The 230,232-nt window shown below is 31.1% G+C and overlaps 1 protein-coding gene across 7 annotated transcripts; it reads right to left on the bottom strand.

Moving 5' to 3' along the window:
- Positions 1-9,991: 9,991 nt before the first annotated feature.
- On the bottom strand, positions 9,992-217,337 carry LOC143048109 (dystrophin-like). Of its 7 annotated transcripts, none has more exons than XM_076221562.1 (76): positions 217,168-217,337; positions 206,596-206,749; positions 189,985-190,046; positions 188,623-188,715; positions 184,878-184,958; positions 179,413-179,505; positions 178,320-178,411; positions 177,723-177,803; positions 176,027-176,142; positions 172,489-172,676; positions 156,899-157,093; positions 154,648-154,829; positions 151,974-152,118; positions 148,503-148,593; positions 145,023-145,261; positions 143,129-143,308; positions 142,492-142,755; positions 141,886-141,973; positions 141,001-141,242; positions 140,321-140,474; positions 131,644-131,816; positions 128,285-128,500; positions 121,744-121,857; positions 116,840-117,166; positions 112,901-113,114; positions 112,218-112,321; positions 111,003-111,155; positions 110,083-110,244; positions 109,246-109,374; positions 108,401-108,574; positions 107,761-107,916; positions 107,248-107,415; positions 105,864-106,046; positions 105,319-105,468; positions 104,588-104,746; positions 103,320-103,742; positions 102,631-102,768; positions 102,047-102,208; positions 94,103-94,492; positions 92,048-92,220; positions 87,582-87,714; positions 86,141-86,316; positions 83,608-83,758; positions 81,121-81,271; positions 80,461-80,645; positions 79,568-79,784; positions 78,917-79,125; positions 78,499-78,609; positions 75,124-75,241; positions 73,521-73,729; positions 72,722-72,876; positions 71,586-71,775; positions 47,498-47,667; positions 44,344-44,500; positions 41,234-41,363; positions 37,911-38,059; positions 37,549-37,683; positions 37,029-37,159; positions 36,212-36,306; positions 32,531-32,591; positions 32,195-32,256; positions 30,350-30,424; positions 29,345-29,549; positions 28,404-28,489; positions 27,650-27,807; positions 26,798-26,964; positions 26,493-26,604; positions 25,808-25,944; positions 25,484-25,522; positions 17,957-18,028; positions 17,298-17,342; positions 16,117-16,183; positions 15,527-15,862; positions 13,814-13,952; positions 13,323-13,388; positions 9,992-12,501 (listed from the first exon to the last, which is right to left on the bottom strand). In XM_076221562.1, the coding sequence occupies exons 2-76, from the start codon at positions 206,687-206,689 to the stop codon at positions 12,386-12,388; spliced, it is 11,463 nt and encodes a 3,820-aa protein (XP_076077677.1). In that variant the 5' UTR covers positions 206,690-206,749; positions 217,168-217,337; the 3' UTR covers positions 9,992-12,385. The 7 variants fall into 7 exon arrangements, with proteins under 7 accessions (XP_076077677.1, XP_076077676.1, XP_076077681.1 ...); XM_076221561.1 differs by having other exon boundaries at positions 80,461-80,649; positions 81,125-81,271; XM_076221566.1 differs by lacking the exon at positions 25,484-25,522.
- Positions 217,338-230,232: the final 12,895 nt, after the last annotated feature.

Below are 230,232 nucleotides of genomic sequence, written 5' to 3'. Positions count from 1 at the left end.
GTCAGTAACTGCGAGTACTCTCAGATCTGTACGTAGTGTCGTTTTGTTGTTGGGATGTACAAGTACCCGGTCACGTCCACTTGTATTTGCAGTATTTGAATTTTTATCCATCTGATGAGGTTAAGCCTTTTTCGACTATTTTTTTATAGTTTGTTCTTATATTGTACTGTTATACCTCTGTCCTAGGTTAAGGGGAGGGTTGTAATCCCGCTCACATGTTTAATTAACCCCGCCACATTCTGTATGTACGTGTCTGTCCTAAGTCAGAAGCCTGTAATTCAATGGTTGTCGTTTGTTTATGTGTTACGTATATGTTTTTCTTTCATTTGTACATAAATTAGGCCGTTAGTTTTCTCGTTTGAATTGGTTTACATTGTCATTTCGGGCCCTTTTTATAGCTGACAATGCGGTACGGGCTTTGCTCATTGTTGAAGACCGTACGCTGACATACAGTTGTTAATTTCTGTGTCATTTGGTTTGTTGTCGAGAGTTGTCTCATTAGCAATCACATCTTCTTTTTTTATAGTTCCATGATGTCTCGTTGGTACTTAGATTTGGATTGATTCTGTTTTTTTTTTCACTTAGAAAAAAATGACAAGTAAGTAATCTTAAAAGTTTGAACGAAATTAACGAAGGGCAGGCTATAGGAAAAAGGAAAACAACAAAAATACCAACTCTAAGGAAAAGCTCAAAACGGAAAGTGTCTTATCAAACGGCAAAATAAAAGGCTCAAAACGGAAAGTGTCTTATCAAACGGCAAAATAAAAAGCTCAAACACATTGTACGAATGGAAAGAACTGTCACATTGCTGACTTGATACATGCATTTTCTTTGATACAAAATAGTGGATTTAACCTGGTTTTATAGCTAGCTTATCATCTCACTTGTATGACAGTCGTCATCACTGGTAGCAGGTGGAAAGACTGAGATAAAACAACAAAAGCTGGAGTAACTAAACTTAATTCTGGCTAAGAGAATAGGCAACACCACGAATGGGTAAGAACTATATTGATGAAAAGAATGACGATATCTACTATGTAATGTATGCCAATTGAGAGCAGGCTCATTATTGCCAGACTCAAACGAAAACAAGCCAACATCACTGCAATAGAATGCTAAAATCCAATAGCTAGCATAAAACTCAATCTCAAGTCTATTAAAAACGCAAGATCTTGGAAAAAGTGTAAGAAACAAACCTTAATGTATGAAAACATAGTCAGAAACGTGTATACAACTTCGATTAGAAGTAAATTATTATACCACGTTTAGACAACTGATTCGATGAAGAAGATGCAAATGCAATTGATGATTAAAAGGTAAAAATCTAAAAAAATATCACTTTGTAGAGACGAATATATTAGATTTAAACAAATTCAGACACCTAAAATTGGATTATACTTGTAAACTTAAGTCATCAGATAAGAATTATAAGAGTTGCAGAATAAAATTAACATTTTTTTTTGTGGCAAAAGCACAGCAACATAAAATGTTCCTGTATGAGAAAAGATTTAGAAATTGTTAAAAGGAAAAGGCAACAAAAAGATAGAAGGAACGGAGCATAATTAAATAAACCAACTCCTACAGAACTCCTTATGATAGCAGAGAATCACAATACTAGTACACTTAGAAACAAACACAGAACAATTAAAAAGGCTTAGATAATATCCTCAATTTTCAGTTTAAAAAATTATAAAAATCACTTGTAGATGACAATCTGAATGCAGAAATCATATAAAATATTAAAAAAGGAACACTGAATAATTTAAAAAGAACCGATTCGGCGTCCCACTTATTTCCATCCAGTGTAAGATCATGGCAAAAAATATTTTATGACGAATTGTAAATTTAGCTGATGACGTCCTGCGAAAATTACAAGAAGGTTTGTTTTCCCTTTGAGAGGTTATATTGATCAAATCATCACATATTGCATATAACAACATCTTATTGATCTATGGATGAGACAAGCAACTGCTGAAAAACACACAGAGGCATAATATGCGACATGCTTACTAATTTTGATGACCTTGATTTTGCTGACTACCTAGGATGAATGATCCATACACACTAACATTTTTCAAATAAGACCAAAAGAAAAAAACAAAAATAAAAGGACAAACTGAGATCATGGTGCCAAATGTAAACAAACGAGTTTGCAATCTAAGCAAAGGGCAGCTCTTCAAAGCATGCAGACTGAATAGAGATCCATGCAATTGATCATCATTAGCAAACTTAACAGTAGCTTTGTCTTGTCTATACTTTCGTATTGATTAGAATTTGGGTATATGGCAGATCACGACTTAAACAAACTGTTTTTGTTATGGTAATTTTTTGTGTTTGTCTGTATGACTTTTTGCTGATCTCTGTTGACATATTTGCTTGTATTATAGTGGTTAATATAATGTTGACTGCTGTACCCCTATTTTCTAACCTTCTTACATAGTATATATATATGTTTCTTTTTCACGCATCTTGTCGATATTTCAATTCAAGTGTGAAATTAAGATGGCTTTAAACTCAGGTTTAATCTACCATTTTCTACATAAATAAAATCCCTGTATCAATAAAATTAACGGTACCAATTTTCTTGCACCAGATGCGCATTTCGACAATACATGTCTCTTCAGTGATGCTCGTGGCCAAAATATTTGAAATCAAAAGCTTATATAAAAGATGAAGAGCTATAATCCAAAAGGTCCAAAAAGTATAGCCAAATTCGTGAAAGGAATCAGGGCTTTGCATGAGCAAGATAGGAATATGACAGTTGTCATCCATTCGTTTATTGTGTTTGAGCTTTTAATTTTGCCATTTGCTTAAGAACTTTCTGATTAGAATTTTCCTCGGAGTTCTGTATTTTTGTTATTTTACTCATTTTACATAGAAATCCTATGGAGGATTTTGCGAAACTTAATCATAGAAGAACGCAAACAAGAACCTTGCCACAGGATGTCAACAAGATTCTACCACTTTTATGATATATAGATGCAGAAGTTGAGTTGTTTATGTTATCAACGAGTCAGTGTGAGAGATGGTATAACACAGACGGTACCCCAGAAGTCAAAATCAAGAGAGGAAGACCAAGAATAACATTGAGGCGAACTGTTAAGGTAAAAGCTGGTCAATGTCAACAGACCGTGATAATGGGGTACTCAAAAGAAAACTGCCAAAGACCAACAGCATGAAAGATCTTTCTTGCTGGAATTCATGTTAATAGAGTCTAGGTCAACTTAGATACCAATATCAAATTTAAGGATGAAAAAAAAAAAAAAAAAACCCGCTCGGATGTACATGTTTGTAATTTTGTTTTTAACTTTTTCTTTCTTTCTGATTTATCTATCATGAGGGTTTCACAAAAATTAGTTTTACACGTATTACTTACTAGCATGGTTAGTATTGTTGTTGTGGTCGTTATTGAAGTAATATGATTTTAAATAACAAATACAGTAGACAAATTTAAAGACAAATGAAAAATGCTTAAATTAATTTTATAAATTTACTGTTTGCAAAAGTATGAATCATTTGCAATACTAAGAATTTTTTTATTAATTTTCTTTTAACTCAGGCCTAGATTACCTTAGCCGTATGTGGTACAACGTTTTGGTAATTTTGTGTCCTCCAAGCTTGTCAACTTTGTCTTCTTTCTAACTATTTTGATCTGAGCGTCACTGATGAGTTTAATGAAGACGAAACGCGTGTCTGTCGTATCAAATTATAAGCCTGGTACCTTTCATTTATAATTAAAATGCTACTCTGCAAAACTCAAAAATAGAAAGTTAGTTTGTTATTCTAGTAAATAACGGAATTGTGTTGCTAGCTCTAAGATGCTCGTTTGTTCAAAAAGTTAAAAGAATCGTCCATATATTTACCTTCGCATTCTCTATAAACAGTTTATATCTCCAATGAAATAGCTTAAATGTGTGAGTAGGTTTGAAAATCGGTTATTCACTACTGCCTTAATTACACGCATTCATCCCATCCCAGTGAGATTGAAATAACGGATACCACATATAGAGTAAGGTTTGATTCTTATCTCAACTATCAACTTATTTTAGAAAGAACACCGACTTTTTTATTGTATATTTCCCCTCTTTCATGTTATATAAGTTACCAGTATTACATATTTGTTAGTAGCCCATTCCATTTTTCTCCACCTGTACACTCGGACCAGTTTAAGAATTGAGTTTTTTTAATTCAAATTGCTTGTAAGCTCTGCAGATTGCTTTCAGTTTCAAACGTGAACGTAAAAATCAAACATTGAATTAAGCTAAACAAAACCATCAGAATGGAACTCTCTTGAGTTGGAATTATCTTCCATTGTTCAAAATGATTTTTTTTTTATATCACCGTTAGATTCATACGCCATGCAAAACAATTTCTTATACAAGTTTTCTCGACACCTATGATACAATACATACACATCACATTGTAACTTGAATGTCCGAGTACACATTATTATTCAATCAATTGGTATGTGCATGTATACTATATACAGTTTTCACCTCAGTGACTACACTATGTTGCTTAAACTTCGAAAAGAGTAAATGGATTTCATGCCATCATAACCCCAAAACTTTTATTACGACATTGATACTTGTAATAAGACGGTTTCAATTATGAAGCAGCAACTGCTTACCAATGCAGATAGCATGAAGCCAAACTGGTTTCAGCAGTTTTTCTGCTGACTTGTTTTCTGATCGCAATTATTTGTCATGAGGTTGCCCTTCTTTTAAAGAAAGTGGTTGCCCACATTATAGCTTTTCAGCAAGTCCCAAATTTTGTTTGTTTGTTACTTTGGTGTAATGAAAGGTTTACTATCGAGTAATGTTTTTGTACAAGTTGTGGTTTTTTGCTTTGGAAGGGTTCACATCGTACAAAAGTGTAAGCATATATAAAGCTACTATTAATATACTGTTATTTATTTTTGTGGGTATCAATTTCCGTGGATTGAGGGAAACTTCCATTTTCGTGGATATTTGAATTCGTAGATTTGCTTTAGGCAGCGCATATTTCTATGGAACATTTGTAATTCGTTGAACATTTAAATTCATGATTTCCTTGTACCCACAAAATCCACAAAAATGGTATCCAACGAATAATGAATAAACTCATCGTAGATACCAGGACTAAATTTAGTATATACGCCAGACGCGCGTTTCGTCTACAAACGACTCATCAGTGACGCTAGAATCCGAAAAAGTTAAAAAGGCCAAATAAAGTACGAAGTTGAATAGCATTGAGAACCAAAATCCCTAAAAGTTTTGCCAAATACAGCTAAGGTAATATATGCCTGAGGTAGAAAAGCCTTAGTATTTCAAAAAATTCAAAAAATTGTAAACAGTAAATTTATAAATATAACCAATATCAATGACAATTCATGTCAGCACAAAAAGTGAATCCACGGCATGTATGTCTCGTACAACTACCAAATTTATCTCATGTCAAAATAACTCCATGGTATTGGCTCTGGTAGCATTATAATTGTACTTACATTGAACAGTTCTTAAATCTAATATACTTTTAGGTACGAGTAATGATAAGATCCCCTTAACCTTTCAATTCGATTTGATTTAACTTTATCTTAATATAAATTAATTTGAGGTCTTTACTACATGCCTTTTGCTGTAGTTAAGGTACCTATGTAACCATCTGATAATGTAAAAGGTATTGTATTGTAGCCTAATTGCATATTTTTATGGCATTGTGGTCTTCCTTTACCATTTTACAACCCAATATGATGTCAGTGTATCTTAAAGTTGTTGCTGTATTAAGTTTAATATGATTACTGCTGATATTTACATCCCCTAGATTACCAAATAAATTGTCATCTTATCGTACTAGATGGATTTTACAAAACAATTGATAAAACACACATATTTTGAAATATAAACAAACGTTTATGCATCCAATGAAGAGAGATTATTACAGAATGACCAATTTGTTATGAGTCTGTATGAATAAGAAAGGCAGGTTTCTTTTCATGCAATTAACATACTAGTGAAAGGTTTAGCTAGCTTTACAACCAGGATTTATTCACCATTTCCTACATAAGAAAGTACCTGTACCAAGTCAGGAATGTAACAGTTGTTATCCATTCGTTTGATGAGTTTGAGCTTTTGATATGCCATTTGATAAGGGACTTTCCTTTTTGAATTTCACCGAGTTAAGTATTTTTGAGATTTACCCTTTTCCATCAGTCGTCTGTCTGGCTTTTTGTTGTTGTCAATTGAGTCATTTTGTTGACTGATACATATATCTACAGCTTTTCTAGACTTGATTTATACTTTGTTTGTAGGCAGGGCCCTTTTTATCAAAAAAATGCTGAAAGTGACCTTTAGATATTATTTTGTTTGTCTACAGTATTGTCGTAGTTCCTTACCTCACACCTTTGTTGTTCTTAATGAATAAACACAAAATAATCAATTAATCAAAGCCCATGTAAGCACTAAGGTAAAGATTGCCTCAACTTGTCAGAGGGAAGTAAAACGAAATATTGTATTGGTTGTATTTGATTTAACAGCAATTCTAGACAAAGGAAGATAACTCCAAATTTTAAAGATGACCTTTAACAATGACATCATTTATATTTTTAGAACAGATATTGGATTCCTGCACCTTGCAAAAGTTTTGTAATTTTCTTGACAAGTGTAACATCATTTTGTGTCTTTAATATATGAGTGAATATTACATCAAGAAATTTCTGGAAATGTTCATGAATAGATTGTATATAATGTTATGATCAATGCACTATATTTTGTGTATCATAAAGGAAGTGATAAGCCTTGGAAGATTAAGATATCAAGTCAGTCCCATTAGGTTTTGATTGCATTTCATACAATCTTTACCTAAAAAACAACAACTCCAGATAATTTCTTTAATTGATATATATCGACACCAGTTGAATATAGTAATTTTACTATTTTGATATTGTTAAAGACACTATATAATATCTCCATTTTGATTTTTATCATACTATATCCTCTGGTTAAAAAATAATCGGCAATATAAATAATCAGTAACCACCTTCAAACAGATGAAAAATCTAGAGCCTCGAAAAATTTAAATGCCATGATGTCCGGATCTGAGAATACCGAACTCCAAGGAAAATTCAAATCATAAATTCCCTTATCAAATGAAAAAAATAAAATAATTAAACACACTAAGTGAAAGGAAAACAACTGTCAAATACCTGACTTGGTACACACATTTATAAGATATCTGTGTTGTATCCAACACTTGAGCTCACATTTTGAAAAGTGTGTTTGAAAAAGGCTGAACTAGATATCATTGAGATGGGAGCCATCTCTGTGGGCCCCGCTGTCAATAACGTGGGGTAAATAAGTTGTATGGATAATCTGATATGAAGCATTATTTGAAGTTATTACATAGTCTCATGTGTGATTTTGATCTAAGATTTTAAGTTAAAACTGATAAATATTCTCATCTTACTTTCATAGTATAATAGTGATATGACTGCATGATGTGAACTCATTGATTACTACTCTAAGGTGACTTCTGGATATATGGATTGATGTTTGAACAATATGTTTAAAGGTGCTGCCCAATTGATATTTGTCACATATTTTTAGAATTATGCCTTCAATATATTATGACCCACCAAGTATAAAGTATGAAATATTAATGGTTCTCGAGAGGTAGAGCGGACACAATTTGTTAAGAACAACGAACAGATGGACAGACCGACAGACTGATCTTAGACCTAGGATGCATACATTATGACACATTCTCTTGTGTTGGTTAATATATATGTTAAGTTGAAAATGTTTGTCAGGTATAAAGTATGAAATAATAACAGCTGTCCTCTCAAAATATAATGTGGATCAAATTTGTTAGCGATGGACAGACCAACAGACAGACAGACCTTTGACCTAGGAAGTGGTACATATATCATGACACACCCTCTGGTGTTGGTTAAAATAGATGTCAAGTATAATATTTGAAATCATAACGGTTTTCAAGATATAGAGCGGACACAATCTTCACCACAGGACACAGGGTTGTCAACTGAAACCAAAGTTTTTTTGACGTTGACCTTTGACCTAGGAAGTTGTACATACATCATGACACGCCCTCTGGTGGTGGTTAAAATGTATGACAAGTATATACTTTGAAATCATAACGATTATCTAGATATGGAGCGGACACGATCTTCACCACAGGACACAGGATTGTCAACTCGAAACCAAAGTTTTTGACCTTGACCTTTGACCTAGGAAGTTGTACATACATCATGACACACCCTCTGGTGGTTGTTAAAATGGATGTCAAGTATAAACTTTGAAATCATAATGGTTATCTAGATATGGAGCGGACACGATCTTCACCACAGGACACGGGGTTGTCAACTGAAACCAAAGTTTTTGACCTTGACCTTTGACCTAGGAAGTTGTACATACAACATGACACACCCTCTGGTGTTGGTTAATAATCATGTTAAGTATTAAGTATGAAATCATAACGGTTCTCTAGATATGGAGCGGACACGAAAGTGTTACGGACGGACGGACGGACAGACTGATCACTATAGGGCGACCCGCCGTCGGCGGGGCCCTAATTATGAAACGACTCTATCATCTCGTCATTGTGTTATTGTGCTATGGTATTTTTTTTTGTATTCTTGTTTTTCGTTTTTTAGGATATGATTTGTCAAATGCCTTTTTTTTTCTTTTTCTTTTTTTAGTGATTAAGATTAATAGTAGGCGTGATGTGGTTTTATGAGAATACCAAACAAGTGAGAGGTTTAGCTAGATATAAAATCTAGATATAAAACCAGGTTTATTTCCATACTCTGTAATTTACTTTTTTTCTGTTACAAATGTGTAAAAATTTAAAAAAAAAACGGTTGGATAATTGAAGATCACAAGAAAAAAAAGGTTAAGACAAGTAAAGGTAAAAAAATGTTCCGACAAGTTAAAGACAAAATTACTGGAGGGCAGGGTATAGAAAAAGTAAATGACAGATTGAAAGATTTAGATATAATCTGAATTTGATCCACACAACAAAAAAACAACTACCAACTTAGATACAAATATCATATTTAAGAAAGGGACCAACTATATCTTCAAACAAATCACTGTTATGTACAAGTTTTTTTCCCCCCAATTTTCAGTGTATTTTCCTCTGAGGGTCTCTACTGGCTTAACATAAAATAACCCCACTGCCTTGTGGAGCTCATGACTTATTAAATACCAAAGGCCACGGAACAAAACAATACAGGAAATAATGCTGATGCTGTCTTAAGTTAAATATGATTCCTGTTGATATTTACATCCCCTAGATTAGCAAATAAATTGTCACCTTATCGTACTAGTGATAAAGATTCTGAGCAAGATGCCTAGACAAAGTTTGACATAATGAAGTGAAATTTACCAAAAAAAAATAATGTAAAAACACCCATATTTTGAAATACAAACAAAAAACAAATGTTTATTAAACCAATGAAGAGATAATGAAAAATGACCAAATAATTATGTGTCTTTATAAATAAGAAAGGCAGGTATCTTTTCATAAGGCTTTTCTACCTCAGGAATAAAATACCTTAGCTGCATTTGACAAAGATTTTTGGAATTTTTGGTAGTTCCTCAATGGTATTCAACTTTGTACTTTATTTGGCCTTTTTAACTTTTTTTTATTCAAGTGTTACTGATGAGTCTTTTCTAGATGAAAAGCGCGTCTGGCGCAAATACAAAATTTCTATCCTGGTATCTATAATGAGTTTAGTTATTCACCAGTCGCCTGCCTGGCTTTTTTTTTGTCCATTTAGTTGTTTGGTTGGCTGAAACATATATATTCAGTTTGTCTAGATTTGATTTATAATTTGTAGGTAGTCTGGACCCTTTTCTTTCACAAAATACTAGAAGTGACCTTTAGATATTATTTTGTTTCTCTACAGTATTGTCAGACTTCCTTAACCAACACCTTGGTTGTCCCTAATGAAAAACGCAAAATAATCACATTAAAAAACAACAACTCAAAATAATTTCTTAAATATATTTATTTGCTTCTTTGCATTGTATAAATCTATATTTTTATGTATTGTAAAGCTTGACTAATTTTGAAGTATGAATAACATACAACTCTGTTGTAAATAATTATACATGTGCTCACAATATGTCAGAGTATCAGTACATGTATTAAACAAACAGATTTCTGTAGGTCACTGAAATATATGTGGTTATTGTAAGACCTTGTTTTCCAAAGGTTTCTAAATTCTTATCATTTTTAACACATCAATTGATCAGAGAAATGCCTTTTCTTTAAAATTAATTTAAAATTCTCTCCCATGCAATCAAATATCCATATCAGCAGAATTATAATTCTTTTTCAAAATCCTAAGCTAGAACTCTGGTCTATTTATAAAAAGATAATGAATATTGATAGCAGTTGCTTGAGATTAATTTGAAGAAAAAAAAGTAAAAAGTTGTAACTGTGTACAACCTTGATAAAACAAAACTTAAACATTGAAAAAAGAGATATAATTAACAAAATAATCAAAGTATAATAAGGATAAATAATTAAAATGAAAAAAGCACAACCATTTCATGAATTTACAAATTGTTTTCTTATTCAAGAACATATATAATTATGGACAAATGTTATAATTTCAACTGATGAATGAACAAATAATATAATGACATGAACAACAAATCTGGACTCATAGCACCATTAACAAAATATACAAGTTATAATGAACAAATGTAGTCAACTTAAAATGGAAATAATAAATAGCTGAACACAGTACTTTTAATTATGTGTTGTTTGGATTTTTTGCAACTGAAACCATATATAGTAACATATTTTCTCACAACTGAATTTCATGTAGATATCTAATAAGATGTCTCATTTTGACATAAGTATTGTTTCTATTCAGATGAAAATAACTCAGTTTAATGCCAGTTCAACACTAGCATACGTTTCTTTACCCAATATTTTTAAACAGGTCTTGCTAAGATTAGCATAATATTGACCACTTGCAAGAAAATTGTTTCTCACATATAACATTTCAGTTTTGAAAAGACAAGTTAATGAATAAATAAAATGCCAATAAGTTTACCCTCACTGCTGATGTCAAGAGATTAAAATGAAGGTATTTGGGAATGATATAAAGTTGATACATATATAATAACTTAAGGTTTTATTAAGCATTCCATTTCTCCTAGAACTCATCTTATATCATTAGAGCAGTATTGAGTTATTTGATGAGGGACACTTTGATATTTTTTTTTACAATTCTTGACAGATTGTATAATTATCAATAAAAAAAATTAACAATACAAATTAAAATTTTCCTTCCGCACATTAAAACATAACAATTCAGCCACTGACAGATAAGAACTAGTGTTTATTCAGAACACAGTAGTATCAGTCGTCAGGTTAAAATAGTTATGCTTGTAACATGTAAGCTTTTGCAGACACAGTCTTGACATAAAGAATTGAACAGACAATAACAATGTAATTGTTTGTGAAGACATTTCATTACCATAAGCAACTGTATGTAGACATTTTAATGACAGTTTCTCATGACATGTTGATGAAATAATAGATTGTAACTGATAATTTGACATTACAGAATTAAGCAGTGTCAATCTTGGGTAATTGTTTGGAACCAAAGTCAAAATATGAACTATACTGATAATGTCCAAAGGACTAAAATTTATGATGTGTCAACAAATTATCAACTTCAGTCATAACTGGCTTAAAAAATGTGGATGAAATAAAACAATGTTGGATCCAATTTGTGTACGTGATTTGTTTTATATATTTTCTGCATACATCTAATTGATGTTTTTATTCTATTGATTATATTCATGATCAATTTTTCAATTCTTCTATTCTAATAACTGAAGCTAAAACCTAAACTGATTACTAAATGCACTTCAAAACTAGGAAAACTAATTTAAGAGTCTTTAACTGAAATTGAGGTAGTGAGTAAATTTTATGACATGTTGGCAATAAAACTTCATGTCATATGGGATAATTTAAAATTCATATTAGATAAAATAGGGGCTGTCTGTAAAAGATGTTAACCTTATAGATATCTTTTTTTTATACTTTCAAAACAAACTCTTGTCTTATGGCAACGTAAAATAAACAATAACATAAATTATAAGTTCTAACAAACAAATTTTTCTTCTGCTAATAAAAACGCTTGCATTATTATCTTATTTCAAGTTCATAAAATTTCTGCTTTTGAAAGATATTTGTTTATAGCGACACAGTTCAGGAACAGTAACCCTAGATTGACAAAAGTCATCTTAATAGCATTAGTGGGATCATAGAACTGTCCAAGACCTAGATCAGGAAATGGCATGGTCATCAAGATCTGTCCTTTGGTTCGGAAGATTGTCTCTTTGAGTGGTCAGATGTACTTTTAATGTTTGACATCATCTTCAGCACTGTCGTCTGTCATCACTGTCACCAATGTCTCCAATTCTTTACCTATCTCACCTGCTGACTGGAATAAGCTACCAACATTGTTGCTTTTACCTGCAAAAGTTAAGTTAAACAAATTCATTATAAAATTGTAAATAAGCATTTCATGATGAAAAAAAAACTTAAAATCTATACATCATTGCTTAAAGGAAAGAACTAAAAAAACTACTATGTACCATTTCATAAAATATTCAATTAAAATTCTGACTATTGATCTCTAGATTAAAGGTTAAATTGTTGTTGTGTGCTTACACTGCTTAGGTACTCTTTTTGCACAGACCTCCTATTGTCAAAAAATAGTATAGCATTTTACATGTTTTATGTAATGGCTTAGAGGGGTAACAATAACTATAACTTCAAGTAATGACATGATCTGATTACTTTTGAATATTTCTGGCAAATAAAAAATAAGTATAATTCCTTTGTTAACCCACATCTTTTGTTTTACTGTTTCTCACTTATTTAATAAATTTTTTTCTATTCTTGACAATCTTTGCTTAATAATATATTAAACATATTTAATTTTTATTTGAGCTCAATCTTATTCCTATAAGTGGCTGTATAATGAGTCATAAAGTCACGTTATATTTTGTTAAAATTGCAATACTATTAAAACAACTTCAGGTAACAAAATTTCAAAGATAATAGACATAACTGATATGTTTGTGATAATACTCACATTAAAAACCATATAATTATTTTACATGTATTCAAGACAACAATGGATGGAATTATTTTAGAAACAGTCCAACTTTGCTAGTTTTAAAGAGAATATGAACATGTACAGTACACCAAAGCAGTTTAATATGCATCTTAATTTGAAATATAACGCATCCCTCCTGAGGGTAAAACCATAAGAATTTATCTTACCATACCTTTAGGTGTGTTATAACTGCTGTTTGATACAATTTCACTGAGATCAGATGCATCTTCTCTGTAATCTGAAATATTAATAGTTCTTTATATGAATTTGCCTTTAAATACATTTAGCCATGAGCATCTTTTAAAATCTGACTTTAAATATTGTCTGTTTCAAAGAAATTAATAATAAATAATTCTTCTGAAATTCAAGAAAGGACTTGAAAATTGTTAATTTCAGGCCTTGCGGTCATAAAACTTTGGAGTCAGTTTTTTGTACTCGTACTCGAAAATCAACTAATCAAAATGTTGGATTTCATGTTTCGAGCATGATTTTTGTGCTCCGAGCACTGAGCAAATTTTTATGACTTCAACCCCAGGTACATTTAACAAAGATGAAACAAGGGAGACAACACACATACAGAACTTTCAAACAAGGGAGACAATACAAATAAAGAAGGCTTTCAAACAAGGGAGATAACACACATGTAATATTTGAAAGTCTTACCTGAACTATGACCATTCATCTGTGGTGTGGATTCTAACTGTGGAGAGAATCTAAAGTTGGTCTGCCCCTGGGTGGAGCTCTGTGATGAGGGTGTGGTTGGCATTGATGACCCCACAGACATACTTTGTTCAACAGCAGGCTGTAACAGATAATATGAATGTCAAGTCACTTTGAAATGTTTGCCTTATGATTCAGGTGCTAGTTTATGAAAATGTAAAACAATAAAGTTCCCATACACATGTGAATGCAAAACAATTTGCAAAAAAAAAATAACATGTCATTAAGGTTGAAAATAAAAACAATGTCTTTATAATTGAGGTTAAGCCATTTCAATTAATATTTTATACTGTGTCTTTTTATAATGTAATGTTACAATACTGTCTCAGGTTGAAGTGAAGGTTGGCCCCTGTTAAAACGTTTAAACCCTATGCACTTTTATGCACCTGTCCGAGGTCAGGAGCCTGTGGTTCAGTGGTTGTCATTTTATGGGTGTTCACCAGTGTAGTTTATTTTTATATAGATCAAACCATTCGGTTTTCTGTTTGAATTGTTTTACATTAGTCAATTTGGGGTCCTTTATAGCTTGCTGTTTGGTGTGAGCCAAGGCTCTGTATTGAAGGCTGTGCTTTGACCAACAATTGTTTACTTTTTAAATTGTTATTTGGAGGAAGAATTGTCTCATTGGCATTCATACCACATTTTGTTATGTATATACACTTTACCTTATGTTTTGGTTATTTTAACAAAAAAAGAAACTAGAGGCTCTCAAGAGCCTGTATTGCTCACCTGACTGTACTTTGGTTTTTGAAATCATATAAAAAAAGATAAAATTTGGTTTAATATTGCATGCCATTCTGTGGTTTTCTAAAAGAAGACATTTGTAAGTATTTCTCCTGGAGCCCTTTGTTAAACTAAATCCCCCGCTGGCAGCCATCTTGGATAGTGGATCGAGTACAAAGTTTCAACCACTTGGTCAGCATATCATAAGGAACATTCATGCTATGTTTGGTTTCATTTCATTTAGTAGTTCTCTAGAAGAAGACTTGTGTATGCATTTCCCTTTTGATCTTATGCTAAACTTAGTCCCCCGCTGGCAGCCTTCTTGGATGATGGATCGGTTACAAAGTAACAACATTTGGTCAGCATATCATAAGGAACATTCATGCTATGTTTGGTTTCATTCCATTCAATGGTTCTCTAGGAGAAGACTTTTGAATGCATTTCCCTTAGGGTCCTATGTTAAACTAAGTCCCTTGCTGGTGGCCATCTTGGATGTTCGATCGGCCACAAAGTAACAACACTTGGTCAGCACCTCATAAGGAACATTCATACCATGTTTGGTTTCATTCCATTCAGTGGTTCTCTTAAAGAAGACATTTGGATGTATTTCCCATAGGGTCCTATGTTAAACTAAGTCCCTTGCTGGCGGCAATCTTGGATGATTGATCGGCTACAAAGTAACAACACTTGGTCAGCACCTCATAAGGAACATTCATGCTATGTTTGGTTTCATTCCATTCAGTGGTTCTCTTAAAGAAGTCATTTGTATGCATTTCCCATAGGGTCCTATGTTAAACTAAGATCCCTGCTGGCGGCCATCTTGGATGAAGGATCGGCTACAAAGTAACAACACTTGGTCAGCACCTCGTAAGGAACATTCACGCCATGTGAGCTAAAAAGGAAAAAAAAAGAGAAGAAAAATGACCCCTTTACCTGTTCTAAAAGTTGTCGTAACCGTAACAACTGTGCCTCTAGCTGTTTATTATGGTCCTCCAGAATTTTCATTCTTGATTCTAAACGACTTTTATGCTGCCGTAACAATTTAGCCTCTGCAATCATTTCTGCATCCCTGTTGATTGATGATTCAGTATCATCATTATCACTACTGTACCCAGAATGTCCATTCACTTGGTTTTCCTTGTCCTGTTTTAATCTATCGTATTCTTTTTGCAGTGACCGATTTTCATCTTCCAGATCTTTAATCATGGCTTCAAGTTCAGATTTCTGATCAGAATCAACAACCATCATAATCTGCATGGGACTTTTTAACTGTAAGAAAAAAGTCATAAAAATAAATAATATATGTATAGATCTAAAGAGGAAAACTATATAGAAATAGATTAGGATTATGTTTCTAAATTCAGGGGGAAAATCTGTATCTTCTGCAATAAGCTGTTTTCCTTTTTACAGGGGAATTTTTCTGCAATCAATAGAATCTAGGAACTAAGCTTACTTCAAAATAATAATTACAAGACTATTTATCAAGTGGTAATATTTCTTGATTAAGGGGAGGTAATACTTACAGCATGACTTGATAAATCACCATTTAAACTTTGACAATACTGTGCTATAAGTTGATGTTCATCTTCTCTGAAATAGAAAATTCATAAATATAAATTAAATAAAAGGGCCATCACAACCTAAATGAAAATTGAATTTTGCAAGATAAAATAGTGATTGATTTTGGTGGTATTCTGAGCCTTCAAGCAATTCAATATTAACTACATCAAAAAGAAATAAATCAAATGCAATAGTTCTAGCCCCTCATTTTTGTTTTCAGAGATGTGACAAGTAAAAATAGTTTTTGGAATAATTAATCATTTCCTAGACTTCAGTATATAAGTCTACAATAGACAATCTCTTTTATATAACAATGGTTTTCCTATTTGTCTTAAAAAGAAATGAAAATTTAATTGTATCAAAAGAAAAATATTATTTGCACATTGAGAATATTCACTTCTATTTGGAATGTGTCTGATTTGAAAATATTTACTATTATTTCGTCTGATTTAATGCATTAGAATTGTATCTGGTTTAAATTTGAAAGCAGCATGCAATATCCATTGAATTCTAATAGGTTATTTCAACAATTAAATTAACAATTTACCCAAACTGAATATTGATTGTACAAGAACTGACACTCTACACAATCATGTCTAGAATGGTAATGTTATAACTAAACAAGTACTAATGTTAACAATTAAGATGCTTATCTCACAAGAAAAATATCACCTTTGATTACAATGTTTTTAGTACTAATCAATATTTTTTCTCAAATTAACATTTGAACCAAATTCTAGATTTAAAGAAACAAGGATAGTCTTCTGAGATTGAGGGAAAATTTAACATACCAGTGATATAACCAATCATATAACATTAGCAGAAATAGACATTAAAGGAAGACATAGCATTTTGTCTTGACAGTAAAGAGACAATCTTCAAAGACAAGATCAACAATTACTACTAAGTGTATATGTTTATTGTTTATCTTTTACTACTTTAACAGTGTTCATAGGTTGCTGTCTCAACAATGTGTATAATCAATAGGAAAGATCTTTGGTATCCCAGAACATTATTATTTTTGTTTTTACTAGAACTTTTAGCTTTCATTTATATTGAAATAGCTAAATTGTGGTTGAAACTGCCTCAATATTTATAAATATTTTCAAAACATTGTGTGAGTAAATATAGAGATAAAACTTACGACTCAGGTGTAGTTGATGCTTGCCTTTGTTCTACTTCAGCTAATCTGAAAAATATAGAGTACAGAATGAAAAATATACTACCTATATATGTTACATAATGGATGTATAACAACCTCCTAATGATGTATTGTTTAGTTATACAGAACTATTGGTAACATATGGTCATTATTATCAATAATTAATGGTTTTTAGCTCTATAGTGATCTGGTTACACAGATAAAAAATAACTTTTCTGGTTTTATTGTGATTTATAGTTGATATCTAATGGAATTATATTCCCATTTCTGTATTTACAATTCAATCCTTTTTTTCATTGCACTTTCTACAAGGAAATTCTTCAATCAATCAGACTTCAGTTATTTTACATTTAAAAATAAAATTGTTTTGGTTTTAAATTCATAGGCACTTAAAAGATTATAAATTAAAGGTGATCAAACCTACAAGAATTATAAACTAACAAAGCAGGAGTTATCTTTAGAATTGCAAACATTTGAAAAAGAGGGAATAAATTCATTCTGATAGAAAAAACCTACAAACATACCTCCATTTGTTAATTTCTGTGTCATTTTGGTCTCTTGTGGAGAGTTGTCTCATTGGCAATTATACCACATCTTCTTTTTTTATATTATAGGTACAATTCTTCTTATGCTATACTTACCGACTTGCATAAAGTTCTAAGCGGGAATGCATATCTTGTGATGAAATACTATGTTGGGGTGATGGTGATGGGCTGAAAGAAAATAGAAAACTTAATAAAAATATCTTGTACAGAACAGTACATATTAATATCACCCATAAGTCTGATATAAGATGAGGAGTTTCATTACTCCCCTACTAATTCTAAAGTTCAAAGATTAGAAAATGAAGTATCTACCTAGCTTAGATTTAATTGTACAGTAGCATGTTTGCCAGACAATAATATCCTGTTATATTTGATAAGAGTAACCCGACAATGTAATGAATAGAGACAAAACAAAATGTAAATCATTGTGGTTAAATCAATAAATTCTATTAACTCTAAGCTGCATAACAAGCATTGTTTTCTGAAGCGCAGCTGACTGTCATAATAGGTAACAAAGAGACTATTTTAGCCAGAAAACAACTAGGGATTGACGTATATCTACTTCAAATTACACAGAGTTTAGTATGGAGTCTGGAATCTTTTTGAATGGAATATTCACGTCCTAAGCATTCCCTTGATTGTTGTTGGTGTTTTAACGCCACTTAAGGGCTATTTCCTGAGTGCCTGGAGACAACCACAGACTTAAGATAGTCAATTAGGATTGGAGTTGAGTACACCTGCACGAACAAGGTTCCAACTCACAACCTCAGTGTTGAGTAGCTAGTGATAACAGTAGTAGAACTATTTAGACCACTTGGCCACTGAGGCCCCCACCTAAACATTACTACATGTAGCGTACCAGAAATATATCTAAACTAGAGGCTCTTAAGAGCCTGTGCTGCTCACCTTGGTCTATGTACATATCAAACAAAGGAAACAGATGGATTCATGACAAAATTGTGTTTTGGTGATGGTGATGTGTTTGTAGATCATACTTTACTGATCATTCTTGCTACTAACAATTTTCTCTATCTGTAATGAACTTGGCCCTTTAGTTACAGAGGAAAACGTTTTGTAAAAACTTAAAAAAAGTTACCAAATTAATGAAAATTGTTAAAAATTGACTATAAAGGGCAATAACTCCTTAAGGGGTCAACTGACCATTTTGGTCTTGTTGACTTATTTTTAGATTTTAATTTGCTGAACATTTAGCTGTTGACGGTTTATCTCTATCTATAATAGTATTCAGGATAATAACCAAAAACAGCAAATTTCCTTAAAAATTACCTATTGGGGGGCAGCAACCCTACAACCCGTTGTCCAATTTATCTGAAAATTTCAGGGCAGATAGATATTTACTTGATAAACAAGTTAACCCCTTGCAAGATTTGCTTTAAATGCTTTGATTTCAGAGTTTTAAGCCAAAATCTACATTTTACCCCCATGTTCAATTTTTAGCCATGGCGGCCATCTTGGTTGGTTGGCTGGGTCACCCCACACATTTTTTAAACTATATACCCTAATAATGATTGTGGCTAAGTTTGGTTAAATTTAGTCTATTAGTTTCAGGAGAAGATTTTTGTAAAAGATTACAAAATTTACGAAAAATTGGTAAAAAATGACTATAAAGGGCAATAACTCCTAAAGGGGTCAACTGACCATTTTGGTTATGTTACTTATTTGTAGATCTTACTTTGCTGAACATTATTGCTGTTTACAGTTTATCTCTATCTATAATAATTTTCAAGATAATAACCGAAAACAGAAAAAAATCCTTAAAATTACCAATTATGGGGCAGTAACCCAACAACCCATTGGCCGATTCACTTGAAAATTTCAGGGCAGATAGATCTTCACTTGGTAAACAATTTTACCCCTTGTCAGATTTGTTCTAAATGCTTTGGTTTCAGATTTATAAGCCAAAATATATATTTTACCCCTATGTTCTATTTTTAGCCATGGTGGCCATCTTGGTTGGTTTGGCGGGTCACCAGACACAATCTTTAAACTAGATACCCCAATGATGATTGTGGCCAAGTTTGGTCAAATTTGGCCCAGTAGTTTCAGAGGAGAAGAGTTTTGTAACAGTTAACGACGACGGACAACGAAGGACAACACCGGACGTCAAGTGATGAGAAAAGCTCACTTGGCCCTTTGGGCCAGGTGAGCTAGAAAGAATAAATTTCTCAAGGACTAAGAAGACATTATAAGTTATCTACGGTCTTAGTCCGAATCGGCTGAGTTTTATGGAAATTCGGGTACAAAGTGTACCGTGAAAACAACGTTTTTTTCATAATTTAAAAAAGTTTTATTGAAATTTGGAAATTTTACATATTTTTTATGGGGTGTAGGGTACTACCTTTGGTAGAACCCTACAGGTAGTCAAATAGAAGACGTTTTTATTACGGAGACAGAGTTACAGGATTGAGTCAAATTTGGCGCTCAATGTTGTAAGAGTTACGTCATAGATGGTGTGACGTCAACATGGGTCATTTGCATAGCTAGGTCTATAGTCCCATTCATTGAAAATGTGGCAGTCAAGTGATGCATTTAATGAAATGAGTGTAAATGATCGTCATAATAGGAAAAAATCGTTAATGAATTACATATTTAATTACAAACATCATGGATAATCTACAGAATTCAATTTTTCACAAGGAGCAATCATGGAACTAAGGAAAACTTGCGTGAAGTTCCCGGGGTAAATGGTTAGCAACGTCCGGGGATATGGGTTAGCAACACCCAGGGGCTATGGGTTTTGTAACGACGTGCGTTAACCAATCAAATTCCTAGATATATACTAAGCCTGGGATAAGAACTTATATTCTGCTTGTTAAACAAGTGTATTGATGCTAATGCAAATATAACAAATATCAATGGTCTATTATGATAACAGAAATGGACCTCCAAATATAACAAATATCAATGGTCTATTATGATAACAGAAATGGACCTCCAAATATAACAAATATCAATGGTCTATTATGATAACAGAAATGGACCTCCAAATATAACAAATATCAATGGTCTATTATGATAACAGAAATGGACCTCACCAATGTAGACTTTGTAAAAAGCTCTTTCATAAGAAATATGAGAAAATATTTGTACAAAAGGATACAATTAATGTAATTTGAATATTCAACACAAGCCATGCTAATTCATTTAACTTAAATACATTCAATCTTAAAAAAAGTACTTAATATTAGTTAGCATCAATATAAGATTTCATGACAGCACAAAACTGCAGAAAAAATGTAGGTAAATAGAAGTTTTGGTCATCAAGTCTTAGATAGATGCTGACTTACAAATATTCAATAGATAATAAAATTAAACTTATCTAAAATGAAGTTTAATAAAATGATTAAATGTAAATTACCAAAACGGTGTACAGTAATAGCAACTTAAAATACAATCCATAGCTAATGTTATATAATCCTGAATATATTAGCCAAGTGAGTCAAGACTACGATTTCCTTAGCTTTTTACATAATACCAAAATTGGTAGCTACCGGTAATGGTCCTAAGACCTGCTTTTTTAAATAAATTTCCTGATACTTTAAATGTCAACTAACGGTACTTGAATATAGTTTGAATATCTTCGTAATATTGACTTTGAAAATGCATATCCATTGATTATATGACAAGATAGATCAGTTAGTAAATGTAGAAAAAAAGACTGATATTTCAAATGGAATGAATATGTTTTGAGTTTTAGACGGTGATCTCATATTGTGGCTGGATGATTCACTTTTGTCTGGCAGCAGAGTGTTAAATGTACAATTACCGATTATACAATTCCAGTTAGAACTTATAAATACAGCATGTTTATTGATGATAACCATATTACCCCCTGTATCGGATTAAGTTATAGATCTAGGAAAGAAATCACTGTAGATGTTATAACCCAGTGGACTAAGACAAGCTTATGTGTCAGTGCTTGCTCAAGGACTATCACATAAACTAACATGTTTGTCTACTAATGAACTGTCATTATTGCTGCTTGATGGAAAAATCTTTGGAAATTGTGAAATCAAACTTGTTGTTGATCGTAATTGAGAACAGGAATTGTTTTATAAAACTTGCTTGGATTCCCATTTAGAAATATTTTCAAGAAAGATCTGAATTTGGCCCTAAAATTGCCTGATAGTAAAATTTATCAGATCTATTTTTAATAGTCTTCAAATTTTAATAAAATCAACATACTATTCAATTTTTAAATCTAGTAATTTTTTCCAATAAAGAGATTTCATCAACTTACTCTTCTATAAAACCTGAAAATCTTTTTTGTGTTCTCTTAAACTACTAATTAAGGTGACAAATACCAAATCTTTTGGCTTGAAATAATGAAAGTTGATTGATTCCATAAACAAAAGTACTGTAAAAGCATATTTCAGATTATGCCTCACAACAAGTATGAATTGCTTTAAACAAATTATGACAACAGAAATGAACATATCATATAACAGGGATACAGCAGCAAAGATTCCACCCCTTGTTTTCAGTCATAAAATTACCTGTAATTTTGTGTAACTAATCCCATCTCTTTAATCCAATCCACCTTTAATCAACACTCAATCCAAGAGTAAAACTTGATAGAAGCCAACAGATTAAATGTTGTAAAAGAATGTTGATCAATAATTGACTAGCAACCTTTCTACAACCTGTAGATTAGAATTCTTCTGCAGGAACGCAGAGTTTCCACCTCAGAGTACCTAGCCATTGATTTTCTCTCATTAAACTGATGACTTTATCCATGGCTCTCCATTGCTTTACAATGTAGTAACAACAATAATTCTATTGTACAATCTATTTATGCTTACTGCATAATCAAATAATCAAAAAGTGTCAAAACAAGTGCTTGTTATCCAATAGCTTAAGGACAATTTGAGGTCAGTGATCAATATGCCAACAGAAAAAAGTAAAGTTTTAATAACATTGAGTTTCCTTTAGATAATTATAAGGAAAGGTGAGGAAAGCTAGCTTTAACATAAATTGATCTTTAATATTATAGTTCCTTGAAAAAGTAAATGGCATTTTCCAAGTCAATAATATATTTTAAGTCTTTTTTATGAAATCTACATAAAGAAATGAAACCAACTTATTATAAATTTCTTGAGTTGGAAGCGCTCTTAAGAATTTACCTTCATCAGGATTGCTCGAAGCTGAATATTTAAAAGAGAAGGATATACAAGAACCCAGTCTATCAAATAATGTGCAGTCTAAGGAGACTTTGTCCTTCATGCTAATTCAATTGTTTGAAAAATACTTAATTTCCCAACTTATTGATGTAAAAAATCTATCTGAATAAAACTCATCTTAGACACCAGGCTTATAATTTGTCAGCCATACACACATTTGGTTTACAAAAGACTCATTAATGATGCTCAAATAAATAAAATAAAAAGCCAAATATTCAAAGACTACTTAGTTTCTCTATCCCTTTCACAACAGGAACTATCGCCAAAATTGAACTGTAAAATGAACCTTGGATTCTTAGTAATATATATAATGTCATAATGACCTTACATCACAATATGAGGACATCATAATATCCTTTCTATGAATGATAATAAAAGAGTTCTATTAATTAGCAAATTTCAAACTGAAAATTACTTATAATGGCCCAAAGTTAAAAAAAGGTGTTTTTAGCATACATAATAAATCATCCTGAACATGCATGAAGTATTTGCAATCGGACGTTAAGCAACAAACAATCAATAATTGTTTTCGTCATCATTATGTAATACATGAAGTTTCCTTTTAAATTCTTAGAGAACAAAAGTTTTGTTTTCAATTTCCATATTATGAAAAACCCAATCAATACCACATCAGCAGAGAATATAAATCATTGTTTGATTTCGTGCAAATCTGTTCAATTAGGGAAATGAATTAATACAGCTATCTAATCAATCCTGTCAGAGAATAGTGAAAGTCAATATAACTGATGTAGTCCCTGATTATTTTAGTACAGGTAACTATAATTAGGACAAATCTTCTTCAAATCTCGTAATTACTTGGGTTTTCCAGGTAAAAATTACGATTAATGAGAACCTGCACCATTAATCACCAAAAAAAGCCTGCTATGAATAATAAAAGAACAATGTTTTGATTGCTATCATACTCTTTTAATGAAGTAGTAATCACCTTTAATTGGTAACATATATTGTTTCCCTGACAGGTCAATTTGTAATTTTTTAACATCTTAAGACAATTTTTGACCAATCGGAGGATGATTGATTGATTGATTTTTGGTGTTTTAACTTTTAACGCCACTTATAAGCACCGCTTTTGGGATATTTTGTGGTGGCCATATTTTATTGACGGAGGAAGCTGGAGTATCCGGAGAAAACCAACGACCTTCAATAGAAAATCCTAGTCAATTAAGATTGGAGTTGAGTACACCCACACGAGCGGGGTTCGAACTCACAACCTCAGTATTGACCCGCTGCGATTACAGTAGTAACTACTTAGACCACATGGCCACTGGGTATAGAGGATTGTTACTGTCAGAAGGATCTCTACAACAGTTGCTGGAAGAAATTAGTACTTTCAAAAAGTATGACAAATATATCACTGGTTTATTTGTTAGATAAGGTTGATAGGCAAAGTGCTATACCTAATGACTTTTGAATCCTAGGTTGAAGTAGACCTGAGTGCCTTATTTAAACTGCACTACTTCACCTAGTAAAATAATTGCTCTTGTCATATATGACAATGAAATGATTGCATAATATCTATTTTTGGCAATTAATTGTTTAATAGTTGACTCATAGGAATTTTCCCACTTTAAACAAATCTTTAGCGGAAATGGACGCATTTTACACATTGTGTGCATGTTGTATCTTAGAGTAAATATTATAGAAAAATCAATTTGGAATTGAGCAGATATCTAAACATAGGATTATGGCATTTCAAATAGTTTTATGCTTTGAATGTGTTTATAACCCAACAAAATACACACAAGATCAATGAGAAATTGTCAGTGATATCATATCCATATTCATAAAAGATTTTCACACGATTTCCATAACTAAAAGTAAAATTCGTGCAATTCTATGTGAGCAAGTAGTGCCTATAAAATAAGGTAGATTGTACTTGGGAAATGAAAAATAGATTTTATGTTAAGGATTAAGGAAGTAAATAAGTAATCTGAAATAATCGTGTTATGAAAATATATATGTCTTGCTGATGATTTGATATCTTCACATCTCTTTCCCCTTTCAATACCTTAAATAATATTAAAGCCTACATTTCTGGCCTATTTAATGTTACATCACAAGAAAGCATTCTAAATAAAAAAGAGAAAAGCGTATTAAAATTTCCCTCTCCTATAAGGCATGAGATAAAAGTTCTTCAAGTCAAAATAAGCTATTACACTTTACTCCTAACTAAAAGCAATAATTCCCAATTTGCCACTATATAATAGAAAATGTGTGTAAAAAACAATTATGAAACAACCAATATAAGCCTTAAATCTTTCCTTTACATTTTATTATGTTTGGTTTATCTACTTAGGTGATATTTGGGAAAAGCTACATGCCTGGATGCTGTTTATTGTACAAGCTTTTGATTATATTTTTAAATGGATTTATAAAAAATTTGGAAAGTTGAAAAAATTACCATTGCACTGAAGTTGATGTTGTCTCGGATGGTTTTGTACTTCATAAAAGAAAAACAGTTTGATTGATATTGAATCATAAAAATTTTTTCTTTCTACATGCAATTGATCATACAAGATTATCATTTTATCAATATAATTCTGAATAAAAATAATGTATGAGTTAGTTCAATAATATTTGATTTAAAAAAATATTTGGTAAAGAAAATGACTTATGAAAAAAACATACTAAACATTACACAAACACAAAATTTCTAAACTGGCAAAACAGGAAACAAAACAACACAAAAACATAGAATGTACATTTCGCTGTGTATTTTTCTTACCTTTCTAAGGCATCTCCTTCTAAAACAGTTTGAACAGGAAGGAAACCAAGCCTTGGATGTTTCTTAAAATGTCTTTTTGTTTTAAATTTATTTTTGAGAACTTTTGTAAAATCTCGTACATCTTCTCCTGAGGTTGTCTGCAATGATAAATAAAAGAAATACAGTTAAAGGTGAAGAAAAAACAAACCAAAATTGTTATAAGCTTTAAAGCCAACAAACATTAATATTCTTTTGTAGCAACTTTGTCTATTTTCTTATTTCATCACACACAGATTATCTCCCTTGCGAATGGTAATTTGTGAATGAAGGATTACTTTTGGTATATTTTAGTCTTTTGACCCTTTACTTATTATATCCATGGACAAATATTGTAAAACAAAAGCACAACAGGGCTTATTTTGTTAACTTTCCAAATCAAAACAAGTTCAATGTCTATATGCCAGTAATATGTTAATTGTTCCAGTAAAAGATAATGTTAGATTTGAATAGTGAATAAAATTGGTTTAAATTATTAAAATAAAGTTAAAATTATTAAAAAAAATATTTTTGATATCAATAGACCATGATTTATAAGATACTGTTTATAACTCATGTTCTTTTACTTCAATGAAGATCTCTTTCTTATTGTCTGACACTATTTTGTAAATTTTTTGGGGTGATTTTATGAACAGAATAATATACTTACAGCGGTACAGTATTCTTGCATAGGATGAGTGAGTTTATGATTTTTGGATTTCCTTCCAGAGAAAAAACAATTTTGGCAAATATCAAAATTAAAGCACCGTAAACAGCGATATCTGGAAATACAAAAATATAATCGTTAGTCAATATGATTACATGACTCACTTCTCAAACAACTAAAACATAAGTTAAAATTCTTTTGAAGAATATTTAGAATTACCAATATTTAATTCAAATATTTTACAACTAACTTTGCTTTTTTGATATAAATTGTTGCATTTTAACAAATATTACATATCAATTACTTACCGAAAGCCAACAATAGGGAATTCTTTACATATATTACATTTAGCCTGGTGTTTGGCAGTTTCTGCAGCTGCTAATCTATGTAATACTGGTACCCAAACTAATGACTGAGGTTCTAATCGTAACCAGTCAAGAAAATGGGAAACCTGGATTTCTGGCCGACCATTTGCCTGAAAATTAAATAACTTCTATTTAACCATACATGTATAAAACCTGATCAAAGTGAACCAAAAGTAATCAGTTCATTTAAGTCCAATTAATTATATTTCTAAACCACTTTTAAGAACATAACATGATTGATATCAGAGCTTATGTAAACATTCTTTGCAATTCTATTAGTATCTTGTGACTGTCATGTATTTCAGTTTATCCTTTAAAAGATAAATAGAAGCTCTCAACTTCAGTGGTTCACATTAGATGCTGTCTGCCATTTTTGATTTTGATTTTTTGATTTAGCATAAATCCAGCAATAAATATTCTTGTTTGACATTTTTAAATGTCATGGTCTTTTATAGGCTACTATACGGTATGGATTTTGTTCATTGATGAAAACTTTTTGGAGACCTAAAGTTGCTTGCATCTCTTGCAGATAGTTTTCTGATTGGCAATCATATTACATCTCCTTATTCTTATATAAATTATGATTTTAAACATCTGATTTTCTCAGAGAAATTATAATTTTTTATGAGTGGCCACTGTTGGCCAGTATATTAACTCTTTAAATACTGTTATGACAAGATCATCTAGTCTATTCAAACACAAGTAGTTAAATTATACAGAAACTTATTTTAAATGTTTGATAAATGGCTTACATCTTTTCAGGTCAATTGTATCATAAAGGAAATGTATTCTTACCTTTTCAAAGCAACTTCGAACACTGGGTTCAATATTACTGCCACCAAAGGAAGCGACTTCGCCCAGCTGCCGAGGTATTTGTAAACAATCATGTAATAATAAACCTAACTTTCTTTGGTCTGTATAACCATTAGTGTTGGCTATTAATCGAAACAAAACTGAAACCACAAAATACATCATGGTTAAATAAACGTATTGAAAGGTATATAATAGTATCGATAAATTCATTATAGGAATATTATGTTTGACTACAAATAGAAGCCATGTTTATAATTTGGTTAAGTTCAGGTCAAAGATTGTTTTTGATGTTACCTAAAAACTTAAAGAGACAGACTTTTTAATGAAAAAATAATAAGAACTGGTGGTACCAGTAACTTTATTATGCGAGACCCTTTTTATAATACAAAATAACATGTATCAAGGATGTTGTTTATTGTCTTTCACAACTTTTTCTTGGTACAATACATACAACTTTCAACTTTTTATGCCTTTGAATGACCTTCTACATAGAATTTCATGTTTATTTTGCTTTGCTACAGACAAATGTGGAAAACGTTCTCATCAAATACAAAATCATATTTCTTTATCACGTCTACCATATTTCTTACTCAAAGGGAGTAAGTATTCTGTTAGAAAAAGACATTATCTCTTCATACATTTCAGTTTATCTTATATAAAACAGCATATCAGAAATAAAGAGAAGCATTGCTGATTTTGATACTATATGTTTAACATAGACATTAAGTATACTTACATTTATATTTCTCATCTAAATGACCATTACACAATAATATTAATCCTACTTTGAAAGACAAAACTCTTATTTTTCCACTTCTTGCTCTGTAAATAAAAAAACATTTTTTTATTACTACTTGATCATATCACTGGCAATATATAGTAAGGGAAATAACTCAATTTGTCATCCTCTAAGGCCCAAGACCACAATTAATGAACCCGCTTTTCGTTGTCCAAGAATATAGTTCCCTTAATTATATTGTATTTTTTCTTTATTTTTTTTCTTTCCCTTTCTCATACATTTCTTAGTTTTTCTGTGGTGGAAATGAGAGAAGAGAGCTGAATTAAACGTTTGGATGTTTTATTCTAACTGATTTTGATATGGAAAGAGTGATTAGGCCAGGTGCAAAAAGTTGATATTTACAGTTTTCGGAACATCTCTTGACTTGTCCATAGGGGTATGTATGTGTCTTGGCCAAATTTGTAAAATACAGCAGAGCATTCTTTCTGAATGTTGGATATATTTTTGGACTAGAACTGTACTTTACACACAAAAAATTTGACAAAAAGATTCAGTGCATTTTTTTTAATGACACAAAACGTTATAAAGAACTTTTAATTGTGGTCTGTGGCCATAAAGATAAGATTTATGATTATTCAGTTGATTTCTAAAATGTTTGATTCAATCATTCATGGTAATCCTATTTCTTGTTAAAGTGAATACCAAATTCTTTTATTAAAACTTCAATTATAAACATAAAGGTTGCAATCTCTAGATGTGTTTTGGTTAGTTTTTGGGGTTGCTTTCTCATTTCACCTTTTTTATTCTTAAACCAAAAATACAAAAGAAATTTGTTAACCCCAAAATTAAACAAACATGTGACTTTTCTTGTATTTTAAATTAATAAACAAGGTCAACACAATAAAGCAGACTAGATCTCTATTTCATAACCTACTTACACATCATATATATTGAGTATCCAGTTAAGAACGAGGTCCACACACAGTGGAACATTGACTAGATCTTGATGACTTTGAGCAGCTATTTCATACATTGTTGATAAACAGTTTATAATTTGAATAATATCCATTAAATCATCATTCTGACCACGAAGATGGTGCTGTTCAAATGATTGGGTAGCTATATTCATTTCCATTAAATCCACTAAAAAATAGAATTCTAGTTTACATATTTGCTTCAAGATTGAATCAAAAGTATATAAAGAATAAATACAAAATTCATTCTAACCACTTGCTATAGACCAGCTTAGTGTTAATATACCTAAGATGACATAGTTAACCATTCGTGTACAGTCCCAGCAAAACAAAATATATAAGCAGTCGAAACAAAAGCCATTGAAGTTGTCTCACTGGCAATTAAACCAAAAACAAGCTATTATTTGAACTTGGAATTATTCTTAATTATGGAATTTGCATAATTTCTAGTGCTGGAAATTTTTAATAAATTCCATGTTTATTTGGTATTATAATGTTTCGAGCGGATCGTAACACTTTCCATACAATGTATTTTGTATAGATAGTGTTGTGCACAGCACAGTACATTCTATTGAAAATGTACTATCTTGTTTGTAAAAGAAAGTGTTGTGCACAGCACAGAACATTAAAGTACAAAATAAACATGGAATTTATTAAACATTTCCAGCACAAGAAATAATGCAAATTCCATAATGAAAAATAATTCCAAGTTTAAATAACAGCCTGTTCACATTTCCTTATTTTTAAAAGGAAATTCTAAGATAAGGTAAAGTCTGCTTCAAATCTCTTTATTACTTTTTTCATCTGAGTATTTGTTCATTATATAAAATTATGAATAAAATTTTTCATAATTGAAAAATAATGTTCAACAACGCTGGTATTTTTTAAACAAAACATTAAATACTATATATAAGCAGTTTACATTTTAACAAAATATCTAATATCACAAAATTAATTAAAGCAACTTACATCTAAGTTTTTTCTGTAACATTCTAATCTTCATAGCAGTTCTGTAAGCTGAGAATCGGACATTATTTAATTCATCTGTAATAATAAAAAGAAACATTGAAATGAAGATGAACATTTTATAATGTGGTGTTTAAATTTATATAGGTTTGTAATCCCTGTCTGAAACATTCTTAGATAAGTCATGTAAAACATTGGAAAAGGAGTAGGCAAATTTCAGGTTCATCTGACGAAAGATTATGGACACTTTTTGAACACTTAAGTGTCTATTTCAGTTGATTCAATTAGTTTATGTGAAATATTTTAACTGATTTACTCATTAATAACACTCTGATTCAAGCTTAAATATGAAAATTCAATCAAATATGCCAAAAAATGTCACTTTTCACATGATTTTTGTTAAAAATGAAAGTGGCCGGGTCTGTGTTCATCCTCAACCTTTATATATGTTATGTATTATCATCAAATACAACTTACATTTCAATATTATAATAAGAATGAACACAAATGCGGCCACTTTCATTTTAGACGGAAACTGTCTAAAATTTAACTAAAATGCTAAAATTGTGAAGTTTTCAGTAATTTAGCATGACTTAATGATACTAGTACCCAATATATGTGCATTGTATTGTCAAAACAGCCCAATGGTCTAGTGATTGTGTCCTTGCCTCTTGTGTTGGAGGTCTTGGGTTTGATTTGTAATTCAGCTCAAACCCAAGACCAAAAATTATATTTGATTTTTGTTCACTTAGCAAGGGGCGTTTAGGAGTAAGATTAAGGCTTGGTCAGAACAATGTGTTGAGGTGTAGTGACTCTTGTTGATGCAGACTGTGGAATAATGCTGTATAAAACAGGCTCATATTGTCAGTCTTGTACAAAGCAAGAACCATATCCTATCCTTTTTTTTGGTCATGATTAGAATGTAATATTTGTCACTGGACATTGAAACACCAATCAATCATCATCATTTCAGTTTTGATGTTTGTGTCTACTTAAAAGTGGTCTAACCCAAAAACATTTTGTGTCTTTACCAAGTCAGGCTGATATCTGTTGATGTATGTCTTTCATTGTAAAGCTGCGTTTTTTTTCTCTCGTGTTTGTGTGTTTGTGGTATGTGTGGTGTTTTGTACTGTTCAGTATTTAAGGTGCTTTCTATTATCCTTCAACATAGGACATCTTAACACAATGAGAATGTAAATCAGGAAAGTGTCAAAGAGACAACAACACGGCCAAAGAGCAGATAATAGCCAAATGAGCACCCACGAGTCTTAAAATCAGCAGAAAAATCATGCACCTTGGGGAGGGCTTCAGCTTTCCTCTAAACAATAATGTATGCTGTATTGGTGGGGTTTCTAGTTACTCAGTCTTCTATGTTGTGTCTTGTGTACTTTTGTTTGTTTGTTTGTATTTTTCTTTTTTAGCCATGACGTTGTCAGTTTTTTTATCGAATTACGAGTTTGAATGTCCCTCTGGTTTGTCTGGTATCTTTTGACTCTCTTTTGAAACAGGTAAGAAGAAGTATAACAGTTTGAAACAGGTAAGAAGAAGTATAACAGTTTGAAACAGATAAGAAGAAGTATAACAGTTTGAAACAGGTAAGAAGAAGTATAACAGTTTGAAACAGGTAAGAAGAAGTATAACAGTTTGAATCACTTATCATTTTGAATTTACTTGTGATTGACAATACAGGCTATGTGAATGATCCTATCAACAGAATTCATATAATTATCATTAAAGATGAGATGACGAGTCAACAAAGCTTGAAAAAGAAGATTAACTGTCTGGAGTCTTAATATCTTGATATTGTTTCAATTCATTCAATTTGATTATATATGTGTTCAGACTTACTTAAGGCCTCCATTAAAGCTGCCATTTCTGGGTGGTCCCAGTGTGTAGTTTCTGATGTATGACTGAAATATATAGTACAATTATTAGTTCCCAAACTTTAAACATATAAGGTACATAATGCAGAGATTTAACATTCTATAATTGTTGGTATTTAGTATGTAGACAGTATTGAACTATTAAAATGACATTTTGGACTTAAAAGTGCAAGTGATATTTCTATTTGACTTTATAACAAATCAGATGACCTCCTTCAAATTAAAGTTAGGTTTTCAAATGTATTTGATATATGTTTACTTTTGGGGTGCTTACAATATTAAAAATAATTCTGTAACTTACTTAATATAATAAGGCACTTTATTTCCAGAAACAGATCTCTCCCAAGGATGATCCACCGATCCTGAAAATAAATAAAATGTTCTTAGAGTCAAAGCAACACAGGAGATATAATATTTATGTGGAAAAAAGTAAAAACCTCACCAATTTACCTGTTACCACAGCTGGAAATAACTGTCTTTTAGCATGGGGTGAGAATGACACTTCGTTTTTTCCAACCATGATCAGAAAATGAACCTAGTAAAATGGCTCCTCACTGAATTCCTAAATCTAACTGGGAGAAAAATGATATAACAGGAATACTAGGTCACTGAAAACAGTGTTAAATTGTGTGATAAAATGAAAGTAAAATATAGTATCAGTTTACAAGACGATTATTTTGACAGTTCATTTATTTTTATCCAATACAAATTTATCATACCATGTAATTATTTGGCTTCAGGGATGAATTTTGATGTTCAAGTTAGTTTACATATACTTTAACACTGATCAATATTTTGTTGTCATTTGTAGACATCATAACTTTAAAAAATGTAACAAAACCTCAAGGCCAAAAGGAGCTTCATAAATTTTTAAATTTGATTTTGTATCTAGTTGATAAAATCAATGTAAAACAACATCTCAGGACATTACTTTAGTTGGAGGTCTATATTAACATATATTGGGAGAGTTTAATTCTCTTATCAAATTAAGATCATGATTTGTCGATTTTCCATCTCATTAACTTTTGATTTTATCAAGAAAAAATATAACTGTGACAAATTAGGTGAAGTATTTTTTTACATGTAGTAAATCATCAAACAAACTATATAATAAAGGTTTGAACAATTTTATAAATAGTTTACGACTTTACATGATGGTAAATGCGATGATGACTGAATGGGAGGTTCATCTGTAGAATCTATGTAATATAATTTTAAGAAAAAAAATTGCAGCTATTGGATACACATATTTAAAATCAGCGAAATAATGTACATTTCATCCCATACAAAGTTTTTCTGCCAAGTATGAGCCGTATTTTTCTCTTAAGTAGTGTGGACACAGTAAAATGTGGTCTCCTATGTTTAAAGTAGTCATTTATAGAATGTTTTGATAACTACTGCAAAAGCACTTTAAAAGAACATTTATAGTGGTTATCTGTAGTTTTAGAAGAAGTAAGATACTGTCTTGATACCATTATAAAGTACAAATGATTAAGCCCAATATCAAAGCCCTGCCAGTAAATTTCAAGAAAGATAGCTAAAAGCTTTTATCCTGTGATCTTTGGAGTGTTGACTAATGTATATTAACTAGTATCTACTATACTTAGGATGGTGAACAAAAGGTAGTGGAAAAGTTGACCTTTATTTTCACTGTCATGAAATGTACAACAAAACTGTTTTAAGAACAGAAAAAAAATAATGCTGATAGGTTTAAATGACTACAAAAACAACTGTTGACTATTTTATAAAACTCTTATGCCATTGAAGTCTAAGATTCTAAAGCAAGTAACCACTTCAGTTATATATTGTCTAAAGTCATTCTTTGCAAATATAAATCTGCTATTAAATCTGACAAATGCTGAATTTTAGCGCACGTGTTTCAAAAATGTAGTCTTTTGAGTTTTTAGAGACTCAAATAAAAGAAAATATTAAAATCAATACCACAAGCAAGTTATATGGAACTTTAAATTTGGCCCCAATTTTTTTATGTCGACATTCATCTTATATCAATATCAGATGACCTTTAATGACCCTCTAGTAGCTCTTATTTGATAATTTTGTCTGAAGATAAGATTAAAGTTGACTTCACCTGTCTGTAGGTATATGAAAGTCTGATAATATATCTTTAACTATCCTTAAAAAAAATTAACAAATTCAAAATTAAATCAAAACAGCATCAACAGTTTTGTGTGACCACTATGAAAGGTGCAAAGATATTTCATTCTGTTATTTGTTGCATGAATGTAATACCCATTGTTGTAAGTACAAAAATTCATGAACAATTTCTCCTATGGCAATACATATCTAAATCAAACATGTTTTTTGTTTTAATTAATGCAAATCTTTTTAAGTGTTTTTTTGACAGTTATTATGTGACAATTTTTCCTCTTTGCTACATCTAAATTGTTTTAAAGAAGGTTAATGATATGCAAAATAATAATTCATTGTACCTCTTAATATTGCATGTATCATAATTATGACTTCAAAACAATGTAAAAAAAAAAAATTCTACAAAGTTATGCTTACTTTTGACTAATTCTGCTTCAGATTGTTAACTTTTAGTCTATTACAATATATATTTCAAGAATATTTTCAGCCTGCCAACATATTTTTTTTTAATAATTTGACATTTCTATTTAAGATGAAAAAAAAAAACAAGGCAAAAAGATAAACAATTTAGATTTAAAAAGTTTACAAGAAAGACAACAAACCTTCCCTCGATCTCCTTTTCCAAATATCAACATAAGGAATCCTAGCCATTGCTTTCTGTGCACTTAACCTGCATAGTCAGCTGTGAAGCACTTGTAGATATTACCTATGTTTACCTGTATGAGGCTCCATAAAGGTTCTTTGACTTTTTGATAGTTATTTTAAATCAAATTTTAAATGCAGACATATCAATCATTACAACCTTGATCTGAAAGATCGCCTGTTGTTTTATGAGCAATAAAATCTTACTCTTCTTTGAGGAAAGACCCACATCAAGTGCACAAGTCTGACTTTTCATATGCAAACATTTTTATAAAATCTTGAGATTTTTCCATTAATTTTTTATTAATTAATCTAAAAGATTTAGCAAATTATTTTATATTTAATAGGTTTTGATACCAATATACATGAAAGAACATGCCAATATTTTACACCAAGTATTTTTTTCGTGAATTCATGATTTGTTATATATGTTTTAAAAAAATATCTCCATTTGAACTATATACTTAATCTCATGTTAGTTTATTACCCTTTATACAAACATAATTCTGCATATCTTTACTATTTACAATATAAATGCATTTAAACTTCCATTTCAAAACTTATCAAAGGAAAGTAAACCATGCCTTATACAAAAACAATTTCAATTAGGGGAGATAACTTTGTCTTTTGAAGTGTAATGTCATTTGTAAAGTTTTTTGCACATTAAAACATACTTTTACATTCTAGAACAACCTCCAACGCCTACTGGCCATAGAAAACCATTTAGAGATGTAATTCACATTTGATATTATTTTCTAACATTTAAAAACATCTGATACATTGTAAATTATGTAATCCTTGTAATGTTATCATCCAACTTTTTAAACAGGTAAACATCCAATTATTTTCATGGTTTAAACAAAATTAAGTTATATTGTTATAACAGTGTAGTCTTTGTTTACTGAATTTGCGTTTTAAAAAAACATGAAGCTATACAATTAGGAGGTAGCAGTAACTAGGACATATGGATATTCCAATATATTGAAGGATATACAAACTAATGAAGACAAATTCTTCATAGTTCCTCTTTTCTAATCATTTAAAGATAAATTTTTTTAGCCCAAAACAAAAACAATTCTGCCAACTGTCAGCCAGTTGATAGCTATAGCTATGCTCTCTGCAATATGGAAGAGATTTCAATATGGTTTACTTTAAAAATTCAGGTTTTTATCACTGTTTAACACCTATTCTAAATATGTCTATTCTAATAAACTTCTTAAGAGTGACTTACTGGATAAGAAATGTTGAGAATCTGGACCAAACTCTCGGATAGCTTCCTGTAAGTTTTTTAATCTATCTTCTAAGGAGATCTGTAATTCTTTCCACCTGTTAATGATAAAAATATTAGTCCACTGCTGAGGATGTTCTATACACAATCATGTTAACATATCATAGAATGCTTGAGCAGAAAACATAGCTGTGGTTAAAATACAGTCCTATGGACAGACTAGGAAAAATATCAGTTTCTATTTATTTCAAAAGAAATTCATCTTTCATAAAAACAGAAATATGTACTTATTTGACTGACACCTTTCCCCAATTGCACAATCACATGTTCATATAAAGGATCTACTAAATCTTGGTCTTAGCCACAACCATAAATTCATGCAAAATAACATTATACCAAATCTTATACCTAATTGGTGAACCATGAGATCTGTGTTGAAACCTTAAATTGGAAATACAATTTAAAAAGTAATTATGAATATTCTTAACAAGTTTCAAGTTAATGAGACCTCATTGTAAACTACATTAATCTGAAATTTAAATATGATGCTGAACCTACTTGGACAAAAATGGTCCTCTTATAGATGGGGGTTTTGATGGGGTTTATAGAATAGAGAATAATTGGCAAAACATAATGAACAATGGCTTGAAAACAACTGAAAATACAGAAATGATACCCCCATTCAGATCCTCTATTATTGTCAGCAACCCCTTATGCTTTGTATCATATTTGGTAAAAAATGTCTTTCAGAGAATTCCAAATTGATATGAGCCTTACAAGACATTTTTTTCTTCAAAATAAAAACAGAATTTGTACATACCTTGTATTATAATCTTCTAATTTATGAACATTAGTATGTGACAATACAACATTCAAATTCTGGAGTTCATTAGCTTCATCATTTACACTGTCTACCAGGCTGTGGATTGGTGTTATAGCTTGCTGGTATTTCTGAAAATACAGAAAGGGAGATAAACTCTAGATGAAAATTATGTTTCAGGTTCTCAAGTTGAATGATAAACTTGCTGATACTTTCAGTGGGATATAGATCCAAAATATTCTTAAGGTTATGAAGGTGTTTTCAATAAATGTGTCATTATCCCTAATGCATCTCAAAGTGAGGAACAATATTCTAATATTTAAACACAGATATCTGTGCAATTTTATTGGACATGATGCTATATTTAAACTAAAACTGTTAAGGTTATCATATGTTTAAAAACTACTGAATTTTCACAAATATATATTACAAAAATAGCTATTATTCTTCATGAGAAGCTGCATCTTAGAGATTCCTATCAATTCTGCTGCACATGGTGGATATAAATATAAAATCATACCTTAATTTCATCGATCTCCCCTTGTAGATGGTCAATCAGAATATCTGAAATCGCACACCATGTAGATTTAGTTTGCTCTGCTTCTAATAACTTCTCATTTAATACATCTAAACCTTTTTCTAATGTTGTTACTTTCTGTAATAAAATTAATTTTATGAAGCATATTTTTCATGATCTTAAATATTATTTAATCTGCTGACAAAGCTTTTCCATTGAAAATGAAGCAAAATTTTCGAATAATCTTATGTTACAGTGTTTTGATTGAGGAATCTTGACTTTTGCTGCAATAAATTGTTTTTATAAAACCAAACATTGCAAGTACAGAGCAATTAATTCAACTAAGAACACAAAGAGTTATCTACCTTTGACACAGTCTCTATTCGTGATTGCCATTCATTACAGCCCTGATTGACCTCGGTCCATTTTCGGTTGAGAAGTCGCACCTGTCTTCTTATCTTTTTAATTAAATGCTGAGCTTCCTTATCATGTGAAGATTCAGCTGCCATTTCCTCTGAAAATACAAAATAGGACAATAAGTGTTCTGATGGAACTTATATTACATAACATAAACACTTTAGTGAAGTCAATGATCATATTCCTCAGTTACAGCATCTTCTGAACAGTATGAGAGGTTTTGGAAAGAGCGATATCCATAAATGGAAATAAAACAGAAATCTAATAAAAATATGCAAATTTATAAAAGAAAAACCTGACCTTTTGATATTTTAGAACTAATTTCCTAATGCTTGTAAAGTAAGACTTTAGTTGGGTTGCTTGCTTTGTTTGTATAAAAGTTTGCTCAAGGATTGTAATTAAGATTGACATCTGCAAACAATTTAGATAGGCATAGATGAACCAGTTTGTATCATATTCAAATTTGATTGGACATCATCCCAAATACAATTGTACAATATACAAACAGAGCAACCATACCTAGCTAACCAAAGTCTTTCTCTACATGCATTACGAAATAAGCTCTAATCAGATGAAGAATTACTTTAACAATGGAAAGATCTTCAGTGTCTTATTTCAAACAAAGTTGATCTGAACTAAGTCTTGCTGATGACAACAATAATAAAATATGTACTGCTGTTTTTATAATTACAATACAATCTAAAAAAACAGAATTCACACTTGTATGGAAATAAACACTCCTTCAGTCAATGATCTTAACCTTATATCAAAGAAAACAAAACAGTAGGAAAGGCTTCTTTTAGAAAAATATTTTATTTATGATATTTCCTTAGGATGTTCAATTACTGTGAAAGTACTTTTATTCGTGGGGTACCAATTTTCGTGGTTTTCGTGGATGACGTTATCCACGAATTTAAGTGTCCAACGAAATAAAACAAACATTGTCCAAATCAAGACATGGAAAGATCCCATGTAGGTTTGACTACTGATATGATCTAGAGAATATATTGAATAACGCCAAATCTGAAAATGCTATATAGTAGTCATAGGGCAAACGCGCTATGAACTACAACTCCATGAAGGAGTATACCCATTTAATCTTTCAGAACATTAACTGTACAACTTTTGATCTTTTAATTCTCATAAAAATATTTTTGATCGATGAAAGTCAGATTTCCGTGTTCATTTTATATCCTCAAAATTCTCGTACATATCGGAAATAATAATTTTATGCTGAGCTTAATTTTGATAAGAATTATTTAACATTAAGATACGTTTATAGCATTTGTTTTTGTGTACTGTTTTCTTTAGGTGACATGTTTATGGCCTAATTAACACCTTTGATGGTCTTAAATCTGTTGATCACTTTATCTAGGGTTAATTAGTGTTGTCACTACGATTTACCATTTTACCGGGTCAATGTTTACTTTGCAATTTTCCTCAATCAAGACAATTTGTAACCTTCGTTTCTAAAGCTTCAATTTTCCAAATTTTTTTTTTAGAAAACTATTAAAAATCCACGAATTTAAAAACCCACGATCATGTAAATATTTCTCAAACCACGAAAATTGATACCCACGAATTAAAGTACTTTCACAGTAAAAGGTTTCATCGACTAGGAAACTGTTTTATAGAAATATAACCCATAATGCAGTTTATTATGGTTTCTGTTTTTTCCTAGAATTACTACGAAAATGTCACAACAGTGAATATTATTTCCTGTCACATACATGCATCTATACTGAATAAACACTGAACTATCTTTTCAAGTCAGTTAAAATCAATAAACACTGCAAAGCTGTTCATGGTTATTTAATAAGAATTCTTAAACCTGCTGGTCCTAGGTCATTACCCAAACAGCAAACTTTAAATACTGAAGCAAAGGCAGCAAGAAAGTCAAAATGATTAAAATGTTCAAGATTTGAGAGTACAAATTCGAAGCACAACCAAACAGACAATAAGTTATCCCTCAGAATCATAATTTTTTCGTACATCAATTTTTCTTACTCTGATAAATTTCTCTTTTCAAAATCAAAGCTAAAGACAAATATAAGTTTTACTTCTTTCAGTTTTAATCAAACTAATTCAAAATAAACAAGTTATTCCAACCATTTCACAACTTAAACAGGATAGATCTGTCTATTTTAAGCCCTGAAGGAATACTACAGTTAAATGGTTGAAGAAATATTACATTTTAATGATAGAATCAAGTATACTGATGACAGAGAGCAATATTTATGATGCAATCATGAGATAAGTGGATTTTTACAACAACTGTTCCCGGATAAGAAAGATGAATGCTTGTCAATTTTCTTATCAACCATGTGGTTATATATGCATTGTGGAAATGTAAACACATTTGTCAAAGTTATTGAAATCTTAGTGTTTATTTTGAATGATTGTTTGGTGTATTTACACCACTTTTGGGCTATTTCATGGCGGAAAGTATTGGTGAAGGAAGCTGCAGTGTCCGGAGAAATCCACTGACCTTTGATAGGAATACTAACAATCCTAGTCAATTAAGATTGTTTATTTTGATTTTAATTACCTAAAACTGTTATTATTATTGTCTGACTATTAGAACTGGTTCTAACAGCAATTGTAAAAGTAAGATTTTTCTCTCTCACTGATTAATTGAATGAACTGCTAACCTGATGGGATTTTTTGGTTATGTTAGAACTGGTCAAACTTTGTGTCAATGTTGAAAGACAGATATCAATGTCTGTATTCTGATTGGATTATTCAATGGTGAAAGACAGATATGAATCAATGTCTGTATTCTGATTGGTTGATTCAAAGGTGAAAGGCAGATATGAATTGATCAATGTCTGTATTCTGATTGGATAATTGAATAGTGAAAGACAGATAGGAATCAATGTCTGTATTCTGATTGGATAATTGAATAGTGAAAGACAGATAGGAATCAAATGTCTGTATTCTGATTGGATAATTGAATAGTGAAAGACAGATAGGAATCAAATATCTGTATTCTGATTGGATGATTCAATGGTGAAAGACAGATATCAATCAATGTCTGTATTCTGATTGGGTGATTGACTGGTGAAAGACAGATTTAAATCAAATGTTTTGTACTCTGATTGGATGATTCAATGGTGAAAGACGCATATGAATCAAATATCTGTATCCTGATTGGATAATTCAATGGTGAAAGACAGATATGAATCAAATGTCTGTTCTGAGATTGGATAATTCAATGGTGAAAGACAGATATGAATCAAATATATCTACTCTGATTGGATGATCAACTTACCATGATCATTACTGTCATTACTACTGTTACTCAGTCTAGAATCCTCGCCTTCTTCCCTGAGGTAGAAACGACCAGCTTCTAAACTCTGTTCTATAATTGGTCTCTTGGTGTCTAATTGACTTCTCAGTCTCTGTAATAATAATAATAATTTGAATGAATTGTATTATAATTTACATAAATTGTTTCTCCATTTTAATATTTCTGAATTCAATATATTAATCACAAACATGATGAGTTAACTTTCACTCCTACAAAATAGAATTTTAATGAAAGATGAAGTTCAAGCAATAGAAAAATAATGAGCGGCCAAATTAATGTAAGGATGTTAGTTGAGACAAATTCAGACCACCTAAAAACTAATGTTATATTTGAGATATCCCTATAATTTTAAAGAAAAAAAACAATATATTACTCCTGTTTTTTTGGAGGAGTTTATGTGCTCAATTTTTAAATTCCTGTGTAGTGTTTATCAACTATTTTCTTCTTTTTTTTTTTTATTACCTTGACCTTTATCTGTTTTTTTTTTTTGACATATGGTTTTTAAACGCTTTTTCGTAGCTTAATTTTCCTTCTTTTCAAAAGTAAGCCAATACTAAGGTATAATGCCACATTGTTGATAGGCAGACAAAATGATTTAGCAAAGATTCCTAATAGTAGTATTATACTGTGGAGTCATTTATTTTTGTAAATTATGGGAAACTTGCATGTTTGTGGATATTTAATTTCGTGGTTTTGACATAGTATGTATACAAGCCTATAGGAAATTTTTTATTCTTTGAATATTTAATTTTGTGGTTCATCTGCACCAACGAAATCCATGAAAATTGGTATCCAACGAATAATAATGAATCCATAGTATTATGGAGTGATTCCTTACCTTATTTTCATCATTCGGTTGCCCTAATGTTGGGGTGTCACCACCAATTGGTCTCTGTTTATGGAGTGATTCCTTACCCTATTTTCATCATTCTGTTGCCCTAATGTTGGGGTGTCACCACCAATTGGTCTCTGTTTATGGAGTGATTCCTTACCTTATTTACATCATTCTGTTGCCCTAATGTTGGGGTGTCACCACCAATTGGTCTCTGTTTATGGAGTGATTCCTTACCTTATTTACATCATTCTGTTGCCCTAACGTTGGGGTGTCACCACCAATTGGTCTCTGTTTATGGAGTGATTCCTTACCTTATTTTCATCATTCTGTTGCCCTAATGTTGGGATGTCACCACCAATTGGTCTCTGTTTGTTGAGTGATTCCTTACCTTATTTACATCATTCTGTTGCCCTAATGTTGTGGTGTCACCACCAATTGGTCTCTGTTTATGGAGTGATTCCTTACCCTATTTTCATCATTCTGTTGCCCTAACGTTGTGGTGTCACCACCAATTGGTCTCTGTTTATGGAGTGATTCCTTACCCTATTTTCATCATTCTGTTGCCCTAACGTTGTGGTGTCACCACCAATTGGTCTCTGTTTATGGAGTGATTTCTTACCCTATTTTCATCATTCTGTTGCCCTAATGTTGTGGTGTCACCACCAATTGGTCTCTGTTTGTGGAGTGATTCCTTACCTTATTTACATCATTCTGTTGCCCTAATGTTGTGGTGTCACCACCAATTGGTCTCTGTTTATGGAGTGATTTCTTACCCTATTTTCATCATTCTGTTGCCCTAATGTTGGGGTGTCACCACCAATTGGTCTCTGTTTATGGAGTGATTCCTTACCCTATTTTCATCATTCTGTTGCCCTAATGTTGTGGTGTCACCACCAATTGGTCTCTGTTTATGGAGTGATTCCTTACCTTATTTACATCATTCTGTTGGCCTAACGTTGGGGTGTCACCACCAATTGGTCTCTGTTTGTGGAGTGATTTCTTACCTTATTTTCCTCATTCTGTTGCCCTAATGTTGGGGTGTCACCACCAATTGGTCTCTGTTTATGGAGTGATTTCTTACCTTATTTACATCATTCTGTTGCCCTAATGTTGTGGTGTCACCACCAATTGGTCTCTGTTTATGGAGTGATTCCTTACCCTATTTTCATCATTCTGTTGCCCTAATGTTGGGGTGTCACCACCAATTGGTCTCTGTTAATGGAGTGATTCCTTACCTTATTTTCATCATTCTGTTGCCCTAATGTTGGGGTGTCACCACCAATTGGTCTCTGTTTGTTGAGTGATTTCTTACCTTATTTTCATCATTCTGTTGCCCTAATGTTGTGGTGTCACCACCAACTGGTTTCTGTTTATGGAGTGATTCCTTACCCTATTTTCATCATTCTGTTGCCCTAATGTTGGGGTGTCACCACCAATTGGTCTCTGTTAATGGAGTGATTCCTTACCTTATTTTCATCATTCTGTTGCCCTAATGTTGGGGTGTCACCACCAATTGGTCTCTGTTTGTTGAGTGATTCCTTACCTTATTTTCATCATTCTGTTGCCCTAATGTTGTGGTGTCACCACCAATTGGTCTCTGTTTATGGAGTGATTCCTTACCTTATTTTCATCATTCTGTTGCCCTAACGTTGGGGTGTCACCACCAATTGGTCTCTGTTTATGGAGTGATTCCTTACCTTATTTTCATCATTCTGTTGCCCTAATGTTGGGGTGTCACCACCAATTGGTCTCTGTTTATGGAGTGATTCCTTACCCTATTTTCATCATTCTGTTGCCCTAATGTTGGGGTGTCACCACCAATTGGTTTCTGTTTGTGGAGTGATTCCTTACCTTATTTTCATCATTCTGTTGCCCTAATGTTGGGGTGTCACCACCAATTGGTCTCTGTTTATGGAGTGATTCCTTACCCTATTTTCATCATTCTGTTGCCCTAATGTTGGGGTGTCACCACCAATTGGTCTCTGTTTATGGAGTGATTCCTTACCCTATTTTCATCATTCTGTTGCCCTAATGTTGGGGTGTCACCACCAATTGGTTTCTGTTTATGGAGTGATTCCTTACCCTATTTTCATCATTCTGTTGCCCTAATGTTGGGGTGTCACCACCAATTGGTCTCTGTTTATGGAGTGATTCCTTACCTTATTTTCATCATTCTGTTGCCCTAACGTTGGGGTGTCACCACCAATTGGTCTCTGTTTATGGAGTGATTCCTTACCTTATTTTCATCATTCTGTTGCCCTAACGTTGGGGTGTCACCACCAATTGGTCTCTGTTTGTGGAGTTCTTGTTGCTTTGTCATCAACCAACTGATTAGTTCTTGTAAGGTATTCACCAGATGGAGCCACTGTTCAGCATTGCTTTCTAGACGACCCCTGTTGAGAAAAATATCATCATTTATTCAATATATACAAATGTTATGTACTGATATCCATTGTTATAGTCTATGAACATGGAGAGATTGCATACCTCATTTTCATCATTCAAGATAATTTCTTGCAAAAATCGAAAATGCCATAGGTTCTAATACTTGTGAAATTGAGGGTGAATTACGGAAAATAATAATCATTTTCTTTTTCTAAAGTAATGTAAATGTGTTGTCATATATAGTTGATATATTTTATTAATGAAGAGTTTTTTGTACAGCCAAATCAATCAATGACTGATTTTTAACAGGAAATGAATTCCAAAGAGAACAATTGTATCTATTCAATTCATTGATTGTTGGTTGCTTAACATCCAGTGGCAAGTATTTCATGCATGTTCAGGTTGATGTTTCCATTCAAAGAGACAGATCACTTTGCAAATATAAATGGCCAGGTCAACACCAACTGATTCAAGGGAAAGGTTTTATTTCCTTAGCAAAAAAAGGCTCATAATCAAAGAAAGGTAGCTAAAGCATCCACAGAAGAACACATCAAGTAAATCCTAATGACAGAAAAAAACACGTACAGTGTAAAATAAATGGGAAATCTACTTTTATGCACTTCCTTGACAAATATGTCCAAACAATATGTTGAGGAAATTGTATAATATTGTTTTATAGACAGAAAAGATTATTAAGAACCAGTCCACTTTAATTGACCAAACTTATTTATCAGTTAATGTGGGTACACAGAAAAAAACTAGCAAATACCTTCTAGTGAAAAGAAACTCATACCAAATAACCTTAGGACGAACACTTTATAAAATTTAATGTTTCTAGTTATATGGATATTTTCTATTAGCATCTCTCAATAAATTGAAGTAAAATTCTTTGTATAAAAGATCTAACAAACACAGACTATTTTAACAGGAAATAATTTCATCCACAAATCAATTTGCAGGGTTGGGGTAAAACAATAAACCTATATCTTTAAGCAAATAAACCAATTATCAGGCTACATAATTTTTCAGATGATTAAACAGATGAATTTCTATGTTTTTATTCAATAAATCAATCGAAATCCTTACTGTTTTCACAAATATCCTGTGGTCAAAATAATGGAACTTTAGAAATCGGAGATATATTATAATTGAGTAGGCTAACAAGATCAAGGTACAGAACATTAAATTAATGACAAATATCCAGTTCGTCTGAATACCCACAATCTATATAAGGCTGCATATCTCCATTATAGATTCTGAACCTGTCTGCCGATAATTGATACAAGGAAATTAAATAAGCTTTTAACATCTAATTGATTTTACTTAATTTTCATGCCAAGAGTTTTAGCCTAGACATCTAAACATATGCATTTTAAATAATATGCAAGTATTTCAAGAAAAAATGTTTGACATATCTACTCAGCAGATACACTGGTAGATTTACCATCAAATATTGTCGGCAGATATATTATTCATATAGATGAATAACCCTTAGCATTCAAATACAGGTAATAATTCCAGTTTAATGATTGTCATATAAAATTTTTCAATATAAAAGATATTTTCAACTTTATTGGAAATCTCTTAAATTTGAAAAATAATCATATAAAATATACAAAAGAAAGGATACGGTGTCCATCCATGACACAAACTCACTGCATTCACTTAAAAAAAACACACTACAGCAAAGAAACAGCGCTTCTATTGCTTTTCTCATCTGGAAGTCACATGTCAGACTGCATGAGGATTGTTTTACCTGGCTGCTGATGACTAAACCTTTTCATAAAGCATACATTATGTATTTGCAACAGAAAAAAAGCCCTTAGACTTTAGAAACATTAACCAATTTTTGTAACATTACCAATGAACCCTTTTCTTCTTTTTCTTAGGTGGTAAACTATAACTCCTATTTAAATGTTCTGTACTTCTAGTTCTATATTGACCCACAACAGCGACAAACAATTCTGGTTCTGACAAAGTTCTTTGATGACTATAGACATTGATAAAGTCAGGTTCACCATATAATTCGCAGGAATCCTTGGAACATTTTAGATTTCTTTCACAATCAACACAATTTCTGTTGCCTACTTTACAAGTATTGCATTCCAAAGTTTCTGTCTCCTGCTCAGACTTTTGACCAACAAGAGCAATCACACGCATTTTGAATTCTAAATAACTACACTGGGCTTTGAAATGCTATTACAGCTTCTTAGCAATATAATTGGTCTTTCAGTCAGAAATCACATTTAAATTTGTCCTCCTTTTACAATTTTGTTTTATGACATCAAAATATAAATCCATTTTAATTCGCACAATTTGCAGGAAAAAATCTTAGAAACTGGTTCAATACACAAAGTTATCAAACAACAATTTTGTTAACTTGGTGTGGGTTTAAAACGTTCCCAAATTTGGCCAATTTATCTTATCATGTGTCTAGGTTTATAATTAACGATGTAGGTGACACCTTGATAATGACCTCCTAATTAATGCACGAACAGGAAGATCGTTTGATCATCTCTAATCTGTGTACATATTACATGACTTTACTAAACAGATAAAAACAAATATCAGTACTTTTTCTTAGCCTTAAATATTTAAAAGAGGATAAAAATAATTGGTTCCCCAAAAACAAATATGTATTTAGTATACACTTTATGTTAGTTCAACACTTAACAGGCTATTAACATTTTGGTGTACTAGATTTAAAGAACATACTCTGCATGTTATAAATACCTGGTATATTGGATAACTCTCAAAGTAGATTTTGAAAATAGTCTATTTATACATAAAGTGTCCCATTTCATTTATAAATAAGATTGGCCTCAAGTTAGACATAAAACATTGGAAGTTATTTTTCATAACTACATTCGGTGTGACTTGACTATTATTTAGCAAGCTTGAGGTTCTATATAGTCTGTGATTACTGTCCTATCATCTAATGCCCCCTAATCCATTACTTGTTTTCTTCTGACAATATCATAACAGTAATAGTACGAGAATAGTACCTTATTTCCATAGATTTGGTCATTAGATTGATCCATCGTTGGTTCATTTCCTCCAATCGTCTTTGTAGTCGCTGTGCATCGGCAGCCACCATGGTTCTCGTCAGCTGATTGCCGGCAGTATTCAATGAATCATATGTCCCTTTATTAGCATCAACTTCTGCTTGTAAATCCTGAAAGTAAAAGAAATATCTACTATAGGGGTGATGTTTAATTACATATAGAATACTGTTTAAATGAATTGTCACCAGTTAGGAACAATGAAAATATATTTCTGGACTCGAAACTACTAAATGCTATGGCATTGAATACCTACATGATAAACTTGAACAACCTTGGTCAAGTCTGGTTATAACCAAAATTGTCTGATGCAAGCTAAGGTAATATTTTAGTTTGCCTTATGGTCTTCAATGACAAATATGTGAGAAATAAAGGCAATACATTTACCAAATTGAGCTATTTACTAGTAAAGGCAAGATATATTCTTCATAAAGATCATCAATTGTTTAGTTGCCTTTTGACCTATGAACTAGTTTTGAATTTTTTGGGCAGTCTATTTATTATCACTTCTTCACAAAACTAAAAGTTACTTTGTTAGCTCAAGTGTGCTTATTATTCAATTTAACCAAGATATAGCCTTTTTTTGCTGATGCAGCTATAAGCAATCGTACAAATCAATTAATCACTTTCAAATATGGAATTTGAACTCGTTACACTTTTAGACATGAATTGCTATTAAATATCTGTTAAAACACCTTCAAAGTTGCCTGAATATAAATTCTAGACATGATCCTATAGTTACTGATCAACAGCTTTTAGAACTCTATTGTCAACCCATCATCAAGCTATAAATTAACCATTTACTTTTTTATAACCTTTAGATCAAAAGTTCCAACTTCTACTTTTTTCTGAATATGGAAAGTTACTGAGTTCTATGTTCTTAATAACACACGTTTCACCTTCAAGCAAATGATAAAATTTGTAATTATAATACTTTATCAGTGATAATTATACCTCAAGTGTTAATTAACTGGTCTGCTTCAATCCATAACTAGTTTTATCTACTAATAAATAACTGTCCAATTCAATAAGCACATTTAAAGTCAACTCTTGACAATCATGTATGGACCATTTATATTTATAAAATACATTTTTGCTTTTTTTTTCTAAATAAATATTCCATTAATTTGATGTGAACTTAATTTAAAAACATGAACTGAATAAAGGGCTGCGCTTTAGCGCATGATACGCCCGTTGCTCTTTTAACTTGTCTTTTATGCTTTAAATGAATTTATATGATCAACTAGAAATATATATACAAATCAAAAGGGATGTTACATTAATATATTCACCAAAGTTTCATAAAATCCCCCTTTTTTAAGTATAAAAATTCATTACTTAAGAAAACGTAAAATCTAAAATTTATAAAAATGGAAAGGGAGCTTATGTCAATAGATATAAACAATTGATCAAAGTTGCATAAAATTTTGTGAAAGTGTTAGTTATTGTCCCAAAATTGGAAAATCCCCCCTTTTTTAAGCATAAAAATTCATAACACGGAAATGTAAAATCTGAAATTATAAAAATTGAAAGGGAGCTTACATCAATAGATATAAACAATTCACCAAAGTTTCATGGACATTGGTGAAAGCCTTTTTGAGTTATTGTCCGAAGTGTTGAAAATCCCCCTTTTTTTATGAATAAAGCCCCATAAATCCAAAACTTAAAATCTGAAATTTATAAAAATTGAAAGGGAGCTTACATCAATAGATATAAACAATTCACCAAAGTTTCATGGACATTGGTGAAAGCCTATTTGAGTTATTGTCCGAAGTGTTGAAAATCCCCCTTTTTTTATGAATAAAGCCCCATAAATCCAAAACTTAAAATCTGAAATTTATAAAAATTGAAAGGGAGCTTACATCAATAGATATAAACAATTCACCAAAGTTTCATGGACATTGGTGAAAGCCTTTTTGAGTTATTGTCCGAAGTGTTGAAAATCCCCCCTTTTTTATGAATAAAGCCCCATAAATCCAAAACTTAAAATCTGAAATTAAAAAAAAAAGAAAGGGAGCTTACGTCAATAGATATAAACAATTCACTTAAGTTTCATGGAAATTGGTGAAAGTGTTTTTGAGTTATTGTCCGAAGTGTGGACGACGGACGGACGGACAACGGTATACCATAATACTTTCATGGAAATTGGTGAAAGTGTTTTTGAGTTATTGTCCGAAGTGTGGACGACGGACGGACGGACAACGGTATACCATAATACGTCCCGTCTAAAAGACGACGGGCGTATAAAAACCTCAGAACAAATGAGTTCTCCCAAATTCTTACATAAGAAGAATTTCTCATAAACTAGACAAACAAAACACCAATAAGAATTAACTTTTTTTTTCTCACAAAGCAAGAATCTAAACATTAAGCAATCTTTTGATGGCTTTCCCACCAATAAAACCAATGATTTTCCAGTAAAGCATGAATTCAAAAATCCAGGAACCAATGATTTTCCAGTGAAAAAATATCTACAACATGGATACAAAACCTATCAACCAATGACAATCCATGATTTCAAAAAGATTTCCCAGTGAACAAGTTCAAAAGAAGAGATCATACATGGAGTGGCCCCTAATAACCACAAAATTAAAATAAATAAGTTATATCATTGTGATGAGAATTATATTTAGCAGAATAGCACTTATATGGTGAAGTCAATAACAAATGTACTTCAATCTGAATTCTTTGGGGTTGATGAATAAGTGACAAAAAAAAAATGTAAATTTTTTTTTCTTTTTTTGCGAATACAGTAATCCCCCCTGGCTTACTAAAAAGATCAATCTGGCTTTTTTGCACTACAGAAAAAGCATTGTGTTTTAAAGTGCATGTGCATTAACGAAGTAAATTAAGCATTTCACCATCACCCAACTTACACAAATATTGACAATGGGCTACTTTAATCCATGCAATTAACACAATGATGCATGTTTCAACAGATTCTGTGTGAAATTAACGTCTGTGTATGACATGCATGTCAATTATTTATGAAATATATCCTATTATAGTAAGATATGTCACTGAGAAATATTTAGAAAGTCATTTCTGGGACTACACAGCCAAATTAATCATTTATCTAAATATTTAGGTTGCTAGGACAAGATCAGTTTTCTTACAATACAAATTAGTTTTCTTGTTCATTCTGTAGATACCTAACAGCTAATTGACTAATTCTGTAATCTGTGTGACCATGCATCATTTACTACCAGATAATTGGATTTTTTACAGTTGTGCATTGAAGGAGTTTCTGTAAAAATTTTCGTTTTCTTGAAAAGTGATGTTAAATTGCACAAATTTGGACAAAAGATGACTTGGATCACTTTTTCCCTAGGTCTTAGGCTTCTAAAGTTGCTGAATAATTCTCAGTTCTGTATTCTTTGGGATATTTTGGGTGTAGCAAGTTGTTTGAACAAATCAACAATATTGGGATGAAAGGCAAACGTATAATTTTGATGCACAAATTTACAACCTTCAACAATAAGAAAACTCAGTTTGACTGCTTTAGGAGGTAACCTGATGTCTAAGAACTAACATAGCAGACAAACTGTGGATATGACAAGGAGAAGAAGTCAAATAATTTCTTCTTTCAAATTCAGTTTGGTTGTAAGCAATTCAAATACATTACATATATCTACTTAATTACCAAGAAAATTACTTTGTTACAAAGCCAGTATAGAAATAACAACAGATACGTTTTTTCTTTGTTTAAAACACTCATAAAACTTTTTTGTGCACCAGCTTTTATCTTTATTTCTCATTCATTAAAGATTTATCTTCTCATCAAAGGCAACAGATGAGAAGAAATAATCAAATCTATCATAACCTTGATATGACCTACAGTCATTTTTTTGTAGTCACTATAGTACAGATGCACATTAGTGATTTCAGGCCACCCATCAGCTCAAAAAAACATTCACTCTAAAAGAGGGAATCTAATTTTCAACACTTATTACCTATTTCACACCCTATTACTGATATTAATAGCACAGATACAACATAATCTGTGTTCCCAGTTGCCATTTAATACAATTGTTTTTGAAATTTTTGTCGGCAGTTCCAATTTTGGATTTTGCCATCTTGTATACCTGATTTTGATCTGTGTTACTTCATTAAATATGCAATACCGAATAACTGGTAATCAAAAGGTTGTATGTTTGAGCAATAGCAAAGGTTGTTGGCTGTTTAATGAAGTTTTTTTTTATATAATAGTTATCATGATAGTATGCTTAAATATATAATGATTCTCAAAGCTTTTAGGGTGACCAATTATCTAAATTAGCATCTTGTGCTGTTAACATGCATTTATACACAAACAAATACTGATTCATCAATGAAAACAAACATTTTCCAAATTAAAGACAAAAACAAATAGAAGATTTACATCTAGGTGATGTGTGTGTCTTAGAAATGCCATTGCATGTTGATGAAATGATCAATTCAAACCAGGTCTGTTTTGTAAATGTGAAAGAAGAACAAGGAATACACCTTCATCAATAGAAGACACAAAACATATGGCAGGGGGATTATCTGATGCCAAGAAAACATTTTAAACATTTGCCTTCTTACTCATGAAATATAACATTGTCTTAAGGTTACATTTCTTATTGATAATAACTTCTGATCATTTTAGTTTTCCAGGCAAACTAGTTTAAATTTTGCTTTCTTTCTATTTCTCATGATGCAACTATTTTTTTAAAAAGTATTGTTATATGTTTTCAAAAAAAGGCGCGTATTTTTTCCTCGTCTATAATTTTCAACTTCTCCTTAATTTCCATAGAAGAGAATATGCTAAAACTATAAATATGAAAAAAAAGATGTGGTATGATTGCCAATGAGACAACTCTCAACAATAGACCAAATAACACAGAAATTAACAAGTAAAGGTAACCCTACAGCCCCTTTATCACCTTTATTTTAAACTTTGGACCATGATATGATAATAGTGAATGAAAAATTATAAATACCAGTTTTATTCTAAACATTCATGGTTTATTCACCTCAGTTTTACACTTTTACCAAGAAGTCATAGAAATGTACAATAATACTCCCTTAAGAAAAGATTTATTTCCACAGAAACAATATTCATTTGGATTTATGGATAAAATCAATAATGGTTTAATCATATATGTTCATTTCTGGGTCTTCAACATAGAGGTCATGTTGGCAGAAAGGTCAATTAATGTTCTGAAGGTCATCTGAACATTGACGATCTTTGCACTTTTAGGTCAGGACGTAAACATTTTCATTTTTGAATGAACCAAAGATCAAACCTTTTGCCTGAGAGCATTTAATATTCTTTACATTTATTGTTAAGATTTATTGATCTGAAAGGTCTCATGTACTTTTTGTTACTGATCAAACCACACACTTTTTCAAATATCTAAGTTTATATAATTATTTCAAGGTACACAGTGCAAAATTGTGATTTCAAATTATCAACTGCTTTTATTTCATATATATAAATATCAACGACCAACATCTTTTTCTGCATATTACATTGATGAATGGCTATGTGGCTTGCTAAATACCACATAGCACAGATCAGCACCCTGCAAGGTCTAACCACAAACCAAACTGGATACCACTAACTACATAGTGTCTCCAGGTTACAGTCTAATCACAAACCACAAAACTGTTTTTGATGGTGGAAGAAAACTCTACATAAATACCACAAACCACAAGTTGTCACTAGATAGAGCTCCTGAAAATGTTATTCTGAACACTATGTAAAGATAACAATCCAGTTTCACAAGATATTCAAAGTGTCTGCTTTATTACAAGAGATTTTAATTATATCTCCCAAAAATAACTGCTCAACCAATAATCTCTTAGCAAAATAAGCCATTTATGCAATTCATGGCAATTTGTAAGCCATATAAATCAAAATACCTGTTACTTGTGTTGTCCAGGTGTGAAAGTCATTTCTGTTTATATTTGTCCCAAGTTTGCAATTGATTAGCAAATAAATGGGAGAAAGAAATGTCACATTAGCCTTGTGACTTAACATCAAAAGGAATATTTTACTCACAACAATATGACAGAAATAAAAATGTCATTTACTCAAGAATCTATAGCAAAATACTAAAACTAATGCTTTTGTAGCTCTAATTATCATGGAAGTACCTGGCATGCTTCAAACAATTTGTTTTTAATGACAGTAATTATGCATATAAGCAAAGTACAGACATTATAATGAAGGCTTATGTGATGTACTTTTAAAAAATGGAATTATATATGTGCCAGATTAGAAACAGGCTATTATTTCTGTGTCTGAGAAAGAGTACAAATTTCAATCATTTGTTCAAAAATCGAATGAAAAAAACAAAAAATAAGAATAGCAAAGGCAAAGGCAAAACATAACTAAACTTAGTTCAAGTGTGACACTGAGCTGGATCTGATTTTTTGTCTCCCCCTTTTTTGTTTATATTAGAGATGGAATATGGAATAACCTTCAATCCCCTTTGAATTTGCAATCCTGATGTATTTTTTATGAATAAATTTTGTATCTGGACAGAGTATAGATAAATAGTGTATTGACAGGAGGAGGGGGATATTCTCAATATATTTCTTATAAACTGGGTTCTGCTAGTGAGTGTCCCTTTTTTCGCCTCTTAAAAGTGATGCATCCAATGCCATTCCTGTTTGAAAACATTAACAAAAGATGGAGACCCAGATACAGTAATTCCATCAGGGTCTGAAACTATTTTACAATTTGAAACTTCATCTTTTCTATTCACATTTATAATTAGTGGACCACATAGAGGCACAATCACTATGTAATAATAATGAATGAATTACGGATAAACAGGGTAATTTTCTATTATAGGATTATTAATGGATGGATTATATCTGATAATTAACTGAGTTTATGGTCATCTTACTTCTCTGGGCTAATATAATCTTAACACATTCAAATCTTAATAGAACAGTAAATCTTAGTAGAATAGGACTTCAACTTCATCAAAAACTACCTTGACCAAAAACTTTAACCTGAAGCTGGACGGATGGACGAATGAACAGACGCAGTGACCAGAAAACATAATGCCTATAAATAGGGGCATAAAACACAGATTTGTGAGAGCCAATAGTTAAATCTTCCAGTAGACTATAGAGAAATTACCCTGGGGTTATAAAAGTACAGCTTAATGAATTGAAGGTTAGATTATGCTGTGATTAGCTCTTTCTGCACTTCAAAACTATAATAACTTTCATGGAATTTTTACATATCAAAATCCCATAATTAGAGTGATCTCCTATGCTTTCATGCAGAACAGATGATATAAAGATCAGATAAGCAAACAGATATGAAAGACATATAACATGTAAAGTCTACACATACAATTATGAAATAAAGAACATAGAAAAATAAGCAGTGGTCCTTGCTATTTTTTTAATATTTACATACATTTTGTGTCAATAATAAATCTGTCTTATCCGTTTTTTTCCAATGAAACAGAATTGAGGAGATATGAACAATGAAATTGAATATAATGTGGAACAATGTCACGGGTAAAATATTCTGAGTAAAAAAATTATGCAGATCAATTCAAATTTTAAAATGGAGCAGTTTCTTACCTTTTCAAATCGATTAAGAAGGTTTCGGAGGTTTGAACACACATCCAACATCTGAGGAGAATACTCTACCGAAATCTTCTTGGTACCGGCCAGAATTAAAGATTGGTGTACAATTTATCAATGAAAAATTAAAGCAAAATGAAACTAAAATATCTTCTTGGCAAAAGATAAATCCCCTTGGAAACATTTCAATTATATACAAAAATAAGTATTTTTCACATTCAAACTTAATTAAAGGTAAATCCAAGTAAAACTATGAATACTTTTTTTTTCATGTTGACTTCGGCATGCCTCATTAGAAAATAAACCTGAAGGTAAATACACAGAATACCTACAAGGTGAATCTAATTAACCTATGTTTTGACAGTTGTAAAAAAACTTAATCATTTCATTGAGAAAATGTACATTACTACTCTGTAGTAAAATGTGGGTCGTACCATGTCATTGATATAGGGGTGATCAGGTGTACATCTAAATGCTTTGATATCTAAGTAAATTTTAATTTGTTTGGCTTTTTATCAAACAAGATTTGTAATTCCTCCTATTATTTAGAATAGATTCAAAACATACACATTTTGGACAATGCCAAGATAAATTACACATAAAATCACAAAGCAACTCAATTAAAAATTTCTACTTGAAACAATAGTTAAGTGGCATTTTGTCTGTGCCATAAATAAGAGAAACAAAGCATGCACATATATTATAAACAATTACATGTTATTCTCAGAAAAGTACAAAGGAAAAAGCAATGAAATGAAGGTTTTCAATTCAAACAGTATATGTATTTTTTAAAATCTTCTTTTAAAAGTAAAGCCAAAACATTTTTTTTTATAAAAAAATCAATGACAAGACATGGTATGCTTAAAAGCACTGAAGAGTTTTAAAATTACTGAAGTCAACTTATTATCTAGTTAGACCAATTTTTATCATTGAAAACAAGAAAAAAATACATTGAGTAATTATAATTATTCAATTAAACAAAACTGTTGTGAAATCTAAATTTATAAAACCATCAATATCCTTTAAAATCTCAGATACATCATCCATGTATCCCTCAAATGAATCTTCAAAGAAAAAAACAAGCTCATCGACAAAAAATTTAAAACATGCATTTGGACAATTCAAAATAATTTAGATTGCAAATTATCAAATCAGCATTAAACTCAAAAAGGAAAACAAAAGCCACCAAACCAAAACTACTGGACTGTACAACGCTACACAAATACCTTATTTCTCTGAAAAAATACTCTTAATGAACCTCAAAGAAATGCTACTAATTCTGGACAATTAACTTTTGTCATACTTATTTTATTTTCAACACATATGTCCAAGGCATAAACATGTCCTAGACTTTTGTTTCTGGTATATGTTTGTCATAATGGAATCTGCTCTTTGATCATATTAATCATTGTTTATTGTGATGACCTTTGTTTGAACTTGCAATTAGGATTCATTATGCTTATCTACTTCAGCAAGATGTAAAGTAAATATATACATGTCCCCCCTCACCACTACCATCATTAAAATTCTAAAGATGTGCTCTCATTTTACAAAATTATGCCAGAAAACTTAAATCGTTGATAATAGGATTCTCAGGCACTTGGTTTTCTTGACTGGCAGTTGGCAGTGGCAGATCCAGAAACTTTTATAAGAGGAGGCCCACTGACTGCCTAAGAGGGGGCCCTCTCCAGTAATGCTTCAGTGATTCCCAATATAATCAACCAAATTTTACCCACAAAAAAGGGGGGCTGGGCCCCATGGCATCTCCCCCCATAAATCTGCCACTGGTTTTTTTTATCTTGTTTGAAGAGATTCACATTTTGTGATGGTGGGAATCTTACTATAAGACACGGCCCTCACTCATAACTGAAAGCTGTACAATAACCAATAGGTGCTTGCTTAATGTAAAGTCATGGACAATGTCTTCACAACACTCATTGTTCTAATATGTCAGAGTAATGAAATTATCAATTTATTTCACATGTAAAAGTATCAGGTAAATCAAGATATCTCCAATGCAACCCATGTAATAATTTCAGTTATCTCCTGAAACATAACAGGGGATGAAGATAATTTACGATAAATTAAATGTTTTCACACATGCTGATTTTCCCACTTCAAAATAAACAGAAATCGGGCAGAATCTCCCATCTAAACATTAAATCACTCCTAATTAGAACCCACAGGTTGGCAGTTTATCTATATATGTACCTAGGTAAATCTAATTACAGGTATTATAATAATTTCCTAAGTTGGTTGTGTAACAGCCTATCATTAGAAAACCCATTAGAAGCTGTAACCTCTCAGCCTAACTAACCATTCACATTTCTACCTATTAATAAAGTATCAAGTAGGAATTTCTTTTAATAAAAGGGATAAAATGTGTTACATAAAATAGAATAATTCCAGAATGGCCCTTGACCACTTGACCATTGGTGATAAGAATGGTCAATCCTTTAATGGCTTTTCCTCAATAAAAATCTGTGAGTCTGTAAAAAGTCAATAATTCTCGACTTTCATGCATTACATAATACTTAATGACAAAATCTATTGATAATATCTTTGTCAGATCTCAATCAGTTTGTTTAGGGGAATTAAATCTCAATTTGTAATTGTTTGTTTTGGAGAACTTGGAATGTTTGCTCAACAGAAATATTTCTGAAGACAATCAGATTACAGATGCATCTAAAACTATTGGTATTTCTAACATTTCAAATACCAATACTGACATGTCTAAAAAAATATTAACAGCAGGTGTTTTCTTTAATATCATATTATTCTTTTCTAAAATTCTTTTATACTGTTACAAAAAGAAGCAATATTTATTAACTTATACAATGATAAGCACAACCGGAACGTCTGTTCTTCTTACATATATAAATTAGTACTATTTTTAATTTTAAGAACCAATACTTATGTGAACAATATAAACATACAAATATATGAATCAACAACCTGGAAAAATATGACCATTCTAACTTTGGTCACGTTATTTTGCATACTGCATAGTTTTTTATATAAGGATAAAGCGAAACTTGGTAAAGAAGTGAAAGTTAAAGGCAGTATTTCATATTTAGAGTTATTAAACACCATCATCAATCCAATTCAGTTATACTTTTCATTCAAAATGAAGGTCTTGAAATTGACAAAATGTATACACAGATTCTAGGGTTAAAGATAGAAGTTTTTCTTTTCATCTACACTTCAATTGCAACAGCCAACAATTGGGAACAAAATCATATTTGTAGCCTTCCATGAATTGTATTCTTTAATTGTGGACTTCTTATTAAGAATAGAACTAAACATTTACCCTAGAATTAGTTTCTGTAGACTCTGTAATGAAAACATGCCAATTATAAGTTTAATCTGTCAAAAAGTAGAAGGGCATCTACAAAGGCAGGGTCTTACAAGAGGATAAATAAAGTGTTTCACCTGCATAAAATCAGTACAATTAAAAATATGTTTTTTCCTCTATATCTTACAGAAAGAAGATTACAAACAAAGTGCCAATACATGGTATAAACCAACAAAACTCTTTACATTTAAGCGGCTAAGTTCAAATGTTTGACAGTTTACAAATGGAGAAGAAATTTGTCTTGGCAACCTAATTGTTTTTCTCTTCAACAAATTAGCTTGGCCAAAGCTCAAATCCTTTTCTTTATAACCCCCACACAGTGCTTAACCTCATTAACTAGAATTAAGAAAGTTTTTTGATTTATTAGACTCAACATAGGCAATTCTAGGCTAGAAGTCTTGTCGCCACCATTAGTAAACGAAAGAATATTATGGTTTGCAAGGGAAATAAATACAATAAACAGAATATTTATTTCTCAAAGAAATCACTTTGTTATATGCATGGACATCAACTTAACCAATAATATGCAGTCTTGTGGAATATTCTTGAAAAAACTTTTACAATCACTGTATGTAAAGAGCTGTAAATATCTTAGGATTAAAAGATACACTTAGTAGTGTGAATCATATCTAAAAGAAAATTAAAACATATTTACCAAACAAAAAGTAAAATAACAAAAATGCTGAACTCAGAGGAAATTCAAAACGGAAAGTCCCTAATCAAATAGCAATATCAAAAAATAAAACACATCAAAAGAATGGATAACAACTGTCATATTCCTGACTTGGTACAGACATTTTCTTGGTTTTATAGCGCTCAACCTCTCACTTGTATTGGACAGTCGCATCAAATTCCAATTCCACTGGTGTGTACCTTTCTTGCATTACTTCCTTTATCACTCTGCTGCTCTTCACCTTGAAAGCTAAAAGTCTTTAAACAAAAGACCAGTATTCCTTACTTTAATTTCAGCAAAATCCTCCACTATGATATTAACTGACGTCTTTTTCTTTCTCTTAGAATGTCAAATTGTATTTATATTGCTTTTTCTTTGAGAAAAACATAAACGATCTGTCATTATTAGTACCATTTTTCTACTGAATCTTCTAAAATCAATCTGTAGCTGTCAATTTCAGTCAATTATCTTGTTCACCTTCCAATATAAGGTATAACTAAAGACCAGCTATCACAATAATGTAACAAAAACTCAATAAACTGTTTAAACAAAAAGACCAGTCAATAATGACTAGCTTGAAGATTTAGATGTTGTATTTGCAGAGGGAGGTAAGTGTAATATCATTAGAAATAATGTAGCAAGCAATTCTGTAATGGGTTTAAACAATAAAATGTTATTACGGGAAAAATCTCATTAATATGTTTAACATTGCAGTGTTTCAGAGTACCAAAATTGCCTTTGGCTTAATGCAGACTTTTTAGGTATGATAATAGTGAATAAATTGAGATTAGCAATAAACATATGTCCACAAAACAGTAACCCAGCAGCAAAAAACAAACCCCATGAGATGTTTAAAGGTCAAAATATATATATGTCTTTAACAAAGATAGTTGCCATTCTTAAAAGTAATTAACCGATGCATTATTTTTATGAACAATTTGAGATTAGCAATATATATATGTCAACAAGACAGCAAAAGCAAACAAATCCCAAGAGAAGTTTAGAGGTCAACATGAATGTCTTTATTGAAGGACAGATGTCTATTCTTCATACTAATTATCCCATGTATATTTATAGTGAACAAATTGAAATTTGCAATATGCATAACTTTTATGTCAACAAGACAGCAACCTAACAGCAAAAACAAACAAATCCAAAGAGTAGCTTAGAGGTCAACATAAATGTCTTTATCAAGAGACAGACCTCTATTCTTCATACTGTAGTTATTATCCCATGTCTAGAAAAGTAGTTTTTGGTTTTTAGTTAATCTAAAATTACCCACACAGTGTTTATATATGTATTACAACTCAGAAAAACCATAAGTAATACTTTGTCTTATTTTTTGACTTGGTAATATTCTCCAATGGATAAATGTTTTTTTCCACAAATAAAGTAACACAATCCATCACTTCAAAATGTACAGTCAGTTTGTTCCAGACACGTTCCTAGTATTTCCTTCTTTATTACTAACTCAATAATCTGAAGGAAATTGACAATAATTGGAAATATTGATAAACTAAACTGTTTTCTGTAGGGCACAGTGCTAAAGATGGTCAAACTGGTGTAAACGATAATTGTTGTCTTGTCCGAGACACAATTTGGTTGTCTGACATTGTATAAATGATGGCGAGGGATTGATAATTGAAGACCAATCTTCTAATGATATCCCACTGGTCCTGTCCTTCTGTGATATGATTAAATCTCTTTCTATTAATTATTACATTTGATGGATCGGAAATAAATTCTTTACTGAAGTATAAAGCTTTTTCATTTAATAATCATTTTTGTTTCAATGGAAAATAATTTTCTTGCTATTCTAATTATTCTTTCTTTTTTGAGTCAGATTGTTAAATTAATATATAGAATCCTATGCTGTAATCAGATCAATTAAATTTAGACTCTAACAAGGCCAATGCACTTTACACTCTAACCAGACCAATGTACTTTACACTGTTAAAAGATTAATACTGTGCTGCCCCGGATTTAATTTTTGCTATGGTTAAATTTTTACCAACACCGTTTTTTGGTTATTAGTCATATGACACCGGATACGTTTGATGTTCACATTACGCTTTGTCACAAAACATAGAATTTAGGTGTTGGCCCCTCATGAAGTAAGTTTATACCTTTTTTATTGGTGATATTTGATTAATTAGTGTATTTTTATAAACATTATAATATCGGGGCGTTGAAATTATCTGTAAAATGGGTGCATTTCTATGAGACAAGGAACGTCCTAAATATTGAACTCTACGGAAAATCTGTAACATTATTTGAAGTTATTTTTGTGCGATTGTGCAGGTTTATTTGTATGTACAATGATGTAACTATTTGATATATTTGAAATGAATGTTTAGACAAATTATTACTTGTATTATCCAGATATTTTATGCTCAAGTATTTTTACACACATAACAGGATAAATTTTACATGGTACATAATTAACTGGTTTTATTCTAGACACATTTTACATTTCAAACAATTTATTATTTGTTCCGCATTGATATTTGAAGTAACATTACACCTACATGTATTTTCAAGAAAATCTTAAAGATTGGACTAAAACTTCATTATGTAATTTTACACAATCAAAGCACTGTTAGTACTGTTTTGCATTTTGGTTACAATTTTCAGTATGATTATTTTTATGTGAAATATTGGAAAATGTTATGTTTCTAAATACCTTTTACTTATGATTGTATTTTTTATGTTGTAGTTTTGTACCCTCTCCGGGGGTTTGAATAGCAATAAAGCATAGAACATTGCACAAATACACTTTACACTGTTAAAAGATTAATACACTTTACACTGTAATCAGATCACTACACTTTACACTCTAACCAGACCAATGCATTTTAACCAGATTAATGTACTTTACACAGTAACCAGACCAATGTACTTTACACTCTAACAAGACCAATGCACTTTGCATTCTAACCAGACCAATACTTGTTTACACTGTAACCAGACCAATATACTTTACACTCTTACCAGACCAATGCATTTTGTATTCTAAACAGACCAATACTTTACACTGTAAACAGACCAATGTACTTTGCACTGTAACCAGACTAATGCATTGTTCACTGTAACCAGATCAATGCACTTTACACTGTAACCAGACCAATCATTTACACTTTAACCAGACCAATGTACTTTACACTGTAACCAGACCAATGTACTTTACACTCAAATCAGACCAAACGTACTTGACACTGTAACCAGACCAATGAACTTTACACTGTAACCAGACCAATAATCTTTACATTGTAATCTGACCAATGTACTTTAAACTGTAACTAGACTAATGTACTTTACACTTTAACCAGACCAATGTACTTTACACTCTAACCAGACAAATGCACTGACCACTTAAACCAGACCAATACTTTACACTGTAACCAGATCAATTCATTTTACACTGTAACCAGATCAATGTACTTTACACTATAACCAGACCAATGAACTTTACACTGTAACCATACCAATGTACTTTACACTCTAACCAGATCAATGAACTTTACTCTGTAACCAGACCAATGTACTTTATACTTTAACCAGATCAATGTACTTTACACTCTAGCCAGACCAATGACCTTTACACTGTAACCAGACCAATACACTTTACACTGTTACTGTAACTGTCAACTACATTCTACTGCAATACCTTTCTAAACTGAAGTTTGTCTAAATTTAACAACTATTTACATACTAAATCATTTAACATAATATTTATAATCTTTATACATCAATCTATCCTATCTAATCCATGTTTGCTTTTTATTAATATATTAATAAGTTTTCAATATCCCGTTTTGATAGTCTGTTGAAATAAACGTTCTTGTGAATCAATTTCTAATCAATTACAAATCTACTGAGAATTATATTGAATGAATTATCGTAATGAACATGCCATTTATTAAATTTTTCGGTACAGGAAACCATTTGAGATTAACGGAAGTAATCTAGGCCTTGAAATTGAGAATTGCAATTTCAAATGATAGGTTGAATGATTTGGTCCTTAATGGATACATTTTTTTTGCCTTTCAAACATTTTTGATAATTTGCCTGTATCAAAGATCACTGAAATTGCTTCATTTATTGTTATAATGAGGTGACTCCTACTCTAGGCAAAACACATATAAGGTCACTACCACCTCATTATTTCACTAAATTTTGCCATGATAAATATATATATTTTTTGCATCTTTGATATCAAATCATCTATCGATTTAATTGAATTGTAATAAATTACACCAATAACTGAATAAAATAATTTTGAAAGGAAATTGTAATGTTGGGTAATTATCTCCATTCCTTCTTTTGTGGAAATAAATGATATCTCAAACAACAAACTAAAGGCTTAAAAATGATTAAAAAAAAATTTCAGAAAAGGAAAACCAAATCACAACACAATATCCACCAAAACAAATCATCATTAAATTTTTTTCTAAAGTAAGACTTGTTTATTTTGATGTATTTGATAGTACAAGTTGTCTTTTAAGGCATAACAACATATAATGATTTGCTAAGATTAAGGATTCCTCACAATACACTGATGGTAATTTGTCCAACCTTAATGATGACAAATTTACATCTCTTATCTGTAGTTTGCTTGAGGGATTAAAAGATGTGATTTTTTTATTTCTGGAAAAAAAATCTGTGAGTTGACTTAAAGAGGTTCTTCTGAGCTTGTAAGGGATTTTTTGCTCAAGTGTTTGATCTTTCCTTCAAAGAAAGAATTATACTTAGTCGGCATGACAGAAACATAAACTTATGTTGACAATCTTTAAACCTATTCCAGAAGATTTACAGGAAATGGACATCAAGAAAAATATGTGACAGCTATGCTTATCCTCAAACATATCTGCATTGACTATGTTTAACTGAATGGCAAACAATTAAAACTACTATAGAATTATATCATCATTCATGCACATTTTCAGATATGCTACCACTCTTGTACGAAGTTTTGTTTTGGGTCGAAAATGTTTTGTTTTTTTAGAAGTTTCTAATAAGTTTGACATGAAAATCCATCTCTTATTTTTATTTTTTTTGGGGTCCTGCACTCTGCATCTATAAAGAAAATTTTATTATAATTTTTCTATCATTAATTTGTCCTCACACCTCAGCTACTCTCAACCTTCCTATAAAAATCTCTTAAACAAACATCTTCATAAATATTTATAACCCATTTATACCAAAGCAATCATTAAAAGATCTGCTTTAAAATCTGACCAGATTTTGCTTCCATCTAAGGTTACAATTCCATTTGTTATATATTTTGATATAATTTCACCATTGCTTTAGCCATGTGACAGGAAATACAGAGTTTTCAATATAAAGGTGCAATTTTCTGACAACAGTTTTACATTATCTTTACTTAATCAATAACAAACCTGAAAATACACTCGGCGCTTTGGTTTATTAATCCTCGGTGACAAAGACCTAGATGAACTCTTTGGCGACATTGGTCTTCTTGAATTTTTTGGAGACATAAAATACTGGCTCCCGCAAGGATATCTTTCATCCATTTTCCATCAATGAACAAGAACATATCATAAATAATGTCACACAAAGTAATCCTTATATGTCACACAAAGTCTATGTTCCAAGTCACAGATTCCAATATAGGCATACTCTCACACAATTTTTTATAATTGTCGGATGAAAAAATGAATGACACAAATTTCCTTTTTGTATTTAACCTAAATCGACTTTCAATAAATCCAATAAAAAAGACGACAGCAATATTTTTCAGATCATTTTTAGAAAACTTTCTCTGCAGGCTAGTAGAAACATCGTTTTCCTGTTATAGAAGTGGTATGTCCATCATGTAGAGAAATTAATTATTATCTGTCGTAATTACAACATGAAGAGACCGGAGTAACTATGATATTCGTCTTTGTATTATTTCTGGATTAAGACGTATTCTTTTTTCTAAATAAAGCTATAGGTAATGATCATATCCATTGATTTCTATGGAAACATTCTTGTTCATTTGAAGATATTTAATAAACGAGTTTATTCCGACAGTTTTATACCACTCTCACCAGCGACAATCGAGTAATGACTATATGTAGTGTTCACCAAGAAATTTTCTAGTCATTTTAATCCTAATTTACTCATTTCTCCGTTCAAATTTTTTCTTGGAGTAAATCAATATTTCAATTACAAACAAATCTAAACTACAGTTATCTAATTAAATACATGGACAGTATTTATAGTTCAAAATGACACTCAGTTATCATTACCAACTTAATATTTTTTCAATCAGATTTAGTGAGAAAATATTAATTTTGTTGAACTTTGGTTAAATCAATTACTTAGATTACCATAAAATATGAAGAATAAAAGTTCTTTGATTGAGGCTACTTTAGCATCCAGTGGCAGATATTTCATTATTATACAGAATGACAAATTATTTTATATACAAATTTAAGTGTTTCATCTATAATTGTAGATCTTATAAATCCTAAACAGAGTAATTTCCGTACATTTTTAAGGAACATTGGTATTCTCACAAATTGTGTATAAGCAAATATTCAAAAAAATATACATGATTTTAAGGGGGTAGGAGGGGTCATCCTGAATTTCTGGAAAAATATCCAGCATCCTGAACAAATAATCATTCATTCCTTTATTAGTCCTGATTAGTGTTAAGATCTGAATTCAAGTAAATATTAAAACCAAATCTACACACCAGGTAAAAAAAATTACAATTATCAGTACCCCTTCTGTCAGTCTAAGTCTCTTCTTAGGCAGGGAAAAAAGGAGAGAAAGCCGCATATTTTTTTCGATTTTCAGATACAATTCAACAAGTCAAAGGTGTAGGCAAAAGTTTAAGAAATCTGTGACATAGCCCATTTATCATAACTTGAACTTAAGATATAACAGGGTTTTAAATTGATTTGAGAATTCAATATGAACAATATATAATTTGAATTAACAAACTATTTTCAAAATTAATAATTGATAGTCATATCTATTATGAAAATACCAATAAAGTATAGTCATTTATAATTTAATATATATGAATTATTATTTTTACCTGAGATTACCTGTAAAATGAATGCGCGCAAATGTAATCAAAAGCTGCGTGCAAACGTAAAATATTTTAATCCCCAAATGCACGCAAACGTAGTGCGCCCTTAAAATTGCTGCAATTAGTTGTTTTTTTTAGTTCAAAATATTTTTTTTACCCTTATCAAAAATCATCATTTTGCCTGATGTATACTTCATGTATTAAGGATAGGCAACTATTAAGTGTAAAGATATACTATATCTGTCTCTTGTTTAAATTTAGAAACCAATGCTTATCATTATTAGACAACAACCAATGCTTAAGATTTTTAGACAGAAACCAATTCAATCACAAGGATATCACCTAATATTACAATGAAGGAACTTGCAAGAAAAAATGTGGGCAAATCACCTACAACTAGATCTCTAATGACCATCATGCATGCTTGCAGACCATAAAATCCCCAACTTGTGAGAAAACACTTGATTGCTTTTACAAATTGCATGTATAAATTTCACTTTAACACATTTCATAAATGCAAATATTGATATAAAACTTTGAAGCCTCATAACAAATCTCATTTTTAGAGATTAAATTCAATATCTTTTCCAATATGTATTTATTATGATGTAAAGCTGCCATTAACAGATAAACCTATTACTGTGTCTTTAGAAATAGTCAAAGAAGACAAATTTACACAGTTATCCATTCTAAAGAAATAAGGTTACATTAGACTAATATCCCAGGGAATTCTATTCATTTCGTAATACTGACTTATATAGCTTTAATTTTCATTTATTCTAGGCAATTCCAGCTGAGTGTCGCTGATTATGCAGAGGCAACACAGACATACACACAGACACAGGTGACTTAATACCAGATATTTCATATAAATATTGTGACAAATATGTCTACATACCACCAGATTTAAACGTCTGCATGGTTTAGTGTCAACAAGAAATATGAATAAGTTGAGATGTAAGATATATATATCAAATGAAACAGCAACCCAAATACACAATTGGCATATAGAGGTCAACCAAGAACATAAACAACCAATAACAAAAAAGTACTTGAAATTTTGAATGAATACATATTTATCTGGCTCTATGTTATGGAAAAGTTTAATATGTGCTGAAGTTAGGCAAAGATGACTCTTGACAGTTTGAACTTTTCTATTTAGGTCCTTTTGATTTTTTGCTCTTATCAATCTTTTATATTTTCCACTTCAAACACTTTTGGTCACTAGCATACTTGAAGATTACTGTGGATAAATTATTATTCATGGGAAATCTATGTACGTGGATTTTGTGTTTTGCCCACAGAAACCTATATTTTATTTTACAAGATGCTTGTAAAATAATTTAATTAAAAAAGTGTTTAGATTGATGAATTTAAGCTTTTTCTATAATTACCATATGTATTATTGAAACAGAACTCATTACCATATTTTTTCACAATATGTTGATGATTTAAGCTAAAATACATTCTGTAAACATGTTAGTCAAATTGACTTGTATTAAGAAATTCTATATAGTAAAACGGACGATCAGACTATTGTTTTCATGTCTGACAAGAATATTGTCTAAAACGTGAGGGCAAGCGTTCTGCAACTGTAGCCAATCAGAATGAGGCATTGAATCTTTTAAATCTTTTGATATTTTCTCTCAGAAGCAGACACCCAACCACCCTTATATTATTTATACAAATGTCTACCAGTGCAACATAAAAAAAAATTATCAATAATTTAAGACAAATACTTCAAAAAATAAATTTCCAAAAATTAGTCATAAGTACTAAATCAGTTAGTAAATCATGAAAGAGTTAAAAAAAAAAAAACAAAAAAAAAAAAAAAAACACCTTCGTAAATAGAAAAAGATCTATAACAGAACAAATACCTCAAACAATTGAACTTCTTCCCAGTAAATCTCTTCTAGTATGTTTAAATCCATACTCCAATCTCGACCGTCTATGTAGGGCAGAATTCATCACAATCGTTCATTTCCTGACATGCAGCGAGGTTCTTAGTATTAAAATTTCATCATTAGGACCCGATTTCCAAATGGAATTGCAAATATAAGATTTTTTTTCAGTTTATGTAATATAGGCATTGAGTAAATACGATTCACTGATCTAGGCACAATCATTATCATTTGTCAATTTCAAACTTTAAAATTTACACTATAATTGGGATTCTGCTTTAAGCCAATTTATATCCATTGGTTTTACGAAATTAATAATTCACAATTTCTTATCCTCACATTGATAAATTTCAAACTGAATTTTAAAGAACACATTGCAACATTATAACTAAGAAAATGATGTCCTCTTCTCAACCTTATATACATTTCTCATCTATAAATATGTCTATATCAAGCCTTAATTACATATCCAGCCATTTTTCATGGTAACTATGATTCCAAGTCTATATAACATTTTAATTATCACCTTGATGCAAATTATCGCCTTGACCATCAAATGATTTAACAGTATTTTATACAAGTAGCATTTACGAAGTCCTCAACTTCTATTCAGACATTAGCAACTCTCTTATGGTTTCAAATTTCTTGGAAAAAGACGGATAGATATTATGAATAAATCTATTATTATATCGCATAATTGAGAGCAACAGGATATCGGCCTACAAAACAAAACGACCAATTACTTTTGTGTCCAAACCACTCCGTATAATGCATAATAATCAGTCCAAGATTAGTTTCAAACCGTGTAGAAATATTACGATGATTTCCGTCTCGTCACAAAAGTTATTATGTGACATCTGCTTTGCTATCACATCCCTGCGGTTTCTTCCGAAGACTGTCAAGTATTTCTAAACTACAGAATCAAATCAGAAAATTCAGAAAAACATGACAATTGTATTGTTTTAAGTTATTATTTGATTCAAGATATTAAAATCCATACTTATAAAAATATTGTATAAAGCTGAGTGATTTTTAGTGACTAATTGAACCCATTAGTTACGTTAAATGAATTATTTCTAGCTTGTTAATCAAACAATTTATTGTCAAAGAAATACTTGATGCTTCAGGTAAAAGCTTAATGCAATACCCAACAATCAAGGTCAAATGTATTTGCTCAAGTAGACCTTTTCTTGGATTATTTGTTGTTTCTGCAAATTTAACATGCTGCATCAGCATAAATCACTACGGCTTTGATCAAGTCATTGATTATCAATAAAATATCACAGTCCATTTCAGAAATCATATACCCACTTAGATGAAGGTTTTACTAGTAAATAGATTTAAAGTTTGTTTTTAGAATTTTCTAATGTTCACTATTCGTTCAAAGTTAATCTTGAAGTCTCCTCACACTTAAAAAGACTTCAATTATGATGATATATGACAGCAACAGTTATATGCAGTAAAAGGTTTCCTTTCCCTGGAAATTGAACACAATCTTTTATAACCATTTGCCAATCATCTTTACAATTTAAACTGTCTAACGCCCAGTTTTTTTAAAGTAAAGTATTACTTCTTTTCAAAGGTAAAATTTTTAGAGTGATACAACTTAATTTTTTTTTCACAGGATTAGCTTCCACCAAGTATTTCTACCACGAGGAATAAAATGACATTAAGCAACTAATCAAATTTGTCAAACTGTTGAATGACATCACCGTTTTCAAAAACATAAAATAGCCATAATTCTCAAATGTTGTTACATCAGTTACACGGATTTTGTTGAATAGAAGAAAATGTCATATGCATTTGTTGTATAGAAAATTGACAATCTAGCAATCAATATTGATTTTGTGGTTAATAGGTATGCAATGCTGTAACAATTGTCGTGTTTTATGAAATTATTACCACATATGGAAAAAGGCGAGGGGACGAGGGTAATAATATAAGATAGAATAAGATTTGCTTTCAATCTATGCTTTTTATCATGGAGTAAAAGAAATAAAATGTTCTTCAAAGAAACTAACTCGTTCTTAAATAAGATGGAAAAAAAATGTGCAAAATTTACACGTAACAATTTTCAATTTGTTAGTTTTACAGAAATCTTTCAAAGGATCTTCTAAAGCCATAAATCGTGATTAATTTCACCAATTCTGCTTGATTAACAAAATATAAATCTCATGCAATATTGATAGAAAACCGACACATTAAAATTTGACTAGAATAATTACTAATTTCCGTAATTAGTAAATTGAAATAGCGGTATAAAAACGTTACAAGTGACTTCCTGATTAGGGAGCAGCTGTTTTTTCATGACAAGATTAAAGCTACGTGAATGTCCTAAAACACTTTTTACACTGATATAAAACACATCCTTTTTGATATCTCATTAAATTCTTAGTCATTTAGATTCTTATATGTTGTACTTTCAAATTATCTTTGAAATAAAAAAAAGACAGGAAAAGAAACACACTTCCTTAGTTTTATTTCGGGTACTTTATAATGCTTCATTTAACTTTGTTTAAACACAAAGAGTTTTCATTTCATTGAAGTCTTTGAGTTTTAGAACCTTAATATAATGAGAAAAAAAACCCAGATATGTGGTATTATAAATGGAAATGCATCAAAACATCAAAGAAATTTAAAGGACATCTAGAGGTAAACGTACAGTCTTCAACAATAGACAAGTGGCTATGCAGTATGTCAAACTCTAAAATCACTCAAAGCCTAGAAACAGTTGGGCATAAATTAAACAATGACTATTAACAACAAATTTCCTTTAGAATGTTGTTAATATGATAAAAATGTATAAAATTTATATAAATATGTATGACTTTCAAGAAGAAAAGATATCAAATGGTGGTCTTTGCACTAATTCCATGATAAGTAGACCAACAGTAAAACATGACTTCAATATTAAAATTTAATATGCATTTTCTTATTTTGCCTGTGAAAAAGGTAATAAAACTTCTAACGAAATTGATGATGCAAAAGCAGTTAGGCCTATAATACAATGATCATAAAGTTTACAATACATAGGTTTCATAAATTACCCTTCTTAATGACCATTCATCTTGAATGGCTTATTTTGAACATAGTCTATTGTGTTGATAAAAAGGTGAATTGGTATTTCTGTTAGACAACCCTGAAATGACCCACAGTTTTACTCATTTCAAATGGTTAAAATATCAGATGGTCATAATATACTTCAGGATAGACCATATACTGTAAATTCAGAAATTATTGCGTGCATTTATTATTGCTATTTCGCTGTTTTAGACCAAAATGGGATTTTAATTTTTGTGATATTGAGAAAGTTCCTGTTTAATTCATATAAAAAATTTCAAACTGAGAGTATAAATTATTGCAATTATATAAACCTGTCGCATTTTTAGCAATAATAAAGACATCGAAATAATTTCTGAATAAACAGACATTTTTTTTTTAAACACAATATACAACACACAGCAATGTTCACCACATACCTTAAACTGTATCAGATATTCTTTACAAAGGTCGTCATTCTCCCTGACTTCAGGTTTATTGGTTTCTGTGACCAATCTTGTGAAGCTATTCTCTAGGCCCTTCATCCAGCCTATGTAACCATCTAATGTGGTTTCCACCTGTTGTAGGGAGTTTCTGTTGGTCTGTAAGACTTTTATGTTGTATGCCAATCTAAAGAGGAAGAAAAATATCAACTTTCGGTTCAATTATGCTTGTTTTCTATGTGACTGTTAGATTGGTTGTGTTTAGTGCTGTTTTCAATATATTTGTCAAATTTCAGATATCTTGCATTTTTAGGTACATGTAGTAGAACCCTCTTAAGTGCCAAGAGATAAATAATCTGTATTTGATCAGTAAATGAAAAAACAAATCTGTGATATACTAGTAGATCAGCACATATTGTATTCTTTGTAAAAGAACAGACTGAGTACTGAGCTCTTAATACAGTTGGTATTAGACAACTTATCAAATAGATCTTTATTCCACACAGGTTCCATTTTTTTTTGTGATCTTTTATGTGTTTCATTGCCTTAGAATGCATTTAAATGAACAGTAAAATGTTTGTGTAGGGTAAATTTTACAGAAAAATGTAACTGTGATGATAGTTAAAATCAGACACTATAAAATTTTATTAACTATAGAATATTTATTCCTTGGATAGCTGCACTATCACCATCAATGGACAATCTGTTCATAGAAGTCTTTAGCTTCAAATAAACCACACATAACATACTAGCTATGTAATTCAGCTGTTCATATAACCATACCTGCCAAGTTTTCAAAATGTCCATGGGGGTTTTGCGTGCAAGATGGCTGCCCTACTCCTAAAACATTCAAGGGGGCCTTCAAATACAGTGTAATGTTGTTTTTTTGCTTCTTCATACTTTTATAAGCCTTAATTCATTGTAAAATTAATTGTTTTGTTAAAATTGTGGACATGATTGCTCTTTAAAAATTTCAATTTGGGAGCCTCCATGGGGGAAATCCCCCGCAAATAGTGACAGTTGGCAGGTATGTATAACTTTTCCCAATTACAGCTTGGCGACTGGTGTTAACCTTTATAACTATGTTGACCATCTGATCATAGCTTCCTGTAGCTATACAAACTGGTACCTACCTGTGTAATAATGTTGACCATCTATTCATCGCTTTCTCTAGGTGAAGCTTCACATGACTTGTATCTTCTTGGCTGTATTCATCTATAAGTTTACTTGCTAACTTCTTCAAACTGTCTATCATCTTCTGTCTCTCATCAACTTCTGTTTGTAATCGCTGGAAATAGTAAATGGAAAATTATTAATTAATTTAACCTGGACTAATTAACTTAAATTTTTATAAACTGAACCTAGACTAATTAACTTAAATTTTTACTTCAAAATAGCTCAGAATAACGATTCATACATGACTCACACTGGAAATTACAATTCTCAATATAACTCTTTTATTATCAATATATGCACTTTTATTTTATAATCAGATAGTTTGGAACTCCACATATTTTATAGACACTTGTCTTTTGTTTAGAACAGTATACATTGGCCTCTAGATCAAAATCAAGAGATGCTGTTGGTTTTTGACATCCTTTGTTGCTGCATCATTGACATCACCTTATATATCAATGAATCACACTACTACTTTTGACAATAGCACAGAGAATCTGAATTTTAAGTAAAGAAAGACAATAGCTAGACACAAAAAGTTTTATGAAACAAGACAATTAGAAATGAAAGTTCATGAGGGCAAGTAAAAAGCATAAGATAGATGGATTTAACCAACAGGAAACTTCTTTTTGGCATTGAGCAGATATAGCCGCAATTGATTTCAGGCCACATAGTATAGTACTATTTCACAGAAAATCAGGCTATATCTGTTTTGATGGTTAAATATGCATCTAGGATTTGATGGTCATTTCTCACCTTCTGTTTAGCTATCTGTTTATCAATGTCTTCAGCTTTAGGATCAATTTTACCAGAGTCTAGCTCATCTTCGACCTGTAAAATCCAACGGTCAAACTCTGCATACATTTCATCAAACTGACGGCACTCCAACAACATATCATCTAATTGGTTCTTTCTTTGGTTTACTCTAGCATAAGCCTGTTCCCAGTGCTCTCGTAGTTTCTCAACTGAAAAAAAAATATCCATTAAAAATACCCTACTTATTGGACAGACTAACTATCTAAATATATTTTTATGAGGCTCATAATTGAGAAAAATTGTTCTTTCTAAGTAGAAATAATACCAAAAGCAAATTTAGCTTCATAAAACTGTTAAGTAAATTTTTATGTTGCTCTGACATTATGCAATAATTTACAATATAGTCACATTGACCTAATGGCTGTCAATTCTGATCAATGTCTTGACACATTTTTGATTCATAGGAAATATTAGTGTTAAGTATGACACAGATCTAAAAGGCCAGTAAAAATATCAGGCCAATCAATTATTAAATACATTTAATGGGTGTTATCTTGACTTATTGATTTTTGTGGTTTAAATCAAGTGGCAAATATTTCATCCATAATAAGGATAAGAAATCAAATGATGAGATCTAAATACTGTAAATTCAGAAATTATTGCTTGCATTTATTATTACTATTTTGTCATTTTAGACTAAAATGTGATAATTTGTGCAATATTGAGAAAAATCCTGTTTAATTCATATAAAATATTTCAAAATGCGAGTTTAAATTATTGCGATTATAACCCTGTTACATATTTCACAATAATAAAAACATTACATTAATTTCTGAATTTACAGTACTTTGAAGACTAGAAGACTTGGCATATCATCTTATAAGCCACTAAAAAATGATGGCATATTGGGTAGAGTATTTTTCTTTCTGCTTGAACCAGACCACCAATAGACTCTTATGCAGAGAACAGACCCTTCTGAAGAGTATTGCACATGTTTTCTAACATGTAGGGAATATAACGCCTACATACATGTCTTAGATCAAATGTTCCCAGATTAAACTGGTTATGTGTGCATATTTAAACATCCCACACAATAAAAAAAACACCTGTCACCCCATTATGTACTATAAGCTTTACATCTGAAGACATTGCAACGGTAAAGTGCATCAAAACGCTAACTTGAAAAGTATTTTTCCCTTGATTTATATCTAAAATAAAATCTGAAGACAATTTTCTATGTTCAATGGCCTGCAAATTGGGGTCAGAACTCATATTTGGCATTAGAATTAGAAAGATCATATTGTCGAGGATTGCGGGAACATATCATAGGGAACATGTGTACTAAGTTTCAAGTTGATTAAAGATAAACTTCGTAAAAAAAAAACTTGACCAAAAACTTTAAATTGAAGACAGAAGAATTAACTGATGCACAGACTGAAAAACATAATGCCCATAAATGGGGCACACAAAAACACCAGTTCCACAATCAAAAAGGTAATATATTAAAGCTTTATAAGGCCCAAGAATTTTTTACGACATATTTCTACAACAGCAAATAGTAAACGAAAATCATGATTGATCAGTGGTCTATTGGTATAATTACCCTTTTCTTTAAGCATCTGTTTATCACTCTCACTTGTACTGTGTTTCTGGAGGTCTTCTGCTGTACTCAGAACATCCTCTAACTGGGTCCGTTTCGTAGCCATGTCTTGTAGAACAGACTGGAAAAAAGATCATGTCAAAAATGCACTCAAATCAATAAAGCACCTGTTACTGTGAAAATGTATAAAACTATTATAACATTTTCCTTTCATTTAATTTGATGTTTCGTTTAAATAAAGCTGTATTCATATGACAAATTTTTACCTACGATTTATGCAATGACTTTTCAATAGAAAAGAATTCAATGCATATTGTAAGATAGGAATTGATGAGGCATGCTTATAACATGAAATGTATTGATACAATATTTCACATGCTGGTAATTTTAGAAATTTATAGAAATGTTTTTTTTTCTTATAAATAATTTGAGTGATATCTGACAAAATCAGGAAAACAGTCTTTAGACATTTCATATAGGAATAAGTTTGATTAAATGTTTAAACTTAATTTTGTTATTGATATTTATGATTGTTTGTGAAAATTTTCTGCATGAATGAATTGTTATTATCGAGGAGGTTTTAAGAATGTTGAATCTTTAATTGCTACATTGATATTAACAGTCAGGGTTCCATTACATTGAACAAAGACTCAGCTAGAAATATCATGGTTCTTATGATGTGAAATAAAAGCTCTACAAGCAAAATTTTACGGTTATAATTCCAGTTCTATCAATCTATAACATATACCTAAAACTGATAAATGTTCTACTTCTCAAATACTATTATATAAAGCTGTTTGATCATTAATAAAACAAATATTTCTTGACAGAAGATAAATAATTGATTGAATGGGAAAACTCCACTCTCCACAGATCTGTTTAACCTCAATGCTATGAGAAATCAGTTACAGAAATTGCAAAGTCGCTTATTTATAAAGTACAATGTCACAACTCCATCCTATATAAGTCTGTTTGTTTGGTGGTAAATTTTAATGTCAGGGATATTGGATAACATTTAGGCCAGGCCAGCCTTTCAAATAAAATCTAACAAATAAATTGATCATGAGTACTTAATTGCTCAAAACTTTTATGTTAGTCTTAAGTTTTTTGTGAAATGCAGACCACTTATTAATTGATGAATCCTGAGTTTCCAGAGAGAATCACTACCAACTTATGAAAGTCCAATCATAAAATTTGAATGATTTTGTAGAAAGTCTGAATATACCCACAATAATCCAAACATTGATCCTATCCCACAATGTATTGGACTTGTTGAAATGCAATTGTGTTTCAACTGAGTATGTTACGAAGAAAGAACAAGGTACCAGGCTATCAACTAAAGAAGACACAATAAATGTACAACAATACACAGCTGGTATAACAGTAAACAATACTCTTCCTGTTAGATGGAGTTTAATAACACATTATTACTATTTTCATAAACTTTGATTTTAACATTTTGTGCAATAATTTTCAATATCAAGCTACTCAACTAGGAATTGTTTTTCCTAATCAAGTATTGAAGGAACACAATGACGCCATATGCCTACGTCATTGACTTAGCTTAGGCAATGTGATGAAGAGATAATCTATGATTTTTCAACTCAATAGATATAAGAAGATGTGGTATGAGACAACTCTCCATCCAAGTCACACTTTGTAAAATTAAACCATTATAGGTCAAAATACGGCCTTCAACACAGAGCCTTGGCTTACACTGAACCGCAAACTGTTCAAGACTGTATATGGGAAACTCTTTCTTATATTCAAAACTATAGTGATCTATAATTCTAAAAAATCAGGCTATGTCATGGTGGTGGGTTTCATTTATTTGGATAATGGATTATCTCACGCTATAATCACTGATCTTAGGTGGATAGCAGCTTCCCATGCATTAGTTATGTCATAGCCTTTCCTGCTTTGCACAAAGTTTGAATGACAGATTAACAGATATACAAACATTTCAAGCATATCTTGTGCATGAGAACATGGATGTTAATTATTAATGAGTAAACATGTTTAAATTTAGTAGAATTGTATAAGAGATTGTATAACTGCAGGATTATTCATACTCGACAGGTGTGACACCACTAATTCTGACCCAGGTCAGAAAGTAGTACATATTTTAGACAAAAACTTGAATTTGAACTTAAGACAAAAGAGATATGAATTCTTAAAATGGATGAATTTATCAAAGAAAGCAATTGGTCCAAGAATTAGTAGTATGCCTCCTATATTGTAGAAACACATTAGTATATTAATCTACCTTTTGAATTTGAGACATAGAGAGCAATATAGCTAGCCCATAGACTTAATTTGAATAAGTGACAAATTATGATAAGTTTACAATTGCCAGTGGTTTATTTGAATGTTGACATTTAGTTGACCCCCCCCCCCCCCCTTTTAAAATGTCTGGATCCACCCTTGAATGCAATGATCTTATGTGTTTTATTCTTTATCAGTTAGAAACATTCTGTTCAACTTACATTAGTGAATGATAAAATTTTATGAACAACATGATTTATATATTTATTTCCCAAATACCCAAATAAAACTTAACTTTATGCAAATGTAACTTTTTATTCATTGTTCTATTGTATATATTTGTGTATTTATACAGCATCTAGTACACGTATGAGTTAAGAACTTTTCACAGAGGACAACATTTACATAGCGTTAACTTACAAGAAAGAATAAGTTGGAAATACAACTGTAAGTGTAAAAAGTATGGAATATGTAAAGGATGCTGGGAAAGAAAATAACAACAGTAATACAAGAAGCAAGGAGGAATGTTAGTAAAAGCTACAACAATACACCATTGTCAGACTTGCTTGTTTTACAAACTATATTCAGGTCAGTTAAGGTACATTATTGGTAATATTTTGTTGAAAATATAATTCAAATGAAAAAGAAATAATAACTCCTAAACTAATTTCATAATTTCTTGCAGCTTGTCAGTTTAATCTTAACTATATAAGAATTCCCATCAAGCTGGCCACCTTCATTGCAAAATAAATATTTTTTGTAACAACTTTTCACTAGATCAAAACTGAACTGACCTACTACAAAAAAAACAAAAAAATACAGGAGCTTTTCACTAATCAAAAATTATAAAATAATTGTCTTAAGCATGTAAATCTAATAAATAATTATGGAATAAAAGCATTCGAGGAATTTAAAGATGTAAAATGTAAAAACAAATTGAACCCAACACCAAATTTGACAGCAGTTCTGTCATCATGCAAAAAAGTAACAAGAATTAATTAATTGTAGTTGATTTACTCAAACACCAGAACTTTGTTGGTTTTTCATGCTAAGGGAGATAACTCAAATTTTACAAAGATTTTTTCAGCAAGTCTGACAATGTAAGAAACACACCTGGAGTTGAATAAGCTGATTGTTAATATCACAGATGAGAGCTTGAGCATCATCGAAATCAAGGGAAGTAATCTCATGCTCAGTGACAGTAAATGGAGTTGTCTCCTCCTGCTAGCAAAGAAAATGCACACGCATGTAACAGCAAAGCAATACTTTGTTATATTTTTTAAATCATTCTGAATAAAACACACTGTTAAATCATTTAACATTACCATAAATGAAATATAATTTCATGCATTTTGTATTTAAGGAAGAAGTGTTAATTAATAAAATGAAAAAAAAGTGAAATTGAGCATACATAAAGATAAATGTAAATGAAATGATTTCATTATCAAAAACACATAAATTACAAAAAGTATTAAAATTTAAAAAAATACGGACACATTCAAATATCTCATTGATGAATAACTATTATTACCTTTTCTTTTTGTATCATTTGTTCAATATCCTTGATATCTCCCACTGTGACCCTCTGAGACTTAAGCATTCTTTCCAACAAAGTTAACCAATCACGAAGCTCTGCTGTGGACTTGTCGAAATCAGGCCACTGAGAAGATTTGGAGCCACCTGTTTGATGTGATTCAACTATCACCTTTTGAATTCCCATTTGTAAAGCTTCAGCTTTCACTATGATACAAAATAAAACAAATCTCTATAATAATCACACCTAAAGGCAAAGTATGTTGCTTTATTGTGAGAGCAAAGAGTCTAAAATGTGTTCTTAACATTCAAGTTTTACTAAAAAAAATAATGCTTTTTATCTTTAAACATGTATGCTGTGTTCTTTTAAATTTTCATCAAAAGTAAATCATTTAAATTGTAAAAAGAGAATAATTTTTTTCAGATAAAAATCCGACCAAAGAAACAAGCCCAAACGATAGTTGAGACAAAGATACAGATAAATGTTGACTTTTTGTTTAGGGGCCAGCTGAAGAACTTGCCTCTGGTTGCAGCATATTCTCACTGTTTTGAAGACCCATTGCCGACCTTCGGCTGTTTTCTACTCTTTGGTCAGGTTGTTGTCTCTTTGACATATTCCCCATTCCATTCTCAATTTTATTATTTGTACCTTGTGTTATAACCTCCATCTTCTCTTTTGAAACTGGTTTCATTTCTGCTGCTAATTTTTGGATTATCTCCCAATCAGAATTCAGATTGTTTATTTGCTGCTGAACTGAATCTGGGATGATAACTTCCTGTTCTGCACATTCTTCCATTATCATTCCATATTCACTGTTGACAGATTCAACATTTGATCTCCTTGCTTCAATAGCCTGTTTGGTTGTCTGGAAGGGAGAAAAAAATGTTTTGAAACAAATATCCAAGAAAAATGAATAATTTACTTGTATTAACTGGAGAGCAAGACTCCCAATGGAATTAGGCGATGGTTTCCCAGATTTGAGTCATTTGTCTCCTGCAGGACTCAAATCTGGGAAACCATTGCCTAATTCGACTAAGTTAAAGAATTACTTCCCTAGCTCATCCACCTAAAGCTGGCTAAATATCTACTACTTTAGGGAAGCAATCCCCTCACACAAAGAAAAAGCTCAATAAATAACATGATTGTTTTCATTCAAAAAAATAAAATCAAGCATACCTTTTTTCTGTCAAATACTCTTAATTTTTTCAATGGGTGTTTTTTTTTTATTCAACCAGAGATCTTCATCTTCATAATTTAATGTTGAAAATTTACCATAGATGCAGACCCTATTAATCAAAATATACACCCACAGATTTTTGTTTATGTTATTCTAAATTTCAGCAGCAGACATTCATAAAAGATATAAGAAGATATGGTAAGAGTGCCAATGAGACAACACTCAATCCAAGTAACAAGTTGTAAAAGTAAATCATTATAGGTCAAAGTACAGGCTTCAACAAAGAGCCTTGGCCCCCACCGAACAGCAAGTTTTTTTAAGTCGGCTTTTTCTTCTGTGTATAAATGAAGTTTTCAAAATATACCTGTGGATCAACAACAAATGAATCGTTGCCGTCTGCTGACGTTGCTGAACCAGGGGTATTCTGTGTCTCTAACACCAGTTTTGTAGAGGATAACCAAGATTGCAGTTCATCGATCTCTAGCTGGAATGTTCGGAACTTATGTAATCGACTTTCTGTCATATGTATGTTTGTTCTAATATCCTTTGCTACCTAAAAATAAAAGAAAATTCTTTAAATTAAAATATTAGTTTTAAAATTAAAATACAGTTGTACTACAAAATTAAAACCCGATTTTGTACTTCAGCATGATTTTATGTATTGTTTTTATCCTGATGACGGTGCCCTAGGCACCGAAACATGTCGATCAATAAATTTCGGCAGCATTTGTGTTGTTAAAAGACTCTACATTTTATGTTTTTTATCATAACGACCCTACATACCCGAGGTATCCACTTTATGGACTCTACCATACTACAGATTCACCAGGCGTTGGTTCACTTTCGTTTGTATTTACAAAATTAAATGTACAACAAATGATTTTTTTTTTCTTAAGGCTTGTAAGCAGACTTCGGCAAAACCACGAAATATAACATCCAGGAACAAGGAAGTTTACCTTTATCCACATAAATTGGTACACACGAAAAATAAATGAATCCATAGTAGAACAGAAATACAAGTTACATACCTTATAAAACCTAGACTGTAAATTCTCCAGATCTTTTTTGATGTTATCCTTATCATCTGGAGAGACATCTTGCTTTAGCATGGTCTGTCCATTCCGTAAAACAGCGTTTAATGTCTGCTGTCTGGCCTCAATGTCATCATCACGGTCCTGTTTAAAGTTCGGTAAAAATAAATATAAATATGGTAATATAAATACAACTCAACGATGCTCCTTTCAATTATTTGTATGAAGCCAGAGAAAGGGATGGTACATGTAAGAATATCAGTATCTGATAGTTTCAAGGTCATTCAATAAAATCAAACATTATCATTTAATCAAACGCATGCAATTTCCATTTACTTATCAATATCAGTTTGGTTGAAAACTAAAAGATTCAATTACTCATAATCAAAGCTATTTTAAGATGGAATTCTGGTTTTGTAAACTGTACTTGGAATAATCTCCTACTAATTTTTATTCAAGACCAATAAAACATGTCTACCTCATCACAAGATGGTAATACATTTAATTGGTTTAAGTTTTCCAGCAAATTTGAAATCATTATTAATCTACATCAAATCAAATATATTAAATGAAGGCAATGGAGAGCATACATCAATGAGGCAACAACCCAACAACTTAGTACAAAAAAAGACAGCAACAGTGGCATATCCAGAAATTTTTGTTAGTGGGGGTCCACTTACTGCCTAAGATGGGTTCCTGCTCCGGTCATTCTTCAGTGATTCTCTATATATTAAATCAACCAAATTTTTCATAGAAAATGCCCCCCTCCCCCTAAATCCACCTCTGCAGCAAGATGTCAAAATACTGTCTGAAACAATAGAAATTGTTTTCCAGGTAAGGGAACACCTGGAATTTCTTGTAAGTCTATCCACTAAATCTATCATCTGCTATGCATTCTTAATGTTGATTATTAATGGGGTGTTTGTAATTAAGATTACATAACTGTTGTAATAATTGCACTTCTTCGATAAAAAAATACTCCTAATTGCTAATCTGTTGCAGGTTTGATGCCTTTTTTTATCCTTCTAAAAAATGTTTACACCTTGAAGTGTCAATGAAAGACAGAGTATATCAAGATTACAAAGTCAATTTGATCAGCTCTGAAGACAAGCTAGACAGAGATGGTGAAATAATTGAGAGTTAAAGATGACAGCTAGAACATGCATCAAAATCTGCACTCATTACATATTAGCTGACTGTTCAAAAGAACATTTCCTATGAACATTTTTTTCCAACCAAGATTCACTCTTTAAGAATAATAAATGACATTCATATCTGCTTGATCAAAGTCATATTCCTTTTTCATACATCAAATACAGCAATCTTAGACCTTGTGAAAAATTACTGCATGTTTCATGAAAGACCAATAAAGTTGAAAATTTCTTGATAAATCAACCTAACATTTTCAGTTCAGCCAATAAAGCTCGATATATATCTTACCAAGATAAAGATGTTATACTCTGAAATGAAGCACAAAATATTTTTTTTCTTTTCAAAATTTCATACCTGTCAACCTGTGACGATGAAAATGCAGGTCATGACCTGCATTGAAGAATCAAATCTCAGGTCATAACGCGTACGAACTTTTTCGAGCTGAATTTCAGTATTTATGGTACATTTTCTTATAATGTATATCAAAGATACCAAAACAATGCATGTTCACTTGGTTAAGTCATTTTAAAACCTATTGATTAATATTTCATTGCACTCTCATTTTTTTTTTATAAATTTGCATTACTTTTTGTAATCATCCTGGATTTATTTTTCAAATGTAATTTTAAAATATTTGAGACTACTATAGCTATGTGGCCTTTAAACATACCAGCACTCCTTAGACAAGGAAATTAGACTATGATAAAATATAGTAATACATTTAAAGAAAGTATAAATGTAAAAAATAATGTTCAACTTTTTTTTTTAAATTGTGTAAAAGTATAAAAATAGTCAAAAGTTATTTTCCAATATGTATTTGAATTTTATATTTTTATGATTTAATCTTTTTCACCCATAAAACGTAAATATAAGGAATAATTTTGAATGGTGACAAATAAGGGGAAGTAACTCTAGAAATATGTTTAGATGAACTTCCTGATAATGGAAGAATAACGAATTTGCCGGTATTTCAAAGTTACTTATGAAATCAATCCCAAGGCTAAGAAATACGGGTGAAATTGGGTCATTTTCGGAATTCCCGGGTTATTTCAATGACCCGCATGTGTTCCGGGTGATTCCTCAGAATTGCGAAAATCTCGGGTCACACCCGCAGAATACGGGTCAGTTGACAGGTATGAAATTTTCAAAAAGACATCATACTTCTTTATATCCAAGATTTCTAACAAAATTCAGAGATAATACTTTAAGCATATTCTTTTCCCCTAAACTATACAATGCCAGTTCACAATATGGCATTCAAACAATAGATATGATATTTCCCATATTTGTTTATCAATTCTTCCATTGATCAATTCCTAAATACTGACCTTCAGTTTTTCTAGTAATTCTTCAAGAGCATCCTCCTCTAAAGTAACGAAAGTTGAGAGAATGTTCTCTGTCTCATCTATCCAGAAAAACAACTCATCCATATCCTCAGTAAACTCACTGGTCCGTACACTGCTGATGTCACTGTCCAACCTAAAATAGAAATCATAGATATCATGGATATTGCCAGTAAACTCGCTGGTCCGTACACTATTAATGTCACTGTCCAACCTTAAATAGAAATCATAGATATCATGGATATTGCCAGTAAACTCACTGGTCCGTACACTATTAATGTCACTGTCCAACCTTAAATAGAAATCATAGATATCATAGATATTGCCAGTAAACTCGCTGGTCCGTACACTATTAATGTCACTGTCCAACCTTAAATAGATTGCATTATAGATTATTGGTCTTTAACACCACCTTCAGCACTGCAGCTATTTCTTGACAGCCTTTTTTTAGGTGGAGATAGTCATAGTGCCAAAGGAATAGAAAACTCACTGGTACTCAGATATATAATTCCGCAGTAAAGCCAGCAACAGAAAGCAATTAGACATATTCTCAGTAACTCACTGGTTCTCACAGTGCTGATGTCACTGTCAAACAAGGAACACAAAAAATATCTTTGTCCTTAGTAAACTCAGAGGTCCATACAATATTTTAGCAATCTTAAGATTACATTCAAAATACTCAAATGAATGTTTAATGACTAATAGATGAAGTGACAATGTTTACAATGAAATGGTCAAGTCACAATTGCAACAATAGACAGATGAAACAATCTGACATTGTAGCTACAGGAACACTGAGTAACATTTGTTTCAAACTATCTGAGTTTTTTTTTTCTTTTGGCTAAACAATAGAAACATTATGTAACTGCTTGATACATTTAAATGACTGTCACTATACTATCCTCTGCATTCTATTTGATCTATATTTATAGATTATCGTTGATCATCTCAACGAGATTGATTTTTTCGCTTGAGCCGGTACGCCAAAAGCGAGAACAGCAATCAAGTTGAGATGACCAATGATAATCTGTTTATCACTATTTAACCTATGTCAATTTCATTAGCAATGCCAAGTGCCTCCTTAGTTTCTAGCGATAATTTTCCATCTCAAGCGAGAAGCATGATATGAAAAATTATCACAAAAAAAGATCAAAGGAAAAATGCATAAAATAGCAATAATACACAATATTCTTCTTCAAGGTAAAGTATCTCAGCAGCTATTTGAAATAGTTTTAAATCGCGAAATGGACCAAATAGATTTCAAATCTTAACGTTATTCAATTGTTAATATCCCATTCAAAAAGTTAAAGCAATTTACCTGTGTTTGGACACTAAAGATTTGAAGACATTCCATGAAGAAGAATAAAAAGACGTTGATTAATTTACAGAATGATGCAGTAGAGAGCTTAATTATACAATATACATTCTGTAACAAATGTATCAACATCAGATAGAATCAATAAACAATTTCCACAATACATTACATGAGAGACATCTGACGCCTGACCAAAGAACAGTAACATACATTTTCATTTACCAGTACAGTAAAAAATTCAAGCTTTTCATTGAAAGTACTTTATTTTCTGTTTAAAGTTTGAACAGAATTTGTTTTTTCAAAAAAAAATGCAAAAAAGTATTCCAATATCTTTTCTTACAATCAAAAAGTGTCAAGTGAACAAAACATTAATGGAAATCCAAATTGATTAATAATCCAGCGCTCTATGGTAATATGTTCCTGAAAAAAAAAAGACTTCAACTTGATCAAACTGACTTATCTTGGGTCCAATCCCCTAAAACAAGTTGGTGCAGATAGTACACGGATACTCATATATAATTCTAATGCATTAACCAAAAATGACCATGACCATGAACAATTCCTTGGGTCAAAGTTCTGATGAATTGAGTAATGAGCAACCAGCATAAGAACTTTAAAACTCACGGGCAAGGTTATTCTTAATTGTAAGCCCTACACTTTGTGGGTGAATTATAGATTATCTTTGATTATATCAACAAGATTGATTTTCTCACTTTAGCCAGTACAGCCAAAGTGAGAAAAGCAGTCGAGTTGAGATGACCAATGATAATCTGTTTATCGCTTTTTTACCTATGATGACGTAGTCTATTTCATGTCAAGTCCAAGATTTTTGGTTTATTTGCCTTACAGAAAAAAATGAAATTACTATGGCATACAATAAACAGATATAAGTTGAAAAGAATAACACCTTTAATGATCTTTGGTAATTCTGAGTAGACAATCTATATCCTGCAAATTCTTTTCTGGTGAACTTAAAACAGTTATTGGCTTCCGATTTAGCTTTATCTTATTACTGAAAGTGTTCTATATACAATAAATCAGCTGGTTAATTCAATTTTGATCATCAAGGAATTACTGCATCAGTCTTTTGCATACAAATTCAAATATTAATATACATGGATATACATGTAATTGAATTCAGAGGTAAATTTCAAACTAACTTTATATACATATAATAGATTTACATATTTTTATGCAACCAACCTGTCATGTCTGTCAACGACTGTAGAACAAACAACTTTCCATCGCTCATTCAACACCTCTATTTTCTCCTGAAGAACTGAGGCATCTATGGCTGCAGAATGGCGTACTATTTCCTTCCCTGAAGCATTTAGACTGTTAACCTTTCCTTGGTTTTTCTTTATACCAGTCTCTAACACCTAAATACAGATCAGTACCTAATCTATTTAATTTTGTGTCTAATTTAAACAAAATCTTCTAGCGACGAGGGTCAATCAAGGGGTGAATGGACTGGCTATACTAAGGTAGTGTATAAAAACATCCTTCCAGAGCAACAATTAAATTTTACATAATTTTAGTTAATTAATGATTGATTAAATTTCGTGACTGAATAATTTTGAAATAAGAATCATTGTTAGTCAAACTATTAGATTTTTCATAATCTAAAAAGGTTAATGTTGGGTCAAGGTGAGATTAACTGGATTAACTAGAAAATAACTTTATAAACAAGACTGTCAAAAAGGTGCTATAAGTCTAAATCAATCTTTAACATATATGATCCACAATTAATAGTACTACGGGCGAAAGACGCTTAAAAATTATTGAAGGGATATTGTTACAAGCTGTACATATGATAGACCATAAAGTACTTATTTATATCTTTTTGTTTGTTTCCTTTAAAAACACTGTACCCATTTAATGTAGGTATGATCATAATGTCAAATGGATTGCTAAGAACAATTATCTTAGGATTAAAGTTGTTCCTAACCACAAGACATTAAGGGTTTTAAACATTATGAAATTACTGCCACCCCCTTTTCATGCATATTTCCAAAACCTTAGTAATCAGTAGAATGAATTTAATGGCAAAAGTATTGCATAAAACCGATTTATAAGATAAAGCAATTCATATAACATGGTGTGTATAATTCAATAATAATCCAATTTTCTTTGTGAAATAATTCAATATAGAATCTACTACCATAGTACATCATATCATATTTATATCAATTATTAATAATTTTCTGTAAAAAACATGTTGATCTTGAGGATAAATATACGAATATAGGAAAATGCATATAAATCAGACTTATCATGTCCCCCTGAAGGTCTGAATATTACAAATAATCTAATGATATTGTATACCTTAATGATATCGTATACCTTATGGCATGTTATTACGGTGCCATGATTTTTAAATACTATTGCTATTTAGGCTTTTACAGATATAAACTTATAAATAGGAAGACAAAATAAAGTAGACAGCAAACCAAAAATAAATACAATGAAATAATGGCCTTTTACCTTATGCGCAAACTTCTTAAAAATCTGTTGGTCTAGTGAAAAAAAGGCTTATATTTATATTGCATTAACAAATTTTTGTCCTGAAAATGCAATTACTTTGCCGCTGGACATATAACAGCTATCAATCATTGGTCTAAATTCTAATCTGACAATATTTTACCTTATAAACAGCATCCGAGTCAGGACTGTCGGTGATAGTTTTAAGTTTGTACTCCGCTTCATCCAACCATGATGATAAGGATTTCAGATCACTATGGAATTGCTGCCACTGTTCTGCAGCTTTTGTCCATCTCCTACAATGTAAACAGTTCATAATATAAGGAATGTTTCAATTGTAAAATCATCATATCAGAATATAATATACCAACTGATTAAATCCACATTTTTCAGTCTATACATTAGGGAAATAAACAAGTTATTGTGACCAAACCATCTCACCTGAGAACTGAGAGCGAAGACCAAACTCTTGGCAGCAAGTGAACATAAATATTCTTTAAGCAACACCCCTACCCCCAACCCCCAACCTCCCAACCAACATATATCAAATGGTTGTCCTCTATAACACTCACATGAGAAATATGTACTCATGGAAGATGTGGTTTTAAACCGCACCAGCATGAGAAATCAAGAACCTTTAGGGAAATTTTCAATATTTTCATGCATTAGAGACAACCTTTGCCAGTCTTAACATTAATGAGAAATACAAGGACATTAATACAGACCACATCAACAATTGGTATTTAAAATTTACAAAACAAGTAGGGATTAATTAGGGACCACAATCCTCAGTTGTAATTTTACATTTACATCAGAAGTACAGGATGAAAAGGGATCACAATCCCCAACTACCATTTTACACTTGCATAAGAAGCAAACACTACAATTCGCATAGGTAATTTTTCTCTAACATGAGAAATGAAAGGCAATAAGAGACAAAACTTCTCAAGTGCAATTTTTACACTTGCATGAGAAATACAATGCCATTATGGACCACAATTCTCATCTGTAACTTAACACTTTCATAAGAAGTACAATGCCATTAGAGACCACAATTCTCATCTGTAACTTAACACTCACATGAGAAATACAATGCCATAAGGGACCCCAATTCTCAGCTGCAATTTTTCACTTACATGAGAAATTCAAGGAAATTAGAGACCGCAAATATCAGCTGTAATTTAACACTTACATGAGAAGCACTGGATCATTAGGGACCACAATTCTTCCATGTAATATCTTAGCCATAATTCTACATTTCTATCATTCTTACAATGATTATTAGGATGTTAATAATATACACCTAATTATTGTAAACAAACATGTTAACAAAAAATCCACTTGTAGTAATTATTTCTGGCAGATAGGTGCATGTAACAGTGTAGTAATTATTTCTGGCAGATTGGTGCATGTAATAAATTCTTTCTCTGAATCAAAAGTTTATGTACTGTCCAATATTCATAATGTCAATCAACAATAGTAGACATTTCACTTTTTCATTACACACAGAAAGATTTCGACACACATCTAAATTTATTACAAGAACTCAACAGTAACATGATCAATCCATCTATTGAATGAATGCATTTGAGTTATAGTTGTAATAAATATTCATATTTTCTATAAAATAAATCCAAATTATGTCAATTCATCCCAATTGATCTGTTCCCATGTAATAAACTATCATGTAAGTTTTAGATCAGAATATGATGTTATTTCCATAAAAGGCTATCAATATATGAGGAAATATCCGTCCAAATGTTTACAAACATGTCAATACAAATGTTTATTATCTGTCAATTCTGTATATCAAGTTTCCACAGCCTCATGCAAATTCAATAAAAGGATATGTAAGAAACAATAAAATAGTGTCTGATCTTTATGAAATTTTGTTGTTAAATCTTCAATCCACTTTAAAAAATAAATTTACATCTTGGTGCCGTATTGATGAAAGGCTCCTCCAAATCACATGTTAACTTAATCCATTTTTATGTCCTTTCAGTATTATAAATATCAATCGTCCTTTATGAATTTCTGTTTCTGCTTTTTTACCATTTTGCATGGCTTACACTCATAAAAATGACAACTTGACCTATTTTCAGGTGAAAAAATCTATAAATCTATATTTAGCATGAGTATGTTCCATTCATCAAACTAGCCTAGAAAGTCCCAAAAGATTTGGAAATTGAATTGTGACAATTTATGTATTATACAAGAGATTTCTACTAAACTTTTCTAATCTGAAATATTTTGTTCTATAGTTTTTTTTCAGAAATCAAACTGTCATTTTTGTATAATTTGTCCAGACTGCAAATTTATGTCCTCACTCTGCAGAATTATCAATACAAAATGTCTTTTTCTCTTATAGTAGAATTTGTTCAATAAAGACAATTTCTGGCGAGAAACAATTCAAATTAATTCCATGTTTTTAACTTTGGAATCTATATGATTCCAATATTGCTTATCAAGCATTCCATTATATCAAAGTTGTCTTGATGTCTAGATGTGTAAATGGATAACTATCAACGTTCCAATATATAATATCTCAATGTATTGTATGTCATTAAAATTAATTGTTTGTATAAGAGATGTTCATATATCCAAAATAAAGTAATATATCTGTTGAATATTTGTAAAATCCTTCATTTAACAGATTAAAAATTATCAATAAACAAATATTTTTATCATTGAACAACTGACACAAACTGATGACCCATTCAAAAACTAATACATGTACAAGGGTATCTTATATCATCTATACAGGTATTTATGAATGAAGGAAATGAAGCGATGGCTAAGTGTCGTCTATGTCCCGCCCAACTTGTGACCGAGATCATAATTACAATTCACAATATGCAACTTGTTCATTATATAGAAAATCAAACAAAAATGGTATTGAGGAAAAGATAAGATGACATGAACAATGCCTCAGGGCTATGGAAAAACTGAATGAATAATTTTGGATTAAAAAGTAGTGATTAGCTTGCCATTTACAACCTCTAAGCTAAACTATGTCAAATTCATTAAATATCAAGATGCATTTAATTATTATCTTTAAATGGAATGAAATTTATGTGCCAAAAAATAACCTTTTTTCACTTAAATTTTTAATTTGCGAATACATTTTTTATATTTAAAACAAAATTGTGTGACAACCAATACATGTTATTAGAAAGACTTATTGTATTATGAAGATTAAAACAAATAAAAATATTAAAATTATCTTGTGATATGTAACTTCAGAAAAAAATAATCCTTTACTGTGACTTCATTGTTAGTGTTGCTCTCCACCTATTGCAACTTATTAAAAATTCTGACCAAATTGCAATTTGTTTTAAATAACCAGTTGAACAGTTTGGTTTAATAAAACAAATTGCAATTTGGTCAGAATATTGAATGAGTTGCAATAGTTGGAGAGAAACACTAACAGTCAAGTCTCTGTAATACTATAAATAATTTAGTTAGTTTTAGATCTCATCCCTACCTCCTATGATTAGAACATTAAGATAATGGTACTTCCTATTCAGTTACCAAGAAAGAAGATGGTGAAATGGAGAAAGAAACCAATAATCTTCCATAATATTAAGCACTTCAAGTCTGTGAAACAGACCACTAACTTAACAAAATCTTTTGCTGAAACTTTTGAGCTGCCAATATTTGGGATGAAAGTGCACCCTGGTAAATTCTTGAACAAAAAAACTTATCAAATATGAAAAAAAAAATGTCAACAAAGAAGTATTCCATACAAAAAATATGAACATGTTATACCATGTAATTCTACTGAAAAAATTGTAGGATAAAGAAGATCTGTTAACTAATTGATCTCTGTGGGTCCCTATTCAAATACTGTATATATATGACAAGGGGTTCAGTGGAGTTATGATGAATATGTTGATTTTAACAACTTTTCAATGGAGCAGAAATATTTATAATCATCTGCCTTTAAAAACAGATAAAAGATGTCTTTTAACAATCTTCCACATTTTATAAGGTGAATATTTATAAATAAAATTGTGGAAATTATTTTTTATGATTTCAATGCATGTTTTTTCGCTGACAGTATGCAAAAATTAAGGTTTGTAACCCATATACAGGTATTGTGAATTAAAACTTGACTTGAATTATCATAACATCAGTGGTACATGTACATGTAGTATTATACTGTCACAGTAAAAAAGTCAAACAATAAAAATCAAAATCAACCTGTGTAATCATCTGAATAAGTCATTGTGCCTATTATGTGAAGACTACACACAAAACAATATCTTTTCTTCAAGAAAATGTTGTCACTGATAGACCGATACAGAGGAGCTAATAGGAACCCTCCCTCCTCATTCCTACCCCTTGCCATTATATTTACCTCCCTCCTTATTCCTACCTCTTGTCATTATATTTACCTCCCTCCTTATTCCTACCCCTGCCATTTTATTTAGTGTCAATTAAGTTTTTTCATGGATTCAAAGTTATCAAACATAAATAGAAACAAGAACAGTCCATGCTAATAAGGTCATGTCATGACACCTTTTTGAGACTTAAACAGCATTTGTGGGTTGAATATAATCCTTCCTAAACTTTTGTTTGTAGCAATCCGAGTGAATCGGGTGCAGTTACGAACATTTGTCAACCTACCTTAAACTAATGTCGTAGTCATCATTAACCTGTCGTAGATCAGCGCTAAGTTGTTCTAGACTTATCCTTATTTGTCTCCCCTCATCTACCGTACATTGTGGCAGCACTTCCAATCTCAATTCTTCTATCTTCTCCACTCTGTTACTTAATTTCTGTAGATCAGACTTGACTCTCTGAAAATATAAGTCTTAGTTAAATTACACAGTCTCTCGTGGTTTAGTACAAGGAGAAAATCAATGCATTCCTTATAGCCTGTATTCTGATGCTTGGAAACTAACAGAAGTGATATTACTTTAAAAACATAAAATTTGGAAACGTTCAATATGAATAATGTTTTCATTGGGATAATGAGTACTGTATGACAACTTTGTATCCTTTTGGCAGAAAACAGTGAAGTCTGTAAAATTATTCAAAAGAAAAAAATCTCAATATTTCCAAATTGGCATGCTTTTTTTCCATTGTTCATTTTATAATTAACATGCATAAAATTAGTTGTTCCAAATGATATCACCTGGGTAGTGCCATTTTTTACATAAGAAATGGTATGAGATAAACAAGGTTTTATAGTATTTATAAATAGATGAAACACCAGGTAATCACTGACATAAAATATTATAAATTAGACCAAACAGAAGAACATTGAGAGCATCTTGGGATAACCACTGTTTCACAGCTTACTTAAACACCTAGAGAAAAGTATATCAACTGATGCCTTTCTGAAATTAGTGCTATATACTCTTTTCATATCAAAAGTAGTTGAGCCCAATTATACATCACTGTGGTATTAAACAGGTCTGGATAATGAAGAGGTAAGCTGAATAAACCCCCCCCCCCCCCCAACAACAAAAGAAAAGAAAAGAAATCTAATTAATGTTTATAAAAATTAACTAATTGATGAAAAATATTATTTAGAATAATCTACACCATTTATCTTATGTTCATTTTAACATTTATACGTAAAAATATTTAAAAATTTACTCGTAGAAATATCAAAGATAGAACACTCAATGGTAAATAAAAACTATTTTCTTATACTTGCTAACAAAGTGTCAATAAAAACATTTCAAGGCATGAAAAATAGGGTCCATAGGGACACAATAAACAATATTTTCTAAATTTGACCTTATTTTTTTCCCTCTGTATTTCTTTTGGATCTTTATGGCATGTTAGTTTTTTTTCTCAAGGACAAATATACCACATCTTTTTTTCTTATGAATAAAGGTTTTATCTTTAATAGAGACAAGAATTTGGACATCCAAACAATCTCTTGGTACAACAGATCCTAATATTTACAAGCATTCTCGTCATGTATAACAAGATATACTAGTGGACAATAAAGAATGCATATACAACAGTAACGTAGAGATCATAAATGCCAAAAGTGTCAGCAGCAGACATTACAAGATGTATATTCTTGGATTAGGACCAACAAAAAGCTTGACACAGCTTGTTTTCATTTTTTACACAGGCAGCTGTCCTTTCAATATGAAAATATAATTGATTTAATCAAGATAATGATAATAGCTTAATTTGTGCCCAAAATGTTTCAAAAGAATGCACATCTTTAATTATGTTAATAGACACCATACTGCTAATGAAAGCAACACTTCACTGTAGAAACTCTCTACATAAAATAATAATGATGATTGAATAATTTTGTTCAGACAGTTTCAGCCAAAAATAATGTAGCAAATATAAGTTCAATACACATCTTAATTGTAAACATCACAAATTTCAATTAAATTAGATGTTTTACTTGCTTTAGTCTTTCTGTCTGTGCTGTTAAATTTTTTTCTTAATTTTAAAGTTTCATATTTTGAAGTGTTTCCTTTACATAAACTACAGAAAAAAAGAGTTCAAACCCAGCTCGTTGCAGTTGTGTTCTCCACCTAGAATGCCAGTTTTCCTGCTTACGGTAATTGGTTTTTAAATGTTCTGGCTCCTTTCACCAATAAACACTGACCTTCATGTCAAAACCAAAAGAGGAAGTGACGTTAAAACCTTACAAACAATATATCAGTTAAACACCAACAATGCTAGAAATATAAAACAAACCTTCAATATGGCATCTTGTTGAGACAAATCTTGGAATTCCTTTCCATGTAATTCTGGTGATCTCAAAGTGTTTCGAATATGTGAAATTTCATCCAATAGTTTTTGTAAATCCATCATAAATCTTGATGGTGAAGAGGAAGAATCCTTCCGAGACGGTGATAATGATGTAGGCCGAGAAGCCCATACAGGACTTGCCTTGTCAGGAACACTGACATCACGAACAGGAGATCGGTAGGAAATAATTTTATTGTCAACTTCATTCCAACGTCTGCTAATATTATGAAGTTCTGGTTCAGTAATTTCACTAGCACCTTCTAAACAGAGTTGTTCTCCTTTCCTTGTAATAGCACTAAAGTTTGTTTGTCTCTTCCTCAGTTCATCTTCAAAAGCCTGCAAAAAAGAAATATTATCAAATTAAAATATCTCTGCTTCTATTCCTTTTTTTTGATAAACTACTTTTCTGTAAACTTCTGACTAAGGTTTAAAAATCCATGGCAGTACCAGCAACTCAATGAAGTATAAGCCACCTGTTTCTGAAATATTTTGTCTAAAGCTGTTATACACTATGGATTCATTTATTTTTGTGGGAACAAATTGCTTTGGAATGAGGAAAACTATGCTTTTCTGGGATATTTAATTTCATTTTCCTGGGATATTTGATTTCTTGGTTTTGACAAAGTCTAAAAAGAAGCCTACAGAATCTTTGCCCATTGTCCAAAATTCAAATTTGTGGTTACATCCCATTGGTATCAACACCCATAATAATGAATATGTAGTAAATACTAAAATATGGACAAAACTTCTATTAGATTCATTCTTGAAATGATCTAAATCCATCAATTGTTTAAAACACCAACTACAACATAACACTGGTATGACCTCTCAAGGTCACAATCTATGTAAAAAAGATGAAAAAGTCTAGGTCAACAAGAATCCTCATCCTAGCAGAGCTAGGAAAACCCCTTTTCATAATCAAAAGTATCAATTAACAGAAACAAGGTCTGATGTGTGACTGATCCAAGTAATGAATTTCTGTAGTTCCATGCAGATCATGGGCCCAATTAGGTAGACTGATTGATTGTTGGTTGCTATATGTTCAGTGGCAAATATTTCATGCATGTTCAGGACAACTAATCAGGTAGAAGGGGTTTTGTCAGTCATGTAATCAAAATGTGCAGAAAGCCAGAATAAAACTGAAATTTGGTAACATGGCAACCATAAAAACTGAAAGTTGCCATACCTGATCCTACCACCTGCAGTTCAGATACCAGTGCAATAAAGTTAGGAAGAATATCATGTAAATGATCTTATTAACAAAGAATATGAAATAAAAAAGTAACGATGCAATCAGGCTGAGTCAGAGATATTGAAGATACTTAATAACTGGTATAATAATTTTCACTTCCAAGATAGAGCAAAAAATGGCAACGTGGGAAAAAGAAGAGATAGAAGATGGCTTTACCACTTTACGATGTTACTAATGAACCATAGGTTCCTATAAGTCTGTGTACATGCTGAAGAGTTATACTGTTAAAAGATTTGCACTGTGCCCTGAAAATTACTGGTATTTCTGGTCTCATAATGGCATTCATCGTGTGCATCAATGTCATTAGCATCTGAGAAAATCATTTCATTGTTTGTGCATATGTAAAAATAGACCACAAAAGAAGGACTAGCCAACTCTTCAGTTATCATGCATTCACCTATCTTTTTGAATATTTTTGCATTTTTGTCATCAAATGGAATAATTAATATAAAAATAAGAAGATAGATGTGGTAAAATTGCCAATAAGACAACTCATCAGCATAGACCAAATGATCTGGAAGGTTAACTCTCTGGCTATATCAACATTACTTAATCTCATAAACTAAATGAAACTGAAAACATTGATCATGCCTTGTCTTATTTTCAAAAAGTTTCAAATGAGAACACTTTCAGATGGGTCTTAAGAAATTCTACCTCAACTTATAATAAAGAATAACTAAAAACCATTTACTGTAGTTGTGCCCCCCTCCCCCTTTAAAAAAATAAAGAAACTACAACAATCAGTATTTGTCAGTAATAAAATATGAATCGATAAGTAATGATGTCTATCATTCCCTACAAAAAAACAAAAAAAACATGTGAAAAATCTATTAACCGATAAATCTTAGACCAAAACATTTCAATTTCCATTATTCCACACTTAATGCAACATTTACAATTTTTCTAAATCATTACCTGTTAGTTTGTAATTTACACTGCAATTTGTACCTTAGCTGCAAAGTTACAAATTCAGATCAATTTTCATGCAGACAAAACACTTAAATACAAATATTTAAAGATAAATCATATTCATATGATCACATCAATGCCAATTTGTAATTCAAATATCTTTTTATCAAATATGGTTTAAATTTGAAGCAAGTTATCTTAAAGACAAAGTCACATTTAATGAATACTCAAGGCAAAAAAAATTGACCAAGACAAAAATGAATTCCATATGTTAGGAAAATACCTTCAACTTAAATTCTTTTTTGTTAAGAATGAGCGTTCTAATTGATGTTTTTAGTAGATTAGTTGATTGATTCATGTTAACCACCATATTCATCACTCTAGTGCTATTTTGTGGCTAACTTTTTATTTGTGGAGGAAGGCTAAGAACCCAGAGAGAACCAGACCTTAAAGATTTGAGTCTAGCATACCTGCCATGTGCACAATTTGAACAGTGTTGACAGGCTAGTGATAGAGTAGTTTGACTATTTAGACTGATTGATTGTTGGTTGCTTGACATCCAGTGGCAAATATTTCATGCATGTTCAGGACTATGACTTCTTAAACCATTTGATTAGCAAGGCCCATCTTTTAGTGGGAAATGTATAACTAAGGTCTGTTTTCGACCTATCCGCCACCAAGGCCAATCTTTTAGTTGAAATGCATCATTAAGTTCTGTTTTTTAGTACAATTTTTTCTTCTTTATGACATTATTATTTATTTGTATTTTACTCTTGGTTCCTTCATTCTGTTTATAAAAACAGTAACAGATACATCATATTGATGAGGAGAACAATTAAATCAATGCCATATGGATGGTACATAGTCAACAGTAATTATCATTAAGATCTGTCACACATATCTTACCCACATTGACTGATTTCTTGTATCCAAACTTACATTTACCGCAAAGCTTAAAGTGATTTGAAATCAAAAGCCTTTAATTGTTCAAAATAACTTGTTCTCTAGTATTTTTGCAATATTATATCATTTTCAGATCCCTCCCCCTTTTATTTACACGACTATATACTATTGATTAAACAAGAATATGTGTCTATGTCTTGCTATTATATTTCCATGTTAAGTGAACCAAGAAATATTGTTTCAGTCTAGAGGACAGTATTGTGACTAATGGTTTGTTTAAAATATATTTTTGGTAATAACATTCATATTCTTCATAAAGATTGCGTTCACATTTTATAAAATGAATACCTACATTTTTGAGGAGCCAAGCACCAAGACCAATTCCTACGGTCAGTAAGCACATAAGTAGTAATGTCATAAGAATAACTACAGCCGTTAGAAGAGTCACCAAGTCACTCATTGCTTTAATGGCAACTTTTAATTGGAATATTTGCCACAAATATTTTCAAACTGGATTACTATTCCAAATCAAGTAAAATGAATACATCAACTCTTAAACTATCAGATAAAATAAATTATATGAAAACAATATTGCTTATCCTCTTGCAACTTCTGTAATTCCATTTTTGCACTTTTTCTAGCAGGAATATTAATGTGAAAAACGAATATTAATCACTTGTAATAAAATGTTATTTCCTAGTAAAGGATTAATCTCCATGTGAAATAAATGTGCATGATTTTATTATAAAAACATGTATTTCATCCATTAATATATTCTTAAATCTATTTCCTCTTGATGATGCACATTGATATCTTTTGAAGTTATGAGAACATCATTTTTTTTCCTAAAATCATAATTTTTATATGATGTATATTTTACGATAATTAAAACAGTTTTCAGTTATCACAAAAAACACTTTTTTTTATGAAGCAAAGTTCAATATCAAGGTCATAACTGTAATTTCTGGATAATTTTCAAACATTTTAATAACTTTGAAATCTGTATCTTATGCTATCTTTGATTCCTAATGAAAAAGCTAAATTCTTACAAAATTTCATAACTGCTTCTTCATTCAATGTTATAAACCTTCATATTCCTATGATTACAACCACTTTTTTTCTAATGAATAGAACACACCTGCGATATCATTCAGATAAAACACAGAATTCTCTTTCAGTGTAAATGGTTCTTTTCTCCTTTCTGTAATATTATTTTGCTGATATTGACAAGAATAAGCAACAATCACCTGCCCTGTTATTCACAAGGTGTCTACGAACTTGTTTTCCAACAGATAAAAAATAAATGTTCTTATTTCTGGATAGAAGATGAGTTTAACAGACTTCTTGCTATTGCTTCTCTCGTTTCCCTTTTTGAAATAAAATGTATGTGTTATGCAACATTCAACGTTGTATAAGATGTAAACAATAAGCTATATAGTATTTACTATTATAACAGGTGACCTGCTGGTTCATCTTTTCTTTAAAATACTATACTGTTTTCTGATGTCCCTTTTTCTTATCCTTCAATACTGAATTTAAGTACCATATCAATTTAATACTGAACACAGAATCAATCACATTCTTTAATGCATATACTATGATTTCAACCAGCAGAACTTGGTTTTCTAAATGTAAATGATAGCTTGTATAAACTAGTGAAAAATCTTCAATCCAAGTTTATAAAGTCTAAAAACGAAAGAAACTACAGTGGCTATAGATTTTTTACGAAATAATGCACTAACTAAAACCATTCCATGAAGTGCTACCCACTCCCGAAAATCCACTTAAATAAAATTACTATAGCTACACTGAATAAACGAAAAAAGATCGACCATTACAACAGAAGACATTGAAGATAAAACACGACTGCCAAATTCTGGCAGATGACGAAGTTGTAAGTGATCATCCAGGTAATAATTATATAGTAATGATGACCTCGCGTAATTACACAGGTGGAGGAGATACAATAAAAACAATAAATACTCATTATTATCATATGTTCAAAATTAACAAAATAGTAACAAATTCTGGATAATTAATTACATTATCTTTTCCATTAAATTTTAGAGCTGAAAAAAATTAAGATATTTCTTCAGATTTTTCTACTTTAAATATCAAATTTCATTACCTCCATGAAATTATTTTTTTTACATACTAAAATGCTGAAAATATGCTTACTTTAATGGAATATTAACTGCACCTTAAGTAGACCAGTTATACATTTCAAATTTCATATGATATTAGATACAAAATTTATAAAGTCTGATACAGACTTTTATTTGGCAACATGTTTCAACTAGGGCACTACACAAAGGAGTCAAAGGCATCATTATGGAGTATAGGGGGTGGGGTCAAAAGGCATCATTATGGAGGAAAGGATTACAATTTCTAAAGAATATTATCAAGTTTAAACTTTCAATCAGTAATGTAAATTTAATGTGCATAAAGTTATTCTTAGTCGGAATAGCACACATATTTTTTTCTTCTAATTGGAACCGCCTAAATAAATGGCAAGCTTATAACACCTAAAAACTTATCTTAGCACACATCCTCAAAAACAGTACTACTTTTTACAAATGGCAAGAATACTGAGAAAGAAATAAGTAAAAAATGATAGTTGTCTGGTGTTAAAAAAAAATATCCCATCAATACATTAGGTGTATATAAGCAAAAGAACATCTGGTCTATACATCTGCAAGTAAGCTTATCTCAGATAAAATATAAACTAATATCAAGTTCCTAAGAGAGATAGATAAATAATAATATAAAAGATACAGAAATATCTAACAATACACATGGTGCTATAAAACATGCATGATGCATATAAAAATGTCAAAACTCAGTGTGTTCAGTAACACATCTTCAAGTCAATATGAGTTAAACCTTTACAGACTCTGAGGTATATGCTGTAGTACTATAAATAATCACAAACTGCAGATGGTGGCCATTTTGAATTTTGATATTTATTTGTTTGGAGAAATTGTAAAATGGAGACATATGTGGACAAAATTTGAGCAATGAAAGAAAGAACTTGTTTTGAAATGGATCTAATACCCAGGATAACTTATCATTGAGTGTCTATAACTAGTGTGAAAACACAAATGTCGCAATTAGTAAGCAATCAAGACCAAAACAGATAAACTTTTGAAAAAAAATACTGATTTAATCCATTATTTTTTTTTACTTAAATGTCCCACAATACTTATAACAGCCTTTTTGGATTGGCAGATGAAGTTATCAGACAAACTTTCGTTTTTTTTTTTTATTATTATTTCATGTCGAAAGCAACTTCAAATTTCAATCAAAGGCTAAACCAGCCTCTCTTATTTTTCAGAAAAACATTATAATGCCTCGTTCACATGTACATTTAATTCGAATTGAATATTTGAATCGAATGCGAATCGAACACTCAAATCTTCCAAATTATCTATGTCAAGCTGCTGACCAAATATAAGTCAGTCTGTTCAGTAGTTCCTGACGAAAACTATTTTTGGTTGAATGGACAAAAGGTCAAGGTGAGTTGAACATAGCTCCGTTTTAAGAGAAGGGGGGAGTAGTTTAATCAATGCTAAAACTGGAGCTTTAACCCAAGTAAGTCAACAGAAATTATTGCTATCTGTTTGCATGCAAATCAAAGCATATCTTTAGGTTAGTATTTTCCGACCATGAGTAAAAATCAGATGAATATCAGAAGTATCTCAATAGTCTCTCCTGATCATAAACAACTATTTTTATACTTTCACAGCTATATCTCTTACTCTATCTTGCAATGCATGACAAAAAGAAGTCAGTTCTGCATTAAAATACTTCACATTCTGGTAATAAAATCCAGGGTTAGATAAAACCACTTTTGACTCAATTTCTAAAAATCTGTGATCAATTAACAAACTGCACGATTCTGCAGCGATTCAACATGCGCAAGTGTACCTCTATTTAATATCTGAACGGTTAACGACATTTGTATACTATTAATTACTTTACCCTTCCATAATGTAGTCTATCATATCATGGAGCAGTGACTTTGAAGTTGTAATTAGTATCTCAGTTTGAAGGAAAGACTACACAAATGGTTTACGGTATTATTGGCAATATCATTAGAGTTAATTAATTCATGGACAAAAATCTCTGAATAATGGCTTCATGTCAGTGATAGTTTGATGTATTTAAAGTATGTTTGCATCATAAAATCTGTTTAGTATTTAAAAACAAGTGTTGCTTTTGTTGTAAACACAAGTTACTGAGTTTAAAGTGCATGAGTAACTGCTAACAATTAATACCACTGCTCTTGCTTTTTAGTGAACAATAATACACATACCAACAAATTTATTTAATAGACAAAAGAAAGTAGATGAGCACACAGTTAGGCTAACCATTATCAAATTTAAAGAAGCTATGTTTTTTTTTTATACTGAGAACATCAAGTATGAAGATTATCATATGGAAAATAATAGGCTAATATAAAACTTGCTTACATTGCTTCAACTCAACATTATCAAGCTCCAGACTATATATAAAATAGTTTCTTTTTAATAGAAGCTAAAAACAGATTAATTAGAATTTTCCTTGTACAATAAGTGTTGTTAAATTCAAAATTATTGGCAGGCAACCTTCAACTAAACATTATCCAGCTGCAGACAAAATATAAAATTATTCCCTTTCATAGAAGCCAAGTAAAGTTTGACAAATGTTTTCTAACCATTGAACATCTTTCAAATGGAAGGACACAGTTGAATAGTTAAAAGACCTACTTTCCTCATTGCTGACACAAGTCAAAATTAAGTAGATGTAACAGTTCTGTCATGCATGGTATCTTGTAATTCATTTACCTTGACTTTCTGAGAATCTGCTGACTGAAGTTGGTGATCTATGTTGTCTAACCAAGCAAGGATTTCCTGGAGATCTTCATTAAAATGAACCCATTTAGGTGTGACAACTCTCATTGTATGCTTCTTGTTCTCAGAACTAGTCTTTACACTATTCCACTTGGTCTAGAATAAATTTGAAATGTATTTATTTCTGTCGTGATTTAATTTTCTATTGGGTCAGATTTGTCAAAATATCTGCATGCATTCTATTCATTTTTAGAGTATTAGCTTTGTAAATCCCTTCAACACACAAAAATAAAAGAAAAAGAAAACGGGGAAAATATATTAAAACAATAATGTTCTCAGACATAATAGTATTGTTTAACTTTTGCTTTAGAGGGATATGAAACATATAAATGAGTAACTATCATTGTGCTATTCAGACAAACCAGGACTTAATATTAAAACAAATTGACTACAAATAGAATCCTTCCCCCTTATTAGCATTGAGGTGTATTTAAGACATGGCTATACATTTGTGCTTCATCTTTACCAAAGAAAATTTGCACCAAACACATTCAATTTATAGTATTTTAAAATCTCACCTTTAAATCTTCCACTTGTCTATAGATACGGATAGCTTTATCATGATCTGACAAGTCAATACTGTGTGAGAGTTGTCTGCCCTTGTCAGATACATCACTCACTGATATCTGTAATTGTCTTTCTTCATCTTCCATATTCTGCAAAATGGTACGAGTTGATATCAGTCTTGATTATTTTACTTCACTTTTTATCTTGAAATCTTTTTTCCCCTACTCCTTTTATGTACTGCTCTTTGATTTAATTTATAATAATTAATAAAAGAACATGAAAATCCGTTATCTTTAAAGAATTAATGAAAATTACAATAGTACTTCTACATAAAATCATGCATAATATAATGTACAAGTCTAACCTTCAGTTATTTGTTTCATTATGTTCTGAAAGTTACAAAACTAAACTACAATAAAAAAAGTCTTGTCATAACACCAATACATTTTACCAATAAACAAATGTGAATTTAATTTCAAACCATCAATCCTGTTTAGAAACATAAAGTTATATAAACTTAACCAAGTTATTTGGATATGTAATATAATCAAAATAAAACATCTTAAATTATCTTCCCTTGATGGGATAGCAAATTATTTTTCTCTTATTTTGTAATATGGTCATGAATCAATTAGAGCAATTTTTGAAAAATTGTGTGTACTAATAAAGATTCTATAGCTGACATAACCAAACCACATACCTGAATCATATGTTCAACATTTCCTGTAGCTTCAGCTTTGGTTAACTCCCCTTTATTGACTAGGCTATGATCAAACACAACAATGTCTTTCAACACTTTATCATAAAGTTCTTGAAATTCTTCATCAGTAATATCACAGTATGGTGTACTAAATGATGGTGAGGTGGTGATTCGTGATGGTGACATGGGTGAAGTCGGTGAGACAGAACTACGAGGTGTTGATGATGCAGACGTACGTCTGGGTGGTGTGGGTGCTTTTTCCGAAGATTCAGATGAACGATCTGGTGAAAAGCGAGATCTGTCTGGAGTTCTGGATTTACGTTCAGGAGATGAGTTACGAAGTGGTGATGATGACACATGAGCAACAGTTACACGTTTGATTTCTGTTATTTCTGGTATCACAGTCATAGCTTTCTGTTTATCCTGAAATATACAATTTTTAATCATCCAAACGCTTCAGATTCTGTATTATCAATTGTACAAAGATTAACATTTTAATGGAATTAAATATCCTGACTAATTTGATTGGTTAACTTAACAGGGTATATAAGGCCTGAAATGAAGATCAGAATGGTAATTAATGTAGAAATTAGGACAATCAAGTATAATAATATAATTGCTATTTTGGCTTCACATGGGTTTAAGCTCATATTCCCTGTTTGTGCTCTATATCCCCTTCACCTGGCAGCTCAGGAGATACTAAAACACTGATAGTTAAAATGAGCTCATACCACTTGTGAAGATTCAGAATAACAAATAATGAACAAGATATTAAGGCTAACCATAAAAAGAAGCTTTAAACCCTGGGTAAATTTGGTACATCTTTCAACCTTTATTACTTATTTCTAATAAATTATACAACATCTAAAAGGTGGGAGAGAAAGGATATAGCATATCAATTCTTGACATTAAATCACTAAGCACAAACCCAACACCAAAACCATAACTAACAGCAAAGAAAAAGAACTTTAATGCTTTTCTTCATCTCAAAGTTTAAGTAAGGTCTTAACATAATGAAAAACTCATGTTAAGATTTTTCAATACCTATACACTTTTTGCAATGATATTTACTAAAAATTGTTAATGCATTTTTTTTTATTTGAAAACTTACTATTTAAGTTATAAAAATTGAGACAACATTGCTTTTTTATCTCAGAGATAAGCAAGTCTGTGTAATTTTGTAGGGTACCTCTACCCAATTTTAATTAAAGCATGTTAGTTTTCACCCTCTTAACTACCTCCACTGATGTTATGTTTGTTAGTTCTACCTTGATTTTTTGGGATACCTCTTCCCATCTTTGGTTAAGGTGAGTCAGTTCTGGTTCCACCATTTTATGGTATCTATCACTACGATTCATTATATTTATTGCCGTTTCACGGACTTCATCTACCTGGCTGCCTAATTCATTCATTTCCATCTGCAGTCTCTACAATAATAAATAAAAACACAGATGCAAACTATTAATGACATTCAAACAGTTGAAAACATTTAAAATTAAGAATTTAAAGGCAGAGTTTATACATCAATAAACCTTACAAATAAAGAACTGCTGAACTGACATCTCATTAATTTTGTGTTGGTAGAGTTTCTGTTGATAGAAGCCTATAATATGTCACTAAATGTGTTTTTATATGGTTCACAAATACTGTTGTTTGAGTTTACAGTTTCTATAGATGTTTATTAATTAATTGATTAGATTATTGTCAGTTTTAGTATTAAGTACATGCAGCAAATGAGCTATTAATTATGGTATACAATTCCTGGGACTATAACCTAGTCATATGTAAGAGTATTGAGGGTTTTACGTCTATATTTTTAAGACAATGAATGACCCACAATAGGTAAAATGGGTATAAGTTTGTGTTTCCAGTTTGTAGATGTTTTTCCGAGCGAGTACTAGAGTATTGCTCGTAAAAACTTACGAGTACTCGTCTAGTAAATCTTCGCCGAGTTGACACCCCTAGTAAAAATTGATTTCTCATAGCTTGCTTTACTTACCCTAAATTGATCTTTCTGTGCATCTGAGAACTGACTGTGACCTGGTATTTGAGTGGTCAGTATATTCTCAGCTTTAGCTAACCATTCCTTTACATTCATTATGGCAGTTTGGAAAGTAATAAACAGTTTTTCTAAAGCTGCTACTTCTGCCTACAAACAAAATGTTGAAAGTTGTTCTACGCTAAATTTCCATTTTAATTACTTTGTCTGATAAACAAGAAACAAAGATGTAAAAAAAAGGTCCTATTTTATTACCAAATGAAAACTTTACAAACAATAAAAAAGGAAACTTTTATCTCTCATGTTATTTTTTTCTTTTCTTAGTTTCACTTTGAATCCACCTTATGTATTTCGAAATTGGTACAGGTAATTTTAGTCTAAATTTTTCAATATCAAATGTTTTCAGTAAGGACTTTTCCATTAAAATGTATGTGGAACGAAGTTTTATTATTGTACGTTCTTGGTTGTAGGGATATTTTGAGAGTCCCTTCCTACCCTCCCACATACAATTTAATGTAATAGCCCTAAGATCATGTATCCCATACCTGTATCTGCCCCTGTCTGTAAACTAGTCTTTCAGCTAGTACAGCCCATCGTTCAGACAGATTTTCTACAGTTTGTCTAGCTTCAGATAATTCCTCATCTTCTGCTAGTTCCTGTAACTGGAATACGAGATCTCTGGTGTTCGGGAGTTTAGACTGACTCTTTGTCATTTCTTCCTGAACAGACTGAAATAAACAAGCATTCTATGAGTATTGCATGGCAATACATAGTGCCCTACCAGTTAAAAATTCATTGTAAAGGAGCAAATTGCTAAGGTGTAAAGGTGTAAACTGATTATTTGAGTGAATTTGACTATAACTCTGCACAAAATCATCAGACTGGAACAACATTCAAACTTGAACTGTAACTTGTCAAGATAAAACTATATACCAATTATCAAATCACTATCTTTAAGAATGACACAAACAGTGCAGAAAACTGATTATTCAAGTGAATTTTCTAAGTCCAAGGACCATAACTCTGCACAAATCATCAGACATGAACAAAATTTAAACTTGATCTGTAACTTGACATGATAAAACAATACCACAAATATTAAATCCATATCTGCAGACAGACAGACATAGTGCAAATCTAAAGTCCCCTTTGACATTTGAGCGTGAATAAATGTTATGGAGTAATTGTGGAAAAACTATATAATTTCAATACTTGCCGACGTCAATCATTGATTTTATTGTCACAAATTGAGTTCTCATGCTACATAGAAGAGAGTTGGAAAATGGATATTATGACTGTAAAATCTAAGACTAACCTTGGGAAGTATAGAAATACATTATAGTTATTACTATTCTTATGCAGTTGCTTAACTCTGTATCTAACTGAATTTTGAGAAAAAAAACTTAGGTTGCACATTCAAAAAGGTTAAGTGATGGATTTTACAACCTCAAATTATAATCAAAATCACTTTTACAGACTAAAAGCATGTTGCACATTATAAAAGGTAAATGGTGGATTTTACTACCAGTACCTCAAAATATATGATGTCAATAAATCAAACTCACTCTCACAAACAAATAGCATTGAAATACATTCATCTTCCAATGCTTTTTTCTGGGAGATTACAAAATAAATTAAATTTTCAAAATATACCAAGAAAGTTTAACTAAAATAATAATAATCCAAGTATAGATTTGATTAAATCCAATCTAATATGTATCAAAATAAAACTTTTTGAGCAGATGTAATTGAAATCTCTGATAATAGTAAACACACTTTGCACAAGAAACATATGGCCCAATAGACACAACAAGCATTAACATTACTTAGCCACCTGTTAACAGTACAGTATTTTGCTTGTAAGCAAAAGCAAATACACACATCAATTTTCTTTTAAGAGTGTATTCCTATGACCTACTAAATACTTACAATTATGTAGGACAAGGTAGCTTCAGAATTCTTAGCAATGGGAGTTTTGTCCCTTGTATCTAACTCTTCATTCACTGTGTTTATAAATTTCTGTATAGAATTTACTTCTTTGTGTAACTTTTTAGAAATCTTTAAGGCTTTGTCCAAGGTATTCTTTCCTTTTGTAACCTACATAAAAACAAAATTTACAACAGATTTAATTATCATATTTCTTCTATTATTATGAATATTTTCCTAAAATAATTTAATATGCACTTTTAATTCTCAAAGACTTTATGCCAAGATAAACAGCATATGATTTTTTTAAATAAAAATTCAAATTAGGAAACACAAAAGTTGTTTAAGTTCTTCATTTTGTACCTGTAAAAAAGTTATGAAATTCAGAAAAATCTACTTATGATGCTTAAAAATAATACCCTGCAAATTTGTGAAAATATCCTGCTCTGAGTTCTGAAATACATCAGAAAGGTTCATAAAAAATAAATCCTTTCTATTATGCTTCAATGTACCCACCTGTATCCCTAGTTTATTGTACAGCTGTTTAATAGCATCCAACTGTTTACTGAGTTTGTCAGGAAAGTCAACTTGTTTCTTCTCAACAATCTGTCTGCCTGTCTTTATCACATGTTCTACTTCAGTCTTCAACTCACTCATGGTTTTGTAGAATTTCTAAAAAAAATATAATATGTTTTTACAATTCAATATATACAGTAATTGGAAATAAATATCTTCTATACAATTGATTAGAAAAAAGTCTTATTGCACCATTTTAAAAACACCAAAAATGCCAAGACTGCAAATATTTTATTTGTTTTGTCACCAATACATTACTTATTTACTGTATGGTCCATTCTTTTCTGATCAAAATATGTTACCATTTTTTTAACAGTGGATTATATAAGAAAAATTTAAACCAATTTTTGCATATGTGCTAAAAATTCATTGCAGAATTCCCAGCGAGTAGGTACAAGTTTATTAAAACTGTGTTCACATTTCTGCTTATCCATAAATATGAAAAAGAAGTAATTTCGTGTATATAAAAAGTCAAATAATTGAAAAAACAATTCATTAACACAATCATTAACACAACTGTTGAAATTTGAGGACACAAAATTAAATACATGTGCCCAAAACCCCAAAAGTTATTACTAACCATACAGTGATCATGAGTACTCTGTAATGCCTCCGGGTCATCTGTCCTAATATCCAGTAAATGTAATCTCTCCTCAATATTACTTAATTCTCGTTGGACGAGACCTAATTTAGGATCGAAATCTGTTGGTCTTTGAAACTTGTTGAATTTTAACATCACTTCCTCGAAATTTTTCTGCAAAAATAAATAACAGTTTTTGTGTCTTCTTATTCAGAGCATTTAGGTAGATTTAAAAACAAACAATGCTTAAAATTGACATTTAATTGTTAAATTGTACAGTGTACAATGTGCAGTACATGAATTTTACAGATAAGACACTTCTCTTTCAATCATTTACTATAGTCAAAGGGAGATAATCCTATATTTACATAAATTGTTCATGCTTTAAAATTTAAATGAACTGCACAAAAATTCTGCACTAACAATTAATACACTTTTTCTACAGCTGAGATGATCTTATAATTAATATTTTGTTGTATTTTATAGCCACTTATGGAAATTTAAGAGCACAATATATATTTAGTTTATAGCATAGATATAATGACAATATCAACCCATCTAATTTCTGCAATTTTATCAATTTTTATATTTTTTAATTTCCGGAAGGACATTAGAGCTGTCAAAGTTGTATAACAACATATTTCAGAATTATGAGTCATACATTTTAAACAGAACAGCAGCTGTATAAGCCAGCAACAGAAAAAAAAAACAATTTTAAAAAGTATAGACTGTCCTAGAAAAAAAGCTAGTTTAAATACTCATACAGATTGCACTAACTGGATAGAATGAATTGAGAACAAAAACTTATAAAATAATCTGTAACTTATACTTTATAGATAACATACATTGAGGAGACTAATCTGGTTTTCCAATCTTTCGTATCCCTCAACATTCCCTTGTGCCTTGTAATCTTTTGATACTTTCTCCAACTCTTTTAATAAATCTTCTTGTTGCTTTACTTCTTCATTTAAAGACTGAAATAGAAACAATTTTTGCGACGACGACGACGACGTATGACGGACGCAAAGTGATGAGAAAAGCTCACTTGGCCCTTTGGGCCAGGTGAGCTAAAAAAATGATGCATATGTTTTTTATATATAGTTTTCATTATAAAACTTATGTACATATACTTTTTCTTGAAGAAAATTCTTTAATTAGTCCACATTTAGAAGAAGATTACTTTTTTATAATTGCTTGCTTCCAGGAAGCAATTTGCCTTAGTATTTTGCATACGCAAGTGACCTTAGCGTGACCCTTCTTGTAAAAATCCGGTGATCACAATACACATGGATCTGTCATTGAAATCAACTATTATCTGATTGTAAATGTTATACACATGCTCATTATCCATGCTTCTTTATTGATTGTTTATTATAAGGTGACAATCGTTAAACTACGGCTTCAAAACACTCAATTAATGAGATGCCATATTTGTTAAATCATACAGAGAGAGACAAAAAGATAAACTGACAATTATATGATATTTTAGCGTAAGAAAAGATGAAATCATGCACGGAAGACTAAATTTTTGATATATACATGAATTAGTGAGTTGGATAAACATTATTTTCCACCAGTCACTCATTTCTGTATTCATATGACATAAGTTGAAATTAGTTAATATTGATGTCAACTAAGTCATTATAATTAACCTGACAATTTTCAATTGTTTATATATTTACCTGATATTCCTCAGGAACATCACCAGCGAGTACATCTGCATCTAGCCTCTGTTGTAACATGTCTCTAACATCAGACATCCAACTGGACATCTCTAAAATCTGTTTCTCTATTGATTGGGATTTGTTTATTGACTGTTCTAAGTCCTGAATTCTCTCCCTTGCCTAAAATGTTATATGAAGAAGCTATTCCTTTCATTTAGTTTTTTTTTAATCAGTTCAATTTCATTTGTGCAAAATAATTCTTTTTTATGGTGCTTTTATTCTTAAATTCTCAATGATATGAGTTTTTCAATTAACACATTTTGTGCAAAACAAAATCTTTTCAATTGCAGAAACTTATTTATCAATTCAAATTATAAAGAAACAAACTTAAAATAATTTGTGTTGGTGCTTAAGAAAGCATTTTCAGTATGACTGAATGATATAGGTTAACAATTAAAATCTTTGCTAACCCCAGAATAATTTTATGTATAGAAGTAATGGCAACTAACCCATAGATAGTTACATTTATCTTTATAACATAATAACATGGAAGGCATTATCAAATTGTTATATATATAATCTTCATCTTTATTTTTTGTGAAGCCCAGGTGGTCGAGCCCGCCGGATACAGTAATGGTGATTTGGTGTCACGATATTTCAGTAGCATTAGTTCAAATCCCGGCAAGAGAACAAAAAATTTGCAAAAGCAACTTTACAGACCTAACATTGTTGAGCTGATGTTTAGAAGAGTTGTATATATAGAATGTACACAGCCATGTATCACCATCACTGCTAGTGATCAGATGGATAAATCTGTTGTAGAGTTGTCACTGGTTCAGACGTACTTATAATATGATATAATTATATATAGAGGCCCATTTAAAATATACCATTTCAATATGATACAATATGATGACAATAATCATCAAAACTGTTACCTGAAAGTCCAAAGAATTCCACTGATTGGAGTGATCCTCTAGTTCTTTTTTGATCACTTCAGTCATGATTGAGTTAGCCATCAGATCTTGTCCTAACTGACACAGGGCGGTCTTCTTCTCTAATGTATGGTCCCTCAAGCTGGTTTCAATATCCTAAACAACAAAAAATATCAAGCTACTTCATTAGCTTATTTAATCTTTTAGTCAAATGTGTTCCAATATGTTGTACAATTTTCTTTCAAAAACCTGCTTTCTGTTGTCCAGCACAACTGAAAAGGCTTTGGAAAGGTATATCAAACCAAAACGTATATTAAAAGCCTTTTAATGCACAGACTTTTTTGTCATTCACTTTCAATATACTTAAATTTTTCTTTTGGTTATCCACAGATTATAAATTCCAGGATATGCTTATACAATGGATTTTTAACCTTGAAATGCACAGACTTTTTTATATTCACTTTTGAAATATTTTCAAATTTTCTTTTTGTTATCCATCGTTTAAATTCCAGGACGGAAGCTTAGACTGAACTACCTTCATCCAACTAGGACTATTTATATCATCATTCCATTCAGAATTGTCTCACTGTAGCTGCATGCGGCAGACAACACACAATGAGTTTTATTACACACGACATAGTTACATAATAAATATAAAATATTTCATCAAATCAAAGTACATTCTGTCATTTGATTTTAAATTTAGCTTAAAGGTTATGGAAATAGAATTAACCTGTGTCAAACCTTGAAAACTGACACAGCGCTAAAAAGTCAAATTCTATGTAAATCATAAGGCCAAAGTGATTAAATTTTCTGTTCCAAATTCAGTGTAAAAAGTAAGGCCAAAATGATTGGATTTTCTGTTCCAATTTCAGTGTAAATAGTAAGGCCAAAATGATTGAATTTTCTGGTCCAAATTCAGTGTAAATAGTAAGGCCAAATTGACTAAATTTTCATGTCCTAAAGGACATGCATGCAAACTTGGGAAAAAATGATTTGTTGATATTGCTAATACTTACAGAAATCAAATGATTAAAGCAAATGCAAAATCTTGTGAAAGAAACACATATTATTATCTGGAGACAAAAACTTTTATAATATGTAGAAAGAACTTAGAATTTGAATCTTGTAAAATTGACTCAACGTGTAAATCTTCAGAGATATAAATATTGTCTCAAAAATTTTGTCAGACAATAAGTGGGTTTTTCTCTTACTTACATCAAGTTCCTCTGAAATGTCTTCAGCATCAGAACTAAACCCCCGGGATTTCTTCACTTTCCGTTCAAAAGTACCCAAATGTCTCTTCTCTTCATCCAACATACCTATAAATTAGAATACAACTCAACAGTTTTCCAATAGCAGTGGTTACAGATGATACCATTTTGTTTTTTGTTATATTGTATTGTAAACCTTTGCATTTCATTTGATGGTACATTTTTTTCTTTGATGTCACCTTTTTCTTTTTAACTCTATATATGCAACTTCTAGAAAATTTATAGAAAATCTATGTATGTAGGCTAAATATACAATTTTAACAAGAAATGCATTCACATCACAGTACATAAAATCAATTGATATTTTATACTATATAAAATCATTCATTAATTCTGTTAAAATATCCTTTTTTAAGAGACTCGGTTAACCATCAATATTATGAAAAATAATGAAAAAAATAATTTTGAAGACATGCCAGATGATAATGTGGATTTGTTATTTTTTAAATGGATTGCGGAAACAATGTTTTTTCAGAGATACTTCATTTTTTGTGATTGGTTTTGCCATAATCTGCATACAAGACTATAATTTTTTTGACTTCAGTAACAATTAAATTCATGATTTACCAACAAAATCTGTTAAAATTGGTATAAGACCATTCATAATGATTATACTTGTATGCTAACCTTTCCATTTTTTCCACTGAGTTTCAGAGGAAGAGAAGAGTTGTGAGTAATGATCCACCCTATTGTAAACATCCGTCCACAGAGCATTGAGTCTCATCAGAGCTCGAGCTAATTCCTGTAACGAGCCTGATGGAGCACAGTTTAACATTTCATTGGCTTCTTCATTCACTTTGTTTACTTCGTCCTCTTTAGAGGTCACCTCTGTCTTCAAAATCTGAAAAATATATATCATTCATTTACAGTGACTTGACTGTAAGTGTTGCTATCCACCAATTGCAACTTATTCAAAATTCTGACCAAATTGAAATTTGTTTTATAAAATCAAATTGTTCAACTGGTAAGAAATTTCAACTAACTGCTGTAGAAAACCACAGTCAAGTAGTGAAAGTGCAAGGTGATAAAATAAAACATACTTACAATCCTATAAGACTTTAACTCCACTTTAATGATGTTGTGACAAAATCAGTTTATCAGTTTGTATAGATAATTTATAGTCATTTCCATGCCGAAGGAACTGTTATTATGTTGAATTGCTATAAAAATGTCCAACTAAGTTTTCACATAATTTTTTCTTTCTAAAAGTATTCTATATTCATAAGAATCAGACATTATGTGAATTAAAACATTTCATATTCAGTAAAATATGTGTAAAATTGCAATATGTTTGTAGGAAGTGTCCATGGGGAGATAATAATTTTTTCTTTCAAAAAGTCTTTATTCAAAAGAATAATATCTTATGTTATCTCCCCATGGAAACTTATCAAGAGCATATTGTTATTTCACACATATTTTACTGAATATATGATGTTTTATTTAAAATGATATCTCATTCTTATGAATATAGAATACTTTTAGAAAGAAAAACTATATGAAAGCTTAGTTTGGACATTTTTATAGCAATTCAAAATAATGACAGTTCCTTCACCATGGAAATGACTATAATATACCTATACAAACTGATAGACTCACTTTTTCACAACATCATTAAAGTGGAGTTAAAGTCTTATATGATTGTGAGTATGTTTTATTTCATCACCTTGCACTTTCACATTTTGGCTGAACATTTTGTTCAATATTTTGACCAGATGAGCAATTTGGTTTAATAAAACAAATTGCAATTTGGTCAAAATTTTGAATGAGTTGCAATTGCTGAATAGCAACTCTAACAGTCAAGTCACTGTAATTTTCAAAAACAAGAATATGTGCATAGTACATGGATGCTCCACTCACACTACCATTTACCATGTTCAATGGACTGTGAAATTGGGGTCAAAACTCTAATTTGACATTCAAATTAGAACCAGATGCTCCGCAGGGCGTAGCTTTATACGACCGCAGATGTTGAACCCTGAACGGTTGGGGCAAGTATGGACACAACATTCAAGCTGGATTCAGCTCTAAATTTGGATTGTGATTAAATAGTTGACACAGCATAGGTTTCTGACACAGAATGAATGTGTTCTAATGAACTTAAAATTTTTGTTTTCTCTTAGAGCAATTCACTATGCTGTTGAATATTAATCCTCTCAAAAAAATGTTTGAAGAAATTTTCTTTTTTATTTATGAAATTTCAAATGAGAAAAATTGAACCCAATTTTTTTAATCACATCCCCCTTTCCCTTATTCCAAAACTAATCTCAATTAAAATTTCTAATGGAGTTTGCAACAATAACTACTCATTTAAATACATCATAAAATATTAAGATGTAAAAAAACTGCTTGTTATCACTGAATGGTAAAGATTATTTTAATTTATCAGTTGGTAGTAAAAAGTGAATATACATTGTATATTGTATATAACAAAGATTTAAGTTGATTCTGGACAAAGAAAGATAACTCCAATTAAAAAAAAATCTTGCTATTGCACAATATTTTGCAATTAGATATTTCTTGCTTACTATTCTGGACAAAGAAAGATAACTCTAATTAAAAAAAAATTTGCTATTTCACAATATTGTGCAATTAGATATTTCTTGCCATTGCGCAATACTGTGCAATTGAAAAGACTTGCTATTGCACAATACTTAATATAATAATTTTAGATCCTGATTTGGACCAACTTGAAAACTGGGCCCATAATAAAAAATCTAAGTACATTTTTGGATTCAGCATATCAAAGAACCCCAAGATTTCAATTTTTGTTAAAATCAGACTAAGTTTAATTTTGGACCCTTTGGACTTTAGTGTAGACCAATTTGAAAACAGGACCAAAAATGAAGAATCTACATACACAGTTAGATTTGGTATATCAAAGAACCCCATTTATTCAATTTTTGATGAAATCAAACAAAGTTTAATTCTGGACCCCGATTTGGACCAACTTGAAAACTGGGCCAATAATCAAGAATCTAAGTACATTTTTAGATTCAGCATATCAAAGAACCCCAAGATTTCAATTTTTGTTAAAATCAGACTAAGTTTAATTTTGGACCCTTTGGACCTTAATGTAGACCAATTTGAAAACGGGACCAAAAGTTAAGAATCTACATACACAGTCATGACAGTTAGATTCGGCATATCAAAGAACCCCAATTATTCAATTTTGATGAAATCAAACAAAGTTTAATTTTGGACCCTTTGGGCCCCTTATTCTGTTGGGACCAAAACTCCCAAAATCAATACCAACCTTCCTTTTATGGTCATAAACCTTGTGTTTAAATTTCATAGATTTCTATTTACCTATACTAACGTTATGGTGCGAAAACCAAGAAAAATGCTTATTTGGGTCCCTTTTTGGCCCCTAATTCCTAAACTGTTGGGACCTAAACTCCCAAAATCAATACCAACCTTCCTTTTGTAGTCATTAACATTGTGTTTAAATTTCATTGATTTCTATTTACTTAAACTAAAGTTATTGTGCGAAAACCAAGAATAATGCTTATTTGGGCCCTTTTTTGGCCCCTAATTCCTAAACTGTTGAAACCAAAACTCCCAAAATCAATCCCAACCGTTCTTTTGTGGTCATAAACCTTGTGTCAAAATTTCATAGATTTCTATTAACTTAAACTAAAGTTATAGTGCGAAAACCAAGAAAATGCTTATTTGGGCCCTTTTTGGCCCCTAATTCCTAAAATGTTGGGACCAAAACTCCCAAAATCAATACCAACCTTCCTTTTGTGGTCATAAACCTTTTGTTAAAATTTCATAGATTTCCATTCACTTTTACTAAAGTTAGAGTGCGAAAACTAAAAGTATTCGGACGACGACGAGGACGACGCAGACGACGACGCCAACGTGATAGCAATATACGACGAAAAATTTTTCAAATTTTGCGGTCGTATAAAAATCATAACATAGGGAACATATGTACTAAGAATATAGTTTATTGAACTTCACCTTCATCAAAGACTACCTTGACCAAAAACTTTAACCTGAGGTTGGACAGACAGACAACCGAACAGACACACAACCAAAATACATAATGCCCCTAAGTGGAGCATAAAAACACACAGTGTTAAGTTTTTGTACGCAGAGATTGGCAAAAACCCTGAAATCAAATACATTGTTTCTACCAAATTACAGGTTTTCCTCAATCCATGAAAATTGTTACCAATGAAAATGACTGAATCTACAGTTATTATTTTCGCTCAATACTCATGTCTGAAATTCAGGTAGATATATATGTATAGCTAGTCCATCACTTTTAATTGACAATTTCAAAGCAAAACTGTTCTTTAGTCTTGAAATAAATATTTTTAAAGTTTGTTTTTTTATTATTGTAAAAGTATTTGTTCTTATCATTTTCCTAATGAATGACAGTATTTGTAGAAAGCAATAATATATTGTGATATATAAACCAAATGATATTTCTACATTAAAGGATATTATATGAATAAAAAGATACCTCTTGAGTAATGTTTATCATATAAACCAACAGATATCTCATTAGTATGGATATCATAGATATCACTAGGTCTTTATGCAAATATAAATACTGACCTTGAACTTTTTATTTTTGACATTCAAGTCATTAGGATTTTCCACAGAATAGTCCTTATTAGAAATGTCTTCTTTGATTGGTTCAAGCCACTCGTTTAATTCCTTAATTCTGTTATAAACCGATTCACTAGTTTTTAATGCCATTTTTAAACGTGTATTTTGTTCCTGAGCAAGTTTTACAGTTTGTGCCCACTTTTCGTTCAAACTATTTATTTCTGTCACCAGACGTTCACCGAAATTAGGCTCCGCCTCCACCAGAAGTTGTTTGCATAAGTCGTTGATGTTGTTGACATTCTGTTGTAAAGTTTTAATATCCTCTTGAACACCCTGTAAGAAATAAAGAAATATTTAATGACTGATTGTTTATAGATTCTAAGGTCAAACCTATTATGAGAAAAAAACATATGCTTAAGTTTATTGATGTTTTAGTGAGTTTTTATCAAAGTTATGCTTAATTAATTAAAAATACTATTTTTAAAACTGTTTTAGTCATGCTTCTAGATTCATTAAGTCTTTGAACAGACTAAAGCTGGCATTATTTTTTTCCCATTTTAGTTACAGTACTTATTGTGAATGCCATTTTTGTTGATTCCTGATACAATAATAGTGCTACATGGATTCCTAAATCAGCCTTCTTCTTGGTTCATGCTTGGAAAATAAATAATAGAATAGACAAGAGTTTAAAACTTATAATATAAGAATAAGAATAAGAATATTTATTATTCCAATGAAGGCTCTTCATGTACGCATAAAACAATACATCATGATTTGTAACAGAAAAACATTTTTATATATTAAAATGAAACATTAAAAAGTTCAGACAGATGTTATTATCTTCATTCTATAAAAATCACATACATTTTATTCCAGGCAGGATCAGAACTATAAAATCATTACAATTATCATTCTTACTACATACATTAATTAACATTTCGTCTAACATTTAGACATGAAATAATACAGCTCCCGAAATATTTAAGTACAGACAAATTTTCATTAGAAAATAACCAAACAAATTTTGCCTCATTTGAGAGATATATAAAATAAGAACAGTTTATTTCCTTGAAAAATATTTCCCTATAATTTTTTGTATGCTGGACAACTAGTTATAAAATGTTGTTCATCTTCAACCTGATTTAAAGTACATTTTTTACAAAGCCTTTGGTCTCTATCTATATATAAAGTTTTATACCTGTCTCTTTCTATTTTGAGATCATGTACACTGATTCTGATTTTACATATGGCACTTCTCAATTGAAAATTGTTTAAAGATAGATACATTTCTTTCGAAAATAAATAAGAGGCACGAGAAATGACAATGCAATGGCATCATAAAAACATGTTGAGGACAAACAACAGTTTGCAAAACAATACAGAAAAAAATCAGAACTCAAAACATAAACCCCTCCAATAACTGGGTGTGATCTCAGGTGCTCTGGAACGGTTTATCCAATTGGATAAGAATAAATAAACAAAAAATTAAAGTTGAAAACTGTATGTTGCCGTCCTAGAGTCTTTTTAAGTTTTATCATGTCTCTTTGATGTTTAGGATGTATGCCTATTTATTCAAACATGCTTGTTTGATCAGTTATATGTATACCATACCAAATAAAATCTTACATTTCTTTAAAAACTAATTTCATTTAAATTTGTACTTGAACAGGAAAGCAAACAAAATAAAATTACCTTTTGACCTTGCAGACAACACGGACAGACAATATTTATATTTTAGTCTCTATTTCCAATGTTAAAAGTCACAAAATATTATGACTCACAAAAATGTCTGACTTAAGCTTTTGAACAATTTAATAATCATATCTTTAGGCAAAAACCATATTCATAATCCGTTTTATTGAAGTTTAAACAAATAACTGGCATATTATTATGATCTGTGGTGACTGTAGGTTAGATAGAATTCATGCAATGTACATGTATGTACAAAATAAGGAACAAAACATTTAAGGCTAAACAATTCTCAATTTTATTGACACACAAAGATGTCTCAGAGGTGTAAACTTCAAGGAGAAAGCAAACTAGCAAGAAACAAACCGAGTAAAGATATCTACAGGTCAACCAACATTAAATTGTTTGCCTTAACATATCAATTGTCTTATCATGCATGTCTTCTAATTCCAGGTGTGTCTGCATGAATAGGTAGGGTGTCTGTATGTAAAGCTTGGTATAGTTTTTGTTTGTATATTAAAGTGTTCAACCAAACAATTTGACTTTAAAACTTTTTTTTTTATCTGAACTGTTTTGACAGCATTTACAGCCATTTCAGATGAAACTTTGAAATCTGGGAATTAATTAAGCAATTTAAGTAAAATCAACATTAAACGGGAGAAAACCATTTCCTTAACAGCAAGCTAGTTTCAAATACTAATCTAAAGATTTCAGTTAAACGATCAAAGACTATACAAATTGACTTTAATCCGTGAATACTATCAATCTGATGGAAGCTTGACAATAACTTTATTCAACCAATTTTAACAAACATTGAGATGATTCTGATAAGTAATTTGTGCATTTAAATTTTAACTTAAGATCATGATAATCATACAAATTATGTAATCAATTATAGATACTGTGTGTAAGCTGAATTATGGTGGTCTAATACACGACTATAGAAATATCTTTAGAAAAAAACCTGTTTAAGTAAGTTTAAAGACCTGGCTAATATACACATGTAGTAAAAACAATCAACACTACCAAAAGGTAATTCTTTGTGAAAATAAACTTAATAAAATAGATGTCTATTCCATGAATGAATGGGATCTCCTAAATTCTTTTGATTTTAAAACTAGAATAGAACAAATAGTTCTTGGAAATCGGGTTTGCATTAGGAAATAATAAGAAATTAAAGATAGGACTTATGCAAATAATCTATCTTGAATTTTTCAATTTTGTCTTCCTCGACTCTATGAGGATCAAGCAACAAACCTGACTGGTGACAAGTTATACTGTTTTTATAAGTACACATATGTTCTCATTTTATAAAATTACTTGACTTTGAAGAATTTCCTTTTTGCATTTATATCACGATTTATGAATGATTGAAAATTTTTTGACTTTGACTAACCTTTTTATTTCTGTCCTTAATTTGACGGAACTCAAAACTAACCTAGCCATCTAAATAAAGGTTTGGTCAATACTACAGTGTCATAAAATTTTCATTAGAAATACCTTCACTTGTCGATAGTGTTTGAACAATGTCTGCTTGTATTGGTTGTTAAATATTGGATTTAAAAATTATCAGTATAATTAACATGGCTTTTTTTTTTTTTATCTACCTGTATTTTCTATCATGTTTTGCAAAAATTTCATGACCTCCAAAAAACTTTTAATTCAAACAGGATATATGTTTGACAGTTTATCCCCTAACTAAAAATGATATCAGAGAATATTCTTAAAAGTTATATGCACTTGTAACTTCAAAAGACTTTGTACAACTTACTAATACATTTACAAGATTTTACATACATGCACTTAACCTTTCAGGCTTTGACAGCAAAATAATGCTGAAGATTAATCTATGGTTTTAAAAAAAGGCATTATCATTTGAGGCAAAAGTTGAAGGGTTTGGTAACCAAACAATACAAATAGTATAAAAAAGAAGATGTGGTATGATTGCCAATGAGACAACTATCAACAAAAGACCAAAATGACACAGATATTAACAACTATATGTCACCGTACGGCCTTCAACAATGAGAAAAGCAAATAGTGCCCATTCTTACATTCAGTCATCATTTGAATGGTATTAATTTGGGTGCCAATAAAGTTTATAGAGTTTTAGATTAATACTTCCTTAAAAACTTATAAGAGCATTTTGTTTACATTGAAGTAAACTGGTTCCAGAGGCGGTTTTAGAGTTGGCCCCCTTTTCTGACAAAAATTTGGTTGATTATATAGGAAATCACTGGAGCATGATCAGAGCTGGACCCCTCTTAAGGCAGTCAGTTGGCCCCTACTTATGAAAATTTCTGGATCCACCACTGGGTACTCTCATTGTTCATCATCAATGACCTTGGTTAGATGGGGAAAGATAACTAATACAATTTGTTATATATATAGAGGGAGGGAAGGAAAAATGTCATCACTATCAAGCATTCTCTCCTGAATTAATCATTACTCCAGGAGTCACAATAAAGGTTAATTCCTAATTCCTGCAAAATAATAAAGCCCAATCACAACGACCTGAAAAGGGTCCTTCTGTTTATCTTTAAAGAATGCAATTTTTTAGATAATTTGACATATAATCTATACTGTTACAAAGGAATATCATTTGATAAAATTTGTAGTGCAGACCTAGGTTATTAGGAATATATGACGACAGATATTTAATCCTCATTCAGTTGGAAAATATGAAATTTTTGAACAACTTTGACACTACTGTGTAGAAGATAATTTAAGAGTATCTTCCCTTGATTTGCATCTTTATTGCATCAAATTTATACATAAATCAGATCTTAATTTAAGTTTTATGCAAATATTATTTTATTACATTGCTGACACTTAAAGGCATTCAAGTTCAGATAGAATAGGTTGAAAATGAAACTTTAATAAATATATATGGCAGTAAATAATGTACCAATCCTAATTGTGCCTAAAAATTAAAATGATTTGGAAAATGTACTTACCCTTGAATTAAAAATTATGGTTTTTAAAAAGATGACTTCTTGCATACTTATGTATTAAAACAGGGTGCAGCATATGCACCTGAATATTTTTATGACTGCAGACGATTTATCAAAAACTATTGCATTAAATCCTACCTGTCATATTCTTTGGTTAACTACACAGCCTACATGTTGTTTACTTAACTAATAATGCAGATTTTGTAAACAAGCACCTTGCATGACTGTCATACATGTAACCCCATAAGATAACATAACTACTCTTACATTGCTCTCATTCAACTGTGCATTTAATGTTGGTAGGTCCCCATTGGTGGGGTCGTCAGCATGTAGGAACACATCCATTTCTTCGATCCATTGATTTAAACCACTTGTCTGACTCTGTAAATTGTAAAAATATACATTAAATTCATTTTCATGCTGGAATTGTACTTCATCAGACATTTAATCAATGTTTATATCTGCAAAATGAAAGTAGGTCAAGAAGCTGTCATCCCTTGTATGGAAAGTGGATTGTCCCACAGGAAGTTTGTTATATTTAGCAGACTATACTTTTTTATTTCATTCATAAAATTTAAATGAAAACAAATGAAGTGTGTCATTTGTGCATTGATTAAACTTAAAGACATTAATCATGTGTATCTATTTTTATGCTTTAGGTGACAAAAACTATACTTAGTTTTAAACTATCTTATTAAATTTTTATGATTAAATTACTCTTAATGACTATAGTATGCACAATGAACAAAATTAAAAGGCATTTTTATTGTGAACTACATGCAACTTTAATAAAGTTATATTTAAAGTTCAGTATGGACACAGAAAAATGTATAACCTATTCTACAAGAGGGACTCTGTTGAAAAAAACACAAGCAAAACTGGATGACATGAAAAGTCTACAAAGCATGTTAAAACGAGATTTTCTACTACTAAAGTTTGTTATTCTTTCAAAACTGTGAAAGCTTTTATGAATCTGTTTGAAACGGTAACGTGTGCACTTTCATGTGGAATTTGAATCACAATTGGCTACAGCATAATTTAGTTACAGAATGTATGTGTTATTCCATTCTAACAAAAAAAATCCCAGCTCCATTTTGGATTGATTATTGATGTTTTATGCAACTTTCAGCACTCTTGCAGTTCTGCCAACTTTTCATGAAGCAAATGCGTGAGATTTGACCAAAATTAAAAAGATCTAAGAGAAAAAACAATAGATCGAAGGAAAATGCCGCCAAAAAGTAATGAACATGAGTGAGTCTCACACTAAATGTCTGAGACTTGGCAGCCCTGCTCTTGGCTCTTATATCATGGTGGCCAAATTTTATAGGGTGAGACTTGAGAGGAAGCCTGAGTTCTTAAAGTGAACCACCCACCTTAAAAAGGAACACTAGAAATTCCAATCTATACAAAACTGCAACCCACAACCTCAGTGTTGATATGCTTGATATCATTGAAGATAAACACCTAAACTTATCGGCCTTCCAGGCCCCACTCAAAATAGGATGAAACCTTTATTATCTCTTTACCATACAAAATAGGGATTTTCAAAACCTTTGTCCCTTCATAGCATGGAAATACAGGTTAAAGCATGATTCTGATAAATATGTATGTAAGAATTTTCATACCAATTTCAAAGAAAAAAAAATCAAAATCAAAACCTTCCGGAAAATCTTATTTAAAAATTAATAGAGGAGGAACCAGGGTTTGAGGAAAGGGGGATAATTGTCAATTATGTTTATAATAGCACTAAGGGTAGAGAGATGAAATTAGTTTTCTGATCAATCTACAACACTCAAGTCTATGTGATTCTGAATTTACTTTTAAGTGGTCTTAAAACCACAAGATTACAACCAGTATGCACTCCCAGTACAGGAGACAATCATGTTATTTGGGTCTTTATAAAACGAACATAGATCCTCATACAAACATTCCTAATCTTGATCTACTTTCTAACTACTTAAACATGTTTAACGCTGTGAACAAACACCCTTAGTTTACATAAAGACACAAAATTTGTCAACATATCTAAAGTTAAATGTATGTTAGTGACAAATTAACTTCAGTTTCAAAGACTTGTAAAATTATTCATAAAAACACTCCAATCTAATTTACATTTACAAAACTACAAAACGTTTATAAATCCACTGTTCAAACAAACACTATATGTGACAAATTTCAAATTAATTTTGTACTTCAGAATTTTAAATCTGCATGTACATGAGATAAAGGGCACAGAAGTCAATCCGAATACTGCTGTCGGACAGGTTTTTAGATATTATTGGATTAAGATTACATTAAATTAAGTCTCATATGATTAAACCTTTCTTTGGCTGCAAACAATCCCTAAGCTCTTTTTAACACTATTTAAATGGGTGTTACAAGTTATACCCATTGAATGTTGATTTGCTTACAAAGATTTTCTGCACATCATGCATTTATTTATTATCACTATATATTTTTCAATATTGTGAAGTATTTATTTTCATATTAAATGGAAAGGAGATGTGGTATGATTGCCAATGTCAGAGACAACTCTCCACAAGAGACAAAATGACACAGAAATCAATAGCTATGGGTCATTGTATGGCCTTCAACAATGAGCAAAGCCAATACTGCATAGTCAGCATAAAAGGCCTGAAAATGACAAACTTAACCCATACCATGCTGTGGCCGTCTTATGGCTACATACCCAAACCACCGTTATTTCGCTCCAATGGCATTCGATACTTTTAGAACTCAATTTTTACGGACTTTGAAAATTGACTTCAGATGAAACACAATTTTCTGGAGGGGTGGGATTTCCATCGGTGTCTTACACAGGAAGTTCAGAGGCCTAAAACATGCACAAATAGTGCAAACTCACGGGCATATAACTACTAATCGTAGTCATATAACTACTAATCATAGTTATTATTGAAATACACATAGGAAACGACTACTTCCGGTTGTAGGTCCATTTGAAGTCAAAAATCGGAATTAATAATGAAATTCCGTATTTTTGGTCCAAATGACCTTCTTTAGACTGCTGAACCAAGATCAGATTCACTCCACCTAATAACTGTTGGGGTCAATTTGTTAACTGGGGTTTACTCTACATGCAGACTACAGCTGGATACCTATACTAGCACCCCTGGATCTTCGGGGTCAAGAAAAAAGATGAAAAATTGTCAAAATTGAGGCTTTTTGCACCTGGAAGATTAGTTATATAGCTAACTGTGTAACCCTCTTAAAATGAAGTATTGTTGTTGTTGTTGTTGTTGATGACCAAATTATTTTGGCTATTATTTTTGTTTTTTAACTTTGCTTTTGATGTTATTTTTTGGATGTAGGGAAGGAATTGATGTGTGCACCATGCAGGTGTGTGCATGACTTTCCATATGCAAGCTCTGTGGATTTACAATTCTTTCAGAGGCCCTCATCTTGAATTAAATTCACAATTTTGACAAGACTCCATACAAGAATAAGAAATACCTATTAAACATTGGGAGTAGCCCATCATCAAAATAAATATTAGAATAAGATGCATAGTCTGATAAAAGATAGCATAAAGATAACAAACAAAAACATTGTAGTCAATATCTAATATCAACACAGGGAAGTACTGAATGCACCTCTAAGTAAATAGTACCAAAGTACTGTAATAAATAGGATGGGTACAAGGAAATTAATGTCAATAAAGTATTATCTAATATGTTAATAATCAAATATACAACATGGGTGTGTACCCTTACTGAAGAAAATTGAACAATGTACTACAAATATATTTTGACAGTAAATATGTAAACTGTTCAAAATTTATCTACAAATTTGTTCAGTCTTTACATATGAGTTTTGTTTACGGAACTTAACAAAGTGATAATATATGTCTTTTGTCAACTTATTTAAGAAACTAAACAAACAGAAAATGTAAACATGCTCTACTCTCCTCCTTAACAAAGACAATCAAAACTTTTGCTTCCCATGCCTTTACCATAAATCTGTTTGACAATGTAAACAATTTAAGTAATAATATTAAATCACTGAACATGTGAATCAGTGAACGGTGATATTAATGACCAATGTGAATCATCCAAAACAATGTTAATAAATAACGTGAATCACTAAAATGAAGTGATTCAGGTAAGAGAAGCAAATTAATGACACAAAGTAAACCAGACAAATAAAGTGAATTGATAACCCCAACATGAATCATATGTAAGTAAAGTGAATCAATAAAACAAAGTGATTCAATCATGTTAGAGATGTGAATTGTGTAGATAAAATGAATCAATGATACAAAGTGAATCATGTAAGTAAAATGAATAAATGACAGAAAGTATATAAGGAAAGAAAAGTGAATCTATGAAAAAAAATGATTCAGGTTAGTAAAGTGAATCAAGGACAGATGGTGAATCAGATTAGAAAGGTTAATCAATGACACAATGTGAATCAAATTAGAAAATGAATCAATGACACAAAGGGAATCAGATTAGAATGTGAATCAATGACACACTGAATCAGATTAGAAAGTGAATCAATGACACACAGTGAATCAGATTAGAAAATGAATCAATGACACAAAGGGAATCAGATTAGAAAGGTTAATCAATGACACAATGTAAATCAAATTAGAAAGTGAATCAATGACACAGTGAATCAGATTAGAAAGATTAATCAATGACACAATGTGAATCAGATTAGAATGTGAATCAATGACACACTGAATCAGATTAGAAAGTGAATCAATGACACACAGTGAATCAGATTAGAAAGGTGAATCAATGACACAAAGGGAATCAGATTAGAAAGGTGAATCAATGACAGAATGGGAATCAGATAAGTAAGTGAATCAATGACACAATGTGAATCAGATTAGAATGTGAATCAATGACACACTGAATCAGATTAGAAAGGTGAATCAATGACACAATGTGAATCAGATTAGAATGTGAATCAATGACACACTGAATCAGATTAGAAAGTGAATCAATGACACACAGTGAATCAGATTAGAAAGGTGAATCAATGACACAAAGGGAATCAGATTATAAAGGTGAATCAATGACACAATGTGAATCAGATTACAAAGTGAATCAATGACACACAGCGAATCAGATTAGAAAGGTGAATCAATGACACAATGTGAATCAGATTAGAAAGTGAATCATTGACAGAAAGGAGGGAATTAGATTTGAAAGGTGAATCAATGACACAAAGAAAGGTGAATCAATGACACAATGTGAATCAGATTAGAAAGTGAATCAATGACACAAATAAAGGTGAATCAATGATACAAAGGGAATCAGATTAGAAAGGTGAATCAATGACACAAAGAGAATCATATTAGAAAGGTGAATCAATGACACAATGTTAATCAGATTAGAAAGTGAATCAATGACACAAAGAAAGGTGAATCAATGACACAATGTGAATCAGATTAGAAAGTGAATCAATGACACAAAGAAAGGTAAATCAATGACACAAAGGGAATCAGATTAGAAAGGTGAATCAATGACACAAAGAGAATCATATTAGAAAGGTGAATCAATGACACAATGTGAATCAGATTAGAAAGTGAATCAATGACACACTGAATCAGATTAGAAAGTGAATCAATGACACACAGTGAATCAGATTAGAAAGGTGAATCAATGACACAAAGGGAATCAGATTATAAAGGTGAATCAATGACACAATGTGAATCAGATTACAAAGTGAATCAATGACACACAGCGAATCAGATTAGAAAGGTGAATCAATGACACAATGTGAATCAGATTAGAAAGTGAATCAATGACACAAAGAAAGGTGAATCAATGACACAATGTGAATCAGATTAGAAAGTGAATCAATGACACAAAGAAAGGTGAATCAATGACACAATGTGAATCAGATTAGAAAGTGAATCAATGACACAAAGAAAGGTGAATCAATGACACAATGTGAATCAGATTAGAAAGTGAATCAATGACACAAAGAAAGGTGAATCAATGACACAATGTGAATCAGATTAGAAAGTGAATCAATGACACAAAGAAAGGTAAATCAATGACACAAAGGGAATCAGATTAGAAAGGTGAATCAATGACACAAAGAGAATCATATTAGAAAGGTGAATCAATGACACAATGTGAATCAGATTAGAAAGTGAATCAATGACACAATGTGAATCAGATTAGAAAGTGAATCAATGACACAAAGAAAGGTGAATCAATGACACAATGTGAATCAGATTAGAAAGTGAATCAATGACACAAAGAAAGGTAAATCAATGACACAAAGGGAATCAGATTAGAAAGGTGCATCAATGACACAAAGAGAATCATATTAGAAAGGTGAATCAATGACACAATGTGAATCAGATTAGAAAGTGAATCAATGACACAATGTGAATCAGATTAGAAAGTGAATCAATGACACAAAGAAAGGTGAATCAATGACACAATGTGAATCAGATTAGAAAGTGAATCAATGACACAAAGAAAGGTAAATCAATGACACAAAGGGAATCAGATTAGAAAAGTGAATGGATGGCACAAAGTAAATCATATAAGTGAAATGAATCAAAAGATATGTAAAGTGAATTGATTAAGGCAAACTTAATGGGACAAGTACAATGAAACAATTAAAACAAGGTCAATTGGTCAAGTCAATTGAATCAAAGACACACAGTGAATCAATAAAGCATAGATAATAATTAAGCAACCAACCAATAAAACATTGTAAATAAATGTGATTTGAAATTGACAGCATGTTGATTAAAAGCACTGTGCTCTAAATGTACCTGTTATATACATATTCTTTTATTACTATCATATACAATCCCTACCTTATACTTTTTCAGTTGACCAATAGCTTTTTCAATTTTGTCTAGCCTTTCGTCAATGACAACAGACACCTGGCTCCACCTAGTGTTTAGGTCATTGAGGTCAGTCTTGAGTTTCGATGCTCTGTCCTCAGTTGCTGCTTTCCCTATTAAGTTAGTGCCTGTCTTGTTTATGTAGTCCAGGCTTCCATTGTGCTCTTGTAAATCTGATTGCAAATTCTGTACAAATATAAATGTATTTTGAACAATAGTTTTTAAGAAGTAAAAATCTAATGTATATTTTCAAAATAATCTTGATCTTTCTTTTTAATTTCAAAATAAGTATCAAATTGGGTGCAGAAAATCCTGTTGGCATTAAACTTTTAAAAGTGAGACACCTCCTATGCTTCTATTTTATTTTTGAGTTGACATAAATAACTCTATCTTGCCAAATGTACAAAATTTACTTATTTTCCATCAGTTTTTTTTAGTAAAGCATTTCAGAGTGGGTTAATAGATGAACTGATTGGAAGAACAATATGACTTGTACAAATTTAGTGTTTAAGTAGGGATCAGTGCATATATCAATGTAAATAAGTAAAAGTGTAAGTTCTTAGATGTTTTTTCAATCAAATATAAAATATTTCTCCTTGTCAAAATGCCACATAAAAATGAGGATTCTACTGTAAAAGCTAATTATTCTTTTCTTCAAAAATTAGATGATTTTATTCCAATCTTACATATGTTTTGCCAACCTTGATCTGTTAATTATCATAGATAAAGTCAGTTATCTCCCCTTACACTGTATGAAACTGACAGATTTGATGACTTAATGAAAATATCTACTTAAAATAACAGCTGATTCTGACATATCAACATGTCTAAGTGTCAAAACAAATGCTCACTTAAAACCTTCAACTTTCTAATATCCATTAAATCTTAATATTTTTGTACATTCTGAAGATTTCAACTCTCAATAAAGATTTAAAAAAAAAAAAAAAAGAAATATTTATCTTGGAGCACAAATTCCTAATGGATAAAAGACAGCCAAACAAGATTGTGAAGACAATAAAACTAGAGATATTTTGATAGAAGGTGTTTTCTTTCTCTTATTCAAAAAGTCTGTATGAGTTTACCCGACATGTATTATGCATAAAACATGTGCTACGTATGTCATGTATGCACTGGTAATATTTACTCAACCTTTGTCATTCAGAGTATAATGGGGAACCACACAGAAACACAATTTTCTGTGGCAGCCATATTTTTTGTCAAATCAAATCAAAATGATAAAATTTAAACAAGAATGTGTCCATATACACAGATGCCCAATCACACTATCATTTCAGTGGACCGTAAAATTAGGGTCAAAACTCTATTTTAGCATTAAAATTAGAAAGATCATATCATAATCATATCATAGTGACTATGTTTCGATTTGATTGGATTTCAACTTCATCAAAAAATACCTTGACCAAAAACTTTAACCTGAAACGGAACACAGACAGACTGACGAACATACACATAAGGCCCCTAGGTGTGGCATAAAAAGCACCTTTCAATTATATCATACATTATTGACATGGTTAGTTTAAGTTGAAAAAGTACTCTGAAGTTTCTGAAGAGTTGTCAGTGAACTAAAAACGTTTGTGACAGACAGACAGACTATGAACACAACTAATGACAACAGTTCTCTTTTTGCCCTGTGAGTCAGCTAAGCTAGCTCCAAACACATTACCGTTTCTTATTGCATGTGTGTGAAATTGTTAAGTAGATAAAAACTTATCTAATGTCCCTTTTTCTACAAATGTTATTACATAATTTACTGTCTGTATATCAAAGTAAAACTGATGATGTAAATATTGATAGAAGAAGCTACTTCAGTGATTACTTATCTTGGCGTATGGTGATACCACTGGTACATCAATAGAAATCAATCTGTTTCTGCACATTACCAGTGTAACAGTCTGTCAGGGGGACAGTGTAATAACTAACTTAACACTTGACAAATTTCCTAAAAATAGTCTAATTGTTCTTCACCTTTGAATGTCATATAACAAAAGATGTGTTTCCAATTGACACCATAAAGCATGGACCCACCAAAATGATAAACTACTTTGTCAATATACATCGCATACACAATGTTTTTTAATAAAAAAATAATAATATGAATATGAGTCCATATGATATCATGCCCTGCTTACACTGTCACATTTCTATGATAAATTAGTCTTGATATCTGGGTCAAAACCTAAATCCAACTTTGAAATTAAAGCCATACATTCCTGCCAACAAATATTGTCTGGTTCAAATGCTAGTACATTCATGAATAAAGATTCCAGTAAATAGAACATAAACCTTACACCCAACTATTTTAACCTGAATGATAACCTCAATCTTCACCTGCCACTACATTGTGATCAATGAACCATAGTATTGAGGTCATCTCATCCTTTTGACATAGATTTTATATAGTTTATAGGTTATTCTGTCACAGTAGGAAAAATTTTGAAAAAAGGTTTACAAATATTTAAAACAAAAATGTTAACATTGATAGTTATCTATCTTAATTTTTCAGGATTCTGTATTTACATTGTAAGAATATAACCTGGTTTGAGCCTTGTAATGTTAAACAGGAATAACATCATGTATGGGAAAAGTTTAGTCTACGGACCAACCTCGAGCTAATATGTATCAAAAATTAAAAAATATATACTTAGCAGTTGTGATACATATAAATTTTTGCTATATTTATCAATGCACCAAATATAGTTTAAATCATGTGTATTTGAATTATGATATACTTCCAAATTTCTAAAATAACCCTTGCTGCCTTATAGCTTTTTTGTGCTGATGCAGCATAAAGCAAACACCCATCAATTCTAAAATAAGCATATTTAAATAAAGTTTTAATCAATAATGAAATATTTTTTCTATGATATATAATGAAAATTTGAGATTTATTCAGTTCTTTCTCATGCTTAACAGGGCAGTGACGGATCCAGGGGGAGGGTTCCAGGGGTTGAAACCCCCCTTTTTTTGGATGATCAATGCATTTGAATGGGGACATATAGTTGGAACCCTCCCTTTGTCAGGGGTTGGGAACCCCTCCTTTTTAAAATGACTGGATCCGCCCCTGCAGAGAGTTCAACTTTATTTTTCAACAATAATCTAGTATTTATCATAAACTTAGATACAAGGCATATAAAGGCTGGTATCTAAATCTATAGCTTCTATGAAATTTGTCAAAAAGGTTTGAGGTTACCACCAAAGATTAGAGCTGATCTGGCATAAGAAAGCATATTTTATTTGGCAGTATTGAATATAAAAAAGTTTTGAAAAATCATATACCCTTCAAAAATAAAAATAGAAATTCCACTTACCCTATACTGTTGTAATTGTTCTTCCATAGTTTCTATATCACAGACCATATATTTTTCTGTCAAAAGTACAGACTCCATGTCACTTATCCACTTCAACGTGGCTCCGACAGCCTCAACGTAAGATTTGGGAGGTACTTTATCCAAGGCCTCAGACAACAACCTTTGTCTTTTACCTAGAATGAAAATAACAATCAATCCACAGTTACCATGTTTATCATTTTTTAATCAACCTCAGAAATCTTCATATATCATTTTATGATAGATGTATCAAATTTTCCAGATTGTTTGATAATCTAAGATGCTTTTTAATCCATTAAAACAAAAATCACTTGGCAAGATTTTAACAATAAGTAATTCCATTGTAATACAAAATCAACTTTCTGTAGGGCTTTCACTTCAGTCTCCGCCAAAAAAATTAGAATGTCTTATGGGAATATACTGCATAATTTGATCTTTAGAAAAATTCTAAAACAAATTTAAAATCCAGCAATTTATAGGAATAAAATCACATTTATCATGACTGAAAACATTGTATTATGAAAATAGTGAAAAAATTTGTCAAATTTTACATGACTGTGACCTTGACTGTCACACACTGTAAGTCCTTCAGTGACACAAGATCTCTCTCGGCACATCTGTTCCCTCTATTGTCATTAACAACTTTTAGGTGATGATGTAATAATAATACAGTAGTGTAAAATGAGAAGATTCTGTGGACGGTAAATATTTTGCTTGTATATAAATCATTTATGTGAAGAGTTCATAGGACTAAAAATACTAGAGAATCAAAGATAAAATTGATAGGAAAACAAGTTGATTCACACTGTTCTATCTTTACCATACCATTAAGATCAAAAGTACTGATACCAACTATAGCTGTGGAATGGTTTCAGATGGGCTCTTAATGCAATGCCGAAAACTATCACCTGCCATCCAGATGAGACAGAAAGTTTGAGATTTTTCATCATTTGGAATACAAATGATAGTTCAAGATGAAGGGGAAAGATAATTGTCAGAATGACACTCTATTTCTCCACTAATTTTATTTTTTTTAAAGTCCTTAATTTTATCAGTCATATCTATAACAGATCATACCATGCAGGTTAATGTGTATTTATAAATCCTATATAAAATATATCATATATGTATACAGATTCATGTACCAATATATAGTCATAAATGATATATGCACCAAATTAGTACACATAGCCCTAGTTGGTATCTATCATCCTTCCTTTTGCTTATACTACCCTGCTATCATCCTTCCTTTTGCTTATATTACCCTGCTATCATCCTTCCTTTTGCTTATATTACCCTGCTATCATCCTTCCTTTTGCTTATATTACCCTGCTATCATCCTTCCTTTAGCTTATATTACCCTGCTATCATTCTTCCTTTAGCTTATATTACCCTGCTATCATTCTTCCTTTAGCTTATATTACCCTGCTATCATTCTTCCTTTAGCTTATATTACCCTGCTATCATCCTTCCTTTAGCTTATATTACCCTGTTACCATCCTTCCTTTAGCCTATATTACCCTGCTATCATCCTTCCTTTAGCTTATATTACCCTGCTATCATCCTTCCTTTAGCTTATATTACCCTACTCTCATCCTTCCTTTAGCTTATATTACCCTGCTCAGTCATTCAGTAACCCCCCCCCCATTCCGGTATTGAGGCTAGAGTAGACATCATCATTGACGTCACAATATTTGATGAGAAGTTTTCAGCCATGTCACAATGAGTAAGAAGGCATTATCAAATGTACTTTTGTCAAGTGGAAAACTGTCTAGGAGAGGATGAAAAGACCAGTTATAGAATGATATACAGATTGTAAGGTTTTCAAAGTACATGTATATATATTATATATATATATATAGAGAGAGAAATCAGCCTCTCAACACAATGAATAATTTTTAGTTCATTTACTTTATATTTTTTTTAAATAAATACAAGTTAGTTTGAACAACAACAAAAAAAAAAAAAACACAAAAAAAATTGTAAAAAGTAAATTTTGCATACCTGTTGTAATTCAATTTGAATACTGGTACATACTACAATTTACTTATTGTATTATCAAAACAAAATAGTTTTTTGTGGGTGGATCTAGGAGTGTTATTTTTAATTTCCAATTATACTTACATAAAGTGATTGATCTCTATTTTTTATTGCTTCAGAAAACCGTTGAGATCCTTATTTAGTTCCTCTTATTGATATATTACTGCACATCTTTTCTCAATTTCAAAAAATCAAACAAGCATGGCTAAAGAATGAAGTTTATATATCAGAAAACCTTTTTGCTATACAAATCAATGGCTTTTAATCACCGAAAAAACATTGAAGAAGATAGGAAAGAAATTAAATTGTTTTATGATCTTATTTTTTACATAATGAATCATTCTTTTTCTGATTTCAAATTGTTTACTAAAACAGAAACTGTCTGCTTATTGGTTAAGCTTCCAGCTATGAAATCTTTCCATTACCCTTGAAAACCAGAAGCAACATGTGGTTAAAAGGAGGATTGCATCTCAGGTGTTTAATATTGAGTAATTTATTAATTAAATCTAACTAAACAATAATTGTTGATGGGTTCTAATGCACTAGAATTTGTTTACTATCAAGAAACAGCAATTTTTTTTTAAAAGCTTGTTGCTGCAAGGGTTTAAGTGATCATTTTTGGCAAAATGTGTTTATTGATAGTCACTCAAAATTGTTTTGTAATTTTTTGTGTACCATCCCAGCTTTGAGTGATGTGAGCTTTTTGAAATTGGCCCACTCTGATTCAAATCAAGTAAGATATCTGCGATAATTAAAAGAGGTCAATGGTCCAGTTTTAACAAGAGTGCACATGCTGAAATGTCTTGCCTTCTTTCCTAATCATTGATATTGTGTTGATAGTCCTGAATATAAAGCTTTATTACAACTTAACATAAACCAAGAAAACTAAACATTGACCAATGAAACATGTTAATGAGGTCAACGTCAAATGAACTATGCCAGGCAGGCATGTACAGCTAACAATTCTTCCATACAACAAATAGTTGACCTATTGCTTATAGTTTAAGAAAAACAGACCAAAACACAAAAAGTTTTAACATGGAACAATGAACCATGAAAATGAGGTCAAGATTCAATAAAACCTACATGACTGACATAAAGATAATAAAACACTTCCATACACCATATATAGTTGACCTATTGCATATATTATTAGAAAAAAAGACCTAAACTCAAAATGTTAACTTTGACCACTGAACCATGAAAATGAGGTCAAGGTCAGATGACACCTGCCAGTTGGAGATGTACACCTTACAGTCCTTCCATACACTGAATATACTAGACCTATTGCTTATAGTAACTGAGATATGGACTTGACCACCAAAACTTAACATTGTTAACTGATCCATGAAATGAGGTCGAGGTCAAGTGAAAACTGTCTGACGGGCATGAGGACCTTGCAAGGGAACGCACATACCAAATATAGTTATCCTATTACTTATAATAAGAGAGAATATAACATTAAAATTTTTTTTTTTTCAAGTAGTCACTGAACCATGACAATGAGGTCAAGGACATTGAACATGTGACTGACGGAAACTTTGTAACATGAGGCATCTATATACAAAGTATAAAGCATCCAGGTCTTCCACCTTCTTAAATATAATGCTTTTTAAGAAGTTAAAGACTAAGCTTATGCCGCCACCGCCGGATCACTATCCTTATGTCGAGCTTTCTGCGACAAAAGTGGCAGGCTCGACAAAAATCATGGAACAAGCAACATTGGCTTTGCCTTCCTCAGGTGCAGCTATTTTTCTACAGTGCGAAAACTTAATCACCATGAACCCTAATCCTTAACTTCATGACAACTCAAATGACCAAAAGACACTGTGCCATGCTCCAACACTTTCACATTTCCATATTCAGTGAAGCATGAAATTTTTGCCAAACCCTATGTTGGCATACATATTAATCAAGTTTAGTCACTAAAAAAGGAACATATGCTCTAACTTTCAAGTTGATAGATTTTTAAAGCAATGACTTTAACCTGTCAGGTTTTTTTGTGTTTGGTGAAGTGTGAAATCTTGGTCAAAACTCTAATTAAGCATTTATATCAAACAGTTCACTTCACAATGAGCATGTGTACTACTGTGAATTCCTTATTTTTCAGAGGATACCAATTTTTGTGAATTTCCTGGTTACCCAGAAACTACAAAATCAAACATCTGCGAAAGTGCAAGTTTCCTTAATCCATGAAAATTGATACCCACAAAAATAAAGAAGTTTGCAGTAAGTTCCTTACTGATTTGACTACAAACTATCCTTAACTTATTTTTTTAAAGCTCTTTAAACCAAAAGTTTAACCTGCCTATAACCAAAACTTTAACCTGTCTTTAATCTAAACTTTAACCTGATATGTGATAATTGGGCTAACTGAGGAGCGTATAGACTGAGATAATACTCTTCTACTATAGTCAGCAAAAAGATGAGGGACTGTAAGTCATCATATGTGAAAAACTGTCTTCAACATGTGGAAAGTAATGAAAATTCCTGGTTACTAAAAACAATCATTCCTTCCATTGAAGTATATATGGTAAAGACGATCTCTGTCAAGCATTATAATTAATATGGCAGGTTTTATTAATGGAGCACAGTGAGGTTACACCTTCTCTCCCAACAAATATGATACCAATTACACAACTCCAACAAAAAATTATGTAAGACCCCAGCACTTTTATCAAGTAACAAAAATATCACCAACAAAATAACAAGTTCTGTTATCAAAACACAAATATTATAGTAGATATCTGTTAGATAAACATGAAAGAGATCGGTAGCAATTATTCTATAAATGTTCTAAGTGCCATCTTCAACAGATGGTAATAATTTTGTAAATGATTTTATTTAATGATTGTAGTTTATATTTATAAAAAATAAAGTAAACAGATATTTCATAAAGAGCAACAACCTTCCTATCAAAGACTTGTAATGAAGTGAGCAATATATGAATTCAAGAGACTCCTATGTGTATAAAGTGCACTTGTACTGGTTAGATACATGCTTTATTCCTCAGCTCTGAAAATAAAGACCTTCCTGTTGCAGTTGTTGCAAAATATTGTTCCAAGTCACAAATTCTATTACTGATAGATGATTTTAATCTGATCTACACAAGATTTTCTTGGGTTGCTTTGCAGAAATTGGGTAAAGAAATGCTGTCAAATTGTTTTTGAAATTATCCAGGTATCAGAGGGGCATGGCAATGGATTTTGATAGCCAGAACATTATTATATCAAGTATTCCTGCAATTTATGGCTGAGTTCAAATATTTCACAAGGCCAATAAAAAACAGTGGAATAAAATCAAATCGTTATTTTATTTTAACTATTTTTAACAAGACTGCTGTCAGTTATGAACTCAGAAATACATAGATACATTCACATGCAGCTTACAGACAACACATAAGTTTTACATGATATGAAACTATAAGGTTTTTATGACAATCACAAAGGTTAGAGTTCATCCATAATATCTCAAAAATGTCAGTCAGTGACATTGATATTAAAATATCATGCTGCTAGCCTTATCCCAGATGTGCTGAAAACGCAGCTTCTTTACATTATAAAACAATATGGTAAAGATTGCTGACTTTTACATCATTTTGTCTCTGGTTGAGAGTTGTCTAAAAGGCTCTGGGGGTTGGAAGATCAATGCTCTTAAATTGGGGACATATGGTTTTAAAAAAGGATGGAATCGCCCCTGTTGGTATGTTGTAAAAGTTGTTATTATGATAAACTGTTTATCCTTTTCCTTTGAGAGCCTATGAACTGTTAATATAAACTATGTCTCACTCCATTGATATATATACATACATAAAGTATACATTGATTAAGTTCACAATCTGTACATTAAAACAGCAAATACATATATATACTCTAAGTTTACATGCTCACATGCAATACAGTGAGTCACAACACGGAGTGAATTTACTCACTTTCACAACAAGCTGTAAAAGCAAAAATCAAACAGGTATTAACTCAGATAACTATGAGTAAAAATGAAATGTTTCACACCAATGATATGGAGCCTATATCTTTCATACGAGATACAGCAGTAATTTCACTCACTAAAATCATATTTATTCTTGCAAGGAGATTTTTTCATTACAATACCTACCAATAATTTTGAATAATTAAACATAAGCAAACATAAATATATGTGAAAGGACTTTTTTCCCCTATGTATGTAAGCAACAAATTTAGTTAGGCCACAATCGCAAAAGAGTAAAGAGTTGTCACCCTTCCAGTAGAAATAAAATGTTTAACAAACTAATGTTTTAATTTCTCATTCCCAATAATGGGCTGAACTAAGTAAAATCTTTTCCCTTTAAGTTGAGTTTTCACGTTTTTTAACCTAACAATAAAATTCATACATGTATTAGGTTAAATAAAAAGATCTACTATTATTTAAGGTTTTTAAATGGCTTTTTCATTAATATTCTGCTGTGTGTCCAGTGGAAAAGTTAAACTAACCTTTCTCATGATTAATTCCTTCTTAAAAATTAACATGTGTCCCTAACTCAACGATATTATCATACAAAGAACTACAACTAGGTCAAACACCATGAAAACACCTTTGTATATAAGATTGAGATTTTTTGGCATTAAAACTATAGATCATCCAATATCAGTAATTGGCAGACATATGTAATGAAAACAGATGAGATATTTGTAGAATTTAGCACATCTATAAATCAGGTGAACTGGTCACCGACTGGGTGATAATAGGACAATAACGTCATTGGCAAATACATTCATTGCTTGCATTCCAACAGTTTGGCTTATGTCATAGTATTACTGCAAGTAGGGAAACATATAAAATGTACACTTTTCCTGTCTAACAGATTTTATTTCATATCGGTTGAGAATAAGATTCTCGTATTGGATAACAAGAGGTCACATGACATTCATTATTCTTCAGTAATAAATTCCATTGGTCATTAACAGTACAAAACGGACCAGAAAACCGGTCGTTAACGAACTTTTACATGATAATGACCGTTGGGGTGTGGTTTCCGTCTGATAATGACCGTTGGGGCGTGGTTTCCGTCTGATAATGACCGTTGGGGCGTGGTTTCCATCTGATAATGACCATTGGGGCGTGGTTTCCATCTGATAATGACCGTTGGGGCGTGGTTTCTCTGTTAAGAGAGATGTACCTTTTATAAAACATGTTCCTATATTTAATATTATATTTAGGTTGTTGAATTGTTTATTATATGTTTTTGTTAATTATAAAATTAAAGAGAACTTGATTAAGTATTTACTTACTGAAAAATTGCACTAAAATGAATGGCAGTATTACTACGACTGGTCTTCACTCTTTGCCATAGAAATCGAACAACTACTCAAGTTCGCTTTAGGTATTTTGAATTTATGAGAATTTTCCAAAACATGGTTTCTCAATGAAATAAACATAATAGTTCGTAAAAAACTGGTCTTTATCGTGATACATGGACTGCCCGTAGGACAGTGTTATTGACTGCGACAGCGATAATGACCTCGCCTTAGGCTCAGTCATTATCACTTTCTTAGTCAATACCACTGTCCTGTGGGCAGTCCATATATCACGATAAAGACTAGTTTTTCAAGAACTATTATATAAATACTAGATGTTCCTTATATAAGAGGTTCCTTTCAAATATCTCTATTAGGAAAATATTGTGATCTAAAAAAAATTACGATTTAAATATTGTTTTCAAAAGTATACATGTTTCTAATACAGATGAATAGGGGTAGTCATCAATTTTTATAAGAAGCTATAATTAAAACTATATATAATCTATTCTTGTGTAAAATTCCCAAAGGGATTATGTTTTATAGTATAAAAATCATGTTTCAAGTCTTTTGGCCACTGGCCTTCCTCATTTTTTATAAACTCTCTCAAATAAACTGTAAATCAATCACCTTTCACCTTTCACAAAACAGTAAAAAAATGCTTGTAGTTGAAAAAGATAAAACAGTAGCCAAACAGTCTAGTTTTTACCCCACAATAATAACTTATATGTAAAAGTATCTTGAAGACAGCAGAATATATATTTCCGAGATTAGAGAATTCAAAGCAAGATTTTCCATTAAGAGAATTACAAGAAGTTCAATGTTTGATTTCTCATGTGAGAATACCTACACTTACAAAGCAAATTATTTCAAAATAAAATCAATCATTTAAACAAAAATAGTACATAACCTGAAATAAAAAGATTGACAATCAATGGGCAGAGTTTAGAGGTACTGTGGATTCATTATTATTCGTTGGATACCAATTTTCGTGGATTTCGTGGGCACAGTCAAACCACGAAATTAAATATTCAACGAATGATATTTTTTCTATAGGTTTGTATGCAGACTTCAGCAAAACCACGAAATTAAATATCCGCGAATATGCAAGTTTTTCTTAATCCACGAAAATTGGTACCCACGAAAATAAATGAATCCACAGTAATACCTGAAGAAAAAGTAGTTCAGGTTTCAAGCTTTATGTATGCTAATTTTACAGGATTTAAAAAATATAAAGGTCAAGATGACATATGAATGATGAAAAATAATAAAATATGAGGGCTGGGATGTAATCCAAAACTGTGCAAGCTGTGAAATCATGCAAACACATCAAAATCAAGACTTACTTATTTTGTCGAAAGTTGTCTCCCATCTTTCTGTAAAGGTTTTTATTTCTGATCTTATTTTATCAGACGATGGCGATCTTTTGACCAGTTTTGCTGCCTGGATGTTAATTCTTTCAACTCGATCTTCATTGGATTTCATAGCTTTTAATTTTACCTAAAATACAGAATATATCCAATATAAACTCACATTATCCTTATTATAACATCTTCTTATTTTATATTACATAGCATAACATTTTTTTAACATAATAATTTTGAGTATTTTCAGTTTAATACAAGATGATGAGACTTGGCTCTTAAATGTTAAAGTAACAATAAAGGGAGGTAATTACTCCAAAATTTTAGTGCAACACAGCAAGATCATTGTTTTTTATAAAGTAAATTTTGATGATTTTATTATTTCAGTCTAACTATAATCAGTATCTACATTTCCGAAAATTGAAAAAAAAAGTTTAGAAAACAACCAAAAATTCTAACTAGTTCAAAATTTTGAGTAGTAATTAAAATATATAATTAATAGTAAAATTATCAATTTTGAAGGCAATCCATTCACATGGTTGCTAAAATGTGTTTTTTTTATAAAAAAATGCCACCACTTATAATTTTTTTATGTACTAATTTTCATGTTAGGTAAAGGAACTAACGTCAAAAACAATTACCATTACAGTAAAATAACTTACTCTGCATTGATCTATCTGTTTGGATATTTCTACAGCTTCCTCTGCCACAGATTCCACTGTATTTGCCCACTTTTCATAACTCTGAATTAATTCTTTCAGGGTATTCAACTCATTATAAAGTTTCTTTGTTTCTATATTTAAATCCACTTTGTTCTGTGTATCAGATAGCAGGTGATGTAAACGTTCCCATCTATTCTCCAGATCTGTGATCACCTTCGTAAAATTTGCATATGACTCCCCAGCTGAAAAATATATCCAAATGTTTAAAAAATTGTATTGCTTAAATAAATACTTACAAGTTAAATATTTTTAATATTATTCATTACCTAGTTGAAAAATGCTTGTTCCTTTTTTTTATTGAAATTAAAAAACTATAGTTGATATCAAAATTATACATATCTCACAAGTTGTTCAACTTAGTTCTCTTTTGGAAAATATTATCCCTACAATAGACAACTTTCGAGTTCGATGCATTTCTGTCAAAAACTCTGGTTTTAGTGAACGCCATTTGTGCGTTTAGGGGCGTTGTCACTTCCATTCCAATGTTGAGCGAGTGGTTGGAAAACTATAATTTTATATTATACTAATTATTCGGCAAATTGAATTCTCAAAATTGACAATCAGCATTGCTGTCATTAGTGAATTGTCATTAAGTACCTACAGAACAACTATTATTTGTAGTTTATCCTGCACAATGACCATCACTAAGAAGCTGGATGAACGTAAATAGTGCAGGGATACAGGTGACCCCCTCTATCTGGTAAATGACGTCATAAAGGCGCGTATAATTGAAGAGTTTTTTCCGGTGTCGAAAGTGGTCTATTGCAATATACAGTTAATATGGAGTTCTTATTGCCAGCATCATTGTCATTAGTAACCACTTACCAACTTTAAGTTCTGATATAACTGTCTTCCCCAACCTCACTGTTTTATTGTAGTCCATTTTGTGTGTTCTTATATCATTCTCTGTATCCTTAAAATAAAATTAAAATATGAATATTAAGATTTTTAATTCTTAGGAATTTTCAGATCTGCTTTATACGCATCTAGACTTAAGATAGCATGTAAGTAAGTCCACTAATTAGGTTTTTTTGGCATAATATTTTTTGGTTGTTTTGTAATCCTCAAATTTTAAATTAATAAGGAGTGTGTGTAGTATATTTGTATCTATAACAATACTTTTAGCTGTCAATAACGAGAGATGTGGGGAAAATGTCAATTAGACAAGTGAGCAGCAAAAGTTTACCAGTTATATTTAGCTAGAAGGCCTTGCAATGTTATCACTTCACAGAAATCCTTCCCATTTTATTTTCAGAATGCAATGTATGTAATTTTTAATTCTCAAGCTTGAAATAGACTCAATTTTCAAACATGAAATTTGCAGGTAATGAGTAAGAAGAGTATTTAAAGTGGAGGAAAAATGTAAGTTTAAACCATAAATCTGTTGACACTTCTTATTTCTAGTTATGAACAGAAAGTTTCTATCTTTACCTGAACAAGAACAAGTTGTTCTTCTTCAGTGAACTGGTCCTGGGGAGATACATCATCAGCAATGAGCATTTGGAGAGAAGATTCTGTCTTATCAAACCATTCTAGTAGTTTTTTAAGTTCATTTTCAAACTCTGTCTTGTTGATACTGTCTATTTTTCTTTTCTTTGCAGAAGAACTTGTTGGTGATCTTAATTTACCTTCATCAGAGAACTCAGTTATCATTTCTTTGGATATCTTACTAAATTCTATCCCGGATTCAGAAATCTGAAAATAAATATCAAACAATGTAAAACTGTAAAGAGTTAAATTTTGTGATGAATAGAACATATGTTTGCTTTTTTCCTATCAATCATACTGCTGTTCCTCAGACTAAATTTTAATAAAAAAGATATGTTAATTAATCTTGATCATAAAAACAGAAAAATGCTATTCTAATAGTATAAACAGTGTAATGAGTTCAATGAACAGATGGCATCTTAACTGCAATGTAGAATATTGCTATATGGTACCAAATTGCTTGAGACAATTGCATACTTCAGTTTAAAAGTTTATATGCATTCAGCCATTCATGAAAAATTGTTGGTGGTACAAGCATTTACTTTTAATCTAAATCAAAGGGAGATAACTCTGTACTGACCTTTTTACTTAATTTTTCCATCAGCTGTACAATTGCTTCCCATCTTTCCTGAAAACTCTCTAATTGGGAGGTAATTTTCTGTACTGCTTCGTCATTGTCTACACACTGTACAATATCCTGACCACATTCTGTCAGTTCATCAAATCTTCTTACTTGTTCTACCATATCAGTTTCTATTTGCTGTCAAATAAAAAAAACTTTTTGTTTGTTCTTTCTTTATTATGGTGAAGCTTTATCTAGAAGAAATCGTTTCAACGAGATCAGTTAGAATTTGCATTCTGTAAATCAACCCATTTTCAAACACGTCTGGCAATTTGAAAGGATAATGATCTTTAAATCTAGATGTCTCTACCTTGAACACAACATACCAATAGGAACTTTATAAGTTTGGTGACTTATAATAAATAAGTCAGTAAAAAGTAAAAGAATGAACAGGAACTGCTATCAATTCGCCTTTTCAGAATCTAATGGACTCTGGTAATCCCATTGTTCGTACACCAAAATTAAAATAAAGTTGCGTCATTGGTTGAATTTCCATTTCCGTTTTGGTATTATCCAGATGCATAAGATTCTGAAACAGTGAAATTCTGGTATACCTGATATTGACGTAGATAAAAGAGGATGGAGAAAATAAACCAGGACAACATTCCAATAACCCAGAACAAAAGTGCACACGCTGAAATGTCTCGCCTTCTATACTAATCATTGATATTATGTTGATAGTCCTAAGTATAAAGCTAAGCTTTATTACAACTGTCACATAAACTTAACATTAACCAAGATAACTAAACAAAGACCAATGAACCTTGAGAATGAGGTCAAGGTCAGATAAACCATGAAAGACAGACATGTACAGCTAACAATGCTTCTATACAACATATATAGTTGACACATTACTTATAGTTTAAGAAAAATAGACCAAAACACAAAAACTTAACACTGTGCAATGAACCATGAAAATGAGATCACGGTCAAATAAAACCTGCACGACTGACATAAAGATCATAAAATATTTCCATACACCAAATATAGTTGACCTATGGCATATAGTATTAGATAAAAAGGCCAAAACACAAAAATTTAACTATAAACACTGAACCATGAAAATGAGGTCAAGGTCAGATGACACCTGCCAGTTGGACATGTACACCTTACAATCCTTCCATATACCGAATATACTAGCCCTATTGCTTATAGTATCTGAGATATGGACTTGACCACCAAAACTTAACCTTGTTCACTGATCCATGAAATGAGGTCGAGGCCAAGTGAAAACTGTCTGACAGACATGAGGACCTTGCAAGGTATGCACATATCAAATATAGTTATCCTATTACTTATAATAAGAGAGAATTCAACATTACAAAAAATTTAAACTTTTTTTCCAGTGGTCACTGAACCATGAAAATGAGGTCAAGGACATTGGACATGTGACTGACAGAAACTTCGTAACATGAAGCATCTATATACAAAGTATGAAGCATCCAGGTCTTCCACCTTCTAAAATATAAGCTTTTAAGAAGTGAGCTAACGCCACTGCTGCAGCCGCTGAAGCCGCCGCCACCAGATCACTATCCCTATGTCGAGGTTTCTGCAACAAAAGTTGCAGGCTCGACAAAAACTAAAAGACATCTTCAGTAACAAGATAGCAGGATTGGTTTTTATTTGTAAAATTGTGTTCCTGATAATGGTTAAAGGTTTTATCTAGTGAATATGCTGCTATTTTATTTAGAACAGCAGTAAAGATACGTCCTGTGATTTGTATAGATATTAATACTAAATAAATGATTTAAGTGATTCTTTCTATTAAGTTTCATGCCATGCTCTATGCTCATTTTAGCATGGGTACGCAGAATAGTTGTCATAATCTTTATACCAAGCATTAGCCTTTTACCTTCAAATCTTTAACTTGTGTTATCATCATATCTGAATCAGATAAATCATACTGCTGAAACTTCTGTAAGATAGCCTCTTTCTGAGATAACCAATCAGAGAACTTTGTTTGTTCATCAGAGAAATGTTGTAGTTTGAGCAGAACATCCTGCAGGAGGAGCCACTGTTGTTCTGTCCATGTACAAATTGATGCCCATCTCTTGCCTAAATGTTGAAGTTGTGTTTCCATTGCTTCACAAGCTGAAATGCAAGAAAAAAATTGAAAATCATAGTACATGTATTAAGTTTCAAAGACACACTTTATCCAATGGCAAACATTGTAATCCGGGAAACTAAGGGAATACAAAGTATTTCTCTGCTTACTTTCAGTTATTCAAACATGTCAACTTTTCAATATCTCCATAATTCATCTAATCAAAATGTTATAAGTGGTTTGTAAAAATTCTAATTAACTATGGTCTTAAATGAGTAAATATGATCTGAAATATGGTTTTAACTCCTTTAAATGCATCTTTTGAATTTTAGTACATGTATATACAATATTAGGTCAATGTCAGAAAAAGATCAACTTTTTTGTATGAGGCTGAGAAACTGGGAAAGGGCAAGGTTCTACCGAGCCTTTCCCCAGTTTTGCGCCAAGTACAAAAAAGTTGATATTTTTCTGACATTGACCTAATATTGATTTTATACTGCAACTTAAATAAATGAATTCATAGCTATTTAATTTGTAACACAAATTTCAAACTTATTTTCATACCTTAATGAACCCATGACAGTATAGAATAAAAAGCTGCACTTTAGCGCATGATACGCCCGTTGTTTGAAAGACGACGGGCGTATAAAAATGGCAAAAAAGACTACAATGACAATGAGGAGCAGCAAGAAGATAACAGGGAAAGTGAAGATGGTGAAAGTGACTCTACTGAAAGTTATGATCTAAATGAGGAAGTAGGTGATGAAAGTAAGGATTTCATTGACGACAGGCGTATAAAAATGGCAAAAAAGACTACAATGACAATGAGGAGCAGCAAGAAGATAACAGGGAAAGTGAAGATGGTGAAAGTGACTCTACTGAAAGTTATGATCTAAATGAGGAAGTAGGTGATGAAAGTAAGGATTTCATTGACGACGGGCGTATAAAAATGGCAAAAAAGACTACAATGACAATGAGGAGCAGCAAGAAGATAACAGGGAAAGTGAAGATGGTGAAAGTGACTCTACTGAAAGTTATGATCTAAATGAGGAAGTAGGTGATGAAAGTAAGGATTTCATTGATGATGAAGATAAAGATTTCATTGATGATGAGGAGGCCTCTTCTGAGAATGAAAATGAGGATTTTTCTGATGATGAGGACAGTGATTACAGTGAAGAAGACACTGATGATTAAACCTAGTTCAGCTTTTCAATATTTAGCATAAAAAACAAATATCATTAACATTGGCATATAACATAGAAGTCTTCAATGCAATATAAGGAAAGTGATATATGATTATGGGTTTTAGTAATTCTATGGCTGATTTCCAAATTTTATAGTAGTTTGAAAGAAGGTAATTTTCTGGGGGTATATTGCTCATAGTTAGATTCTGTTGAACACAGTAAGGAATCCATACTAAATTATACAAAGATGTATGCAAAAGTTGTTCAAATGGTGCTTAATATGGTGGATAATGATTATTACCTTTTTATTGTTTAGAATATTCACAAGATGATCATATTGATAAACGTTTAGGAGACTTGATTTCCCTATTTTTTTCATAAAATGACACCCTTTAACATTTAAGGAATATTTAGTCACATGTTAGGATTTTCATGTTGTCACTTGTTCACTTATTATGTGCTATTGTAGACTAGTTATGTTTTATAACATTTTTTATTGCGCTCAACCCTTCCACCGAAACCGAACTCTATAAAAAAGCTGCAATGCTAAGGTATCATTTGTGATTTCAATTGCAACCAATTTTAACAAGAGTAAAACATCCTATATGCAAAAACAGTATTTGATTTTTATCCATAGCTTAGATAGTAAAAATGTTATCATAAAATGATATATGCCTCAGGGAACAGTTAGTATCTCAGGGACTGCTAATGTGCTTTCATCCTTGCAACCATTCAATAATAGTACAAACGTATGACATTCATGGAACCTATTTTTTACAAGAAATTTAATGTTTTAAATTGAACTGAAGATTTTACAAATTTTATGTTTTCATCAGATTTTATTAAGTATTATTTGTTACATCAATAGATATAAACAATTCAACAAAGTTTCATGGACATTGGTGAAAGCCTTTTTGAGTTATTGTCCGAAGTGTTAAAAATCCTCCTTTTTTATGAATAAAGCCCCATAAATCCAAAACTTAAAATCTGAAATTTATAAAAATTGAAAGGGAGCTTACATCAATAGATATAAACAATTCACCAAAGTTTCATGGACATTGGTGAAAGCCTTTTTGAGTTATTGTCCTTAGTGTTGAAAATCCCCCCTTTTTTAAGAATAAAGCGCCATAAATCCAAAACTTAAAATCTGAAATTAAAAAAAAAACGAAAGGGAGCTTACGTCAATAGATATAAACAATTCACTTAAGTTTCATGGAAATTGGTGAAAGTGTTTTTGAGTTATTGTCCGAAGTGTGGACGACGGACGGACAGACGGACGGACGGACAACGGTATACCATAATACGTCCCGTCTAAAAGACGGGCGTATAAAAAGCGTTCAATGATGAAATTGACATTGCAAAAAATATAGCTGTGTTACTATATTTAGGAAATAAACACAACTAGTTGCAGTATAAATTCAGTTTATCGAGAGGATGATTTCAAAAGTCAGGCCAGCATCTAACATTGGGTAATCCTAATAAGTTGGCAGGTGTGGTTATTATGTTTCACCAAATTTCTTCACAGACCAGTTGTTCTATCTAATTTATACTAACATGAACTAAAGGAAGGCCACTGACATGCTAAATTAAATGTAGTATAGTAAAACGTCAAACTGTTTTTTTTTTTTAAATTTGAATCCACCTATATCATAGGATTACTTATAGATGGATAAATGCCCCATGCAAGCACTTAATAGCTGTGCAATATTGTTCTGATCTGTAATAAATTGATTGATTGATTGATGAACATAAATTGGCTTATGTTAGCACATATTGGCTGTGCCATGTCAAAGGTATATAGGAGCCAGTAATTCAGTGGTTTATATATTGCTGTGTATAATTTTTGTTTTTCGTTTGCTTTGTACGTAAATCTAGCCATTAGATTTCTCTTTTGAATTCTTTTACATTTCATTTATATTTTTCCTTTCTACACCTTATATAGCTTTCTATGCTGTTTGGGCTCATTGTTAAAGGCCATACAATGACATATAGTTTCTAACCTTCTGAGTCATTTTGGACTTTGGTGGAGACTCTCATTGGTAATCATACCACATCTTCTTTTTATATATACTAATTGTTTTGGATCTTCAATACAATTACTGACCTGATTCTGTATTATTGTCATCCACAATGACCACCATGTCATGTAAACTGTCAACTTTCTGTTGCTGCACATCTAATTCTTCTTGTAAATTCTGAAAAACAAGGATGATAATTGTGGTTAACATTTAAGGTTACAATACACCATTAGATTTTATGGGCGCAGCCATTTTATGAGCATAACATGGTATTCAGAATTAAAAGTATGGCTAATCCTGATTGGTCGATATGTGCGCCCGTTATTTTTTATTATTAGAGACTTTGTGCACTCTGCTTTATACAAAAGGCAAAATAAAAATTATTCCGTAGCCCTAAAGGCACTGAGATGACTTTTCAACGTTAGGACAAGACACATATTTTTAAGGGCAAAATTGATAGGCATGGGAGATAAGTACAAAATACACTAAGAAAAGCAACGCGAACCTATATTTTTTGGACCAAAAAATACTGTCCTAATAATTTTTCTTTGATTCTAGCAAGGTTTCGTTAAGAAAATCAACTTTCTAAAGTCTGTATCTCGAAAAAGGCTACCATTGTCGCCTATGGGGAAATTAATTGTTTATTTCAATCTATACAGCATCGACATTTCTTTATCATAGTGCTCAAAAAGTGTCAAAAACAGACATTTTACTTGACATTTGATGTAAAACCGTATTTTTTGGTGACAAATGAAATATTGATTATCTAGTTTTTAAGCTATAGTCTGTTTCATATTTGTATTGCGTTTTACCTTAGAAACAAGGGTGGGCTCAACTTTTGACTTACTGTGGAGCGAATATGTCATTTTTTGAAGTTCTGTTGATTTGTTCGAAAAGAGCAAGTACACATCTAGAGTTTGTGAATATAAATCGATTTTTAAACATAACAATCTTGACCCAAATGCTGTTATCGAAATTACCAAATTCAGCGAAAATGTACGGAAATGATCCCCTTCGAACATTGAAATGTTCACACGAATAACAAATAAAAGAATAAGAATAGGCATGCCATATTGTAGTTAACTAACAGTTATCGATGTTAAAACACAAATTTTTACACATATTCCATATTTTGAAATGCTATAGTCTGTTTCAAAAATGTACTTTTTTACGAAAATGGTTTCATTTAAAACTGTTGTTCGAAATTCACCGTAGTAGTTACATATTGGATTGGTTTTGGTATCAATATAATCAGTACTTGATGATATATAAAGAATCATTGGAGAAAGTAGGCATTATCTTCAGGCCCTTTTTAGCAGTACCGCATTTACTCAAAAAAACAGATTTTTTTTCTTCACATTTTTCGACTGGGGTCACCTCCGATAAAAAATTGTGAAAATTCAGATAGGATTGCCAGAACGTTTTAAAGATGATTTATTTGTGGCATATATATTTGTGCATCTAACGCACTATGAATTGCACGATACAAGAAAGTATTAAATACCGTATAGGTTACAATACACCATTAGATTTTATGGGCGCAGCCATTTTATGAGCATAACATGGTATTCAGAATTAAAAGTATGGCTAATCCTGATTGGTCGATATGTGCGCCCGTTATTTTTTATTATTAGAGACTTCGTGCACTCTGCTTTATACAAAAGGCAAAATAAAAATTATTCCGTAGCCCTAAAGGCACTGAGATGACTTTTCAACGCTAGGACAAGACACATATTTTTAAGGGCAAAATTGATAGGCATGGGAGATAAGTACAAAATACACTAAGAAAAGCAATGCGAACCTATATTTTTTGGACCAAAAAATACTGTCCTAATAATTTTTCTTTGATTCTAGCAAGGTTTCGTTAAGAAAATCAACTTTCTAAAGTCTGTATCTCGAAAAAGGCTACCATTGTCGCCTATGGGGAAATTAATTGTTTATTTCAATCTTAATTCATGAGATGATTCAATAATTTGAATTTACTAAATAGATAGTTTATGTTGAAGAAAAATAACTTTTGTTATTAATTCTTAAAGCTTTTGGTGTGAAAATTACACAGTTTACCTCAATTAATTTATATTAATGGGTCAGCTATAACATTTATTGTACTCAATGTTCTTATAAAATCTAAACTGACAAAAATAAATTATAACTTCTTATACAATTTCTTATTCAATTCATAGTTGTGAACTTCACAGTTTTCCAATTCTGAATTAAACCATATTTGAGTGGATCTTTTCCTCGTCTTTGAGATAAACAAACTATAGTTTTTCCTATCTCTTGCGTAACTTGTAGTAATATTTTATTGGCTTCTCAAAATTCTCATTTTGATTTGACTTTTGATTTAAGTGTCAAAACCAAAATCTTAGTGTAAGCTATCCTGATATTCCAGCACTATTGTCTAATATTTGATAAGGGCTATTCCAGAAAAAAATTGTATGAAGGGAGGTTGGAAGGCACATTATATTAATAATACATGGGTGATGGGTATCAGAGCAATTTTTCACACTATAATGCACTATAATTCTCAATTACAATTGTCTGGAAAAAAAAGTAAAATCACAAAAATACTGAACTCAGAGGAAAATCAATTCGGAAAGCCTATAATCACATGGCAAAATCAAATAACAAAACGCATCAAAAATGAATGGACAAGAACTGTCATATTCCTGACTTGGTACAGGCATTTTTAAATGTAGAAAATGGTGGAGGGTGCTGACAAAAACTGCCTTCCAACCCCCACATACATTTTTTCTGGAATAGCCCTAAGATGGGACACATGAATATCAATACTTTTGTTAACCTATTGCTTGTTGAACAAAATCTCAATTGAAAAATTGTTTGATAATTATGTTGTTATAAGAACTCGACAAAACAGAACAAAATTTATCTTTTTATTTTGTATTTTATAGGTTCCAAAATCGAAGTCTTATACATTGTACATGTAAATGTATACGTGAACTTGTGAAAAATTCTATCTGATACAGTTTATTTTTTTCCCTCGTTATATCCTAATTAACATTAATTTAAATACTGTAAATTCAGAGATTATGGCATGCATTTATAAATGAGTTTTTGTCAATTTAGGGTAAAATGCGATTTCAATTTTTGCGGTATTGAGAAAAAGCCTGTTTAAGTTGTTATCTTATAGTTTATTTCATTGTGTGTTGAATTGATGTTTGTTTTTTGTTCAATTCAGTGTTTCTGTTGTTTGCCTCTTGTAGTTGATGTGTTCCCCTGGGTTGTAGTCTGTAACCCTGATTTGTTTTCTCTCAATCAATTAATGACTTTTAAACAGCGATATACTACTGTTGCCTTTTTTTAAATCATATTTAAAAAATATCAAAATTTGAGTTTAAATTATTGTAATTACAACCTGTCACATTTTTCCCAAATAATAAAAACATCGCAAAAATTTCGAAATTTGCAGTTTAATTTTTAAAAAAGATTTCATTGTTGGTCAATCTGAACCCATCTGACCTTGTGACTAATTTTATGGTTGTCAGTATCTGATCACCTCTTTAGCTTTCCTTGCTGTTAGTCTTTCAACTACTTACCTTATGTTTTTCGATTTGTTGTTTAATTTCTGGCAGATCAGATCCCATTGGACCTTGTGTTTGAATTTGGTCCTCCATATTGGTCATCCATTCTGCAAGTTCATCAAGCTGCTTTTGTTGTAAGGTCATAAGAAGTTTCTGTAAACTAAAAAAAATAAGACGAAGGTAGTACAAAATGTATTACAGGGTTATTGGTCATCTTACTTAACTCAGTACTCTGAGTACAAAATTTGTGCTAGAAACACCAAATCTAATGTTTTGATTGGTTGATTTATGAGTCTCATTATGATAATCATACTTAAAATTATTATGACGGCAAAGCTAGGTTTGTTTACAAATAAAACTAGAGGTGAGGTGGGATAACTTACTGCAGATTCATTTATTTTCGTGGATACAAATTTTCATGGTTTGAGGCAAAACGTGCATGTTAGTGGATATTTAATTTCGTGGTTTTGGCAAAGTCTGCATACATTCCTTTCAAATAATTTGCAATTCGTTGAACATTTAAATTTGTGGTTCCCATATACCCAAGAAATCCACGAAAAATTGGTATCCAACTAATATTAATGAATCCACAGTACTTTGAAAAAAAGTTGCCAAATTAACTTTTAACTGGTGAAAACATCAAAGTTTATTCAAATTATTTATAGTATACCACAGTTTTATATTTAAGGTAAGAGAAAAGGAACTAAACCAAAATTAAACAACAATTAATCCATTAATTATTACCATTAAAAATATATAGATGTCACTAAAAGATGACAATAGATGATATCCTCTAAAGGTATTTTTATGTATGATTTATCTGCAAAAATTGAACTTCAATGTCAAACTGTTTAAGTTCAGCTTTAATTGGTGTTAAATGAGGATGATGTTAATAAAGGCATTCCAAAAAATCTCAACAATATATGAAAGTGGATTTAACTGTAATAATAACAGGATTAACTGGTTATATGAACCATAAATCTACAAAGATTATCTCTTAATCTTCCGTAATTCTTTTCTTCAATGATTACAAAAACATCTCATTCATCATATTTGCACCTTGGCACTTGAATGGCAAATTTAATAATAGCAAAAAATAAACTATATCTGATCGATTAGCGATACTGTATTACACCTGTTTAATTGAGTTATAAATCTATTTATAGGGTCAATAGCTGTCTACCAGGTCTGTAATTTGTTTCCCATTATTAAAAGGTTTATAATAGAAATAAATTTTTGGCATAATAACATATTAGTTTAAGCAATACAAAGCCACGATTTTTTATGAGAAATGTCAACTACTAATATATCATTTAACTTTTCAAAGTTGTAATTAAGTTTTTATTTATAGCATCTAAGATATCTAATAAGGCATCCATCCTTTATAAGGAGCTAATATTACTAGATATATTGCATTTCTCTATGTTGAAATCATGTCTTAAAATTAGACCAACGTAGGAAGTGGAAATCAGATAAACCACACATAAAGTAAGGGCCCTGATGGCTCATTTGTCTAAGCAGTTTGTCTATTTATATGGCAAATCATTCTTGTAGTGAGGGGTCTAAAACTTTCTCATCATTCTGCAATATGGAAGGGACCATTTGTCCTCAAACAGGGGCAGATCCAGGATTTTAGGTTATGGTGGCGCAAACTTAATTTTCGCTGAGTTGAGCAAGGCGAAAAAAAATTTCAGGTAAAATTTTCAAAATATTCTTCTAGATTGGGTGCAATGTAGATATCTCGCTGGAGACAACCCATGCTTTGCAAACTTTAGAGGCACATGCCAATCACGCCTGGCCTGAATCAGCCCCTCTCAAACCAACCAAATTTTAGACTTATTCTTGAAGACATAACAGCCATCTTACCTGGGGTTGTTTCGTATAGAGGGAATTTTCCATAAATATTTCCATCCTACTATTCCTTCACCAACAAAATGGAGTTTTATATTATTTAGATTTATATTGTGTGATTCCAGGGATTTAAAGAATATGTCTAAAACTTTTTTCAGTGAAGAATTTGTAGCCATATTTTAGAAACAACTTTGACATTGAAGAAAAAGGGAATTATTCATTGCATGTAAATATTTATGTTCATGTGTATAACCTCTTATCATTAGTATTACGTGACAACTTTCAGTATTCAAACTTGGATCTATTTTTAGAATATGTGTAATAACAGCATACATTAAAGGCAAATTCAAATTAATTCATTCCAATCTTAACATGGAAACGAGAATAAAGTTTTTTTGCAAGAATAGCACAACAATCATTCCTAAACTTTTTGTTATTGTTCATGTAACAGTACTTTTGTCACATAGCGTATTGTACAAAACATTTATAAAGGATGACATTTTTCTCAACAACTAGTACATTAAAGATTATAGAGAATAGAGGGAGAGCAATCCTGGATCCAGAGGGAAGGGGGTTGGAGCCCCCTTTTTTTGGCCAATCAATGCATTTAAACAGGGACATATTGTTGGAAACACCCCCCCTTTTTTTAAATTGGCTGGACACGCCACTGCAGAGGTATACTTAACTTGAGAATTTTGTAATGAAACTTTTCTCAACAAACTTGTAAAGTAGTATATTAAGGATTTACTTTATACATTTTGCTTTATGTATTTTATGTGTCTGAGTGTTTCATCTTATCTTATCTCATATTATAGTCCAATTTGGAACATGGCACTACCTGCTTTGTCTCTCAATAGTTTTTTGTCTTAAGTCTTCCCATCTATTCCTCAGTAGTCCCATCTGTATTTGGATTTCCTTTTCTTCATCCTCTGTGACCTTCTTTTCACTGATGAGGTCATTGCCTTCCTTGACAACATGGACAATGCTTTCTTGATGCTGGGTTAGTTCTAACATAAACTCCTGCAAAAAATATTCAAATATAACAAAATCCATTATCACAAGGTTTGTGCTTACATGTGTAACCCAATGGGTGCCATACGTGGAGCATGATCTGCTTACCCTTTTCATGAATCTGAGATCCCTCCCAGCTTTTGGTGCAGTTTGTGTTGCCAAAAATATTTAGTTTTCTATGTTATGTATTGTGTACTGTTGTTTGTGTTTTCTATGGTGTGTATTGTGTACTGTTGTTTGTGTTTTCTATGGTGTGTATTGTGTACTGTTGTTTGTGTTTTCTATGGTGTGTATTGTGTACTGTTGTTTGTGTTTTCTATGTTGTGTATTGTGTACTGTTGTTTGAGTTTTCTATGTTGTGTATTGTGTACTGTTGTTTGTGTTTTGTATGTTGTGTATTGTGTACTGTTGTTTGTGTTTTCTATTTTGTGTACTGTGTACTGTTGTTTGTGTTTTCTATGTTGTGTACTGTGTACTGTTGTTTGTGTTTTCTATGTTGTGTACTGTGTACTGTTGTTTGTGTTTTCTATGTTGTGTACTGTGTACTGTTGTTTGTGTTTTCTATGTTGTGTACTGTGTACTGTTTTTGTGTTTTCTATGTTGTGTACTGTGTACTGTTGTTTGAGTTTTTTATGTTGTGTACTGTTGTTTGTGTTTTCTATGTTGTGTACTGTGTACTGTTGTTTGCATTTTCTATGTTGTGTACTGTGTACTGTTGTTTGTGTTTTCTATGTTGTGTACTGTGTACTGTTGTTTGTGTTTTCTATGTTGTGTATTGTGTACTGTTGTTTGGTTTTCTATGTTGTGTATTGTGAACTGTTGTTTGTGTTTTCTATGTTGTGTACTGTGTACTGTTGTTTGTGTTTTCATGGTTTCTTCTGAAACATGGCATTGCCAGTTTCTTTTCAACTTATGAGTCGGAATATCCCTTGGGTATTCTTTGCCTTTCTTGTATGCAGGTGAAGAACTTGAACATATGAAATGTTAACCTTTTGTTTGTAAAAGTTTTTGATATGTAAAACAAATAAGTAAAGAAAATTGAAACAATATGAGCACAACAGCATTTTGAGTCTCTGTAAGTTTCCTTGAAATTCGTTCTAAGATTTAGAAGAAATGATGTTTATTAGCCATGCTGTTGTGCCCTCACATTTAAATTGTAAACGGGAAGCTGCATTTAATAAATGTATACCACTAAATGTATTAATAACAAAGTCCATGTTTTGTTATGATCCTTATAATATTGAATTGGAATAAAAACGTTAAAAGATTCTTAAAGTTTCACATGTATGAGTGCCATAATATAGCTACAACAAACTCAATATGAGACAACTGATACTCATTGCTTTGGCACAGGTGAAAATTATAGACGAATGCAGTGACCTACTAACTGGGTTTATAACAAGTATATTCATCCTATTATATAACCAGGATTAATATCTTTTTGCTTTAATTTTTTCACTTGGCACACTTTGACATATATAAATATGATATACGACAATGTCTTTAGTTTTTATATTAGGTATCCTCTAAATAGAACATTTATCATTTCAAAATTGAAGTTTAGGTATCTCCTATTTAACCAAATTCTATTGAAATTTAAAGATCTAGAATTGCTCAAAGAAAGATATATGTAAATGATATCATCACCACAAAAAAAAAAGAAAAAAAGAGAAAAGGAAAAAATTGTGTTACCAGTTTACTGTCAAAAATTATAAAAGTTCATAAATAATGATTGTGATGCAGTTGTATTTTTACTGAGAAAATAATAAGTTTAAATTAAGTTGCATGTCTACAATATTACATATAACATATCAATACATCCACTTATTGAGTAAAATATACATTTCAGGTCTAACTATGAATTTTAGATTAAGGACAGCAATGCAAGCCCTACAATATTACATATAACATATCAATACATCCACTTATTGAGTAAAATATACATTTCAGGTCTAACTATGAATTTTAGATTAAGGACAGCAATGCAAGCCCTATAAAAAAGAAGATGACAGACAGACAGACAGACAGACAGACAGACAGACAGACAGACAGACAGATAAATACTTGTATAAGCATACCTCATGTTGATTAAACTGTTCCTTGACCTTTGATACATTGTGTCCCAGTGCTTCCTGTTTTTCCATGGATTCTTCAGAAAATAACAACCAAGTCAGGACATTTTCAAGGTCATCCTGGTAAGTTGAAAGGTCAACTGAGTTTGTACTTGAACTCATCGTGCTGGTGTTTGAGGAACTACTCATTGACATAGCAGTCTGGAATAAAGAAAAAAGTAATTTAAAAATTGCATTCATTAAAATAAAAAAAAAAGGGTGGCAGATATCAAAATTGACATTAAAAATTCATAAGTATATGAAAAACTGGGTCACAAAGCCATGACAAAATGTTTAGATCTCAAAATAAAGTGATTGGAAAAAGGCAAAAACAAAGCCAACAAAAAACAGTCAATTAGTGGCAACAACCTAGGGCTTTCTAAAAAAAGGTCCTAGTTTGAGTCCATTGTGAATATGTTTTTCTGTAAGACATCATTGATTCTTTTTATTCATATTGTTTAAATCAGACCAATACTTAAGTGGGAAGATCCACTTTTAATCTAGTCCCTAAAAGTTGCTGAATGTATGTTTTTCACAAATTTTTCCAATGCAATTTTTCAGTCAGGCTTTAAATTCAGTATTTTTACAAAAATCAGATACAATTTTTAAATGCAAATAAAAAAGGTAAAGTCAGTTTTTCTTTTTCTTTGAAATGGTTGTAATGAACAAACAATCCTTATACTTTTAGTACATTTAAACTTAATATAATTTATAGCAGGAACTATATGTAGCAATATTTAATTTAATTTTTAATATAATTTCATTATCTGAACTCTAATCCCTTGACTAACAAATTTATCAGGTATGTGTACATGGTGTTTGGGGTTTAGGTGATAAAACAAAAAACTGCTGGACAGGTGTAAGGTGTCATTGACCAACTTGTTACCTCTTAAAAGGGAAACAAACTTGAGGCCCACCTGACTCTGTGCTGCTTGTTGAAATCAAGTCAAGGAAATGTATGCATACACTTAAAGACTTGATTAAATATTTTTATTGGTGTTTCTTTTTGACAAATGTAGAATTGGGTTGGAAAGCAGTGCTATATATTGTGGATTCATTATTATTTGTGGGATACCAATTTTCATGTATTTTGAAGGTATATGGAAACCACAAATTTAAATGTTCAACTATTAAAGTACAAAGTTTTATTGATTCATATACAGACTCTGGAAAAACCACAAAATCAAAAATCCTGGGAAATACAAATTTCCTTAATCCACAAAAATAAATGAATCAAATGCATTTTGATTTAATAAAACTTTTTGGTTAATTTATTTTATGTGAAACCTCATTACTATGGAAAAATATCCTAAAAATGTAAAAATTACTGATATAACAAGATCAAATGGCTGCAAAGTAATATGTTGGTTAATACTGTTGTTGGCCTTCATTTCTTATACATCAGAAAATAAATGAAGTGTGCTTTATTATTACAGCTTTCATTAAGTAAAAAACAAAAGTCTAATTTGTTTAGAATATTACCAAGTCATGGAAAATAAATAAAATTGTCTTAAAGGCAATTATGTCTGAGAATATATTTGTTTCTTATAGAAAAAAAGCTTGATATTTTTGGCATTCAGACAAGGATAAAGTAGAATTTCTGTTGTAAAACACATGTAGAATATAATTTTCAGAAGACAAGGATAAAAGAAATGAGGCTTTGTAATCAATGAAGTGTAATGAAAATAACAGCTGATGAAATGAATGTTGTACATATCTAAGGAGTGTTAGGGATATTAACCTTCTATTTGAAACTCAACATTTTAATTTTAGAATACATGTTATTTTAGAATCTTCTCATCAATTCTCTTGTAAGTACCAATGTTCTAAATTCTACATGAGAAATCTGTTTAAAAGTGCAAAATTCTATTTGGCTTGTAAGTGGACCATTTTTAAACGTGCATAATTCAATTTTGTTCGCATGCAGACCCTTTTAAAAGTGCATTATTATATTCAGCTTGTAAGATGACCCTTTTTAAAGTGCTCAATTATATTTGGCTTGTAAGAGTACCCTTTAAATCCATCAATTTGAGCATAATATTGTTATGTATGAAAAAGACAGATATTGAAAATCAATAACAGCATCATTCCCAAATCTGGAGCCTAATATTCTGACAGTGGTTGTTTCTGGTTGCTGTCTGCTTTATTTGATATTTATATATTGTTTCAGCTGAAATGAGGCTGATGGCTTTCTCTTTTCTATTGATTCACATTTTGTCATGCCAGGGCATCTATAACTTTTGCTCATTGTTGACTGAACAGTGACCTGCGGTTGTTTGAAACCTTGTCATTTGGTCTCTTGTAGATAGTTGCCTCAATGGCAATTATACCGTATCTACTTATTTTCATATATTGGTCCCGGTTGTATAATAAAATTGAGAATGGAAATGGGGAATTTATTATGCATGTATTCTCTATTCAAAACCAATACATGCTAATTATAATTGGCTATTTGTCTGTACAAATCAGTTCTGATGAAAACCAGAACATTGCTTTAATTCCTTCAATAAAATTACATTGATAAAACCCCAGACACCAATAATATTTTTATGTAATTAATAAATAATCTTCTGATATCTACAGTCTTTAAACTTCCAATGATTCTTAGCTTACATAATTTATTTCTGGAAAAGCAATTATATTCTCAATAAAAGTGTTTGCAGTTTACTAAGATTATTAGATTTTAGATTTAATAAGCACTACATCTTCTGATAATGAAATTAACACTTATAAACAGGAAGTTTAATGCACTCAAATGCACATTTTACGTAACATCAACATGCATTTTATAATCCTAGAAAATGATGACACTTGAGATGTATATGTTTGCACTTCTTCAAGGAAATAAAATTAACAACTGTTTTACCTGTTTTAAGGTGTAAATTTATGCACACCTTGCATATAAAATGCAGATTTACATTCCTGCCTTAATGCAAAATTAATTACTTTTACCTATATGAAGTTAAAAGGTAAAACAGACGATCAAAAGTCAGTGCCAGAAATATCAAGCTTTGAAGTAAAGAGATGAAACTTCATTCATATTCTTAGCTCTTAAAGTTTTCTACTTTTCACAAAAAATTATGTTCAATTATGAAAGAGTTCAAAGAAATAAACCGGTCATAAACAAAAAACATCCTATGAAATATCTTACACTTTTGGGAAAATTTCATATACAAGTAATTAGAAACTTAAGTTATAAATGTGCAAAACTAAATGAATCTTAAAGAAGAGAGTTAATATCTTATTTGAATGCTAATTTTCAAATAAATTCTAAGTTTTTTCTTGTAAACTTTATTTGCCATCTTTATCAAAGATTTCTCCATCATTATGCTTGCCAAATTTGATTCAGGCCTCACACTTGTTGAAAATATTTCTTGCATGATTCCATGCATGGCTATCGTTTTGACACATAATCTCTGATTTTCCTGCCTCATTATGATCCAAAATAAAAAGTTGCAAAAGTATCCAAGTAATTATCAATCAAATTTCATGACAATTTTAAAAGTTTCAAGGCTTTTTTTGGGGGTAAATAGTTAAAGAATAACCACCATTCAAAGCAAAGAAAAGCTGGTTGTGAACATTATAAGGGAAATAAGACTTTTAACATGATTTTGGCAGGGGATAAATAATGGGGTGCATAGTATAATAACTTGAAATATAATTATCCTGTTGCCCTATATTTCAGTTTTATTTACAACTAATATACCTTGATTGCAATGAGAGGGTATTGAAGTAGGGTTTGTTTTAATAGTATTCATCGTGTCCTTTTTATAACTGAAAATGAGTGGCCATTTAAGACAAAAGGTCAGGTCAAAAAGATTAAATAACTGATTTTTTTTCTGAATTATGCTAAAATGGCAAACCCATGTCACATGTTCAATCAGGCTAGGAATACAAGTCAAAACTATAATTGACTTGTCTAGTCTAGGCAATACAAATGTTTTTGAACCCCTGGTGCATACTATACATGGTCAAATACGGTAATGCTTGACTGCTGTATAGACTTGTCTAAATAAGAAGATTAAAATGCAGAAAGTCAATGTGAGAATACTATAACAGGTAATAAACTTTTACTTTGACCTCAGAACAAAGAATAAAGAGTCAAAATATATCACTTATAGTTTTATTCAAATGAAGTTTACAATATAAATTTAAAGATAAGTAGGCAGTGTTTGTAGAGGTCACACTGACTCTGAAGATCTTTATACCAAATATTTATCCAATGTTACAAGAGTTTGTCAAACTTTCGTGACATTATAAAGATCAGACTAGGGAAAATCTTTTTGTTTTTGTTTCTACAGAATAAAACAAAGACAAGGGCATAAGTGACTTTTCTATTGCATTAAACTAACCATGATGTTGTTATATGTGTATGCTGTTTAGGTTTACCAAACATAGGTTTTAAATGATTACTGATGTAGCTGAGAATGGGGGAAAATAATGACTTGCATTTTAAGTATTATGAGACATGTAACAATTTCAGGGCAAGGGCACTAAGTATCATTATGGGTCTATTGTGAATAAGTTTCTAAAAATAAAATAAGCCAGTCTGTTGTCTTGGTTTTCATATGATATGAGGGAATGGAAAAGAGGAGATATTGGATATGATTTCAAGACACAATATCCTTGCACACAAACTTCAGAAAACCGACATCGAAGCACAACTCTTATAACAATATTTTCTTGTATCTAAAATTCCATATGGGCCTTTTTTACATGGAACAAACCCTAACATCTCACTGCAAGTTCATGTGTTAATACCTGAAATGATCTTTCCATATTCTTGTCCAGTTGTTTAGTAAATATTGCAAGAAGTCTCTAAGTACATGATTTTTTTAACAGACTTCGATGGCAACCTTGAAATGCCATCAAAATTATCCAATTTACCATCAATTTAATAACATATCTATTGTTTTATAATAACCTCAGAAAAGAAATATCAAAACTGAAATAAAATTATATTATAAGTGTGTATAAAGTTTGCAAAAAAGAAAGGAATAATATTTTTATTGTTAAATACAGCTTGAAGCACATTTAAAAAATTAGATGTGGAATTATTGCCAATGAGACAACTCTCCACCTAAAATCTAATGACATATAGAAGCTGAACAACTACAGGTTATTGTAGTCTTCAACAATGACCAAAACCCATACCACACAGTTAATGCTATAAAAGGCCCCGAAAATGGCAAAGGAATAAAGTTAGTCAAGTAAGCCAAAAGGAATATAATGTCTTTTGTACATAAGGTTTTAATTTTCACGCTGAACTTGAGAGAGATCTTGGCATAAAGAGACAAACTGACAATATCTGTAACATTTTCAATCTCTCTCTCAGCTGGTTATCCATCAAGAGTGTTATTTCATCTGGTAAAAAGAGAATCAGTTTATAAGCATGTTATATTAATGATCAAAACCCATTACATCTTATTCACCTCTATTTTAAAATTTTCTAAACTTACACAATATGTAATTGATCTTTACATTTTCAATTAATTTTATTGGTTTTATACAGTGTTGTACATGTAATAATGTATTTGTGGAATCCAGTAGACCCATCCAAACCAAGTGCAAACTGCTGAGATATGAATGTGGTAAAAGACTTTCTAAAGTGCATTACAAAAAACATGAAAGTTGAAATTAGTTTAATCTCATTATATACTTTTTACCTGCTATCTTTACCAACAATCAAACTGACATCTAAGTAAATACTAGGGCATTATCCTTTAAATTATGTGGGTTTAATTACATAATCATACTTCAATTACTTTTTGGAATATTAAGTCTGTTATATTCTTTTTAATTTATGGGTATTTTGGTTCAAACAATTTGTCAACTAACTAAAAAGCTACCAGACACTTTCAAATTCTTCTAACTTTTACTAAAAATAGTTGCAAAATTACTCTTTGCACATGAGTTAAACTAAAAGCTGCTAGACACTTTCAAATTCTTCCTACTTTTACTGAAAAAGCTGCAAAAAAATTCTTCAATGCTCATGTAATTCATTAACAAATAACCTTAATTTTCTTGGTTTATATAATAAAGTTCATATTTTAATTGATAGACTTAAAGATGGATGTAGAGTTGTCTCATTGGCACTCAAACCACATCTTCCTATACCTATTAAAGGTTTATCTCCACCAGTGTTAACTATTTTATGTTTTGTTTTGTCTTTAGCAGAGGTACAGTACAACAGAAGTGCTCACTACATGTGTTTACAGCTTTAATGGTTGGTGAACAAATTATGTGTTACTTAACTGCTTGGTAAATAAGAGATATTATCGGTCGTCCCACTGTCTATATCACTCTGTTCAGCTCTTAATATTATTCCGTATCATGTCTTTGTGACGTCAAATACGTTGACCCGGCCTTAATAACTTTGACCCGGACATATCAGCGACGTCATAATGTTTGAACCGACGTTAATAACTTTGACCCGAACTTATCAAGTCATCTTTTGTGTGCTGGTGAAACAAAGAAAACACTTCCGAAACACGCAAATATAGCCCGATAAATCGATTATCAGATTATCTGCATATTTATATTGTAAAATATCAGCTGCTTGACATTATATGAAGGCTTTTTGATCTCGTTCGCTACGCTCACTCGACAAAAAGCTTCATATTAAGTCTCACAGCTGATATTTTACGATATCAACATGCAGATAACCTGATAATCGGTACATATCCAACAACCTTTCATTCTGCACATTTTTCTGTTTTACAAGATTTCATATCTTGTAGCCATTATAAAGAATTGACCTGTATCTTAATTATGGTCAATAGAACTTTGGTAAAAACATTATTACTTTTTCATTTGAAAACCATCATTGCCTATAACTTGACAGAGATGGCAAAGTTTCAGAAACTTGGCAACTTGTTCAGGAGCAAGACAATTATATGAGAAATAACTTTGGCAAGATCATCCAGTGGTAGATCCAGAACTTTTCCTAAGGGGGGGCCCACTGACTGACCTAAGGGGGGGGGGGGGGGGGGGGGGGGCGCTCCAGTCATGCTTCAATGATTCCCTATACAATCAACCAAATTTTTCCCAAGAAAGGGGGGCCCAGGCCCCACAGGGCCCCCTGGATCTGCCTATGTCATGTCTTCTTGTTAAGCTTTTAGAAAATTGTTCTTGTTAAGCTTTTAGAAACTTGTTCTATAAAATCTTCAATAAAGTATTAACCTCATTTCTCATCCAAAAAATGTAAGTGTCCTAGTATTGACTCCTCACAAACAAATGAATATATGATATGTATGACGAGTTAACGTAAGATCAAAGACATCTAACATGGGATAATGTTAAAAGATTTACCTTTAATCACAACTACAAGGAGAGTGCTGAGGAGCATATCATAAATATTCTGCCTCTGACAAAAAGGGTGTAAGACTACCATGATACAGGAACTAAATGGCTTGACTATTGAAAAGGTAAAGAACGTTGATTATATGTTGATATTATACATTGTAACATGTATAATATCAACATATAATTTGTACCAAATCACTAAAAAGACCATCATAATACAAGAACTAAATTTCTTGACTTGCAAAACATTGGCATACTGGCAAACAATACTTATAAACAGATTGCAGTATAGCATGTATAATCTGATCATATAAACAGAATTGATAATATTGTAATGTGTTCAAAATCAGTAAAAAGACCACCAAGATACCAGAACTAAATTTATACTTTGGAAACATAAGAATAGGCGAACAGCACTTATGAACTGATTGCAGCACAATATGTGTAACTTCAACATATAAGAAGAACTGGTCGCTTCAGAATCTTAAGACTACGGGTAATTTTATTATTGGTACCCAAAATTGAAAAAAAGGTCATGTCATTGTTATGAATTCCCATCGTTGAGACTGTGTTTACCTAATCACACCGTTTTGGGGTACTGTAACTTTGGAAAATATTACCCAGAATACATTAAATTCTGAAACAGCGAATTGATGGTAAGGTATGACCATCAGAAATAAAAGGTCAAAGATTTACTCTATTTACAACCTCAACTGTTTTACAACTCCAGGTCAAATAAATTTAAAGTCAGCTACAGTGGATCTAATCAAAATTTTGTCTGATATTGAAAAATAATTCCTCAAATGATAATTTTTGGTACCAATGCTCTTAAGATTCTAGAGAATGGGGTTCAATCTCAGCTGCTTTTTGCAATTAATGCTTTGTTTGACAGTGTTATGTAACTTTTAATAAGATCAAAATAGAATTGAAAACTTGAGAAAAAAATGAGACACTGATTTTTGAAATTTTGGCAACAGAACAATTTCAGAATTCAATTTCCAGCTGACGCGAAAAAATTCAGTTTTACCATTAGGTTTTTTATATTAATAGCTTGTTTGTAAATGAATTAAAGCATGCACAGGGAGAGTGTGAAGTATTTACAAACTAGTTTTTCCTGCCAAATGTTTTTGTTCCCGTCCCAAATCAAAAATCTTAAAAATTAAGTTGTCAGAATCATTGTTTTTTGTCACTCGGGAATTTTAAGTTTTGATGTCACTGTGGATTCGGATCAATCATCTTTATAAAGCAAGCAAAATCCTCACACATGAAATGTTGCTTTTCCATAATTTTCTGTATTTTGATTTTTTTATTTCAATGTCATTTTTGGTTGCTTTGTGTTGCTTATGTTTGTTGTCTCACTGACACTTGCAAACATCTATCTATTTTCGAGCCACTCTAAGAAAGAGTTCAACCCAGACTTGCCAGAACCTGACAAGACTTAGTAATCACAAGTGTCATAGATGTGTTAGAGATTTGATGCTAATTCTGAACCCTCCCCAGTCTGTTTATTACAAGATAGATGTATTAAATTGTGTTTGTTTATTGTTATTACAAAGTCATATTGCAGGGTTAATCAGATTAATGAACAGTAAATATGCCACCATAATAATATAAAGGTTTCAGATCTGAAGTTCATTCATCATCTTAAGAGTGCAATTAGTGACAACATTAATGCTTAGTGACAGTTAAGATTGTGTCTAGGTTAACTTTTGCACATGGCTTTAATTTCTGGAAAAAAAATATTTCAGCAAAAAGCAGTTGTAGAAGAAATCACAATTAAAAAATCAGAAGTCAGTGTTTGTTTTTATTCACTTCAGTGTTTCTGTTGTTTCATTGTTTTCCTCTTATAGTTGATGTGTTTCCCTCATTTTTAATTTGTAATCAGGATATGTTTTTGTATCAATTGATTTATGACTTTCGAACAGTGTATACTTATTAAATGTTGCCTTAATTTAACCTACTTAACCTATTAAGAATGAAACTGACATCTAACAAAAATATCAACATAAAAGACAATGACTTTAAATAATATTTGGCTGAAACTAAATTAAATCATAACACGTTCAATTTAAATATTCATTATGCAACAAATATTAAACCTTCAAGTAATATAACAAAGCCTTGGTCACTACAAATCAGATCTTAAATACAATCTCTGTTTATCTGGCATTAGTCCACAGGATTAACAAGGTTGTAACAATATTTATACTAATTTGTGCTAATATTTACTATTAAACCTTAATAAACAAAAACATGAGTACATTATTCCCAATTTCTTTTCAGATTCAAGGAATTTCTTCCAAACAGAGAACACTCTAAACTGTGTAATAATTGTCATTTTTTAAAGTAACTTCAAATTGTTTCAGCAAAAGAAGAATCTGAACTAAAGATATTTGTATAATAGAGAGCAAACAACATGATCCAACTGCCTATTAAAGAAGGTCAAGCTCACGATAAAAACCCTCAGCAAGATGAAAACTGATGTAGAAGATCATTAACTCATTTGATAATTTCTATGCCCTTCACTGGTAATGTGATGCAGTTTTTTTAAACTTTTTTATTGTACATGTATCAAATTTGATAGTATAATTTGATGATTGACATTATATATATTCATGTAAGTTGATAGAATTATCTAGGCATAAAAGGTTATAAATTAACAATCTATAAATGTGAAAAGTTGTTTTGATCATGTATTTATAAAATGGAAGACCTGAATATCATTGTTGGACAATCAAAAATGAAAATCTTTAATATATATTGGACTGACTTAGTAGATGTGGTTTCATTTTCAGATAATTATTTAGAAAAATTCAAATCCTCTAGTGTGAAAATTACATAAACTAAAAGAATCCATGTCCGATTTACATGTTCTAAATGCTTAGCTTATCTTTTTCAATAAAAGAATTGGTTGCACTCCATTTGAAAGACTTCTACTCAGCTATTTAGCTATCTTTCAATCCAAATTTTAAAAGAATTACAGCATATGAAAATGTATAAACCTATTAAACAAGCAATGTGTAATTTTCCCAACAGGATAGAGTGAATATTTGATTTCAATAAATGTTGCATTTATATGCAACCTTACACTCAAGCATTGTCAAGCTAGGTCTAAATTAGGGTAATATATCAACCTATCTTGTCATTTAATATGACATTAAACAACTGAAATATCTACTGATGGTTTTAAAGCTTTGATGTGCAGCATTGTATGGTTGGCTTTGAAAGAAAGAAAGAAAAGAAGAGATTTTGAAGAAAACAAATCTTTGGTATCCTATCCTAAATTGGAAACCTTATCTTGGACAGTAACTTATTCTGAAAGCAAATGTTGGGACAGTGTCACATTCTAACGCTCTGCTCATTTCAAGGGTAAATTCGAAGCCATTTATAAAAGAGGGTGTTCCAACCCTATGTCCTCATTAAAAAAACCCATTAATCATGAAAAATTAGGAAGGGTTCCAACCCAAGGAACCCCCCTCTTGGATTGGCCACTACATTTGTCACCCCGAACAACAAGTCTTGTTATGGGGTGTGGCAAATTTCTTTAACAGACTAAACCTCAGAATGGTCAGTTTTACTGTTTTCAATGGCCATCAAATAAGTCTATCCTTAATATTCCAATAAAACACTTTTTGGTTATTTCATTGTATCTTTACTAGTTCTGATCCTATAACTTGTATTGCCTTAGTTTAGTGGTAAGTATTCCTATCAATAAAATCTATGTGATATCACAGATAGAAGGTCAATAATTAGGATGTAAGGTTTAAGACTTTTTCATTATTCTGTATAGTAAAATTTAATCACATGCAAATGCTTCTGCATAAATTTTCTAACTGAGGCCCATTACGTTTTTTTTGTGTCCTAGATAATTTGGGCTACCGGTACTTGACCTAATCACTTCTGTTGAATGTCTATATAAATTTTCAGTGATGACAAGCACCTAAGAATAGAAAGTCTTTTGGTAAAATTTTTATTGAAGTATTGAATCGGCAGTTAAACATAGTGTTGAACAAATATAAGAAATATAAAGTTTAAACATCCAGCTGTGAGGTAACAATCAACAGTTTTAGAACATCCAGCTACCTAACTTAAAATATTTCTTCTAAATATGGCAAAAACAGATTCCAATTAATATTGTTTTATAATAAATAAATTTTGAAAAGATTAAAATGAATATTTCATTTATCACAATTTTGACAGAATTACTTGCACATTGTTCCTCTTTAGACATGAAAGCTTAAATATGACATTCGAAGAATTTTGATGGAATTTTTTTTTATTAGTGCTGCATTATCATAACTTTCTATTTTCATATTTTTTCACTTTTCTCTCTGCATTTATTTAAAACATTTGGTTGCTTGGTAGCAGCAGTACATTAAATGAAGCTAAATATCTCCAGATAACATTGGTAAACTTAATTATCTCTAGACCTACCTGTAATTGTATATAAATATTCAACTCCCTATTTCTCCCGAAAAATGTAGAAAATATCGGTAAATCCTTCAAGTCTAAGGATTTAGGTTAATTAATATCACACATTTGTTTTACACATTGTTATTTACAAAAAAACAGCAATACACACAAGTAGGAAATCCAAATTCATCTTGCCCCAATCTAAATGAGGCATAGCAACATGAAGAACTTAGCAAAGTTATTGTTAACTCCAAAAATATTCAATATTGATATCTTATGTATGTATTTATAAATAATGGCTATCCACCATTCCTGAGAAACGAAGGTACGATTAAGTGCCCAGCTGATAGACACATGAATGGTCGATGTTTACATATCAGAAGTTATACAGGTGAGACAGGTAACAGTGTGACCATTATTACCGAAAATTAGGCGACACAATTATTCAATCATAGGTAGATTATTACATTGTGTTGACATAACATATTAGTGTCTTTTTTTCACACAATACTTATTATAGTAAAATTATTCATTCAAGCATTTCCGTCTTTTCTTTACTATCTAAATGAGGACATATAACAATTATCTCGTTACATATATCTGATAAAAAATTATTGCTATATTTATTTATTCATTTAATATTTTTTTTGCTATATTTTTTTGGCTAAAAAAAAATATTTATTTTAATTGCATTTTTTTAAAAACTTTTTGTGTTCCAGATTTTCGGTGTATAAAATGTGTAAAAATGTCGGAATCATGGGTTTTAATCATTGGTATTGTTTACATTAACAGTTTGATCACTGATAACGCACCCATACTATAGGTCTGATCTAGTAACGTACTACAGGTGATCCCTGGACTACCCTTTCTCCCACGCCTAACACCAAGGTATGATCAGGAACAATGGGCCTATTTATGTAAACATTGTTTCTTTTCTTCATATCCATTCAAGGCCCTACACTTGAATATAGATAAGATATAACTTATAAAAGAGCAACAAGGACCAAGTCAAAGAATGTTATTGTTAAAATATAATCAAGCTATACCATGTGGTGATAGACCCACTGGAAATAAAGCTAATTTTGTAAAACTGATAATTCAGGATACAAAAATAGCCACTTCAATAAATTGTATTATGTAATTGATCCTCAAAAAAACTTCCTTCAAACTAATAGCCTATCCTTATATGTCCACTGATTATAAAGTTTAAATCATTTATCTTTTTTAGAATTCATTTCAATTTATGCTTGTAAATATATCTAATTAAAAATTTACCAGCAAATTAGATAGCCTTTCCAAATATAACATTAAATTTTTTTAAACTCGTTAAATTTTTCCATTTTTGTTCCATATAAATGTTTTGAGTTAGGTTATAAATAGAAGTTGCTTCACCCACTGACATTTATATAATGGAGATAATACAACTGGAAGTCAACCAAAGCATGTGCAGCACACTAACATATATGGCAGATGCAATGCCATACAAGAACTTTGTGCACTTTTCTCATTATTGAAGGCAATACAATTATCTATAGTTGCTTACATCCACATGTTTTGAATTGTCAAATTAGCAGCTTTACACATCTCCTTATTTTCATACCCTCATGGCATGATAGATTGTTGGTTAGTTTAAACATAGTTGATTGGGAAACTAGTTATAGCAACTTACATTAATCCCTCTCCACTTTGCGGGTGCTGTCTTGTAGCGGCATTAGCCAACTCTTTTTCAAAATCAACAAGGGTGACTATTACGTGCGAGAGATACGGCTCTCTCTTAACATGGGTCAGCCATTTATCATTTGTTGCTTGCATTATGTAATTTTGCAAAATTTCCATTCATGCATATATTCAGGACTGGAGCAAAATGACATTAAATCTACTAGGTAAGTTTGACAGGGAAAAAGCGCTGACAATTGTTTCCTAAGCATAAGACAACAATGACCAGTAATTCTTCATGTAAAAGAAACACCAGTGGGTGCAATACATTGATTGATTTTAGTTGCCTAATGTCCGGTGGCAAATATTTCATGCATGGTCAGGATGAGCATAAGGATTATTGGGTGTATCTTATTTACACAATGACATTGTTAATGCAAACTGCTTTTAAAAATCTGTGAAAGATATTTCAGTGATTTAACTATGTTTGAGCATGGCAACAAAGTGTGAGACAACATCACTATAATTTACAAGAAAATCCCATACAGTAAATGAGACAACCATCCCATGTAAATTTCAATTTATAATATAACAAATGATACGTCAGGGCATATAATATAAACAATGATCACAGATTCAAAGAACAGTTATGCTTTTTTCTTCATCTTCAAACCATGTAAGTATTTGAGGAGTAAATATGAACTCAATACTTAAATTGTTGATTAAATGGTGTTAACCACACTTTCAATACTTTTGAGCTATTTGTGGAAGTCAATTTTTATTGGTGGAGGAACAAGACCTTCGTTAGGAAAACTGACAATCCTAGTCAATTAAGATTGGAGTCAGGTGCACCTTCCCCATGCTGGATTCCAATTGACACAACCACAGTGTTGACTGACTAGGGCATATAGTAGTTTGACTACTACGACCACTCGGCCACTCGGCCCTTCTCAATATTCCAAAGTAAAATAAACCTAACCTAAGCCAGTTTTGTTCTATAGATAAGCTGTGTTTACGGCTACATCCTTTTGTTGGTTATTGCCAAAAATCATAAACATCAAAAATACATTTGTTTTCTTTCTCTTATGTATCTAACTTTCAATATCGACATGTTGGCAACCAAACATAATATTTTCATTAATAGCAATAATAATAAATGTCTCCTACATAAAGATATCATGTATACTTAAATAATCATGTATGTCTTTATTGCACATTTATTACCTATTTGTTTTTACATATACATCACAATAATAAAATATATACATTTTTCATTGTTTTCATTTCGGTGAATTGTTATCAGATTTTATTTTGGTTTGTCTATAATTAAAACTCAATTTGTTAAAATGTTTATGCAATAGAATATAAATAATGTTTATTTTGAATGAGCTTATTTTAGGATGTCTACATGAGAACTGATAGGATGGTTCATTGTTTTATTATCTCTTTAAGTGCAATGATTAACTCCAACTGCAAATATTACAGTTTTTTTTTGCCCACCTTGCCTTCCCTGGCTCCTTATGAATGAACATTTGACAAAAATAGAACTGACCAGCCATTAAATAATAAAATAATAACCCCTCCCATTGAAGATTAAGTAAGCCCAATATGAAGTTTGAGGTGGCTCAAACCATTGAAATACTTAACCTTAATATTAGTGTGATGACCTTGACATAAAGTCATGACACAACTTTAGTAAATTAGGTCAACTGTAGTGTTGTAATTAGACTTGATGACGAAATGCAGAACGACAGAATGACAGAATAAAGGTCAAGGGTAAAACTATATAGCACGAGCCGCCATAATAAAATGTTTTGATGCCTAGATTATCAATGGAATACAGACTCAGAGTCTAGCAATATGAAAGGGCATTGAATAAGTTGTGGTTTCATTGTCATATAATCTAAGGTTTCCATTTTGTGCACAACACTAGCTTTTTACTCCTTTCATGCAGTCAACTAGTCCATGATATAAACATATTCTACTTGATATGCAAAGTTTTGTGTCACTATAGTAAGATTTGTATCCCTTCTATCTACAGATTGAAGTGCTTCCTATTCTGCCCTGTGAAACTGTTTGTGCAATAACTATTGCATTCAACAATACTCCAAACTTTTCTAGTTCTTCTATCCTGATATCAAAACATAGGAATGGCAAATTAATAAAATACATAACATATTTACCTCTGATTTCTTGACATGTTCAGCAAAATGGAATTTTTCAGTTGGTGTTGGTATTAAGGCAGATTGTGGTGTAGGTGGAGGTAACTCTATATCACATGTTTCTGATATGTTTGAATGTGGCAAAACTTGGAAGAAACACATCAAGTACATCATAACTGACTTTTTATCTGGGTTATCTACATTCACATCTGAAAAAATTACAAAAATTAAAATCACAATTCTTATTTTTTTTGGTACTTTTATTTATGACAAAAAAAAAGTCTTCGATCTCCTTTTTCTTAACACATGCAATTTGTAATTTGCTACACTGTTACTGCAGAATTTTACCATATCAATTTCTAATAATACTATTACTGAAAAATATCATTGGAATAATTAGAACTTCAGCCAGAGAAAATATGGCATTGCACATAGAAACCAAGTCCTCATTGAAGAGGGTCATATGGGGGTACAATCATGACGAATAACAGTAAAAATTCTTGCCAAATGAGGTTAACGGTGATTTTTGGTGTTTGAGGATGAAATGTACACTTTCTTCTAGACGATAACAACATATACTGATTTTGACAAATCACATTATTTTTTTTCCAAAAATGACGGTAATGATAATTATTTGAGACCTCTGACGAATCAAGATAAGTGTATATTTAGACGATTCATGGTTAAATTTTAACCAATTTGATGCTAACGGTAGCCAAAAATGACGGTTTGACACCTGATGTTAAAGGGCATTACTACCCTCATTGAACAATATATAGTAATGCCATTAATCCGAATGAATTAATCATTTAGAATGTCTAAATTTGTACATTTTTGGAAAGAAATAATTTCTATGAATAGTATGGAATAAAGGTAGAGAACACTGAAATATTAAACCCATCAGCTGAAAATTGGAACATTTTTAAGGGCAAAAACTCTCAAGCAAACTTTACACTTACAGGTCAAATGCAATTTGCTAGTTTTACATTTTTATGTACATATAATTCGTATACATACAATATATGTTTTATCTTATAGTGTAAGATTTTTGAGCTTCACAATAATAACCAACCTTTTATGCAAGCATTTCATGAACCTATTATTATTGCCCTATCATGTATTACTGAGTAGCATGCTTTATCCTGAAACATTCAGCTTGACCACTGGACTGTTGTACTAAGGTCAAGGGCATATAACAGGTCAATTGACTTTGGTACGGGCACTTATAAACTTATATGGTAGGTTTAAACAGGTTTTATAGCAGGCCAAACCTCTAAATGTACAACAATCAATCAAAATTTCCAAAATTAAAGGACTATGTAACAAAGTGGCAACACAAAAGTGTGTATCATTTTTTTTTATATAATTTTCAAAAGGAGAGGAGATTCACCTTTTTAATAGATAAGTGTAGTGTTATTTCATTAGTTCAATACAATGACTTTAAAACAAACATTTTAAGACTATTAATCTATATCTTACAATTCTAAAACATGAAAAGCCCATCATGAGAGCATCATAACTGTCATTGATCTAAACCCCAAAACTGTTGATTCTATTTTCCTAAAAGGATTGTGATGTTAAATCTTTACTTTTACAAACAATTCAATATATTGATAACTATATAAACCCACCAGGGGCATTTCAAACAAATATTAATCTATTATCATATTGTTATAAATTAGGTCAAAATTACTTTTCTGTCAATTAACCTTTAAATATATCGGCATTTTACCTCTAAATTCAGGTTAATGTCTTATACTCATGACATAATTAACATAGTTATTTCAAACAAATAGTTGTGATTGTCATTTTGTAATTAATATGTTATCAAAACTGTGTTTTCTGCCATTAACCTATAAAACAGACCCAGAAAATCAACATCTATTCTTGAAGATGAATGTGTCAATCAACAGATATTGTATGTAACCATGGTGAATGGAAGGAAAATTACTCTTACTTTGTATAATGGCTATAATGGCTTTATCAAACAACTTATTTAACTCATTTTTGAAGTGCTTCTTCACTGTTTTGAGTTCATGGTAAATCTAAAATATGTATTATGTTGAGACTTTAGCCCCACTTCTTTAATATACCCATGTACTTTCTTTAACTAGATAATGTTTTGGGGAAAAAATTTAAAGTTGTTTTGTCTATAAATCTTCTCTATGTTATTTTATTACTTTTGATCCTTGCACATTTTACATGATACATTATTATAATTTCATTTCCATCGTTTTTTGATGAATTTTGAAGAGAAGTTAGAACGACGGTTAAAAATTCCTTCCAGTAGAATCTCTATGAGGACTGCCTGCTTTATCTGCCAAGCTCTTTCTCGTTTTTGGTGCTCTTTATTATTGTCTTATAGTAATTTGTCAAACTTTTTGGAATAAGCCTAATTATCTTCCTATGGTCTCATGGATATATACACAAAAATTGATTTTGCTTTTTGCCAAAGATCAAAGCTGATGACTTTCCAAAGAATTTACATAGATTCAGTGTAATTAATTGCATGTATTTATTGTAACATTTCTTAGAAATGCGGTTATAATTTCCAGCATCAAATACATGTCTGATAGCAATAAAATAACTTTTATTTGTTGGAAGCCTTTTCTTTTATTCCTGGCGAGTGGGCAACTCCTTCTACATTGAGATAACTTTTTAATGAAAACCTGTCTCATCAAAATAAATAATGGAATTCCTTTACCTGTGTAATTACTATTTCATGTGTGATTTCCATTAAAAACATAAAAAAACGAGGTGTATTTCAATTCCAGAAATTTATTCTAGATATTTTACATGTATTTAATGCTGATTGGAAAATGCAAATGATAGTTATTTATAGATGTCTGAAGGTCAAATAAAGGAACGAATTCATGACAAATCTTTGAATGCTAAGTTATCTGGATTTGAACATGAATACCTTCAAATGAAAGACAAAAAAAGGATATAAAACTGCTTTTATTCAAATAACACTTTCATAAATATTATTAGTAGAACATTTTGGTTAAACTAATTTTTATCAATCATTGTAAATGAAGTTTTATTTCTAAGTTTAAGTATTCCAATAGGCTTTAATTTTGAAAAAAAAAAAATATAAAGAATTAACTTCATATGAAATTTTTCCTTTCTGATTCAATTCATTCAAGATAAAATATTTTTTTAAACAGATTTATATATCTATATATATATCTTTTTAAAACTGAAACGCTCAGTTGTTTTGCAAATTTTGTCCTTTTATATATTCTAGTTAAAATTAACTTAAATTTCACTGACTTTTTTCATTCAGAATTTCATAGGCATTCAGTTTTATTTCTTTTTAAGAAATCCAAAATAATAAACATAATTTTATAGTGGTTCAAAGAAATTAGGCTGAAAGGTACTAGTAAAGATGTCATAGAATTGTATTATTTGCTGACCAGCATCACTTGATCCCCACTCAGTGAGATATAACACAATATATTCCCATACATAGTTTTGATGACTGAAATATATGGTATGAATATGTTTGGTAAAACTGTATAAATATGTTTTTGTTTTTATAGAGCAATATGATTATTACCTTCAGCATCCAACAGTCTATCAATTTCCAGTGATTTCTCAGCCACATTGAAAGCATGGTTAAGTCTTGTCTCGTTGTCCATGTTCAACACATCCTCATAAATAAATAAGTCTGGTCTGAAAAAAGCCATTATATCATTAAATTGAATACTTTACAGATTCGTTCAACTAAAGAGATATAAGAACTGTATGAGTGCCAATGACAACTCTCCATCCAAAGTAAACCGTTTTAGTTCAAAGTACGGTCTTCAACATGTAGCCTTGGCTCACACCAAGCAGCAAGCTATGAAGGGCCCCAAAAAATACTAAAGGTCTGTGTTTCAAATATTCCAAAAATCTACTAGGTCAAAATATAAAACAAGAAATACATCATTTAAGTTTTTACTTTTCAAATTCTATTTTGTACTCTCAAGTTTTATATTTTTGGTTTTTCAAAGTTCTGTATGACTACTATATTGTAGTATTTCAGATGACAAGCTTTTCAGAAAAAGCATGTTTTAGCCACATAACATGTCATACTTTGATTATTTAGTCAATATCTGTAAATATTTGTTCAATTACTTCACAGTTTAAAATTATCTAACTAGCACTTGCATATCCTAAAATACCATTATTAAATTTTTGATAAACATGAGTGCAAAAGCTGAAATGTCTAGCCAGCTTTATTGATTATGACTGAATTTTATGCAGAAGATCTAAGTTTTACTACAGGTATTTACAACTTAATTTTGAGGTAGATCAAGGGTCTTGTACAATCTTGGATTATAAAATAGTAGAAACATTCTAGACTTTCAATTGAAAGTAAAAATTTTGAGACCAGAATGCAATTTACCTTTAAATGCCTAAAATCATGTTGTTTATCTTGTTATTACAACTGTTTTTCTTTTTAAATACACACTATTTTTGTTGGATTGCACTTATTTTAGTTTGCCGATATTAGGGAGAGAAGTCAAATAATATAATTTTATAACAAACATCTACCTATTTTGTTTGAGGGCAAGAAAATAAGTCCAGTGATCCAAATTTCATTGTATTTCTACAAGGAACAGGCTATTATTTGAACTTGGAATTATTTTTAATTATGGAATTTGCTTGATTTCTTGTTATTGAAATTTATAATAAATTCCATGCTTATTCTGTACTGAAATGTTCTGTGCTGCGCACAACACTTTCTATTACAAAGAAAATAGTATATTTTCAATAGAATGTACTGTGCCGCGCACAACACTATCTAACCAAAATACATTGTATGGAAAGTGTTATTAACCGCTCAAAAGATCATAATACCAAATCATTGCAAATAAACATGGAATTCATTAAAAAATTTCAACACAAGAAATTATGCAAATTCCATAATTAAAAATAATTCCAAGTTCAAATAATAGCCTGTTAAGGACACTATAAGACCTTTCTTTGCTTATTTTGTTTTAAAATTATATCATCTAGGTTTTTTTCTATTCACACAAAAACATTTTTTAATATAATTTAACATAAACCTGTAGCTTGAAATATAGCTCTATTACCCATACTTTTAACTTATATTTATGATAATATAAAAATATTATGACATAAACTTCAATTATTTAGTGTTAAAAAATTCTTTTGTTTTAAAATTTGACCAACAATGAACATCAACCTACACAATGCAAATATACACATAAATGTATAGTGGAACTCTTAATACCATGTATTTTTACCTAAAGTGATGCAAGAGGGCATTAAATCCAAGTCCATCTCTCCAACTATTTGTAAAGTTTCTAATATCTACATCATGATACCTGAAATTAAAAAAAAAAAAATGAACACTTGTATTCTAGGGGAGATAACTCAAATATTTTTTCTTGAATTAAAAAATCTTAAAGTTAAAAAGTGCAGTATGTCTAATATCTACAGCCTTGATATCTGAGATTGAAAAAAATATGGAACATATTCTAGGGGAGATAACTCAATCATTTTTTCTTGAACCAAAATATAATGGGATTCTTGAGTTAAAAAAATTTCAGTATATTGTAAACCAACTTATTTTCGCAAGGAGAAAAACAAAGCAAATATAAATCATTGTGAATAAGTAAATCTTTAGTAATCTACATCAAATAAATAAGAAATCGTGAATATTAAAAGCCGCCAAATGGACTAGAATTGGTATAACGCGAAATAAAGTATCTGCGAAAGATAAGTTGTTTTACAGTATCACACATGATTAAATAACTGTATCTAATGCTATAGAAAAAAATAGGAACAAAATAAGAACAAGTAATAAAAAAGCTGATTTCTCTTATTCATAAACAACGCACCTCTCTGTAGTCTGTCGACACCAGTTTAACAAGGTTTTCTCTAGATTTGTTTGTCGTAAGTCCTCCATTAAATCTTTCATTACATCCTTCACCTAAAAATATAAAGTTTGTTAGTTTAAGATTCTAGAAAAAACAAAAATAAATGAATAAAAAGATTGATTGATAATTTGTTTTGTTTAACACTACTATTAGTACTTTTGGCAAATTCACGGCCACAACCTTTTATTGATCTTTGTAACAATATTGCCTAGGTGAGTATTATACATTTATTTCCCGTTCCTGAGGGAGATATGAAGATTTGTTCACCCAAGAATATTCATATTTCACGAGGGCTTTGCCCGAGGGAAATGTGATTTTTCGAGGGTGAACAAATCTTCATATCTCTCGAAGCAAAGGGAAATGAATGTTTTATTCCACTGCCTATGCTTCGTTTACTTACTGAATATACTATATTAATATGTATACGTTTGTTTTCTTATCTGCTTGTTTAAATAGCTAAACACGGCATAAACAGTACGGATCAAAGGTAAACTAATAGTCTTTTTATTTTAACGCTTGAATAAATTTAAACACGGTAATAACTTATCTAACGCTATTTTAATTAAACGACTTTCAAAACGGTATGCACATTAACCTTGCGTAACGTCATACTACGAGGTCCCGATCTACAGAGGGGAATATGATGTTCAGAGGGGAATATGATGTTCAGAGGGGAATATGAAGTTTTGTTCGACGTCACATGTGATAGTTTCAACCAATCAAATGCTGATTTCACTATCAAAATCAACATGCAGTGGAATAAAAAGAGATATTAAGGTTTATAGCTTGCTGTTTGGTGTGAACCAATGCTCCATGTTGAAGACCTTACTTTGAGCTATAATGGTTTTTCTTTTACAAAATGTGACTAGGATGGAGAGTTGTCTCATTGGCACTCATATCACATTTCTTATTCTATAAAATACTAACATTTTAAGGTCACTATATTGCATTATTTAAAGAATTCTCTTTACTGCATGATGTTGGAAATCCATATTCTGTTATAATCTTGGTACATTGTATTCCTCTCCTTTCCCAAACATCCAACTATACTAACCTGCCAATGTAAGATGATACTCCATACCAAACCAAGAGTCAATTTCTGGTTCCCATCTACTATATCATTACTACTGATGTTAACTAACTTAATCTAAAATGAAACAAAAATGAAAATACTGGATAATTTATGTATGCTCAAATTTTCATTCAATACTGCAAAAGGTTAATTCATTATTTACTGTTGGGAATAAACTTTTTGAGACTGCTGTCAAAAAAATATTGTCAAATATGATAGCCTTTCATTTGCACCAATATTGGCAATAGCATAAAGCAAAGTACAGTATGTGTTTGTATGTACTATATCTTCTCTTTATGACTCAACTATCTTCACCCAACACAAATACATATTATTATACACTTATAAACTCAGTAGCGGATCCAAGGGGGGGGTCCGGGGGTTGGAACCCCCCTTTTTTTTGGCTGATCAATGCATTTGAATGGGAGCATATAGTTGGAACCCCCCTTTACTCTGGGTTGGGAACCCCCCCTTTTTAAAATGGCTGGATCCGCCACTGAAACTGATCAGGGGATGAATTGTAAGGTATAATTCAATTATTGTATTAAAAATAAAACACCTGATAACTGCTTCATAAATAGGTTATATATTTATAAGGTGTTAAATAGAACACAAAAATATGCATATCTTAATTTAACAAAGAAGACAAATAAATGTTTTATATTTGGGGGACCCACATGACTTTGGTTTATCTAACAATCCATCAAGAAATGTAGTCCTGAGACGGTTAACAAGATAATTTTTCACACAATTGATCTTTCAAGATGCCTGACTCCAGTAACAATATTCTATTGGCACCACTTAAAACTTTATTTGTATATTGCAAATATAAACCTCTCATTAAAAAGTTATCAAAATCTGTCAAGACATGTTGGCTTTATAGTACTTATAAGTTTGATAGATGGACAGTTACTAAAAACTCAATGTTCCCTTGTTTAATGTTTTATTTGTCTTTTCTTTCAATTTTTTCTTAAAAAGAAGTTATAAAATTTAAATTATAATGGTTTACCATCAGTCATAATTAGTGCATATGGGAGATCTAATTTAAGACATTTTTTTTATTTGATACTAATGACATAGTACATGTATCATAAGTGTTGCTTGAGTCAATTAGCCTAAATTTACAAATCTGCCACCGAATACTAGGTGTAAACTTTACATTCAAAGAACTTGTTAAATTACTATATGCTGGTATGCATATAAATATATACATATATATCACTGAAATTTGGTCAACAAACTAGGTCGCTTCATTTGCATGTTTACAAGGGTAAACCAGGACACCTAAGAAGTTTGACACACAAACATCAGTGACAAATTTCAATCTAACGTCTCCTATGATAAGTACTTGCAGGACATTTACCTTTCCGTGTGGTTACAATAAGCATTGTCAAAAATTCATGTCATTTACTTAAACAAAATCGGTTAAATATAAAATGACCTGTTTGCTATTTAAGATTCAATTATCTTAGTGTTTTATCTACACTGATAATATTACATGTTGATGAAGTCTATACCCAATATCTCCATTTATGCATATGTTTATAACAAGAGACAATATGACTGAACATATATTTGTTATGTTGTGTACCAACAATACATCAGGCTTAAAAATAAATATAAAAAAAACGATGCATTTTTTTTTGGTTGCAAAACTTTGCTACAAAATGTACAAAATTCACATTATTTGTCTGTTGTTTAAAGGAGAAGGTTCACGAAGGGTTAAAATTGGCCCTGATTTTTTTTATGTTTTTTAAATTTGGGCAAAAAATTACAAATGTCACATAGAAATACTTGTGATAATACTACTAAGACAAAAATATTTTTTCTGGCACTTTCCTTTACTATTTATGGAGCAATGACCCCTTAAATGAGCATAATTTGTATTAAAAGGTCAATTTTTGTACTTTTTGTCCATAATTTTAATTGTTTTTGGCATAATTAACCTTGGCCTCCATCTACGATCCAAAAAGTTTTTATATTGATGAAATCTATATCAAAATTGGAATCTTTTGGTTACAACTCATTCTGGATCATAGGTGGCGGCCAAGGTGTTTCAAAAGCTTTTAGGTCTAAAAAATGCACAAAATCATCATATTTTGACAAAATGTCCAAAGTGGGCTTACTTTGGCGAATATCTTGTAGTCTTATGAAAAGAACTGATATATTTAGCATTTATACTTTTGAAATAGACCCATTTACGAAACAAATTGAGACCTTTTTGATGTTTTATGATAAAGTTGATATTGTAGGCCATTTTGTGCCATTAGTGAACTTATCCTTTGAAATAATAAGTGCTAGCATTACATGTTAAGGTGAATAAAAAGCCAAATGCTGTAAAATGTATTATCATAATTTTTTCATGTTAAAAAAAAAAAAAAATCAATATAGATTTGAAATATCCAAGAAGATTGTAAATACTAATAAAATTTCAAAAAAAAAATGTTAAGTTTCAAGTGAAGACCTTGTGCAGGTGAACTGCAAGAATTTCGGCCTACTCTTTATAATCCAGAGACTAAATTCTCAATCATTTTTCCCACATTAAAAAGCAGATGTCCACTTTCAAACCTAGGCCTTAAAAATACGGGAAAGATCATCTGTCGGTAAAACTATCAAAAGTGAATTGTGTCAGACAAAATTGCACTATCATCCAAAAAGATTAAAATTAAAACTTAAACATTTCTTAAAAGGAGATAGTATCAAATAAAGAGTACAGTTTTATAACATAATATTTTATCTTAAGTCCAAAAATATCTAAAAGGCACATTTAATTATTTACTCTCGATTTATCTGTATCTGTATTGTAAATCAATAAATCTAAAACAAATGATAGAAGTAAGAACCCCTACCGAGAGAGATAATGAATTTTCAATTTTATAACAAATACAATTCTCATTGTTGATATATCTGATCTTGTGTAGACATAAAATAATACAAGATTTCCTATAAAATTCATCCCAAAGTACTTCTCTTCAATTAGTGTTCTATTTATCATACTGACAAGATTCAAGCTTGAATTTTTAAAAGTTGTGCTTCAGCTTAAAAAAATAGTTAAAGTTTTGCTAGATCTTTTAAATGTAAAGGTTAATTTAACCTTTGTCATATTCATAAGTTTCTTTAAAAAAGTGCTTGTATTTTTGTGGTGGGTGTTGTCTTTTGCACTGTCCAATTTTAAAGAGATATCTGTTATTCTTTTTCATGTATTATTTTGTAAACATCAATTGTCCTTGTTATATGCAGAAAAATATTTTGTGGAATAATAAATAATGGGAAAAAAATAGAAATCAACAGAAATTTATCTGGATTTAGCGATTCCAACATATATTTCACCTTATGAAATCCTGTTTACAGCTCAAAAATTAAAACAGCAAATCATAAATTTCATGTGTCCAAAGCGCTTTGGTTTTTCTGGACTGTTACACAAATGGCAACAGACCCATCCATGCATTGTGGATACCATGATTAAAATGTTGTTTCCCAGATGCTTGTTTCGTCAATAAAAGACTCATAAGCGATGTTTAAATCAAAAAAGTTAAACAGGCCAAATAAGGTACAAAGTTGAAGAGCATCGAGGACTCAAAATTAACCTTTTATGAGGATACTTTATAACCAAATCTCTCCAGACAGAAGCCTGGTGCATTCCAGTCAATCAATTATCATTAGTTATAGCAGCTTTTTAATTAGAGATTAATTCCCTGGGTGATTGATTTCTCATTATCCTGTACTTATATCTTATTCTAGATCTGTATAAAATATCCAGGTCCTTCAGATGTTTGTATAGCACTGATTTGTCTCTAATTAGTTTCTAATACATAATGATCAATTTAGCAACCTTTCAGTATCTTATGGAGACAATGCAGATTGAGATCTTCCATATTGTGGAAAATTTTTAGCAAGCAACATACTCATACATTTATGATTTACAATATTGAAAATTGAAAAAGGAAGGAGTTCAACTTTTTTTTTAGATGTACTCATAATATGCATGTATGGCCATAAAAAAATCAGATTTATACTTAACATGCATGTATGATCATTAACTAGTAAAATCAACAAAAAAACAGCTGCCATAAATTCTGATATAGCTGTCATTTGTTGGGATAAAAACCATTACGAAATCATCAGGATTACTTTTAAGTCAAAAATTTACCACTACAACTGAAAAATAATGGATCAATTACAGTAGTTCATAACCACTGACATAACGTTACAATGACAATTGGGATAGAAATTACAATTCTTTTATCCTATTTAATATGCCATAGAAAGGAAATGCACAATTTCATATAATTTTGTAACCTGGTGAATCATCTTTAATTGTCTCGGATACAACAACAGGATGTCCTTCTGTGTTGTAAATGACCTTATTTGCTACTAATGAAACTGGTTTTTCTTTCTAAAATGAGTTTCGGCAAGAATATTTTTCCCCAATTTATCTTTTTCCCCATTTATTTTTAGTTAACTGACTTTTTTTTAATTTAAAACTGAAATATAGCATTCACATAAAATTTCCTTGCAATTTAAATTTCAGAATCTGGAAAAACCATCATGTTTACTATTTGCAAAGCTGAAACACTAGTGGTCAATTCATTTTGCTGGAACAAATTTTTCATTTCATAATCATTAAAACAGATTTGTTATTTTACATCTAATCCTACTCCTCACTTTAATCATAAATTTTATCAAATAAACTGATATGTTTTTCAATGATAAATAGTAAACTAGTAATTCAGAGATCTGTCAATACCTTACTATGCAATCCTATTAAAATTAGTATCCCACCAACAACCCATAGGAACTCTAATCATTTACTATTAAACAGTCAAATAGTTTGCATTTCAGTTGTTTTAAATAGAGTGCTCTCTAAGATTTGTTGGATACATGAAATCATCTCTTAAAAGATTTAAAAAGTCCATTTCTGATTTCAGCAGGTAATGGTGTGAAGAATTTCAATAACATCGATTCAATATTATTGGAAGTCTTGAAAACACAAGAAAATTGTCATGTGAGTGAGCACTTCTTCCCATCTCATCATGTAGAAGTGAATACATATGAATTACAACTATAAGCAATGATATAAGAAATTAACTTACATTGGCTAGAGGTATAGGAGAGGGTTGAGATCTTACAAAACATGTTTAACCCAGCAGCTGCATTTTTGGGCCTTCCCCAAGTCACAATCCTATGGCCTTTTCAAGTCTTGTATGTTTTTTTAATTTTAGTTTATTTATATGTTTTAGAGTTTAGTATGAAGTCCATTATCACTGAACTGGTACACATTTTTTGAGGGGCCAGCTGAAGCCCGCCTGCATGTGCAGGATTTTCTTGCTATATTGAAGACACATTGGTGACCTTCAGATGTTTTCTGCCCTTTAGTTAGGTTGTTGCCTCTTTGACACATTACCCTGTTTTCATTCTCAATTTTATAAGATACATTTATTACTTACATTATAATTGTTACTGAGAACAGCAATGGACTGGTTTACATTGTTTATATGATGAACTCTTAATCTTCCCTTCTCTCTTTTCTGAAAATATAAATATTGCAACAATTTTCTTCTTGCTATAGATAACTAAGAAACTTCTATCTTTTTCAATTCTATAATAATGCTATAATATTCATAGTTGTGAAGATGATAACACATATATAGGATTAACGGAGTGACCAAAAACATTGGAAGTTTTAACACTACATCAACCATCAACACAAGAGACTGAGAGGCCTAAAATCAAGTAATTATCTCCTTTTATCCATTTCATTCAAACAAAGACAACAAGGAACAGCACTTGATATCAGAGTTGATACAGCCAAAATTGGTTGGTATACACCTGTTCATATGCAGACAAACTCACCCTTAGCTTATCTAGATCATATGTTGTACAAGTATAACACAATAAAAAGCCTCCTAACAACAAGATAAAAAATATTTTTTTTAGGCTGAATTAGTATAACATTTCAAAGATAAATTAACTATCTATTTGATACTCAAACTGAAATCGTAAAATGGTATGTATCAAAATTATGACTATGGAGCCAAATTTCTTAGAAAAAAAGCAACCCTTTGCAGGTTTATAAAGCAATCATCTACTAATTATGATTTAATTTTGATTATTGGTATTTAACACCACTTTCAGTACTATTGATTTTTTGAAGTAGTCAGTTTTAATCAGTGACAAAAAGCCTATGTGCCTGGAGAGAACTACAGAAGTAAAACTGACCATTCTAGTCAATTACCGGGTAAGATTGGAGTTTAGCACATCTGCTATTTGCAGGATTCATGCTCACAACCTCAGTGTTGACAGGCTAGTGATACAGTAGTGTGACAACTAGCAACACTCATTAGGGCTATATCAAACAAAAGACCTCAAAGTACTGTGTATTTCTTGTAAAGATAAAATCTATAATTACTAAATGAGGAAATCAGTTTTGTTGTTGTCTCTTCTGAAACTACCAGATAGCTAATCAATATGACTGTGTCCTGAAGCTTAATGCAGTGTAACGGAGTCAGGAGCCTGTAAGTCAGTGGTTGCTGTTGGTTTATATCTGTCATTTTTATTTTTAGAAAGTTGTGCTGTCATAAATTAGGCTTTCAGTTTTCTCTTTTGAATTGTTTCATATTTTTCATTTCATGTCCTTTTATAGCTGATTGTACTAGATGGGTTTCCTAGCTGTTGAAAGCTGTACCTTTAGTTGCTTATATCTTCATCATTTAAACTCTGGTTAATAGCTATCTCATCAGCAATCATACCACATCTTCTTATTTTCATTTACTTTCATTTATAAGTTTGGACAATCTGAAAAAGCTTTTGAAAGCAAATGGTTTCCACATGTCCTTCCAACCATCTTATCTAATTAATGCCAACTATTGCCATCCCTCCATGTAAATATGTGTTTAGTAGGACTATAATTATGACCAACAACATATCCACACAACAACGCATCACAACAATCTAATGAAATATTATTATTCCAAAAACCACCCAAGAATTTCAAATAGAAATGCATGAAATGTTCTGATTGTAAATAACATTAGAATTTGTATTTTTTTTTTTATAACTGCCAACTAGAGGCTCTAAAGAGCCTGTGTCGCTCACCTTGGTCTATGTGAATATTAAACAAAGGACGCAGATGGATTCATGACAAAATTGTGTTTTGGTGATGGTGATGTGTTTGTAAATCTTACTTTACTGAACATTCTTGCTGCTTACAATTATCTTTATCTATAATGAACTTGGCCCAGTAGTTTCAGAGGAGAAGATTTTTGTAAAAGATTACTAAGATTTACGAAAAATGGTTAAAAATTGACTATAAAGGGCAATAACTCCTAAAGTGGTCAACTGACCATTTTGGTCATGTTGACTTATTTGTAGATCTTACTTTGCTGAACATTATTGCTGTTTACAGTTTATCTTTATCTATAATAATATTCAAGATAATAACCAAAAACAGCAAAATTTCCTTAAAATTACCATTTCAGGGGCAGCAACCCAACAACGAAATGTCCGATTCATCTGAAAATTTCAGGGCAGATAGATCCTGACCTGATGAACAATATTACCCCGACAGATTTGCTCTAAATGCTTTGGTTTCAGAGTTATAAGCCAAAATCTTCATTTTACCCCTATGTTCTATTTTTAGCCATGGCGGCCATCTTGGTTGGTTGGCCGGGTCACCGAACACATTTTTTAAACTAGATACCCTAATGATGATTGTGGTCAAGTTTGGTTAAATTTGGCCCAGTAGTTTCAGAGGAGAAGATTTTTGTAAAAGTTAACGACGCCGGACGACGGACGACAGACGCCGAACGCCGGACGCCAAGTGATGAGAAAAGTTCACTTGGCCCTTCGGGCCAGGTGAGCTAAAAATGAAAACAGTTCACTTACGGTAATTATTTCAACATTGGTTATTACTGACTGAACTTAGTTAGTTGAAATTCTGAATTTTGAAAATAACAATGATAATCCAATTTACAAGTGAGAGGTTTAGCTAGCAAAAACCCATGTTTAATCCAACATTTCAAAAGAAAATGCCTGTACCAAGACAGGAATATGACAGGTGTTGTTCAATCATTTGATAGGTGTGAGATTTTGATTTTGCGGTTTGATCAGGGACTTTCCATGATGTATTTTCCTTAAAGTTCAGAATTTTTGTAATTTCATTTTTTTTTTAATGCCTGCAAATCTTCTTAATATTGTATATATCTATATTTAGTATAAGAAAGGACATGCTCTATAACCTTATACAGAGAGATTTAGGGGTAGAAATAGACAGATGAACAGAGAGACAGATCAACAAAGTGAATCCTACATACCTCCCACACTTCATGTGAAGGAGCTTAAAGATATATTTCAAAGTACATAATTTATATTTAGTGTTGAAATTTGAATGCTTGGATTCAAATAAATTTGCTAAAAAATCCACAAATGTTAATTCTATTTAAGTATGGGATAAACATAAAATATCCCAAAACAAACAGAAATTGTCTGAATTCTATATTTTATGTTGCAATATTAATTTGCATATGATAAATCACATTTATCTTCCACTTCACACCTCCATAGATTATAATCAAAGGAAAGGAAAGGATATGGTATCATCTGTACTGGGATTTAAACTTTGGATTGAAAATGTAAAACTTATAGTACACTCAAAACTCGACAACAAAACTGATGCTGCTTTCCATTGATTGGTGCAGAAAAGTTGAGACAATACAGATTAGCATTTACCAATCCCAACAACTTTGAAAAGTGTGCAGTTATTTGATTCAAGCACACTAGAACATATAAAGCTTAAATGGGGTATTTACACTATTGTTCCAGGTAAGGGTGAAGGTTGGTACCTATTAAAACTTTTAAACCCGCTGCATTTGTTTGCGCCTGTCAGAGACCTAATGTTCAGTGGTTGTGGTTTGTTGAAATGGTTCATAAATGTTTCCCTTTCTCGTTTATATAAAGGTTAGACCATTGGTTTTCCCATTTAAATGGATTTCACACGTCATTTTTGGGGCCCTTCATAGCTTGCTGTTTGGTGTGAGCTAAGACCTATAAATGGTTTACTTTTACAAATTATGACTTGGATGGAGAGTTGTCTCATTGGGACTCATAAAACGTCTTCTTATATCTATTTGTCAAAAGAGCATTAGCCATTTTCTTTATACAATGTATTGTAACGGACAACATGTATGAACTAACCAATGACAATCCACTGAGGACCTCCAGTAATGACAGTAGGTGGGTGCCATCTTTGAGATCTGTGAACAAGTTGTTTAAGGTTGGTCTGCTGGCCTGCAAAAAGAAAATGCATTTACCTTTAACTTGCTGCTAAAAAAAATATCTTTTTCTCTTATATCTACATGTATAACATAAATATAATTTTTTAAAATTAATTTGGCTATGATATGATCATTTGAACTTGGAATTGTATAAATAGATGAAATGTGCTGTCTCCAAAAAATAGCATATGGGAAAATATGGGGTACTTTGCCAATTTGCATAGCAGCCATTTTGTCTTATTACAATAGGATTATATATGGCCCTTAAATAAAAATTTCAATATGCCAATCCTATGCTGTATTAATAATTTGTCCGCATATAGGTGAATTGTACATGTTTTTAGGGTTCTTTTCATGTAGAAATGAGTATTGTCTACTTTGAAAACTTTAATTCATCCTTTTAAGTTTGAAAACCAGAAGCGTAACCGTAGTATGATTGTTATATAAAATAGCGAAAAATCATAAAATTCGTATAAAACCAAAATTCAAAACAGAAATCAAGATACAAGAAGATATTGTTCATGATTTGTCCGCATATAGAAAAATACCTTATAGGTTGAATTTTAAAGGTAAATAACTTTTAACTTATACCTGCTTTCATAAGTTTTCGGCCAAATTCTTTTAAAAACATGATGATTTCAACCTACCCATTTCGTAAAAAGTAAATTTTCAGCATTTTCCCTTAGAATTACACAACTTTTTTGTAAATATCCGCCGAAGGAAGTCTTCAATCCATGACGGTAAAGGGCTGAATTATCAGCAAATTTGATATAATTTATATTTCAATCTTAGACTAAGGGAAGTAATTTAACCAAAAGGGCAAAGTCACGTGGTACAAATCATATGAATAAAGTACCCATCATTTTGTCATATGGTATGACCAAATTTTTTATAGGCAAATGTAGGTAATTTTTTTTTACTATAATTGTCAATGGATAATGCAATGAATTTTAATAACTCAGAAATCATTCATTCATGAACCTCAGAAAAAACAAATGGGGATAATTGAAACCAATTCTTTAGTGTAAACTGTGTAATAACTAAAATAATATTATGAAAAACTTTTTCTATACATGCTTAATAGTGACCTTGTTTATTCTTCGTAAAAAACATTTATGATAAATCTCTTTGTATTTAGACTCACTTAGACCACACAAAGTAAGTGTTACGTTACATCATTATTTTGACTGCCACATTAGTACTTCTGTAATATGTCATGTTTCACCGATTTCCACTTACAGCGAAAATTTTCAGAAGGATGACTTATATTTCTTAAATGTACCTTTGACAACTGTGAATTGATCCATTTGGTAAATGTCTTCTTCTGGACATCTTCCCGTTCATCTGAAACACACAAGAGATTCTAAATGAATTATACGATGATTTGAAAGTGATAATAAGATAAGGGAAATGGATTGGGGAAGTAGTGAGACCAATATTATGTCTAAAATCCCACGTTTTGACTCTACGCTGCAACACATCGCTGCAAAACATATCGACGCTGTCCCTGTAGGACTTTTCAAGATTTATCAGTATTGAACTCCCATCTGTAACTTTTGACAAGGATGGCAGCTAGAAATTCTGAGATGACTAAGATAATTTGTTGTCTGTTAAATTATTAATATCAATATAATTTCTGGATTCATTTTTTTTGTATTTTACAATATTAACTTGTCCAAAAAAAAGAGATAGTTCAGCATCTTTTTTTTTTGCCATATCTATTTTCAGTTAACATGGTCAGAATAAAACTGGCATAGAGGTTTCTTTGAAAGTTACATAATATTTTTTCAAGTAATTAAAAAAAAGATCATATATACATCTTTTAAATTGAACCCTTCAGACACAATCTTTATATAAAGGTTGTTGCAGTCTTTCCTTGTTTTCTGTTTAAATACGGACTGTGCAAGACTCTCATGGGTAGTCAAGGTCGTAGAAACGAAACTCTCCCTCATTTTCTGTTAGTGTTTCCCAAAATCAAACTTTCCCATTAAAGTCATGATTCTTTCATAAAGGTAATGTACCTTAACTTTTACTTATAGCATGATTTAAAAATATTCACATTTAACAAAAAGCAAAGTAATCATTTTAAATTATAGAATTGTAACTTTCATTGCTTTAATTCTTTCATAAATTATGACTTAAAAACCCTCTTTTAGAATGTATGATTTATAGGAATTAATATCACATTAAAGTTTAAAAGTATTTATGGTTTTTCTCATGATATATTTACAATTCCCTTGTCCAACAGTTCAAGGTTATTTTTTATAGTTTTCTCTTTTGGGTATACTTATAATTTCTGTTGGCTATCAATTAGCTCAGCAGTAACAATTCTATGGACAGAATATGATTGGTGATTCATGAGTCAAACTAAATGAATTCCTTTTGAGCCTGAATTTATGTCAATAGATGTGCTAATGAGACAACTCTCTATTCAAGTCACAATTTGTAAAAGTAAACCAATATAGGTCAAAGAACAGTCTTCAACAAGGAGCCTTGGCTCACACCAAACAGCAAGCTATAAAGGGCCCAAAAAGTGACTAGTACAAAACCATTAAAACCAAAAACATGTATGTTTTCACATGTTGAAGAGCTGCATTCTCACAAACAACAAGATTAGTCATCAATACTTTTAAAAGCAGATAGATTAAATAATGATTTGCAGTCATTTGTTTTACATTAATCCAAAAATACTTTTATAATTCCCTTTTTCCATGGCATTTTTCACATTTATCTATCTAATATACCTTCATTTTCCAGTGGCAGTCCAATTTTCCCAAATCTACATCCCAGAACGCCCCCCTAACAGGTCCTGCCTATAGTATTTATTGCTGATTTGCTCATTCTGAACATTTATGAAATATTTGCCACTGGATAAAATGCAACCAACAATCAATCAATTAATCAACCCTGTTGCTTCAACAAGTAGCTAGACACATCTATATATGTATGTAATGCTTCTTTTGCATAATTTCCAAATTGTAAGTAATTCATGAGGAAAATGCAATGTAAATTACAGAAATGTTTCTATGAACAAACTTGAGGCTATAATATATTTTCTTGATGTTTGTTTATACTTTTTTTGGCAAAGGACCTTTGACACTCTCCCCAGGAAGGAGACCTAATTTAAAACAGATAATTCATCCTGTGAAAATAAATAAATACAGCTTTATGGATGAGCAATCTTTTTCAATATAAGACACTATTTTTTTATAAATCAGATGAAAAAAATATGTGAACTGCCTAAGGGTTATACCAACTCAACCTGTACACTATAAACATACAGACAGTTCAGGCTAGCCTTTGATGACTTTTTAAGTGATAAAATTTCAGGTTTCAATAATGTTGCTTGAATAATGTGTTACTTAGTTTCTTCAAGGTGCAGAAATTCACATATAGGTAGACGTTTTTTTAATCAAACTGCATAATTTTACATTTTTAACAATGTTTAATAAGAAAATAAACATATTAAATTGCAAGATCTTAATGCTTAATTGTACATAAAAGTTTGCTTGAATAATGGTGTCACAAAAATGAATAAAAGTGTCATGAAAAATATGTTCTGTGACAACTTTAAGATTAAAATAATGCAATTTAAACCTTAGATTTCTTCTCCAGTGAGATGTATGTAGAATTTCAACATAGCTGACTACTTATAACTCAAGTAGATGTGAGTTGCAGACATAATTATAAAAGTATTATTATATTGTCATATCATAAATACAATGCACAACTAAGCATCACAATACTATATGTAGCACCATGCTGTTAGGCAAAATTCTTTATTACTGTTACTAACTATGCAACAACTGTTAAAAGGCCTTTTAGAGATTTGACCTTTGGAAAGGCCCAAGTTTATTGTAGAGGACCAAATGGCTACCTCTAGATGTCATTGGTTTTTTTACGGTTGTTGTGATGCTGCCTCTTTCATACATTCAACATATCTCATTTTTTTAAGTGTTCACTTTTTACACATTGTAACTTGGATGGAGAGTTGTCTCATTGGAAGTGCACACATATCACTTCTTCTTATTTCTATATTGTTAGATGTCTAGTCAGGCTTCTTTGTGTTATTGGATTGCCATGTCTTTTACCTTACAAGATGTCATTGGGATTGTTTTAGGCGTTGTTGGGCTGCTGTCTCATTGACCAACCTGATGTATCTTTTTTGTGAGTTGCTGGTTTCTGGTCTCATTGACCTAAGTAAAAGTTGTTCTGGTTTTGGTGTTGTAGTTGGGTTGTTCCATAAAAAATGCACGCATTGCTATAATAAGCAAGCACCCATTTGCATTTTAAAGTATTGGAAGTAAGTGTTTCTAAATCACAGATCTTGAAGAGCTATCTGAAACATTTGAACATCTGTAACTTAATTTGGACAATTATTGGCATATTCCCTCTGCTCATACATTTTTCTACTCTAGATTCATAATTATTTGTGACTTATAAACTTTTATAGATTTCATAGGTATACAAATACCATAAAATTAATATTCAACAAAGTATAAATTTCTAAAAGTTGGCATATAGACTTTAGTAAAACCATAAAGTCAATAATTCCGACAATAACCAATTTGGCCTCAATCCCAAAAAATTGGTTCCCCCAAAAAATAAATGAATTCACTATGTTCTGAACTGTCCTGACATCAAGTCTTTAATTTGTGACTGACGCACATATGTATCAATGATTTTCTATTACTTGTCAAAGAGTCTTTAATGCCTTAATCTGAATAAACACAGTGTTTGTATATAATAGTTCTACAAGTTTTGTAAGTTCTATAAATATTGATTTACTTTGATAAATATAAAGTTAATATGACTAGTTATATGAACAGATCAATACCAGTAACTACTGGTACTTAATAAGGTATGCTGATAAGTGTTTATGGAGGTAGACTATTTGACAAACTATTACTCAATTAATATCGTAAAATTAATTTCCTTTGAAACATTTCCAGCAGACAAATCCTATGAATCCTAAATAAATTCAATTTATCAAATTTTGTGCTTGATTAATAGGCAAAATGGGAATCATTTGTTTCAGACGGACAGACTGCAAAAATTTACGGAAGCATAATAAAGGTTTCCTGTGATGGCTTGTGACCTCTGACATATCTTTTAAGCATAAATATTTGCTTTTGCTATTGTTTGCAAATTAAAAAAAAAAGAACTATGCAAATGTTTAAAAAGTTCAGTCCACCTTATACCGATGAAAGCATAAGGTATGTATTTTGCTCTAGTAACACACTTTCTTACATAATAAGTTGAAGTTACATATCCTGAGCTTTGTCAGTAACAAGTTTCCAAGCATACCGTTATTTTACGAAAGTTATTCATTGATATAATATTGTATAAAAGTAAACTGCGTCCATTTAATTATTTCTGTAAAAGCTTTTCATAGATGGAACAGCTTTTCATAGATGGAACAATTGACAATTAACCATTTTTTTTTTTAAATCCAAAGGTTGAAATCTGACAAAATATCCATATACTGATAAACAAACCAAATAACAACACACAAATCAATTTACTGGAAGGTCGATATTCTTTTAAATTTTTAATTTGAACAAATTGAAGTCCTCAAAAACCACTTAGTAGTAAGTACTTTGGTGTTATCTAGATATCAAAAAGCTACTAGCTAGTTTAATAAATTCTGTAACCTTATTTAGACATCAAACAGCTTCCAACTTCATTATACCGCATTCTTAATTCAGTTAAAAGTTTTATTTGTGGATGGCATATATTAAGTCTTAGTGTCAATCAAGGCTTGGAAATAAGATTTTTTTCTACAAGCAACATTTTTACACAAATAAAGCAACCTTTAAGTAAAAACCATTAAAATGTAAGATTTTCCATTGGCCAAAAAATAGACCATAGATACATTGTAGTTGATAATTGAGTAAGGTTCCAAACGCAATAGGCACATAGAAACCCAATAAACTAATCCTTATGATTAGATAGTTTTACCCAAGGCAAACTTTTTTTTTTGCAGTTAACATTAGTAATGTACAAAAAGATGTTACATAGTAGTATACAGAATGGAAATAGGGAATGTGTCTTAGAGAACTGACCAAAAAGAAGATAAAGCTCAAGGCCACCAACAGGTCTTCAGAACCGAGTCTAGTAATACAGAATGTACTACATGTATTAAAAGTTCAAATTTTTTTGGAATGTATTGATTATTGCGAAAATTGAGACATGATAGGTTGAAAATTGAGACATTTTTGAAGCGATGTATCATTATTTGTTTGCAGCATATTCAGAAATTGCAATGATTAATCGAGCATTTATCAAGCATTAATCGAGCATCTGTGCCCATCGATCAACAATTGCAAAATTTAATGCATCCAAAACTTCTGAATTTAATAAGGACTTGTTATCATCTTAATGTATATTTTGATAAGAAGTTGTATCAAAGGAGTGTCCAAGAAAGCTAGCAGGCCAAAAAAAAAAAAGTCCATGTCAGTTTATTTCATCCTTGAAGAAAGAATGTATTACTCAGAATTATCACAAAACAAAATGTTTAGAAAGACCTGAAAGGAAAGGAAGTAGTCAAAAGGTATTCACTTTACATTGTTACATCATTCATAAAATTCTACTATTATATTCTCCTCCTTTGTAACTTTGTTTCCAAACTGAGTAAAATCCAATAGATTAAAGACCAAAGTAAACTGTTAGTCTGATAATAATAAGGGGCATGTAGTCTTGATTATCGGTAACGTTTAACGACAGCGGTATAATTCTGGTTAATCCATGTGCAAGTAATGTGTTAGCGATAGTATTGTTTGGATGGATCTAACCGAGTAATTACAAACCGACCTGTTCACAACAGGTGAGAAGAGGACCTTGATTTACCGATACAAATGGGGCTCACTAAGGGAAATTGAAATGGTAAAACTACAATTTCTATCTTTATAAGCAAAATGTGTTCAACTGGTAACATTTTTTGTTTATAAAAAGGATTTTTGTAAGCACTAGATTCATATTTGTAATTAAAATGTAAATCAAGAGATTTCCTAATCTAAAATCCCATGCAATTCCTTCAGATAAGGAACTTGATACCTGATAAAGTCACCTTTGATGTTAATATGCTAATTTAGAAATTGATTATCAAATAATGGTGAAATTTTAGACCTGATAACTAACTTTGAAACAAATTCTCAATGAAGTGGTTAATTTTAATAGAAATAAACAACATCCACACAATCTATAATATGTTAAGTAAATGGCATGAGCTGAGTTGGCAACTTCAACAATGAAAACACAATACAATCTGCCTAAAACCTGGACTGAAACCTTTTGATTTATTATTACCAGTTAAAATACAAAGACTGTAAAGAATATTTCAACGACAATAAGTAAGCTATTAGGGGAGGTTGGTTCCTAATAATATACACTGACATTACAGAATAGTAAAAGTTAGCAGGATAACTCAACTTTAGGTTTGTAGGAAAGTGCTTTCCCAGGAGGTTGATTTCTAATAATGTTTCCCTTATAATTCCATAAAATATTTCTCACTGTGGACCTTAAGAGTAATGCAAGCAATAGAAGTGGGAATTTACAACAGAAATAATAATAAACAAAACAATTAATAAATTCATGTCATGCATGTGTAGCAAGATTGTGTTGCATTCATTTAGTTTTTTTTTCTGTGAATACTATCACAAAAGACTTTATTTTCATGGCAAAATACCATTTTTAGAGAGGAAATGTGTCCAATTCTCATAAGCTAAAATCTTACAACCCATAGAATGACATGAACACCATCCACTACTATTTCTGATCAATTACTATAATTTCAGATTTAGTCAATAACTGTTTCTATTATTATTACAGTACTGATGTCAGTCTGATGTGTAATAATCAGGATTCAGGAGACAGAAATGTCAGCTTTAATTTGTTAAGTTCCTGAGTGTTTATCATTCAACATATGGTGTCCGCATTTTCTAATAAGATAATTTCCTATTCTTACTTAAATCTGTTAGACACCGTAGCAGATGTTATGACATTGAATATCCAATTTAAGTCATTTTTTTGATAACTTTACAATAATAAATATATATGTCAGCCAATAACTTTGTCTGTAGTACAAGCCAGGTGTATAGAGTTACAAAAGATTTAGTCACTTTTTACAGTCATAAAAAAATGTTTTGATAATTAAAAGGAAATATTGCATAAATCCAATTTCAGTAATCTGCATTTATGATACTATACATATAAGGATGAAAAAATATTTAAATATATATCACATGCATAAAAATAAACTAATAAAAAAAGAAGTTTGAATATAGGTCTCACAAAATAAATATTACAAAGTCCTGTAATAAATGTTTAATTTTAACAAAACACCCATTAGTCAAAAGAAAGGCATACTGATACATACAAACTGAAATAATTTACTATCCTAATAGGGTATATTTGTTGAAATTGTAATTTTTGTTCTAACTCTGTCAAGGTATGATATGGACCAAACTGGTGAGAAACATAACGTGGCAATTAAAAAATTGTAATTTCAACATGTATATATCTCAACATTTCGGTTCTCATCCAACCTAAGCGGGGTTAGTACACATATTTCAATTTACATGTATGGGGTTCTATCTGATTATCATCAAGTCATTCAAGATTTTGGTTTAATGAATTTTGCTTGAAATTTAACATTATAGCAATTAAAAACTAAAATGGTAAAAAAAAATATCTTTTTAAATAAAGCTTTCACACCCAATTCAGCTTGCAATACCTGTTTGTGTTCTTTCTTTTATTCATATTCCATTTTTATTAAAAAAAAAAAGTAGAACCTTACCTTTAAATTTAAGATATTTAGAAGTTATATCATTCCTTGCCATCTTTATTTGCTCATGTTACAATAATCCACAATATAAAATCCATATAATATGACACAGAAAATAGCATTAATAAACATCCAACAGTATTAATAGTGCAACAATCACTTCTAGAAATGTTATTATAGGCTTCCTTCTGGTCAAAACACGGATCGATTATATGTGACTTTATAATAAACTGGCAAAAATGAACAATGCTACAAATAGCTCTTGCGTACCATGGGTGTCACTGAGCAATTTGAACCCACTCAACATGTTTCAAAGGGTCTTGTCTTTAATATCACATGAGTTCTCTGTTTACATTTCCTTTGCATTAAATTAAACGTTTAAATTCATAAACTCTATTGACATTTGCTTAAGTAAATTTACGTAGCAGTGAACTTTCAATTGGTTCCCGTCACCGAATAACCGCTGACGTTCAAACAATTTAAAAATTTACAACATCCCATAAAATTTGCCAATGTTATCCAATGTTACAATGTATCGTTTACTACATCCAAGATTTTGATGAAGTATGGTAGAGGCTATTGATTCACACACATGACATGTGTCCTAGTCTTGCTTTGTTGTTGAATACAAGCCATTCATACTCCCGCTATCTTTTGTTTGGGGACAATCTCAAAATGAAAAAAGAGACCAAAATATTGACAATCTGACTTTATGCTCCCTTCAACTTAATTAATAACCATTAGATTTTTATTGATTTTAGACCCTGTATAAGTGTTATCTCTAAATATTTAGAATTAAACATGAAAAGGCTGATAAAATAATTTTCTAACAATAAGATACCCAGTGTAAATAATGAGATCAACTCTGGTGGGATTTTAATACCCAGTTATATAATATTTGTGGCTTTTGAACAAATATACTATCAATCAAAAGTTAACTTGTTCCCTAAAGTGGATTTTTCACCTGGAAAAAAGTTGACACAAAAGACTCTAATTTGAAAAATGCATGTTTAAAGTAATTGTGTTAAGAAAATGAAAGCCTGTTAAAAGTACTTTTGTACAATTGAGATTTTTATCAGAAATTTAGATGTAAAAATTGTAACAAAAGATTTCAGTTATATTGGTGTCAATTTAAAGCAATTAAAACCTAATCTCTTTGATTCAATGCATCATTATGATATTGCAGTTTTAAACAAAAAAAAATGAAATAAAATTGAGAATGGAAATGGGGAATATGTCAAAAAGACAACAACCCAACCAAAGAGCATTGATGTATTTGTTAAATTTATTATGTGAGTAGATGTAATGAATATTTAAGAATAAAAAAACTATTAATAAATATAAAAAAGAAGATGAGGTATAATTGCTAATGAGACAACTATTTACAAAAGACCAAAATGACACAGACATTAACAACTATAGGTCACCGTACGGCCTTCAACAATGAGCAAAGCCCATACCGCATAGTCAGCTATAATAGGCCCGATAAGACAACGTAAAACAATTCAAACGAGAAAACTAACGGCCTTATTTATGTAAAACTAGAGGCTCTCAAGAGCCTGTATCGCTCACCTGATTCTACTTGGGTTTTTGAAATCATATGAAAAATATAAAATTTGGCTAAAAGTGACAACACAACCTCATTGATAAGGAAAGGAACATGTTTAATTTCATTCAAAAGTCCCCCACTGGCGGCCATCTTGGATGGCGGATCGGCTACAAAGTAACAACACTTGGTCAGCACCTCATAAGGAACATTCATGCCATGTTTGGTTTTATTCCATTCAGTGGTTCTCTAAAAGAAGTCATTTGTATGCATTTCCCATAGGGTCCTATGTTAAACTAAGTCCCCCGCTGGCGGCCATCTTGGATGATGGATCTGCTACAAAGTAACAACACTTGGTCAGCACCTCATAAGGAACATTCATGCAATGTTTAGTTTTATTCCATTCAGTGGTTCTCTAAAAGAAGTCATTTGTATGCATTTCCAATAGGGTCCTATGTTAAACTAAGTCCATGCTGGCGGCCATCTTGGATAATGGATCGGCTACAAAGTAACAACACTTGGTCAGCACCACATTAGGAACATTCATGCCATGTTTGATTTCATTCCATTCAGTGGTTCTCTAAAAGAAGTCATTTGTATGCATTTCCCATAGGGTCCTATGTTAAACTAAGTCCCATGCTGGCAGCCATCTTGGATGATGGATGGGCTACAAAGAAACAACACATGGTCAGCACGGCATAAGGAACATTCATGCAATGTTTGGTTTCATTCCATTTAGTGGTTCTCTAGAAGAAGTCATTTGTATGCATTTCCCATAGGGTCCTATGTTAAACTAAGTCCCCCGCTGGCGGCCATCTTGGATGATGGATCGGCTACAAAGTAACAACACTTGGTCAGCACTCCATAAGGAACATTCATGCTATGTTTGGTTTCATTCCATTTAGTGGTTCTCTAGAAGAAGTCATTTGTATGCATTTCCCATAGGGTCCTATGTTAAACTAAGTCCCCCGCTGGCGGCCATCTTGGATGATGGATCGGCTACAAAGTAACAACACTTGGTCAGCACCCCATAAGGAACATTCATGCTATGTTTGGTTTTATTCCATTCAGTGGTTCTCTAAAAGAAGTCATTTGTATGCATTTCCCATAGGGTCCTATGTTAAACTAAGTTCCCGGCTGGCGGCCATCTTGGATGATGGATCGGCAACAAAGTAACAACACTTGGTCAGCACCTCATAAGGAACATTCATGCCATGTTTGGTTTCATTCCATTCAGTGGTTCTCTAGAGGAAGTCATTTGTATGCATTTCCCATAGGGTCCTATGTTAAACTAAGTCCCCCGCTGGCGGCCATCTTGGATGATGGATCGGCAACAAAGTAACAACACTTGGTCAGCACCTCATAAGGAACATTCATGCCATGTTTATTTTCATTCAATTCAGTGGTTCTCTAAAAGAAGTCATTTGTATGCATTTCCCATAGGGTCCTATGTTAAACTAAGTCCCCTGCTGGCGGCCATCTTGGATGATGGATCGGCTACAAAGTAACAACACTTGGTCAGCACCCCATAAGGAACATTCATGCTATGTTTGGTTTTATTCCATTCAGTGGTTCTCTAAAAGAAGTCATTTGTATGCATTTCCCATAGGGTCCTATGTTAAACTAAGTCCCCGGCTAGCAGCCATCTTGGATGATGGATCGGCAACAAAGTAACAACACTTGGTCAGTACCTCATAAGGAACATTCATGCCATGTTTGGTTTCATTCCATTCAGTGGTTCTCTAAAAGAAGTCATTTGTATGCATTTCCCATAGGGTCCTATGTTAAACTAAGTCCGCCGCTGGCGGCCATCTTGGATGATGGATCGGCTACAAAGTAACAACTCTTGGTCAGCACCTCATAAGGAACATTCATGCCATGTTTGGTTCCATTCCATTCAGTGGTTCTCTAGAAGAAGTTCAAAATGTAAATTGTTAACGACGACGACGGACGACGGACGCCAAGTGGTGAGAAAAGCTCACTTGGCCCTTCGGGCCAGGTGAGCTAAAAATGAACGAAAAACAAAAAAAAATTACATAAAAAGCATACAAAAAAAATTACAGCACAAAAATTGGAGATAATTCAATATTACTTATCTTTTACAGGTTACTGTTATAATTATGTAAGAATGGGAGATAACTCCTGCACAAGGGTGAAAACTGGTGTAAATGGTAATTGATATGGAGGTGCACCAAAATGCATAGGAAGGATTATGAAATAAAATTTAGGTTTGAAAAGAAGCACTTTAATTTGGATATTTTATTCACAAAATCTGCATAACAATTTTTTACGTTACTTTACAGGCACCTTTAATATTTATTGACTGATTAATTGATGGAATGTTAGATGGCTTCTTAAAATCCTTTTCCGACCTGTAATATAATAAACAAATCTTTGGTAAAATTATCAGAATCTGTCTTTAATTCTCAAAAAAATATTTCTTTCAATGAAAACTAAAAAAGTATTCTTATGATTGACACATATTGAGTGTTCTTCTAAATTTATATATCATAATTTCACATTCAGGACAACATTCTGTCATTTTCACATCTAAGATAACAAATCAGGGTATCTGTATAAAATCTCCTTTATCTAAAAATCTGAGACAAGTATGGTATATGACAAATATGACATGACACTATCTCAGATTATAACTTAAGAGAAATGATATAACCTAGTTTGGAAAGGTCAAACAAACCAGTTTACATATTGGCCATCATACCTATAACCAGTTTTATATGGACACATACACAAACACTCAACTGTTTACGAGTTTAGATAGGAGACTTGTTTTACACCAGACAACAACATTCATATATACATGAATTTTAGCTAGCCCTTATTCTCGTAAATGTATATGATTAAAGTGAATAGAACCCATAGTTTGTATTGTTTTAGATGTTAAAATCGATCAGGGCGCCCATTTTTTTATTTTGTTGATACACTTCAACATTCATCATCAATATGTGCATCTTAAGCAGTAAAATTTTTATCTTGAAAAGTTACACTAAATATTCTTTAAGGTTTTTCCCCAATTTTTTTATTCATAACTAGTAATTCCTGGTTTTCTATTTACTTATCAAGTTGTGAAAAATTGGATTTTCATCTCCTGAAATCTGTTACAACTGCATATTTCATTGCTTTTGTTGCATTAACTTTAGCTTTTTTGTTTATACACTGGTAAACATTTATAATCATTAAAAATTAGGTTTGGTACAAGATATATGATGAGGATATCATAGGCATTATGCAGAATGTTTCTGAGGGGGCAGACTTTGGATTATGATTCACTAGCTCAAAGAGTCAAGCTTCAACCTTAATTACAACTTTAACATGTTTAATATTCCTATTCCATTTTTAGTATTTGAACCCCGAAACCTAGTTCAGTATGGCCTCCATTATAATAATTACTAAACTAGTACACATTTTTGTATAGGGGCCAGCTGTAGCATACCCCTGGGTGAGGGATTTTCTCACTGTGTTGAAGACCCATTAGTGGCCTTCATTGTTTTCTGCTCTTTGTTCAGGTTGTTGTCTCTTTGACACATTCCCCATTTCCATTCTCGATTTTATTATAGAAAGTAGGATATAGAGACCTTATGTTCATAAATTATCGTGACAAACAGACATGTGAAGGGAATAAACTATGTGAAGGGAATAAACTATCTTCTATAGAAAATGAATATTTTTGTGCATGAATATTTATGCTCTGGTTTATGTGTTTTGTGCTATCTCTGGCAACAAAATATTTCAATGTGTTCCTGTGGACTTAAAAACTATTCTGACAATTTCATCACCATTAATATTTACAATGCTATTTTTTAGTTTTGTACATTTCCCAGAGCAACTGTAACAGTTTCCATGAAACAACACTAAAACAGACAACAAAATTGAAAACACAATGTAAATTCCAACTTAAGCATAATCTGATGCAAAATTAAAAGATTGTTGTTAATTATTCTAAAGGAATTATAAAAAGACTGATCGTTTAAATAAAACCTTTTACGGATGTTATCTTTAATACCAGAAGAATCAATATTAAGAGTTCAAAGAGAGGCTAATTGGGTTCTGTTGACAAATCTTTACATGCTCCCAAGAGTAAATGGAGACAAATTCAATTATTAACTGTATGATTTCTGAAAAAATGTCCAAAACAAACATGCCAAAAAAACACAATGAAGACAAATTTGTAGCAAATAGAAAAGGTCTCAATACGTTTTTCTTTGTAAATTTGTATAAGGTTCCACAAAAGTATTTGGACACAACAAATTAAGACTAATATAGCCAACACAAGGACAAAAAAGAAAGCAATTTCTTTTATAACTCATTTCCTATGGCTGTATTTTCTCAAAGTTTCAAATTCTATGTAAGAAGGGTCCTAGAGTAATTCTTTAATATTTTCTATCCACTTTAGTTTATATTCTCAAGTCCCACTGTTATTTTTTTACATTTTGAGAATCACTCAATTAAATAGTCAATCTAACTAATATAGCTTAAAAAAATACAAATAAAATTAAAATTATTTTCAAATTAAAGTCTGCTTTTTCGACTGGAAATTTCGAAATAATAAATCCATAAAATTTCAAAATAAAATGTCAACAAAACATAAAGATGTGTAATGAGGTCATATAAATCAAATCAATTTTGTCGTAAACTTACAGATTTCACATGGTTTTTAACAAAAGAATGAAAATTAAGTCAAATACTATAATAAAGTACATTTGATTGGGTTAAATTTTCATCGCTATAACATTTAAAATTTTTAAACCTAATCCATTCCAGTATACGAAAAAAACAAACAAATCTGAAAAAAACAAACAAATCGTGGCATGTATCACATCAAAAGGCTTATTCAGCTGCTTACAAATGAATAACCTGCATACCTATATACATTTGATTGAAGAAGTGCAATAACATTATTAACCAAACAAAAATTAGATACAAGGATGTAAAAATATTTTATGTCAGTGGCTGATCCAGTCACATTGGAAAAGGAGTTAAAGCGTTCACATATATAAAATAAGTCAAAAAGAAGGGGGAAGGGGGTTGGGTGCTGTTCCAGCCCCAAAACCTCCCCGGATCTGCAGACAGCAGACTTATGCAAAGGAGTAGGTTCAGTAAGACCTCTTTTTGGCCCCAAAATATAGCAGTTTTACAAAATTGTGAAAATGTAATCTTTTAGCTATTTATTGGAAAGAAGAATGCTTCTGCTACACAAATATGGGCTGTTTTTGACAATACAATGCACATATATCAACATCATTAAGTCATGCTCAATTACTAAAATCTTCACAATTTTAGATTTTTTGTTAAATTTTAGACGGTTTCTGTCTTAAACAAAAGTGGCCGCATTCGTGTTCATTCATAATATTGAAATGTAAGTTGTATTTGATGATAATACATAACATATATAAAGGTGGAGGATGAACACAGATGCAGCCACTTTCATTTTTGACAAAAACCATCTGAAAAGTGACGATTTTTTGCATATTTGATAGATTTTTCATATATTAGATTGAATCGGAGCGTTTGTAATGACTTTATCAGTTAAAATCATTGACATAAACTAATTGAAATAGACCCTAAAGTGTTTAAAAAGTGTCCAAAATATTTCGTTAGACGAATCAGAAATTTGAGGCCAAAATTGGCCCTTACCTGACCTTCTCCTTTGGGCCTTTTTTTACTATCGGGATGTTAGATTAGGGTTAATTCTAGGTAGGTGTTTTAGGGTTCAGGCTAAGTAGGGTTAATGTCAGGTTAATGGTTAGAGAAATAAGGAATAGCTCTATATGGGTTGGGTCCCCTTACTTAATAAAGGCCAAAAGTTGGTGACAGATTCCATGAGCTTGTGATTTGTAACATACAACTGTTAACTACAGAAGAAGGTACAGATCTGCCAAAAATTATAAAGCAGTTTAACACCCTCACCCGGAGTCCCACCCCCCTTTCCTTGAATTAGCCATGGGGAACACAGATAAAATGTAAATGTGATAATTTTATATTCAAACATGTTACAGATAACCAAAGCTTGCCCCTTACATTATATAGATAAAAATGTGACTCCCGATTTCAGTTAACTGACAGTTCTAAATTTTTCTTTAAAAATTTATTGAAATTCATTTAAAAACAAGAAAACTTTAGGTATACATCTTGAATAACAATACCAGTACTCCAGTAGCCCAGTATTTTAACACCTATTCATGTGTTTTATGGTAAATTTAATCTGACAGTTTACACCTAATCCAGGTTTAATTAACCACATAATTCCACCAATGCTACTGTTCCTCATATGATTAGAATACTACCTACAGTAAAACCTGTAGTTTAGAAAGATAATTGACCCATCGTTTATAATGATCCCTGGCATCTACTGGAAATGCCAAGAAACTTGTTCAATGACAAAGTGGGGAGAAATGGGCGTTTCAATTTTAGTTTTTATCCAATTTTCCTGTAAGTATCCAAGTGGTCTGATTAAATCTGTTTACGATATAATAATTTGTAAATTGTGTCATGCATGACATTTATCTTCCTAAATCACAAAATACAAGACAGGGACTTTTCCTTACATGAAATTACCCTATTGTGGTATTAATTGGACAAGGTACTGTCATTAAGTTGGAAATTTTGAATTTGCTTAACATAATTGGTAAACAAAGATTGGCATGAATCTAATCCAAAATTTAGAATGCAGAGTTCCCTCCCTTTCTTCCTTTTATTTAGATTTTATATGCAAAACAAACAGCCTGATTCTTGTTTTAGTGAAAATAATCCTACTTTCAGACATAATAAGGCGACAGGTGTTTAGACAGACACATTTATCATAATAATGTGAAAAATGACCTCAAGATTAAGTCCACAGTCGGTGCTTTGTACTTTTATTTGGTCAGCAAACAACCAACCGTTTTGATCCTATACTGTACACATTAAATACAATAGGTGAACACTTTCAGTCTACATTGAACGATCACTTAATTAAACCATTTGTCAAACAGCATGTTAAGATAGATGTTTAGCTAGGAAAATCAATATTTAAAAAAAAGTCAACTTAGAAAATCTGCAGAGGGTCGTATTTAAACTTTTTTTTTTGCATCTTTGATAATTAAACTAAACAAATATTATAAAAGGGACAAATTAACAATCAACCTGTAGGAAAAAAGTCTTTGTTTCATGAAAATTCAGTCAGTTGCCATATAACAATGTACCCAATATTTCTTTTGTTAGGTATGTGAGGGAAGATTTCATTTTTAACATATTTTATTGTAATTGTACTATCTCAATATTCCTTTTCTGTCCCAGCATTATTGTACGAGGTTAACATGTGTAAGCAAAGAAGATAGGTTTAGAATTTTGATGTCATGTACTTCCAATGCACAATTCATGATGGTGGGTTTCTCTAACTGATTGGTGTTTTAAGACCTCAGTGGTGGAGATGAGGCAAGCAATAAGTACAAGACCCTTCAGAACTTGCAGAAGCATGAAACACATGGAATGATTGGTAATGATTAGGAAGTTCAAGGATTTGATGTTTAGTCAACTCTCTCTGAGTTTTTCCTCAGCTTTACCTTTATTTTCTAACATTCTTTGTTTGACCGTGTCCTCCTCTTCTTCGTCCACCTCCACCTCCATTTCAACATCTTCACTGTATTTAGCAGCCATTTATCATGAAGTTATTCCACAGAATTAATCCACATTATTTAAATCCATTTAATTATATATCTAAAAAAGAAAAATTCATTCATAAAAATTTGTAAATCTAAAAAGCAGCCAAGGGGGGATAACTCAGATTTTTTTTTAAGATTCAAAAATACCAAAATTAATAGATTGTAAAATATTTGACAAATTTGTTACTACCTTTGTTACTCAGTTTGTATTTTCTGTACCAAAAATAATATCCCACCATGGGGAAATTTCCGAAATGAAGTAATTCATAACATTTGTTGCCCTTTCTTGATGGCAGATGGTTTAATTTCATTCATTATTTAAATTTTAAACTTTTGTTTTTGTGAAGCCATATATCTTTTATTGAAGACCTGAAACTGACCTTTTTATGCCTTTCTCGTTTTATTGTGTTTTATGGTTAAGGAACATTGATGTATACTCCACTATATGACTCTTGTTTGTATTTATACCAATCTGGTATCTTGTTTGTATTTATACCAATCTGGTATATAGCCAACTCTAGTTCTGCTTATTTGATAATCATGATAATATGTCAAAGTTCATTCCAGCTATTTGTAAGCATTATCTTTATCATTACTCATGCAAAGTGTAATGTTTTCAATGACAATAATGATACTCCCAACATTAAAACTGAGAGTTGTAATATTATACAAATCTTCATAAAAAAGTAAATAGATATGGAAGATACTATTAAACTCCTGTCACTTTCGGTTAACTGGATTTCAAATAAATCTGTTCATAATCTTTACCATGTAATACATATGCATCAAATTGTAAAACAATATATGTCCCAATTTCTAAAAGCAAAAAAGAAAAAAAGCCACAAATTTACAATGCCCAAAATAGTGAATAGAACATACCTACAACCCAAAGGAAAGCTACAATCCAAAGTTTCATTTATAAGGATCTCTTACTCCACATGTTTTCTAAACTAAGGTCATTTATTTATCCATCTGGGCAATATTTACAGTGAAACCTCTCAGTACTGATTTTTTTTCACTTACATTTTTATTTACGCTAGAAAGAAACAAACCAGTTCTTGAATTAAAATGCATAAAGAAGGCACATCTGTATAAAATTTTACTTCTTTAAACCAAATCGCTGTCCAAACTTGACCACATTTTTGATAGATTCACATAATATGATTTCACTGTAAATTAATTATCATGACTTGACAATAATGTGTAATCCACAATTAAAACTACATACTATAATGAAATAACTATACAATAATTATCAATTATTAATTACCAACAATCATTGTAACTATAAATACTTTATGGATAACTAATTTGTTAAACATAATCAAGCATAAGATTCAATTAGATAGGAAATCTTTTTGTCTGTATCTTATCTCTGTCATGTGGAGATGTGGACTATATGTATAACAAGTACTAGGGGTCAAGGATTTATAACTAATACACATCCTTGCTAGGGTGCTTATATTTGATGTATCTGAAAAGCACTCTCATTCTGTTTTAAACATACACAGTAAAGTTGAATCTTATAGTGTCATTATTATGTTAAAAAATAAAATATTTGAACCAAAAACAAGTAATTCTATGATATCTTGTTATACTCATTTTTAATATGCATTATCACTGTACTGATTTCCTCCCAAGGATTTCCTCTAATTCTTCATATCTTATGTGTCTGATTTTTCCAATTAAATTACCCAACCCCTATTATATGCTTCATGATTTCAGAAAAAAAGACCTTAAAAGGACACTTTTTAATTGCTGTTCTCAAAGATACTAACTACCCAGCTTTGCTGTAAGTGGATGTCTACTCACTAGACTGTTCTTAATTCATCAATTAAATTGTGTATTATTGATAACATCTTTAAAACTATCCAGTATAGCTTCACACTTTGAAAAAAAAGCCTGTCACCAATTGTCTTTTGGATTCAGTTTTACAGTATTTACAACTTCAATATAACGTACAAACATTTTTTTGGTCGGGTCATTTAATAAGACATGATCATAGAACAACATGTGACCTATTGTTATCCGATTGCTCCAGGTGACAAAACAAGACAGGTATATTATCAATTAGCGTAAATAAATAATGACATATAGTCTGCTGTATCATCCCTACAGGTAGTAATGATGTCATAAGATTAATGAAGAATCACTGCTACATCGTATCTACACCCACCAAAACACTCATGTATCTATTCTCTTTACAACAAGCTTAGAGAATCACTGCTACATCGTACCTACACCCACCAAAACACTCATGTATCTATTCTCTTTACAACAAGCTTAGAGAATCACTGCTACATCGTACCTACACCCACCAAAACACTCTTGTATCTATTCTCTTTACAACAAGCTTAGAGAATCACTGCTACATCGTACCTACACCCACCAAAACACTCTTGTATCTATTCTCTTTACAACAAGCTTAGAGAATCACTGCTACATCGTACCTACACCCACCAAAACACTCATGTATCTATTCTCTTTACAACAAGCTTAGAGAATCACTGCTACATCGTACCTACACCCACCAAAACACTCATGTATCTATTCTCTTTACAACAAGCTTAGAGAATCACTGCTACATCGTACCTACACCCACCAAAACACTCATGTATCTATTCTCTTTACAAGAAACTTTGTATACTTTATTTTGGTATTTGTACATAGATATTTTAAGACATGTACCATCTGCAGAAGTGATGTCAACTTTAGATTAAAGTGCTATTGATTACAACTTTTGAATTGTTTGACCGATTCTTATCTTTTACTCCCTTAAATAACATGTTATGTTGTTTTTTACTACAACACCTACTTACATGAAAGGTTGAAGGTTGGGGGAAAAAAATGAAGGAACCCAAATGATGTACTTAAGTTTTTCCAAATTGTAATGAAATTATGAATACAAGAACCATGCATGCAATAATCTTACTTGTGTTCCATGAACCAATGAAAACGGAAGTAAGCAGCAAACCAATATATCTTTTACAAAATACTCAGAAGATCAGAATGCAAACACAGTCTTAATTATTATTCAACCTTATACATAATAATACATGTACTTCTGTATCAAAACCATTATGATTATTGCTTGGATATACTTCAAAGTTTGAATATACATGTACTATTCTGAACCATATTTATCCTATGGTAATTGAAAGCACTTGGCTTTTAATCTTCTGTTCTATTTTCCATTGACAACTTTTGACCTACAAATTAAATTATGGAACCTAAAACCTTCATGTCAACAAATACATCTTTAATGGCTCTTATAAAACAAATCAAGTTTCACAAATCTCTGTTATATAAGTTTCTTAATGGTTAAATGTGCTACATTGCACAATTTTTCCGTTGAGATTAAATTTCACAGGCATCTAGAACAAATCTTATAGAAAACAGAAAACTTTACCACTACTAAAGTAAAGAGTGTATTGAGGATTAAGGAAATTCAATGAATGTCTACTTAATTCACAAATAATCCTTGGTGCACTGCTAGTGGTGTGCACAATGTTATATAATCTAATTCATTCTAAGTAACATAAATAAAACATCAAGATGCATCAAATAATCTTTACAAATTTCACTGCACATTGATGGACATAATTTTTTTTCAATACAAGTCATTCTGAAAGATCTTAGAAGTTATACTTGAGTTATGTTGCCAAGTCATCACTGAATCATAGGCGGAACCAGGGGGGGCAGGGGGGCCTGGGCCCCCCCCATTCGTGGGAAAAATTTGGTTGATTATATAGGGAATCATTGAAGCATGACTGGAGCGGGCCCCCCTTAGGTCAGTCAGCGGGCCCCCCCCCCTTAGGAAAAGTTCTGGATCCGCCACTGTGAATCAAGTAGGGTTTAATTAGAATTTTACAGACTTGGCCCCATGTCCATTAATTGACTTATTGAGGACAGCAATTTACCAAAATTTAAGAATTATGATTAAGTTGTATCTTCTGAAAATTTGATCCCACTCCTATACCTCCTCCTTAAAAATAAACCAACAAATAAAAACAACCAAAAGAATATTTTACTTGATCTGAAATTCAATTGGATTTTTGCTAGTGCTTCATACACAAAGTTTCCATCGGTAACTTAAATTGATAAATGGACATGCAAGTTTGGATAGCTATATTGCCAAAAGCATAGGGAGTCAAACTTTTGACCTGAGATTTATGCTTTATTTAAACATCATCAAAGGTCAATTGTCTATCAATATCTTGTATTTGAACCACATCAGAGGTTAATGGTTTGATAAATTACCTTGTTAACATACACATTTTTTAGCCATAAGATAATTTTTTGCATAAAATTTCAACTTCCCCCTGATTAATCACATTACTAAGTAACCTTCAATATAACATCAATAGAACTTTAAATCCAGCAAAACAATACACTTATAATTTTGTTTTCCTTGTTTTCTTGACTGAATGGGTTTTAAAATTATTAAGATCAAGATATTGAGTGAAAAATGTATAGTCCATCTAACTCAACCTCAGAGACTACCAGCCCCTTCTTTCAATTTTTTTTTTTTTATATTTTACACTGCATTACAATTATATCAGAAACAGATACACCTAAATTTAAAAAAAGATGCGATATGATTGCCAATGAGACAAATAACAAGTTAAGGCTAAAGGACAAAGACGTGAAGTATTACAGGTTATGCTTGGAGTTTACCATCCTCAACAATGAGCAAACCCCATTGTATGGCAACCATAAAATGCTCAATAATGAAAAAATGTGAAACAATTCAACATAGAAAATAACAGCCTGACTTACATAATATCATAGGGGACAGAAACCCAATTAATAGTAAACAACAACAGTTTAAAACTTCCTTTTGTGTCTTCAAATGTACTGACAATTTTGTAATATTTGTATTCAAAATTAATTATCAGTACCACTTACACTTTGAAAACCTCCTTAGTAGACCTTTAAAGATGTAAATTTGATCCTTAGCTTATGTTTAGAGACCACAACATATCAGAATGACCTACCAGTCTGCTAAGCATACCTCATCATAAATTACTATACACACAGCTTACAATGTATGTAATACAATCATGTAAATCATCAGTGAAATTAACATTTGTAAACTAATGACCAGCCTTATTGCTTTCAAACATGCACAAGAAATATACATCATCGGTTTAACAGATCTGACCAAAGGGGTGTACACCTTTATACTGACAGTTGATTGTATGACCAAAGGTATGGTCATTAGTGTCAAATTAAAGTAACCAAATACCCAATAAAAATTTAGAGAAAATTATTTTAAAAAAGAAAATGAAAATTTGTGTTAAGTTGTTCTTGGAACAGACACATGCAGATAAAAGTGTGGGCTTTTTTAAACACATTTTAGATAAATTGGTGCAATTAATAAATGAATTTTATAAACCTAGAATAACCAATATAAAAGTTTAGGTTAGTGTATTGTCAGCCTTCAACAATAAAACCAGGAGCTAATCCCATATCATTATACATTATATGAGTAGGCTATGTATCCATAAAATATTTGAAAACATAAATCAACTTTTTTTCTAGATAGAGTACTGGTATTTTAAATACCATCAATTTCAGAAAGATAGTACATGTTTTGGTTCAGCTATATATCTTCATTTTTTTTACAAATTATCTCCATACAAAATTCTATTAATGCAAGCATGAAAGCCCCATTTTTCACACAGGTTAAGCATGAAGTTGTAGTGACATTACAAAGATAAATTATGCCAGACATCTTCTTTATTACAACTTATGTGAAGCAGTAGTCAAAAGTAATGAATCCCCAGTCATTTATTAATTTTTTTCTCACCAGAATGTACGTATCAACCTAAAAATATATAGTGCAGAAAAACAATAGATGTGTTTACATGTCTAAGGTGTGATAAGTGACTATGCACTGGCATGACACTCTGTACAGTACCAGCTGTGCCACTTATTGGTTTAAAAAAATAAAAACTTAAAAATTAATCATTCTTGATCTTGTGTTATATGAATAAAATCAAGAAAACTACAGAGGTATAAAGCCAAGCCGTAAATCCAAATAATATTTACAGCAAACAGTAACATTTTTGATATCATGCCTTTTCTAAGATTAATAAAAATTCTAAGATTAATGTAATATTACCAACAAACAGAAGATTTTTAATATAAAATATAAGAATTACTTACAAGCTCTTGTATGATGTTATATGAAATTCTTTATACCTCCTTATGCATAAATATCATTGAATATCTGCACTTCAATTGATAAAAACACCTTTATCAGGTTGCATATTCAGTATTTAACAAATTCACGTAAATGACACGACAAAATTATCACTATTATACAGAGATGAATTCTCCTGAGCAGGCACTATACCTAAACAACGTATCTTATTGACAAACCTCAAAATGATGACATAACACACATTATTAAAACTTTTCACCCTGGCAAACACTTCACAAAAAATATTTGCTTTGAGCACAATAATTGAGCCATACTCAGGATACCTGATCTTTTTAAAACATATTAACTTTACCCTATTTATTTACCTAAAGAAAATTATTACCCAGTTACGAAGACATGAACAAACAATTTGAAAGTATGATTATAAACTACGATCAAAATTTACGATAAACGATCATACCCACATTCCAACGATGGACAATTTTTTCATCTTAAAATCCCTGATAAACTATCGTAAAGAGAACTCCAAGTGGATTTTCCTTGCAATTTTAAGTATGAAGATCAACGTAGATGTCAAATTATGAAATGGATCATATTTAATGAGTTTTACTTGTTCATGTGTTACCCTGGTACAACGTTAAACATACCCAAAATGAAAAGGAGATATGACAACAGATTCTCAATGTTAACAAAATGCTACAGCGATGTGATCTAACCTTTACTCAAATACACAGCAACATAAAATTTTATTACATTTTGATTGTCAAATAATTCAAATGAGGTTTAATAGCACAGTACAGTCATTCCCAAAAAATGGGTACAATTACAAAATTACAGTGTCGCCGGCAAATAACCACAAAATGCAAGCTTAACATATGTCACAGATAATCTTTTTCGTGTTCTAAGTGATTAATATGTATACTAAAATAAAATTATATTCTTTTGTGATGTATATCTTAAATATATTTGTGTGATTTTCTATTTAATATACGGGTATCACACGAATTCCGAATGTCGCCAAGAAAAACTCCAAATATCGGTGTGAATTAAAATACTTTATTTCATCTAAATCATGATTAGATTTGCTTTTTTTATTTGACACTATATTGATTTTTATCCACAAAAATATTTTAGAATCAAAAGTTATAATATACACTTAGATTTACCCATTAAACCAATGTCGCCGATAAACGTATAACCTACCGTAACGTATCTTTAGGTACAGTCAAAACATATTTATATGATTGGAAATCATGCCCAAAGTGACTTTAAGCAAAGTTGATACATCAAATTTTAAAATCCTGCCTTTAACTTTTATTGCAATGAAACGAAAAATTAAAAAAAATCTTCTTTTTCTCTTTTTTTCGATTGTCGCATATAAGAATCCAACCTACGTAACGCGTATTTTGGAACGTACTAACCAAGAACAAATCAATTTGATGATTATTTCATTGAAATCACCCATAAAGCTTCTCAATAATCAGTTTTGAGAAAGCAACTCAACAATATTGTTACATATTTCCATGTATAATGTAAATAAATCTAACCTCCGTTTGAATAACCTCCGTGACGCAGTTATTTACAGTTAAGTTGTCAGACTTTTTTATCAGTATCAGCGGCTGCTGACACTGCCGAAAGTCATTTTTGTAGCAGACAGCATTTATTATAAAGGAAACAGACAAACAAAATACAGATTTTGAGAAAAAAAAATGTTGTTTTGAGAAAGGTAGGTTAACTTGTTTTTTCCTTTTAAGTGAGCAACATTATAACGTTTAATAAACGTTATATCAGCCATTTTCTCAGATGTAAAATAGTCTACAACACAACTTGTGTAATTACGACGACAATCATAACTTTAACAGCGGTTAATGGCAAACATTTTCAAGATCATTTAGGACTCATCAATGTAACGGAGGTTATACAAATTAAAAAAAATCTAAACATGCATGTAAACACGATCATACCAATTGAAATTCTTGTACATTGTTATAGATACCAAATCAGTCCATCAATTATCACTAATAAATATCAAAAGGTGATGTAAATCATAACCGATATCATTGATTTACGTTACGGAGGATAGAAATTTAAGGAAAAAAAAGTTTTTTTCTCTAACAGGACTTTACTCTTTTTCGATAAGGATTTACTAAGAATTTTTTTTAATTCTGTTGTCTTGTTTGTCATTTATTTCCAATATTTACATTCATTTATATGTTTGCTGTTGGTAAGAACTGGAATTGTCCGTTATGGAGGTTTTAAATGTCGTTACGGAGGATAGAAATTTTCGAAATGAAATTATTTTGACCCCAAAACTTCATAGTTGAGTATAATATATACATTATAGTGTGAAGGAAGATGACATTATATGTATAGAGCTAATAAAATTAAGTTGAACAGTATTCGGTTTAGGTAAAACATATTTTTGAGTGAAAGTTCATGAATCGTTACGGAGATTTTGACAAGAACAAGTCCATTTGACTAAAAGAAACATATAACTTGATAGAAAACAGTTTTTTAGTTTGTAATGTCAATAAATTGTTTAGAAAAGCTAGCATTAAAGAGTTAAGTGTTACTTTGTATCAGCATTTAGATACTGGTTTGATATTAACCTCCGTAACAAAGATGGGGGTGCGGATTAGTACAAGCATAAAAAATACATACAAGTGATTCAAAACATATATAATAGGGTTTTTCATGGAAAGCTGTATTATGAAACTAAAATATTGTACAGCATAACATTTCATTAGTTCAAATTCATTACTAAATAAGTTGTGAAAACTACTAATTTGAATTATTTTTTAAACGCTATATTGATTCAGACCTTAAAATTGGTATTTGCTTTCAATATATACAGAATAATACGTATACATCAGTTTGATATGGTGGTTAATGTAACCCATTTCACATGAGCCTGGATTTAAATCTTGTGTTTTTCTCTAATGCAATTTTTAAGATGACTTTATACAACACTAACCTCCGATACGTTCATACTTACCTTGTCTTACAAAAAATGCTAAAACTTGAAAACAACAAAAATGGTGTAAGTAAAAACTTAAAAAATGACAGACTAGATATAGACACAGAAGAAAACAGCACTCTCTCTCTGCTCAGTTGAAATTTATTTTTTAACAGTGTCTACATTCGAATTGTACCCATTTTTTGGGAATGACTGAGTAGTATTTACCAGCTGTAAACGGAAACACCTTATTTTTTAAGGTGTACATTATGTGCAAAAGCTATCATAAAAAATTATGAAATGACCCATTGTTGTGTATTTACATTTACTTGTAATGATATGCACAAATTTCTAAAAGGCATTCTTGCAAAACATTTTGTAATTCTTTCTAGAATCAGTGCTCTATAGTACTAATTAAATTAGGGGCACTAAAGAACCTAATTTGTTCATGTTGCTTCTTAAGTCATATAAACCACATTTACTAATTAATAAAATCAGAAAGATCAAAATAAAAATAATGAGATGCAAAATGTATATTTTCAAGTATTTTCCACTAATAGTTATGATAGCAATCTTGACTGACCAGTTTCAAGTGAATTAAAAAAAAAAATGGTCAACAGTTGCAGAAAAAAGTTGATTGTGGCAGCCGTAATAAAGATCATGTTTGATTTTATAGTTTAGTAGCAAGAATTTATTAATTCTTTTATTAATTTATTAATCTAATCTTCTATAAAATGAATGCTAATCTTATAATGTCTTTCACCCTTGCCGTTTGACTGCTCAATAACAGCATAGGAAAATCATAGTCTGATTATTTCAATAATATTACACATTTTGTTAATGAATAGTGTCCTATGATTATGGAACCTTCTAATCTCTCTTTTTACCAGATAAAAATAAGTTGTGGTAAGTTTTCCACTGAAAAGGCACATCTTGTAATCTTACCTATCTAACAAGAAATCCCAAAATAAAACAATGTGTTCCCTGCAAATCTTACCTCAAAGACAACAAAAATTCTTCAAAATTCAAAGATATTTTAAACATGTCTTTCAGTAAAGAAATAGATCCAACCCATTCATTCCCTTTCTTTTTTGTACCTAAATCACATTAAACATACACATGCAAAAATTTAAACATTACCGGGTACATCCATCACAAAATATTTGTTAATGCATTTTTCCTTCAAAAGTCTGTATCCTTTTATTTATCTCAAATTACTTAAAATGTTTCATTCATAAGAAGAATCTCCGACTACTTAATCTTCAATATCAACAATATATATTTTGATCTGGAGAGGAATGCAGGGAAAATGTAGAATAAATTTTAATCACCCCATTACTTCACTTACCTTTAAGAGATTCTATCTTAACAACCTCAGATGACTGATAATATATAGATATCTCAATGGTATAATCCCCAGTCCACAAATTATCCCATTAAATTCAAATGAACATCAAGAGTCGTTGATTTCATTAATTACATAAGTTTTCGACAGGTGCTACAGTTTCATTCATAAAATGTGGTTTACCTGTAGTAAGTAAATGTAACAGTATTATAGACTCACAAGTTAAAGAAGCTATTATTTACGAATAGCCTGTAGTATATAAATCTACAGTAAAATCTAAATTATCAGTGACTAGTCGTTAACATTTATCATATAGTAAACAACAGAAATATAAATATCTGATTGTAATACAATATTAAAACTAATACTTCATTTTAATACATCACTCATATTTACTTGTTAAAATGAAATTAGATCATGAATTGATATATTGTTCTCCTAACCGATATATATGAATGCATGATCATGCCAATACATCTTCTGCAATTAGTAATAAGATTATATAAGACATTGCTTTTACAATTTATTGCTCTGCTTTGCACTCGCACAGAAGACTAATATACCTGTATCCTTTGCATAACAAATCATCAGTTTAAAGATAATTGTCGATAAACCTATTTTCCTCGCTATGTAGAGAACATTACTTAATTTTAGACATTTTTTGTAACACGTTTCTGCCATAGTTACCATGATCCTGCCAATTCTGTTCCATCTACTGCTGATGAAAACAAACTGCAAAATATATATGTGCATAATTAATTTATTGTGTTAACCACAATCATTATTTATCAAGAGCTAATTAATATATTGTAAGTGTAAAAATAATATTGCTATATTGAAACAGGTTCTGGTGACTAGCTTCCATAAATAAACCTATAATTTTAATATTTCCCTTTGGTAGATTGCTTGATTATTGTAGTGGAATATAGCTTTGGATTTCTAGCTCAAAATCTTTTAAGGTTTTTATAGTTTGAGGAATATCAAGTCTTTTAGATGTTTAAAGATCCATATCTTACTTCATCATAACTTTTCATTTTATGCCTATTCCAATTTATCTATTTTTGTACCTCAAGTTAAGTAAGAGTTATCTCCCTTTTAATAAAGGTTCCTATAATAAGTCACTGGGTCACTATAAAGAGCTGCTAAAGAAGAACATGCATTTTTTCACCATATACATAGTTTTACTTCAATAGTTAGTGAAAGCTTAAAAATAAATATCATAGAATTTGTACAGAAGAAACTCTTTCTAAATACTGTGAAAGCAATATAATACTTAACAAAGTAACATAAATCTATACAACAGAAGAATTTACCAAAGTGGCATAAAAGCTGAAAACAGTACCAAAGAAAGAAAATTAAATGCTAAAAACAGAAGGACCTATATGCAAGTAAAATGAAAGCTAAAAACAGAAGGACCTTACCACAGTAAAGTGAAAGCTGAAAACAGAAGGACCTTTACCCCACTAAAGTGAAAGCTAAAACTGGAAGATCTATCATAGTATAGTAAAAGCTAGAAACCTCAGGACCTTCTTAAGTAAAGTGAAAGCTGAAAGCCAGAGGACCCACTACTCATGTAAAGTGAAAGCTAAAACCAGAAGACCTACCAAAGTAAAGTAAATGCTGAAAACATGAGAACCTACACCCAAGTACAGCTAAAACATAAAAGAATACATATCACAATACAGTGAAATCTTCAAACAGATGAAGACTCACACATACAGTGAAAGCTGTAAACAGAACACAGTCTTGTGAGGACTATAAATAAAAGAGGGATTAACAAAATTCAATGAAAGCTGACCATGATAAAATCTACCAAAGCTGTAAACAGAACAAGTTGTATCTAACAGAAGAAATTCTACAGCTACTATCAAAGTATCAAGAAAGCTGGAAAATAGTAGAATCCATTTCAAAGCCGTTAACTCTATATATAATATTCAATAGAAGAAGACCTACCCTAAAAGTGTAAAGAAAGCTGTAAACATTAAATATTCAATTTTATATTTACTTTTAAATGTACCAAGGACATTTAAATCAAAGATCATACTGTAGGAAAAATCTTTCAACCATGAATTATAATAATTAATGCATGAGTATATCTATTAAAATCTCTTTCAAGTTGTAAAAACTTAAAAGGAATATTCTTAAGGTCGTCACCTCTTCATGTAATATTATACAGGTTTTTTTTTTTTTGGGGGGGGGGGGGGGGGGTGTTTTTTTAATATGCTTAATGCATTAATCTTTTGTTATTTTATTGTGTATATCTTTAATATCAATAATTTCAATAATATCAACATTAAAATACTCATTGAAACTTTTGTCATTATTTTTTCACAATATCAACCATATACATAGGCAATATGGATCGCCTTCTTAGGCAAAAACAAGAATGTGTCCATAGTACAATGATGCCCCACTCGCACTATCATTTTCTGTTTTCAGTGGACTGTAAAATTCGATTCAAAACTCTAATTTAACATTAAAATTAGAAAGATCATATAAAAGAGAACATGTGAACTAAGTTTCAAGTTGATTGGACTTTAACTTCATCAAAAACTACCTTGACCAAAAACTTTAACCATAACTTTAACCTGAAGCAGGACAGATGGATGGACAAATGAATGTACGAACGGACGGACAGATGATAGAATAGACATATGGACGAACGGGCGCACAAACAGACCAATAGACAGAAAAACATAATGCCCATAAATTGGGCATAAAAATGGGCATAAATATAATATAAACATATTAATACAATTGAGAATGGAAACGGGGAATGTGTCAAAGAGACAACAACCCGACCATAGAAAAAACAACAGCAAAATGTCACCAATAGGTCTTCAATGTAGCGAGAAATTCCCGCACCTGGAAAACATGTATACAGTGGTTCTTTTTTTAACTACAAAGCAAATAAAATGGCCTATGGTAAACATAGGATAAGTGACTCTTAATTAGGTAGTTTCACTTTTATTCAGGGTTTGGGATTTGTGTAACCAAAAAAAGGTTTAAATTCATACAAGGCAACAAGTTTGTCTATGCTAATAGTTGATATTTACTAAATCTTTTTATACTTTAATTAATCAATAGCTAAATGAACATTTTTATCAAATTTATCAGACAAGTTTAATTCCAATTAATAATGGAAGACATTTGTGACTAGGAAAAGATAAGCTATTTAAGGACAAATTATGGATAAAAAAAAACCTGGATGGAAGACAAAATGAATGAACAGACATAATAACCATTGTGACCCTCTGTCTTAACAACGCTAAACAAAGTAGGAAGGCGTTTATTTATTGTACCATATTAAAAAAATATATAGACATACTTTTTTTAGAATTTATGACTATCCCTATTACTTCTATAAATGTCAACTCCTGTAAAACTCCAAAAGAACTTACATACCTTTGTAATTACAATACAATGTAACCTTAAAGATATTGATATATAAAACCGGATATCAACAATGTTAAATGTCATATGCGTTGAGACAATTATCAATATTTTTGAGAGCATACTTTTCAATGAAGCTACTCTTAATCCTTATCAGCCATCTACCCAGCCGACCAAAAGACACTATCAAGTATCATCATATTCAAATTTAATTGGGCCGAAAAATATACATTGTTCACAAAATTTGATAAAGAGACATCTAAAGTGTTATCCGTGTAGTTTATCAATGTGAAATATGATACTAAGACAAATATTTTAGTTATTCAGTAAAGTCAGGGTCATATTACGATAAATTTACAATGTATTGATGCCTTAAATGTTTACTGTTCATCAAATTACAAGAAGATAGTTTAGTTTCAGCTTCAGTGAATTTTGTTTAAAGTAAAATTATCAACTTTTATGGTCATTGAATAAAAATGCATATCTCTAGTGTCATAAATTTCACGGTACAATGTCTGATGAAGGTCATCTTTGAAATAAATCTAAATCTAAACATGTAGGGTTTACCCAATACTTTTCAGATTCACAATTCATTCCTACTTTATTGGATTTAAGGGGATTCAACATTTGATTTTGATTGTGGACACTGACTAATTTGCAGTTTTTTTTCTCAATTAAATCAAAGCTGCAAAATAATAGGCAGTCTTAAAAAGGTTGTGGAGTTGGAACCCTCACAAACCTGTGTTAACACCCAATATTTCTTCATGAAGCTGTCCCAAGTCAGTAGCATGTTATTCAATGGTTGTCATTCAGGTTGCTGTCTGCTTGATTTTCTTTTATTGTTTTTCAGTAAATCAGAATAAGTTTTCTTATTTGAATTGTTTCATATTCTTTCATGTTCAAGGTTCTTATAGTTATACAGCATAGGTAATGCTCAATTTGCAGGCTTTAAAGCCTATAGCTGCTTACATTCATGCCATTTATGGTCGAAATTTGTTTCATTGGCAATCATACCTCACTTATTTATTTTTACATTCTACAATGCCTTTCAGTACTTTACCTTAACAACGATGGATGGAAAACAGCATCAGAAGCCAAGTGGTTGCTAAAGTTCACATTGCCTTTTAGACCAGTGAGCTAAAAAAGAAATTTGAAAAAAGTTACAGGTAACAAAACCCAAATTACTCATATAACCTTGATCCAGGTGAGCGTGATCTTTTCTCTTTTACTACAGTACGTAATTAATGTCGACAATAAATACAACAACACTCATGTTTTTACCGCATAGTATCTGTTTATTGGGTCTACATGTTTCGCCTAGAAGATAGGCATCATCTTTATTGTCGACATTTTCATTTTTTTCAAGATGACTGTGAATACCTAGCGGTATCCACTCGTTTTTACCCTACCGCACAATCACCACTTCAGGTGTTGGTTCACTTATATTTTTACAGTACATTAATATCAGAACAGAATAGCTAATTTCTAATATGAACAGTTTATATGTTTTACACTAGAGATTTTACAGTGATCTTCTAATGTTAGAACAGTTTATTTATTTCAAACTTGGTAAGAAAACCAGAAAAAAAAATAACTATGTTCTTCTATAAGAAATAGAAGGAAATATCTAATAATAATGTGGCAGGAAATTATAAATCTTAAAGCTTCAATGAGAATGTTTCTGAATCTATTTAATGCTTTACTGTTGTGTAAACAAAATTCCCTATATAGGTCACTTTTAAAATAAAATCTTTCCTGTTTATGCAATAACAATCACCATGCATGCACTGTCAGAATGTGTAAATAGCATTAATAGCTATGCTGCAATATAGTATTCAAGAACTATTAATCCAATTAATTCACTACATCTATTATAATACATGCATTTTCAATAATTCATACACACATACCTTATGCTAATTAGTTGCAGGATTTCAAATTCCATTCTGCAGCAGATCTTGCCATTCAAAAAACCACTGGCATCGTTTTTCTAATGTACAGATTTAGATGAGTCATCTCTTTAACAACTGACAGTAAAGATCATTTGAGATGCTCTTCACTAAAACTCATTCCAGCTTTCACTATACACATGTGCAAAACTGTAAAACAAATCTGTATTCATTTTATTTTGCTATTTTCACAAGTTTAATGGCTTTTCTGATTTATAAAGTGATTTAAATCTCTACAAAAAATCTACTCCTCCTCATGGCAGTATGATGTTATGCAAGTTCTTATATATATGATTAATAACTTCATATCTTGTGAATTTTATTAGAAAATTTGTTGCTTTTCATATTATTTTTAATACAACATGAATCAAATGTTAAAAAAACCTACTTTTATTTTGCTTCATTGAATAACCATGGCTTTGATTGATTTATTAAAATTTGGTTGATTACATGTCCAGTTGCAAATATTTCATGCATATTCATCAAGATAAGAACACATGTAGTTGCAAATTCTAATATGACGTGCTTCTTTCGCTTTGTAAACACCGTGATAAAATTCTCGATATATCCATGCTTAGCGCAGACTCCAAGATGTACACAAATGGCTGTTTAAATATGCCTCCCACGTAAATCCACATGTATCGTAACCTATGTGTAAACGGTTGTGGATTTCGCAGTGTTAACAATTACACTTGAATAAAACCCTACAGAACATTTATTCTGATTCTGATGCATAACAAAAAAGAATTAAAACATTAGAGAACGGAAAAATGGACAAAAACAAAATAAATTAAAATTCCGCGAAATTCCAGTAATGACTTTTGCGCATTAACGTCATTTAAAAACATGACGTCATACGAATGAAAACGTCAAAGCTGAAGGTTTTTCTACTGCGTTTACCTTCTAAACTCGGAAACAATTGCATTAAAATAAAGTATTGAGGTAGGTGTTGCTTGTTTTCTGTTCTATTGCATTATTCGCACATTTACTGATTTCAGAAAGTCAACATGGCGGCTCCTTGGTTACAACATGTCAACAGTGAATTTGACGGTAGCTTACGATAAAAAATGTAGATTTAAAATTGCAAATGTTGGGTTTACTGAGAAGTAAAAAAAGTAATCACATTTTTTTTCTAGCGGTTAGTTAAGAAATCATTCATGCAGGTTTATTAGATTTGTTTTACATTTATCGAACAGTGGGTAAAATAGAACAGCCACACACAAGGTATACCCATCATCGTTTCAGTTTTTTAATGGTCGTATTTGTCCTATTAGAATCGAAATAATTCATGGAAGCCATAGATTTGTTGTAAATTTACACATGGCCTGGGCCGTGATATTCGTTAATTTTATCCCTCGCTAACGCTCAGGATAAAATTCGAATATCACGGCCCAGGCCATGTGTAAAGGAGTAGGTCCGGTAAGGACCGATTTTGGCCTCAAATTTCAGGTTCATCTGACGAAAGATTTTGACCACTTTTTAAACACTTAAGTGTCTATTTTATTTGAATTAATTAGTTTATGTAAAAGATTTTAACAGATTTAGTCATTAAAAACGATCCGATTCAAGCTCAAATATGAAAAATCTACATAATATGCCGAAAAATGTCACTTTTCAGATGGTTTTTGGTAAAAATGAAAGTGGCCGCATCCGTGTTCATCCTCAACCTTTATATATGTTATGTATTATCATAAAATACAACTTACATTTCAATATTAAGGATGAACACGAATGCGGCCACTTTCGTTTTACACGAAAACCGTCTAAAATTTAACTAAAATGCTAGAATTATGAGGATTTCAGTAATTTAGCATGACTTAATGGTGCTAGTACCGGATATATGTGCATTGTATTGTAAAAAACAGCCCATATTTATGTAGCAGAAGCATTCTACTGTCCAATAAATAACTAAAGTTTTACATTTTAACAATTTTGTAAAACTGGTATATTTTGGGGCCAAAAAGGGGTCTTACTGAACCTACTCCTTTCCAACAAATCTATGGCTTCCATGAATTATTTCTTAATTAGTTGATGACAGGAAACTTGTACTCAGCCATATCCACATCATTTGAACTCTGCAAATATTACATCAATAGAAATCAGTAGCATGTTATCAACATATATACAATGCCACAAGATAATTGGTAAAAGTCAATTAACCAGAAAGAAAACACTGTAAAAATTGGAAGGTTTCAAAAACTCAACCGAGAGAAGAGGTAGATATCATTTATGGTGCCACCAAAATCTTGTCTATGATCTGTTTGTTTGGGTATAAAACTTTTACTATAATCATAATCCCACATTGATCAATCTTATTAAAGAAAAGAATAAAAACAAAAAAAGCGACAGAAGATACCACAACAAAATTCAATATGCTGAAGAGAAACTGACATGACAAAAAAATAGAAAAAGACAAACAAGTCCACAAAACACTACTGTGGTACATTCAAACTAGAGCAACATGAAACACACAAAAAAACAAACAGGGATTGCAAAAAAATTTAAAATGTATATGTTAAGAAAGATTGAAATAGTGAATAGAATTGCTTTTAACTAATTTATTAGGTTTGAACATTGGTAAAATGGCCAGGATAAGATAAGATAAGATAATTTTATTAACCAATCATGGTGCCCAAAATTTGAGCTATACAATCAAATGAATTACAAAATAAAGCACAGAAAATGATTAGAATGATTAAAGTACATTTAAACAAAAAAAACACATGAATACACATTTACACTAATTAACCTGATATAAATCAAGTTATTGACAAACATAGTTATGGGTGCCACTGTGACCTGGAGAAATTACATAAATCTTTATAGTTCTAGGTCTATGGGAGACAACTCCTGATCAATTTTATTTCCTATATATATATATATATATATCTATAAATATTTTTTCTTCTATTTTTTTTTTCTTTTTCAAACAACAATATTTTCTATAATTTTCTTTCGTTCTTCAAAAAGGGAGTGCAATAAATTAGATAAGTTTGAAGTAACAAACAAATCTTCAGATGAAAGAATCCAAACAAATTTCATTTCATCAGATAATCTTGAAAAATTTTTGAATTTTGAATTTAAATTAGATAGATGTTGAGATCTAGTATCTTTTAGAACAGGACATTTTAAAAGAAAATGTAGTTCGTCTTCAACTGCGTTCTTACATAGCTTACACTTTCTGTCTTCAGCTTTAATTCCAATATGGATATGATGGCATGAAGACAATGTAATGGTTTTAATGTCCAGCAGCAAGTTAAAGGCATATTATACAGGACGAGGACACATTTATACAATGTGACTTGATTTCCTGCACTGTTCTAGACCAACCTGCTGAGGCAGATCTTAAAGTGCTTGTTTACAAGATAACAGTCAGCAGGTAGACTTATCACCTTATGCAGACATATTATTCTGACTCTGATCCAACCAGTCTTTGCTCTTATACTGTATATTTAGTTTATATATAGAAGCAGCAAATACCACTTTAAGGTATTTGGTTTTATATTTGGTAATTCCTTCAGGTAATTAGCTTAGCAATGGCATTAAGGAGCAATAGCAAGTGAAATGAAGAGCACTTAACTTTACTAAAAGTCTAATACACGCAGTCTCTTATTGTAGTCATGGAGCAGATTCAGGATTTTGAAAAAAGGGGTGTACCAACTAGCACTAAAATTTTGGGATTTGGTCGTCTGAAAAGTATGTGAATTTACTATATATGCAGCATCATAAAAGGGTGGTGGCTATACAAAGAGAAATTGTAAAATGCAACTATTTTGACCTTGTAATCCCAAAAGTACCAACTAAGAGGGTTGTCATTTTCCAAGTATGTTGTTTGCAACTTTACTTCAATAAATAAATGTATCTATTGGCAGGATATCAATCAATTATCCTAAAGCTGTCATGCATATGTCAATACAATGTATAAAATTCAATATCTCATCAGGAGGAATAAGTTATCAAACTAACAAAAAATACCTAAACACAGTGGCGGATCCAGGGGGGGGTTCCAGGGGTTGGAACCTCCCCTTTTTTTTGGCCGATCAATGCATTTGAATGGGGACATATAGTTGGAACCCCCCCCCCCCCTTTGTCCTGGGTTGGGAACCCCCCCTTTTCAAAATGGCTGGATCCGCCACTGAAACATATATTATTAGGGATCTAAATTGACAACATAAGACTCATCTTAAAATATCTATATATTTACCATTCCCATTTCCTAGCTGAAGGTTTGCAGCTTACTTCCAACACTTAGGCTTTCTCTACTAATAGCAAGAGTGTAAATGCTGAAATATCACTGGTGTTTTTAAAGATCCATGACCATTAGGTCAAGGTCATATAAATTCTGTCAAACAGATACAGGAAGATGTGACATGAATACCTTACAATTATTTCATATACCAAATATAACTAAACTATTATAATGCTTATAGTAATTGAAGAGCAGACTAAAACACAAAAAATTGAAAATGAGCTAAAGTTCACATGATACCTGCCAGACAGACATGTACGCCTCATAAGTATACCATAAACCAAACATAGCTGATCTATTGCTATTAATATTGGACCATTGAGCCAAATAAATGAGGAAAAGGTCATGTGATATCTGGCAGAGAGACACGTTCCTCTTGCTATCATTCAAAACATAACATATAGTTGACCTATTGAATAAAGTACTTAAACAAGAATGCGTCCTAAGTACATGGATGCCCCACTCGCACTATCATTTTTCATGTTCAATGGACTGTGAAATTTGGTAAAAAATATAATTTGGCCTTAAAATTAGAAAGATTATACCATATAGGGAACATTTGTACTAAGTTTCAAGTTGATTGGATTTCAACTTCATCAAAGACTACCTTGACCAAAAACTTTAACACAAGAGTGGGCATGCTGAAATGTCTCGCCTTCTATACTAATCATTGATATTATGTTGATAGTCCTAAGTATAAAGCTAAAATTTATTACAACTATCACATAAACAGAACATTAACCAAGATAACTAAACAAAGACCAATGAACCTTGAAAATGAGGTCAAGGTCAGATGAACCATGCCAGGCAGACATGTACAGCTAACAATGCTTCTATACAACATATATAGTTGACCTTTTACTTATAGTTTAAGAAAAATAGACCAAAACACAAAAACTTAACACTGTGCAATGAACCGTGAAAATGAGGTCATGGTAAAAAAAAACCTGCACGACTGACATAAAGATCATAAATTATTTCCATACACCAAATATAGTTGACCTATGGCATATAGAATTAGATAAAAGGACCAAAACTCAAAAACTTAACTTTGACCACTGAACCATGAAAATGAGGTCAAGGTCACATGACATCTGCCCGCTAGACATGTACACCTTACAATCATTCCATACAACAAATATAGTAGACCTATTGCACATTGTATGAGAAAAACAGACCAAAACACAAAAATTTAACTATAACCACTGAACCATGAAAATGAGGTCAAGGTCAGATGACACCTGCCAGTTGGACTTGTACACCTTACAGTCCTTCCATACACCGAATATACTAGCCCTATTGCTTATAGTATCTAAAATATGGACTTGACCACTAAAACTTAACCTTGTTCACTGATCCATGAAATTAGGTTGAGGTCAAGTGAAAACTGTCTGACAGACATGAGGACCTTGCAAGGTACGCACTTATCCAATATAGTTATCCTATTACTTATAATAAGAGAGAATTCAACATTACAAAAAATCTGAACTTTTTTTTCAAGTGGATACTGAACCATGAAAATGAGGTCAAGGACATTGGACATGTGACTGACAGAAACTTCGTAACATAAGGCATCTATATACAAAGTATGAAGCATCCAGGTCTTCCACCTTCTAAAATATAAAGCTTTTAAGAAGTTAGCTAACGCCGCCGCTGCCGGATCACTATCCCTATGTCGAGCTTTCTGCAACAAAAGTTGCAGGCTCGACAATAACATGAAGTGGGGCGAACGGAGGAACGCAAGGACGGACGGATGAACGAACGGAGGCGAAGACCAGAAAACATAATGCCCCTCTACTATCGTAGGTGGGGCATAAAAAACAAACCAAAACAAAATAACTTTACATTGACCAATGAACCATGAATATGAGGGCAAGGTCAGCTTAACCCTGACAGATCGACATGAAGATGTTGCAAGGAATCCATATACCAAATATAGTTATCATATTACTTATAAGTGAGATCCACCTTCCTCAACCAATACAAACTGGCCATCACGAAATATCCTTAATGTGGGGCTTAAAAGTGGCATTAAAACAATAACAATATTATTAATCAATCATAAATGAGAAATTCACATTACAAAAAAACTGTATTTTTTTCAAGCAGTTATTTCAAAATAAACATTTAGAGGATCCTATGATCTGGTATTACTCAACTGGTAAAAATATGATTCTAGTATTTGGATATTTGGTTTGCTTGTACTCTTATCTGTTATAGACCTTATTTACTTCCATTAATGTAGATCGTGTATGTAAAATAGACCAATACACTAAGTGACATTAATAAGTCAAAAACATTGTTTTTGTCATTTAATATCAACTTATTTGTAGATATCAATTTGATAAACTTTTTGCCATTTAATCATGTTAATGTTTCTCTCTGAGGGCATTTATCATATTTTCTGCAAAAAATTAAAAAAAATATTGGCAAAAATTGTCTTTCAAGGGCAATAACTCATATAAGAGCTTACAAAAAATTGTCAATTTCAGTCATGTTAACTTATTTGTAGGTCTAGTTACTTTGGTTTACATATTTGACATTTATGAGTACCTAACATAAGTTCTGCAAAATCTAACATTTTTGGTTCAAGGGCAATAACGCTCATAAAGGATCAGTTGACGATTGGTCATGATAGCCCATTTTTCAGCTTTTACTTTGTTGAATAGTAGTGCCACTATAAGTTTTTCTCTATCATACTCTTTGCAAAAAACTTTGAAAATTTAAATTAATTAAAAATGTGTTTCATGAACAATATAACTCCTATAAGAAATCAATAAACAGTTTTGGTCATCTGACTTATTTGTATATGTCTTAAAACATAAAATATGCTATATTTATTCATTGCAATATCAATATATCAATATCAAAATTTCCCCTTATATTCTGCAGTATTGACACTTTTTTCTTGCAATTAATTCATAATTCAAAAATTTGATAATTTTAAGGTTTTTTTCACTCCTTTAAATCTTGAGACATGACCAGTTGTGGTCTCAGACCTAATAGGATAGAAAAAGTTGACCAATCTTAATAAAACTTGGTATGACTAAAGCTTTATAAATTATAACACTGCTTACAATGTATCATAACAATAGGAGATATATTATAGACAGTATGTTAAATTCTATACTCAACTTTGCGTGTTAAATTTTGACGTTAAAATTGAAAAATTTCAACTATCAACACTTGGGGCATTAAAAATTAAAATATTGCAAAAATATACTTTTTAAGTGCTTAAATATATCAATTATCATGTACTAAATGCAATAGAGTACTCATTTGATTTGTCAGACTTAGCATAATTATTCAAAAGTCAAATTTATATGAGCCTGCGCCTAAAAATTGAGGTTTTTTAATGAAGGGGGGCATTACATGAAGATGTAATATTTTCCAGCAATTTAAAATTTGTGAAGCTTTTTGGTTATAAATAATCCTTACATATGTATTGAATGTACTTTAAATGGAAAGAAAAGTTAC

This window comes from Mytilus galloprovincialis, chromosome 10 (assembly GCF_965363235.1).
Source record: "Mytilus galloprovincialis chromosome 10, xbMytGall1.hap1.1, whole genome shotgun sequence".
Taxonomy (NCBI): domain Eukaryota; kingdom Metazoa; phylum Mollusca; class Bivalvia; order Mytilida; family Mytilidae; genus Mytilus; species Mytilus galloprovincialis.
The sequence above is the reverse complement of the archived record's forward strand: the minus strand, read 5'-3'. Positions and strand labels throughout refer to the sequence as shown.

Coding starts and splice junctions, on each gene's coding strand:
- LOC143048109 (XM_076221562.1), bottom strand. CDS start 206,689: ATGGCTGCTAAATACAGTGAAGATGTTGAAATGGAGGTGGAGGTGGAC. Junction 143,309..145,022: donor CACAAGTTAAAGATTTGAAG/GTAAAAGGCTAA, acceptor TTTATTTGACAG/CAAATAGAAACTGATATGGT. Junction 26,605..26,797: donor TTCCCTATTGTTGGCTTTCG/GTAAGTAATTGA, acceptor TTGTATTTCCAG/ATATCGCTGTTTACGGTGCT.